The 278,810-nt window shown below is 38.3% G+C and overlaps 17 protein-coding genes and 1 long non-coding RNA gene across 29 annotated transcripts; 12 read left to right on the top strand and 6 right to left on the bottom strand.

Moving 5' to 3' along the window:
- Positions 1-11,942: 11,942 nt before the first annotated feature.
- LOC132151455 (zinc finger and SCAN domain-containing protein 12) lies at positions 11,943-16,430 on the top strand. The gene is made up of 4 exons (XM_059559553.1): positions 11,943-12,333; positions 12,441-12,568; positions 13,795-13,873; positions 13,987-16,430. Exons 1-4 carry the CDS (start codon positions 12,063-12,065, stop codon positions 14,856-14,858), a joined length of 1,350 nt encoding a protein of 449 aa, XP_059415536.1. The 5' UTR covers positions 11,943-12,062; the 3' UTR covers positions 14,859-16,430.
- A 4,923-nt stretch (positions 16,431-21,353) lies between these two features.
- On the bottom strand, positions 21,354-33,802 carry zgc:113210 (uncharacterized protein LOC541387 homolog). The gene is made up of 9 exons (XM_059559544.1): positions 33,344-33,802; positions 33,033-33,163; positions 32,832-32,943; positions 32,096-32,290; positions 26,475-27,487; positions 26,311-26,380; positions 26,061-26,235; positions 22,111-22,273; positions 21,354-21,942 (listed from the first exon to the last, which is right to left on the bottom strand). Exons 1-8 carry the CDS (start codon positions 33,603-33,605, stop codon positions 22,111-22,113), a joined length of 2,121 nt encoding a protein of 706 aa, XP_059415527.1. The 5' UTR covers positions 33,606-33,802; the 3' UTR covers positions 21,354-21,942.
- Positions 33,803-38,827: 5,025 nt separating this feature from the next.
- On the bottom strand, positions 38,828-41,166 carry LOC132141314 (zinc finger protein 567). The gene is made up of 4 exons (XM_059550765.1): positions 40,777-41,166; positions 39,764-39,851; positions 39,533-39,635; positions 38,828-39,438 (listed from the first exon to the last, which is right to left on the bottom strand). Exons 1-4 carry the CDS (start codon positions 40,992-40,994, stop codon positions 38,828-38,830), a joined length of 1,020 nt encoding a protein of 339 aa, XP_059406748.1. The 5' UTR covers positions 40,995-41,166.
- A 793-nt stretch (positions 41,167-41,959) lies between these two features.
- pgls (6-phosphogluconolactonase) lies at positions 41,960-44,214 on the top strand. Its single transcript, XM_059534357.1, has 6 exons — positions 41,960-42,037; positions 42,412-42,681; positions 43,166-43,273; positions 43,350-43,451; positions 43,629-43,769; positions 43,901-44,214. Exons 2-6 carry the CDS (start codon positions 42,415-42,417, stop codon positions 44,045-44,047), a joined length of 765 nt encoding a protein of 254 aa, XP_059390340.1. The 5' UTR covers positions 41,960-42,037; positions 42,412-42,414; the 3' UTR covers positions 44,048-44,214.
- Positions 44,215-44,866: 652 nt separating this feature from the next.
- Positions 44,867-53,044, top strand: colgalt1a (collagen beta(1-O)galactosyltransferase 1a). Its single transcript, XM_059559537.1, has 12 exons — positions 44,867-45,434; positions 48,424-48,534; positions 48,619-48,736; positions 49,581-49,715; positions 49,797-50,001; positions 50,245-50,364; positions 50,439-50,515; positions 50,597-50,703; positions 50,792-50,924; positions 51,715-51,842; positions 51,944-52,150; positions 52,672-53,044. Exons 1-12 carry the CDS (start codon positions 45,223-45,225, stop codon positions 52,937-52,939), a joined length of 1,821 nt encoding a protein of 606 aa, XP_059415520.1. The 5' UTR covers positions 44,867-45,222; the 3' UTR covers positions 52,940-53,044.
- A 2,548-nt stretch (positions 53,045-55,592) lies between these two features.
- Positions 55,593-74,987, top strand: gmip (GEM interacting protein). Its single transcript, XM_059559532.1, has 21 exons — positions 55,593-55,859; positions 58,746-58,839; positions 59,217-59,310; positions 59,450-59,513; positions 63,057-63,182; positions 64,035-64,099; positions 65,427-65,534; positions 65,629-65,709; positions 65,788-65,952; positions 66,148-66,285; positions 66,426-66,616; positions 67,716-67,819; positions 67,907-67,969; positions 68,047-68,136; positions 68,221-68,381; positions 69,717-69,893; positions 70,529-70,666; positions 70,950-71,152; positions 72,184-72,511; positions 73,720-73,822; positions 74,112-74,987. Exons 1-21 carry the CDS (start codon positions 55,811-55,813, stop codon positions 74,690-74,692), a joined length of 3,123 nt encoding a protein of 1,040 aa, XP_059415515.1. The 5' UTR covers positions 55,593-55,810; the 3' UTR covers positions 74,693-74,987.
- Positions 74,988-76,379: 1,392 nt separating this feature from the next.
- On the top strand, positions 76,380-94,555 carry lmx1al (LIM homeobox transcription factor 1, alpha-like). Of its 2 annotated transcripts, none has more exons than XM_059559525.1 (9): positions 76,380-76,562; positions 79,103-79,185; positions 79,329-79,512; positions 92,437-92,669; positions 92,780-92,943; positions 93,016-93,093; positions 93,494-93,611; positions 93,681-93,836; positions 93,919-94,555. In XM_059559525.1, the coding sequence occupies exons 1-9, from the start codon at positions 76,519-76,521 to the stop codon at positions 94,074-94,076; spliced, it is 1,218 nt and encodes a 405-aa protein (XP_059415508.1). In that variant the 5' UTR covers positions 76,380-76,518; the 3' UTR covers positions 94,077-94,555. The 2 variants fall into 2 exon arrangements, with proteins under 2 accessions (XP_059415508.1, XP_059415500.1); XM_059559517.1 differs by having other exon boundaries at positions 79,326-79,512.
- A 3,634-nt stretch (positions 94,556-98,189) lies between these two features.
- On the bottom strand, positions 98,190-99,175 carry LOC132123522 (coiled-coil-helix-coiled-coil-helix domain-containing protein 5). Its single transcript, XM_059534229.1, has 4 exons — positions 99,134-99,175; positions 98,664-98,804; positions 98,417-98,568; positions 98,190-98,324 (listed from the first exon to the last, which is right to left on the bottom strand). Coding segments are annotated over exons 1-4 (321 nt in total). The 5' UTR covers positions 99,136-99,175; the 3' UTR covers positions 98,190-98,298.
- Positions 99,176-99,954: 779 nt separating this feature from the next.
- On the top strand, positions 99,955-117,368 carry atp13a1 (ATPase 13A1). Its single transcript, XM_059559507.1, has 25 exons — positions 99,955-100,461; positions 100,656-100,745; positions 101,457-101,720; positions 103,466-103,621; positions 104,015-104,084; positions 105,400-105,506; positions 105,580-105,709; positions 105,815-105,870; positions 106,044-106,170; positions 106,285-106,422; positions 106,505-106,625; positions 106,929-107,086; positions 107,994-108,169; positions 110,839-110,949; positions 111,022-111,147; positions 112,643-112,751; positions 112,830-113,023; positions 113,130-113,226; positions 113,363-113,544; positions 114,116-114,230; positions 114,317-114,513; positions 114,594-114,736; positions 114,911-115,022; positions 115,715-115,858; positions 116,827-117,368. Exons 1-25 carry the CDS (start codon positions 100,156-100,158, stop codon positions 116,935-116,937), a joined length of 3,540 nt encoding a protein of 1,179 aa, XP_059415490.1. The 5' UTR covers positions 99,955-100,155; the 3' UTR covers positions 116,938-117,368.
- LOC132123480 (uncharacterized) lies at positions 109,542-110,270 on the bottom strand. Its single transcript, XR_009426524.1, has 2 exons — positions 110,219-110,270; positions 109,542-109,797 (listed from the first exon to the last, which is right to left on the bottom strand). It is a non-coding gene; the product is annotated as an uncharacterized LOC132123480 (long non-coding RNA).
- Positions 117,369-118,877: 1,509 nt separating the features above from the next.
- LOC132151377 (kinetochore-associated protein DSN1 homolog) lies at positions 118,878-125,269 on the top strand. 2 transcript variants are annotated; one of them, XM_059559493.1, is made up of 11 exons: positions 118,878-118,993; positions 119,201-119,228; positions 120,014-120,266; positions 120,351-120,424; positions 120,529-120,601; positions 121,675-121,756; positions 121,839-121,889; positions 121,990-122,061; positions 122,147-122,294; positions 124,155-124,242; positions 124,580-125,269. In XM_059559493.1, exons 1-11 carry the CDS (start codon positions 118,962-118,964, stop codon positions 124,660-124,662), a joined length of 984 nt encoding a protein of 327 aa, XP_059415476.1. In that variant the 5' UTR covers positions 118,878-118,961; the 3' UTR covers positions 124,663-125,269. The 2 variants fall into 2 exon arrangements, with proteins under 2 accessions (XP_059415476.1, XP_059415484.1); XM_059559501.1 differs by lacking the exon at positions 118,878-118,993 and adding an exon at positions 119,018-119,130.
- Positions 125,270-130,375: 5,106 nt separating this feature from the next.
- On the top strand, positions 130,376-169,792 carry pbx4 (pre-B-cell leukemia transcription factor 4). Of its 3 annotated transcripts, XM_059559467.1 has the most exons (9): positions 130,380-131,540; positions 134,921-135,022; positions 138,992-139,065; positions 155,641-155,885; positions 156,351-156,541; positions 156,652-156,787; positions 160,051-160,207; positions 166,332-166,418; positions 167,098-169,792. In XM_059559467.1, exons 1-8 carry the CDS (start codon positions 131,356-131,358, stop codon positions 166,373-166,375), a joined length of 1,134 nt encoding a protein of 377 aa, XP_059415450.1. In that variant the 5' UTR covers positions 130,380-131,355; the 3' UTR covers positions 166,376-166,418; positions 167,098-169,792. The 3 variants fall into 3 exon arrangements, with proteins under 3 accessions (XP_059415460.1, XP_059415450.1, XP_059415468.1); XM_059559477.1 differs by lacking the exon at positions 166,332-166,418 and having other exon boundaries at positions 130,376-131,540; XM_059559485.1 differs by lacking the exon at positions 134,921-135,022 and having other exon boundaries at positions 130,385-131,540.
- Positions 169,793-171,526: 1,734 nt separating this feature from the next.
- On the bottom strand, positions 171,527-174,903 carry lpar2a (lysophosphatidic acid receptor 2a). Its single transcript, XM_059559454.1, has 3 exons — positions 174,652-174,903; positions 173,285-174,197; positions 171,527-171,957 (listed from the first exon to the last, which is right to left on the bottom strand). Exons 2-3 carry the CDS (start codon positions 174,024-174,026, stop codon positions 171,623-171,625), a joined length of 1,077 nt encoding a protein of 358 aa, XP_059415437.1. The 5' UTR covers positions 174,027-174,197; positions 174,652-174,903; the 3' UTR covers positions 171,527-171,622.
- A 2,963-nt stretch (positions 174,904-177,866) lies between these two features.
- On the bottom strand, positions 177,867-194,723 carry LOC132151336 (epoxide hydrolase 4). 2 transcript variants are annotated; one of them, XM_059559437.1, is made up of 7 exons: positions 180,767-181,210; positions 180,011-180,096; positions 179,614-179,771; positions 179,276-179,404; positions 179,049-179,152; positions 178,691-178,839; positions 177,867-178,609 (listed from the first exon to the last, which is right to left on the bottom strand). In XM_059559437.1, exons 1-7 carry the CDS (start codon positions 181,010-181,012, stop codon positions 178,372-178,374), a joined length of 1,110 nt encoding a protein of 369 aa, XP_059415420.1. In that variant the 5' UTR covers positions 181,013-181,210; the 3' UTR covers positions 177,867-178,371. The 2 variants fall into 2 exon arrangements, with proteins under 2 accessions (XP_059415420.1, XP_059415427.1); XM_059559444.1 differs by lacking the exons at positions 180,011-180,096; positions 180,767-181,210 and adding an exon at positions 194,576-194,723.
- brd4 (bromodomain containing 4) lies at positions 194,604-248,887 on the top strand. Of its 6 annotated transcripts, none has more exons than XM_059559427.1 (19): positions 194,604-194,737; positions 232,049-232,418; positions 235,159-235,296; positions 235,388-235,523; positions 235,858-236,222; positions 236,305-236,673; positions 236,764-236,892; positions 238,967-239,188; positions 239,357-239,577; positions 239,744-240,123; positions 240,408-240,518; positions 240,630-241,022; positions 244,462-245,181; positions 246,078-246,175; positions 246,286-246,439; positions 246,798-246,934; positions 247,045-247,250; positions 247,333-247,591; positions 248,028-248,887. In XM_059559427.1, the coding sequence occupies exons 2-19, from the start codon at positions 232,179-232,181 to the stop codon at positions 248,094-248,096; spliced, it is 4,347 nt and encodes a 1,448-aa protein (XP_059415410.1). In that variant the 5' UTR covers positions 194,604-194,737; positions 232,049-232,178; the 3' UTR covers positions 248,097-248,887. The 6 variants fall into 6 exon arrangements, with proteins under 6 accessions (XP_059415410.1, XP_059415404.1, XP_059415385.1 ...); XM_059559421.1 differs by lacking the exon at positions 194,604-194,737 and adding an exon at positions 206,006-206,658 and having other exon boundaries at positions 246,798-246,928; XM_059559402.1 differs by lacking the exon at positions 194,604-194,737 and adding an exon at positions 206,006-206,658.
- Positions 248,888-251,864: 2,977 nt separating this feature from the next.
- LOC132123406 (protein PET100 homolog, mitochondrial) lies at positions 251,865-253,241 on the top strand. The gene is made up of 4 exons (XM_059534035.1): positions 251,865-251,927; positions 252,146-252,232; positions 252,327-252,359; positions 252,543-253,241. Exons 1-4 carry the CDS (start codon positions 251,901-251,903, stop codon positions 252,630-252,632), a joined length of 237 nt encoding a protein of 78 aa, XP_059390018.1. The 5' UTR covers positions 251,865-251,900; the 3' UTR covers positions 252,633-253,241.
- Positions 253,242-256,748: 3,507 nt separating this feature from the next.
- Positions 256,749-269,044, top strand: stxbp2 (syntaxin binding protein 2). Its single transcript, XM_059559393.1, has 19 exons — positions 256,749-256,855; positions 257,781-257,830; positions 257,909-257,990; positions 258,287-258,363; positions 258,495-258,570; positions 258,693-258,796; positions 259,408-259,562; positions 259,651-259,735; positions 261,420-261,550; positions 261,703-261,810; positions 261,879-261,936; positions 263,830-263,895; positions 263,982-264,062; positions 265,903-266,044; positions 266,126-266,232; positions 266,442-266,540; positions 266,622-266,713; positions 268,465-268,625; positions 268,739-269,044. The coding sequence occupies exons 1-19, from the start codon at positions 256,819-256,821 to the stop codon at positions 268,810-268,812; spliced, it is 1,785 nt and encodes a 594-aa protein (XP_059415376.1). The 5' UTR covers positions 256,749-256,818; the 3' UTR covers positions 268,813-269,044.
- A 2,418-nt stretch (positions 269,045-271,462) lies between these two features.
- Positions 271,463-278,299, top strand: LOC132123258 (uncharacterized). 2 transcript variants are annotated; one of them, XM_059533914.1, is made up of 11 exons: positions 271,464-271,796; positions 271,898-272,024; positions 272,744-272,919; positions 273,042-273,224; positions 273,315-273,429; positions 273,502-273,662; positions 274,163-274,321; positions 274,654-274,786; positions 274,887-275,197; positions 275,303-275,341; positions 277,802-278,299. In XM_059533914.1, the coding sequence occupies exons 1-11, from the start codon at positions 271,749-271,751 to the stop codon at positions 278,192-278,194; spliced, it is 1,845 nt and encodes a 614-aa protein (XP_059389897.1). In that variant the 5' UTR covers positions 271,464-271,748; the 3' UTR covers positions 278,195-278,299. The 2 variants fall into 2 exon arrangements, with proteins under 2 accessions (XP_059389829.1, XP_059389897.1); XM_059533846.1 differs by having other exon boundaries at positions 271,463-271,796; positions 273,315-273,662.
- Positions 278,300-278,810: the final 511 nt, after the last annotated feature.

Here is a 278,810-nt window from a genome sequence, read left to right as displayed (position 1 = left end):
CACACTATTCGATTTTTGCAAAAACATCATTGCAAAACAAAGAAACATGAACCAATTAAACAACAACAACAAAAAACATACTGAAGTTTTTATAACTTTAAATGTAGCACAAAGAAATTCTTGCATGTGTTGTGTGAGTGCGTGTGTAAGTGTACTGTGTTCTTGTCACATAAGTGTTCAATCACTATGTTTATGATCCACATATTTTGATATGAATTTTGCGATATACAATTAAAACACTGGATGGAAACATCAAGATGTGCATAAATTCTTACAAAGTTCACTAAAAAAACGTATGCCTTCAAATTGTGGCAGATCATTTTTTATCTGGTAGGAAAACATGCGCAAAACCTTGATATGCAATGCAACAACAACAAAAAAACTCATGTGACTAAGTCTCAACAGAGGGCGTGATGAAACTGGACTAATTGGGATCATCATGGGGTTGGTAACATTTTTCAACAACTGTTACATCTATCTGCAAAGTGTAGCATGTAGGGTTGAAGTTAGCATAAATACAAAGCATGCAATTAAACAAGAGAAACAACTTCAGGTCATGTAAGTTAAATAACTGTATCCAAAACTCAATGATTACTATTGCAAATAAATAAATAAATAATAATAATAATCTTTTTTGGTTATAAAATCTACAAATTTGCTCAAAGTCACATTCAGTTTCTCCTGTGAGCTCAAAAAGAGTGTCTGATATTAAATACGGTACCACAGCTGTTTTGCAGTTACATCTAACCCCGTGTTACAACAATCCCCGGTCTCACCACACACTTTTTGTTGCAGTGCCCGGGGAGCAGCGGGGGGTTCAGTGCTTTGCTCAAGGGCACATACAGTAAGTCGTGGTATTGAAGGTGGAAGACAGTGCTGTTCATTCACTCCCCCCACTGACAATCCCTGTTGGTACTGAAAATGAATAGCCCTGATAGAGAACAGAGTAGTCAAAGTCTCTTATCAGCACACAACCGGTACAAAGATAGTTAACTCAGCTGGGTTTAATAAGAGACATAATGAGCAGTGTAGGGAGGCTCCAGGAACAAAGGTTTGAAATCCATTGCTATTATACTGTCACCTAGTGGTCATATTGATGAGTCCCTAAAATTAGCCTATGATAAGCCTTTGTGATAACTAAAAATGTGTAGTTAATTCTAGCCAAACATATATTTTGCTTTCGATTTATGTTTTTTATTTTAACCATCAAACGTGTTAAGATTAAAGTGTTAAAAACAAAATACTGATGACGCTCTCCTGCCATATTTGCATTTTTATTCTTATTAGCCTCACTGGTCTTTTTTTTCCTGGATGATATTTCTTTATTTTTCGGACAGTAACCACTGTTCATTTCTTTTTTTCTTTTTTTAATTCACAAGAACATTTCTAAAATCTCGTAACCGAGATGTTCCCTTTCATAGGTCACTTCGATGCTGCGGTTATGTCACTGTATGGGAACCCTATACCATAACGCCTGACGTACCTGATAGTTGGAATCCAAGGAAAGCATCTGCTCAAGCGGAGAGAACCCGGGAGCCAGGAGCCATCCTCACATCCAGACTGTAAAACTTGACAAAAGTGCTCGGTGAGGAACGTCCTGCCGCAGCACAGACATCATATATAGAAGAACCACTGAGAGAGCTTGTGATGAAGCCACTGCTCTCGTGGAATGAGCTCTAACTCCTAAGGGCGAAGCGAGTCCGCGCACCTCATAGGCTAAAGATATAGTCTCCAACAGCCAATGGGACATGCGCTGCTTTGTGACAGCATGGCCTCTATTTTGTGTCCTAACAGACAAAGCTGGTCGGACTCATGCCATGGAGCTGTTCGATCAACATAAGTCTTCAGCGCTCTGGCAGGGCAAAGACTCAGATCTCCTGACCCCGCCTCTGCAGGGGGTAAAGCCTCCAAGACCACTTGTTGAAAGTGAAAAGGATTCGAAGCGACCTTAGGGACATAATTAGGCCTCGGTCGCAGCAATACTTTCACAGAGCCTGGTGCAAAATCCATGCACGAGGGCGAAACAGAAAAAGCCTGTAAATCCTCAACTCTCTTGAGGGAGGATAAAGCCACAAGAAGAACTGTCTTTAAAGTCAGGATTTTATCCGGTATAGTTTCAAAGGGCTCAAACAAATGCCCTGATAAACCTTGCAACACAATGGATAAATCCCATGAAGGAACTCGCACAGGGCGAAAAGGCCTCAGCCGTCGCGCACCCTGTATAAAACGAAAGCAGCGGATGACGGCCCACTGAAGCACCATGTATATATACGTGTTTAGCTGAAATGGCTGCCACCTAAACTTTCAGAGTGGCTGGCATTACTCCATCAGAGAAACGGTCTTGAAGGAACTCCAGTACTGAAGCCACTGGGCAGTAAACCGGATCCAATTACGAATTCCACACCAGGTCGTAAACAGTTTCCATTTGAAAGCATTTAAGCGTCTCGTAGAAGCTGCCCTAGAATTCATTATAGTCTCGGTGGTTTCAACAGAAAGACCGGGACATATTAACTCACTCCGCTCAGAGGCCACGCCCACAGCTTCCATAGATCTGGCCTTGGGTGCCAAATCATTCCCTGTGCTTGTGATAGTAAGTCCTGTCTGAGGGGAATCTCCCATGGAAAACCCGCTAACAGACTGACCAGGTCCGCAAACCACGGCTGTGTGGGCCACCAAGGAGCCACCAGCAGCAGCTGCTCCACTCTGTCCAGCCGTATCCTGGATAACACCGCTGGAATTAGACGAATCGGGGGGAAAGCATACAAGCTGGATAGCAAATCCACTCCGAAGTTCAAATCCCCAGCCGAACTCCAGCTAGAAGGAATTCGGTTGACATCTATTGTCTTATTGACATAACACACCTCCGTGTCACCAAAACCGTCCGATGCGGAAGACAACGGGGTGAAATGTTCCGTCTTGTCGTCCACCACTGAAAAGGGCGCATATGAAGTAAGCCCAGACGGATTACAGGGGATGCCGCTGCCATTAGACCTAAAAGTCTGAGGCACAAACTCACCGTTAGTGTGCGACCCACTTTGAAGTGACGCGAGAGACTGAGCGCGCGGGAGAGATAGTCTTGCTGTCATCGCACGAGAGTCCAAGTCTATTCCCAGAAGGTTATCCGCTGAGAGGGAATTAAAACACTCTTCTAGAAATTCGTGCATAAGCCCAGGCTGTATAGATGATTCAGCACAAGATCCCGATGGGAGTGTGCTTGAGTCTGCGATTGTGCTAACACCAGCCAATCGTCCAGGCAATTCAATACACGAACGCCCTGGAGCCGCAACTGGGCCAGAACTGCGTCCATGCATTTCGAAAATACTCGATGAGCCAAGGCTAAGCCGAAAGAAGAACACAGTACTGATACGCTTTGCCCTCTAAAGCGAATCTGAGGAACTTCCTGTGTCTCTTGATGATCTGAATATGAAAATATGCATCCTTCAGATCGATCGTGACAAACCAACTGTTTGGTTGAATCTGAGACAGAATAGACTTTACTGTTAACATCTTGATTTTGCTCATCTTGAGTGCAAGATTCAAACGGCGTAAATCGTCACTTTTATTTATTTTACCAAAATAGCGGCTGTAAAACCTGACTCCATCTGAGAGGGGTCTACTTTTATAGCCCCCATTCCCCACAGAGATGCTCCTGCCGCAGCACCACGATTTGGTTAACAACCATGGGAGATTTCCACGGCAAAAAGGCGGGCCTTTCTGAACTGAATGGTGTATCCGTGACGAATTGTGCGTAACACCCATAGTGAAAATGCCGGGCAAGCGCTACCCTGCGGCCCATAAATCGTAGTGCTTTCGAAGCCTCCGCCTGCAGTGTTCCCACATGCATAAACGTCCGAGCACGGAAAGCTCACAGCGTCCGTAAGCAAGGAAAGCGCATGTGTAAAAGTCACTACGTTTCGTTGTGTCTAATTCTGAAGCGTATCCAGCTGTGTGAGCCGTCATAAACAGGCCGTCTTAGTCACCCTCTTGTGCCGTCCCTCAAACTCTGAAGGCTGGATTGTGCAGAGTGTCTGAGGGGGCGCTCAAGTGATAGCTCAATCCAATGATGCTCGAGGTGCCTTTGCTGCGAGACAGTCTGTGTTAGAGCATGGGGACTGCAGTGAGAGGGTTGGATGTGCATTAGCGGTCCAACAGCGCTCTCTAATGGAGGGCACAGTCCCTGACGAACAGGAAGGGAAGCGCATGCGTCAAAGTCGCTGTGTTTCGTTGTGTATAATCCTGAAGCGTATACACGGCAGGATTTAATCCAACAAGATAAACATCGGGCCACGCCGCTAGCGAGAACGCGGCAGCTGTGTGAGCCGTCATAAACTGGCCGTCTTTGTCAGCCTCTTGTGCCGTCCCTCAAACTCTGAAGGCTGGATTGTGCAGAGTGTCTGAGGGGGCGCTCAAGTGATAGCTCAATCCAATGATGCTCGAGGTGCCTTTGCTGCGAGCAGTGTTGGGGCTAGTTACTCAAAAAAGTAATATATTACATATTACATATTACTCTCGAAAATAGTAATGCCTTACTTTACTTTATTACTCCCTGGAGAAAGTAACTAGTTATATTACTAGTTATATTACTAGTTACATTTTTTTCTTAATTACTCTATAATTGCCTGAGATGCATCAGATGGAGGGATAACATACAAAGGAGGAGTGTTCTTTAGGGTCTTTATTACAAACAACTGTACTTGTGCAAGCAAGTACAAACAAGTATTAACTTCCTCAATGTTTAACAAACACCGTCTGGTGCAAACAATCAATAAATTTGATTGTCAATTTATAACAAGTCCAAACATATATTAACTTCCTCAATGTATAACAAACACAGTCTGGTGCAAACAATCAATAAATTTGATTGTCAATTTATAACAAGTCCAAACATATATTAACTTCCTCAATGTTTAACAAACACTGTCTAGTGCAAACAATCAGTGTGACTGTCAATTTATAACAAGTACAAGTCACTCTGTCGCTTTGCAACGAGCTTGATGTGTCCGTGCTGTCGCTGCAGGTGCTTCTTCAAGTTGGAGGTAGTTACAAGCAGTGGCGGAAACAGAACGTCATTTATAGGTGGGCCTGGTGAATATACGGAGGGGCCTCTGGTTTTTTAATCTTATACACCTGATTCCTGGGCTCCGTATTATAGAGCTTTCACACTGCGCGCGGATGCGGCCCGGCGATCCGTTCCATGTGCGGTGCAGTGCAGAGATCGTTTCTGCACCGAGTCTATTTCTCATGTGCTGCACGCGCTGAATTAAAGTGACAGGCTGACAGTGCATGGTTCGTGGTCAAAATGAACACAGATTGACATGATAATATAATAATCTCACCATAAATGCGTTTAATTAAATAAAATGTAGTAATCTCACCATCAATGCATTTAATTTAATTATACTCTTTTACACAGTCATCTTCTTTTTTTACTTTAGGACCGGGGTAAAGCAAGGAAAAATCAAATTTACTTCAACAAGGTGACATAATGAACAACTCTCGTCTCATTCATGGTGAAGGTGAAAAATCAATTTCTTTGTGACATGCAATATTTATTGTATTAAAACTTAAATGCAAAAGAAAAGGAATGATAGTCGGCTGTTTTTGTCAATTTTAAGTTTTAATTTGAAATGTTTGCGATTTTAATATAAGTACTACATGGTTAAATATTTTACCACTTGTTTGAGCAACTTAATATATAAATCTATATAAGTAGCGCTGAATAATACGTTGTTTAAATTGTGTTAAAACGTCTATTAAAGAGTGTATATGTACAAAGAGAATCGCAATGCTGACATTTATTTTTTTACTTTTTTTTTTTTACTTTTTTTAATAAAAGTTTCTGATAACTGCCTGGTTTCGATCTGCTAAATAGTGAGGCGTGGCCAAAGCCAGTGAAAGTACTTAATTAGCTGTTTAGAAAGCACTTGTCAGAAGAAACAGTCGAGCTACAGAGAAGGACAGCAGCTTGTGTTTTGTCTTGTTTTCTCATCAGACTAGTGTGTGATCGTCATTGCTAGGAAAGTTTTTTGGTTTAAATTGTGTGTGTCTTACCCTGGTTAATACGTGCTGACAGTGGCGCTTGGTTTTGCGTTTGCCTATCGCGGGACTGCCTGGTTTCGATCTGCTAAATAGTGAGGCGTGGCCAGCTGACTTCAATCACAGGTAATCAGGCTAATACAAAAGCGCTAAGTTTCACCGCGGCAGCGGTCGCGGCAGCCCTCGTGTGAGCCCTCCTCGTGTGAAGACGGTCGACTCTACCTGCACGACTCCACCGAGCAAGGACACCGACAGGGCACTTGAGTATTGCTTTTCTCCTCTTTTGTTACTTTTTGTATACCTTGTTCTCAATTATCTTACACCTGTAGTCACTATGTGCTTTCAGATCTCTACTATCACTACTAACACTCGGAGAGCACGCTATGGACGTCGCAGGAAGGCCTGTCTGACAAACCTACGGCCTGTCCCTCTGACCTCTACTACTACGCTCTCTATTCCAGTTGGTCTCTGGAACTGCCAGTCTGCAGTTAACAAAGCAGACTTCATTTCTTCTCTTGCTACTCATTCCGGTCTCAACCTCATGGCACTGACAGAGACTTGGATCAAACCTGAAGATACTGCCACCCCTGCAGCCCTCTCCACTAATTTCACTTGTTCCCAGACTCCTCGTACCACTGGGAGGGGTGGAGGAACAGGTCTCCTTATATCAAAAGAATGGAAATTTGATCTTCAGCCATCACCTACAGGTACTGGTTCATTTGAATCACATGCCATTACTGTAACCCACCCTGTTAAAATCCAGTTTGTGGTCATTTATCGTCCCCCAGGTCAATTGGGAAACTTCTTGGAGGAGTTGGATGTGCTGCTATCAAACTTTCCTGAAGATGGTACTCCTCTGGTACTGCTTGGTGACTTCAATATCCACCTAGATAAACCCCAGGCTGCTGACTTCAAAACTCTGCTCGCCTCATTTGATCTCAAGCTAGTGTCTACTACAGCGACTCACAAATCAGGCAACCAACTGGACCTCATCTACACGCGCTGTTGCTCTGTGGACAACTCTTCAGTTGCTCCACTGCACACCTCAGACCACTTCCTCATTACTGCTAACCTAGCACTTACTCCTGAAGTGCCATACACTCCAACGCAGGTCACCTTTCGACGGAACCTACGCTCACTCTCTCCATCTCGCCTATCTTCTGTGGTTTCATCCTCACTTCCTGCACTCTCTCAGTTCTCTGCTCTGGACACGAACAGCGCTACGGACACTCTTTGCTCCACTTTAACATCTTGCTTGGACAACTTTTGCCCACTGTTGTCTAGACCAGCACGCACTGCCCCATCTGCCCCCTGGCTGTCTGAGGTTCTCCGTGAACATCGCTCTAAACTCAGGGCTGCAGAGAGGAAATGGCAGAAATCAAGAAACTCTACAGACCTCAGTGTGTATCAGTCTCTCCTCTCTTCCTTCTCTGCAAATGTCTTCACGGCTAAAACATCCTACTACCACAACAAAATTAACAGCTGTTGTGACGCTCGGACACTCTTCAAGACTTTCTCTTCTCTTCTTAATCCGCCGCCACCACCTCCTCCATCGACTCTTACAGCGGACGACTTTGCAGTTTTCTTCACAAATAAGACGAGATCCATCAGCGGCCAATTCTCCACACCGCAGACTGAGGACAACTTCACAATGACCGATGCACACTCTTTCTCCTCCTTCTCCCCACTCTCAGAGATGGACGTCTCCAAACTTCTCCTGTCCAATCATCCTACTACTTGTCCACTTGATCCGATCCCCACTCACCTCCTTCAAGCGATCTCTTCTTCAGTCATACCTTCGCTTACTCACGTTATCAACTCCTCTCTTCACTCTGGAACATTTCCCTCAGCATTCAAGCAGGCTCGGGTAAGCCCACTGCTCAAGAAACCATCACTAAATCCAGTGCTTCTTGAAAACTACAGACCGGTATCCCTTCTTCCATTCATTGCAAAGACACTTGAGCGAGCTGTGTTCAACCAGTTTTCTATATTCCTTGTACAGAACAACCTCCTGGACAGCAACCAATCTGGCTTCAAAAGTGGCCACTCAACTGAGACTGCTCTGCTCTCGGTTACTGAAGCCCTGCGACTAGCAAGAGCAGCTTCAAAATCCTCGGTACTCATCTTACTGGACCTTTCTGCTGCTTTTGACACTGTTAATCACCAGATTCTCCTGTCCACCCTCAGAAAGATGAGCATCTCTGGAACAGCACTCCTGTGGAATAAGTCCTACCTCTCTGACAGATCCTTCAGTGTGTCTTGGAGGGGTGATGTTTCAAAGTCACACCACCTTGCTACTGGGGTTCCTCAAGGCTCAGTACTTGGACCACTTCTCTTCTCAATCTACATGACATCATTAGGATCTGTCATTCAGAAGCATGGCTTTTCTTATCACTGCTACGCTGATGACACCCAACTCTACCTCTCATTCCAACCAGATGACCCGACGGTAGCTGCTCGCATTTCAGCCTGTCTGAGTGACATCTCTAGCTGGATGAATGACCATCACCTTCAGCTTAACCTTACGAAGACAGAACTCCTGGTGATTCCAGCTAACCCATTGCTTCATCACAACTTCTCTATACAGCTGGGCTCATCAACCATTACTCCTTCGAGGACAGCTAGAAACCTAGGAGTTGTGATGGATCATCAGTTAAGCTTCACAGACCACATTGCTACAACTACCCGGTCCTGCAGGTTTGCCTTATACAACATTAGGAAGATTAGACCCTTCCTGTCAGAGCAAGCAACCCAACTTCTTGTCCAAGCTCTTGTTCTCTCCAGACTGGACTATTGTAATGCTCTCCTGGCGGGCCTTCCTGCATGTACTGTCAAGCCTCTGCAATTGATCCAGAATGCAGCAGCGAGGGTTGTCTTCAATGAGCCAAAGAAAGCTCAAGTTACTCCGCTCCTCATCAGGTTACACTGGCTACCAGTAGCTGCTCGCATCAAATTCAAGGTACTGATGCTAGCCTACAAGACGACCACTGGCACGGCACCAACTTACCTAAACTCATTGGTTAAATCTTATGTGCCCTCCAGAAGTTTGCGCTCTGCAAGTGATCGACGCCTTGTGGTACCATCCCAAAGAAGTTCAAAATCACTCTCAAGGACCTTTTCCTGGACTGTCCCCAGCTGGTGGAATGACCTCCCAATCTCAATTCGTACAGCTGAGTCTTTACTCATTTTCAAGAAACAGCTAAAGACTCATCTTTTTCGCCTGCACTTAACCAACTAACACTAGCACTTTTCCTTTTCTTGTCTTTTAATTAAAAAAAAAAAAAAACCTACCTATGCGTTCTATACTAGACTAACTGAGACTTGTCATGGCACTTGTATACTGTTGTTGTTCTCTTGTTGACCTGACTGCTTCTGTTGTTCTCATTTGTAAGTCGCTTTGGATAAAAGCGTCTGCTAAATGAATGAAAATGTTAATGATAACTTCTGGATTTGAAATACAAATAGTGAGTATGTGTTTGTGGTAGCCTACAGTCGTGGATCAGTCACGCACTGCACACATGTGTGTTTCACAGTGTAACAGTGGCGTTATGCCACTTTTAAGTCAGTGCGCGCACAGAGAGCTTGTGGCCGGCCGTGCAGAAAAAAAAATCACAAGCGAACGAGCTGATTCTGTGTTTTAAAAAGAATCATGACAGAAGAAAACAGGTATGCTATGTGTTATATATTCACAAGGCAAACAACCAAATGCTATCAAACATGTTTTACTGGTGTTCAGGTCACACACAGATTACATACACAGATAATCTGATTGGGTTGGGCCACCAGTCAAAATCCGCGCCTGGTTACAAGCGGTGGAGAGCAGCTTTCTCCCCGGGCAGAGTGTGCACTTCACCGTCAAGTTCCTTCCGTTAAACATATTCAAAATAATTACTGAATCTCCATCCGTCGAAACTAGCTTTCTGTAACTAGCTTTCTGAAAAAGAGCTTGCCGTTGTTGACGGTTCCATTTTTCCCCATCCGTCTTTGAGGGTGCCGCTCTGCTGCTGGCTGCAGGGTGTCGACCAATCTGTGATGGTAGCCTAAATGATACCTCGTGCCAAACCCAGACCAATCACTGTTCCATTCACGCCCTCTTCCCCTTCCCTTCTGTTCTCTGTGTTGTGTGCCTTGAGTGTGATGAAGGTGCTACTGGCAAATGTAACGCAAGTAACTAGCTCGGGAAAACTGTAATAATATTACCATTTTCAGACGATTAATGCCTTACACTACCAGTTACTGAAAAAAGTAATATTATTACAGTAACCCAACACTGGCTGCGGCTGCAGTGAGAGGGTTGGATGTGCATTAGCAGTCCAACAGCACTCTCTAGTGGAGGGCACAGTCCCTGACGAACAGGAAGTAAGTAAAGTTTATTTCTAAAGCGCTTTTCACACATAAAATCACAAAGTGCTGTACACAAGAAAAGTAGAACAAAACAATAAAAATGTATATACATAAGTCAAATAAAAGTAACACTACTGAAAAAAACCATCAACCAAAAGCTTTCTTAAATAAACAAGTCTTCAAGGGAAGCGCATGCGTCAAAGTCGCTGTGTTTCGTTGTGTATAATCCTGAAGCGTATCCACGGCAGGATTTAATCCAATGAGATAAACATAAGAAGGCTGGATTGTGCAGAGTGTCTGAGGGGGGCGCTCAAGTGATAGCTCAATTCAATGATGCTCGAGGTGCCTTTGCTGCGAGACAGTTAATGTTAGAGCATGGGGATTGAGGACGAGAGGCTTTTGCCGTCCAACTCAGGTTTTTGTAATGTCGGAGAGATTAGCCAAGTTGGCGCTCGACCGTTAACATCCCTGTCATAGAACGGTTCACTGCTCGGGCAGTATGTTTGGTAGCACTTAGCACTTAGCACGCAGCTTTTTCTCAGCCTCCGGTACGCCTTCGACGAGACTTTTGGCCACAGCCGAGTTAGGCGCGATCCGTTCGTCCACAGCGGCAATGTCAGCAATGGTGGCGAAACCCGCGGTGTTCGTGACGTGCGCTGATTAAGGCTGCTTCGAGGACCTCGAAACCTCTTGGTGGAGGTCCGTGAAGAAGGGTAGTGGCTCACAGGGGGGATAGTTTATCCACCACGCGGGTAACCACATTCAACAGCTCACTGAGGAAGGGGAGGTGCGTTTTTCCTGTCTGCTCGGAGGGAGAGAACCGCATGTGCCGGCCAGAGCCTACTCTGAGTCCGAAGCCGCGGTGGACAAACATAGTTTGTAAAAGCAAATCTGCTGATTACCACACTCGAGTGGGAAAGAGCGAGCAAAGTGGAAAAAACTCCAGCGCATCACTGTATTCATAGTCCAAGCCGCACACATCGCCCCAAACCACCACCTCGTGCTGCGTCTCGGCGACCGCAGAAGCACAATGGTGGGGGTTAGACGCGAGGCTTCCTATAGAAAATACACTCCAGAGCGCAGAACTGTAGCCGCAGGCTATCACGGAGAGAACATGTAGAGAGGCTGCTAAACGAACCTCTCATGAGTGCCTCCCCGTGATAAACCCATTATATGGCTCTTACCTTTCGTTGACTCATCGCGTCCGCGAAGAGTAGTTGAACACTGCTTGAAGAAAAAAACGCTGAGAACACGAGATGGTTTCCTTAGGGCACAGATGATTCGCTTTCCTGAAGGAAATGAAATCTGAGCAAAGGTATACGATGCGTACGCATGCGTAGGGCGGTGCCAAGCGCTATTTGGCCAATAGGATTGGCGGGATGGTATAGGGCTTCAGACATTCGTCACACCGAGAGGTGTTCCCATACGGTGACGTTACCGCAGCATCGAAGTGACCTATGAAAGGGAACTAAAGCTAATGTCAGGGGGAAATCTATTACAAACCGGAAGCTAACGATATTCTGATAAAAGCCGAGGACTTCTTTCGTAACACTTTATTTCCGGTTTTTGCACAGTACCAAGTTGCAGAATTTGGAAACATATTTTTTTTTCGGTGACTGGCTTAAAAAAAAAACAGTGTTTCTTTTTTCGTGCATGCTCACAAAAAAATCGCGAGTCTTAAGATGTCAAAATCAATATCATTTCGGTTGCAAGTCAGCTCCATAATGGAGATAATGACCAAAACGGCTATAGAAGAAATATGCAAAATTGTTGACAGCGATTTTGCGTTTTTACGACAAGAACTGTCTCGGGTCATGGGTGAAAATACGTTTCTTAAAGACCAAATGCTCTGTCTCGGGAGCGAAAGGCATGAAGAAAGCACGCGCATCACAAAGGAAGAAGCGCGCGCTGGCTCAAAAATATATCGCTCTATTTGCGTTCAAACCGAAGATGGTAAACCTTTACTCAGTAGTTCTGTCTGAAGATGTTCGCCGCACATTTTTTCCATGTGCACTACTATGGGTGTAATGTAGCCTATATTCATATTTTACCGCCTACAGGAGCGCAGCCCTCCATCAAAGGGATATTTGGAAAGGAGTGGTGTTCCAGTTTGTGGGATCGGAGGAACGAGTCCAGAGAAGACGAGCTAGCGATCGATGTCGACCTGTACAGTGTGTCGCCTCATGAGGTCCCTTTAATTCCCTTTGAGTAGTTCACCCCAAAATAAAACTTGTGTTTTATAAGCTGTCCGTTTGCAAACTGAATCTATGAGTTTAAAAAAATTACCCAAAAGATTTGCATGCTCACAGTAAGAGGTGTAAAAATCAGACTGCATGCGTTATACACTGCATGTGTAAAGGAGTAAAAAATAGTTGTAAATGCAAGAATTGCAGTTGTGATTTAATGCCGACTTTAGGACCAATTTACAAAGTGTGCATTAAATAAGACTCTAGCAATAACCTATCAAAATTCATGTTTTTACTGCGACTATTTGTTACACTTTATTTTAATTGTTTCAGAGTAATTATACATTAAGAACTGAGTAATATTAATTAACTACATGTACTTATTTGGCTTAGTTACTTGCTTGTAATTATGCATCATTAATATAGTAACGTGTAACTAGGATACCTTAAAATAAAGTGTTACCCAGCTTTTTAAATGGTTCTATAAATTTTACATAAGGAATGACCATAAAAAAGGAGCTGTCCCACTGCACCATCTGCCCAATTTGAATTGTAGTTTTAAAGTCATTTTTTGGGTTGTGTTTAATTTGACAATGGGAGATAATACATAATGCATTGAATGTTGACACTTAAAAATTTAGTACTGTATTATTTTATTCTATATGGACCCATGAACTTAATGTGTGTGGCACATTTCATTAGCTTTGTCTAGATCAGCCGTTTCCAAACATGTCCTGGAGGCCCTCCACCACTGCACATTTTGGATGTCTCCTATATTGGAAACACCCAATTCATTCAGCATGTGACTCTCACAGTGCATTATGAGTATTCTCTAGCTTCAGATGTGTTCAGTGTAAATAAGAGTTTATGGGGCTCCAAAAATGTGGTTGAGAACCACAGCTCTACATCAGCGATTCCCAATCCTGCTCCTAAAGACCCCCCATCACTGCACGTTTTTTATGTTTTCTTGTCTAACACACATATTTGAGCATTTGGAGTCTTTAGTAATGAGCTGATTAATGAAATCAGATGTGATTGATTGGGCATCTGATTTGATTGATTTAGACTATCTAAAATGTGCAGTGTTGGGGGTTCCTCGGGACCAGGTCCAGGCAAATCACTGTTCTAGATAATTTTCAAGGTTGTTAAAGATGACTCTGGACTTGTAGAAGTTATTTCTACAAAGAAATAGAAAAATAAAATATCGCTTTCATTTTGCCTCATGTAGCACAAAGAACAAGAGCAATCCAACCTGGTCATAATCAAAGAAGAGTGTTTTGAGGTGGACACTTATCCCAGTTATACAGGTAATTGTTCACTTCTAGCAGATCTTTAATTAGTCTTTAATTAATACTTTAATTGTTTTGGATCATGCTTAAAAGAATGATTTGATTTTAACTATTTTAAATACTCCCGACAGGGAAAACACTGCTAGCTTCAAGAGGACAGCCAACATCTTCTGTATATGAGCCTCTGGCACACTTAAAAAGTTTTGATAGCCAATTTGAGTCTGGTGAATTTTCAGAGCTATCGGAAATACAAAACACATCCTCTGATTCATCAGACAAACACTTTAGAAAAGACTCTATTGATAATGCTGTCGACCAGTTAATAGCACCAATAGAGGATCCATTGGAATTTGATGGTCACTCTATACTCAACCAATTTTCAGTAGAGCACAATAGTGAGTTTTCCTCTGAGATTCAGGAGGATGAAGAAGCACAGGAAATACATGAGGATGCCGCAACCATGACAGAACATTGCCAAAAGAGAGTCAAGGTGCAGAAACCGCCAAACAACTTCATTTGCTACGACAGCAGGAAGGCGTTTCTTCGGCAAAACGCTGCCAAAAAGCGTCTCGGAAAACATGGATTTTCAAAGTTGAAACCAAGCGAAAAGTTCCGTTGTGAGGTCTGCGGGAGATGTTTCCATTCCAACACCAATCTCTCCATTCACTATTTGGTCCACACAGGGGAACGGCCCAATAAATGCAGTTTTTGTGGAAAAGGCTTCTCCCAGAAAGGAAATTTACAAGCTCATGAACGCATCCACAGAGGAGAAAGACCTTTTGGTTGTGCCACCTGCGGAAGGAGTTTCACCCAGAAAGTTAGCCTGCGTAATCACGAACGTATCCACAGAGGAGAACGACCCTTTACTTGTATAACCTGCGGAAAGGGTTTCACCCAGCAAGTCACCCTCAAACAGCACCTCGTTGTCCATGACAGAACGGCTAAACAACTCAGGAGGAAACCAAGGAAAAATCACCGTGATATAAATCATAGCTTTATGTAGCAAACGTTTTTTTGTTACTTCTAAATTTGAGATTGCAGTAGCTGTTTAAAGGGAAATACGAACAGTGGAAATGTGAGGTTGGAGCAACTTAAAAAGAATGTCTCTTTGTGTAATACTGTAGTAGATCGTAGCAAAAATATATAGTCTGGTATGGCTGTGTATTACTCAGTGATGTAGTTGTTGTCCCACTAACTAATTTGTTTCTTCTGTTAAACCAAAGGCACGGCCTTTAAGGTGGTCGTTTACATCTGGGGCCCGTTCTTCGTACCTTGCTTAATACATCTGAGATGATTTGAAAGATGCAAGATCTTCTAATGGTGATAACTGATCTCTGGCTTATTTGGTTTTTCAGATGAATCTGGGTTAAATTGTCTAAGATTACTGCGCGTTCTCGTGTTCCCAGAAAAGGGCAGATGTATCGATTCTCGAAACCACGATCAGCAATGCAGCGATTGGTTGGCGGCAATACAGTGTCAGATCTGCTTAAAAATATGCAATCTAATCTTGTTTACATGAAATAAACCTAATCCAGAGCAGGTTTAAGTTTAGGGATCTGTTGCTATGACAGAAACTCTGGGATGAGCTTCAAAGAACCAAGCAATCCAAGATCAAGAGATAACGTCAATAATCAAATCCAGCTAAATGGGTTAGCGACGTACGAAGAACAGACCCCGGGCTAAACTTTTAAGTATTTTGAAACAAGTCTCTTCTGCTGTCCAAGGCTGCATAAATTTGATGAAAACTACAGTAATATGTTGAAATATTATTATAATTAACAATATCTTTTTTTCTATGTCCATATATTAAATATTTTTATTTATTTCTGTAAAATCAAAGATGAATTTTCAGTCTTCAGTATCACATGATCCTTCTGAAATCATTCTAATATGCTACACTATGAACAATACTAAGAAAAAGTGTTTTTATAAAAATGTAACATTGACATTAACAGTAAAAACTTTTAAACTAAATGTTTCTTGAGCATTAAATCAAATTAGAATGATTTCTGAAGATTCATGTTACACTGAAGATTTGAGTATGATGCTGAAAATATAGCTTTGCATCACAAGAATAAAATAGAAAAGTTATTTTAAATTGTAACAATATTTCACAGTATAACTGTTTTTACTGTATTTTCTGTCAAATAAATGCAAACAAAAAAACAAAACAAAAAAAAACATTAACTTTATATTCCAAACTTTTGGATGGTTGTAGTCTTGAATATATCTGGATAGTACTTTTGATTATATATAGTGTAGAAACGAAACACCACCGGAGGTGAACACATCACTAATTAAAGGAATTTCCGTCAGTCTTAGTACACAATGTAACTACAGAAGAGTCAAGTTTTAAATAAGAAAAATATAAAAACTCTTTGGTCATTTTTGAGCGAGATGCTAACAGTCTAATCAGATTCAATCATCTATGCTAAGCTAAGCTAAAAGTGCTACAACCAGACCCAGAGATCAGCTCCGAATGGATTTGAAAACTCTAGGAGAGTTGGAAAATGAGTGTTTTCAAAAAAAAAATGTGGAGTGTTCAATAAAGGTTTTATGGTCTGTTTTTTAAAAACATGATCATATAGTATGTAAAGCAGGGCTCCTCAAATCTTGTCCTGGAGGGCCAATGCGCTGCAGAGTTTATCTCCAACCCTGATCAAACTTACCTACCTGTGATTTTCTAATGTTTCTGAAGACACTGATTAGTATGCTCAGGTGTGTTCGATGAGTGTTTACACTAAACTCTGCAGGAAAGTGGATCTCGTGGTCCAGTTTTAAGGATCCCTGGTGTAAAGTAACACTACTTGATCTTTACGGAAGCTGTAATTTCAGTAGTATGTAGTTTGTACAATGCTTCTAGAAGTTTGAGTTGTTCCAAGTTCAAAAGTCAGCTAGATTGCATGTGTAAACAAACAAAAAATACTATGTGTATTTTCAGCCAAGCTGAATAAAAAGTGCTTTGCATGATTTTACTCACTTTATGTCAAGTTTATTTAAGCATGTTTGTTTATCCCTCGGTTCAAATGAATATACACATCGAAATGGTCCTAAATGAAAGTGAACTCAATGCACACATGCCTCTGTATAACACTTTTCCAAATACTGTTGAGGGATTTACATTTCTGTGAACAAACATGGACATACTTGCCATTTTTAAGGGTTCATATTGCACAGTAATGTACACTCAGCTGTAACAGCAACTTTAATACAGATACTATTCAGTAATGGTTCACTTCAGTATGTATTAGTCTAAACGAAGCACTGGTGTGTATTGAAACCCTGCTTGTACGCATAGCTTTTACCACACTCTGAGCAGCTATATGGCTTTTCTCCGGTGTGGCTTCGGAGGTGTACGTTTAGAGAGCTCTTCTGAGCAAAGCTCTTTCCACACTCCATGCACGAGTATGGCCTCTCACCAGAATGAGTGCGCTGGTGTATTCGGAGGTACGTTTTTTGAGCAAATCTTTTACCACAAACTGTACAGACGAAAGGTTTTTCTCCGGAGTGCGTTCGCATGTGTGCTTTCAGGTAGGTCAGTTTGTTGAAGGTTCTTTGACAGAATACACACTCAAACCTTTTCTCTTCTGAAGTATTTGTGTGGTCGTGTGAACTATGAAAAGTTGGCTCTGTTGTGATGTCCCCTTGTGTAGAGATCGTTCCATCGAGAGCTTGTTCTTCAGCTGGTGTCTGGTGCACGTTCGATTGGACTTGGTCATCTGAAGGTACCGTGTATGTGATAAAATCTTCAGAGCTTTGGGAGACACATCTTTCATCACTGGTCATTGCAGGTCCTGCAATTCAACAAATGACACAAGAACATGTAAGGAATAATTGACGAAGGGCCGCTGAATTATTAGATTACTTCGCTTCACATCATTTTTTTATGCGAAATGATATGGAACTGTAATGCGGTCAAGAGAGCTGCCTGGAACTCTGTTCGCCGTGCATTTCCCAGAAAATAATTGCACACCTCAGAACATTTGTCAGCCAATCAGATTCAAGCATTCAACGGCCCCGTAGTATAAGTGAATATAATAAAGTAGTAAAAGCAACTGTTATAAAGTTCTCACTCCACAAACCTCTCGAACTGGAACTTTCATCTTCCTCAGGGTTATTTTTCCCAGAGCAGTCTTCAAATGTCTCCTCCTTGATCATGATCATATCTGGTTCTTCATCCAGCAAATCTACTGGCTGAAGGGCAGAAAGTAAAAGAGATAAGTAGTTAACTGTATTCTGACTTTGATTGATGTACATCAACATCAGGATGTGAGACCAACCTCTCCTATGATGACTGGAGAGTCCAGATGTGTGTCCTCCGGCTCATCAACATGTGATTCCTCGTGTCTCCAGAAGTTCATGCACCATTCCTTCCCAAAGACATTGTCAATTGCAGGGCGACGTCTGGCTTCTGTATTGGTTACGTCATAATGCAAGAATAATAATGCATTTTATTGACCTTGCATATTCATCACTTTTTGCATATACATCAACAATTCTGCCTGTAACTTTCTAGTAATCCTGCAGACTTTGAAACTTGAGCTTGTTCAGGAGTGTTTTATTCAGGGTTGGTGCTAAAAAAAAAAAAGTGGACCTTGAGGGCCATAGCTGAGATTGGATATTACAAAAGGCTTACAGTTGTTAGGTTTTTATGTTCAAGGTTATTATTCTCCTGTGAACCAGATTTTTTTTTTTTTAATTGTTCATGTCATTACATCATTAAGAGCTTAAGAAAAAAAAATTATATATATATATATATATATATATACATACATACGGTATATATATATATATATATATACGGTATATATATATATATATACTGTAGTCAACGTTTGAAGTTATTCTAAACTATGTTATAAAAGGTATAGCCTAACAAAATTCTTTGATATACCATTCTGCTTTATGTAATATGTGTATAATATCCATACACTGGTTTCCCGTTTATCTAGAATATAAACTGCATGTAATTTGCATATAAGTGAAGTGACATTCAGCCAAGTATGGTGACCCATACTCAGAATTTGTGCTCTGCATTTAACCCATCCGAAGTGCACACACACAGATCAGTGAACACACACACACACACTGTGAGCACACACCCAGAGCAGTGGGCAGCCATTTATGCTGCAGCGCCCGGGGAGCAGTTGGGGGTTCGATGCCTTGCTCAAGGGCACCTAAGTCGTGGTATTGAAGGTGGAGAGAGAACTGTACATGCACCCCCCCACCCACAATTCCTGCCGGCCCGGGACTCGAACTCACAACCTTTCGATTGGGAGTCCGACTCTCTAACCATTAGGCCACGACTTCCCATATTAGTGTGCTGTTGGGATAACATATTGAAAAAGTGTAATACTGTGAGTAATAATTGGTCGGATTTTTCAAAATAATATTTAATATTTCATAAGAACACTGATATATAATTTATTTTCCTATTCTGTTGTTTTGTTTCCCAAAATGTGAAATAAAAAATACTTTTAGTCCCGGTGTCCTCTACAGTGGATATGTATGATATGATGTCCTGTTTCATAAGAGGAAGTCATATTTTGATTTGAAACCCCATTACATTTTCCTGACAAACAATTTTAAAATAAATCAGATTTAAATAACAATTAACAAAATATTAGCATGTTTCCATGAATGTGCTTTTTTACAGGACATCCTGTAGGACATTAAAACTGGGACATGCGAGGTCTTATTAGAGATATTCACTAAAATATAATGTCCTCTACATAGACAAAAACTCCATAGCTGGTCCCAGCTCAGGATGTGAAGAAAAAACTAAAATGTAATAGTTGCGCCTTCTAAGAAGCAGAGGTGTTTTTGTGAACTGAGGGAATGAACAAAACATCTTCTTGATGAACGAACTGAATTAACTCGTTTGTAAACTTGTTGATTTGCTGACACAAGGACAGGTAGAAGAAGAGAAAAAAAGTTTGTTCAGTTTTTAATAAATATGTATATAATGTAATAGCCTAAATAAGACTGTATCGGTTATGAAGGACTCGGTGTGTTTTCCAGCGAATCGGTGAATGAGTGAATGATTCCTTGACTCGCTCATAGTCATCAACAGACAGTCACTGTCACCACCTAACGTTACTGATGTAGCCTAAAGAAAGTCTCTGGATTCATTTATTTTGGTTAATGAGTCAAAAAGATTCCGTTCATTAAGATGAACTACTATTTACTGCAGAAATAGTCCCCCTGGAGTAAGGTTAAAGCTTTATTCAAAGGCACAATGATGAGGACCGCCCACTGCGGGCTTTAAACCTACAGCATAAATCAAAACACAGATTCATTTATCGTGCATAATAGGTAAATCACCTGTAAATCCCGGATGACTGATCGGAGCTCGTGTCCCGTTCATCTTTCCAGCGCTTTTCCGTGCAGACTGAACTTCATTCTCCAGAAAATGACATTTCTTTTTCAGAGATTCATTTTCGTTTGTACAGCGTGAAATCTCTAACCGCAGCAACAAAGAATTCTCCTCGAAAAGTTTGCTTATTTCATCAACAGCTGTTTTCGCGAGCATTTCCATTATGGATGTTAGCTGCGTCTGAAAATCACCAGTATTCATGATGTCCGTTGTTTACGGGACCATTTATCAGTGCTGTGTGTTTTAAATAAACACCCGTCCTTCGATCTGTCAATGTAGAGAAGCTTTTATATTCTCAACATGCAATGGCACTGTATTCAGTATATTTCTTAGAATAGAATCATAGCATATCTAGCATTTTGGACAATAGGATCATGGGATGAATTACCGTATACCACCGTATAGAGAGCTCGCATGAATTAGACTTTCTGATTGGTCGTATCCAAAATGGTTCTGGCCTATAGTAGCCTACCTTGTCAACTGTTCCTAGGGAAGGTCTGTTCATTTGTGCGAGTGTTCCAAATGGAATTTTACACACACACAAAAAAAATTCCATGTCAAATAGTGATTGTTGTTGTATAACGCTTAAGTGCTTTCTATGGTGTTCTGTTGCTCTCTGGCCCAAGTCAAACAAGCCCACCTTATCTCTCTTTGATATCTGACAAGAGTCTGTATGGCTCTTTCACCCAATTTATTTATCATCGGTCAGGCAAGTTTTAGTAAATATCACACTTCTCCTCAACAAGCACTAGTGATCTATGTAAAATAGGTAAGCATAGCTGTTACCATGTTCAGGTACGAGGTACAGAAAAAGTTGAAATTCACACAACTAAGGGAAAACTCACCAGGTTTCATAACTGGCTGGATCCGTGTGCAAAACATCTTCAATAGGTTTGTTTTTCGGGTTGTATCTGTATATATAATTGTACTTGTTCATTTAAAAGAACAGTTAAGACTTCCATTTTTACCAGTAGGTAACTGCAATTACAGAACTGTTTTGATTGCCTACAGTAAACAATACAAAAAATCTGATTTAATCTACTTGTAGCTATTGTATAAAGTAGTACCACAACATCATAGCATCACTGTAATCATATTATTCCTTCATAAAAAAAAAACACATTAGTTGATACATTTTTTTTAATGTTGCATGAATGACTTGAAAGTAATAAAATATTTATAGTATAAACATTCCAGCAACATTCAAATATAACAGTACAAGTGATAAAGTAAAAAAAGAAGGTATCACAATGTGAAAAATTGCCACTTCATGGGATACTCCACCCCAAAATGAAAATGTAAAAACTTTGTTTGTCTTCGGAACACAATTTAAGATATTTTGGATGAAAACCGGGAGGCTTGTGACTGTCCCATAGACTGCCAGGTAATACTGTCAAGGTCCAGAAAAGTATGAAAGACATCGTCAGAATAGTTCATCTGCCATCTGATGATGTCTTCCATACTTTTCTGGACCGTTACAATGTAATTTACTTGGCAGTTAATGGGACAGTCACTAGCCTCCCGGTTTTCATCAAAAATATCTTAAAATTGTGTAATGAAGACAAACAAACCTTTTACGGGTTTGGAACAACATGGGGGTAAGTAATAAATGACAACATTTTCATTTTGGGGTTGAGTTTCACTTTAAGTAGTAACTCATCATAATAGCAGTAGAAGTAGTATTCAGAGCAGGTTCAGGATGAAGACAATTCTGAAACACAAGAAAAAAAATATTATTGTCAGCTCTTACAGAACACCTCTTATAACTCATTACATGTTTACATTTAAGTGTTTAAATCACATACTTTTAATAACAAAAGACAAGTTTGACAAATTTTATAAATATTTTTTTCAACTTCATAAAACCGCTCACACTTACTTAACTTGTTGTTTTCCACTCGAATTCTGAAAGCCTCTGCATGAACGTAGCAACACGGGTATTAAAGTTCTGGGGTTTCCTTTGGACAGCTGAACCCGTCCTTCGGCTTGTACCTGATTTTGAGGTACATTTAGTCCCCTCAGGATTAATCCTTACGAAGAACCTAAAGAACAGTAGATACATTTTTAAACAAAACAAATTATGCAAGGCCTACAACTATGTCAGTCACCAAAACACAGTTAAAAGGGGTTATAAGTAGGGCTGGTATGGTACACGGATGTCATGGTTTGGTATGTACCTCAGTTCGGGGGTCACTGTTCGATACGATTTCAGTACAACAACAAAAAAAATAAACAAAACATCCAGACAGTACTACAGACAGTAGTACAAATGAAAAAAATATTCCACCTAGATGTGAAAATACTAAATATTATTACATTGTTAAATATATATAATCCGCAGTACATACATACATACATACATACAAGGAATAAATTCTTGAAATATATTTAAATTTAGTTTACAGATAAACAAGGGGGAAAAAACATTGTGACACGAAACATAGACTATATATGCTGAGTTTCAGTTCATTTTTGTGATAGGGTTCATTGGTTCACAGGAAGGAAACTCAAATGGCAGAAAGCAACATCCTATTTGTTTTCTTTATTTTACAAAAGCACAATGTTTTGTTTTCATTGTGAGTGTACACAAATAAAAGCAGACCTTTATACAGTGATGCATTATTAATAAGACAATAAGAGTTTAAAGTTGATTCTGCTGGTATAAGGAAACGGTTAAAGTGATCGCACGGCACACACACACACAAACAAACCACACCAGTTCCAGCATTGCTAACTTCACAGCGCAGTTATTACTTTATCAAAATAAAATACAGTGAACCAAAGATCAGTGCACCCAACCCCCCTCTATGTCACAGTTGGACTGAAGTACAATGCCTATAATTTACATAATAAATAATAGTTTAGCATTCAGATTCGTTACATCGCAAATATGGAAATATTACTGAATATTTTGAATACATGTATCGTTCCACCCTTAGTTATAAGAGGGTTGCTATCTTATACAAGTTACAGGACACCCTTAACAGAGAGCCATAACCTTGTTTTCCTAATCCTAATAAAAAAGTAGAGAAGGCGATTTCAGAGAGGCTAGCAATAGTTGTCTAGCTTTGAAAGCATAAGATCCCACCCCCCCTTCATAATCACTCTCCAAAGCCATACCTCCACCAAAACACATGAATGCACACAGGCAGGCCAGAAGCTAACCAGCGATGTGAGAGATGGCGATGGTGGAGTGTTGGATGATTATATATGTATATGTATTTTATATATATATTAGGGCTGGTAATAAAACACGTTAATTAGATTAATTGTGGAGAAAAATAACCCGTTATCGGTCTGATGGTGATGATCCGCTTCAAGTCGAACAAGCCTAATGATTCAATGAACTATTCATAAAGAACCATTTTCTTTACTCCTAAATGAATCAGCCATTTGAATGAATCAAATGAATGAATAAAGGACTCAATGACTTAATCATTAAGACATTTATCACCACCTTTCATAGTCATAATAATACAATTAAGAAAATAAATTATTAAAGTTATAGTTCACCAAACCAAAAATGACAATTCTGTCATCATTTACTCACATGATCCAAAAGAGAAGCTATATGTAATAAATCTTATCAAAGAAAGTATTACTTTCTGAAACCTTCTTTTTGTAATCTCTGTTTGATGCTTTACACAATGACTTTAAATGATCTTTTGGGAGTAATTTCTCCAAATTTGATGTGCGATTAATTTGATTAATTAATCACGACATCATGTAATTAATTATATAAAAAAAATTAATCGCTTACCAGTCCTAATATATACAGTCATGGCCAAAGGTTTTGAGAATTACATAAATATTAGTTTTCAAAAAGTTTGCTGCTAAACTGCTTTTAGATTTTTGTTTCAGTTGTTTCTGTGATGTACTGAAATATAATTACAAGCACTTCATATGTTTCAAAGGCTTTTATCTACAATTACATGACATTTATGCAAGAGTCAGTATTTGCAGTGTTGGCCCTTCTTTTTCAGGACCTCTGCAATTCGACTGGGCATGTTCTCAATCAACTTCTGGGCCAAATCCTGACTGATAGCAACCCATTCTTTCATAATCACTTCTTGGAGTTTGTCAGAATTAGTGGGTTTTTGTTTGTCCACCCGCCTCTTGAGGATTGACCACAAGTTCTCAATGGGATTAAGATCTGGGGAGTTTCCAGGCCATGGATCAAAAATTTCAACATTCTGGTCCCCGAGCCACTTAGTTATCATTTTGCCTTATGGCACGGTGCTCCATCGTGCTGGAAAATGCATTGTTCTTCACCAAACTGTTGTTGGATTGTTGGAAGAAGTTGCTGTTGGAGGATGTTTTGGTACCATTCTTTATTCATGGCTGTGTTTTTGGGCAGAATTGTCAGCGAGCCCACTCCCTTGGATGAGAAGCAACCCCACACATGAATGGTGTCAGGATGCTTTACTGTTGGCATGACACAGAACTGATGGTCACCTTTTCTTCTCCGGACAAGCCTTTTTCCAGATGCCCCAGACAATCGGAAAGGGGCTTCATCGGAGAATATGACTTTGCCCCAGTCCTCAGCAGTCCATTCACTATACTTTCGGCAGAAGATCAATCTGTCCCTGATGTTTTTTTTTGGAGAGAAGTGGCTTCTTTGCTGCCCTTCTTGACACCAGGCCATCTTCCAAAAGTCTTCGCCTCACTGTGCGTGCAGATGCGCTCACACCTGCCTGCTGCCATTCGCAGCTGAATCATCTTTAGGAGACGATCTTGGCGCTTGCTGGACATTCTTGGACGCCCTGAAGCCTTCTTTACAAGAATTGAACCTCTTTCCTTGAAGTTCTTGATGATCCTATAAATTGTTGATTTAGGTGCAATCTTAGTAGCCACAATATCCTTGCCTGTGAAGCCATTTTTATGCAATGCAATGATGGCTGCACGCGTTTCTTTGCAGGTCACCATGGTTAACAATGAAAGAACAATGATTTCAAGCATCACCGTCCTTTTAACATGTCAAGTCTGCCATTCTAACCCAATCAGCCTGACATAATGATCTCCAGCCTTGTGCTCGTCAACATTTTCACCTGAGTTAACAAGACGATTACTGAAATGATCTCAGCAGGTCCTTTAATGACAGCAATGAAATGCAGTGGAAAGGTTTTTTTGGGATTAAGTTAATTTTCATGGCAAAAAAGGACTATGCAATTCATCTGATCACTCTTCATAACATTCTGGAGTATATGCAAATGTATGTGTATATATATATATATATATATATATATATATATATATATATATATATATATATATATATATATATATATATATATATATATATATATACGTATATATATATATACACACACACACACACACTCCTGCTGTCAGATTACTTAATGTCTCATTTATTGGTAAAAAAATTTAATAACCTTCAGTACAAAGCACATATTATTACAATAACTTATTTCTTGCTCGTTCTGCAATACTGTAATAGAATGCACTGATGGCGTATTAATGTCTACGAGAACGGTGCATGGAAATATGCAAATACATACATTGACAGGCAGGCTGGAGAGCCTATTGTAGTCCTCAGACCGAGGGATGTGATTAGATGAACATTTTATGGTCCTACGCCTTCCACGTATGATATAAATGCATTTAGACCACTTTACATAGAGATTGTTTTTAGGATGTGAAGGGACTTTCAACCAGCATAAACAAAAAATCTTTTTGAGCCAAATCCCCTAACCTGCATAAAAGAGATTCTGGTAAATGTATAATTTATCAACAAACCAATAAGCTCAACTGTTAGTTACAGTGTTTAATTAATCACCATAAAATTGCAGGTCGGATGTCAACACTCACCTTTGAATGAACTCCAGGGTGGTGCTGGCTGACTCCTCGTACTCTATGTTAAAAACGTAGAAGCACCCAAAGAAAACCGACAATGCCGCTGCAAAGTCCAGCTGGTCGTCTATAGAGTGTGTTACTCTGCCCTCAATACTGACAAACCACTTGGACGAAGTCAGCAATGTCTCACCTGAAATATGAAAAATGACTATAAATTAATGTCCAAGTAAAAAAAACTACCATTTGTAGTGTAGCATTGTCTTACCAAGCATGATGAGCCGGGGCGTAGCCGGTAAGCTCATTTCATTTTCGATGGACGTCTTGGTAGAGTTTTCCTTAAAAGCAGAACATAAAAACATTTGAACACTCAAGCTCTGTCAAAACCCATTCAAAACTTAAGTAGAACTTTAACATTTGATAGTTACTGACATCTGCTAAGATGAACACAGCGTTGTCCTTTTCCTTAAAGTATTTCATCATTAACAGGATGGCTGACATAGCAATCTTGTTATTATCTGTTGCATTGACATCGTCGATCTCACTTAGCATGCTCTGGATCTCTCCGTTCCACTTCAGTCTCTGTCTGCTGAAGTAGTTCAGTATTCTCTTGGATTTATCAAAAAGAGTTTCGTTAAAGCGGCTTCTGATGTCAATCCCAGTCAGGATTTTGAAGTGCCTGCAGAGACCTCTTTCGGTGAACAGGAATGGCCAATGCCCCTCAATCTCACTGATGGTAGGAGGTGGGCATGAATTGATCATGTGACGCTGGTAAACATACGTCTGCTGCATTAAGTCATCTACATTGGGCAACTCGGCAGCTTTTGGGCCTGCAGACTGAAAAATCTCTGCCACAACCTTCCTTTTCATTTCAAGAGATTCTGCCGTCTCTCCTTCTGGGATGGAAGATGGCTGCCAATTAATGCATCCGTAACTGTCCACCTTACATCTGACTTTTGTCCTCATGAAGTTATCCTGTTCTTCAGCTCTTTTCATTGATGGTCTTCTAGGTCGACGAATCCTGTGTTCCATAACATCTCTATTCACATGTTCTACCCTAGTTTTTAGTTGTCTTTGTAAGCAACTGAAGCCATTTCCTAGTTGTTCTCCTTCCTCAGAAATGTCTCCGAAAGTCAGGGGATATGTAGACACAATGTTTCGTGCCACTTCCCCACAAGCGGCTAAGTTTGGGTTTGGACAGTGGGCCTGCATGGCTGCCACCACAATCCTAACAAACTCCCTTCTCGGTCCTGGTCGAGCCCTCTCTCCAGTGGACGTGGCCTGGGCGAGAGCTGTTGGCATGCGGTTCCAGGGAACCTGGAAACTTCTGAGCCAGTTGGACTTGATGAATGAATGAATGAAGGGCTGTTCAGGAAGAGACTCGTTTGGTGATAACGGAGTAAGCGTCGTCTCATTAGGTGTTCCATCCACTTGACCGATGGATTCTTGGGGGATCATTAAAAGAGATAAAGAGAAACTGAAATATGTTGATGTGCCAACAAGGTACCTTCTTCAGGGGCCTCAACCATCATTTATCAGTAAATCTTTGCATTACTGCACTAAGACTCATTGCTTTAATGAAATACTAAACACGTTTATAGCACCACCTAAAGAAGTTGTTTTTATGTGCATGTGTGGTTTTGGTAGTTCCTACATTTTTCCATGAATTTAGAATACATTTTTGTAGTTATTGACGAATCCTGATTTTGTTCATGAAAATGTTTGTACATAAACGTCACACACAAATGTCTGCATACATAGAGCCATTGTTTTAATTGCTCTGAATTCTAAATAAATTTGTTTAGCCTAAATACATTTCTTGAACATCAGTCTGTAAATAGACCATCTCTACAAGCTTTGGAGAGAAAACAGATGTGGCCTTTGAAAACTTGTGAAAGAGAAAGATCTTGTAATTTCATGCAATGTCACAAAATGTTAGGCAGCATGGTATGTCTCAGTCAGTGTAAGTGAAACCATGTTTTGAAATGCAAATATTCAAGCACATCATTTCTAATTCAATCAGAGCTGTTTTTTCTGTCACAAAAGCAATTAGGGTTTTGAATGAATAATCAGTTAAGGTGATGAGTAAACTTAGAGCAATTTATTATTTCAGCAATAAATGCAGAAATGGAACAATTAGAAAACAGGAGACAAAATTTGCATATACCTGTAAAAAAAAATGTATATATATTTTTACTGATCCAACTCAAAACTTAATTTAAAACAAAGGATTCATCAAATTTGAGAACATAATAGATTTATTGTCACATCTGCTATGTATAACAAAAAAAAAACATATACAAGGGGCTGTGTTTACACTGTTAACTGTAAATTTACAAAATTAAAAAACAAGATTTAAATTTTAATACTTTCATATGATGAAAGTAGTAATAATATTCTCAAACAAATTCAAATGAAGGGTTGCAAAAAAAGTTAATTTGTAAACTTTCCAGGATTTTTTGGAATAATCCAGGGATTTTTGGAAACTTCACGAAACAATTTCACCCCTTTGCAACCCTTATGAACACTACTTTGTACTTCCACTCCAGTGAACATGACCCATTTTAGTTTTAGTCCAAAATTCTACACATTTAGGCCTCGTTTACACCTGACCTTAAGATGCATCTTTGTTTATACGATCACAAGTGGACAACTAATACAGATGCAAATGGGCTCTGAAACATTTTAAGCATTTTCCACTTTCCACCATTTCTAGAGGTAGCTGAAAATGCATTTAACCAAACTGGTTAAATAGCATAGGCTAATGTTGTCGAATACGTTTGAAAAGCCACGAAAGACAGGTCTCCTTTTACATTCATAAGCAAAAGGTGTGAACTTATTAAACAATATTGGATCAAAAGATCACATGCATCCGCCCACAGACTCTCCCCTGAAATCAAGAAAGTTGTCGGAAGTGGACAAAAGAGACAGATTAAAACAGCCTGCTTGTGATCTGATCGACCAAAACATCTTGATACCAGGTGTGAACAGGGTCTAACGGACCTCATTTGCAATACATTTTTTAGAGTCAAATATTTGTAAATGGTGGAAAAGGGGGGGTTTGAAAAGTGGGAATTAATTACAGGGGGCCCAGAGCTATTGGGGGACCCACAATATTCACGCACAAGGACCCCCCTGCATGTTGCAGGTACTGTAAAAAATAAAAAGTACTGTACAACGATCCCAAAAAACCTAGCAGCATTACTAGGTGGAAATTATAGTAATAGAGAATTTCTTAGCTATTACAATAGCCTACCATGTTTGAGGTACAGTGCAATATGAGGTTCCATTTGTGCCAAAATTATGTTGACATGCTGTCTGTCTATGCTATGTGTCGTCTCAACTTACTCCTGTCACCTTTCCTTGTCATTTGACTGTGTCGTCTTGCGTGTCAATGCTGCATGTGTCATGACTATGCGTCGTTTCCCTCTGTCGTTACTATGTGTCGTCTTCCATGTCGTTGCTATGCGTCGTTTCCCTCTGTCGTCTTCCATGTCATTGCTATGCGTCGTTTCCCTCTGTCGTTACTATGTGTAAGGTGTACATTTTAGGACATCCTCAGACCTCAGTCTAAATGAAAAGGCGTCATGCCTCAGACTAAAAGGCTTCAGTCATCGAACAAAATGGCATCGCGCCTCGGACTGAAAAGCCTCAGGTCTCAGGAAAAACAATGTCAGGTGTCAGGTCTCATACAATTAGGCATCAGACGAAACGGACTCAGGTGGAGTATCGCGTTGCCCCGCCCCATGTGACGTCACACGCACACCGTTCAGAGGAAGTGGTGTATAATGGTTGATTGATGGCAAAAGGAGGTAAGCAGTGTATGATATATTTTAACAGTTTTATTCAAATGTTAAACTAATTAAGTTACATAGGGAAGAGAACATGCATTTCGTGAGTCATGTATGCACATTTAAAAAGTTAGTTAGCCATATTATAACCAGCGAGCTTTTATTTTGGCAAAGTAGTAAAATTACCGTCTGAGGATGTCCTAAAATGTACACCGTACTCATAGTAACGACAGAGGGAAACGGTGCATAGCAACGACATGGAAGACGACACATAGTAACGACAGAGGGAAACGACGCATATCATAGACATGGAAGACGACACATAGTAACGACAGAGGGAAACGACGCATAGTCATGACACATGCAGCATTGACACGCAAGACGACACAGTCAAATGACAAGGAAAGGTGACAGGAGTAAGTTGAGACGACACATAGCATAGACAGACAGCATGTCGACATAATTTTGGCACAAATGGAACCTGATAGTGCAAAGGCTTTAAAAAAGTGGAAAAGTGAGTTTTCTGTTACGGAGAAGTTCATTAAGCCGATCCCTTATCATCTTCCAGTCATGGGGTGTAGAGTTGGGAAATTTCCAGCGAACTATTTCTTCTATTGCTTTCCGCAAGTTGTTAGGTAGTGCATTTTTTCCTCGGGAGCCATCAAAGTTAACAGCACCTGACCATTCCCTGTAAACTTCCTGTGGTACTGGTCTTTTAAACAGAAGCACAGCAAAGCGTTCTGGCCTTGGTCTCCCATCTTTCCCAGCTGATTCTAGATAAGAGTTTTTTACTCTTTCTTCAAGGAAACTGGATTTAAACACGTCAGGCTGAATCACCCCCTGATGACTAGAACGGTGAACACAAGGCTGGGAAACCTGAGGTTTTTGGAGATTCTGGCAGATTCAAATCAAACGGAGACGTCGCTGAAGTACACTGGGATGATGTACTGGATGGAGCAGACATTAAAAACATAGATGTTTGATCAGATGTTGAATTCACATTTTGTGGGCTGTGAGTTTGGTCTGTCTGTGATGCTGAACCCGCTGAAAGAGCGTGATCAGGATTCATTTTCTTGAATGATTGCTGGTACAAAGTACAGGCCGTAGAAGATGAAGAGGCTGTGGACACATCTCCTGAAACAGCATTCAGCTTATGTTGTTCTAAATACAAACGATCAAATTAATGGTCAGAAACGTCTTCCAAATTCACCTAAAATGGATTTTAAGAAAATTAAAAATTTTAGATTCAGTAGCTACATTTACATGCATACAAGGCTAGATCTACATTAATCTGGATATATTTGAAAACGGTGTTTTTTTTTTATAATGCTCTCTGTCCACACTAGCATTTTCAAGTTTTTTCCTAAAGTTTCTCATGCACACTGAAACGCTCAAGAAAAAAAACATTTAATTCGCTTTACTGGCCATTTGCTTTAAAGCTGCAAAAAAGCTTATTGAGACGATACAGACGGAACAGACATGACCTGACCAAGTGTCGAGGTGTCCTTGAGCAAGACACCTAACCCCAGCTGCTCCCGACGAGCTGGATGGCGCCTTGAATGGCAGACACCGCAGTCGGTGTGTGAATGAGTGTGTGAATGGGTGAATGTGAGGCAACTTGTAAAGCGCTTTGGATGGCCATGTGGTCTGTTGAAAGCGCTATATAAATGCAGTCCATTTACCATTTACCAAGTACACATCTTGACATTAGAATATACAACATGCACACATGATGTGGTTTTGGACCCAGTTGACTCCTTTATTTAGCACTGACCACTTATGATTGAACACCCATGGTGCATATTAATGCCAGGTGTAAATGGGGTGAAAATTGGCCATTTGAACATTTAAACAGTGCTCTAACGACATTGGACACCCCCATTATCACCTCAGAGACAATGACATACCATCCCCCAATTATGTGACAAAGACAATAGATATGCATCCACAAGAATTACCTGTAAATCCACTCTAAACCCATTAACTGAAGTTGAAGGAAGGTTGGTTGACCAAATGCGCCTGTAAGAGTTGGTTTCAAAAACAAAAAGACTGTCCGGACACTATTGTTGTTTGAAGCCACCCTGGAGAAAAATGTTTTCAAAGGCCACACCTGTAGGTCAAACTCTCTCAATTCAGTGTCCACGTGGGCCAATTGTGCAAAAGTGGTAATGAATGGAGACAACCCAATTCTTTAAAGTGGGTATCAAAGTGAAGTGCATGACAAGACAACACCATTTAGTGTGCAACACGTTTGTTTCTTACCTCTTTGTTTTAATGTTTTTACAAGTTTCCGACACTGTATTGGCTCCAGAAAGTCCTGAAGATCAGACACCTCCACTAGGGAGAGGTCCTCTGTCTTCTCCACACCCACCACTAATGAAAGATGACTGACCACATTCTGAAGTTTGTTTAAGTCCAACTCTGGGAGAATTTTTTTGATTTCCTCTTGGACTGCGCCTGTAGGGGGTTGGAAGGATCCCATGATGAGGGTAAATTTCAACAATAAGGACTAAGCTTAAACCAAATTTAATTTAAAATAAACATGTTTACAAATAATTACGGTTACATTTAAACGATAATTTTGGATTACATTTTTTCCAGTTGCATCTGTTATTTCCCATGTGTTATAGACATCACCTGCCACTTGCAGATTTAGTAAATTTTTGATGATTTATTACTGACAATTTATCATCGTTGATGGTTTATTACATGTTGATATGATTTTTAGCTACTGTAAAGAATGTTGCACTATTGATTAACATATTTAAATCCATTCTGCACATTTCCAAAAAAAAAAAAAAAAAAGTGTTATCTTTTCACAACTTTTGCAGTCTACAACAGTAGGGTTTCATGATAGTACAGTAATTTACTAATCATTAGCCATTTACATGCTAATTAATCACGTAAAATGCACATAACATATACAGTGTATGTGTATTTGATCACACTTCTGATGAGGTGATGACCAATTGATAAACAAAGTTCTCTCTCTGCATACCTTTCACACTTTGATTATCTTGGTCTTCCTCATTTATTTCTGAAGAGCAGTCGTCAAATGCCTCCTCCTTGATCATGATCATGTCCGGTTCTTCTTCCAGCAAGTTTACTGGCTAAAAAGATTGAAAATAAAAACAGAAATGGTCATTCTGACATTGTTTTTGTACTCAGTGTACATAAAACAGCTTTATGTGGAACCAACCTCTCCTATGATGAAGGAAGAGTCCAGATGTGTGTCCTCCGGCTCACTGACATGTGACTCCTCGTGTCTCCAGAGGTTCATGCACCATTCCTTCCCAAAGACATTGTCAATTGCGGGACGATGTCCAGTGTCTGTTGAACATGTGGACATTAGGTGCGTAATTTATTATAGAGTCAGAGGCACAACGTGTCTGCTTGGATCTCCAACTTTAAAATATCAGTCCTTTACCTTTTTGTTTTTGCATTTAACATCAGTTTATCTACACTTGTCAATTTGTGCATGTGAAGACTTGAATATGAACGTTAACGCACCTGTAAGTCCCGGATGACTGAATCGAGTGTCTGTCCCGTTCATCATCCCAGCGCTTTTCCGAGCAGACTGAAGTTTATTCTCCAGAAAATGACATTTCTTTTTCAGAGATTCGTTTTCGCTTGTAAACCGTGTGATCTCTAACCGCAGGAAAGACGCGTTCTCCTCGAAAAGTTTGCTTATTTCCACAACAGCCGTTTTCGCTAACGTTTCCATTATGGATGTTAGCTGCGTCTGAAAACCGGCGGTATTCGTGATGTCCATCTTTAACGGGACACTTTAAAGATGTAAATACTCGCCCTCTGACCCGGCAGCTCTATTAATCTCCTAATATAGATGTTTATTTCTACCTCAAACAAACAATGGCGTGGCGATGCCTTTGGTGTTTATGTAGATGGAAACAAAGCATGGCGTTTGGTAGAAAAGAATCATGGGATGTATTACCGTAAACCACCGCGTAGAGGTTTCTTGTCGATAGTTCACCCGGAATGTCGTTATCTCAGTTTACTTGACCAATGTTTGACTGCTCCTAAACAAAACCCTTTTAAACCGGCATGAAATGGATGAGATTGTGACGGTTGATGTTTGTTCACTGGATTGTAGCACCACACTGATGGGCCTCTATCAAACAACCAATGATTGGATCCACTGCTGTCGGATCCACTGCTGTCTATTCTACTTTATATTGACCAACTGCAAGCTCATACTGTATGATAAAGAATTGGGTAACATTTTACCTTAGGTGTCCTTATTACACATATTATACGCACTTACTATTATAATAACAGCATGCAAATAACCCTAAGCCAAACCCTAAACATATATAAGTACATGTAGTTAAATAAAATAAAAGTATAATTGCACTGTAACAAGGGCACATTTGTTAACAAGAACTGTAATATATTGGACAAGAGTTGAAGTGCGCTGTTTAGTTATCCAGTCTCAAATATGCTTTACAAGAGCACTATCTTATATGTGAAGTCTAAACCACACGGTCCAACTGGATGAAAATATGGTGAGTTCTTTAACATGTATGAGAATAGAATAAAATTGAAAGTTTTGATGTGAATTTTATTGTGAAAGTCTTCAAATGAAGGATATTTCTAGTTTGATATGATGATTAGTATAAATATGCTTAAACATTTAATGATCTGTTCAAGTCAAAAAGGTAGTACTTATTTTACACATTGATATAAAAAAAACTAGTAGATAAAACAATGGTGCAATGTAAAAGATTTCAAGGAGGGCAGAGGGTAAAAGTAAAGTAACGCCTGTAATCAATGGAAATTACTATAAGATGGTGTTAGTGTACATTTTTTTAATAGTCATATTTTTAACAAATTTAAAAAGACTACCATTATATTTTAACACATTTAAACAAACTACCAGCATTTTTGTCTACTTTGACCCCCCCCCCCCCAATTTTATCTTTTACATTTATTTTATAACAACAGATATTAAGGATATTTTATAATAATAATAATTCCTTACATTTATATAGCGCTTTTCTAAGCACTCAAAGCACTTTACATGAAAGGGGGGTGTCTCCTCGTCCACCACCAGTGACCTAAAAAAAAGTTTTACACTAAAACTAAGGAGACAATAACCAGAAGCCATTTATTTCTGTTTTAACATCGGTGTGTTCGAAGTGCAATTTTGAAGGCGTAGCTTTTACCACAGTGTGAGCAGCTATATGGCTTTTCTCCAGTGTGCCTTCGGAGGTGTACATTAAGAGAAGATTTCTGAGAAAAGCTCTTTCCACACTCCTTGCACGAGTACGGCCTCTCTCCAGAATGAGTGCGCTGGTGAGTTGTCAGATATGTTTTCTGAGCAAACCGTTTACCACATACTGTACAGATGTAAGGTTTTTCTCCGGAGTGTTTTCGCATGTGTCTTGTCAAATGGCTTAAATACTCAAATGTTTTGCCACAGAACACACACTTGAATTTCTTATACAGTGTAACTGTCTCATTGAAATTCAGGTTATTAGGAATAAATCCCACATCAGGGCTCAGATCTGGCTCTGTTGTGATGTCTGCATGTGTAAGTCCATCAAGAGCTTGTTCTTCAGCTGGTGTCTGGTGCACGTTCGATTGGACTTGGTCATCTGAAGGTACCGTGTATGTGATAAAATCTTCAGAGCTCTGGGCAACACATCTCTCATCACTGGTCATTGCAGATCCTGTAATTTAAGTAATGAAACATGAACATCTGAATATAATAAAAAAAGGGATAGCACATCCAAAAACAAAACATTGCTGTTGATTTTTTCTTCGGTAGGACAGAAAAACTCTTTTTTAAGGTGAAACAATGGTCCTTGGTGATTCATAAAATGCACATCAATGGCTACCGTCACTTTGAGAGTCAAAAAAAGGCATATGAGGAAACGCAAAATGAATACCTGGGGCTCCTGGCAATATATTAAGGACTTATGAAGCAAAACGATAAATCGGTGCAAGAAAATGTACATTATTCACAATATCATAGCCTCAGGCTATACAGGGAAGTCTGATTCTTTTCTGCAAACTGGTCATTTTTGGACAGTTTGTTTTCATGAACTGGTTCAAATAATTGATTCACCAGCTCGTTTATGTTTATGTATGTTCTTAAAGCGACCAATAATGATATTAAACATGGATGTTTTACATGTCTACAAAAGAATATTAAAGTGAATGACCTAGTCTTAACTCACCTTTTTATATAAACAATAAGAAACCATTGAAACTTACCTTTTAACCCCTTCATTCAAGTGTTCAGTTCACGTTGGCGCTTATCACTGGCACACTGTAGTCTTCAGTTTGAGACCGATAGTAATTCATTTGCACTCTATGAATCACCAAGGACCATGGTTTAAGCCTAAAATCTTTACTGCTATACTGAAGAAAAGGCTCATCTACATCTTGGATGGCCTTAGGGTGAGTAATTGACAGCAAATTTGAATTTTTGGGTGAACTATCCCTTTAATACTAGCTGTTAAAGTTCTCTCTCCACAAACCTCTCAAACTGCTACTTTCGTCTTCCTCTGTTTTATTTTTCCCAGTGCAACTGTCATCCTTCAGCGTCTCCTCATTAATCATAATCACATCAGTTTCTTCATCCAGCAAATTTATTGGCTAAAATTATTGACAATACAGAAGGAGTTAGTAAGATGAATTCTGACATTGTATTTTAAAATTGTAAGCAGTATGTGAGACCAACCTCTTCTGTGTTGACGGAAGAATCTAGGTGTGTGTCGTCCTTCTGACCAACATGTGACTCCTCGTGTCTCCAGAGGTTCATGCACCATTCCTTACCAAAGACATTGTCAATTGTGGGCTGGCGCTCGGTGTCTGTTGAACATGTGGACATTAGTTAGGCTACACCACTCCTATAATAACACATCCTAAACAGAGCTTTATAATGTCTGCAATTTTGACATAAAACTCCATCTGAAAAGATTTCAGCTGTGCTTTTTCTTCCTCTGGCCAAAAGAAACTGACTATAATCTTATATACAATGCAACTCTAAATGGTAGCTACAGTATTTTAACCCCGTCTTTTTTTAATAAATGCACTGCAATAGTCGTATCATACCATTTTGGCATGGCTTGTAATAAAATCAAACAATTTTCACATTGTATTGTAAAACATTAATGCCCTGTCCTAAAATGGGATTCTGCTTCATGAGATTTCATTAGAATAACTGAATCAACCCAAAAAACTGGACACTTCCATAGCTGCAAATGGTCATCAACTGGAGGATGGTGGACCATCTGAGAACCATCTCGGACAACTGTATGCCTGAAGTTCATAAAATCATGACACAACTGGCACAAGATAGGTACAGTGTTTGGGGGTGGTAAATCGTAACGTTAACTGTTTTAAAGATGGTTTGAGTTTATGTTCTTGGTCCATTCCTACTAAAAATATTTGTATTGTGTCAGGATGATTAAAAAAAAAAAATCACCAGACAAACGTAAAAATGTTATCAAATGAAGAAAGCACGATTGAAACCGAAGAATGCAACGTTATTTTCTATTTATATTCCCAGAAGGAGGAATATGGACCCCAAAGTGAAAGTTATCTTCGAAAGTTTGTGCATTACAATTCATCAAACAATGTTCACTAATCTGTAGTTACTCACGGAACAGATACCGTTTCCTAAACATTACCTCACTTAACGCAAAGACTACAGTATCCGTTAGCAAAGTCCCCGTGTTGCCAAGTCCGCGGTTTTCCCGCGGGATTAGTCTACATTAACTGTTGCCGTGGGTTGCTTTTCATGTCCGTGGGTTGAAGCGATCGCAATGACGTGATATTAACCCATTGAATGCAATTTTTAACAGGGTATCCCCGGCAAAAAACGTGAATTTTATCGGGGGACCAGCTAAACGCGATTGGGCATTTTCAGTAACCACTGGGCGGGTTTTGTTGTGAAAACCTGGCAACCCTGACAGTCCCTCAAGTTATTCAAGGGCACCAACATTATCCTTTGTGGGGGTTATGAACACACAGCCTCCAGTTGACCAGTTCTGGTCTTTAATCAGCCTAGGCACATCCTCGTGTGACAATCATTATCATAATTTAGGCAAATTCACAGTAGCAACACGCGCGTTATATATATATATATATATATATATATATATATATATATATATATATATATATATATATATATATATATATATATATATATATATATATATATATATATATATATATATAAATATAAATCACCTGTAAGTCCCGGATGACTGATCGGAGCTCGTGTCCCGTTCATCTTTCCAGCGCTTTTTCGTGCAGACTTAACTTCATTCTCCAGAAAATGACATTTCTGTTTCAGAGATTCATTTTCGTTTGTACAGCGTGAAATCTGTAAACGCAGCAACAAAGAATTCTCCTCGAAAAGTTTGCTTATTTCCACAACAGCGGTTCTCGCCATAATTTCCATTATGGATGTTAGCTGCGTCTGAAAATCAGCAGTATTCATGATGTCCGTCGCTCGCGGGAAGCTTTACAATGTCTGGAGAAAATGTAGGCTCCACTGTACTCCTATTATAGCTGGGGGTTTTTTGGCAGTCACTGCCCTGTATTCAGTACAATCTTTCTGTTGAAACCATAAATAGCGTTTGGCTGAAAGGAATCATGGGACGAATTACCGTAAAACACTGTATAGAAAATACGAAAAAAAAAATTTAATAACATAAAAGCATAAATTTAAATAACATCAGGGGGAAAAATGTTTTATTTCTAGGAGTAGGAAAAGAAAAACAGTATATTTTATTAATGTGATCGAATGTGCCTTTTTGAATGATGGAAGAATTATCTTATCTTAATGTGTTTAATGCAATAAATAAATTTAATAGTTTTAACTGTTTCAGACTTGGTTTTAATGCTGATCTGATGCCACATGAATCAAAGTGTTTTAAAACGATCTCCGTGTTCATAAGAGTGCAAATCAACACAGTTTGAAACTAATATCAGCACACTGACTCGAGTTCATTGTCATTAACTAATGCTGTTGCAAGTCTGACACGACAAGTGTTTGTTAAGATTAAATTTGGTCGTGAACCCTTTCCCACATTTTGCACAAGTGTAGGGTTTTTCTCCAGTGTGACTCCGCAGATGCATGTCTAGCGTGCATTTCTGAATAAAGCCTTTTCCGCAGAGCGAACACCGATATGGCTTCTCTCCGGTATGGGTGCGCTGATGGGTGTACAGGTGTCCTTTCTGAATGTAGCTCTTTCCGCAGAGCGTGCACCTGTATGGCTTCTCACCTGTGTGACTCCGCTGATGTATGGTAAGTTGACTGAAACACCTGAACCTCTTCGAACAATAGGAGCACACAAAACGCTTGTCTCCTGAAATAGTGCTGGCACTGTGTGTTCTTGTGGTGGAGTCTGATGCACTCGGACGGAAAGACATGTTTGGTTCAGGATTCGCCACAGTCTGCTTCCCTGTGATTGTTCCGGACGAGGGGTTTCTGGTCACTTCTGGTGTTTCTGCTTTAGATGGGACTCTTGTGGTCACGTTTTCCCTACTTCCTCGAACAACACGAGGAACGTTTTTGAGAGCATCCTTGATGGGTGACAGGCTCACAGCTTCAGCACACTGGGTTCCTGTGGTTAAGTGAGAGTAATGTAAGTGGATGTTATAAATGATTAAAAAACACTGGCAATTAAAATGGTCCACCATTATACAACAGTTAGCTACCTGCTTCACTGTTTTCTTGACCAATGCAAACATCTACTTCCTGTTGCTCCTGCTTTATCATACTGACCGGCTGGTCTACCTCGCACTTCTGCTGTGGACTGTCCTTAGACATTGTGACATCACATTATATTTTATATTTGTATGAAATATATAGAAACATTCAACCGATCTTGTGCTTTCAAATAGTTAAAGGCAGTTAATATGTATATTCACATGAAGAAGAGAACTTACTTGGCCTTGATGAAGTACTGTTGGGACGTCTTTTCTTAGGCCTCTACACCTGTTCAAATGACAGTGAATCTCTTCTTGGCCACATTCACTAATAAAATAAAAATAACAGGCTTATGCACTAGTGGTAAAAAAAGTTTGGAATAAATCATATGTTTTAACATTTTAAGTCTCTTATGCTCAAGGCTGCATTTATTTGAGCAAAAAAAAACTAAACAGCAAAATTGTAAAAAATACTTAATTTAAAGTAACTGTTTTCTATTTTCAAATACAGTTATGCGTATGAAGATAAAGCTGAATTTTGAGCATCATTACTCCAGTCTTCAGTGTCACATGGTTCTTCAAGAAATCATTCTAATATGTTGATTTGCTGCTCACCAAACATTTACTATTATAAAGTTTTAAAAGAACAGCGTTTATTTATTTTTTTATCACTTTTATGCATCTTTTCTGAATTAAAGTATTCATTTCTTAAAAAGAAAAAAAAGTTCTTAACCCATACCTTTGAATCGAAGTTTATCGCAGTTTCCACAAAAATATGAAGCGGCACAACTGTTTACAACATTGCTAATAATAAGAAAGATCAAATAAGCATATTCGTATGCTTTCATGTGACATTGAAAACTGGAGTAATGATGTTGAAAATTCTGCTTTACCATCACAAAATGGCATTTTAAATTATATTAAAACAGAAAACAGTCATAAATTGTAGCTATCATTTCACTTTTTTTAATACTTTTACTGTATTTTTGATTAAACAAAAGCACCCTTGATGAGCTTAAGAGACTTCTTTCAAAACCATGAAACAATCTTAACTATTCAGAGTATAAATTAAATTAGTATGCTTCATGGCTTCCTTGACTACTTTATCTAGCATCGTTGCATATTATATAAGTTATATGACTGCATAGCAGAGGCTACATAGAGTTGTGTGTATATAAACATTTGGTTGCATATATTTGTCTTATAAAGTATATGCAACTCCATGCTAAATAAATTGCAAAAGGTGTAAGTACCTCGTGTCAGATGTGTAGCTGTCTGAGGGTGTTTGTCCCTCCATCAGCCTCAGTCTCTTCCTCAGTGCACTGATCTCACAGCGGCTGCGGGTCACCTCCGACAACAACACTTCACACTCCACATCCACGAGCTTGCCTATCTCTGACACAGCTGTCTGCACCAGTGTCTCCATGATGGACGCTAACTGAGTCTGAAAAGAGCACAGAGTGGACAGCATCTCCCAGTATTTCCACAAACTATCGAAAGGAACTTATAGACATATACTGAGTCGACTGCTATTCATATACTTTAGCTAGTCGTATGTTTTAACGTGATAATGCCAAATAAACTACTTCCACAGTTTTTATCTTACACCAACTGTTTCACCCTCCCACTATATTTCTCCCACGTTTAGTTTAGTGTAAATGATTTATCTACATGTGGCGCATTAGCTCCATCTACTGAAACGGAGCCGTTTGAGTGCCAGAGGGAAAATAAAATATACTTTTCGATTATTTACTGCTGAAATAACGTTCATTTGCATCCATAGAGAAAAATAAAAAAATTAAATTGTCACGGATAAACTGTAATTCTGTTCCCAAAATATTGTGATAAATAATGCTAAGTGAACATAGACCACTAAACCAGTCATAATGGTCCATTCTTCGAAATTGAATAAATAATGAATAAATAAGCTTTCCATTGATGTATGGTTTGTTAGATTGGACCATATTTGGCCGAGATATAAACTAATTGAAAATCTAGAATCTGAGGGTGCAAAAAACTAAATGTTGAGAAAATCACCTTTTAAGTTGTCCAAATGTGTTTCTTAGCAATGCATATTACTAGTCAAAAATTACGTTTTGACATATTTAAGGTAGGAAATTTACAAAATATCTTCATGGAACATGATCTTTACTTAATATCCTAATGGTTTTTCACACACACACACACACACACACACACACACACACGCACACACACACACACACACACACACACACACACACACACACACACACACACACACACACACACACACATATATATATATATATATATATATATATATATATATATATATATATATATATATATATATATATATATATATATATATATATATATATATATATACTCAAGCAAAGAGAATAGAAAGACCAAGTCAGAACTACATTACCCAGAATACAACAGTAGGCATCTTTCGCTGCGATTGGATGTTGGTCAGATCGCGTGAGGAGCACGTAAAAGGAAATCTCACTATTAAGAGAACGTGGATTGGTGAGTGTAATGTAATTTTTTTATTTTCTACAGCTTCCATAAGCCAGCACGAAAGTATAAAAGCACGATAAAATCATAATTTTCACGTGTTATTATTATCCTATTTGTCGGTTGGCTCTTAAAATACTGCTCGCAAGTCGGTGCCCTAATTTCCTTCCTTCCTTCATTCATTCAACTTTATCAAACCTGCACTGCCCAATCAAATTAAACAGTGCACGTTGTTCACAACACCTGTATTTCAGACGCCAGTTAAATTATTGCTTCTTTTTTCTGTTCATGCCAAGATGGACGCATGTATTGAGTTGTGCAGAGTCAGTTGACTTGTGCATTGCTTCATAACTGACTGGCATAATCATTGCCTCTCTTTATTTTAGAGAATGATGTCTGGACGTAGGGTTGTGGTTTTCCCCTCAGTGGCCGAGCTTGGATGCACTCTGGCCCAGGTGGTGTCCTCTCGAGCAGAGAAAGCTGTCAGCACAGGTGCAAGCTTCTCTCTGGGCCTTTCAGGAGGGAGTTTGGTGTCCATCCTGAGTAAGGAGCTGCCTGCTGTCCCAAACCTGGACTGCAGCAAATGGGTCGTTGGGTTCTGCGATGAGAGGCTCGTTCCATTCACTGATCCCGAGAGCACTTATGGCTTATATATGGTAACTCAGTACATATTAAGAAGGAGTGGCAGTCTTTTACTTGTGCTACAAAACCTGTCGAGCCAATCAAGTCAATTGATAGTTTTCAGTCACATGACACATGAGACCATGAGGTAAAACATCTGTAGAACTGCAGCACAGGCCTGTCAAATATTAAGATCACCCCTCAGAATAATGGAACCAAAGATATCGGAACAAACTGCAAGATTTGGGCACTTGCAATCCATAACAAAACAAATAGTTTACCCAAAAATTCAACTTTACTCACCCTCAGACCATCCAAGATGTAGGTAAGTTTGTTTCTTTGTGGTAACAGATTTGGAGAGATTTAGCATTACATCACTTGCTCACCAATAATGGATCTTCTGCAGTGAATGGGTGCCGTCAGAATTAGAGTGCAAACAGCTAATAAAAACATCATAATGATCTGGGATGATCATGTCATTTAAAACTATGATTACTGATTGATTTTTATATCCAACAGAATCAGTTGTTTGGGAAAATCAACATTCCAGAAGAAAGGATTTTGGCTATAGATCCTTGTTTACCTGTGCAAGAATGTGCTGAGGACTATGCTGGTAAACTGAGCAAGGTGCGATTTCGTTTTCTAGACAGATTACATTAAACTCATTTGATTATTTATTTTTAATTCATATTTGTCATTGTAGGCTTTCAACACGGAGCAAATTCCGGTTTTTGACATGTTGTTGCTGGGAATGGGACCAGATGGACACACCTGCTCTCTCTTTCCAGATCATCCTTTATTACAGGTTTCAGATACATTCTTAATAAAGCAGCAATATGACGTCTACTTTTAGTGTAACATATATCCCACTTATTCTCCCATTGACCCTTTATCTGTTTTGAAATGGAATTCTATGTAAGTATTTTATTGGCTTGCTGTATTTTTTAAGGGTCTCTCTGTTATGGGAAATGTGATTTTGTAGGAAAGCCAGAGGACAGTGGCGCCCATCTCTGACTCCCCCAAACCACCGCCTCAGCGTGTCACAATGACATTACCCACAGTTAACGCTGCTCGATGTGTAGTGTTCGTGTCAACTGGGGGCAGCAAAGCTCCTATACTCAAGGTGAGTACTTTCTATTGTGTCTCAGACCAGACTTTGTGTATCTATAATTGTAAATGTTACATTTTTTCTTTATTACTTATTTATCCTCCTTCTGCTTCAGTTTTGATTCTGTATTTTCTGTTGTTTTGTAGCAAGTATTGGAGGGTGGAGAAGGCCCTGCGCTTCCAGCAGCTCTGGTCGCTCCTCGACTGGGAGAGCTCTTCTGGCTGGTGGACGAGCCAGCAGCTGCCTCCCTCACGTCTCCGGTGGAGAGGCCAGGACCCGGAGCAAAGCTCTGAATTTAGGAGACAGAACTTGTAAAATCACTGTTTGCAAAGATTTTTTACAATTATCCTTACATTATAATTACTGCAATTATCATTACTACTGTAAAACTACGATGGGATCTATGAAGTTTTCAGATTCCAACTAAATATATATATAAACAATAAAGTAGTAAAACAAATGTACACCTTTTACTAACACTACAATACATAGCTTTATTATACCATTGAATCAGGAAACATTTTGTTAGATGCAATCTGAATCTGTTATTTAAAAAAAAATTTACCAAATAATTTATTTACTTTTTGGGAGGTTAATATCCATTATGCAATTTTTCTATTTTGGTTGTATTTTATTTGCCATGGGATAAATAAAAAAAAGCAATTTTGACTTTTTATCTCACAGTTAAACGTATTTCTTGCAATTGCAAGTTTATATCTAACGTTTTTTCAGAATTATGAGATATAAACATTTATGATTTGGACTTAACATTTATATTTAGGTTTAACATTAAGATTTAAAATGAAGATTTAGATAAAACATTTAGATTTACCTTTAATACTTTATTGTAATATAGTCATATAGTAAAAAATAAAATATTAAATTATGAAAAATATTTAAGTAATAAAAATATTGCATAAAGCTTATTTTTTGTAAATCTTGCACAAATGTATTTGTTTTGTAGTTAAATCTGACCATTTTTTCTTACACATTTCATTTTACAAACGGCACCCCATATGTTGGAGTACATTTTATAAGAACATACTATTCTGAGAGAGATATATATATATATATATATATATATAATATGAATGAATGACTGTAACGCAGGGCTCTTCAGCTTTGCTCCTGGAGAGCTGGTGGACCAAGTTAATCAAAGTCTTCAGGACTATTTAAAAATGGGGAACAGTTGTGCTGGAAAAGGGTTGGAAGTAAACTAGCAGATCACTGGCTCTCCAGGACCGGAGTAGACCAGGCCTGGTGTAACGTGTCCCTCCCCTTTAAACACAGCGTGACCTCCCTTTAACTCGCTCGTCTTCCAGACTGCAGTGTTGTCAATGCAGGGGGATTTTGGTCGGCGGAATTATTTGAACTAGAGTTACCCGTGGTAACTTTCTACCTCTGGGTGTAACGGTGTAGTTCGCTGTAAGCTCTCGTATGCTTATTTGTAAAGAGTGTGTGCAGTACAATGCTCTGGTTCGTGTCGGTGCTGTGGTTCTGTCTGCTGAACACTGGACCAGCTCGAGGATACTTCCACGAAGAGCGCTGGAGCCCGGAGTCTCCTATATTAGCTCCCCGAGTAATGCTCGCGCTCATCTGCCGTAACGCACAGCACTCACTGCCACATTTCCTCGGTACTATAGATCGCCTCGATTACCCTAAAGACCGGATTGCGCTGTGGTAAGTGTGTGTGTGTGTGTGTGTGTGTGTGTGTGTGTGTGTGTGTGTGAGAGAGAGAGAGACGCGGCGTGCAGCTGCTCTGAGTCAAGACATCTTACTGATGTCATAATGCTTGGAATCTCATATAACACGTCATAATGCATGTAGTATGCGCATGGTAATAGAACGATTTTTCATTAATTCTAAATTCTCTCCAGTAGTGACTAACGTTAGAACTTATTCATGACATACTGAGTGACTACTAGTCAATTTCCCCATAGTAGTAGACTTAACATCCGAGTAGAGTGTTTTTTTTTTCCAGTTGTTGCTTGTAACTATTCCAGTTTAACTATTCATTATTATGTACTATGACTTATTACTATGTTACCCATAACTATCCTAGTATTTAATAGTATCTACTTAAGCTGTACTAATACTAGTACTTCATTATTAGATAGGCCTACCCCTGTCTTTTTTACCAGTCCCCCCAGAGCACAAAACCAGTCATAAGTAGCATGGATGTATTTGTAGCAATAGGCAACAATACATTGTATGTGTCAAAATGATCTGTTTTTCTTTTATGCAAAAAAATCATTAGGATATTTAGTAATTATCACGTTCAGTGGAGATATTTTGTAAACTTCCTACCGTAAATATCAAAATGTAATTTGATTAGTAATATGCACTGCTAAGAACTTCATTTGCACAACTTTAAAGGTGATTTTCTCTCTCTCTCTCTCTCTCTCTCTCTATATATATATATATATATATATATATAGATATAGATATATATATATATATTTGCACCCTCAGATTCCAGATTTTCAAATAGTTATATCTCGACCAAATATTGTCCTATCCTAACAAAAAACAAAAAGAAACTTATTTTTTTCAGCTTCCAGATGATGTATAAATCTCAATTTCTAAAAAAATGTGGCCCTTATGACTGGTCTTGTGGTCCAGGGTCACATTTGTTACTTGTGGCATTGCTTTCAATTGCTTTTTGGACTAGGTTTTCATTCTTGGTGTCTGTGAACATCTGTCTGCCAGCAACTCAAAAAAAAAAAAAACTTAGATGGGAGGGGCTTCTCCATACTCACGTGTCCTGCTCTTCTCTGTCAGCTTTACTTGAATTTTTCCTTTAAAGTTGTCATTGTCCTAACCAGTGAATGAAGAGCTCTGTTGTAAAGGTGTCAGTTACCAAGAACGCTCTGAAGCTCGCCCTAGTCATGCCCCATCCCAGATTAAATTGTCATATAACGACGAGGGAATAAACATAATACAGTCGGTTTAGCTGCTTATGGTGCTGGAGTGAACACTGCAAATCAGAAATGCAGTGAAATGTTATTGATCACTGTATTAAAACACAAATTATTACTCCTTTTTCTGGAATACTTGGTTCTGATTGGTTAGACTCCATTTAGACTCTTTCTTTAATAGTTAAATGTTTCAGAACAATGACCACTCACCCAATATTTCTTGTCCATGAATAAATTTATCTGGTGAGTAACCGTGTCGGTATAATAATGTACAGTCAGATGGACAATGATTAGCTGATTATCATTTACTTGTACAGGTGTATTTGTTTTCTGTATGTGTAAATGTGTATTTTATGTGGTATCATATGGGTCTCACAGACAACATGTGGATTCAGTTTTTTTGTTAATAAAAAGCTGTCAGGTGATGGAGCTGTGGTCTAGAGGTTAGTGCACATGCTCCAACACGTTGATGTTGACATCACAGGTCTGAATTTGGCTCGTGTCATTGGGTGAACCCATTTCACCTCTCTTCCCTTTACTTATTTTTATTCTTACTGTATATATTGTATATATAAAAAAAAGCAAAAAATAAAATTCTGTCATCATTTACTCCCCACTGTCCTGTATGACTTGCTTGTGTGGAACACAAAAGAAGATTTTGAAGAATGTAGGTAACCAAACAGCATGGCCGGAACATACAATGGAAGTCAATGGGAACCAAAACGGTTTGGTTACCGACATTTATTTCAAAATACCTTCCTTTGTGTTCAGTGGAAAAAAGAAATGCATACAAAATGAGGACTGATACTACAACAGAATTCTTATTTTTGGTTGGATTATACCATTTCACATTTTCTCATTAAGTTACAACAACAAAAAATAACAGTTTAAGGTTAGATTGAGCAGAAATAACCTCTTTAAGATAACAACTGCACAGTTTCACTTCTGCACAATGGCTGAAGCGGAAATTAATGTGCATAAACCTAGTTTAGTCATAGTCATGACCTAACATAGTCATTACTAATGCACTCATATAACTAGCCTCAAGATTATACTAAACAGTATTAGAAATAAATTATTGTTAATGTATTATCAATCTATAATCTGAAGTAAAATCTTAAAATAATAAAATATTAAAACCAATCAATTAAATAAAAATTGTACAAATATTTATTTTCCCTCTTAATAACTGAAGAACATGCATTTCATGAAACTTCTAAAGTCACAAAATGATTGTGATTGATTCATTTATTATCAATATTTCTAGTTTCTGTGGTTTCAGAACAAGCAGCTTTGGCAGTTGCTGCTTGAAATACTGGATAAAGCTTGTATTGTGTTTGTATTGTATCATTCTGAGACAGAGCCAGTGAAAAGTAGGCATGTGGTGTTTAACCTATGTCTTCAGCAGAATGGGACGATGTATCTCTGTTTACTTTATCCTTGCCACGATCTCGCTGTGATAACCTGATAGCTTGGCAGTTTCACTTCTCATGTTCTTGTTACCCTTTTAGTCAAGTTCTGCTGTAGAGTTTAATTTAGAGCTTTTGTGTTTCTTCACTTGTTTCCATGTTGCTGGTCTAAATATACATTATGCACTTGAAATGTCTTAAATATAGTGTGATTATTCTCTGTGCGAGTGCAGGCAATCATAAGCCCGTGGTTAGCTCATGTAATCTTTAGTTTTCAGCAGATATTGTATTCTGTAGAAAGTGAAGTGTACATAATGAGCACCGTTTGTATGTTTCTGACAGGGTGGCGACCGACCACAATATTGACAACACTACTTACCTACTGCGAGACTGGCTCATCAATGTACAGAAACTCTACCATTATGTGGAGTGGAGGCCAAAGGAGGAACCAAGGTTTGCCGTGTTTCTTCACTTGTGGTTTCATGGAACTGGTTCATTTTTGCATTTCCTTGTACTCCATTTCTCTTTCTTGTTCAGCAAATATCATGATGAGGAAGGACCAAAGGACTGGACGAATGAGCGCTACGCCTATGTCATGAAACTGCGGCAGGCAGCACTTGAGTCTGCACGAGAGATGTGGGCAGACTATCTCATGGTGAGTTTACAACAAACTGTCCCCTTTCTTCCTTAGGACCACGAATCTCTAAATTGGTAAATAGAGACTTGCATCCATTGAATGGTGTTATTATTGATTAATCATCTGATTATCATGAAATATCGCTGAAAATGTATTCGCCCTCAAGCCATCCAAGACACAGAGGAGTTTGTTTCTTCATAGAAACAGATTTGGTAGAAATGTAAAGTTACATCACTAATGGATCCTCTGCAGTGAATGGGTGCCGTCAGAATGAGAGTCCAAAAAGGTGATAAAAACATCACAATAATCCACAAGTAATCCAATACATAAATTAACATCTTCAAGTGAAAAGTGGTGACCATTACTTTTTGCATGCTTTATACATAAAATAGTTTTCTCCGATAAATTAGTCTTGTCTGAATCAGGAGAGAAATATGCACAAATGAAGAACTGTTTACAAAACAGTCCTAAACAAATGGATCGGTGGATTTTGAAGTGAGAACCCAACAAGGGATAACTCTGGTATTTTGGCCAGAAGTGACAGTTTAAATAATGTATGTCAGTGGCTACATGTGAACACCCATTAAGAAAGTACAGTTCTAGAAACTTCTTAAATTACAAAATAATCAGGATTAATTAAAGCAAGACTCCCGGTTTCTGTTAGAAATTGAATACAAGCAGAATTGTGATGGGGAACCCTTGAATACTGTGTTGGACACGGTCAATAAACTTTGAACACCATTGATAACATTGATTTTACATCCTGATCGGCCTTTTGGTGATTATCTTCAGCAAGCTTTGTTTTTGTAGGCATCTTGTTGATGCATGCATTAAAATCTATTGTTATTTTATGTCTTTCCAGATGATTGATTGTGATAATCTCCTGATCAACCGAGACGTCTTATGGAAACTGATAAAGGAGAACAAGACGGTTGTGGCACCAATGATGGAGTCTCGTGCTGCCTACTCAAACTTCTGGTGTGGAATGACATCCCAGGTACAATTCCTCCGAATATGTGTATGTAATCTCCACTTTCTCTAGAAATATGGAAAAAAAACATATCATAAACTTCTCCAGGGCTACTATAAACGAACCCCTGCCTACATCCCCATGCGCAAGCAAGTGCGCAGAGGTTGCTTTGCCGTTCCCATGGTGCACTCGACTTTCCTGGTTGACCTGCGGAAAGAAGCTTCCAGACTGCTTGCTTTTCACCCACCACATCCAGAGTACACCTGGGCCTTTGACGACATTATAGTCTTTGCTTTTTCAGCCCGCATGGCAGGTGGGTGCCACAACAGATTCCCACAATTTATGCCTGTTAACCTAAAATAATTTATGTTGTTCCAAACCTGAATGACTGACTTTCTTCTGTGGAGCACAAAAGAAGATATTTTGAAGAATATTTACTCTGAAGTCCAAACTTTTGGACCACAATGACTTTTTTGTATGTACCATTCCTTTAAGATGATGGTATTGGGCATATTATTTCACACTCTTATTTGTGTTCTCTGTGGTTTTTTTGCAGAGGTACAGATGTTTATTTGTAACAAGGAGACTTATGGGCATCTGCCAGTGCCTCTTCGTGCCCACAGCAGCATGCAGGATGAAGCTGACAGCTTTATTCATACTTTACTAGAGGTCAATGGTACGTTTCAGCTTCACAAAGAAGAAAAACAAATACTTCTGTTTTATCAAATGTAACCGCCTCTTAAATTCCAGTGCGAAATCCTCCAGTTGAGCCTTCCAGATACGTGCCCAAACCTGTCAAAAGACCTGATAAAATGGACTTTGATGAGGTAAACATGTGGGTTGGTTTTGCGAATTGGAATGGTTCTTTTGTAACATTGTTTTCAGTGAGCTTTTCTGTGTTTTAAAAGGTGTTTATGATCAACCTGAAGCGGCGGGCCGACCGTCGTGAGCGCATGCTGAGGGCGTTGAGAGAGCAGGAAATCGACTGCAAGATTATAGCAGCCGTTGATGGCAAGTAAGTTCACTTCGGTTACCTTCAAACAAATGCAGCATTCATTTCAAGCAAGATAAGATTTGCTCACAGTCTTTCTTTTATATGCCAGAGCTATGAACGTCAGTGAGATCCATGCTATGGGAATCCACATGCTTCCCGGCTACAGTGACCCCTACCACGGCAGACCTCTGACGAGAGGAGAGCTGGGCTGCTTCCTGTCCCACTATAACATCTGGAAAGAGGTCTGGCTTGTATCTCAGTTTGTAGTTCTGTTCCCAAATCTAGTAAGATGCCTTAGTCTCTGCTGCCTATAAATACTACCATTGAAATTTTTGGGGTCAGTAAGATTTCTTAATGTTTAAAGTCACCAAGACGGCAGTTATTTGAGCAAAAATACTAATATTGTGAAATATTATTGCTAATTCAAATATCTGTTTTCTGATTTATTCCAGTAATGGCAAAGCTGAATTTTCTGTCTTCAGTGTCACATGATCCTTCAGAAATCATTCTAATATGCTGATTTGCTGCTCAAGAAACATTTCTCATTATTATCGATGATGAAAATGTCTTATTTAAAACATTTAATTAATATATATTTTTAAATATTTTATAGCTTAGCATTTTTGTGGATATCGTGACACTTTTTTTCAGAATTCTTTGAAGTTCAAAGAACAGCGTTTATTGGAAACAGAAATCCTTTGTCAGAAGTGACAGTAAAGGCATTTATAATGTTACATATTTAATGCATCCTTGCTGAATACAAGTATTAATTTCTTTCAGAAAAAAAAAAAAAAATCTTACTGACCCTAGGATTTTGAATGATAGTATAGGCAGCTACCTTCTAATACAGAATCATAAGTGAAATAGCACAAGGTAGCAAACATGGCTACCTATGTTTCGGAAGCCTTAAATATCTGCCTTAAAATAGTGTCTAATTAGGCAGCTCACTAGGTTTCGGAAGAGAGTGTGAATATAGACTGAGGGTTTTTGTGAGCATCTATAGCTCTGATGTTTATATGCTGTAATACACAGATTGTAGACAGAGGCCTGAAGACCTCGCTGGTGCTTGAAGATGATTTGCGGTTTGAGATTTTCTTCAAGCGCCGCTTACAGAATCTGATGCATGAGGTGGAGAGTGAGGGACTGGATTGGGACCTCATGTGAGCGGCTCTTTTCGTGTACAATCATTGGCTGCACTCAATTTCATGGGTTATGTATTGATGGGAGCTTCGTTCATGTTGCTTGGTGTGTATTTTTGCAGTTATATTGGGAGGAAGAGGATGCAAGTGGACCGACCTGAGAAGGCGGTACCAAACATTCGCAACCTGGTGGAGGCAGACTATTCCTATTGGACCTTGGGCTACATGATGTCATTACAAGGGGCCAAAAAGCTCCTCAAAGCAGAACCACTCAGTAAAATGTTGCCTGTGGACGAGTTCCTTCCTGTTATGTTTAATAAGCATCCAGTGTAAGTACTACAGATGGAGGAAATCCTCTACACATCCCAAATATGCAAGTAACATTACTTCTAGATCAATATTCCACAATAGATTTTATATATATAAACACACAGTATATGCTTATACACACAAACAAAAGTTGTGGAAATTGAGACTTTTTTCATAGAATTGCAGGATATAACCTTGCAATTGGGAGAAAATAAAGTCAGAATTGTGAGATATAAACTCACAATTTTATTGTTTACATCTCACAGCTCTGAGAAAAAAGTCAGAATTGTGATATGTAAATTCACAGTTACTTTTTTTTATATTCAGTGGCAGAAACGGCTATTATATTGATATGTAATGTTTTTTAACATTTAATTGCATATTAATTACAACTAAACGTGTTCTAGTTTAAACCTGTATAAAATGCAATTAGTTGGCTAAGTTTTCAGAAAATGTATTTATTATTGGTGTTATATTGCTTTGCCTTTGTCTAATTTCACTCTGTCTTCATCTTTACATCTAATACCATCATCCTCTTCAGATCGGACTACATGGATCAGTTTGAGACGAGGGACCTGAAAGCATTTTCAGTGGAGCCCTTGCTTGTTTTTCCTACACACTACACGGGTGAACCTGGGTATATCAGTGACACAGAAACCTCCACAGTGTGGGACAATGAGAAGATGCGCACAGACTGGGACAGGAAGCGCTCGGGTAAAACCCAGGAACAGGCTGAGATCAGCACAGAGGCCCAAAACTCAGATGTGCTCCAGTCTCCTCTGGACAGAACAGCTCGAGACGAACTATGAGAGACGTTGATTTGGACACACCACTAGACTTGCTTCTGGGGGCAAAGTCTAGTTCCACCTAATAAGCACAATATATCTGACCAGAAAAGGCCTTTTTAGATATATATATATATATATATATATATATATATATATATATATATATATATATATAATTTTTTTTTTTTGTGTGTGTGTTTAAACATCGGTCCCTTTATTTCTAGATTTGTAACAGCGCTTTCTGATGACAACTGCATCTGTTCTTCATTGTATCCTGCAAATTAAAAACACAAAGAGCCGGATTCCTGAAGATCTTCTTAAGAAAGAATTTAGCAGATTTACTCAGAAAATAGTAATTTTAGAACAGTTTAATTGATTAATCTGAAAGAAAAAGAACATTACATGTAACTAATACTTTTTTCTTGCAGCGTTCACATTCACATGAACAAGGTCATTCTCATCACCAATAAAAGAGACTTGAAACATGTTGTTATTTAAAGGCATGAAGCATGTTTTGAAGGACGTTGTTATTTTTAGGCTTAGTGATACCATTATTCTCTTCGGTGGTGCTTCAGAGTTCAGACTGTTACTTCCCTTCATCAAAACCCACGACCATAAACGCCTCTCTGTGTGGTTTCTCTGTCATATCATCAGGACAGCAATTAGAGGTCTACACACAATCCACATGGCAACATTCCCTTTTTTTTTTTTTTTTGGTTCTCACTTTGTTTTTTGACACAGGACAGCCGAGCAGCTTTAAATATGCTTGATATTAATTTTTGTCATTGCGCTGTTTAGTCACAATGTTGTGCTGTCACCATGTAAGTAACTGTGAGTGTACGTCACCAACTGTGCCTTAAATATAAAGAATGGATAAAACGTTTTTCACTGAAATAAATATGTCTCTTTATTTCCAGCAGCTTCATTAGAGGCTGCATGTCATTTCTGTAGAGATACCGAGTGACGTGCCATTTATTGTTGACCATTTTGTCAGTCATATCAACATCTATATCTGTCTTTCAGGTTTAATTAGATCACAGCTGCTTAGCCACAAGACAAACATCATGATGCTGGTACAGGCCTGCAAACAATTTTCCTGCATGCTGAAGATAGATGATGATGATAATGATAATGTGACTACTGCTTTGAGTGTTGACCTCACTTCACCGGTGGGGTGAAACACAAGAGGTGCTGCCATGATGTTGCATGGCTTTGAGACACTGAGAAGTTGATTTGTTAATTCGGTTTTTCAATGCATGCTATATATATTGTATTGAGATGTAAAAATGATCGTCAAACATACCTTGAAAACTTAATTTGCAACACAAAATCAAGGCCTGTACATAAACAAGTCCAGTAAACAAAAAGAGAGTTAGTTATGCTATAGAACGGTAAGATTGTTTATGTTGCATTTATTTGGTTAAAAATACAGTGAAAACCGTAATATTGTGAAATATTGCACTTTGAAATAACTGTTTTCGAAGTTTGATTGTTTCAAATGTATTCCTGTGATGGTAAAGCTGCTTTTTTTAGCATCAATGTTATTGACCTCAAGCTTTTGAACTGTAGTGCATGAGTAATTGGGTTTTATGTGTGTGTTTCAGAGACCTGTATTTGTTTTGGACTCCAGCTCAGGGCCCGTTCTGTAGCTGTGGGGTTGTGATTTCAGAGAATATCATTACCTGGATGCTGGATGCTTGAAGGCCGATCAGTGAAGCAAGGTGTGTGTTTGTGGCACTGGGCACTGTTTCCTTTTTACTATGAAAATAGTTGTACCTTTCTGATACCTCGTGACAACTTCTGTCAACTATTGTCAGACTTTTTGATTTAGGCAGTCGCTGTATTAGTGTATCCTGTGTAATCGTTTTATATGGCTGCCACTTTTTTACAGTCTGTGTCCCTAAAGCAGTCCTGAGGTGTCGAGTTAGTATCTTCTGGCCACACCGGCATGTGGCATGTTTTTAATGGGTTTTTTGTTTTGTTGTTGTTTTTCACATCGGACTGAGTTGTTTCACTTTGGTCCAATGTGTCGTTTCTCCTTGTTGCAAAGTTCACCTGTTGGGAGAACTTCGGCGAGACTTGACTTTAAGCTTACCACCAGATAAACTGAAAAAGTCATCAGGGTTGTTGGTTCGGTGTGCAGTTCACAAAGAGCAAACTTGAAGCCGGGTATACACTTGAAATATTTCTTGAACATATGTGAAAAAACCCGAAACTATCTTCCTAAACTATAATGTCCGCAGGTATATATGTAAAGAAAACAGAGATGATTTTGTTCAAAAATCAATGAGTCGGCCATCACTTTCCTGCTCTTCCTGTGTCTCACCCACCACCGGCCAGCAGGGGGCAATGCTGTGAGGATACATTTCATTGGGTGAATGATAAAGCAAGATTTCAGGCTGATTTATTGCTAATTCAAGGGTTTTTACTGCATAAAAGTTCCTATCTCGTATTCATTTGATGCAAATGCAGAATAAAATGTTGGTTCGAGATTAGATGAATGAAGGTTGCCGCATAGATAAAGAAGAGCCTTTGATAAGGCCACAAACAAAGAATCAAACAAAACTTTGCAACAAACACTACCACAGATGAACAGAAATATCTCAGGCCTTAGCAGAAGCTGGGGGTGTTAGGTGTGTCTGAGAGTGATAGTGAGACTAACTTCCTCCTCATACGTACATTGGCCAACCTTCGCTTTAGAGGAAGAGAAGTGGCGCTGCGAGAGAAGAGAGAGCAGAGTTATCAAAACCCACACAGTCTTCATGTCCTGTGTCAGTGTTCGATGAAAGGTGATGGTTCTGACCGAATCATCTTCAGATGGGGTGGATGGACTAACTGCTGGATGACAACACGAACACGGTCTGTTGTGAGCTGCTGGTTCATCAGGAGAGGATGGAGGAGGCGGCAGAGACTGCACAGTTGAGGCAACCAAAGCTTCAGGGTGAGTTACATCAGATTTGGAGGAGAGCTTGTTTTTGTTGTAGCCAATTTAGCCACAGCTTTAAGATGCATACTGTATGTGTATATCTGGCTTTTGTTCTCTTTCTTTGCATATGCGTGTTTGTGTTGCATGCAATGATCAGTGCATGATCAGAGCACTTCCTGTCTTGTCCATTTTGCCTTTGTTCAAAGGTTACATGGTAAGGAAGTTTTCAAGTGTGGGACATTTTGACAAATTGACAAAATTACCACATCTTGGGGTGACTTATGACTACTTTTTACTACTTTTAAAAAGTTTATAATTTGGCGCTGTGTATTGGAATGATTATTTTAGAATTTTTTTCAAAATAATTTAGTTTGTTTTATAATTTTTAATTCTAATAATTATTTTTGTATTATTATTTTTAAATGACAAGTTCTCATAAAACATATAACTGGATTAAGTCCAGGATGTGGAAATAAACCTCAATAAACCCTCAGTGGGAGGAAGTCACATGCACTGGTTGAAAATCATTTGTGATCGATGCAGTGCTTCTTGTTTCAACCGCTTTAAGTGTCACATGTCATTTAACATTATCCCTTTGAAACAATTATCAGAATGAAAATTAAAACATTCGGCGTAACAACTAACAGCACAGCGTGTCAACTAGCACCATAACCGCAGTGCCATCCATGACACGACTTTCACATCCGGTGGGTGATTTTTGTCAAATAAAATGGAGATGAAGAGAAAAATCTTACTCCATACATCGAATTAATCTCTTCACCAAAAACAGGTCCTTATTGTCCCTGTAGCAGAGCATGTCACCAAACCTAGACAGGATGCGGTTGACCTAAATGGAGCATGTCAGAGAAAAGAGAAAGAAAGATTGACTGTGACACTTTCTTTGTTAGTGCAGCATTAGTGTGGCACATTGCATGTTCAGAACCACATTCACAGCATTGCAGATGTGCATTCAAAGATTCAGAGAGATCATGCGAAGTAAAAACTCAAATGGGTGAACTTTAGATAAGTAATTTACTAGCTTTATAATATGCATAAGCAAAAAGCTATTAATAGTATTGTGCAAATTAGTCTTACTCACTTTTGCTGATATATATTTTACTGCATTTGTCAAATGTTTGTGTGAACTTTAGCAGTGCCACTTCCTTTCCTGATGTCAAATGCACATTTCATCAAGTGATTAATTGTTTTTACTCTACTTTTAAGTTCCAGTTCCTGCAAGTGTTCACTCAAAAGTTAATGTACTTTAACCTCAATCGACAACCTTTTTCACAAAGAAGTGTTGTCATACTTGAACTTGTTTTACATTACACTGTCTGTGTTACATTTTCTCATAATATTGAAACTATAACAAAGAAACTGATATGGATTCTCTTGGCAGTTACTGTAGTAAAAAGGCAGCTAAGAAAACGTTTAAAGACCACTTTCGGTTGAGGAATGAGTAGATATTACACAATATATGTTTGATTAAATGACTTTATCTTTAAACACCAAGATAAAAGTAAATTGACTAATAAATTGTCTATTTATAATTAATAAATTTTATATTGTGTATAGTTAAAACGGGGTAAGAAAGAAAAAAACTTTTTGTTTTTAGGATTAATGGCATACAATTTCAGTTTGTAACAGTATTAATATGAATATTTTTTTATTAATGTTAGTTATTGTATGTATTTTCCTTGTATCATGGGGGTGGGATGAGTTCATAATGTCAATAACCCAAAAAATCATATTAAATAAATGTAATTCTAATGTTATAATACACAACACTGTTGGAGTTGTGCCAAGCAGAAATTACCTGTACTTACATCTATGATATGAACATAAAATTTTATTTTAAAGTGTCCTTGTTATGCATGTTACATGTACTTACTTATAATAGCAATAAATTACGCATAATTGCATGCAGCTAAACTTAAACTGTTATTTTCCATTATTGACACACTGTTTTCCTAATTAATGTTGTTCACTTGCTTTGACACAATCTTTTTTGTTTAAAGCTCTATATATAAATACAGGTGTCTTGACTTGACTTGACTTAAACCAAACCCTCATCCTAACCCTAAACCTATAGTAGCTACATGTAGTTAATTAATATTACTCAAGATTCAAGATTTTTATTTGACACATACATGGTTATATGGAGAGCATATGACCAGCAGTGAAATGTAAGTCAGGTCTGCTCCATGGACAATTATTAAAGAACAAACACAAGAAAATTATACAAAATAATAAGATATGGAAAAAGTAAGAAAAAAATTAGCAGGACAGTATAATGTAGACTTAATAAATATTAAGATGAGCAGGAATGTACAAGAGGAGAATGTGCAAACAGGTTGTACAGGTATTTACATAGCAGCAATAAAGGTAAAAAAGTAAATAAATAAAAATAAAAATGATAGAAATTTCTGTGTGCAAGTGTCAATGTCAGTATATTCAGTATTTTACTGATAATTAAGTGGAGACATGAAGATGTTAAGATGCCTGATGGCCTGGGGGAAGAAACTCCTCCTGAGTCTCTTAGTTTTTGCCATCAGGCTACGGAAGTGCTTACCAGATGGCAGCAAAGTGAAAAGATGGTTACTGGGGTGGTTGGAGTCCTTGATAATTTGAACAGCTCTGCTTTTGCTGCGTTTGAGGTAGATGTCCTGCAGAGAGGGGAGAGCAGACCATGAGATGCGCTCAGCTAAGCGCACAACTCTCTGCAGGGTTTTGCAGTCTTGACTTGAGCTGGTCCCAGTACTTATATGTATAATTAACTCAGTACTTTTATGTATAATTACACTGTAACAAGGACACCTTAAAATAAAATGTAACCCACTTTCTTATAATCAGATTTTCATTTTAAAATATCACATGACCGGTCTTATTCTTCTGTTTCAGATGATGGTACTCCAGTCCGACACTCAGAAACCAAGCGTTACAGTGAGATATTACGTGATTTTGATGCTAACTTGGATATGTCATTAACATGCTCGTACGTAGACATTTACATTTTGGCATGAAATATCAGTCTTAAAAATAAAGGTTCCAAAAAAAGTTTTTTTGCAGAGATGCCATAGAACAATAATTTTGGGTTCCTCAAAGAACCGTGTTTTCAAGAGTTCTTAAAATAACTGTTTATTTCTTACTTTAAAGTACATTTTAATAACCAAAATAATCGGTTTCTACTATAAAGAACCTTTTGTGTAATGGAACGATTCCATGGATGGTAAAGGCTCTTCATGGAACCTTGGAGGATGATAAAGAACCTTTATTTTCAAGATCATGAAAATAGTTTGAATAAATGATAGATTGGCTCTGTGTGAACACTTCATTTTTAATATCTTTGTGTCATTTGATTTGATTTCTCAGGACTGTGGATGAGCTGCTACAGGAAGCAGACTCACTGTCTTTAACAGACACTTCAGCAGACACCACACTGAACGCTGATCTGGATGATATTACAGTGAGACATGATTGATGAGTTATTGTTCCCACTCTTTTTCTTGGATACTCACACTCCTATTTCATGATACTTTTGTGTTCAACAGTCTCTTTCAAGCAATGTGGTTTACAGGGGATATTAAAAGCTGTGTGTTTTTCAGTGTGAAGATGTGGAGTCGCTGAAGAGCTGCCGTGAGGAGGAGGAAAAAGACGGAGCTGTAACCGGTAATTCTTTTTAAGATCATTATGTACGGGCGTTTGCTTGCCGGACATTTGGAGGAGGACTAACAGGGTGAAAGATTAATGAGATTTGCAACGAACAAGTTTGTTTGTACTCTCAAAAATATTAGAATGAATATCATGCATCCAGCCGAGTTCATGGTGGTTGATTGATTGATTCCACGTGGTCTTCTGTCCGTCATTTGGACATAGACAGAAATGACTGATATCTGAGAGAAGCAAAGCAAAGAGAGTGACTGATCAAGCCCGCAGGCATCATGTCACGCCACCAAACCTCTCTTCTTCAACCTGCACTGTTTACGTGTAATTAGCCACATGGACTAATTGCCCCACGCTAAAAAGATTAGCACCGGACGGGGGTTAGAGAGCAGATTAAAGTAGCAGACAGCTGCTCTCTGTTTTTCCCGCTGATCCGTCTTTGAAAACTGTAGAAAGATAGGATAGCATAGGATAGCATGTTATCTTAAGAACTGTAATCTTTATATAAAATTAGAGTAGTACATATGAACTATAAATTATGAAGAAGAGAGTTTTAACCAAAGATAAAATGAGATTATTTTGATTAGGTGATAGCTGTGCTGTATTGATTAGCTATATATTGACGTCATCTTCCTTGGCTGCTAGCTTGGATAGATCCGCTTGTCCTGTGAGCATATACTGTAGCTGTTTGCTAGCTGAGATTAGGGATTACGTTAACACTCAAAGTTTAAATAAAGCATCCGCACAGTGACCTTCGAGATGATGATACCTTCACAAAGCACCTCACCTTCATTACTCACACTTGAGACAGATCGCAGTATCAACCGTATATTCTTAGCCTAGTTTAAACCCCCCACTGTGAGACCTGATCAGCCTAATGGACTGACAGAGACTTTTCATGACTTCTCTGGATAAAACTGTGACTTTTTTGTCTTGTATCCTGTTAAACATTATATTAAATTATATATATATTAACTTTTTTAATTGTTGATTAACAAATGGCTGGATTTACCAGCATGTGGTTTAATCTCACAAAGAAGTTGACATAAATCCCAGTATCAAAAGAATGAATAAGTAGAAGAAATTGTTTTTCGTTACAAATCAAATAATGTATCATAATTATTTAATCTTTTCATCAGGTCACAGTTTTTTTTTACATTAAGGCAGTGACAATGGGTTTGTTTTGCATCATGTTTAGCATTCATGTTGCGGTAACATTTTATTTGGGGGGGGTGGTCAGGGTTATTAGTATTAGATTAATTATGCGTCACGGTAATAAGAATGAGATTTTTTTGCATCAGTGTAAAAAGAGAAGATTAAATATCACAGAAATGAAAATGCTATTTTTTCCCCCCACATTACTGTAAAGAGAAAGAGATTTTTCTTGTCATGGTAATGACAACGAGTTTTGAGCATTATGGTAATGAGAATTGAATAAAATCGCATCATGGTAATAAAAATTAGATTTTTTTCATCACAGTTATAAGAATTATTATTATTTATTTTTTTTGCATCACAGTAATGACAATGAGATTCCTCACGTCACAGTAATGAGGAGGAGTTCTTTTAACATTAAGGCAGTCACAATTAGTTTGTTTCACATCACAATGAGAATGAGATTTTTCATGTTGTGGTAATGTTTTTTTTGGACCGGTTTTTAGTATTAGATTAATTGTGCCTCACGGTAATGAGAATGAGATTTTTTATTTTTATTTTGCATCAGTGTAAAAAGAAAATGTTACATATCACAGTAATGAAAATGAGTTTTTCTTTCCCGCATCAATGTAATGAGAAAGAGATTTTTCATGTCATGGTAATGACAATGAGTTTTTCCAAATTATGGGAATGGGAATTTAATAAAATTGCATCATGGTAATGAAAATTCGATTTTTCACATCACAATTATAAGAATGAGATTTTTTCGCGTTATGGTAATGAGAATACGATTTTTTTCACATCACAGTAATAAAAAAAACAAATTTATGTTGTATAATCAGAAATATATATATTTTTTGCATCAGAGTTAATTAGATGAATTATGTATCACAGTAATGAGAATGAGATTGCTCATGTCACAGTAATGAGGAGGAGGTTTTGTTTTACATTAAGGCAGTGACAATTTGTTTATTTCACATCACAATAAGAATGAGATTTTTCATGTTGCGGTAATGTTTTTTTGGATCAGGGCTTTTAGTATTAAAAAAAAGTAATTATGCATCACTAATGAGAATAATATTTTTTTTTTGCATCAGTAATTAGAATTTGATTTTTCACATAGTTTAACAAGGATGAGTTTTTTTGCCTCAGTGTATAATAATTAGATGAATTATGGATCATGGGAGAATTAGATATTTTTGCATCATGGTAATTTGAATGAGAGTTTTTTCATCTCGGTAATAAGAATGAGATATTTTTGCATTGTGGTAATTTGAATGAGATATTTTTGCATCACGGTAATGAGAATGAGATTTTTTAACAGTAGGTTAATGACAATGAGCATTTTTTTACATCACAGTAATAAAGTTTTTTTCACTTTATGGTATTGAGAGGGAGATTTTTTTTACATCAGTAATGACAAGATTATTTTCACATGAATGATAATTAGATTTTTTAATGCATCACAATAATGCAAATCGGATGTTATTGTTTTGCAATATCAAAATAAGAATGTTTTACAAATCTTTAAATTGTTTAATTGTTTATGCAATATACATATAACTATCAGAAAAGCAAAAAGAGAGAAAGATTGTTTAGGAAAGCATTACGTAATAATACCGATATCCTTATATCAGGAGGTCAACCCCACCCTAATCTACAGGCCATCACTCTACAGTCTGCTACTGTCCTGGATTAGTTCCCCTCCCCTCCTTGCCAAATGTACACAGACATACAAATGCATTAACCTGAGACAGGAAATATGGCAGGATAGAAGTTTGATAGAGACACTCCAACACAAATTGGAGGGATGATGGAGAAAATACATGTTTTTAGTTCTGATGTTTTGATCAGATTTTTAGCATTTAATGGACAGGGAGGAGACAGCAGACAGAGGGAGGGTGGACTGTCTCAGTCTCCGTGAAATCCTCACAAACTCACTGCTGAGCCCTAAAGCCTCATGTGGACACTACCAGGAGAGCTCAGGAGTTCCCTATACACAAATCTTGCATGGATATTGCATTACCAGTCTGGAATATTGTGGTGGAGAGTTGCAGGGATTCGATTTTTCCCTTGGATTATCACATATGTCATGATTAAGTACTTGTTTACGACATCTTTAACAGACATTTGGAGAATAATGGCTTACAGCGTCGTTTTTAACAATTAAGTTGCTTTTTTTGGCCAACAATTTTGGGCATGTACTGCAACTCAGAGGTTTCCAAAGCTTTGCCTTTACTTCCTTTGAAGATACAGGAGATTTATCCTGTATAGTAACAGCTGACAGGATCGTTAAAACTGGTTGAGGACAAGCTTCTTCCAGTCCCGAGTTGGGTTTAGCATACAGAGTAAGGCATGCACACAGTCCATTGATGCTGATGTATTCCCCCTCAGCCCAGGATGCCGACCTGACCCTGTGTCGCTGCGAGGGTGGCGTGGAGCACGCCCTGCAGTACGCCAAAATGTGGTGCCGTTATGCCAAAGACCTGCTGACCTGGATGGACAAAAGAATCAGCCTGGGTGAGTGTTTTAAATTGAGTCATTGTCAAATAGCCCCATGAACACATCCACTAATTGTCAGATAGAAAACTAAAACTAAACTTGTATTTTCTATGTGCATTGTGCAAATATTATGTTTAAGTTAGATTTGTTTGCCAGTAATCATAGATGCCGAAAGACTTGTTCCTGGAAAAAGAATAAGAGTCTAAATTTGGATCTCTGAGAGAATAAGAGTTGTACTAAACAACACCTTTAATAGGATGAAGTAACCTTTAACACGTCATCCCTCACAGCGCCATCTAGTGGAAGATTACTGATAGGTAACTAAAAGTGTCTAATGCTTTACACCAGTACAGAGAAAAAAAATTTAGGGCCACAACAGGAGAATGAAGCGGTTTTATGTGTCCACATACAAGCCAGTTATAACATGTAGCTGAAATATTGTATATGTTTGCTATAACCTACTGTACAGTGTGATGTATAAGCAGAGCAAAAAAGAGATGCTACTCAAGTTTAAAATATGAAACAGAGCCAAGGCTACGTTTGAATAATAATGAATGACCAGAACAGGAAAAGCACAAAGTACATTGCCACTATAAAACATCAGTCGGTGTGGTATTCCTGGAATCAGTGATGATGAATATCCTATTTTCCATTGAGCTGTAATGCTAATGGCTTATTGTCTGATACAGTTGTGTCACCTAATATCTGCTCACAGTTGTATTGATGTTTTGAAACACTCTGTTCTGTGTACATCAATACAGATGCAAACTATTTCTACTGGTCAATCATGTATTTTCCATTCACCTCTTTCTTCTGGCATTATGATTTGGTGCGTTATGTGATTGTGACAATCATGTTGTTTGTTTACAGAGCAAGAGTTTGCAAAGAGTATTATGAGAGCAGCTGATGCAGCCAAGTCATGTGTTGCTCAACAGGTAAAAATGTGTTAAAATGTGTGAAGAGTTTCTTTAGCTATTTAGCAATCTTTTAAAACACATTTCATACTCTAACTAGTTTATTACTTTTTCTACCAACAATACTATGCAGTATATTTACATGCATGCAGGAGATTTTTTTTAAAATTATTTAAGGCATGAACATTTGCACAACGTTGCATAGCATCTATTGTCACGGACGGGGATTCAAGAAACACGGAGAGATCCAAATGCAGGTATGCGGTTTATTTAGGGGCAATCCAAAAAGCATAAACAGTCCAGGCAGGGTCAAAACCAGAATATCCAAACAACATGAAAACAGACAATAACACACGGCAAGGGCAAGACTACGGAAAGCATGAAACATACACAAGGACTCCGTGACACAGACTCAGACAGACCGGGTATAAATACACAAAAGGATGATGGGGAAACAGGAGACAGGTGGGGAACAATCAATTACCTAAACAAGGAGGAAGGTGACCAAATAAGGAGACAGGAAGTGATAAGGTGACAGACACCGTGAGAAAGGAGGACATCTAGTGGAAACCCAGGGACACAACCCAGACACTGTGACATCTATAGCATGTGACAGAAATTATAGTGGTAAAAAATAACATTTAACTACTGCTGGGAATAAAATAGCTGACTCCTTTGTATTGCTAAGGCTGATTTTATAGTTAGTATTTTATGTGCAGTAAATACACTTAAATTATACTACGTTTTTTTTGGAAAGGCACTTCTCAGTTTTGAGATTTTAGGCTTTTTTTCTTTGACTTCTTTCAGACTAGTGCCTAAAGCATCCAAAATACACATTTCATTACGTATTTCATTTATTCCAAGCACTTCACTGACACCGTTGTCTCTTTGGGTAAACATTATTATGAAGAAATTGTCATGGAAAAGACACTACAACTACAGTAGCAGTCATCATTAAAAATATATACAACATCATTTTAGTATTAATAAACATTGAAAAGGTTTAGAATTTTATTTCATGCTTCATTTAGATCACCATAGCTTTAAACGTGCAATAACTCACGTTTATTTTTGTATTATTGATTTTTAAACTTGTAAAAAATGTAAAAGCAAAAATAAATGATACAGGATTGCTAATAAATAAATGATGATAAATAATAGAAAGCAAGAAAGAAATCAAAGTTAAGAGACCTTAATGTGACTGTCATGTAACTAAAAGAGAATGCAATTTAATAAACCCTTGTACCCCTGAACAAACACCGTAATGTAACTGTTCTGTTGTCCTGTTGCGTAAAGAACGAATCGTTTGCTGTCGGCCTTAATGCATGTGTTTGGACACACTCCACAGGACATGATGCCTCTGCAGAACATCTACACACAGGCGCTGGAACATGATATCAAAAGCAGCACATCAGCCAAACAAACAGCTGAACTCATTCAACAGCGCTGCTACCAGGTGCTTCGTCCGTCCTAACATTAATCTTTATATCAAATGCAAGAAATCTGAAACATAACATCTAACTTGAAGGATTCTGCTATCTCTCCCACAGGCTCTCTCGGCCAAGAGGAACGAAATCGACAAGTGGCGACGGGAATTCAAAGAGCAGTGGTCTAAAGAGCAGAAGAGGATGGTCAGTGGTTGATAATGTATGTGTATTTGACGTGGTCCGCTTTGCCAGTAATGTGACTGATAACGTGATGTGCATTAGAACGATGCAGTGTCTGCGCTGAAGAGAGCGAGACAGCAATACATGCAGCGCTGTGAGGATCTGGAGAAGGCCAAAGCCATGACGGCCAAAGCTGAAGAGGAGACGACGGCGGGCTACAAAACCCTGGACAAGAGGAGGAAGTCCAGAGATGACGCCCAAACGAAGGTCATCTTGAAGATATGGCTCGTTCTTATCATTTCACACCAACACAAAACTACAAAAACATTAGGCTTTCTTGATAACATTGCTGTCTCGTTATCATGCAACCTTAACATTTCATTTAGACTATTTAGGAGTATTTCTTCAGGTAACCGAACATGTAAATGTGATATTTTATCACTATGCTTTGTAACTGTGCAGGTTACAGAGACTGAGATGCTGTACAGGCAGTGTGTGTGTGAAGCGAACAACCATCAGAAAGAGCTAGAGAAGGTGAAGCGCACCATCATTGTCCACATTCGCAAGCTCATCTGTCAAGGAGACACTGTGCTAAAAGAGGTTGGTTCACCTTAAAATTAAAAGTGATCATCTACTATAGGGAGATTTTTTTTTTTTTTGGTTTTCACTGTTAAGTGAAATTCACCCAGAATACATGATCAACCATAGAAACAGCTGTCTTTGTCTCATTCTTCTGTCAGGCAACGGTGAACATGTTTTATTACCAGCGGCAGCAGACAGAGGCCGTTCCTCTGGGCTACCAGAACTTAGAGCTGACCTGCAGGCCCTGTGATCCAGGTGTACCCTACCTGCAGTACATCCTGGGAAAGCACCTGCCTGAACAACCTCGCCAGAACTTCACATTTCAGGAATTCATGCCCCAAAACAAGAGGTAAGGACTGGAGGACACACAAGTCTGACTTGCAAGTTGCAGGTCATTAAGATGTTTCCTTTTTTAAAAGAAATGAATGTTTTCATTAAGAAAGGAAGCATTCGATTATTCAAAAGTGACAGTAAAGACAAGATTGAATTTGATTCAAACAATAAACGATGTTCATTTGAACTTTCTATTCATCAAAGAATCCTGAAAGAAATGTGTAAGGTTCCCCCTTCTAATGAACAGGTTTGACTACTTTAGTCATTTCCATTAGTACAAATCTTAATGTTTAAGCATATAATGATATTCTAGGGAATTGTGTGCTTCTAATTTCAATAGCAACAGTTTGTATAGGACCCTTTTCTATTCTAACATGACATTGCCTCTGTGTATAAGACAAGGTTCAAAAAGAAAAGATTGATTGAGTCATTGTGGAAGAACTTGACTGGTCTGCAGAAAGCAGATAAACACCTCTGCTGTGACTTTAAATGCAGACCTTGAGCCGAAAACCCATCACCAAACACCAATGACTTGTACATATGGGTACAGTCAGATAATTATTATGTTTCCGTGTTTGTTGCCTTAGTTTTAGAAGTGCCTTTTTCTGTTCCAAAGAAAGGGAGTTGAATACTTTCGTCCATATAGTGTATGTACAAGTCATTGGTGTTTGGTAATGGGTTTTCAGCTCAAGGTCTGCATTTAAAGTCACAGCTTTAAGATTTGTAGTCAAACCAGTTAATTAGAAGGGGGGGGGGGTCCTAATACTTTTGGCAATATAGTGTATTATATAACATAACTGAAGGCAAGCTTTCAAGAAACCAGGAAAAATTCCTGGGTTAAAACCAAGGTACTTCAATTATGTCATTGTAGATGTCCAAAAAGCCAAAACATACATTTGTTTAGTGTTTGTGTTTTGTCTTTCTTTCTTTCTTTCTTTTCTTTGTTTTTCATTGTAACAGACATCAGCTTCACTTTCATAACTGCATGAATCTTGGTTGCTAAAGCCCAGTGAAGCTTATTGTGAACAGAACTGAATTGCCTGTAATCTCAGTAGACTAAAGCTTACTTTAAATGCAACCACATCATTCGAGTTGGATTTTTGTATATTTCACAGATCCCCACCAGCAGGTCGACGTAAACAAAGCAACGCTCCAAGTTACCAAGACTCATATGTGCTACCAGAGGAACTGAAACACAGCAGCAGTTTAGTAGATGGACGTACGTCTCCTCTCACACATCCTCTTATATGTAACTCATCCAGATGAAGTGCACTTGAACATTTTCGTGTGATTTATTGATGTACAGGACGCCCCGGTCACAGCGACAGAGACAGCACCGGAGGAAGTCTTGAATCACTGTCCAGTCCAGGTAGGGAAGATCTATTGTAACTTATGAAGACACTGTCCCATCTGTGAATAGGTTAGTCATATGTCTCCTCTCTGAAGCTTATGGGAACCGGAAGCTGCCCAAGGCCTCCTCCACGGGAACCATGTCTTCAGATGATCTTGATGAGAAAGACGCTCTGCAAGAAGCAGGTATGGGATGCTTTTCATCATTTACACTTTCTGCATTTTTATGGCTGACGATGCCGTTGTTGACTCTTCTTCATGTGCGTGCAGAAAGCGAAGAGGGTTTGTCTGACAGCAACGGAATGACATGCAAACCACGAAATGCATCACGAGCCGCGCTGACCCACAGACTGAAAAAAATGAAGAGCAAGATGGTCAAGTGTAAGCAATGTGACAATTACATCCTGGTCAACGGGATCGAATGCGAAGAGGTGAGTTTTTTGGTTAAACGTCTAAGCAGCGAACTGAAGACAATACAAAGACATTAGACGTAATTATGAAATTATAAATAAATCAAACTGCAGTGGGTCATAAAAAAGCACTCTAAATTTCAACTAATTGCATTTAATACATTGGAATATACAGTAACATTATAAAATATAATACATTTTGATTAAATAGTAAAAAACATACAGTTACGTTTCTGAAACCATTAGATTGAGTTTGCTCTTAAATATATTATAAAGTACACTAAAATCTACTTTATTTCTAATGAAACTACAGTACAATATAGATTTGAATGTACAATATAGATGGATTATAAGTCATTGTTATAAAATACAATATATTTGCAGATAGTTCAAAAGCTATGCCATACGTTATTTAAAATACATTTATTCATACTTAGTATACTTAAATGTATTAAAATGTTTAATGACATATCACTTAAGACTTACTGATAAAAAAGTGTAATTAAACTTTATTTATTGTATTTCTTTATTGCACAATTCACAGTTCTTAATGTTATGGCTAAAATGTGCTTTAATGTCACTATTAATAAGGATTGTATGATCTCTGTATAATATCAGTCAAGATATTTAAAGTGTGCCTGAAGTATACTTGCAGTAGTTCCAGGTTAGCACAATCAAATATACTTTATTATGTCTGTAGTTGGACGTTAGCACTACTTTCCCACAGTGTGCACAAAGGGCATTAATTACAAAATGAGTTGTTCCAATTAACCAGTTCAGTATAACAAGAATACAATTGCAGGGTATTTTTATTAAGCACCTAAATATGTAAATGTATTTGTAGTATACTTAGCACAAAATAAATGTATTTCGAATACATTTTAGTATATTTATTTTCACTAGGGTATTCTTGAATATAAATATGCAAAAATATGTGTTGGGGTTGTTTTTAAGTGTACTTAGCAGTGATTTATGGGGGTGGGAGGTCACTTGGGAGGATTATGGGTAGTGTAGTCAAAAATCAGGATAAATTACATTTGAAACTAAAGATCTTGAAATCTTGACGTATCTACAGAATCACATCATTAAATAACAATCTCTGAACTAACGGCGGGTCCATTGACAGAGGTTTTTTTTTAATTGTCCTGTTTTTCTATTTAGAAAATGAATGTTATATATGCTTGGGGAACCCCAATAACGTGCTCTATTGTTTAGACATTTAACCTCAGTTTACTTCTGGTGATGTGCTATAAGTAGCTGGATATAACTAAGCGGCTAAATGACTAGTTCATAAAAGAAAAGAGCCAGTCGTTATTTCACTGTGCACTGGACTGACAGTTGCTCCTCTCTTGCCAGTGTGGCCTGGCAGTCCACAGGAAGTGCCTGGAGGTGTGCCAGATGGAGTGTGAGTACAGGAGAGGCTTCATCTTTGGGATGGAGTTCTCCCTGCTGCCCAGAGAGAGCCCAGAGTCGGTGCCTTTCGTTGTCCTGCGCTGCACAGAAGAGATTGAGAGCAGGGCTCTCGAAGTCCAGGTAGGAAGTGGAGCTCAGTACATGGATCTTGGGATGCTATGAAGAGATAACGGTGCTTGATAAAGTCACAAATAAATAAAAGTAGCGACTGATTATCAAAAAAGATTTAGGACGGAACTTGGTTCTGTGCATTGTTGATATATGGCTGTTACAGAGGCGAGTTTAATCCGGAATAAGTCAGTTATGACCTCCAAAAAAAAAAAAAAAGATCTATATCATGCAGTTTGAAAAGAGATTAATTGTAATTTCTGGCCGACAAACTAGTGATTTATAGTTTGTAGTGTGGCTTGTCGTGGACGGATGTGCTATTACATTTCTAAGTAATTATATTTACAGTTATTTACAGTAGACTATGAATTCCATAGAATTAAAGTCTGGTAATATGTGATCCTTAGTCATTTAGTTTATGATTTAACATTTCTCCTCTGTAACCATTTACAAAGTCACCTAGTGTGTGACTTTGTTAAAATCTGTCACGACTTTAAAAGTTGTGTAGTGTGCAGAGCAGTTGCCGGCCTCTCCGTATATTTAGTAACCCTAGCATCATGACGCGCGGGGAAACACCACTCGCGCTTTCTTCAGACAATTAAATAATCTAGTTGTCTTCAGTGTCTTGTTGTTTCCTCTGTATCTAGGGAGTTTACCGAATCAGTGGATCCAAACCTCGCATTCTGAAGTTATGTCAGGCTTTCGAAATCCAGAAAGACCAAGTTGACCTTGGTGACCTCTCGCCACATGACATCACCTCCGTACTGAAGCATTTCTTCAAAGAGGTAAACACACACACACACACACACGAAAACGAAAATCTAGACTCTAATAACTTTCTCATTACCTAAAAAAAACCAAGGCTGTAACCATGTCTTGAACATTTACATGATTCAATATGATTGAGACCAGTTACATGATGCATATATTGTAATACTGAGGGGGGGGGGGGGGGGGGGGGGGCAATTTGGCCATTTCTATTTAGTTGGGAGCTTGTACTCAATGTCTATTGGGGTTACGACCCTACTTAAAGTATATAACGCAACACCCCGTCTTCCTCTTTCACAGCTTCCAGAGCCCCTACTCACCTTTGACCTTTACAACGACTTCATCAATGTGGGTAGGGAGATTCAGAGGCTTAGTGAAAAGGACAATGCATCCGAGTCTGCTGGGATTGTGACGAGTATTGTGGTCAGACTCCGAGAGCTCATTGGACGACTGCCTCTGTGTAACTACAACACAGTGCAGCACATGATGACCCACTTGAACAGGTGTGTGGAATCACATTACAGTGTTTTCTAGGGCACATTTCTCAATATTTAGCTCACTTTTCAAATCTCTTCACACAATTCTCTTAACTAACTTGAAGTCAGTTTGACCCAGTAGTAGATTTGACATCCAAAATGCACGAAAATTTGCTAAATATGTGTGTGTCTCAAATCAGTTCATTCTTTTAAACGCTAGCGAAGATCGTCACCCGGCAAACTCTGTCACTCATAAAACAATGACCTAAAAAACACTACAATAACTATACAATTTTTTATTTAATTTTATTATTAGAATGCACGGTACTGTATGTTACATGGTTCATTATTTCAGAGTTTCCACTTTTATGTAGATGGTAATGAAGTTGAAATATTTACACTAGGGCTGCACGATTATTTGCATGCGAATGCATGCATGTCTCGTCAGTAAAGCTGGTTCTGTGATTAGTACTAAATATCCATCACCTGCTTTCAAATGGAGCGACACAGAGTCATAGTTCACTGACAAGCTACGCAATATCGTGTAGTATTCGTAGATGAATCAGATGCGGTTATGAATGCGATATTGCGTAGCTTGTTAGCGAACTACGACTTTGTTTGAGTGAGAAAAGAATTTGTGTAATTTGGAAGAAGTAGTCATTGAGTGCATTTTATACCAAAGCAATGGTAAATGAACAGTTTAGCCCATCTGGACTGCAGTTGTGCGTATTGTGTGAAAAGTAACCCAAGTATTGAGAAATGGGCCCTAGCAAGTGTGTACAAATAAATTGTAAAGCTGCCCCTTTTTAAAATAAACTTAGTTCCATAACACTCTAGACCCGGGAACACTTATTCACTATTAACTATGACTTTTACCTCAATAAATTCCTAATTTGCTACTTATTAATAGTTAGTAAGGTAGTTGTTAAGTTCAGGTATTTGGTAGGATTAGGGATGTAGAATAAGGTCGTGTAGAAGAAGACATTAATATGTGCTTAATTAGTACCAATAAATGGCTAATATAGTTCCCTACTAACACATCACTTTCTTCTCTTCAGGGTTGCAGAACATTACGAGGACAACAAGATGTCTCCAGGAAACCTGGGCATTGTGTTTGGCCCCACTCTCCTGCGGCCCCTGGTGTCAGGAGACGTGTCGATGATCGCTCTGCTGGAAACCAGCTATCAGGCTCTTCTCGTGGAGTTCATGATCTCACACTATGACCACATCTTCGGTCCCACAACAAGATCCAGCACACCTCCTCCACCGCCTCCCACCGCACCCCTCCCAGACACCCCTCCCAGAGCCTCATGTCCCATGTCTCCTGTCAACAGTTCCTCTCAGGACCCTGCGGCCGGGGGCAGGGAACGTCCACGCTCTCTGGAGGTAGGCAATAAGTACTTGACTTCACACAATCGCAGGCCGTGCTTTAAGCTAGCGGTTGTCATGTTGATGCTAAAAGCTCACCTCAGGTGGACGTGCTCGTGCCGGTTGATCTGCTTGAGTCTGTCTTGCACCGCTTGGGCCTTAATTGTCCCGCCGTGCCCGTGGAAAGACCTGGAGGGATTAAACGCTTATTCTGTGAAGATGACTTTTGCTTGTCTGTGTGCTTGTGCTTATGTCAGAGCATTACCCCTGCTGCACTCTGCTTTAGCTCTTCACCGAGTTGTTGACTAAAGGAAAGCCTGGAGGATGCTAATAGTTGTGCTATTAGACGAGTCTTCTCTCACTGAAACAGTTTAACCATCGAAGTATTTCTCATTAGCGAGAACCAAAACAGAAGTTCAGAAGTAGTTGTTAGCTGCCGATATGTTTCTAACAAATAGCATAGAACTGAACCAGCATGTTTGATCAACATTGACCTAAATATAAGTGATATAATAAATCTTTATACAAGAATTCTAAAACTGCAAAACTGACATGAGTTTACCATTCAAAAAAGAGAAATGAAGTCTCAACCCTTAACTGCATTTATTTGATCAAAGATACAGTAAAATCAATAATATTGTGAAATATTATTGCAGTTTAAAATGACCGTTTTCTAACTGAATATGATTTAAAATGTAATTCATTACTATGAAGACAAAGCTGAATTTTCAGCATCATGACTCCAGTCTTCAGTGTCACGTGATCTTTCAGAAATCATACTAATATGCTGACTTGCTGCTCAACAAACATTTATTATTATTATCAATGTTGTAAAAGTTGTGCTGCTTGATATTTTTGTTTTTGGAAAACATGATACATTTTTGAATTCTCTGATTCTTCAGTGAATAGAAAGCGCAAATGAAAAGCATCCATTTGAAAAATATATACATTTTTTGTAACATTATATGTGTCTTTACAGTCGCTTTTAATGAAATTCATCCTTTAAAAAAAATAAATAAACAAAAATATTGTACTCACCCCAAACTTTTAAATGATTATGTAACCAGTTTGAACAACAAATCTTAAATTCACTGAGACTTTATTTTCAAAATAACACTAAAATAATAAAATATTATAACATTACAGTCATTTAAAAATCTAAATGATCGTTCTGCCTTATTGGCTCTCAACTTAACGTATATTCAGATTTGTTATCATTTTAACAGAATCGCACAATCAAGAGAGAATCAAGTGAGGGTTATATTTCTGACAAGTCATCATCCAATGAAGCAATGGACCAGCTGAGCCCAGAAGCCATTGAGAGAGCAGGTAGGCGAGCTTTAAAAGACACTGATGTTTAATATCAGCTGGCTGCTTGCACAAACTATTTGCTGTGTTTTTGTAGCTTTGCCAATAAAATCCTTCCTGCTGTCATAAGCAAATCAGTTTCAGTCAACTTTGTGTCTACTATAAGATGCTTGATGCTTGTTTTCTGTCTAAATGTGTGACGTTTTTCAAAAGCACTTTGATTATAAACTGGGCCATATATATATATATATATATAAAATCTTTAATTATGCTAATAAATGTCTGTTTTTTTCAACGGTATCTCTTCTAGTCCTGGTTATGAGGGCGACAGCATCTCCTCAGGTGCATTTGGAGCAGGCTGCAGAAAGTCAATTACAAACTCAGTCGAGGGCTCACTTCAGCAGGCAGCCAGTGAAGTACCCCAGACAGGGTTCGGCAGGGGCGCAATTACGAAAAGCAGACTCTCAGTCACGGGACGAGGACAGTTCTGGGAGCAGGGAAGGACTTGTGTCGAGAAGCGCAGACAGCAGTCGCAGCTCCTCTCCTGAGCCCCAGACCCCAATAGAAACTCACTGCCGCTTACACGAGACCCCCGTCCTGCAGAATAAGACTGGATACACCCCTGAGAGTCAGACTGCACCTCATGCAGGGGTAAAACGGATTGTATCAGATGAGGGGGTTAAACCTGGAGCTTCTCCATTTAAAGAACATGTGGGACAAATGGGAAAACGAAATACTAACCAATCAAACAACATCCTGGGGGGGAGAGAGCGCCTGATCCGATCCTTGAGGAGGCGTCCCACGGAGGAGAAAACAGCCCAAATGTTTCTGTCCGGACTGAAGCTTAAACGCAGTGATTCAGGGAAGGCCGAGCAGCTCCATTTTGTTTGACAGCGACTTAACTTCTGTGGTTCCTTAAAATCACAGGAATACATCCCATTTTGGTCTGTAAAGTATTTTTAGTACAAGGGTCCATTTTTAGTTTTCCTGCTTTGATGCACATGACGTACGGTGCAGTTAAATCACAGCACAGATGGTAGTTCCCTTTCTGACTAGATATTTGGCACAGATTTACCTCTGTTTATTTGAGATGCATAGACTGCCTGTCTTGTATAGATGTGTGATGCTGAATCACGAGTCCTTCGGGGATGAATATGCAATATATGGAAACAAACAACAACAAAAACTGTCTATTTACTGTTTTCAGAATCTTTAAAACCACTTTATTTCTAGTGTGTTTACATCATTAACCAACAAAACGTATTTGTTTTCATTTTAGATTTTATTAACCCAGGTGGAAAAAAAAAGTGTTCTATTTCCACGCACTAAGTTTGTACTTAATATAAAAATGATTCTTTTGTAGTTCTTAAGATAAACTTAAGATCATCTAAGTGTAGCCTACTCAACTGTGTCTGTTTTGGGACGGCACGAATATGAACTAAAATGTACTTCTAACATTTAGTTACCACTTGTAGTACACTTGAGTGTAGCCTACTGTGGAAAATATTTTCAAGTGGTAACTAAATATAATTTTAGATACAGAGATAGTATGTTTAAAGCACATGTTAGTTCATATTCATGGTGTAATAATAATAATATATGTGTAATCCAGTTATCGCAAGCCCCAATGATTGGTCCCTCCTTAACACGTTGCCTCCGCAGCTGCCTGGACAATAATTTACATCCAAATAACTGGACACTGAGGAGTCATTGAAGAGAAAATCACACAGTGACCCGTTATTATTAGAGCACATCAGGGCCTAATGTCACATGCTAATTGTTAATCTTCCTCGTTTATTATTTCATGTAACTCTAGCTCAGGGTTTCTCAGCCCTCGAGGTCCACTTTCAGTTTAGCTTCAACCTTGATCAAATTCAAATGCTTGTAACTTTCTAGTGATCCTGCAGACCTCGATTAGCTTGTTCATTTCTGTTTAATTGGGGAGATAAACTAAAAGTGTCATCATGTTATGTGGCAGGATTTGTCCACTAGATGGCAGACGCGATGCGCATTGCATTTGACTACAGTTTCGATTTAGAACATTTTGGCTCTTAATTGGGCATATTAATTACTTCAAAAATTAGCTGAACGTCCATATCAGGCATAGTTTTGTCAGCAGACCTGTATAAAGTAAGTATTATTTCACTGTAGCTCTTGATACGGCTATATTAGCTACAAATTCGTACTTGTGTATATTTGTGTTTATCATATATTCGAAATATACGTTTATATAGGCTACTGCTTGAATATAGACATTTGATTTTGTAGGTTATTTAACCTAGCGCACATCATCCTGAAAGGTGTCTGATTTCAGCTGTGCAGAAATGACACGTTCCTCATTTACTTGATTCATTAAAAACCAATATATTAGCCCTCGTTCACAATATGTCTTTCATCTTCAGACTAATTATTTTTACCTAGAGTCTGAGATTATTATATAGGCTATAATTGCTATAGTAATTTCTCAATCTATTTGTTTAAAACAGCATATCAGACAGAATAAAACAGTTTCTTTTTCATCTTCTTGCACCCCTCCTTGATGTTTCCTTCCTTCACTGTGCGCGCGCAGCCCGAGTCTTCATCACATAAAGCGCGCGCCTGAGCATCACACACACAGTCTGGCAATGGTTTTGCGCCACTGCGTGCAGTTTGGACTATAACACTAAAGTTTGGCTTCTGGAGCACTCTTGCTCGTCCTCTTCTTCAAAGGTATTTTGATGTTACCAACAGAAATCTCAGGAGGAGTGTGTTTTAGCCCGAGGTAAGTGCACGGGACTAAGCATCACCTGCTGTCATCTATCACACTATTGATATTTGAACTTTTCTAATAGTGTGTTCACATAGAAACATGCACGATAATTTCTCATGACTTTTACATATGTATAGCCATATTGTCTACTGTAATTTAGGCTACATTTGACAGAAATGCGATGTTTTGCTGCGCTGGTGTTTATGAATTTATTTATAGGAATTAATTTATTTTAATCTAACATTGCCTATTTATGTCTGATACTTTAATACGTCTGCCGTGTCTGTATTTGGTAAAACATGAGTCTAAATTTCACGAATTCAGCATAAGACAGATGATAGGAAAAATTTACGGACGCGTGTCGGAAATTTAAGTAACATTTACAAAAAATAAATAAGAATAATATCAATCTTTTCAGGAAAGTGTGAAGGATAATATAAAGAAAATATAAAATATCAAACTTTAAAAATTAGTTAACTCCACGGTGGCCTTGAGTGTATTATGGCAGCAGATTCTGTAGTAAGTTTAGAAATGGTTTGGTTTCGAGTGAAAAAAAAAATGATCAAATTGACATCATAAAGGAAAGCGCTGCTATTTCACACATAGCTTAAAAAACTATTAATATTGTTCATATTTATGTTTGCATTTTATATCACGTCACAGAACACTGACATGTCTTGTCATGGAACATCTTCGAATGAAAAAGAACACTAAACTTTAATTGAAACAAACTGAACGCACTTCAAAATATCAAATCATGAAACAGTCAGTATCAAATTGGACCAGTTTATTGTCGTAGCCTATAGCTAATAGCCCACTACTTACTGAAATACTTGGAATGATAAGTAGATTTTTTTTCTTCACTTAAAATTGGCATAGATCAGCCGCAATCATCATAATTAGGTTATTCCCCTTATCCGACGACAAGTGGGTCATAAAGCCTATTGTAACCGAGTTATATTTAACAGACGGTATTTAAATACACCTATATTTTTGATAACACGTATAGCTTCGAAAAAATATATAAATGTAAAAATATTTAGGCTATAGCCTATAAGATGCATGCTTCCACATAAACGCGAATATCGCAGTGTGATTATTCCTCATTGAGACAGTGATGACCCGTTATTAGCTCTTGTATTTTTAATAAGCTAATCGACTCATGCAATTAACTGCATTATTAATGGGGAAAAAATATATATTGAAACTTGAAATTACCAAGGAAAAGGGATTTTTGAGAAGCAGATAACAATAACAGCCTAATAATTTAACCACCAACAAAGATTATAGCCGAGTAATTTTTTTTTTACCTGAATATTCTAAAAGCAAAGTAGACAATAAAATACAATTTAACATAACGATTTTCCTCTTTTTCTAAATAAACCAAACTGCCAAACAGTGTAATTCTCAAATGCATATTTATTGTGAAAGCTTACGTGTTTCTAAATTACAATAATCTCAAGCGTCATCCGTTATTATTTCTGAGGCAATATGCTTCCTGTTTTAAATCTGATGGCGTCTTTGTTTTTGTGTTGTGTCGTTTTGCAAAATAGCTAACGTTACCAAAAGCGTTATTTGTGACAATTCACCTGCACGAGCTCCTGACTTATTAGCACGATACACACATCCAGCCTGCTCGTGCATTCATTAAACACTTCCCCTTTCAAAGAGTCAGATCAAATAAAAGAAGTTATGTCTTTCTTGAAACCGATACTACGAGAGCGCGCGCGTCTAGAATAGACTACACTGTAAATAAATGTTACATCTAGGCCTATACGATAAAAGATAAAAGTTGGCAGCGTCGACGCACAACTTGACATTTTTCCAGACATTACTAGATTACATGCCTGTATCGTAGCCTGCCGTTTCTGACTTTACACGTCGTCAAATCATATAATATCAGTATATATACCATAATATTTGACCTCTTAAGATGTTTTTCTAATGAGAAAAACGGTGACTAAACAAAACTGGCTTCTCCAGCAATCGTGATAAAGACACTGACACAAAACACCTTAACTGTTACACATATGGCTAAAATACTGCAGTAAAGGTGAATTTAACTACATACAATGCTATTTAAAACACTTGATAACAAAATAAATATAAAAAGGCCTATTTAAATGAAACGTAAACAAATACAATGCTTCTTGAAAGGAATTTTCCCCATCAGCTACAAGACCATTTTTACTTATAAAAACATCATTTACAGAAGGTGGCATGTAATGTTATTTTTAATAATGTATATATTTTTTGCATTATCCCTTTTTTAAAAAATTGACATATTTTACTAAATTTTAAAATGGGCCCAAAACAGGACCTGATTTTGGCTTTTACTAATGAAACCAATGATACTGTTTCCTCACAGATTATTGTCAGTAACTTTACAGTAACAATACACTACAGTGTGCTTTTTACCCACATTACATGTAAATAAATTAATAAAATATGATAAAAATATTGAGCAATAACAAACAGCTTACAATAGTTCCCCATTATCACAGACCGACTGCTGTCTTTACATCTGAGTCTTTATGTTGTTTTTTTTTCAGTCAGCACTCCAAAGGAAAGAACGGAATGAAAACAGAAGAAAACCAATCATGTCTTCAGCAGGCCCCCTCCGCCACACCTTACGGTGAGACTCTCCTTCTTCGTTTATCGTTTCTTAATCTTTCCATATTAATATCAGTGCTGTAACACATGTGTCTGGAGGCCCTCATGGCTGGCACATTTGTGTGTGTCCTGTCAGCTGACACCTGTTCTGTTCTCCTCCAGCAGAGCACGTGGGAGGAGGTGAGGTATGTGCAGGGTGCGAGTCTCCCATCGCGGACCGCTTCCTCCTGCGTGTCAATGAACTGTCCTGGCATGAGACGTGTGTCAAGTGTGCAGTGTGTCGCAGCGCGCTGAGCGGGACCTGCTACTCTCGCGACTGCTTGCTTTACTGCAAGCATGATTACGAGAAGTAAGACAGTTCAATGTGCAACGTGTGTCTGTATACACCCCATCAAAGTCATAGCATAGTCAAAACATTCCCCTAATCTCTCTGCAAATGCCTCATGGGTGTGTTGATCTTCTGATCATGCTGATACTCTGTTCTGGAATATAAGGAACTTTGGTTACACTTTATTTGAAGGTGTCTTTGTTGCACACATTATGTGTACTTACTGTTATAATAACAATAAATTATGCATAATTCCATGCAGGTAATCCTAACCCTAACTATATAGTAACATGTAGTTAATTAATATTACTCCGAACTTAAATATATAATTAAACTGCAACAAGGACACATAAAGTGTAACCCTTTATTGTAAGGTATTGCAACTGCGGTGTAATTACACAAATAAATACTGAGTAATATGAATTATCTCGCTTAATATAGATTTAGGGTTAGATTTGCAATTGGTTGCTATAGCCTACTATATTATATTTTATTTTTAGTGTACATACATATAATGTGTAACAAGGACACTGTAAGATAAAGTGTTACTGGAATTGACCCTTCGCAGGGAGTGTGATTGACGGGCGATCTGACCAATCATAACGCACAATCTGTCAAAATATACCAGACTGTAGAGTAGATTAACGTCGGTGGACTTGAACTTGAACAACGTTGTATAGGCGTCTTTCCGTGGTTGAAACAAGATTCTTTCTGGTGTTTATTCATAACTAGTAAAGAGGAAGAGATGATTGGTTTACAACTGAATTTCTTAATAAATGGCAAAAATTGAAAGCTTTGTTTCATTCCAGAAGTAACTTGCTCTGTCTTGTCTGTCGGCCGGCGTGTTGTCAGGTTTCCCATTGCTCCGCGATGTATGTTTCACTGAGAACATGATGTGTGGTGTGAGAGTGGCATGGCTTTGTCGGAAATAGCAACAGTAACTAAGGGGGCTGGTCAATTTCTGTAAGAATATGTAGTTAAATATTGGTGAAGGTAGGTTTAGTTGATGTATGTGTAAGTTAAATATTGGTGAAGGTAGGTTTAGTTGATGTATGTTCCAAAAGGTTGGAATCTGATTCTTAAAGATATAGTTCAACCCCAAAATATAAAATTCTGTGATTTCTAGGTATGTTTACAAATTTTCGTAAATCGGAAATGAATCCAATCTGATTCCAGATTCTGAAAGTTCCGTTTATATGAACCCTAAATTTTGCATTTTGGTTTGTATATTTGATGACATGTGCATTAAATGTATTCCAAACTAAGGAATACAAAGAGTATATCACTGTCATTTTTGCCTTGAATGACATATATGCCACAAGGGCTTTTTTTTGGGGGGGTATTTAGTAAATATTCAGTCTCCTGCACTGATTAGTTCATGAGACTAAATAAACATCAATCTGATTATAAATTGACTATTGTTTACTCACCCTCATCTCATTCCAAACCCACAACTGGTTTAATTCTGTGGAAAACCAAATTTGAAGAGCCAAAAAATAAAGACAGTACATGCACACAAAGTCTTTGGAATAACATTGTGAGTAAATAATGACAGAATTGACATTTTTGGTTGAACTACCCGTTTAACTGCTGGTGCTCTGATGAATCATTCTGTATCAGTTTGGGTCAGAGGGAGATTCCGAGAAACCATAATTTCCCAGTGACATCAGCAGGAGTGCGGACAGTTGAAGGACGATTTTGTGGCCTGTTATCGAAGTTGTGAGAAGTGTCAGACACCGTTGAGCCGTGTGAACACTCCCTCTGTTGCTGACATCTGGAGGCCAACTGAAAGGAATAAGATGGACAGGAGAGAGAATAAAAGAGGATAGAAAAGTTTGCAGGAAGAATTCCCAGAGGGAATATAAAATAATTCTATATATGTTCCCTGAAAGATAGATCACCAGAGATCCAGGACTGTTTCAGGGTATGAAATTACCATACTAACTGCTTTTCTTCACACCGTTGAAGAAAAATGGGAGTATAGATTTGATAATTGTTTTGCATGGGTGCTTGCAGCGTAGCAAGGATGTCATAATAAGGGTAAAAGTGATCAACAATTACAAGTGAGATGGCTGTTCTGGGATCAGAGAGCAGAGAAACTGTTCTTGTGCAAGCTGTTGCTGTTATTCCCTTGAGCTTGGTCCATTTGTATTATTTGAACTCGTTTATCATTCAGCCTTTTTTACTACATCGTGGAGATTTAAGTTTTTCTCATTTTCTCATATAGGCATTTTTTTTGTGCTTGAATGAAAATGTCTAATTTTGGCCAACATTATTTGGGAATATTGAGGCTGCGGTGTGGTATGTGGTGTATCTTTGGAGGAGACTTGGCACACTGTTGTGTAAGTGACCTTGAGTGAATCCACAACAATATCTCCTTGTGTTCTCCGCTGTCTGTCCGTCAGCGCCCACCACTCTGCTCCATCTACAGCAAGTGTGCACTCCATTTTTGGGGAGCCAAGGAATCTTTGATGGTGCAAAAAAAAAAAGGAATTTCGTGGAAAAAATAAAATACTATCTAAGGTTCCAAAAGAGTTTTTTCACAGAACCTCGGTTCCTCAAAGAACCTTTCAGTAAACATTTTTAAAAAGAACCACTTTTTTCTTAATGTGAAGAACATTTGAATAATCTAAAGAACTTTTTTCACTAAAAAGAACCTTTTGTGGAATGGAAAGATTCTTTGTTTGTTAAAGGTTCTTCATATTTTTTTCGAATATTTATTTTCATATTATGACATGTTTCCAAGTAAAACAGTGTGTTCAGTGAGAGATGTATAGGGCAGTTTCTTTCATCGCATATTAAAGTGAAGATGAAATAGAAGTAGGGGCAGCTCTTTTCTTCCTTACTGTAATTTACGTCTGAGTCGAATGAATTATTGAAAAAGAACTTGGCTCTGTTTATCAAGTGTTGATTGGATGGAGGCAGGTGTGAAGGAGAGTTAAACAGACTAAATGATTGGAGAAGTCTGGCATACATCAACCAAAAAAAAGTCTGTAATTTAACTAGAAGATTGAGTAATGAAATTTAAAATTTTTTAAAATGTAATCATATGCATGATTTAATAATCTACTGTACAATAAGATCAATAACATGCCTTTAGAAAATAGCTACATTTTCATTTCACGCCAACTTCGGATCACAAAAAGAGGACGTTAAATACCAAAATTTAAGGAGTTGTAAAAAGGGATTGATTTCAGATTACATTTTAGTAAAATATTACTAAGACATTTTTCACTTAAAATACTGTACACAATAAGACAACGAACATGCAAACAACATCAGCTTTAAGATTCCTTACGTTCCTGATGTTCTCATCATCATCAGAATCTGACTTTCATTTACTACTCATTTTTCACTTATTCAAGCAACACCTATTCACTTACAGAAACCAAAGTCAAAGCAAAATCCCTTTTCATTAAACCCACGAACATCCCTGAAATGGTCAAATTCTCTCCATTACTGTCTTCCTGGCTGACTTCGACAAACACAGCATCAGATAACCACGCAGCCCAGCCTAGTGGAACCAGTCCCAGACCAATAAAGGCTCTCAGCCCCAGGGTACGGTGCCTGGATCCTTGGAAGAGAATTAGACTAGCGAGGGTCTCATAGGCCTATCAGAGCGGAGACAGGGGAGCGGATATTTAAGATGCCCCAAGTTTAATAGATCACTCTGCGGGGTGGGAAACTGGACGAAAACAGCCCCCAGTGTGTAAAGAGATGCTAGTAAGGACGAAAAATCACGTATGTGAGCTCTTTAATATCTCACTCGTTGCTCCTAGCAAATTGAGATTTTGGCTAAAGTCTCATGCTTCTCAGACTTTGCTCCTGAGAAAAAGACCCAGTTATATCATGTGTCTTTGAGAATTTTAGAAGAGGTCTCAAAAATGTCCTGAAATGTGCCTGGATTAGTCAAAATATAAAAAAAAAGTCTGTAATCAATAAGTCATAGACGATTAATCGCTTGAAAGCACTAGTTTTTATGAAAAACATCTGAGACAAAGTCGATACTTGATACTACCAGAATAGTTCAGATTGAATATGGATTTGAATCCAGAATATTTTGACTCGGTTAAGTACATTTGACAACATTTGTGGCTTAATGCTGATTATTAACACAAAAAATAGTTTCCAGTTTTCGCTCCATTTCTTAAAAATGCAGAAATTGGGGTTACAGTAAGGGCGAAATTAATATTCACAGTTTTAGATAGATTGTAAACAATATGCTTGCTATCATGATTTCAGTGTGAAAACATCCCTTGCTAACAATTTTACTACTTTAAAGTAAATGTAACTCCTAAAACCGTAAAACAATAACAAAAACCGCTTTACAGCTCAAATAATACTCACGGTTTAACAGAACTTTTTCATTATAACCTCCACATTTCTGCAAACATTTCACTTTTATTCTCCAGGTCCAAATGACCCATCAGATCCCAAAATCAAATAACAGTGCTAATAAATATACTAGTTGTATGCTACAGTGGTACAAAATCTTGACCATTATCTTAGTTGTCCAGACAGTGATTCATCTTTTCTGAAAAGCTTTGCATAAAGATGCAATAAATAAAGAGTGCTCATAAACAGCTTGAGAGGTTCGGATCCAGAGGCACTTTTAATTTGATATGTCATGACTTAACAAGCAGATTGTAAGCAGATTGTCTCAACATGGCCTTTATTTTCTACTTTTTTTTTTTTAAGTACATAAAGGACAAATAATTTTTATGGTAAGCAATGTCATCATGTCGACGTCACAATAGTCATTTAAATGCAGCCTCGGTCTCCTGTACTTGAAAGAGCGACTACAAAATAATACATTCTTCTATGTCAATCATTTTACAGTAACACCATTCTCCCAAAAACTTCAGTCGGAGTCATTATTATGAGCACTTCAGTTGATGGTTACCGCAGTCTTCACCTTTCTTTTGCTCGGTCTTTCTTCCTCCCCGTGCATCTCTCCTCTAGCTCGTCCATCACTGTCTGATTTCTAATAATATTTCTGCTCCAAACTTCATTACCTACTTGTTGAGATTTATAGCCGTGATGACACCAATCAGTTTATCTCTCCATTTATCCCACATTTTCGCTTAATCATCTCTCTGCTCGCTGTCTCTTTGCGTCTGTGGGAACGGGGAGGGGGTGGAGCGGTCTTGATTGGGAACGCTGCTAATTATGTTCTTAGACATGACTACAAGCTGTGTTGTGGTTAGAGAGTTGCTGTACTGTCAGACAGGAATATGGTGTAGGACGCTGCCGTAGCTTGGGTTGTCTCCGGCTGAAGCCATTCGTTTTATAACTTATACTGTACTTAAATTGTGGCATATGCAATCAGACGCAATGCAATAAAGCTTCAATCAGTTGAAGCCATCACTTTTATGTAAATCTGGGTTTTAGTTCAAACCGGGCATGATCGGCAGTACTTTTTGTTGGTCAGTTTGTTAAGTTTTCTTCTTGATGATCTCCTGTTTGTTGAAAAAATGAACAAAAAGGGATTCAAGTCAGATTTAGAAATAAACAACTACCAGGCAACTAGCTAGACCTTGGCAACCACCCACAACATCCTAGCATCACGGTGACAAGCCACTCACTCCGAAATATAAAACATCCCCTTCTAGTTTAATCTTAAAAATGAACGTTCTTTATTGGCATTGATGGTTCCTTGAAGGACCTTTACATCCATGGAATCTTTCCATTCTACAAAAGGTGGTTCAAAATGTTCTTCATACTTAGAAAATACGTTTTTTTTAAAGGAATAATTCCACCAAAAACAAATTTTGTCATCATTTACTCACTATCATGTCATTCCAAACCTGTATGAGATTCTTTCTTATGTTGAACATAAAAGAAGATATTTTGAAGAATGCTGGTAATCAAACAGTCGATGGTCCCCATTGACTTCCATTTCTTTCCCTACTATGACATGACAAAAAACTTTTCCATTTGGGAACAAAAAATGGTTGTTCTATGGCATCACTGTGAAAATCCTCATTGGGAACCTTTATTTTTGTAAGAATGTAGTTCTAGTTTTAAGCATATAACTGTATGTGTGTACTCCTTTTGGTGAATATTTTTACATGGTACTTTAAATAAGGACATAAACACATTGTGGTAATTCAAGCCAAGAAAAACAAGACATGTTTTCCAAAAGCAGTAATTCTGGCAAGAAAATATTACTAATATTAGTAAAATTTTCTTGCCTGAATTACTGCTTTTGGAAAACATGTCTTGTTTTTCTGAGCCTGAAGTTCCCGTTGAAGCCACAAAAATAAAGGTTCCAAAAGAGGGTTTTCGCAGCAGTGCCCTTTTGGGTTCCTCAAAGAACCTTTCAGTGAACAGTTCTTCAAATAACCACTTGTTTCTTAATGTGAAGAACATTTGAATGATCTAAAGTATCTTTTTATTCACTATAAAGAACCTTTTGTGGAATGGATGTTAAACGTTCTTCATGGAACCATGGATGCCAATAGAGAACCTTTATTTTTCAGAACATATACTGTACGTATCAGGCAATGACAGAGGGAGAGAAGAGCAGACAGTGAAGGAGAGCTCAGGGGATGTCAGAAGGCCATGGAGGTGACAAACAGAGGTGCACAGAGGAAGATGACAGAGGAAGAGGAGAGATGAGCTGGAGGTGTCTGCTCTTGTGATATTGCCACTGTTTTTGCATAATGTGTGATGAGTCTCCATCACCTCACCTCCCGCACAACAATTTCATTACAGACAGCTAATAAATGTTTCATGGCAGAACAAGCTGCTCGCCTTGGCTTTATTAAATCTGAGATAATAAAAGAAGAACGGCAAAAAATGAAAGCGGGAGGGGTGGAGATAGGAAGAATGCCATAGACATCCTCAAACAGGGCTGCCGTATCTTTTGTTTCTGGGGCAACGAATCCCCCATCCCCCCTCTGCGCGTCTTTTTTCTCTCTCGCCTTGCCACAGAGAGACAGGAAATGAGAATCTGGCTGACAGGATATTGCGTTCTGGTGGCCTGGGGATTAGCAGTTTTATCCAAACACACACATACACACACTCACAGACTCACTCTCGCCTCTCACAACTCAACACATCGATCCCGTCGGTCCCTGAGCGCTCGAGTATTACACTCACACACACACACACGAGGGATGCAGGAAACTGATGTGTGATTGTTGTAACGTATGGACAGTTTAGTCTGTCAATCGGGGAATGCATCATAATAAGTACGTCAGCACACCAATAGTGCATATTCTTCACCAAACATAGTGTGAAATTCTCTAAGATGGGATATTATGACACCCATCGTATTCTACAACAGATCAACTATCAGAATCAGGATTTTCTATAAACCTTTGCTCTGTTGACAAGTAGCTAATGAATTAAAAAAGAATTACAAAGGATTTTGTAGTATATTGAAGAATGAGACATCAGTGTGAAATGTGTCGAAGGCATAGTTCCCCCAAAATTTTAATGGTTTTCCCGTTGTTGTACAAACTTCTTCTGTGGAACAAAAAAAACGATTTTTTTCTTCATCGATATTATGGACCCCACTGATATTCATTATACAGAAAACAATAGTTTAATTTTTTTTTTCTTTATACCTTTTTTGTGTTTCAAAGAAGGAAAAAGTCACACGGGTTTGGAAAAACATGAGGGTGAGAGTAAATTATAAAAAAATCTAAAAGATTTTGGGTGGACTGTTACCTGATAGAACCATTTTGTTAGTGTAACTAAATGTTCTTTTTTATCTTCCTGTTTATAATTTGAATCACTTAGATGATTTAAGTACATTTTGGGTTACCTGACCAGAAATTTACAGCATTGGCAGGCCATTGCAAGGTAGAGTCATTCAGGAAAATATACTGAGACACAAAGTTGGTTGTATGCCGTTTCTTTCTCTGCATCCAGAACGTTTGGTCCATTACAGAATCAAATATTGTATAATATTACTAATTAATTGTATTTCAGTAACACTTTACAATAAGGTCTCATATTATTATAATAGAGTTAATGAATTTACTAACATTAACAATGGGCAATATATTTGTTACAGTATTTTTAAATCATAGCTTATATTAGTTAATAAAATACTCTTTGTTGTTATAGTTCAGGTCTAATAATATTAACAGAGATATGGTGAAATCAATAATAAAAAATTAGTGTTCATTGTTAGTTCAAATTAACTAATGTAGATAACGGTAATGTTCAACCAAAAAATGAAAATTACCCCTTGGTTTACTCACCCTCAAGCCATCTTAGGTGTATGACTTTCTTCTTTCAGACGAATACAGTCAGAGTTATATTAAAAAATGTCCTTGCTCTTCCAAGCTTTATAATGGCAGTGAATTGGGGTTGAGATTTTGAGGCCCAAAAAAGTGCATCCATACATAATAAGTGCTCCACATGGCTCCGGGGGGTGAAAAATGGCCTTTTGAAGCAAATCAATGCATTTTTTTAAGATGAAATATCCATATTTAAAACTTTATAAATCATAATCCCTAGCTTCTGCTAACTGTCCTACATGTGTGAGAGTGGCTTTCCAGTGGATGATGTAGGACGAAGGCGAACGTGGGGACAAATGTGGAAGTGCAGTAAAGAGAGCAAAATAAAACACCAGTCACAAATTAGACGTACCAAACGAGGATTTAAATTGAATTGAGCTGGACAATGACATCACTGAATTCAATGATGAACTGCATTTAACAGAAAATTGAGTGTTTACTGTTGTCATTTTGCAGTGACACACTATTTTCCTATTTAATACTGTGAAGCTGTACTGCACAATCTGTATTGTTAAAACCGCTAGAATAATAAAAGTGACGTGACTTCAGAAGGCCTTTATTCACCCCACGGAGCCGTGTGGAGCACTTTTTATGATGGGTGGATGCACTTTTTAGGGCTTCAAAATCTCGACTCCCATTCACTGCCATTATAAAGCTTGCAAGCTTATCCCTTGCCAGGAGATTTTTTAATATAGCTGTGATTGTATTCATCTGAAAGTCATTTACACCTATGATGGCTTGAGGGTGAGTAAGTCATGGGGTAATTTTCATTTTTAGGTCAACTATCCCTTTAACTAATGTTAACAAATGGAACCAAATCATTACCGTTATTTTTCACCCTTGATTTTTTACATGATCATCTAAAAATATTAAGTCTCATTAATACACAAGGCACCACAGGAAATGCCATTTTAATTTCATTGCCACCTTGATATACAGTACACTTTCTAATAACCCTGTTGAAGTGTTCTTCATATGACTAGTAATCCATTCAGCGGAGAGTGTTTTATAGTGTACAATGACACAATTAGTTTTATTAGCATAAACACAAAAGTTATGATGTGTCTCAGTGCAATCAAAACATAATTAGACAATTAAAGTATGCATGCTCAATATAGTCGAGTGTTATTTAAGTATTTTTTTGCATAGCACCGTTTGCATGCTAAGCATGTGCGCACTGAAGTGTGCATCTGTGACATGATTGGGGCAGTATAATATGTGTCAGTACTGAACGGTTTAGCTGCTCACCTGTGCTTTCTCTTTTGCGTGCGAGTGGTCTGATGTGTACATTTTTATCAGCTACCTGTTGGTTTTCTCATATTTCATCATTGTGAATATTGGTGTGTCGGGGAGGGCGGGAGGGAGGGTGGCGGGAGTGGGTTGTGGGGAATGCTGGGAGATTTTAATAACGCAGAAGCAGTGCAGTGAGATTTAATAAAAGAAGATGATGTGATTACTGAACCCTGGCTCTGAGCCATCTTCCCTCACAGCAATATCCGCTTTCTGTCTTTCTCTCTCACTCATACACACACACACACCGCACCAACCCTTGCAATTATGTGTACATGTATATGATTTACATACTGCCTCCATATATATACAAAGATGCACCAAAGTCTGCGAGACAAACCTCGCAACTATGACAGTAAGTGTTTGATTATGTAAAATGATGTGTTCATGCATAGATTGTGCCCCCACAGTATGATTTGGCTATAGATTCATGTAAAACCTTATTGAATTGACATCATGAACACAGTTTACACGTTCATAGTGCCTGATTGCCTTCCCGCAATCATAATTGCTTTCCCCCAAGATAGTTTCATCCTCAGTTAACTCCGGTTTTTAGGTCTGTGTATGTTTAAGTGCAAAACGTGGTGTTATTTCTGTAACTGTCACATTTAATGTATCTGTTTGCAGTGTTTTGTAATATTTTCATGACAATTAAAAATATTTGACCCCAAATATTGTACAGTGTACAGAAAAAAAATTATGAATATATATATTTTTTTTAACTTGTAAACAAAAAGGTAATTGGCATGTGTTTTAGAAAATACAATTTCACATTTAATTTAGTATTATTTTTCTGTTTCTTTGTAACTTTTTGTGAATAGTTTTGAGCGAGAATGGTTTCAAAGTCAGTTTCTTTTCCAGTGTAATAATTGTCATTCATTTTTTATCTTTTTTTATTCAGATACAACCATGATTTATAACTCGCCATCATTTTTTCTCACATGATTGTATTGAGAATACCACTTTTTGGCATTATTTTACTGAGAATTGGGAAGAAATTACTTGAAATATTATCTATTTAAATACTGTAAAAAAAATAATAATAATAATTTAGAAAAATTAATTAAGAAAAATATAATTTGCAATTATTTTGACAGGTTTCATGAGATTAACTCTTTGAGTCAGTTTCTGTGTGGGTTTTGCTCAGAGTTGGTCTTCTGTGGTCTGGGTGTAGTAGGTGGTGATTTGGTAATTTGGCATTTTTGGCAGATGGATTGAGACAGATTCGCCATAGCAGCTGTGTTTCGGACAGGATCATGACATCCGTGCAGATTAGAGGCTAGAACGTGTGGACCTGGCTGACTCTCCCTTCAGCAGATTTCTGATATGACACCTTCATCTCCGGCACTCGGTGCTCCTCAGCACACACACACACACACACCAGAACTCCCACCATCCGTCTCTGCAACTGTCATGAAGTCTGTGTTATCCATCAAATGTACATTTCTTCTGTTCCTCACCTCTAAAATGTTTTGTTAATCAAACGTTTGGTTGACAAAAAAAGCACTAAAGTAGGGTCCTGAGATTATAATATCATAAACTTGGGACAGTAAACAACATCTACCCAAAACACCCTAGCAACAAAACGTTTTGTTGTCCGGTTCAGGTGTGTGACAGTTACTTCACACTGGTTTATGTCACATTTTGGGTGATTGGTGACAGTTGCTTTGGCTTAATGAACTGTGCAGAAGGATTAGATTGTCATCGACACCATATGAGCGTCTAAAGGTTCGTCTGTGATATTGACTGCCTGTCAATATTTATGAGAGTACATGAGCATGGCTGTAAAAAGGTTCTGGTAAATGTGGGTGTGTGTGTGAGTATGGTGTGTTTATTCGAGTGTGTGGAAAAGAGAGAGGAGAGATTAACCCCATGCTATCCTCAATCCCTGGTTATGAGTTTACAGCGTCTGTCTGGGCATCGCACTGTTTAAACAACAATCTAATTAATCCTGTCTTTATTAGTTTCACGGAGCCGGGGAGGGAGGCTGGGAGCGCGAGAGGGAGGACAGGGAATTCTGGCAGAGAATATCAAGCGGTGAGAGGAAGAAAAAATGAGGGATTTGGTGGGGATTGAAGAGCGAGAGTGCCTTTAAAACCAGTTGTGATGCTGATGAGCTGTTTAGAAAGAAAGCACAGTTTAAAGAGAGCTAGAGGCATTTTTTAGGGTTAGTAGCAGGACAAATTACCTTCTTAATACATTTGCTCACTTGTGCCCTGTACATCCCTGTATTTGCTAATCATTTTGGAAATTCATTAAGTTTAAAAACATTTACCATAGCGCCTGGTGCCAGCAACACCAAGGTCATGGGTTCAATTCCCAGATGACACACTGATAAAATGTACAGCTTAAAGGCAGCTTAATACATTAATAATATCAGCCCTGTAAAACCTGACATGTGAAATAATCTTTAAAATATATATATTTTTAAATGTTTATAAACTGTTTTTAATGGACTATATTATGAAAAAATTTGCATGTATATTTTGTTCAGTATCATATTTGATACATCAGGCTTTTATGACTATATGTCAAGTGATATATTTTTTTTAAGTATAGCTGACTACTTGCATAAATGCATATAAATTGTTATTCTATATCTGCCAATAGTTTGTCGTAAAATATTATATTTGTATGCTTTTATTATCAAAGCTTGGTAGCTTTTAGTTTCAAAACAGAATGCAGAGCAATACAATGATGACTGAGAGATGAATAAATATACATTCCTCAAAAGCCTGATGCATTACGTCTGATACATTTTAAAGTAATTATTCTTTATATGGATTAAACCTAAATTGATTCATTCTAGTAAATGTTCTATTTGAAATATTACTGAACAATACAAAAGTTATTCTTACGTTTACTTTATAAAAATAACTAAAGATCTGAATGTGGGTGTTTTTAGAATTCAACGAAAAGGCGTTTTACTTGCTAAAAAATAGTTAAAATATATCCAGAATAAAAGTTTTGGTTTACATATGTGTGTGTGTGTGTGTACTGTGTATATTTATTATGTATATATAAATACACACACATACATCATATACTCTGAAAATATTTCAGAGTATATGATGTAATCATGTATCATGTAATTTATATTATATAAAAACATATTTGATATATAAACATGTTTTCCTTAAATATATACATGCATGTGTGTGTATTTATATATAAATAATAAATATACAGTACACACACACACACAATGTAAATCAAAACATTTTTTTGGAATGCGATTAATAGTTGGCAACACTAGTTAAATTATACATTTTTACTTCTTGCTTGTGTGACATCTAGTCTGTTGTCAAATATTGCCACCCAGTGTTACAGACAAAACATTGCATGAAGTGAACATTCAGAAACACATCAATAACATGCATGTGTGTGTGTGTGTGTGCAGGTTGTTTGTGCGGAAGTGCAGTGCCTGTCTGCAGGCGATCAGCCGCTCAGAGCTCATCATGCGTGTGCTGGGACAGGTGTACCACCTGAGCTGCTTCAGCTGCTGCGAGTGTGAGCGCCGGCTGCAGAGAGGTGATGAGTTTGTGCTAAAGGAAGGACAGCTGCTCTGCCGGGGAGACTATGAGAAGGAGAGAGAGATGCTGGCAGCCATCAGTCCGGCCCCTACCGATTCAGGTAACCTCAGAGACCTCGCTGAAGGTTATGTGAAACTACAGAAGAGATGTTAACATAGTCCAGAAATGACTCTCTTCACCTTTAAGCGAATGCTCAGTTTCCCTTTGCAGTAAAGAGCGAGGATGAGGATGGTGGTGGTGTCTCTGCTGGAGGGAAGGCTGGGGATGATGGGAAGGAGCACAAGAGATCCAAGAGACCACGAACCATCCTGACCACACAACAGCGGCGCGCCTTCAAGGCTTCCTTCGAGGTGTCTTCCAAACCCTGCCGAAAGGTCAGCAGTCACAGGCCGCTCAAGTGTGGAAACAGCACGTATGTACCGCTCATGCATATGCTGTTGTTGCAGGTCAGAGAAACTTTGGCAGCTGAGACTGGACTGACGGTGAGAGTCGTGCAGGTGTGGTTCCAAAACCAGAGAGCAAAGGTACGCTGGCATCATGTTGAGATCAATTCTGAAAACGTTCCTGTTGGAAAAATTAGATCTTGCTTCGTCATGATTCACCTAGATAGAAACGGCAAAACAGCAATCTTGTTCTATCAGGGGATGAGTTTTCATTGTTTGTGTTATTTCTGAGGCTTAGAACATGGCGATTTTAAGTAGAGTTAAAATGAACTGAAAGTCATACTACTTTTAGTTTAATTCTTGTCGATTAGATTCCATATCTATCTATCTATCTATCTATCTATCTATAAATATATTAGTATGGTCAAATGATTAATCAATTCCAAAATAAAAGTTTTACACACTTTCAGAGCTTGATTGATATCGGAATGTTGTTCCAGGACCAGTGAACTTCAATAAACTGTTGTTTTTGTGAGTTCAGATGAAGAAGATCGCTCGCAGACAACAGCAGCAGCAGCAGCAGCAAGAACAGGAACAGATGGGCGGGACCAGGAGGGGCCCGAGCAGAGGGGGCCGCCAGAGTAACGATGACAGCGAGGGTAAGACACGGACATAACTGTGTGAAATGGCTTGATGAAAGGTGTGAACCCAGCTTGGTCTCTCCACAGATGGCTCCAGCAGTCACGGACTGGACGGGCTGCTCTCTTATTCCTCTCTTCCACGCCAACAACTGCTGGCTTTGGATCCCAACATATACGGTAGTGAGCAGTTTCGACACGGGCTCACGCCGCCGCAGCTAGGCCCCGAGCAGATGCACTCCTACGGTAAGGATCTCCCACTGCATCAACTTCAGCATTGCTTATTTTTTCAGTTACTGTTTATATTTGAACGCTGACTTCATTTTAGACTCTGAGATGGTTTTCCATGACTTGGACAGCGATGGAAGCCTCAGTCATCTCGGGGACTGTCTCTTGTCGACTGCCGAGGCTGGAGTTCTGGCAGGACGCATAGGAAATCCCATTGATCGCCTCTATTCAATGCAAAACTCCTACTTTACCTCATGACCCTGGTTCCACCTACCTAAAGCGCTCCTCCACCACTGCAGGGGGCAACACGTAGATTGAGTCTCACTGGAGGCGTCTTTCATCGTCAAAACTAATTGCCTATCTTAGTCATGCCAATTAAGCTCTTAACCAACCAAACCAAGACAGGGTCACACCCTTAAAATTCAATTTGACATGGACAGAATGGGAATTCACTGGAAATACATGTTTTATAGCATACATATGCACTATCTTTTCGCTTTGTTTCATTCAAACATTTTTTGCGATGGTTATAGGCGCATAAGACATCAATGAGCGGCTGTACATGTAAGTGTTACCTACCCCTCTGCTCGCTGCACAACTGATAAACTGATCGAAATCAATTACCTCATTCACTACAGAGCACTGCAGTGACATATTTTTGCAAGCTAAAACCCTCAAACAAACTATTATTAAGTTTCCTTTTCCGGTTCCATTGTTCTGAAGTCAATTTTAAGCTTTTAAGTCAGTGGTCACCAATCTCGGTCCTGGAGGGCCGCTGTCCTGCAGACTTTAGCTCCAACCAGCTCCAACACACCCGTTTGAAAGTCAGTATGCCTAGTGAGATCTTGATTATCTGGTTCAGGTGTGTTTAATTGGTGTTGGAGCTATACTCTGAAGGACAGCGGCCCTCCAGGACTGAGATTGGTGACCCCTGTTATAAGTGACTTGAAAACTACCGCTGTTAACGAGTGGCTAAGTGCACATTTGGGTCAAAATAGTTGCTTTCATAGCCTCATTGAGTTTAAAATCACTAACTCAAACTTTTAGGGAAGATTTATACTTCAGCTGATTGTATTTAGGCTTCAAAATCCATAAACGTTGTGTTCATTGTGTGCATATTATCGTGATGAACTAAACATGTAGGAATCATAGAGTTTTGTTGGCCGCAGAGCTTATTTTAATGCGCTTAAAAAAATGGTACTGGGTTTTTGCTGAAGGAACCAAGGTTATGTAAACTGGATTGACCTGCAAAAATACGTCACTGCAGCTCTCTATCCACCTTATTTTTCAACGTGGATGTAAGCTGTTTTCTGTGAATGTGGGAGACTTCCGGTTCATTAGCCTCTGTAGGGAAATAACGAGAAGAATAACAAGTGTAGTAAATGGTAAAACTGTTTGCACTACAAACCAGTGTGTTCATTATTAAGATAATACATTAAAACAACATGGTTAGACACACCAGTTTGCAATATCAAGCAGCAAAACGAACTGTTTTTTACAGCTAAAAATAGCCGGAAGTTAATGACACTGGAAGCAAATGGCCACACCTGCTCAAATTAGAAAAATAAGGTGAACACAGACCACCACTGAATGAAACCAAGTGAGACAGTTTATAAATGGCTGTCCCCTCAAATAACACACGATCAAGGGTTAATGGGGTGATTTCAGACACAGTCCAAGTCAGTTTCATATGAATCGAACCTTACTGCCTTGCCATCGTAATGTCCGTCTCGAATCAGCTTTTATTTAAAGCTAACGTGAAAACCAAAAGAGTCTAGCATGCTGGTGTAAGTCAAATGTACATTAATATTTCTTGTAAAGGAATGATGTTTTTTAAAGGTGCACTCAGTTTTTGTGTGTTGAGCGGACCAATATAGCAGTTGTCCTGGACTTACACTGACACCTACTGCTGTGGATGCAGCATCACAAAAACAAAAGCAATGAAAACGAAAAGATTTTCCTAACTTATAAAATAACTTTGTGACATTTTTAAAATCTAGTTGCTTTGGCAACATTTATCATTTTCATTTAGTTAAGCTTGATGTACTAAAATTCCTAAAAAACTTATGAAAAGTATATAGAGGTTTAAAAAACTAATAAAAATGGCAAAACACATCTAAATGACTAAAACTTTAATTAAAATGAAAACAGAAAATATAAAAACGTAGAAAATGTAAAATAGCTTTTTATGGGGAATCTTTAAATGGGGGGGGGGGGGGGGGTACTGAGTGCACCTTTAACACAAATTTAACTTACATTTTTTCTTTTCACAAATTAAAAATGTCGACAGCTATTGCAGTATTTTCTCTGAAGAATTTTAATTTGGTAGGTTTTCAACTACTGTAAGTTTCTCAGACAGGGACTTTCCAGCCGCCTTAACTTTGCATTACACAATTAAAGAGACAAAAAGTAAATTAAGAAACCGCAAAATAATGAAACGTCAAAGCAGAAGTATATATCTCAAAGCAAATATGAGTGAGGGAGTCCTGACAGGACTCAAGAGAGAAAAGGAGGCACACATACCACAGTGCTCAGTCAACACGTTCAAAACACACACCCCTGCTCGATTAAAGATAGCTTTGACAAATGTGGAACATTATGATGCAACCAAACCACAAAAGAGATTTTCGTTTTCATTCTAATTTCAGGTTTTGGACACAGGGTAGATTTCCTCTGATTAAAAAAGTGAGACAGGGCCTTGATTGTTTCTGCAGCAGGCTCAGGTCAAATGTAGGATTGTGCTTCAATCTCCAAACTGAGATGAGGAAATCATCAGGGTTACTGCCGTTACAGGGTTAATAATACATATGACATCTATCTCTTTAGTACTGACAAGAAAAATAGCACAAAGTATTAAAAATACCCCTTAAATGTTCCAGGACGTGCACACTTGGCAACGCGTTGCTAATTGTGCTTTATTGTAAAATACTAGACGTGTTGGTCACATGACTGTTGTTGTAATTAGCTCTATTGTTGTATGTGTAGTTATTTACTTCACTTCTTTTACCTCATTATGTTCCTGTTGGCTGTTTTTAACGCATTGGAATATTTATGTTGCAGCATGAGACACTGTATATGTGAACTGTATTATTTATATTGAAGAATGTACAACAGATTTACACAAACACCAACTGTTTATGAAAACCTTACATAACCTGACGAACTGAAATGTAGTTTTTAATACACATATTTTCATGAAGCAATTTGTGATACTGGACGGTTTCATTTAAAGTGGGGTGATGTTCCTTTAAAGGACTGCGGTGCTGACAGCTGTTGAAATGGTACGTCTTTCTGTTTCTTTCAGTGTGGTCAATGTGTTTTTTTGTGTACGGTGTTCTTGGTTTTTCAATATAACTCATTTCAAACACTGACGCTTGGCTGAGTGATTTATGGTTCTCTGATAAGTATGCAATTCTGGTAAAAATGTTTAATAAATGGACCAAATGAAAGGTCAAGGGTTCAAAACAGTGTCCTCCCTCCTGTTAACCAGCGGGCAAAGCAGCCCTAATCTAATGCCTCCCTACAGGCTTTTGTTCCTGAACGCAGGGAACCGGTGGAAATGTGAGGGGGAGATATTACATGCCTGCATTCTTTGGTTTTAAAATATACAGTGACGCCAAGGTAAGGACAAAAACATCCAAACAGTAAAAGGAAACAAGAAAAAAACCTGTAATAAAATACATAAATCTGTGTACGGAACCTAGAATTCACATGTTAAATCAACAAGCATGCTGAATACATATTAACAAAAAATAAACATATTACAGTTAATTATGTTTCCATTACACTGAAGGAAATAGTTCATGTTTGTAAAACGATTTTTTAAAATTTATTTAATAGAATTAAGATGAATAAATTTTCTTGCAACAATCAAATGTGATAAAGAGAGAACAGCATGTTCATCTAAAGTTAATTCTATCACCTAATATTAATATTGATTTTAACTTGTTATTAGTATTCTATAAATATTTGTAAAAAAATATATTTGGAATGCTGCTTTAATTTAAGTTTTATCTCTCTTTATGAGTCCACCTCAGAGTAGATTTCATATTGGTTTATGAAGAAAAAATAAAAAAAACGTGTAGATTTATGGATTCATGAAAACAAACAATAAAGTAGCTAGAGTGCATGTGAATTAAATGCTTTTTGGTAAAATAGGACTCTAATCTTCAAAAGTATGGAATTTAGAAATGCGTATTTTATTGCAACTTCGTGTTTTAATATCATGGAAGCTTTTTAAAAATCTCATAAATAGTCTGAAACATTAACCATTAACAAAATAAAACATCACATTGAATATTTTGGAAGAAAGGTGTGCAAAAGACTGAGATTTGTTTCAGTTTTGTGTGTGTGTGTGTGTGTGTGTGTGTGTGTGTGTGTGTGTGTTGCAGTTCTTCAAAGATAATAAGCTTTTCCACAGTGTGGAGTATAAAACACCTGCGTTATTGTCCTCATTAGCCTCAACAGTCACAAAAATCATCTATGTGGGCTGTGGCGAAGCATTCACTGTTGGAAGAAGGTGTTATAAATATTTTAATTCACTGTACTTAGTCATACATCTAGGTATAATTATAGAAAAGAAGACTTTCACTCCTTACCGATTCCTGAAAGGTCGACGGTCTCAACACAGGTGAGGAAACGTGTGAGGTGAGGTTGACACGCTTCAGCAGAGCTCGGGTTCTCCCGCAGACAGCGCTCAAACACTGAAAACTCACCAGCACAGTCACCTCGGATCTTCCTGATCACTGGACTGCATTGAGAAGGAAGAAAAACAGCAGAAATATAGTGCATCCTATTTAACTGGGTAAATAAACATGCAAGGTTGTGTATTATATATGGACATACTGTGATGAAGTGCACTGTGCCACCCTCAGCTTCAGCTCTACACACTTCTCTTGCCATGATGCTGGATGGGAGACAACACATGCACCGTATTCATCCAGCTCCTTCTGGCAGTATTTGGTCGTTATGGCCAATGCTGCCTCCCTGTTATAACACAGTTTAACGGATTTCAATTTCATTAGCCTACATGCAAATTACAATGGATTCTCAACACCACAGGTTTAATACTAAATGAAGAAGGGCAGACCAATTTAAAATCCGTTCGTCAAATAGAGTTCTAGAGCCATTTTATTTTACACATTCTAGCTCCTACAATTCACTGATCGTTTTAGCTAATGGAGCTGAAACAGAGCTTGGCTTGCTATCAGACTCGACTGTTGCCGTCGTATTACAGAGTAAGCACAATAAGTGTAATACACACTAGATGTAAAATAAGTATTTAAAACACACCGCTGTCAGCCAGAACTACTTACATGTTGAACACCTTCGGTTTCGCTCGGTTATTCTGAAGGTTACTATCATAGACATGTATGTCTATGGTTACTATCACATCACGCACATGTGCGAACGAAGGGAACGTCCGCGCTCTCGCCGGAGGAATTTGATTGGTCAATGTTTACGCTTGCGCTGATCTAATTGGTCGAATCCCTGGTAGCGTGAACGAATGGGCGCGGCTTCGAAGCAACATTTTCTTTAATTTTTCATTGTCGTATTTTGTTTTAAAAGATAACAGTTAACCAGCGATACTTATGTGCTGCTTTGTTGATTGATTTATTTTCCATTTAAATGTATTTTAAATTAACAGCAATACGGGTTAAAAGATACAATACATGTACAACAACTTGAGGAAAGCAGTTTATGTGCCATCACAGGTATCTTTAACACTGGAGTCAAAAACCTTGTCACTCTTATTATTAAAGTATAACATAGTAATGTAGAACTGGGAGTGAGTTTGTTTCAATTGAAAACAGGGTAAAAATGGCACTATATGCATTGCTAAAAAACTCAATTTGGACAATTTCAAAAGCAATTTTCGCAATATTTAGATTTTTTTGCTCCCTCAGATTCCAGGTTTTCAAATAGTTGTATCTGTTATTCATCTTTCAGATGATGTATAAATCTCAGTTTAAAAAAACTGACTAATTTTGTGGTCCAGGGTCAAATATAAAAAAGAATAGTGCAATAATTAAGTCATTTTATTTTATCATCCCATGGCACTTGATTGGACTTTCTTTTATAATATAATTTCCATAAGAAATTTTCTGTCAATCCGAAAAATCTCCTAGCAAGAAAGGACGTTTACCGGATATTGCGTCACCGGCGTGCGTGCTTGCGTACGCGGAAGCTGTCGTTTGTGTCTGATAATTTTGATAGATCTGTAGAGTGGGCAAACAACGGGCCGGTGCGAAGCAGCGTTTTTTTTTTTTTTTACCATCAGCGCCTGCAAGGAGGAGGTGGAGAGTAGGAGGGTCGACGGAGGAAGGCGCGCTCTAGAATGGAAGAAGTTAAAGAAGAGGGAAACATGTCCGCGGACACGAGGACGCAGACGCGCGCGCCGAGCGATGATCTGGTGAGATCCGTGTCTCTCCACAGCCGCAGGCCTCGCGTCCTGCACGGCACAGTGTTCCCGTTCCTCCTCCTCTACCCGGGCTGCTTATACGCTTGGTTGGGAGTTTACGGTGCCGCGGAGTACGCTGAGGCCGGCCTGCTCGCCCTCGCCGCTCTCGGGATCGCGCACGTCCTGACAGCACTCTCTGGCTACTGGTCCGTGCACGCACACTGTTGGCTCACCTGCTCCAAGGTGATAAAAACATATGTGTGCAATGCAAACAATAAACATAAATGTTATTTTGAATAACCAGCACGTTTGAATGATGGCTTTTATTGGGCTTGGTTTGACTGCGCTTAGTAAGTCATACATCCAACCATATGTAAGGGACATTCATACATTTGCACAGTAAGCTGACTGTGATAATGAAATGATATGTTCAACAGGAGTCTGATCCAGCCAAAGCCACCTTTGCAAAAGTTATACCAACACCCAACAATGGTTCGGCTGAATTGGTGCCTCTTCTGAGGGATAAGGTGAGGTCTCATTTTTTCCTGGTGTTTTTTTTTTAATACTCAGCTGGTATTCTTAAGGGTTTAGGGGTTATGCTTGTGACCCTCAGCTGTCATAACAGACCAAAGACAATAAGCACATTGGGATTGGTTTTCCTTAGTTGTTTATAAGAGTGTTTGCTTAATATAGCTTTTGAATCTAGATGTATATTTTTACATTATCAAAGACTTTTCCATTTTGGTTGATTTGTAGATTTTACCCCTTCAAAAATGTATTTCCCTTTCATTTACTATGGCAGTCATTTTGTGAAAATAAAAAGTGTGACTATTTTAGCCTTTTGTTGGCCTGTGGTTTTTTGTGTGTGTTAATCTAGCGAGTACTACAAAACTACCCAAGTTTCATATTATTGAACTAAAAAAAACAAACAAATCAAAACATAAGATCATTAGAGAATAAAATAAAATAATGCAGCAACAGCTGTTTAAGTATTCAGATCTCGCTGTTTTTAATGTGATATGATGCTTTGTTTGATGTTATTATACAGGCGTCACAGTTAAAAAGTTTCAAAAACTGAAATTGTCAGGCCTGAAAATATAAAAAAAAAAGAAGATTTTCCGGAATAACTGGAAAAGCCATGATAATTCCTCGGTCAAAGGTGTGGAAACCCTAGTTTTAGGTTATAACAGATGAAAAATGTGTATGTAAAGTCTTTTTGTGTGTGTGTGTGTGTGCAGGATGAGGATGGAGCAGAAATCCTGTCCTTTGAGTTCCAGAAGATATGTTATGTGTATGACAGCAAGGAGAAGAAATGCTTTCTGCCAGTGGCGTTTCCCATCAACTTTCCCATGAGTCATTTCCAAAACTGGAAAGGCTATCAGGAGGAGGATCAGTTACGTGCTGCGGAGAAGCGCTATGGCATCAACCGTGCAGAGATGGTGGTGCCCGACTTCCTGGCGCTGTTCAAGGAGAGAGCCACAGCACCCTTCTTTGTCTTCCAGGTTCGTCTGCAGAGCGGGCAGTTTGGTTATAAATGCATGAGTGTACAGTCGTGGCCAAAAGTTTTGAGAATTACATAAATATTGGAAATGGGAAAAGTTGCTGCTTAAGTTTTTATAATCGCAATTTGCATATACTCCAGAATGTTATGAAGAGTGATCAGATGAATTGCATAGTCCTTCTTTGCCATGAAAATTAACTTAATCCCAAAAAAACCTTTCCACTGCATTTCATTGCTGTCATTAAAGGACCTGCTGAGATCATTTCAGTAATCGTCTTGTTAACTCAGGTGAGAATGTTGACGAGCACAAGGCTGGAGATCATTATGTCAGGCTGATTGGGTTAGAATGGCAGACTTGACATGTTAAAAGGAGGGTGATGCTTGAAATCATTGTTCTTCCATTGTTAACCATGGTGACCTGCAAAGAAACGCGTGCAGCCATCATTGCATTGCATAAAAATGGCTTCACAGGCAAGGATATTGTGGCTACTAAGATTGCACCTAAATCAACAATTTATAGGATCATCAAGAACTTCAAGGAAAGAGGTTCAATTCTTGTAAAGAAGGCTTCAGGGCGTCCAAGAAAGTCCAGCAAGCGCCAGGATCGTCTCCTAAAGAGGATTCAGCTGCGGGATCGGAGTGCCACCAGTGCAGAGCTTGCTCAGGAATGGCAGAAGGCAGGTGTGAGCACATCTGCACGCACAGTGAGGCCAAGACTTTTGGAAGATGGCCTGGTGTCAAGAAGGGCAGCAAAGAAGCCACTTCTCTCCAAAAAAAACATCAGGGACAGATTGATCTTCTGCAGAAAGTATAGTGAATGGACTGCTGAGGACTGGGGCAAAGTCATATTCTCCGATGAAGCCCCTTTCCGATTGTTTGGGGCATCTGGAAAAAGGCTTGTCCGGAGAAGAAAAGGTGACCATCAGTCCTGTGTCATGCCAACAGTAAAGCATCCTGACACCATTCATGTGTGGGGTTGCTTCTCATCCAAGGGAGTGGGCTCACTCACAAATTCTGCCCAAAAACACAGCCATGAATAAAGAATGGTACCAAAACACCCTCCAACAGCAACTTCTTCCAACAATCCAACAACAGTTTGGTGAAGAACAATGCATTTTCCAGCACGATGGAGCACCGTGCCATAAGGCAAAAGTGATAACTAAGTGGCTTGGGGACCAGAATGTTTAAATTTTGGGTCCATGGCCTGGAAACTCCCCAGATCTGAATCCCATTGAGAACTTGTGGTCAATCCTCAAGAGGCGGGTGGACAAACAAAAACCCATTAATTCTGACAAACTCCAAGAAGTGATTATGAAAGAATGGGTTGCTATCAGTCAGGATTTGGCCCAGAAGTTGATTGAGAGCATGCCCAGTCGAATTGCAGAGGTCCTGAAAAAGAAGGGCCAACACTGCAAATACTGACTCTTTGCATAAATGTCATGTAATTGTCGATAAAAGCCTTTGAAACGTATGAAGTGCTTGTAATTATATTTCAGTACATCACAGAAACAACTGAAACAAAGATCTAAAAGCAGTTTAGCAGCAAACTTTTTGAAAACTAATATTTATGTAATTCTCAAAACTTTTGGCCACGACTGTACTAGAAATGCATCACTGTCTAATGGCAGTGGTTCTCAAAAAGGCTTTTTACCAGTGAAACTGCATTGAATATACATCCTGGGTCCAGGATTGTGAAACACCAGCTGGTGAGTATTGTATGAACGGTATGTTTTTGTCCCCCTGCAGGTGTTTTGTGTGGGTCTGTGGTGTTTGGATGAGTACTGGTACTATAGCGTCTTTACGCTCTTCATGCTTGTGGCGTTTGAAGCATCGCTGGTGCAGCAGCAGATGAGGAACATGTCAGAAATCCGCAGAATGGGAAACAAACCGTACATGATCCAGGTAACTGCAGTATCTCTCATCTCCCAGCTGCAGGTCTGGTCCAGCTGTGATTACATGCTGGTCTACTAACTCTTATTGAAATGTTCTTTATAAAGCACCTAGAGCTGGTTCTGTCTTCTGATTGGTCAGTACAGTCGTTATCATCCACAATATAGTAACATATAAGCACAGCTACTATATATAGAAAACCTCTTATCGTTTGCTTGCCAGGGACTATATATCTTTCAAAAAGAATGGGGCTCAAAGAACATGCTTAAGGTTTTATAAAATAGCTAAAAACCATGACTGACTTCAAGATATGTCACACATTGTCTTTCTTTATAGATCAGTTAATAAACAGCGATTTAGAATAAGAGTAAGATGTATAATTTGGGCTCTTTTCATTTGTATCAGGTGTATCGGAACAGAAAATGGAGGCCTGTATCCAGTGATGAACTCGTTCCTGGAGACATTGTCTCAGTTGGTGAGTTTCATGGAGTCTGTCTGTAATGGTGTACAGTCGATTTGCACGATAAATCGTTAAAAGACCGCAATCTCGACTCAGACACTCATGCAATCCCATTTGTAAGGGACAACGATTCGCCGTGTCTATTAAACCTTTGAAAATGTTGTATTGGTACATTCAAATCTGCGAGAGAGAGCAGACAGTTCAAATGTTTAGGTAATAAGAAACCGCTTCAGAAATACTGAGATGAAAGTGTATAGTTCAGATATAAACATTGATGTCTATGCTAGCGATCACAATAGTGCAAATGCCCTTTTGAAAGTAACGGTCTGGCGCTTCAAATAATGTTTGTTGATTGCATTGAAGAGTGACTTGATGAAAAATGAATTTGTCATTGAATCATTCATTCAAGAGATTTGTTCAAAAATCGCTGATTCATCCAGTAATGAAACAAGTTAACAACTGAAGTGTTTATGAGTGTTTATGTCTAGTGTACAGAGGCCCAAAATATTTCTACTTCTGAGACACATTTATCTGCATATCTTCGCGTGTTTATTTAGCATACTCACATTTTAAGTTAATTCTTTAAAAATGCTTTTCTTTTAACTTTCTATTCATCAAAAATCTGATGTCTCTGTTTGTATAAAAAATATTAAGCAGCATATCAGAATGATTTCTGAAGGATCATGCGACACTGAAGACAGTTTTGCATCACAGGAATAAATTATATTTTTAAATACACATATGTCACACTAGAGACATAAAAAATGTGAAGCTTGGGAGTACAGAGCTACGTTTGGTCTCATTTTAAAGAAGACCCATGGCAGATTATTGTTGAATGAAAAAGAAAAACAAATAGTTAAATATTTTTAAATTTATGAAAATGATTTATGAACGATATTTTGTATAATATATACATTTATGAAACATGTTGAACTCTAAACCTGCTAGAAAATCAAAGCCATTAATCTAAACCAGTTGTGTTCCAAATTTGAGGTTGATATCTAAAAAAAAAAAGAGCTTTAAGTAAGATTTTGTTTGGGCGCAGTACCAAATGTTCCCCATTAGATGCCAGTATTAGATTATCAATATTTTCAACCGTTATTTTAAATTGCGTTATTTTACTGTATTTTTGATCAAATGAGCATAAGAGACTTCTTTCAAAATCCTACCAACCCCAAACCATTTAATTGAATTAAGATATAAAGTATTTGGCTTCTTTTTGTCACACGTTCGTAGTTAACATTATGATCTACACCTGTTGTTACTGCACTACTACTTCATCAAACATCCAGTAATAATGTAATAAATCCTGTTTCTCATGTCATCCCAGGACGTTCCCCTCAGGATAACCTGGTTCCCTGTGACGTGCTGCTGCTGAGAGGCCGCTGCATTGTGGATGAGGCCATGCTCACAGGAGAGTCTGTGCCTCAGATGAAGGTGCGTCTGGCTGCCCTCGTCACAGCTTCAAGAGAATCTGCTGTCTCTGATCAGCTGTGTTGTGTGTGTGTAGGAGCCTGTAGAGGACCTGGACCCTGACAGAATCCTGAACATGCAGACAGACTCCCGTCTTCACGTCATCTCCGGGGGCACCAAAGTGGTTCAGCACAGCCCTCCTCTCCGAGCCAGTGCAGGCCTGAAACGTTCGTAGTCACAGCTGAACCTTTAGCTCTAATGCCCAGACTTAATCAGGTCCATTTAAAAGTTGTATGTGTAATAATGCTTCCTCTTTTCCTGTCTTTTCGCAGCTGTTGACAATGGCTGTGTTGCGTATGTTTTGCGGACGGGGTTCTACACTTCTCAGGTGAGGTGCTTGCTCAAGTGACATGTTTTTGAAAGACGTTTGTTAGGACAGTTTGCGACTGGAGGTCCGTGAAGTATCGAAGGATGATGGATAGGGTTGGAAAAAACGAGTCACAACGTTCTCTTTGTTTTGTGTTTTAGAAATCACTGAAGCTTTGCTGGTTTTGTTTTTAGGGCAAATTATTAAGAACCATTCTGTTTGGCGTGAAGAGGGTAACGGCCAACAATTTGGAGACATTTATCTTCATCCTTTTCCTGTTGGTTTTTGCCATCGCAGCAGCTGTATATGTTTGGGTCGAGGGTGAGTCACGTTCATCTTGGAGTGGGTGGGAAAGTTTGACTAGAGCATTGGTCCTAGAGGAGCATTACATATAATGTATCAGCTGTCTCATGGCTCACTCTCCATGTCTTTCAGGGACGAAGGACCCGAGCAGAAACAAGTACAAGCTGTTTCTGGAGTGCACTCTGATCCTCACGTCAGTAGTGCCTCCTGAATTACCCATAGAGCTCTCACTGGCTGTTAACACATCTCTCCTAGCCCTGGCCAAACTCTGTGAGTGACCGCGCTGGACTCCTAATCATAATCCTCATCCTCTCCCTCCTCACACCCATCCTCTCATGTTCTTCCCTTACAGATGTGTTTTGCACAGAGCCTTTCAGAATCCCCTTCGCTGGGAAAGTGGAGATTTGCTGTTTCGATAAGACTGGCACCCTGACAAGCGACAGCCTGGTGGTTCGTGGCGTCGCAGGACTCAGGTAAAGCATGCACATCTTCAGGCCAAATCAAGAGCATTCAAAATGGTCTGGATCACATGTCTGCATCCTTATTACAACAACATTCATATTACCTTGGCATTAAACTACAGAAGAATAGTTAGCGCAGCTTGACATCTTTCTCTCTTTTGACAAACGTAATCAATCTCTTCTTCGAAACGCTATTGTGGGTTTTTTATTTTGCTGTTGGATCAAACGAGGCAACCGAAATTGTGTTTGATGTAGATTCTGTTTACCATGAATGAAGCATATCCATTGTCTCTTGTCTGTTCCTCTTTTCCCTAGAGATGGGAAACAAGTGACGCCAGTGTCAGATATTCCAGTGGACACTCATCGGGTGGTGGCGACGTGTCACTCGCTGGTCACACTAGATGATGGACAGCTCGTGGGCGATCCACTGGAGAAGGCCATGTTGACCGCGACAGACTGGACGCTCACTAAAGGTTTGATTCACTACATATGTTCGTCACATCTAGCGCTGCGTTATAATGATTGTTTCGCTCCAGATTTCTAATCACGATATTGATTTTACAAGTAATTAGAATTATTACACTTTCAAAGAACATCAGATCGTATGCTTGGGTTCATCTACATCATCTAGTTTCCTAACTTATTATATTTTATATTATATCATAAAAATAAACACACACTCTAATTTATGAAAACTGGTAAAGCAAGAAGCTTCTGTCACTTATGCTTTAGAAGTATTAACAATTCCAAATAAGGTTAATGTTTTTCTCATTTTTATTGTGGCACAGAGGTTGCAGAAGTGCGTCTATTTAGCAACCACAATCGCAAACAGTACAGTCGAGCGCATGTTTAGATCTATTCCAGATCGTCGCTGAGTCAAAAGTAGCTTTGGTTTCAGCAGAATATGCCAGTGGGGATTGCTAAGCCTCGACATTCATGTTCTGTCTCTCTCTGTCTTCAGTGTAGAAAGTGTCTTCTCATCATTGCCAGATTGGGGAGATTAAGTAAAGCACAGGACGAAAAAATTTATCAATAAAAAAAAAAAAGAAAAAGCTCAGATTTAAGCTCTTGACATCTGGCAAACCAATACATGAAAGCTTGTGGAGCCTTGTTATCAATATAAGATTATGCAAATGTTAAATTATTTTTTTTTTTTAAAGAGCATTTTCTGAATGAATAACCAGTAAGCACATATAAAAGACAATTTAGTAACTTATCTTGGATCCCTAGTTGCTCGATTTAATTTTGTATGTTTTCATCATGTTCAATGTAAAATATTGAAACCTTTATTTTTGACTAAAAATGTCAGAAAAGGTTTTAATGAGTATGAGTAACTGACAGAACACGTAGCAGATTTTTGATTTCTGTCGCTGTATGCAGATGAGAAGGTGTTTCCTCGCAGTATAAAGACTCCGGGGCTGAAGATCCATCAGAGGTTTCATTTCGCCAGTGCTCTGAAGAGGATGTCGGTGCTGGCGTCATATGAGCGCATGGGCTCCACTGAGCTCTGCTTTATCTCAACCGTTAAAGGTGCACCAGAGACCCTGAAGGACATGGTGAGCATCTCTGTTGATCTCGAGGTAGATGTCTGGTACACTGCTGATAGTTCGTTCTGTGTTTTACCATGGATCTGGGCAAACACTGAATGAAAACACTGCTAACATGCAAACTATGAAAAAAGTATTTTTTGGGAGCGCACCACTTTTTTAAGGTTGAATTGGAAAAATAAAAATGGTGGGAAAACTTTCTTTATTCTTTACTACCCAGCCGGCATTGAAACAACGTTAGGTACCATGGTTGAATCAACGTTGAATTACCTTTCGATTTTGCAAATTGGATCACCGTTGAAATCGCGACGCTGTTTCACCGTCTTACCTTCATTACGGGTGAATTATGGTCGTTCTGCAGACCTTGGATTAACGCTGAATGAGGTGTTGATGTGAGGTGTTGAGAACACAACGTTGTTTAACCATCGTACTTTGCACCGTGTATAAAGACACAATTGTATGTTCAATTAGATCCTTAGTTTGCATTTAGATCAACAAATGCAAGGCTAAAAATCAAATGACTGGCAGCAATGGCTTTACAATCAACTTCAATAAACTACCACATGCTCCAAATTGTAAAACAGCAGTTTTATTTTGGAAACATACTGTATAAAACAGATGAAAATAATCCAAAACTTTATTATGCAGAGTATGCATGGATGTATTGTTAAAAACATTTAGTAGAACAATAATATTTAAAGGTTTTTGTAAAATATTTTTGCATATAAATGCATATTTTTTGCAGCACTTGCAAGACAAACCCTTGTACCTTTATGACTGAAACCAGTGGATCTTTTATTTTGGTGGAAAACTACAATTTCTGTAAAAAACATGTTTTAGTAATGTGTCTCATTACAAGAGATGTGTACATTTGTGCAGTGAAAACGTGTTGCACAGTTCGAGAAGGGAACCTTCAGCCAGGGACACTGTAAGGGGAGGGAAGATTAGGACAATTCCAAGGGCCCAGCATTAGAGGGGGCACCCCAAGAGGGGTGGGGGTTGGGGTGATTTCTATCGGGAACCCCCCCGGACTATGTCTTCTTTACCGTGGGGCATGCAGAATGAGATTTCTACCGAAGGGGACTCTAAAATGTTAGCACCAACAGCCTCGTGCATATAGTGTGGTTGTGCTTCGTGTGATCCTTGCGCTAGAGTCCCAGCGCTAGGTCCTTTCTGACGCCGTCCCCTCCACTCTCTCCCACTTGTGCACTTTCTGTACCGTCCTGTATAAACATTTACATTTAATCATTTAACAGACGCTTTTATCCAAAGCAACTTACAAATGAGAACAATAGAAGCAGTCAGGTCAACAAGAGAACAACAACAGTATACAAGTGCCATGACAAGTCTCAGTTAGTCTAGTACAGAACACATAGCCAGGTTTTTTTTTTTTTTTTTTTTTTTAATATGAAAGACAAGAAAAGAAGGAAAAGTGCTAGTATTAGTTGGTTAAGTTCTGGTGAAAAAGATGAGTCTTTAGATGTTTCTTGAAGATGAGTAAAGACTCAGCTGTACAAATTGAGATTGGGAGGTCATTCCACCAGCTGGGCACAGTCCAGGAAAAGGTCCGTGAGAGTGATTTTGAACTTCTTTGGGATGGTACCACAAGGCGTCGTTCACTTGCAGAGCGCAAACTTCTGGAGGGCACATAAAATTTAACCAGTGAGTTTAGGTGTGTTCACAATGTTTCACAATAACTTTGATATTGTGAAATATATTTAACTGAAACCTGAATACAAAATAAATCACACAATATTTTCACTTTACAGTTCAGCAACAGTGAGGTTGGAAACAAAGTGGACAACACTATTCATTAAACACTTATTTAATGTATTCAGATTAAAATTTACAATATTAACAAATGATTCACAAGCAGTGTTTTCAGAGCCCCCAGTTACACTGTTTTAATCAGAACATTAGCAATACAGTGTAGTAAAATAAGTAAAATCAAATTCAGTACATTTTTATTAAACTAAGCACAATCAAAACCTATCACAAAAGATCAATGAATCTCTAGCAGAAGTGACAGTGCAATGTAGCAGATGAACAATTTCTTACCAATGTTTCAAGAACAAGCTGGATCCTTGATGACTCTACAAGGGGAAAGCAGGATTTCATTTTATACCATTTCTTTAAACCAGTGGTTCTCAAAGTACCACTTCAGAAAATATTTGTTATTAAATATTAAGTTCCACCATAATTTTCAACGGCTCTGGGTAGGACCAAGTCAAACCATTTCCGGTAACCATAAAGTGAACTATTTTTATAAATATGTTTCCACTTGAGTGTTTATAGGCCACTTTTCTACTGTTTTAAACCATTCAAGATTAAACAATAGTAATAAAGGAGTTATTATTAAATAAAAATATACCACCATTTTACTGTGAAAAAAATGTATTTAATAGATTAAAAATGTTACAGTACAACTGAAAAATCACTGTCATAATCATTTCTTATTATCACAATGAGCATTCAGTCATGTTTTTCAGTCTTAGCCATATCGCAGTATCATTTATGCCTAATTGCTTGTTTGGCTGTGCTTTTTGCTTTTGGTGAAGACCAAAAAATTGTTATATCATAACTGTTAATTGTTGCTGAGTTTGTGAGAATGATTTGGTGCATCGTAACTTCTGTATAGATTGGTGGTGGTGAATAATGTAGACACTGCTGTTTTTCAGTTCTCCGAGTGTCCGGTCAGCTATGACGAGGTGCACAGAGAAATGTCACGGGAGGGAGCCAGAGTTCTTGCACTGGGGTACAAAGAGATGGGCCACCTCGGCCATCAGCAGGTATTCAGCAGCGAGGCTTAACATCACATCTCCACATGCTCTGCTGTTGATCACAGTCTGTTGTGTGTGCAGGTCAGGGAGGTGAGCCGGGACATGCTGGAGTGTGACCTGCGCTTTGCAGGGTTCATGGTCGTGTCCTGTCCTCTCAAGACTGACAGCAAGGCAGTTATCAGAGAGATACAAGAGGCCTCACACCATGTGAGTGACTTAACTCCATATCTTAACATGTACTCAGTAAACCGTTAATGGTCCGGCTTCACAGACAGGGCTTAGACTAAGCCAGGATTAGGCCATAGTTCAATTAGGACATTTAGGTAGTTAAAGCAAAAAACATTACTGGTGTGCTTTTTGAGACTAAACAAAAGCACTGATATAGTTTAAGGTCAGTCAGTGCAAGTTTCTTTCAGTTGAAACCGCTCAGATTTACATTTTAGTCTAGGACTAGGCTCAAGCCTTGTCTGTGAAACCGGGTGAATATGTCTGTACTATCGCCATAGTATTGACAACTTTACACTGTTAGAAATCATTTTAAAAAGGTATGAACGGGTGGGTGTTTGGAGTTTGGAGTTTGGAGTTGTAATAAAATGCAAAAAAGATTTGGCAAGATTTCTACAAATTTGGGCAAAATTCAAGTTTTTAAAATGGTTTAATAAATTCTTAATTCTAAATTCTTAAAGTCTTAAGTCGCTGGGGTATATTTGAAGTAATAACCAAAAATACATTGTATGGGTCAAAATTATTGTTTTTTTTTCTTTTATGCCAAAAAGTAAAGATCATGCTCCATGAAAATATTTTGTATATTTCCTATTATAAATATTTGATTAGTAATATGCATTGCTAAGAACTTCATTTGGGTAACTTTAAAGGCGATTTTCTCAGTATTTTGATTTTTTTTGCACCTCAGATTCCAGATTTTCAAATAGTTGTATCTCGGCCAAATATTCTCCTAAAAAACCATTCATCAATGTAAAGATTTTTTATTCAGATTCCAGAAGGTGTATACATTTCAGAAAAACTGACCCTTTATGTGGTTTTGTGGTCCAGGCAAACACATATATTAAAATGAATTAATGGTTATGTCTACTAGTGAATTTTCAGTTTTTATGAGCTATTTATAAATATTTATTATGTAAACTAATTCTAAATAATGTATATTTGAATATACACATAACATTTTTTATATATAATATATATATTTACACAACCATTCAAATGTTTGGTACCAGTAATAATTGTGATTTTTTTTTTTTTTTCTTTTTTTTTTTTTTTAAAGAGATGAATTGAGCAATGCACATTACATTGAGCATAATGTTACAAAATATTTCTCAGTATTTCAAATAAATGCTTTTCTTTTGAACTTTACATTCAAAGTCTTATCAGGGTTTCCACAAAAAAGCAGTTTATCCACATGTTTCCTAAAGGATCATGTGATTAGTAAAAAGTTAAGTGATTTCATATCAATTTTCACATTTACTTTTTTTTTTCATACTCTGATTAAGTTAAGCCAAACTTGTCCGTCACATGATAATTCTTGATTTCAGTCTCAGTTTCATGTGTGTTATGTGTCTCTCACAGGGCTGTGTTTAAAACCTTGCCCGAACATTGATTACATGTTTTTTGTTGGTTACTTAAACTGTGTATTAAGGAGTGCTCTTCCATCATTTCTAACATTAGTCACGCTCTCTGTGCACAGGTTGTAATGATCACAGGTGACAACCCTCTAACAGCGTGTCATGTGGCCAGAGAGCTGCATTTCATTCAGAAGGAGCACACACTCATACTGCAGCAAAGCCCCAGTCAAGGTGTGAGACATCCCTGACAAAACTGCTCTGAAAGAGCCAGAGGAACATATTTTGAACCAGTGTCTCTCTGTTTTGCAGCTGAATGGCAGTGGGTGTCCATAGACGGCAGTGTGTGCCTCCCTCTCCCTACTTCCTCAGTCTCAGATTTGGTCCGGGGGTACGACCTCTGTGTGACAGGAGAGGGACTGACCAGGATGACCTATGAACCCAGTTTACTCAGCACCCTGCTTCCTCATGTGCAAGTCTTTGCTCGTGTCAGCCCTAAACAGAAGGTCAACTTTACACGTTGGAGAAACCTTTGCTGATAGCTGAATAACCGCGCTCCGTATTGACTGCTGTTCAACATGGTTAACGATGTTGATTTTCCTGTCTGTGCAGGAGTTTGTCATAACTAGTCTGAAGGGGTTGGGTTTCGTTACACTGATGTGTGGAGATGGCACAAATGATGTTGGTGCACTCAAACATGCCCACATAGGTGAGTCATTAAACATGCAGAATGTCAGATATGATACTTAACAAAAACCACATGCATGGCTGCTCTTTAAAGTTGGATTTGATATACAGTAGATGTACTCGTACTACACTCATAACATGTCCTTCGTGTTTACCAGGTGTGGCGTTGTTGGCTAACGCCCCAGAGCACATGCCTGAGAAAAAGAAGAGAAGCAAAGACAAAGAGTACTCTTCTGGAGAGCCCAGGGCCCCAGTCCCGAGTTCAGGGGTCAAACTCGGCTCCCGTGCAGCCAGACAGAGGATGATGGCCCAGAGAGAGGAGCAGCTCACTGCACAAAAGGCAAGCAGCTCAAGTCTACATTTTGAATGTCAGCATTTATCCACGTCACGACCCGCTCAAAACCGTAACAAATAAAAGGAGGACACGGTACGGTTGGCAAGGTTGCAACCAAAATATTTGGAAAAACATATAAAACAAGGAAGCAACGAATAATAACTACAATTTCTGTCTCACACAAGGTGTTATAGAGTCAGACACAACAAGTCTCAGCACTAATAACAAAATCCAAATAAACCAAAATCCCCAAAAGCAAATACAATACAATTTAGGAGCAAACAAGCAACAACCACACGACCAAGGCCAAAGCTTTTATAGAGGGAAGAACAAGCGGACATTGTTCTCTTGAACCAGTTCACCCAAAAATGAAAATTCAGTCATTTACACACCCTCATGTCGTTCCAAACCTGTACGAGTTTCTTTCTTGAACACAGAAAATATTGTGAAGAATGTTGGTAACCAAACAGTTGACGCTAGCCACTGACATCCAATATTGGGTGAACCTTGCCTATTAAGCTTGTACTGTTTACTCCAAATATGTAACCATATGTTGCATGAATGGCTTGTGTCATAGGAGAGGATCAGTCAGGTGCTGCGAGAGATAGAAGAGGATCAGATTCAGGTGGTTAAATTGGGCGACGCCTCCATTGCTGCTCCATTCACCTCTAAACTGTCCTCCATACAGTGCAGTAAGTGCCACATGTTTTGGATCAGCTTGAGTGCTCTCGTTTAGTCCTACGTGCGGTTGGCCTAACACCGTCCCGTCTGTTTTCAGTCTGTCACGTGATTAAACAGGGGCGCTGCACTCTGGTGACCACCCTGCAGATGTTTAAGATCCTGGCGCTGAACGCTCTGGTTCTGGCCTACAGTCAGTCTGTGCTTTACCTGGAGGGGGTCAAATTCAGCGACTTCCAGGCAACTCTTCAGGGCCTGCTGCTGGCCGGCTGCTTTCTCTTCATCTCAAGGTCAAAGGTGAGATTTCAAATGTTTTGTTCTGCTGCTTGTAGTTTATTATGGAGCAAGATTCACTATGTCTGTTTTTTCCCCCTCAGCCGTTGAAAACTCTGTCCAAAGAGCGGCCTTTACCGAACATCTTCAACCTGTACACTGTCCTCACAGTGCTGCTGCAGTTTGCAGTCCACTTCTGCAGTCTGGTGTACCTGTACAAGGGGGCACAGAGCAGAAGCCCACCCAGGTATGAATAGAAATAGGGTACTATTACCACATGAACGGGCTGGGTGCGATTTCCCAGTATCTTTACAAAAGAATTCTGCCTGACACAATGACATGATTTTCATAACATTTGCAATCTGGCTTCACGTTTAACCTCTCTCTCTCTTTCTCATTCTTTTTCCCCCATCTCCTGCAGGACAGAGCAGTTTGCGGACCTGTCCAAAGAGTTTGAGCCCAGTCTCATTAACAGCACTGTATATATCATGTCCATGGCCATGCAAATGGCCACATTTGCCATTAATTATAAGGTACTTTAACTGTTAGTTTGATATCAATCACATATAATGATGCTTTGTAATGACATTATGCTTTGTAGCACTTAAAGGGATAGTTGACCCAAAAATTAATATGACCCCATGATTTACTCACCCTCAAGCCATTCTAGGTGTAAATGACTTTCTTCTTTCAGACAAATACAATCAGAGTTGTATTATAAAAGAATGTCCTGGGTTTTCAAGCTTTATAATGGCAGTGAATGGGGGGGTCAAGATTTTGAAACCAAAAAAGTGCATCCACCCTTCATAAAAAGTGCTCCACATGGCTCTGGGGGGTTAATAAAGGCCTTTTGATGTGAAGCGATCCATCTGTATAAGAAAAATGTAAATGTTTAAGACTTTATTAACCGTAATCTCTAGCTTTCGCTCACCATGTGGAGCACTTTTTATGATGGATGGATGCACTTTGTTAGGCTTCAAAATCTCGACCCCCATTCACTTCCATTATAAATCTTGAAAGACCCAGGACATTCTTTTATATAACACTGACTGCATTCGTCTGATAGAAGAAAGTTATTTACACCTAGAATATCTTGAGGGTGAGTAAATCATGGGGTCATTTTTATTTTTGGGTCAACTATCCCTTTTAGTTAACAATAAGAGCACTGCAAGCACAGATGAGATTTGAGACCTGCAGCCTAGATTCAACACACTGTCTTGTTCAGGGCCATCCTTTCATGGAGTCTCTCACTGAGAATCGGCCTTTGCTGTGGAGTATCGGTATATCAGGGCTTGCCATAGTAGGGCTGCTGACGGGATCTTCACCTGAATTCAATGAGCAGTTCGCCTTAGTAGATATTCCAACTGAGGTATGGGTTCAATACTCCACACTATTCACATACAAGACTGTCAATGGAAACGTGCTTGCATTTTAAGCGTGCAGTAAAGGCTTGTTTTGTAATACCAAGAGCAATAGCTATTATTATATATAATACTACCACTCCCTATATGCAGAGTACACAGTTTGCATAATGCATAATGCAAAAAACGTATGACACCACCAACTTTTTTTGTCTGTTGACATTAATAACGTTTTAATGTCCGTAATAATTCAACCACAACCAATGCATCTAATATTCTCTCTGAGTTTTGCACGTTCCCTTACGAAAATTTGTAACTTCAAATAATAATTTACAAAAAAGTATGAAGAGAAATTTTTTGTTGTTATAAAAACAGACCTAACCCAACAACAGCCTTTAAAATGACTTACAATCACTGATCTGTAATAGAGAACATTACACATACACCAGTGCTTACGATGCATTATATAAAAACCATAATTAATAATTACATGGTTATCATAAAATAACACCGTTAAAATGCATGATAGAATACAAAATAAACAATTTATGTAAATTATTACAAACGCCTGCAAAGGGAGCCAAAGGCTGTGTAATATTTATACAGGACGAACAAATCCTTGTTTAATAGGCCTCTGACTAATCATTTAATTCAAATATCCACTTAATCTTTCATTTTTGGCAAGCTTTTTGAAATAGATGACACGGCCTCTATAATTTCTTCGACAAAAAACATGTGGACATCATAACCCTTACAAGATTAATTAATTATGGTTTTATCGAAAAACTGCCTAATTTTCTTTTGTGTGATTTCTGGGCACCCATTTGTCCAGCAGCGGCTCTGAGAATATAACCCTTTTAGTGTCCAAACAGACATTGTTTATTGTAAGCATGCGCAGCAGGTTTGTCGTCTGTTGCTGACCTCTCATGTGTAGCTATTTATGATTAATATGTTTTTCCATTCTTTGTCTTTGCAGTTTAAGTTAATAATAGCCCAGGTCCTAGTTTTGGATTTTGTCGCCGCCCTGTTGGTGGACAGAATTTTGCAGTTCCTGCTGGGCAGAGGAACCCTGAGGTTGCCTAAATGAACTGTTATTGCCAACAGTCACCAATGCAGCTGCTGCCCCTTGTGACCAGACTGTGAACGGACTTTACAGGAACACAGTACTTGACTGGTGGCGAACTCTGCGAGATGTGAAAGGATGGGCGTGAAACTCAATACTGTACACACCCCAGTGTTTCCTTTTCCTCCCGGTCTCTGTCTTTGCTCCGTCTTAATACTTTAACTTCATTTTCTTTCTACTGACATCTTTAACCACCCCCTCTGCTCTAAAGGCCAAGAAGACTACAGTATTGTGTTGAGGGTGAGAGTGTGTTGGTTGAGGCGTGCGGCTTTGACAGGGGCGTTCTGAACAAGTGTTTCTTTTTTTGGGGTTTTGTTTTGATTTGATTTGTTTTCAGCATTTTGTAAAAAGACAAATCTCAGAAAGACTTATAAATGACCAAAAAAAAAGAAAAAGCTGTCGTTGTGTTCTTTATTTCCATGACTTTTTTTTTTATTAAGACTTACATTTTAAAGAACTAGCTATTTTTTTACTGCTTTGGATTGACATAGCAATATATGATATTATGTAAGCTAATACTTTCAGGAAAGCAAGGTGAAAGTACATTATTTTACAATGGTCACTTAAAGCTTTAAATCACATGTAGGAATGCAAATAAGGACATGATATGATTGCACAACATGCTGTGATATGTTATAAAAGGTGCTGTGTGTAAGTTTTTGACTCTACTACAGCATAAACATACCATAATATGTTTGCAGATATTTAAGAAACATGCTAAGTTAACATACTTATTTATCTGAAAAACAATGCTACAGACAGTTATTCTCCTTTGAAAATGTGTGTTCTGGGCCTGAAAGTCGGTCTCTGTTTTGGTTTGTGAAACCCGCCCAATGCCAGATTACCCAACTGTATTTTGGCACCCCGGGTTGCCAGTTGGCAGAATACACAGGTATTTTATTTTATTCATCGTCAAGTGTGCTCGATACTGTTTGTGTCATCAAACTGGCAACCTGCATGTGAGTCAAGTCTCAAGGAAGGAGGGGCCGGGTGAAGAAAAACCCTCTCCAATATTTTGAATTTGGACTGCAATACCTAGTTCAAGCACTGGGTGACAATCCTACATACAGCACCTTTAAATACTGTATATCCATGGAATATTTCTTCATATCAGCATTTCAGAAGGCATAAAGTGAAAATAGAGCCTCAAAATTTTCTCTGGATTAGTAATTAAAAAAAAAAAAAGTTTAGGAAAAGGAGGGCTTTTACTTCCAGAAAATGTCGACTGTCAAGTTTAAAGATCACACTAAATATTGTTAAAACTCAGTTTTATATATATATAATTATTTATATTTATTTTCTTATATATATATATATATATATATATATATATATAAAAGAAAATAATAAATAAAAATAATTATGCCAAAATGGGATGCAAGAATGTAAATGACAAGATTGAAAATATACCTTTAATCTGTGTTTATCAACTTTTTTGACTATTTGATATTTCTGCCAGTATTTCTGCTATAATCATGTTTTTATAAACAGAAACTAAGTAAAAAAAAACAATACTTGAGGGGAAAATAAAAGAAATATGTGCTCTTTTTTTTGTAAGTTATCTTACGTTTTTAATAATAATATTAATATCAATTGTATTAATAATAATATAGTCATCTGAAAATTAAGTCGTCCTGTATCACCCCTCTACTCTAAAGGAAGGCATTAGCCTACTCAGGAGAAGAAAGCAAAACTTGTTCCAGGAAAAATTATAAATGAAGTAAAATATTTGTTGGACATTTTTCCTCAAAATATCTCTTGAACACTGAGCTTTATGCAGTGGACTCTGCAACTTGTGTATTATTTTATGCTAGGTTCATTTTTTTATTAGATAACAATTTATCAGACTTTTTGTAATAGTTTTCCTAAACCAAAGCACGAGAATTGTCATGTGAAATGTAATATGACTACAGTTCCCAAGAACCATCACGGCGACATGAAAGTGGGTGGGGCATGTTTGACTCTGCGCGCGCGGTGTTTGAAAGAAAATGGCGGAGCTTCAGAGTGGAGAGATTGAACCGTGAGTGTTTTATTATTTATAACATCGGGAATACGGTGTATGTACCAAATGTTATTTTTGCCTTTTTAATGGACAAATACTGAAAATTGTTGTTTAAAATATATCGAATTATCGTTATATTGGATGCTCCAAACAAGGTTGTGAAATGTGTTTGCCGTGTTGTAAAGTAACGTAACTTGAATCATGACCATTTAATGTCTCTCACAGGTGTGATGACAGCAGCATCAATACAAGGGTAAATCTGTTTCCACTGCTTTTCAAATGTACCTTTCAAACATTAGGGATTAATACCTTTATTTATCAAATTAAAATCGCATATTAAAATAATTTCTGAAGGATTATGTGGCAGTGAAAACTGAAGTAATGGCTGCAAAATTCAGCTTTGAATTCTGTAACTGAAATAAATTACATTTTTAATTGTAATAATATTTCACAATATTATTTTCTTTACCTGTCCCCCGGTTTCACAAACAAGGCATATCCCATACAAAATTTTAAGTTAAGTTGTTTCAACTGTATAAAATGTATAGAAGTGTGTGTGTGTGTATGTATATATATATATATATATATATATATATATATATATATATATATATATATATATATATATATATGTGCCTTTGTTTTGTCTACAGAGGGACACTAGTAATGTTTTTTTTAAGGCACGTTTATAAAAATTACCTAAATGTTCTGATTGAATTGAACATAATCCCGGCTTAATCTAAGCCCTGTCTGTGAAACAAGTGCTGTGTGTTTTACTGTGATCAATTTAATGCAGCATCGGTGAGCAGAAGGGACAAAAAACATTAAAATATAACTGACCCCAAACTTTTGAATGTGTCGTTTAAAAGATCATAATCATGCTCGGTGCCTGTTATTTCTTGAGACTGGCTTCTTCTTTAGTCATGCTTTTAAAATGTCATTACGCTTTATTACAGCTTCCAGTATCTTTAGTCATGTGACAAATGCATGGACAACCACTGTATATGCATCTAATGCTGTAAGGTGTGTCTCAACTAGGTCTCAGAAGTGTCTCAAGGAGTCAAGCGGCCTCGTGACAGCACCCCCCTCCAAGGTCCTCCTCAGAAGTCACCTGCTCTTTCAGGAGAGGAGGAGCAGCTGCAGGACTCCAAGATGAGCTCTGCTGAGGACAGTGTGAGGGACAGTGTGAGCGTCAGCGCTCCAGAACCAAGCTCTCGCTCACGGAGGAAGTCCTGGAGGAGATCGTCCCGAGGCAGACGCTCTCTGCCGGCCTTCTCCTGCTCCTCACAGCGTCAGTGTCACGGTCACCGGACGTCCTGCTGGAGCTGTTTATGACTGTGCTGACTTTTTCTTCTCTTTTCTTTGTGTCTTCTAGCTCTGTGTGAAACCATCAGCCTGTCTTTGCCTGATAACGAGAGGCTAGAGATGCTAATTAAAGCTGCCATGCAGGTCTGTAAACTGCACATTATTAAGGCAATTAATTTCAGCTTTGTCATTGTGACCATGAATCCTCTTTCTAGTCTTACCATTCATGTTTCCCTGATTGTACACAGAGGACAGTGAAGAGGGCCAAAAGTAGTCTGTACACTGTTCCTGGTGTTGATACAGAGACCCTCCAGACTCAAGGTAAGTTCGGGTGTCCCGGCAGAGCCAGGCCTTCAGGTTTTTACTTATCCTGCAGACATTTTCGATAACTTCAACACACAGGAATTACCGTTTCTTTTTTTTACCATTTTAGGGGATAATTTTTTTTATATATACACATTTATACTTTAAATAAAGAATATTTGCAACAAGCTGTAAGTTATACAGTTATAACACTACTATTTAAAAATGTTGGGATTATTGGCAAGTTTTTTTTTTTTTTTTTTAATGTTTTCTTTAAAAGGCCTCTTATGCTCACTGAGGATGCATTTATTTGATAAAAAAAAAATACAGTAAAATTTGTTATATTATGAAAAATAATTGAAAAACTGTTTTCTGTTTAAATATATTTTCAAACATAATTCATTCCTGTGATCAAAGCTGAATTTTCAGCATCATTCCTCCAGTCTTCAGTGTCCTACAGAAATCATTCTGATATGCTGAGCTGCTGCTCAAGAAACTTTTATTATTATTATTAATGTTGAAAACAGTTGAGCTGCAGAATATTTTTGTGGAAACGGATTTAGGTTTTTTGGATTCTTTGATGAACCGAAAGTTAAAAGGTATAGCATTTATTTTAAAACATAGAAACATCTTTACTTACATTATAAATGTCTTTACTTACACTTGAGATCAAATTAATGGGTCCATGCTGAATAAAAGCACCGATTTATTTTTTAAAATATAGTATTAATAATTATTATTATTTACCTTTTTTTGCCCCTATCCTTCAAACCAACCCCTTTTTCAGAAATAAGTTTTTAATAATTTAAATAAATTTTGAATGATCACTTTTTAGTATATATTTTGTGTAATCCAAAAAAAAAAACTTTTGAGTGGTAGTGTATTTAGTGTCATTTTCAACACATTCTTATACAGTATATTTCCAAACAAACTGTTTTGTCTTATCAACAAAACTTCATCTATAAGTGTTCTGCAGTCTTAGCGAAACAAAACAGTCTTGAATACGTCACAGAAAAGGCCCATACTTACTGATTGTTGTCCAGAATATAACTCTATGTTGTGATATTTACATGAATGCTGTTCACTTCCAGTTGAATCTTTGCACGGAGAGTGGGCCAGTCTGGCTGAACACATCAGAAGAGAGACTCAGAGTTCACTTTCAGCTGTTGAGAGGTCAGTCAGTGTTTCAGCATTAGTCCCTCGATCCTGAAGCACTTTAACACATCTATCTCTCTCCCTCTCTCTCTGTGTGCAGTGACCCTGTTGTTAACATGACCACTGCACACGTTCAGGAGGACATAGACAGGTAATTCTCTGCTCTCGTCCACCTCAGATAATACAGTGGACAGACATCTGTTTCATTTTCTGACTGCATCTGGCATGTGAATGGTCTTGTACTCGTGTAGGTTACAGGCTGAGAGTATGTCATGGGAGTCGCTTCTGAACCAACATCGGAGCAAAGCTGACGAACTAGACAAGTGAGCACAGCTACATTAACACACCAGCAGCACACATGGACACTGAAGGACGCTCGGATTCATCCTCTTCTCTGTCCCGTTGCAGATGTGTGGAGCGGGGTGAAGAGAACGGGCTGCCGCTGGACCCATCATGCTTTGAAAAGTCCTCACAGAGTCAGCTCATTCTGAACAAACCTGACTACAAGGCTGTGCTCGTGGGACAGCAAAAACTACTCCGAAACATGGAGCTCGTGGTGAGACCGTGATGCTTTATTCTTCAGCACTAAAAAAAACAGTATATATTCAGACCAGAGAGCCATAGACATCTGACAACATGTTCACTAGCCTTGTCACAAAGACATTTGTGGCAGTTTTTATATTTGCTATAAATGGTTTTTTATGTACAGTACAGACCAAAAGTTTTGAAACATTACTATTTTTAATGTTTTTGAAAGAAGTTTCTTCTGCTCATCAAGCCTGCATTTATTTGATCAAAAATACAGAAAAAAATGTAATATTGTGATATATTATTACAATTTAAAATAATTGTTTTTAAAAATTATCATTTATTTCTGTGATGCAAAGCTGAATTTTTAGGATCATTATCACATGATCCTTTAGAAATCATTCTAATATGATGATTCATTATCAAAGTTGGGAACAGTTCTGCTGCTTAATATTTTTTCAGAACATGTGATACTTTTTTAGGATACTTTGATGAATAAAAAGAGAGAGAGAAAAAAAAGAAGCTATGTTTTTTAAAATATCAATATTTTGTGATAACAATATACACTACTGGTCAGTAATTTTTTTCTTTTTAAATAAAAGCAATACTTTTATTCAGCAAGGATGTGCTAAATTGATAAAAAGTGATAGTAAAGAAAATAAATTATTAGAATATATATTATAATTTTTTTTTATTTTGAATAAATGCAGTTCTTTTTAACCTTTTATTCATCAAATATATTAGACAGCAGAACTGTTTCCAACACTCATAATAAATCAGAATATTAGAATGATTTCTAAATGATCATGTGATAGACTGGATGTTACATGTGACACTGAAGGCTGGAGTAATGATGCTGAAAATTCAGCTTTGCATCACAGGAATAAATTATTTTTTTAAGTATATTCAAATAGAAAAACTATTATTTTTAAGTTGTAATAATATTTCAAAATATTACTGTTTTTTTCTGTATTTTTGATCAAATAAATGCAGGCTTGATGAACAGAAGAAACTTCTTTCAAAAACATTAAAAATGGTAATGTTTCCAAACTTTTGGTCTGTACTGTATATATATTAAATGCTATGTATTCTTTACTATTTTTATTAAATTAAATTAAATTTATGCATTTAGCAGATGCTTTTATCCATAGCGACTTACATTGCATTCAGACTGGTAACTATATACCAGAGGGGACCAAACATTGTACTACAAAGAGCCAAAAATACAATTGAGGGCTGTGAGACAAAAGTACATTTTGCATTATAATGTAACTTGTTATATAAGGTTTTTTAAAACAGTAAATGTTAAATACAGCTTTATTTATTGATTTATTTATTTTGTACGTTATAATGTGCCCTGTTTCATTTTATTTGTTCTGAGCAAAAAAATGAAGACTATCATACATTTTTACCTTTATTTATGGGACACCCACTAAAATGTTATCCAGTGTAAAAATAAACCAAGAAGATTTTCATCATTTAAAATATAATACAATTTAGTATGTTCACTTCTATCTATCAGTATATATGTATATGTATGTATATGTGTGTGTGTATATGTATGTATGTATGTGTACATTGGAAATTGGAATGTCTCATCTTTGACCCAACTATATTAGATTTAATATAGAATTTAAATTAAACAATTTTTAAAAAATAGAATATGTAAAGCTAAGAAATGTAAGAAGTGCTAAAGCAAAAAAATAAAAAAAAAATGCTAAATGGCATGTTTAATTACTACTTTCTTGCCAAATCAAAGCTCATCACAGCCACTTAGGGCATCTCGTTTGCATGTGTGCTATATACAACAAATATCCCAAACAAAAATACTACTACTCTTTGGTGGCATATTTCAACGCTGTGTTCCTTTACTTGCCTTTCTTCACAGATGGACTCACAGTGTTGTGTAATGAGGGAGCTTCTGTCTTTCCGTGAGAAATCACAGCTGCTGCTAAAGGAGACCAGTGCCAAACTAGGTGAGATCCCCAAAGTTTGGGATTATTACGATAAAAAAAACTTAATTCATTTGTTTTCATCATTGGTGTATATGTATAATTATAATATTACACTATTACAGTTTTTACTGTATTTTGTATTAAAGAGTCTTCTTTCAAAAACATAAAAAAAAAATCTAATTAACAATCAAGACATCAACAACAAACGTGGTGTTTGAAAAATAGCACTAATTATGATGTAAAATCTTATGAAATACAGTTCAGTGGGAGCTGCCTTGATTGTGCCGGTTTCTTTTTTATTTAGTCCAGTTTCTCGCATTAAGCGCAGTGTTTCACTGTGTGTTTGTTTTCCTCACAGCTGCCAGGGCTGGATTTCAGAATCTCCCTTCATCTCCAGTCAAACAGCTGATAAAAGGATGCATATCTAGTGTTTCCTCTTAGTTTACAGAGCCGTAATGAATCCCATGGGATGCTGAGCTTCCACAGAAAAGTGCTATGGTCTGACATAGCCATTTCGGTTATGCATTATTACTTTCTACTCTATCATTTCTACTTTTTGCTGTATCAAAATACATGTCCTTTTCATATTACCCAATAATTTGGATAGCGAGTATCTAAATTCATACTAAACGTCTGTCTGTCTGTCCTGGATTTAGTAAGAGGAAAGGTTCAGAATGTGCACATAAAGCCCAAAGATGGACACTAGATGGCAGACTAGTTATTCAGAGCTCTACTTTAACCCGTGCAGTTCTCCATAGGGCTTGTTTTTCACATTTTTACAGATTTCAGATTCAAATTAAATTTCCTTGACAATTGCTTCAATTTTTTTGTTATGTAAAAAAAAAAAAAAGAAAAACCATTTTGATTCAGTTTTAAGCCCCTGAATGCTTTTAATCGGTCTTTTAATCTGTCCTGTATGTCTAATGGACTAAGAATGATATTCATTCATCCATCACTGGATATATTTCTCTCTTCTGCCTGAATGGTGAAATTGAATAAATGGTTTGTGCTGGTGTCTTGTTTCCAGCTCAAACATCGCAAGCTTGTATTTATATGCTTTAAGTCATAATTATTAGCTTAAAGAAAAGACACTAGCCTTTGGGCTTTAGTCATGAGCTCTTTGAGGGCCTTTTAGCCGTCTGTTATGTTTGTTCTTGTGCATCTCGTGACCCCTTCCCCCCCTCACTTCCAGCCCTTGTTCTCTATTCACCGTCACACAGGACTGCTGAGCAAGACACAGGATTCTCCACTTCACATCCTCTCTGTTTAGATCACATTTCCATGCCCACAAGACTAAACACCACCTGCTCTGAACTCCCATGACATAATAGTATCTGTGTTCGCTCTCAATACTTCGTCCACTGTGATCTAAGAAACTGAAGACAGACGTTTTAACAATCCCAAAAGAAAACCTTTAACCGTTTCAATCTCAAGAGCTGGAAAACAAGGTCAGAACGCGGGCTGATTCGACTTGGCTTGTATTTAGTTTTCTCTGTTAATGTAGGGATGGAGGTGGTGTAGCAGGAGAGTGGGGTTAAGCGTTCGAAGCACTGGGGGTGGCACCGCAAGAGGAATCGATTCTTATTTAGATGAAAATCAGGCTCAGCGCTTGTGGGCCGAGGGCGCATCTGCCTCAAACAGATTTCAGAAGAATACCTATTCACAGACAAGAGAGGAAAAACTAGTATCAAGGTGGCAAACACTTTTAAATTAAATGTAAATTGATGAAGATTAATGTATGCATGTGATGTTGTAGTTGCCCACGTAGATACACTCCCAAAAGTAAAGGTTCTTCATTGGCATTTATGGTTTCATGAAGAACCTTTAACAGCCTCAGAACCTTTTTCTTCAGACAAAATGTGCTTTATCATGGAAAAGGGTTGTTTAGAGTTGTTTAGAAAAAAAAAAACATTTGAAAATTTGCTCACAATTTACTTCCCTTCAGGTGCTCATTTGCTCATCAGTGCATCCTCTTCAGGGAATGAGTGCCGTCAGAATAAGAGTCAAAAAAAGTTGATAAAAACATCACAATAATCCACACATCCCTCTAATGTCCCAAGAAGTGAAAAGCTGTCTGTTTGCAATAAACATATCCATCAAGATGTTTTTAATTTCAAACCCTTTCTTTGGGGCTACAATACGAGTCCTCTATCCCTTTTGGTGTGAACTGTTCCTTTAAATCATGCTTCAAGTATAAGTAAGTGTAATAAGCAGAACAGAATCTTTATTATTAAAATACATGTACAGTCGTGGCCAAAGGTTTCGAGAATTACATAAATTTTAGTTTTCAAAAAGTTTGCTGCTACTTACTAAACTGCTTTTAGATCTTTGTTTCAGTTGTTTCTGTGATGTACTGAAATATAATTACAAGCACTTCATACGTTTCAAAGGCTTTTATTGACAATTACATGACATTTATGCAAAGAGTCAGTATTTGCAGTGTTGGCCCTTCTTTTTCAGGACCTCTGCAATTCGACTGGGCATGCTCTCAATCATCTTCTGGGCCAAATCCTGACTGATAGCAACCCATTCTTTCATAATCACTTCTTGGAGTTTGTCAGAATTAGTGGGTTTTTGTTTGTCCACCCGCCTCTTGAGGATTGACCACAAGTTCTCAATGGGATTAAGATCTGGGGAGTTTCCGGGCCATGGACCCAAAATTTCAACATTCTGGTCCCCGAGCCACTTAGTTATCACTTTTGCCTTATGGCACGGTGCTCCATCGTGCTGGAAAATGCATTGTTCTTCACCAAACTGTTGTTAGATTGTTGGAAGAAGTTGCTGTTGGAGGGTGTTTTGGTACCATTCTTTATTCATGGGTGTGTTTTTGGGCAGAATTGTGAGTGAGCCCACTCCCTTGGATGAGAAGCAACCCCACACATGAATGGTGTCAGGATGCTTTACTGTTGGCATGACACAGGACTGATGGTAGCGCTCACCTTTTCTTCTCCGGACAAGCCTTTTTCCAGATGCCCCAAACAATCGGAAAGGGGCTTCATCGGAGAATATGACTTTGCCCCAGTCCTCAGCAGTCCATTCACTATACTTTCTGCAGAAGATCAATCTGTCCCTGATGTTTTTTTTGGAGAGAAGTGGCTTCTTTGCTGCCCTTCTTGACACCAAGCCATCTTCCAAAAGTCTTGGCCTCACTGTGCGTGCAGATGCGCTCACACCTGCCTGCTGCCATTCCCGAGCAAGCTCTGCACTGGTGGCACTCCGATCCCGCAGCTGAATCCTCTTTAGGAGACTATCCTGGCGCTTGCTGGACTTTCTTGGACGCCCTGAAGCCTTCTTTACAAGAATTGATCCTTTTTCCTTGAAGTTCTTGATGATCCTATAAATTGTTGATTTAGGTGCAATCTTAGTAGCCACAATATCCTTGCCTGTGAAGCCATTTTTATGCAATGCAATGATGGCTGCACGCATTTCTTTGCAGGTCACCATGGTTAACAATGGAAGAACAATGATTTCAAGCATCACCCTCCTTTTAACATGTCAAGTCTGCCATTCTAACCCAATCAGCCTGACATAATGATCTCCAGCCTTGTGCTCATCAACATTCTCACCTGAGTTAACAAGACGATTACTGAAATGATCTCAGCAGGTCCTTTAATGACAGCAATGAAATGCAGTGGAAAGGTTTTTTTGGGTTTAAGTTAATTTTCATGGCAAATAAGGACTATGCAATTCATCTGATCACTCTTCATAACATTCTGGAGTATATGCAAATTGCTATTACAAAATCTTAAGCAGCAACTTTTCCAATTTCCAATATTTATGTAATTCTCAAAACTTTTGGCCATGACTGTATGCTTTATGCAGCAGACACACACACACATTATATATATATATATATATATATATATATAATTTTGTGGTTCATTTTTACCATGGTGCCACAGGACCGCTTTGTCCATCGTCTAGGGAATGAAAGGAGAAAGATGGAAAAAAAATATAGATTTACAATTGCTCAAAATCTGGCTGTGTGAAAGCAACGCTGTGATAACGAGTTCAGGTTACCGTTTGTTCTCTAATGTTCTCATTCTCACTTCAGATTGATTAGTGTTAGATTGTAGCCGAGAGATGTGCTTGGCGTCAGCATAAACCAGGACCACTTCTGTCCCATTCCTGTCTCTGCACACACATCATCAGACTCCCAGTGAAATGCTCCAGGCCGAGTCTCTCCCCTCCACGTATTCCAGCACCCATTCATCTGAGAAGCCTGTCTTTTCTCTCTGAGTGATGAACTACCTCAAAACGTCCACGTTTGCAAAAAAAACTGGGACCACTTATTTTTAATCTGAACTGTCCGTGCAATTGAAAATAGACATTGATATAAATATGTGGTTATACTTAGCCATTCATATGGGCATAACATGAAAATAATAATAATATGATAATTAAGGTCAATTTTACTTTGTAATTAAGCAAATACTTTGTAGCTTTTATGAACATATTATAAACCTTTTGCTAATAATGTTTTCTTATGCATGTATAAAGCTATTGATTGTTTTTCCATGCAGAATAAATATCTTGTACAGTAATTGACACTAGACTTTACTGTTAAAGGCATATTTTAAAGGGGTAGTTCACCCAAAAAAAAAAAATAATAATAAAATATATTTTTGTTTTCACCCATTCTCATGTTTTATCAAATGTGTATGACTTCTGTTCTTCTGCAGGAAACAAAGACAAGCTCATTATTTTCTTTTTCATCCCATGTCATTGGTAACCATAACTGTTTTTTTTTTTTTTGTAACATTCTTCAAAATATCTTCCTTTGTGTTTCACTTGAGTAATTTCTGGTTCTGAGGCCAAGCGGTACATTGAACCAAAACATAATGTGTATAAATGTAAAACGTAGTTAAGACCCCATATGTCTAATCTAAAATATTCTGTGGCACACGAAAGAAGATTGTTTGAAGAATGTTGATAAAAAGTTTAGGTTCCCATTGCCTTCCAGTGTATGGACCAAAAAGAGACATTTCTCAAAATATTTTATTTGTCATTTGCAAAAAAAAAGTCAGTCATAGCCTAAGCCTACAGGTTTTTATTAATGTGAGACGAGTATATAATGACATTAAGCCTTTTCTTTTAAGAGCAAAGCTCTTAAACAAGAAAATTACATTTTCAGTTTTTTTTCATATGCATGTAAATTACCAGCAGAATATTCAAATCATACTTCTCTGCTAAATATTATAATATACATTGTTAATACACCAGTAGCTCGCAGTTTACACAAAGACATGTTTTATAGCAGAATTTTTTTCCAGAACAGGAACATAGCAGCATTATCAGACATTGTGAATCTTGCTTCCACGACCATGCATGCTTGTAGGCTTGATCTGCCTCTTCTAGGCCTGTTTGATCTAAAAAGTATATTTTCTTACATTTTTTCAACAGAAATAGTTTTGGTCACGGATTCATCGTGCTTCGTAAATTACAACAGCATCCACTACAACGCTGATTGTAGAGTCTGGACAGCCCTCCATAAACTTACCATAATAGTTTTTCTATAGTAACAAGGCAGTTAATAGCAGGCGTGATGAAGGTTCATTCTTCATAACCCATGAGGAGAGTAATTTAATCTGTTCCTAATTGTAATGCCAGTTTATAAATACCACATTGTGTATCAGTTAGTCTGATCAAAGCATAGCAATGAGGCGCCATTCATTATTTTACCACTGGTTACTATGGTCTGGCTTGTTCCATTGCATAGATTCAGCTATGGTTACTATACAAAAATCCACTTCCACGAAGAACCTGCATACGATGCGTTTGAAAGAGACGCGCAAGGTGTGTGTTTGTTTAATTTTACTGTGTAACGTAAACTGCAATTTGCAACTTGTGTGTGTTTTTTTTACATAAGAACATTAACATAGAGAATCAGTGTTTGTATCTATTACATTCATAATGGCATCAAAACAGAAAAAGGAAAGAAGAAGAAAAAAATACTAGAGGGGATACCAAACTTATACGAAGTTTAAGAAAGGAAATCCAAAAAAATTCTATACATCCTTTTCGCTTTTTTGTTTCTTAGAGCTCTTATTGAGACGCTCAAGTTGTTTACAAACGTAGCGTACGTGGAGCGCGAGGCGTCAGAGCGCTCAGTGTCGCCCCTAGAGGCGCGCCACCGCGCCGCGATGGTGACGTATGTCTCGTCTGTAGCGGCTCAGAGGGGGAGAAAGAGCCGCCGAGGAGGGCAGAAACACAAGAGAGGGGCAAGTCTTTCTACGACAGCACCGCGTCTCAGGAACAAACCAACTGAGTCGAGTCGGCTGGCATGGAGCTGAGCGTCGCCGTTCTGAGCCGTTTCGCGCCGTCCGCCTAACGTTCAAACCGGGGCATCTCGCGCACAGTTTGCCGTCGGTCCCGGGTGTTTGTGGAGCCCGTGTGAATCCGTTGCTAGTAGCGCTCGAATGCTAGCTAGCTCCGCCGCTAATCAGCTAGCCCACACTGCGAGTCGATTGTATCGGAGATCGCGGAATCATTAAAGCCGTCGCGCTCCTCCGCCGCTCTCGGGACTCGTCTTGCCCGTTGAGTTTTTGCGTTTTCCTAAGCGAGGGGACGCTAAAAAGCGAAGGCTGGGGTTTTCATTTCGATTTATTTCCAGCAGAGAGTTTTCCCCTCTCTATTAGCTTGTTAGCCGCTCCGGTTGGTTTAGTCCAGCTTGTTAGTAGCGCCTGAGATTTCTACTGTAACGTTATTATCTGTCAGATCGGTCGCGTTATTTGTGGACATGAATGATTTTACCGCGGACCGTGATTAGAGAAGCGATACTTTGAGATGCCGCGCTTGGGATACTTTATGTTTCCAGGGACGCTTTTACTTTCTTGTTAGACTGCTTTATGCGAGTGCTGGTGTACAGGGGTTCGCTTTAGATAACACAGGAATCACAACTTTGTTTTTAATTTCCTCTCCATGCAAGCCGGTGATCCACCTCTGTCCATCCACCGCGCGTCGTTTTGATGTGGTTAAAGCCCACATTTGAGTCGCACTCTCATTGTTTTCTCGTCTGATCGCGGTTCGTTCGGCTGCACGCTTGTATTCACGCCGTCGGTGGTTCATGGTCTCGGAGACGGGGCGCTGAGACACGCTTTCATCGGTTTGCGGCGGGGACAGAAGCGAGGTATTATGGATGAACAGACAAGGATGCTGGCCGGCCTGGGCGCACTCGGCGGACTCTCTCAAGCCGACGTGGGTGACCCCGATTCGGTTCGGAAGCAGCAGTCCCTCGGCCAGCCGCAGCAGGACATCGGGGATATCCTCCAACAGATCATGGCCATCACCGACGAGAGCCTCGACGAAGCACAGGCGAGGTAAGATCTGCGAGAGCCAGTCAAGAGAAACATTGATGGATAGATAGTTTCTCTGAGGGGAATTGCGGTGCAACAGCAGCTCGATACTTTGTTTTTTATAGACACCATATAAATAATTGCGTGGTAGAATGCATTGCACCTATTGCTCAGATTACATTTACACAGTTTTACTAAAGGTGGAAAAATGCACTTAAGTGTTAGTTACATATATACAATATTTGTTCCGGTGTTCTTGTATCCTCCCATTTTTAAGTTGTTAGAAGTTAGCCAAAGACTTGCTTTGGATAAAGGCATCTGGTGAAGTAAAGTATAAATGGATGCACTAAATAATCGGTTTGTTACGCATTGTACTTGAAGGTTAATGAGTTTTTTTTAAATACTAGAGATCCATGTGATTGAAACTGTCTATGGATCTATCTATGGATTTATAAAGATTTTTTTTTATTGACGCACAAACGCCGATTTCCATTCACACCAAATACGCTCCAAAATGATGATAAGACTAGAATCACGCAAGTATATTTCTCACATCTGATTTTGCTTAAAGTGGCCAAAAAGGCTTTAGAGGTCAACCAATATGTTTGCTCTCAGGAGCCCATGTGCTCTTGTGCATGCCAGATTGAGGCCTCAGCAGATAAATGAATTGGATTAATGTGCTACCTCCTCATTAGCATAGATAATCAGCTCGCGCGCTTAATTAAGTCATCGCCGTCAAACAGTGTCAGACTTAACCTCGAGATGAAAGCAGCCGACAGGTTTGACGACTTTCCCGCGTTTTCCCGCAGATTCCGCGCGCGTACAGTCGGTGTATTTCTATTGACCGCGGTGTAATTGATCTCGTATGGATCGCTGGTGACCTGAGATCTGCTGAAAGGTCAACTCCAGCCACAGATCCCGCATCCCAGACTAAAACTGCCTTTTTAATGAGGGATCGTATGTGCGTGTATATGTGTCATTATCTCGTGATTTCCACCAAGCCATCTGACCACCTGGTTCTCTTAATTAATTCACTTCTCTTTTACCCTCCTCCTTCTCCCTGGTGTTCATCCTTTTCATTGTGTGTTGGGCGCAATCAATTCTCCTGTAATGTGTGCGCGTGTGCAGCTGTCCGCAAATTGAGTTTCTATTAATGAGATGGAGGAGGGTAGCTACACAGCGAACTTATGAACGCAACCGTATTGCCTTTGTCTCTACTGCGTTTATTGGATCAGTGTTGTGAGGTGACTTTTGGTTTCACTTGTGGAAAAGACCCTGAGATAAATGTTGTGTTGGTCTATCTGAAGAGGGGTTTGACACGGTTTGGATGAAGATTAAACATCTACAGAAGGAAATTTTCACCTAAAAAATGAAAAATTTATGCAATCAAGCTCCATAAATGAATAAGTATTATTGAAATGACAATTAACATGACCAGAGTTAGTCTTCTGGAGCTGTATGTTGACTTTACTTGAGAAACAGACTGACATTTCAAACTATTTAAAAAATCTGAATGTTTCTTGTGGAATAACATCCAAATTAAGTGTTTTTACTCGAGCCATAAATGATTTAATATCACCTACAGTAGGATATATTGAGTGAACTCGATGACCAAAAATGGTCCAGTTCACCTGAATTCCCTGCATACATATGTACAGGCTAACATAAGCATACACTTCTTTTTTAGTTTGTGAAATTTTTCTTCAATTTCTGAGTGAAAATCATTTCTATGCTTAATTTCTTTCAGTGTAGACTTAAGAAAGTCCAGAAATTGTTACAGGGAGAACTTTATGAAAGGGTATATTATGCAGACCTGATGATAATGCAAAAAGTTGGCTCAGAAGAACTTATAGTTTCTATTCGTATAATATGAAGCATCTCATTCAACCAAGTTTTGAAGCAAGGGGAGTCTGAAGTTTTCCAGAGTGTAAGTGTATGTTTTTTTTATTATTATTACATGAATCATACCCAGCAATAGAGATAACAAAATAGATTTTTAAGAGCTAGATTAGGTATAAATCACTCTTCAACGTAACCTATTACTACTTTTTCCCCACCGCTGTAGCTCGCAAATCTAATTTGAACTTCTGCATCTTCAAAGTGGCATGAAGATTTGTCACAGCATGTGTCATGTTAATGATGCAAAACACTGTTGGTTCTTGTGTGCCTCATAACTGATCATAACATGGCAAGTTTGAATATGCAGAAGTGAATTAGATTTGAGAGCTGCAGCAGAGGGAGCTTTGAGTTGTATGGGAAAAGGCAGTGTAAACACTCTTCAAAGCATCGCATTGACATGAGGTTGAGTGAATGAAAGAATTGGCTTTTTTTTTCTTTTCTTTTTTTTTTGGTGAACGACTCCTTTAAGGATAATGCCAGATATTGTTAGTGATGGACGTAAATGCGTTTTCTCTTAAGTCACTTCTTCTCTGTCACTGATATTCTGCAGTTATTCTTGAGTATAAGCCCTTGCCGCCTTCAGTTATGAAGCAAAAACCCCTTCGGTGTTTCCGCACAGACCTGAAATAGTTCAGATCCCTGAGAGAAATATGCAATTTTATTTTGGCAAGTGTGGGATGGTTTTAGGGCAGAGAAGGCAGCTTCATTTGCAGTGTGGGGAGCTATACTCTACTTCAGAGTGAATTTTTCCTAGTGCGGTCACTACAATCTTTTGTTTCTGTCTTTTATAAACCGATTTCCTTTATTTGCGACTAATGAAATATGCACAGTTGTGGTATCTCATTAAAAGGATCATAATGCCTCTTAAATTAATTAGTATAATGTGTCCCAAACCTGCATTATCTGCTGAGTGGAGGCACGTGCTTTGCTCAGAAAGGGAAGAGCGCGTTAAGACGTGGTCTTGTCTGGATTGCTTTTTCATTGCATGTTAAAACAAACAGAATGCACAAGACTTCTTATCTTGCTTTGGCCTCTTGTCATCACTGCAAGTATTGGTAGATAAAGTCAACTGAGTTGACAGACCAGATTACATCCATCAGAAAGAGCTGCAAGTTAAGCATTTATATCACTAAATCGCTTTTATGCACGTCCTTATACATGTTTTTAACAGATATTTTTAGACTAGCAGTGTATTCTGCTAAACATCATGTTTTGTTTTCATGTGACTTTAGGTTTACTTTGCATTTAGTAGGTACCGATTTGGTCTTTGATTTCGACATTTCAAACATTTTTGGCAAAATCAGACTTGTTCTGATTTCATCCTCATATGCCACGGTACTTGATTTCTGTTTTCTTCTTCTCTTGATCTGCATTATTTACTGTGGGGGTCTGTTGTCCCAGTGTAAGGGGAGGATGGGGTGGGATGTCTTTGGGATGGTGGGGCAGATGCCAGCGCTGTCTGAGCCTGCTGCCCTGAGCCTCTCACCCTGTTGCCCTGTGTCCAGATGCTGGCCAGAGGAGGCACCGGCGCAGTGGACCCCACAGAGGGAGGGGGAGCTGGGGGGGAGCACAGCAGGGTGTGCCCTGCCGCTCAACTTCCAGCACAGGTCAGTACAGGAGCGCATGAGCACCCCCTCCTCTTCTCTCCCCCATCATCCCCTCCATGCTGACGACAAAGAGAATAATGCACCCTCATACAGTTTAAGACGTGTTTTCAGTGTTTTATAAAAGATCTCAGTGCGGCCACACATTTAAAAGAACCAAACTCAGACCAGTTTGAACAGACCGAAATGTGAATCAAGTGAGAAAGAATCCAGTTCTCATTATATTCACATTGCCCTGGCCCTAAAAAGTCTGTTTTTTTACTTAATTGTGTTTTTATTATTACGTTAGCAAAAATATAATTACCAATTTATATCGAAATGATTATTTTCATTTATTATAATATGCTTGTCATTTATTAAAATAAGTACTATAAAATAAATATTTTTTATTGCAGTTTTCTTCAGTTATAAAAAAGCACCTTAGATTGAACACTTTAACCTTCATTTTCACAGAAAACTAAACTAAATCTTTGCCGTTTCTGTTTGTATTTGACAATAGTTTAAAATATGCCCCTTGTTATATCTATAAATGAGAACAAGTGACTTATTTGCTTCATTGCATGTCATCATTCTCTTTGTGTAATAGCCTGTAATGGCCAAAAATATTTAAAATAATATGCATGAGAAGGTAAAACACAATTTCACATTGTGCTTCATAAGCAACTTAAAGTAAACAACACTCAAACCACCTCATCAGATGGTATTCGTTTTAAAATTCAGTTGGACTGTTCACATAAAAGCCACATATAAGAATAATTTGCGCGCACTCATGAACTGATCAAAGAGTGAAACTCTCTTAAGATAGATATACAATTAACAATAATAAAAAAGCCTTCCCTTCTCATTACACCCCAGAAAATGTTTCAGTTGTTTCAGTTATGCCTTTTCATGATCATCCATCCATAGACATGAGTTTGGATTTCTGTTTATAATGTCAGTTGTCGGTACTTGATGTTTTAGTATTTCTTTTGCTCATATTGCATTAGTTTTCAAGCGAAAGGAAATAACATGCATTCAAGACTCAGCGATCCATTTTTTGCCAGCTCACGTATTTAAATATTTGTGCCTCTTGCCCTGAATGCAACATACCTGAAATATTTGGGTGTGAACATGTTAAAGCCAACAATGAATATCTGGGCAGCAAATAAAGCCTTAGCTAGAAGTAAATCTGAAGTTTGCTCGGCCTCTAACTCATGTTGGATGATAAACACGACAGCTGGAAAGTAGGCAATGTGATAAGACAAGCTAACTAATCAACAGTAACCTATTCAGCATTGCCCAAGCTAGTGCCGTTGCCCATTTCCAACAAAATTACCCAACGAGTTGCACTGTGTGTCATCAGCTTAAGGCCTCATCCACCAAAAACAATCTTTTTTGGGGATTTCCCACGTTATCTGTTTGCCTCGGAGCAAAAGGGAAACATTCTAACTTTGTTTAGCTGTAGCCAACTGCAATATTAGGCGGCGAGTTTTGTGGTGTTTAGTTCAGGACTTTTTTGTAAAAGATTATTCAGGCTAGTGCAGAGATTTGTAACACAGAATTTCCGCAAAATGCAACACATTTTTTGATGCTAAAAATCTTTTAAAAGTGGCTGTGTCACATGATCAGTTTCATGCTCAGATGGCATGTTAATCCCAGCTGCGAGTTGAACAGCTTTAACGAATACACCTCGATTATTGGCATTTGTTAAGGGTTAACAGTGCTCCTGGAAAGCATGCTTCATCTGCTCTCTAATACAGTAGCGCTGAAATCTGGCTGTGCGTAAATAAGCTTCCCATGCATCAGAGCTCACCGAGCCTGGAAATAAAGTTTGCTGATGGGAGACTGCCTTGAAATGATCGATGATTGGATTTAGCACATATGATTCTGGCTTTGAGAAGAATGTTTCCTCTGCGAGACAGAGGGTCCTTACTTGTTTTGATATTCCCCAGACCTGCTCAATAAATTAAGCACGTTCTGGGTGTAAAAAGGGCTGGATAATACCATTAAAGGGTGGAATGCTTTTCCCGAAAGACAAATTAGCACCATGTGTCAATTACTCATTTAGCTGGAGTGAGCTGAGACTGCTGCTGTATCTTCTCAATCTACAGACACTGAGCTTTTTAAAAGACTCGAGTCTTAGTGTGTCCATTACATCTTGATTGATTCTGGAGATGTTTGCACCTTTGATTGCAATCATATTCAGGAAACAATGATAGAGGTTGTTGGTATGTCTTCAATAACCATAAATCCTTTGGTTTGTTTGGCAGCCAAACGACGCATGCTTTAAATTGAGACTTTGAAGAATCTATCATGAATTATTCTCTAAAAATAGGGTGACCATATGTCCTCTTTTTCCTGGGCCTGTCCTGGCTGGGATTTCTAAAATGGCCAGGTTTTGTCTTCGTTTTCCTATTGACATGCTCTGTAGTCTGTATACATTATATGTAAGTATATTTGCGTTGCTTTGCTTTCGGCTGGTCTCTGTAGATCTCACCTCAGAAACCATGAATAGTCTATTATGTACAACACCTGCACGCTATTGGTTAAACTACGTTTCAGTCATTACTTTTAGAAAGTAGGAAAGCAAAGCCAAAATCTGGACATTTTAGACCAGGGGTGCCCAACCCTGCTCCTGGCAATCGATCGACTGTCCTGTAAAGTTTAGCTCCAATCCTAATCAAACACACCTGAAGCAACTAATTAAGGTCTTCAGGCTCACTTAAAAATTAATGGCAGGTGTGTTTGATTAGGGTTGGAGCCAAACTTTGCAGGACAGTCGATCGCCAGGAACAGGGTTGGGGACCCCTGTTTTAGACACTTTAGTAATCCTGGCCAGGACATGGAAAAGGAGGACATATGATTATTTTGAAATGAAGGTCTAGACTCGAGAGAGTAAGGATGGGCGATATATCGCATGCTATTGTCACTCGCATATCGTCAGTAATGCTGGTTCCCTGATAAGCGGTACATCGCCATCACCTGCTTTTAAATGGAGCGGCATTTAATAGACAGAGCCGTAGATCACTGACAAGCTACGCAATATCGTGTTCATTATCACCTTCGATAATGAACGTGAATTTGCGTAGATTGTCAGTGAGTATATAAATATGTATTATATCGCATTCATTATCGCCTTCGATAATGAACACGATATTGCGTAGCTTGTCAGTGATCTATGGCTCTGTCTATTAAATGCCGCTCCATTTGAAAGGTGATGGTGATTTACCGCTAATCAGGGAACCAGCTTTACTGACGAAATGCGCGTGACAATCGCATACGATATATCACCAATCCCTACTAGAGAGCAGAATTGATGACATATATAATACAATTTAAGCATGGTAAATGAGATGAGTCCTTATTTTTCACAAAAATGTAAAAACATTTTGGGTCTGATTCAAAAACCTCAGGCACTGAATGCAAGCAGTAAATGGATTTTGTGTAAAAGAGGCATTTGCGTATGTTTTCTGTTGATTGTGGCAGCAGTAATTAATCAAATGATGTAGATCAGCATTATAGCTGGTCATATATTCAGACATTGGCAGAAGAAAGCCCTACTTTCTACAATTTAAAGCGATGTGGTAAAGTATGCCAGATTGTGGTAGTATGCAGCATCCTTCAGAACTGGCTCACAAAATGGGGAATTGCACTTTGGAAATTGCATTCGGATCACATATTTGGTGGGAGCATTTGTGCTTTTTCTGATTTTAATAATTTATTTAATCTTTGGGGCACTAAAATAGCACGTATGCAAAGTAAGTAAATAAATGGCTCTATCAGTGGTTTTGAATTTCCCTCTACATGTGTATTTCTTATCGATGCGGCTAATGGTAGATTTGTAAACTGACAAAAGTGCACTTTGTTAATTGGGCACAGTGTTTGTGACAGATGCCAATAAACTTAAAATGGCCAAATAGCGTTCGATATGTTGACTGTTTGAGATGGAATATAATCAGAGTCTCTCTAACACGTTCCTTTTCTCTCTTACAGAAAACACGCACTGAACTGCCACAGGATGAAGCCGGCTCTGTTCAGCGTTTTATGCGAGATCAAAGAAAAAACTGGTAAGTCGTATGCTTACTCTGCCAATGCAGAACTTCTGTGCAGGTTTGCGTCTTCAAGCCGCACTCCCACATTGCGAGTAGATCTTTTTCATTACTCTGTATTGATTCTGCATTGACCAGATGCAGAGACAGATGTTTAATAATCATCAGGCTAAATTTATTGTGTTCCTTTTTTTAACATACCTCTAGGCTTTCCAGGTGTCTTATTGTATCGCCCACTGCAATCATTAAGTGTCATAGCAATGGATTCAGTGTTTGCATAGTGTGAAATCTCACTTGAATTCATGTCAAAGCTTTGAATGGGCAACAAGTGTATTTGCTTTGGTCTCAATGCTTTAGAGGTTACGTTTCTCATTGTGAACCCCATCCACGCAAACCATCCCGGTCCAAACCGGTAACGGCTCCCGCATCTTAACTCAGAGATCCACAGTGGTCAGTTCTCTGGCAGATCTGCAGCTTTCTCCCGTCAAACGAGAGGCTGACAAATGATTAAATATTTATGGAGGTGTTGGCGTTGTCTTTGTGCCATGGTTTCTCTCGTTTCTTTCCTGTCATATCCTGCAGCTTGAATCCATCTCAGCTTCTGTAACAAGCATGCTTATGTGGAATTACAGTGCAAAAATGATGTGCAGCAGTCTGTTTGTGGCAATCTGTCAATAACCCAGTCTTACTTTCCTATAATTGGATGCAAGTAAAGGGTAGGCTAGAGGAATGGGTATCGGGGGTTGTCCCTGTTGCCAAGGCAACCTGCTGTCTTATTTACCTAATGTCATTCACTTTGATTTTCACATTTAGCCTGCCAGTGGAGAAAGGGCCGGGGAGAAATGCAGCACTAAATGGAAGGTGTTGTCGGCAGTGCAGACAGGCGAAGTTAATGGTCAGAATTTTTCCATGCATCACTTCGGTTATCGCCAAACTTAATCTACAATCCGTGTTTTACCCTGAAGACTTCGGCGTAAATGAGCTGATTTACTAGATGACAGGAGCGAGGCCATTACTGTCTGGTCTGAGACGCGGTTTCGCTGTTAAGGCCTGTTTATGGGAAATTCATTGTGACAAAATGCATTTTTTGCACCAAAAATAAAATTCTTTGTATTTGCAATAAATAGTATTTGGGTTTTCTAAATCCCAATATATTTTATTATATACATTTTTAGATTATGTTTATATAAAATGTATAATACATAGTTAGATTTTATTTAATTTAACAAGTAATTTCTACAAATGTGATATTATTTTTATTATTATAATCTATCTTTATTTATATAGATATAGATATAGATATATGTGTGTGTAACCATGGACCACATAAACAGTCATAAGGGCGATTTTAATTTTCTTTTAAATTTATTTGGCTGAGATTTGAAAATCTGGAATCTGGTGAGGAGGCAAAAAATTCTAAATATTGAGAAAATCACCTTAAAAGTTGTCAAAATGAAGTTCTTAACAATATTATTAATAAAAAATATATGGAAATATGCATATTACTAATGAAAAATTACGTTTTGTTATATTTATGGTAGGAAACTTACAAAATATTTTCATGGAACATGGTTTTTACTTAATATCCTAATGATTTTTGGCATTAAAAAAAATCTATAATTTTTACCCGTACTATGTATTGTGGACTATTTTTATTTTTTATTGTTGGTGAGATTTAAACATTTAAAAAGTCAGACTAGCATTTGAATAAAAACAATGGCTTGTCACAGTACAACATTTCACAATCCTGTTCCCTGGAGTCTTTAGAGATGTATTGTCTTGCTTGAAAATCTGGTTGGACTTTGTCTGAACAGGCCTCTTCTCTTCTCTGAGTGGAGTTGTGGGGTGGATGATGTCAGTGTTGCCAAGTATCATTCCAGAAGCTCAAAATTATCGTATTTGAAGAAAATGATCATAAACAAATCAAATGTAAAGAACACATCCTCGACAGTAAACTGATGCCTCTTTCTATTTATGACACACTGACACAGAATTCAAATGATTTTTAACAATTGCTTTGTCATGTGCAATGCAGACAGACTTTATCTGTTGTGGTGCGACAGTGTTAACTCCACCTCTGAGTCGCCGTCATTGGAAATCTTCGTGTTGCCAGATGTTGAGGGGGTTCTTGTCATCATGGACTGCAACATAGTGCTTGTTGGCTTAAAAAGCATGGCACCCTCCTGTATTCTTAACACACTCTGAGGTACGCATGAGTGTCTGTAATGAGCCGATTTCATGTATGAGTATATTAGCCCTATGATTACAATCACCATCATTTCAAGTGTCTCAAAATTCTGAAATTATCTTACATTATTGGGATTTTTTAAATTATTTATCGTGCATCATACAGAGTTCAGAATTATCATACAAATATGATAATTATCGTACGTCTGGCAACACTGGGTGGTGTCCATCATTGTGATTAGCACGGCCCCCACCTCCTTCCCAGCTCCATATATATATATATATATATACCTGTACTGGCTCTCTCCAAGACTCCCTGCTGCTTTTATCTCCAGTCTCTGGAATGTGAATTAAAGAAGGCAGCTTCCTCTACTGCACATGATTGTAGTGCTGATCAGTAGTCTTTACATCTGTTTTCCACAGTCTCGGTGTGTCTGCCTCTGTCTCACTCTCTCTCTCTCCTGCACCGAACAGCAGGGATAAAAGCGAGCTGGAGCTCAGGCCTTTCCCTGCCGCTGTGGTCTTGTCCTCTCCTCCTCCTCCTCCCTCCTGATGCCTTGCTTCCATTCTTGAAAGAGAAGTCTTGCTCTGAACTCGGGGCTTTGATATGGTAATGGAGGTGAAGGGGAGGGTTAGGGGAAGAGTGGGGGAGGTGCATTGAATTCCTCGGAGTGCTGCTGCAGTTGGGAAGATTGTTTTTCATTGTTAAGGAAATGTTCTGCTCAAATGCAAGTCACACTAACCACCCCCCCTCGCATTTCCCCATCTGTTTAACATAAACGTCATGCACGTTATATGTAAGATTTGATAATTAATCTCCTTAGAAACAAATTAAGAGAGAGATGAGGTTTCCAAGCCAATTGTCTCTTCAGTCTTGACCCTCCCCCGTCGACTTAAAACTTTCGCAGCAAGTTGATTCTCACCCTTTTCAGCACCCGGACTTTTGTTCTCATAGCCGAGGTCACCTGCTTTTGTACTTTCTGTTTTTACAGGTTTTTGAATTGTAAATGAAGCTCAGCCAATATTATTATAGCTAGTTGATGAGAAACATGGACATAAACTTTTTTTTTTCCCGCCATCAATGTTTTGGGTTAAAATGCAGTTTGACTGCAGTGGAAATCTGCGATTTGAACTGTTAAGTCGCAAATTATAGTGGAACAGTTTAAAACGAGAAACGTTTGGTTTGATATATATATATATATATATATAATTTATTTATTTAACATTTTTTAATTTAGCTAGTGAACTCAGATCACATGTATAACGGTGAAGTTGTGTAATTTATGTGCTGTGGATTTTTAGAATTTTTTTATTTTTATTTTTTATATAAAACTGTTTTTTTTTTTTTTAAAGGAACAAATATGTCAGCTCTCAGTCATGAAAACTGCATGTTCAGTTCTTCTCGGAAAAGAAAAATGTATTTTATTACCGTAAAAGCAGGGTACCAACTGTACTTCCTTTTGTGCCCTACACCTGTGTTTATGGTACAGATGGAACAGAAATGTCCCATTCTGTTCAGAGAGCTTAAAGTCTTGAATCCTGAATTTGTGTTTCAGGAGGTATTCTGGTTACTTTGTTGGCTCTTCTATTGATGTTAACTCCCTTGCTGCTAATAGCTGAAAATAGCGAAGTCATGTGATATTTGAAGAGTACCTACCAGAAGAACCGGCCAGATCAACTTTACTCATAGTGCATTTCTGCAATTAAAATCCAAGAAACAAATAAATGATTTGGTAGGGCTGAGAACACCATGGCCTCAAATAAACTCAGTGCTGCATGAATTAAATATAAATTTTATTTTTTTATGTTTCCTTTGGTTAATGGTTCTTAAATTATGTTGAATAAGCCTTAAAAGGGTCATCGGATGCAAAATTAACTTTTGTTGTTGTTTGAACATAAATGTGTGTGTACACATCCATCCTATAATGATGAAAAATCCATGCAGTGTGTGTTTTTGTTTTTAAATTTTTTTTTATCCCCTTTCTCAAATCAGGCTGTTCTGAGGTTCCTGTCAGAATAATGTAGTTCTGCACAGGCCCCTCCCACAATAGTTGATCGACAAGGCCAACTTACCTTAGACCTGCCCTGAGTGAGCTGAGAGCTGTCCACCATTGTGTCGACTTCAGTGCAGGGGAAGACAAGAATGTCTCAGATTACGTGATTGAGGTGTTTTGTTGTTGATGTAATAATGAACATAGCATTTACATGTAATTTACTCCCAACATCTGAGCTGCTGAAGATGCAAAAGATTAAAGTTACTTAAAGTTTTTGAAAGGAATGCGTCAAATCATTCGTGATCCAGCTTCATCTACAGAAGTAGTGAGTATAAGGGTATAAGAGCCTTTACTAATATGTGCTAGTTAGCCAGATCCACGGCTGAAGTTTACAGTCTGCTCGTCACCCCACGGAAGAAAGGGGCGGGGTCAGCAGAGCTCATTAGCATTTAAAGAAACACGGACTAAAACTGTGTGCTGCAAACACAGCTGATTTTGACAGTTTAAAATGGGTGTTTTTTACACTACCATTGAGAAATTTTAACCAAAGTATGTTACAGACTTTTCATTCAGACCCTAAAAGACTATCAACTTGTGGAAAATGGGCATCCGATGACCCCTTTAAAAGAACAAAATGTCCAGTGTATGTCTATGTGTTTTCTTGCATTTCCAGTATATTTCCTGTTTCCACTAAATATTCATGTGTAGTCTCTAGTAGTACTAGTCATTTTTCATTATTAGCAAGAACACAAGAGTGGTCGTGAGAAAAAGTTAAAATCCAGCTGACCATTCATACAATATAAAGTTGGCTATGGCTATGGTTTGTTCAGAATGGCTCGATATCGCTAAATTCTCCTCCAAGTTTAAGAAGCAAATCATTTAAAGTGCTCAAACAGTTTACCACCAATAAATGGCTTTCCAAGTATTGTAAAATGTCAGCCATCGCCTGCACGTCGTGTAAAAATTCTAGAGAGTTTCCATGTAGATAAATGTTGTTCCACATCAAGCCTATGTGGTTCAGTAAAAAATAAATGATCTCAAATCCTTGTTTATAACCAACCTGTATGACCTGCCTGGCTCTGGTTTGACGTCAGGTTGGACAAAGACCTAATTAAGGCTTTTTAATTATCATTCATTTTTGAAAGACCTTAATTTGAACTCTCTTGTAAAATTTTATGAGTTGTTGGAAATCTCAGACTCGTTTTACGAGGCAGGGCCTGCAGGCCTGCGAGTGAAGGAGCCAGTGGAGTGTGAGACTTTTTACAACTTGAATAAACTGCAATAGAGATGAACCCAGCCTCAATAGGTACTCAAACAGACCAAACGTTTGTGCAGCGTGACTAATGCATTCAACCTGGCCTCAGAATAAACAGCAAAAATGCATTTTTAACATGCATACAGCAACCTAATGTGTAAAAGCAGCCTCCCGAATATCATCATTCGGTAGTGGACCTATTTCATTTGGCGTTTCTTGTGTGGTGCTCTGTCACTCAATGTGTTTTTTCTCTTCTCTGTTCCAGAAGTGAGAAAGATAGAGTGTGAAGGGGGGAGAGGGAAGAGAGAGAGAGACCGCGATAGAGAGAGATTGATGAGGCAGTAAGAGCAGCAGTAATTACTCTGTGTCCATTCCCCCCGCCGGATTGGCAGACGGCTAATATCACACAGACCCCTGGCCCTGACAGGCGCCCCCCTTCCCCCCCATCACAAGGTCCAGAATGGTGGCGGACTTCGTCCTAATGCTGTGTGGGCCGAGTGTCTTTCCTCTCATTACGTTGTTCCTTGAGGAATCAAGCTTTTTTCTCAGCACTGGACAAAGCAAAATTGCATGGTGCGTTCTTGAATGCAAGGAAACGTTTAAAAAAACACCCAGACCCTTTGAGTTGACAGGCCAAGTACTTCCTCTGTGCTAATCGCCTAATTTATTGGAAAATGCAATTTGAAGATGACGTGAATTCTCAATTGGCCCTATTTACTAAATGATGGTGCCTGGTCCTATTGTGCACAATTCATCAACATGTGATGCGCTCATTTCATCAAAATGAAATAAATTTATGCCTTGCATGTGCTTGCAGCAGCTTTTCTGCTGACGTAACCAAGGCTGTGATGACTAAGAAAAATGCCACTTTGTTTTTGTGAAAAGTGGGGACATCCCATAGGCGTAATGGTTTTTATACTGTAGAAACTGTATATTCTATAACCCTACACCTAACCCTAACCCTCACAGGAAACTTTGTGCATTTTTGATTTCTCAAAAAAACTCATTCTGTATGATTTATAAGAGTTTTGAAAAATGCGTACATGGGTTATGTCCTCATAAGTCACCCTCTCCTTGTAATACCTGTGTCATACCCATGTCATTATACAAAGTTGTGTCCTTATATGTCACAAAAACAAGAGCACACACACACACACATCTTTTGTGGCTTATTTTAATGCCCTTTTTGTTGAGTCCCCCAGTTGAGAACCGTTGCTATAGACTGAATATTTCCTCTAAATATTCATTTTCATCTGTAACCATTTTAAATCCCGTAACTTCATGCGTTTTGAATGTTGTATGTTATCTTCAGTTGGGATGCACTGAATGTTTGGCAACCAAAATTATTCAATAATAGATAGTGAAAAGACAGAATAAACTGTACCAAACTATGATGTGACGTGATCAAGTAGAGGCGCACACTAATGCAGCAAACATGTCGGCAGTGTGGAAGCATATAAAACTGTCTGAGAAAAAATAACAAGCACCAACAGCGAGAGATTGCTCAGCGCTGCATCGCATGTCTTTGGTGAGAAGAGGAAGGGGTGGTTGTTGCTGGTTTCTGTATGATGATTGAAACCATGAAATGGCCTAAAATAGTTAGTAAATAAACTGTAGAACGTTACGTTTTAAAATTTTGTGTAGTCTTTTAGGAGCAGAGTTTATTTGAGTAGAATGTGGTTTTCACTCTCTTGAACACCCTCATTTTGTGTCTACAGAATAGGATCAAGTACTCGAAAGTAGGGCTGCAACTAACGATTATTTTGGTAATCGATTAATCTGTCGGTTATTTTTACGGTTAATCGATTAATCTTTATGTACTTATATTTTAGTTTTACCCATTTTTTTAATTCAACATAGACTTTTTAGAGATTTTAACCATTTTGCATGGTCATATCCTCATCAAAAATATACCTGGAGTTTTGTTTTATTATGTGTTAGTAATTCTTTGTCAAACTCTTCTGCAATCAAAACACTGACCCATACTCTAGCAAATTTCACAAGGAGATTTCAAATTATGTTTTCACCATGGCAGTCCTTAGGGCTCCTAAAGTAGTTTAACATCCCGAACAAAGCTTATTAAGGAATCTTTCCGAAAATATTTTCACGAAGAATAAGAATAAAACAGAATAAATTTGCAGTACATTGCATTTTATTATTTTTTTTCCTGTAAACACACAACTTATACCTGGGAAACAGCTTTATAGCTTATGCTGTGAAATTGTAAACAATCCTTTGAATAAAGTGCCAATGGCATGAAACCTGAATGGAACTCACATTTTAAAGTAAAATCCATCAGAAGGTTGTCCAGAAAAAAAAAATTGACACACAAAAAACCTGCTGTGTGATAAAGAGCAGTGAATACTTAAAAAAAAAAATTCAAATACATTTACCTCTCTCATTCAGTCATAGTTAGGCTGCAAGACTGAATTATGAACTGGTAAACGACAAACTGATCACAGAACATGTTTGTAAATCTTTAAATGTTTGTAAATCTTTAAATGTTAACTGTCAAAAAGCAATGTTATTACCTTTACGACTAAACATTTGCAAACAACATTGTACTGGAGAATCTGCACAAATAAAAGTCTTAAACAGTTAAACAGTTCAGTAGTGCAGTTTACAGGTTACTCTTCATTTTTGAAGGCTCAAAGTAAAGTACTCCCACACTTTGGATGACTTTGTTCGATTAGTTTTATCTTCCGCTTTTTTCTTTTTCTTTCTCAAGCTTACTCCACTGCCGTCTGTCTCTCCACCTTCTCGCTGAATGCTGCAGACGCAGTTTGGGAAGCACGTGACATAAAACGAGGCCAGCTATTGGCTATTCGCTACTTCTCCTGCTGTACTGGCTGAATAAAACCTGCGGTGGCTCATAACACTTTGGTCACCGCAGATTTAAAATATGCACAAAATGAGCCGCTTACAGCAAATAAAAGTTGTTTAGCAACTAATCGATGACTAAATTGTCAACTATTTTAATAATCGATTTTAATCGATTAAATCGATTAGTTGTTTCAGCTCTACTCGAAAGAAGAAACTCTGTTTAGCTATGGTGAGTGTCAAAACTCATGGAGATGTCCCTCAGTCTGCTGGTCTGGAGAACAGTGTTTGAAAGAAACCCATGTCTCTTTAATTAAAGATATGTAAATGTGGCCTCAGCTGGATTACATTAGCTGGCATGGCTTTGTTGGGGCGTGAGAGAGTCAGAGCCCAACACCTAATCCAGACTAATTAAGGATTGATTACAATTGATGGGAGCCTTCCATCCCTGTGTGGAGGTCCTCACTGCAGTCTGTGACTAATCTAGAGCTCTGGCGAGGGGATTGGAGCAGGGGTGATCTGTCAGTTTGCTCCGAGCTCCTCTCACTTTAAGCTTCTCTTGAGGGAGGGAGTTTCGAGTTTCTACGCATGCCATTTGGATTGAGGCATTGGCCTTTTGTTAAGCTACAATAATCTGTTTGTCTCACGCAAAGGTGTTAATGCAAACTCTCTATAATGTAGGTTAGGATGGACACATGGCTAGTTAGTGGTGGTGGTTGCTATGGCTTAAATGTAGGGTTAGGGATTTTAATAAACCCTCTTACCCCAAGTATAAACCTTCAGTGAGTAACGCATCCTGAATCAGTTGCATTACAGACTTGAATCTGAGCTGGCAAGAGGTGTGATTTCTTTAAAAAGGGTGGATAAAAAAGTGATTTGGGATTTTAATATTTTAAAAGAATGTTTACATTCTCAGAGGCTGCAGTTATTTGATCAAAAATGAATTGTCAAAGAGACCATATTCAAGGTCCTGACTATCATTTAAGACTGGGACATGGGCTCATTAGCCTTGGGCCAGTAAGCACCGGCTTAAATACCTTTGCAAGTACTTAAACAACATGCTCAGGGGCCGGCTGCATTTTTGTTAGTTGCAATAGTCATATCGTCCTGTTGTCAGCCTGTGAGACCACGGATACACAATATTATTATGCTAATTCATTAGATTATTTATTTACTTTGATTCATGGCCGGAGAATGAACCAACTCCAGGGTACGGCTAAAAGCAGCCAAGTGTAATGTTTTAACTACACATTGTATATTTTTATTCAAGTAGCATATGGACGTTATTAAATATTTTTGTATGACTGAATCTGTATTTACCATGATAACAGTTTAATAGAAACATTTAAAGTTACTCATTTAAATTTTTACATTTCCTCAGTTATTCATACGGCAGCTACAGAAAACGAGCAAAGAACATTTACATCACTGGTTCAGTCTAGTATGAGTATATGTACTTTAAAAAACACTCCCGTTTTTGTTGTTTATGATGAGCGTATTTGTGAGTGAGCAGAATTTAGTCAGTGAGCACACGCACTGGACAACAAAACTGATGACTCATCTGAGCTCCTCTGATTGGCCACTGCATTCATAAGCTCAGCATAATTGTGTGTGATTGGTTATAACACGCAACACTGTAAAAACGCGGAAAAAGAAATATAGTACAAATAAGTCCCATTATATCAATTAGATAATAATACTAGGTTAATAATAATAATCCTTTTGCTATCGTCAAAGGCATCAGCCCAGTGATATCATTGACTATCGTCGATGCACAATACTGTCGTCTATTTGCACAACCCTAAGTTGCATAAAAGGTTTAGACCAGTCTTACAGGTTGGTCTTTTTCTCTCTCCTTTAAGACTGGTCATAAATTTTAAAACTTGTTTTCATAGAAATGTAGATTAGTCTAAGTTGAATCCCAAAAATAAAATTGATTACCCGTTGGCTAACTGCTAGTTGGTCATCGTAGATTTTAAGACATCATCATAATATAAAGGCTATGTTTAAGCAACTGGCCCCAGAACCCCTTAACATCTGCACAGCAACATCCTGGCAACCAACCACAAAATCCTGTAAATGGGATGACAACTTTTGCATGGGCATTTCATGGGCCAACATTGAGCAGTGTCAGCCTGGCTATCGTCATCACCTATTCCTGATCCTCCTCCTTTCCTTCCAACATTTCCTGTACTCTCTTTACTCTCCTATAAATAATAAAAAAGGCCAAAAATAACACACAAAATGTAGTTTTACGATTGCATGAAGAGCACAAGGCGATGCAGTAAAAGCTTCAGCTCTGCAGCTGTGGCTGTCTCGTCTTCTTACTTGAACATGCTGTGCTTGAACATTCACCTGTACACATGGCACAATGCAGTCTCTCTCTCTCTCTCTCTCTCTCTCTCTCTCTCTCTCTCTCTCTCTCTCTCTCTGAGCTGCAGTGGGCTAAGGTTAGTTTACACTCCCCCTCATTGCATCCTGCCTCGACTCTCCCTGGCCCTGTTTGCCTCTGTCATAATTCTCGTTCACTCATTATAAATGGGAGCCGCTCCTCTGATCTATTGCTTAATTGCCACCTAATTTGCATAACAGTGCAAATTAACGACCTCTCAAATGAGCGTTCATTTTTCACAAGGTCTTTAGGAGCTCCTTAAGAGGCGGTGCTAATTAGCACAGGAGGCAGCTGCGCTGATGAGCCGGGGAGCGGGCGAGAGGAGGGCGTGTCGGTAGGACGTATCGCCACGGCAACAGCCTTCTTCCTCCTCTTCCTCCCAGACTGAAGTCATCTGCGGAGACTTCTTTTGTCCTCGGCCCTCTGTTTCACCTGACCGCACCGAGCTGGTGGAGTGTGTTCTCACCTGCGTGGTCTTGTTTGACCGGTCTCTGCGTGTCGAGCGAAGTCTGTTGTGTGCCGCTCTGCTCGATGAAATGCTAGTTGAGTTAATTAAGAGCTGATAAATGACAAGTCGGAACAGACGGCATGTTTGCCTAAGGTAGGAGCGCTATTCACACCCTAATCGTATCCTCCTCTGTTGACGCTGACCAATGGCCGCTCCTCTCAGGGCGTGGACGGGCCCATGTGTGCGTGCCACGAAATAGGCCCCGCTGACGCCGTTTTACCTGAGCTGCTTACAACAGGAACGTACTGGTGGATTTTGCAGCTTTATACCACCCTGGCACTTGCTCAAGAAGCCCTTCTCTCCTAGTTCCTCATGAGACACGATTCGCGCCACATGCGCTGGCTGACGCATTCTCTGCAATGTTGTCAGCGTTTTCTTTGGTCATTCCCTGCCTAAGTTGCTTAAGTGATTTTGGCAACTGTTATTAACCCTTGTAGCTTTACCAGCAGCGTGAGCAGGACACTGATTCTGTGTCTGAAGTTAGGGCTTTTTTTGGGCTCTGTTTCTAGTTTTTATGAAGCCAACACAGCTGCAGGTCTTCTTAAGGACTTACCTTTAATGTGCACGAAAAGCTCTGCGTTTCCTTAGAATTCACAACAGGAACGACCAGTGCTCATTAAATATGCATATGTTGTGATTTCAGGAAGTATTTCTGTAAAACTTTCAGGAATATGTTTCAGTCAGGCTCAGGAATTTAAATGAACAGAGTGCCTAACAAAATGAAGATGTTAAGGTTTTTTGTTTTGTTTTTGTTTTTACTGATTTCAGTCAAATGATTTTATTTACCAATACCGCACAATCTCACAGAAGTCATCGTCTGTGCTCGCTGATGTTTGTGTCACCTCCTGGAGGATGATGGTGTCATGATGGTGATTGTCAGTCACACTGATATTACAAAAGTTAACAGGATGACAAGTGTTATTATTGAGGATGCAGAATTAGTTTTTTTTATTTTTATTTTTTTTTATGAAATAGCTGCTAAAGAAACAGTCATCATTATTAATGTTAAAAACGGGTGTGCTGCTTAATATTTTTGTGGATATATATATTCAAATAAATTGAAAGTTCAAAAGAACACAATTTGTTTGAAACCCAAATATTTTGTCTTTACCATCACTTTTGATCATTTTTGATGCGGCAGTCTTTGCCGAATAAAAGCGTCAATTTCTGTAACTGATTGATGTCAATTAAAACAATGTTCCCCGGAAACGCAGGAGAAAGAACCAAATGGAGGAACACCAAGAATATGTAGTATTCACACAGTATATGAAGGGTGTGTGAGATGGGGACATGAAAATGCACTGCGTAAAGTAGAAATGACCCTCGTATTTCACTTCGACTGTAATGGCACTGCAGTCGTTTTTGTTTTCGAGATAAATTCCTCTTATTTACATCCCACTTAACTCTCAGGTTAGCATGTTTGCTTGCGGCCATGTGGGCGTGCTTTTCAAGATCCCTCCCCCGTCGTCTTCGCCTTCCTCCTTTTGATTTATTGGCTGTTGCGGTCAGAGCGTTGTCATTTCCTAAGTGTCACCCCACACTCGTTTGCAGCCCACCGCGATCATCTTCAACTCTCTCGTTCACGCTCTCCCTGCCCCCTCTATTTTTCCATCTCTGCCTGCTCTCCTCCTCGCTGTTTTATCTCCTCCTGTGACTCCCTTTTGGTGCTTTCCCCCAACAATTCTCCTCTTTTTCTCTCCTTACCTTCTCTTCCCCCTTCTGCTCCCTCGCGCTCTCCCAGTGAAAGGCTGAGAATACCCAAGGGAGCTGATGCAATTAAAATGCTAATCCTGTCTGTCTACAGAGAGAGGTAGAGGGGGGGCTGACAGCATGAGGGATTGCGGCTCACATGGAGAACTCGACTGAAATGGAGAACAGAGGATGGGGGGAGGTGGCTGGGGGCACAGAGAGAGAAAAGGAGGTGGGTATGACGGCCCAAGCCAAAGGAGGAGGGAGGAAGGCGAGCGAACCAGAGAGAGATATAGAGAAAAAGACAGACGATGCTGAGCCTTCGAAGCCGTGATGGACTGTTTCTCCAGAAATGAACAGAAAATGGCAGCGTTAATGTACTGCTTCCAGCGGCGCACACAATACCTTCGTCTGCTCGAATCACGTCACCTGTGCAGTACCTGCGGTTCTGAATATTTCATGGCTCTTTCCACTCGGCCCTTTCGCAAATGAGGGAATTCCTCGCCGCGAGGAGGGGCGTGTGTTCGCGCCGATCGCTCATAAATTTAATGGAAGGATATTAGTGCAACTTGGACAGACGCGGCGCATTAAAACGTACATTATCTCATTAGCATGGCGGTGTGTTTGTATTAATGAAGTGTGCTAATTGAAAGATTTAACAGGCTGGCTTTATTAATCTTCTTAAAGACACACAGACATTGAGATGCGGTGGCTTTTTTCTGGCTCGAGATGTGTCGGGGATTCAGAATGTAGCTGTAAGCGTTTACCGCCAAGCTATTATAAAACGTATCCAGCCGTAGCACTTTAGTCATTATTAGGGGTTTCGAAATCAAGGCTCATAAATTGAAATATAAAGGGGTGTTAGAAATTTTAAGGGGTCCGTATCATCGTGTTGTGGGTTATTTATGTAATTAGCAGTAATAGCAGCTTAATTGAGATAATTAGGCTGAAGAAAAGGCTGTATGCTTGAGGGATTGGGCTGGAGGCAGAGCTCTTAATGGATATTGTGGGTGATACTCTTTGGGGAGGTGGTACATTTCACTCTATTTATTGTGGGGCTGTGGTCGTAAAAACAAGAAGCCTCCCCTCACCCTTCAGACTACACAGTCCAGGAAAACAGAGGTGCATTTTGGGTTTAGGCCAGACACATGCTCTACCACACGAGTGCAAGTTGCAAGCATACACACTTTTGTTACTGTGACACTGACAAACCTCAGTACTTCCGGAGGGGGGTGTCAGATTAAATATATAATTAAACCAGATGTGACATTGAGCTCGCTAGATGTGAACATGTCAACAGCCTAACTAGCTTTCTCAGCTATTGTTTTTAAACTGTTGCTCTGCCTGAAAGGAGCACTATAGCACCCCTTGTGGGAAGGCTGAGAATGCTTCATTTAAATAATAAACAAATGTAACTAATATAACAATCAAATGAAAGACTCTGGTAAACGTTTTTAAATAGAAATAAAACGTTTTGTAACATTTGTACGTTCATATACCGTTTTACTCCATTTCTGTCTTTTGTTTTGTAAGAAATTAAATATGTATTTAAATAATTCACCACCAGAATTAATAACAGGTTTTTAATAGGATAAAACACTTATTTTATAAAAAATATTATAAAACACTGCCCATTTGTTTTTTTTTTCTCGTTTGTTTTGTAATAAGAATAATTTAAATAATCCACCACCACAAATTTAACACTCGAATGAATGACTCAGGTGAAATTTTTTTTTTTCCGAAAAGTGTTCATATACTGTTTTGTAAGAAATTAAATATTTATTTAAATAATTTACCACCAGAATGGATAACAGATTTTTAATAGGACTTAATAATTATATAATTATTAAAATAATCCACCACCATAACGATCTTTTAAAAAGCAGACTATTTTCTTTTTAGTTTTTTAAAAACGCTAATATTAATAATTTAATTAATTATAATTTACCACTCAATTCATTCAAATGGTCTACCACTACCATTTGAATGACAGAGCTCGAAGTTGTACTTTTTAGTTTTATAATGATAACAATAAATAATATTGAAATAATTTTCCACCAGAATTAAAGTTATTTTTTTGTTATCATTATTATTATTATTATTATTTATTATTATAAAAATAATTATTGAAATGAATGAAGTTAAGAGTATTTAATGAAAAACTTAATATTTCTAAATAGATTTGTTTTTCTCTCTTTTTTTTATTATATTAATTTTAGTTAATCAATGGCATTTACTACCAGAATGAACAATGCAGAGTTTGAAGTTATTAATTAAACGGGCCAAAAATCAAAATCACACTGGTTTTCTCATTTCAGATGTCTTCTGTTTTAAAGCTTAGCCATCGACTGAATGCATGAAATCCTATGCTACAGTGTTATTCTCTACAGTCCCTGTGAAATAAAGAAATAGTTTGACCTCATAGCGCATATGAAACAACCGTATACTATGCTCACATGGTGTGGTGTTACTCGCAGAAATAATCGTACTGCCGAAATCACTTTGAATTAAACTTAATGTACTTGAGAAGAAGTGTTCTTCCTTTTTGTTTGACTTTGGGGAGTTCTGCTGGCTGAAAAAGAGGGAGGGATGGTGAATGGGGGTCATTAGTTCAGGCTGCTAGGTCTGCTGCATTCCTGAGCTCAGAGAGGGGGAGAAACGAAAGATGGAATGTGACTCAGAGAGAAAGAAAGAGGGAGGACCTGACTGGAGGGACCCTGAAGGGGCAAGAGAGAACAAGAAAAAAAGAGCCGCTTGCCAAGGGAAAGAAAAAGTTTTCAGAAAGAACGGGGTGGGGCGGGGGGAGATGGAAACAAACTCTGTGCTGTTATTGGGGGAGGTTATGAGCTGAAGTCATTAAATGTGTTATCAGTTAAAGGGAGGATGGGAAATCTAGCTTTGATTTCAGCGGGGATGGTACAGACAGAGCATCCACAGATGTAATGCTGATTGCTTCCAACAAATGGCCTTTGAAAGTTTCTCTTTCTTTCAGTTCACTAACAAAACAAACCCCATGCAGCGCTAGAGTCTCTATTCAGCTTCTCTGGAGAGCTTCTTTTAATCTGTTTAACCCGTATGACCTAAAAGATTCACCTAAAGTTTACATTAGATATTTTTTTGAGTAAGGTTTATAGTTTGGAAACATTTAACAATGTCTGAGCTTTTTTTTTTTTTTGACCCATTCTTTGAAAGTGAGTAGTGAACTTAAAGCTAAGACATTCTGCTTAATATGTATCTTCTGCAAAAAGGTTTTTCAGTTTTGGGATGACATGAGTGACATGATGGCAGTTTACATTTTTAGGCTCCTTTTTGTTCTTTTTATTACATTTTCTTAAAAAAAGCAACACCTTTTTATGTCATTTGATGTGCCATTGGCATTTCCGACACCCTCGGTGTCATGTATATTTGTGTTATCTATCTTCGACTTTGCCCTCAGTCAATGGCCGTCCCTGTATGTGCATATGTAGTGTAAACGAGGTGTGAGCGATGGCCCCAAAGCAGGAAGTTGACAGAGGTCTTGCTTTAATTCAGTGCTGGAGAGATGTGTACTCATGGCTTCATATTCTTGTAGTGACAGCACATGCGCTCCTAATATTGAGAGTGCACTGAAGTACCATGCTGCCCTCTGATGCCTCTGCCAGGAATTGCACACTTAATTTAATAGTGTGTGTGTGTGTGTGGTATTGTGTGAAGTGACTGGTTTCTGTAAGCTCTCCATCAGACTGACCCCTTGTTTTGTCTTCTGCAGTGCTGAGCATCAGAGGCGTACAGGAGGAGGACCCTCCAGATCCCCAGATCATGCGTCTGGATAACATGCTGCTGGCCGAGGGAGTGTCTGGGCCCGAGAAGGGCGGCGGATCGGCGGCGGCGGCCGCAGCAGCAGCAGCGGCTGGAGGATCACCAAACGACGGCAGCATCGAGCACTCCGACTACAGAGCCAAACTCACACAGATCCGCCAGATCTACCACTCCGAACTAGAGAAATACGAACAGGTGAGAAACAGACCTTTGTTGAGTCATTTCAGCCGATTCTTGTGTATGTCATTCCAAAACTAAAACATAATGACGATATGTTTTAGAAATGTCATGTTTTATTTCATATACGTCTTTACCATTCGGAAAGGACACATTAAATTGATCAAAAGTGAGAGTGAAGACATTCATAATGTAAAACAAAAGAAAAAAACAAAGCATGATTCCACAAAAAAAATATCATTATCTTTTTTTTTTTGCAGCAAATCAGTATATCAGAATGATTTCTGAAGGTTAACTGGATTAATGATGTCAGCTTGGCATCACAGGAATACATTTTAAAATAGATTCAGATAAACAGAAGTTATTTTTATTATAAAGTTTACTGTTATTACTTTTTAAACAAATAAATGCAGACTTGGGACCTTTTAGAAAAGAATGTATATTTGTATGTATGTAACGAACCTCAAATCTGTTTGAACACAGGCTTGCAGTGAGTTCACCAATCACGTGATGAACCTGCTGAGGGAACAGTCCCGCACACGGCCCATCTCACCCAAAGAGATCGAGCGCATGGTGGCCATCATCCACCGCAAGTTCAGCTCCATCCAGATGCAGCTCAAGCAGAGCACCTGTGAGGCCGTCATGATCCTGCGCTCTCGCTTCCTCGATGCCAGGTGTGTGTCTGCTAGTTCCAGCTGTCTTCTTCTGTTCTGCTGCACTTTTCCACTAATCATTGACCTGTTATCAATGAAACAATCATTGTTCCACTTACTTTTGTCCTCAGACGTAAGAGACGCAACTTCAACAAGCAAGCCACAGAGGTGCTGAACGAGTACTTTTACTCTCACCTCTCCAACCCTTACCCCAGCGAGGAAGCCAAGGAAGAGCTGGCCAAGAAATGTGGGATCACCGTCTCTCAGGTAAGGTCATGCATGCTCAACAGTTGTCCCATGTGTATTTGCAAAACCTGGAATCCAGCTTTACAATACTGGAGCAAGAGAAAAAATGTCCTGGAAAATAAGTCCTGCTCCATGTTTTATTTAATTTTATTATTTTATTTGTAAAACCATGTTTTCATGAATTAAAGCATCACTCTATAATACTGTCATAAGTTGCATCATGTCCATAATGCAGCTGTTGGCATCTTAATATTATGACACACAAAAAAAAACGTTTTTGCTTATGCATTATTTCAGTTCTCTTGAGTAGTTATTGATGGCAGTTATTAAAATCGCACATTTTCGCACATATTGCAGGGTTGAAAAAGATAAAGAAAAGTCTGTCACTATTTATTTGCCCTCATGTCGTTCCAAACCCGTGAGAGTTGTTTGGTTCACCTTTGAAACACAAATGGAGATATTAATAAAGAAACGCGAGTGATTTCTGTCGCTCTATTGAAAGTCTTCTGAAGAGATCTGATGAACAAATTTAATTTAGGCTTTTATTCATGAGCACTGCACATGCATAGAGCACATCAAATATGGTAAACAGAAGATAACCATCAGTTCAGTTGAGTTGTGAACTTGTGCTGTGATCATGTCGGACTTCCTGTAATTACAAGTTTACCACTTGTTAAAACCGTTCATGATTGTTGAACTCCTAATTACAAGTAAGAAACATTTTATGACTGTTCCATCGTCTCCCATGTAACTTGTAAAGTCAGAGCAGCCAAAATAGCAGCAGCTTCAAAACAGGGAGAGTCAGCAACTTCTACACATTTCTGTTTGAGCTATGTGGGGAATTAGTTTACTAACAATTGAAGAAACAATTAGTTATGCTAAATATGTGTGATCAGAAAATCTAGAGCTATCATGTACAGCTGTCATTAGTTCTATAGATGCCTACCGACTTAATGGAATGAGGTAACTATATGAACAAATTACAATTCTCACTCATTGATAAATCATTTATTTGATATCACACACAAATTATTTCACAAGAAGGAAGTTCCATTAAACATTTCCTAATGGCAGATGGGTACATGAAAATAAATTATAGCATTGTACCACACTACGCTTGAAAAGTTAGGTTTTTTTTCTTATGCTTTCAAAGGCTGAATTTATTTAAACAGTGATATGATATTGTGAAATATTCTAACAATTTAAAATAAGTGTTTTGTATTTGAATACATTTTCAAATGTAATTTATTCCTGTGATGCAAAGCTGTATCTTCAGCATCATTGCTCCAGTCTTCAGTGTCACATGATCCTTCAGAAATCATCTAATATGATGATTTATTATCAATGTGTGAAGTTTTGCTGCTTAATGTTTTTGTGAAAACTGTAAATACATGTTCCCAGGATTCTTTTGATGAAAAAAAAAAATAGCATTTGAAATGGGAATCTTTCGTAACGATGTTACAATCAATTTTCAGCTTACTTCCATTTCAAAACAATTAATTTCTTTCCTGAAGAAAAAGAAAACTAACCCCAAATTTTTGAACAGTAGTGTAAAATCTGCAGTTTAGAGTTGGAGTGACATCTGCAGATTAAGAATTAGTGTCAGAATCTTTTAAATACATATACATACGTGTGTGTGTGTGTGTATATGTATATGTATTAAAATATACAGTCGTGGCCAAAAGTTTTGAGAATTACATAAATATTGGAAATTGGAAAAGTTGCTGCTTAAGTTTTTGTGATAGCAATTTGCATATACTCCAGAATGTTATGAAGAGTGATCAGATGAATTGCATAGTCCTTCTTTGCCATGAAAATTAACTTAATCCTAAAAAAACCTTTCCACTGCATTTCATTGCTGTCATTAAAGGACCTGCTGAGATCATTTCAGTAATCGTCTTGTTAACTCAGGTGAGAATGTTGACGAGCACAAGGCTGGAGATCATTATGTCAGGCTGATTGGGTTAGAATGGCAGACTTGACATGTTAAAAGGAGGGTGATGCTTGAAATCATTGTTCTTCCATTGTTAACCATAGTGACCTGCAAAGAAACGCGTGCAGCCATCATTGCGTTGCATAAAAATGGCTTCACAGGCAAGGATATTGTGGCTACTAAGATTGCACCTAAATCAACAATTTATAGGATCATCAAGAACTTCAAGGAAAGAGGTTCAATTCTTGTAAAGAAGGCTTCAGGGCGTCCAAGAAAGTCCAGCAAGCGCCAGGATCGTCTCCTAAAGAGGATTCAGCTGTGGGATCGGAGTGCCACCAGTGCAGAGCTTGCTCGGGAATGGCAGCAGGCAGGTGTGAGCGCATCTGCACGCACAGTGAGGCCAAGACTTTTGGAAGATGGCCTGGTGTCAAGAAGGGCAGCAAAGAAGCCACTTCTCTCCAAAAAAAACATCAGGGACAGATTGATCTTCTGCAGAAAGTATAGTGAATGGACTGCTGAGGACTGGGGCAAAGTCATATTCTCCGATTAAGCCCCTTTCCGATTGTTTGGGGCATCTGGAAAAAGGCTTGTCCGGAGAAGAAAAGGTGAGCGCTACCATCAGTCCTGTGTCGTGCCAACAGTAAAGCATCCTGACACCATTCATGTGTGGGGTTGCTTCTCATCCAAGGGAGTGGGCTCACTCACAATTCTGCCCAAAAACACAGCCATGAATAAAGAATGGTACCAAAACACCCTCCAACAGCAACTTCTTCCAACAATCCAACAACAGTTTGGTGAAGAACAATGCATTTTCCAGCACGATGGAGCACCGTGCCATAAGGCAAAAATGATAACTAAGTGGCTCGGGGACCAGAATGTTGAAATTTTGGGTCCATGGCCTGGAAACTCCCCAGATCTTAATCCCATTGAGAACTTGTGGTCAATCCTCAAGAGGCGGGTGGACAAACAAAAACCCACTAATTCTGACAAACTCCAAGAAGTGATTATGAAAGAATGGGTTGCTATCAGTCACGATTTGGCCCAGAAGTTGATTGAGAGCATGCCCAGTCGAATTGCAGAGGTCCTGAAAAAGAAGGGCCAACACTGCAAATACTGACTCTTTGCATAGATGTCATGTAATTGTCGATAAAAGCCTTTGAAACATATGAAGTGCTTGTAATTATATTTCAGTACATCACAGAAACAACTGAAACAAAGATCTAAAAGCAGTTTAGCAGCAAACTTTTTGAAAACTAATATTTATGTAATTCTCAAAACTTTTGGCCACGACTGTACAGTATATATTTCACTGTGATGAAATTGTTGTCTGATTGGAGTTGTTTCATCTCAGGTCTCGAATTGGTTTGGCAACAAGAGAATTCGTTACAAGAAGAACATTGGTAAGTTCCAGGAGGAAGCAAACCTGTACGCCGTTAAAACAGCCGTGGACGCTGCCAATGTGTCGGCACAGGCCAGCCAGGCAAACTCTCCAGCAACACCCAGCTCAGGTACAGTGCACAGCAGCCCTCCCATCATCTCTAGCTGATAGTGAAACTACACTGCGCACACCGCTTGCCGCAAACACTTTCCTGTCGACATGCTTCTCATTTTCATTCCATCTCATTCTCAAGTCTGTTCTTGTCTGCCCATTATAAGATCTTTTTTCCTGTCATCGAGAAAGCTTGGGTTTTTTTTTGGTACTCTCATCAAGTACTTGCTGGGTGAGATTTAGTTGATGTTGATCTGAGTTGCACTGTAAAGCTGATCTGATTGTATCTAAGCAACAGCTGTTTTGTAAATATCTTCAGGATAAAGCCGCCATAGTTTCATTTTTCTGTGGACCTGGGCCGTATGACTGCATTCATCACGCATCTGCAGAAATGTGTTTATGAATGGCTCTTATTAGACATAACATGAAACAGAGCTTAGTGTATGGTTGCACAACATCACAACTTGTCATATTAATAGACATTGTATAGACAGGAAGTTAATGAGCGATCACAGGTTTCAGGCTCACAACGCATGCCAGACTCGTTCATTTGTTATGAATAATCTTTTTTTTTTGTTTCTTATCCATCATGTTACAAAGGGAAAAAATACAAATGAAAACGACCTCATCTCATTTGATAAAAAAAAAAAAAAAAACTTTAACAAATCAAAGATTAAGGTAAATTATGAACCATTAGTATTATCCATACAAAAACAATTGCTAAAAAAGGAAGTGTATTCATGTGACTTAACTGTGAACATGCAAATGTGTTAATTATATTATAAAAAAAAAATCTAAGAAGTTTGGCTGACAAAAAAAAACTTCCCTGTATTAAGTATCTAAAATATCTAAATGCAGTGTTGGGGAGTAACTAGTTACATGTAACGCCGTTACGTAATCTAATTACAAAATTAATGTAACTGTAATTAGTTACAGTTACTAAGAAAAAATTAGTAATTAAATTACAGTTACTTATGAAATTTTTAACGATTACAAAGGGGATTACATTTGAATATTTACACACATCCACATACAGATTTAACTGATTTCTTTCCCAAATTGCACTGACTATTCTGAGACATACCGCCCTAATAATTTCCGGGATGCGGAAACACAGTCATAGAATCCAGTCATAAAAACGGAATGCCTAACGCGGACGGAATGTGCCACATTTTGGATGACTAAATCAAAAGTAGGTCAGTACACTTGAATCAAAACATGACATGGACTAGTGTCTTTGAAAATTAAGCCCCAAAAATGCAACATATGACTCCTGCACGTTCTGTGTGTCTGTGGAAATCAGGCGCGGACTGGACACCGGGAGAACCGGGACGATTCCCAGTGGCCTGGCAGCCGATTTGGCCCGCTATTTTAATATCATTATTGTATAATTGCCTGCCGAATGTAATAAAGCGATCATTTGCGAATCCGCCATTTGATAATTAAATCTCGTGACTCGCGCGCTCTCCGCGCTTCCGTCAAACGGTTTGGATCAGACTCAGAGTAATCAATGCGAGAGAGAGAAAAGAGTGCACTGTGGAAGCGCACAGCTGGAGCCGAGAAGCTGAACTACTGTTCACGGTTTCAGGTCAGTTTCATCTGTAAAGATGCTTTTTTTGTCTTTGTTTTTTTTTTTGTTTTTTTTTAATCAAGCAGCAGCACGTTGCTCATCAGTCATCACTCAAAATACTATATAAAGGACATCATTATTATCTGTTGTAATGTTACAGTAGTAATTTAGCTGAAAAATAATCAGATTTTTTGTGGAAGCTACGACAGACAACAACACAACCCTTACGAAAATTAAAGTTTTGTTATTTTACTAATAATCCAGAGAACATGGTTACTATTGTTTAAATGTGGTAACCAAAAATTATTTTACAAATGTATTTATTTAAAAATAAATAGAAATCCATTTGCAGAACAAAAAACAAAACAAGGTTATTTTACTTTTATATAGGCTAATAAAAGCATGGTCAATTTTTGTAAGGGAAAAACATGACTCGTGTACAGTATTAGGATTTTTCTATAAATATATTGTAGTATTGTAGAGTATTGTATTGTACAGTATAGTTTTGTTCAATCTTGAGTGTTAAAGTCATGAGAGAGAGGGATAACAGGGCAAAATAAAGAGACTGAAGAGAAAAATGGAAGTGAAGGTGCAGTTCAGGAGAGAACTTTTAATTATTTTGAATGTCCCCAAATTAAAGATTTAAACCTTTATGTCAGGTCCATACAAAAAATAGTTTTGTCCATTAATTTGTTTGTATGAGTTTGAATTTTCCAGTCTGAATTTTTTCCCAGTCCGCCCCTCCTGTAAATTAATGGCAAAGACATGGTTTCATCTACTACATAGGCCTACTGAAGCTCGCAGTGTTTTCAACCTCTGCCATCTCAATATATGAGTACACGAACACATAAACATTATTTCTAGAACTGCTCTGTGTCACTTCATGTGCATTTTACTTATTTTGAGAAAACTATCATCACATCATATACAAAGAGACAGCAGTTTAAAAAAAACACCAATGTTTCAGGAGTTTATTACACAGAATACGTCACATGCTTATTAGATAACTGTATTTGAGTTGATGTATATGATTTTATTTATTATTATTTAATTTTCACAAATTTAGAAAAGTAATCAAAAAGTACTCAAAAGTAATTAGTTACATTACTTTAATAAAGTAATTGAAAAAGTTACACTACTATTACATTTTAAACAGGGTAACTTGTAATCTGTAACCTATTACATTTCCAAAGTAACCTTCCCAACACTGTCTAAATGTAGATGTGACCAAATTGTTGTAAAATTTAACATCTGTCTGTTGAATTGCCTATATGATATATAAACTCACCAAAGATTGTTTTGATCATACCTCCCACTCTCACCCCTGACCAAGTGAACTGGTTTTGCATGGCCGTTTTCCTCTAAGGCTATGCCAATAACTAATAACTTTCCATTAAAGACTAACATAGCCTCTTTTTTATTATTATTATCTCTGTCAAAATTATTGATGCTGTGTTTGTTCGTTTAACATTTTCATGTTACTTTCATATGCCCACGTGACACATCCACACACACTTAGTTAGAGTAGGTGAACCTCTATTTGCTCAGGAAGCAGAATGGAGAAGGTAGGTGTTTTAACTTCGTATTGTCATTTTTAACAATACTCGGTCACCACGTATATTTTTAAAGGCCACCTCCACATATCCTGTTTCACATCCTGTGGTCAGCGCACCAACAATGCATCGCATCATCTAGAGGAAGTAGCATGTCAAGTTGTATACCTTCGTGTAAGGCGAAAGTCCACATCAGCACTTACGTGATCACTGCTTCCCGTTCTTCACCTGTTTTGTTCTGTCGCCTCCAGTCAGAGGAAGTAGTCAAACATTATCATGACCGTCTTGGATTTCGTAAAGTGGTTAGTCCTGATTGTCACGCTCAGCATAGACGGCAGACAGACTTTCACCTCACACACTGTAGGTTTCTCCAAAAGCCTACCCGGGCAGGGCTGCATGCCTGATGGGCTGAATGTATTGCTGCAGGGTCGTCTGGGTCGTACACCCTCTCTCACGCAGGTGACGCCTACCTCGGGCTGCGTTCACTCAACGGGGATGGCGTCAGCGTCACTCCCGCTGTGCAGCAACAGCAGCAGCAGGTAGGCACTGAGGACTTCCCCTCAATGCCCTTCCTCTTCCATACCAGCTCACAGTGTAGTGTTCTCTTCTGTCAACATATGTATTTGCATACCTCTGACTTGCACAGACTTGGAATGTCATCAGCACATTCCCGCGAGTGTAAAAGGCGCTATTATTGTAACATTATGTGCCTTGTTCTGTAAGTGTTTCTCACCGATGAATGAGACATGAGTAATCTGACAGCATTTCATTCAGTCCTCCACCATCGGCGTCTCCCATTGTGTCGCTAGTTAGAGTCTGGTCTACCTGTGTGCATTTTTTTTTTTTAGGTGGAGCAGAGGTGGGTAGAGTACCCAAAAACTGTACTAAAGTAAAAGTAAGAGTACTTATAGAAATATTTACTCAAGTAAAACTAAAAGTAATAGTCTGAATATTACTTGTGTAAGAGTAAGAAAGTATCGGATAAAATAACTACTCAAGTAGTTAGTTACTAGTTACTTTGGATCATTTACTGTATTTCTATAGTTTATTTTTATTTACATATATAGATAAAATGTATGTAAGTGTGTGTGTGTGTGTGTGTGTGTGTGTGTGTGTGTGTGTGTGTGTGTGTACTGTGTATATATATATATTTGAAAACTCCTCACATGATGGCTGAGTTACCGAACATCTGATCATAATGAACCAAATGCACATTGACGGATCTTCTTCTGTCTGTTCTGCAAAATGTAAACAAATTTATATTTTTGCAAGCATAAATATTGTGGAAATATCAATATTAATTGTGTTTAGGCAAAGGCATTCCTCCTGGAACAGAGCTAACGCGGGTTTGGAGGGTATTTATTTCATACTCTGTGACAGCTTATTAAATGTAAAAAATTATACAGTCTATTTAATGTATAAGTTACAATACACGTACAACAAACTAATGTCATAGTGGTATTGTGTACTGTAAACGAAAGTAGCCCTATCTATACCGGTTGGACTGTAGACAGCACACGCAGTGTTTATCTAATAAAGATATTCATCACTAGCAAACAATAGCCTTTGCAGATTTGCTTTCAATTGACTGTAGATCCAGAGCCACGTCTTCAACGCTCTTGATGTTCTTAAACTTTCTGTTACAACTCTGAGTGAACCGCTTCAGACGCTCCGCGCGTGCAGCAGGGAACTGTACGAATCATTCAAACTGATTCACGAATCAATTAACTGGTTTGACAACTGGTTTGATCAAGCCTTTGAACAGAATTGACTCAAAAGAATGAATCATTGGTGAATGGGCATCGCTCATTGTCCAGAGAAAAGTAGACTGTGCGTTTGGAATAAACTGAAGCATTTATAACTTGTATTGCATTTAGATAAACTAAGGAGAGAAGCATCACCCAAGAGTAACGAAGTAAAATACAGATTTTTCCTAAAAAATTTACTTGAGTAAAAGTACCCATCTTTAAATATACTCCAAAAGTATTAGTAACTCGCTACTACCCACCTGTGAGGAGGAGCATGGCTTTGGAGAGTGATTATGCAGGCAGGGTGAGATCTTATGCTTTCAAAGCTAGCTTGCCATCGCTAGTCTTTCCGAAATCACCTACCCTACTTTTAAGAGAGCTTAACTTAAGACAGAATCTTTTATTGTGGTGAGGTGAGTGAAAGCATCAGTACACATCTGAGTTACCTGCCAAAACACATCCTTATTGTTGAGCCCTTATATATTGTTCTGACTTTTACACTGTCAGCCATTTGTGGTGTTTTTGTACTTTTTTTTCCCCCCAGCATCTAGAAATAATCAAACCTTGTGAGTGTGCGATTGACTTTGAGAACTTTCAAATGTGTTTCTAGATTAAATGCATATCTGATGTGTTGAAATGTTCTCATTCTTAGTCTGATTTTAAAATCAAATGAAACAGGAAATTTGTTGCTTTATCATTGTGAGCCACTAAGGAGTGCAGAGTGGATCACTTTACATGAGTGACACACTGAAATAGTGCAGTGCAAATCGATTTGGTCTGAAAGTGATAAAAATACTGTCATCATTTACTCGGCCTCGTGTTGTTTCAAACTCAAAAGAAAGATGAAGATATCTTTCGTAGTCTCTCGTCATTTTTGTCCATCCATTGAAAGTCTACACAACAAAACTTTGACTCTCAAAATCCTCCAAGTCTTCTGAAGAGACACAATCGCTTTATATGACGAACCGATTAAAATGAGGGATTTATTCAAAACATGTCACTAATGACAGAATTTTCATTTTCTTTCATGAACTATAAACAGATAGGACATCATCATCTTAGAGAATGATGTGTTTAGACAGTGCATTGACTCTGAACTGATACATAAATATAACTCAGTTCTCCTATGTTGTGGTTTGTCATGTCAGTTTTGTTTATGAGCATAGATATGGATGATGATAACATTAATGTATTAGCAGTGTTGTTAATACTGTCACTGGTATGACTTAGACACAGTGATTGTGATACTGAAGTGAAGTATGTGTGCTCCAGGTGGATATCCTGCACCGTGCTACACACCTGACGGCAGGCTATGAAGATCTGTCAGGAAGCCCACTTTACACCCCACACCGTCTAGATGTGAGTGCAGCACTGACACACACAAACACACACTGCTTCTAAAAGAAAAAGCATTTGCTGTTTTCAGTTGAAGAGCATTAATCTGTTGAGATCATCTGTGTTGGTTTTAGTGTCGGTGTAGACCAAAAGATCATTTGAAGATCTAATGTCTCCTTTCTGTAATCTGTGGCTTGTGTGTTTCCTGTTTCAACATATTGGACATTCCGGTGTAAATACTTTCCAGATGTTTATTAGTCAACTGCAGCTAAATATTGTATGTTTGGACACACTATTTGAATAAACACTTAGTGTTATTATTATTATTAAAAAAATTGTTTTAAAAATATTTTATTTTAAATATAAAATATTTGAAGACGTAAATCTAGATATTATGTATATTTTTATAAAATAATTATAGATTAATTCAGAATCATTCATTGATATGCTGATTTGCAGCTCAAGAAACATTTCTTATTATCAGTGTTGAAAACAGTTGAGCTGCTTCATATTTTTGTTGAAACCGTGATACTTCAAGTATTAATTTATAAAAAAAATAATTCTTACTGACCCCAATCCTTGGAATGGAAGTGTGTAATTTTCATATAAATATACAACATTCCATAGATTCTTTCTTTTTCAGTCTTCAGTTTCATTGCTTATGTTGCTTTACCTCATACTGCTATTGTGACTCTCTCCACAGGCTAACAACAGCTGGCAAGACAACACCAACCCTCCCTCCATCACCTCTCCACCAGGACCACCTGGCAGCATCCACTCGGACACCTCCAGCTAATGTAGACACACACACACACACAGCATCCAGTCTCGCCCGCTCTCTCCTGCTGCTCACAGCTTTCGTCCATCACTAGCAGATGTCAAAGGTCTTCCATTGTCCTCATTCCACTTTCTTTAAGGTGTGCCAGGGTTCACACTCTGAACCAGACTATCTGAAACACACATACTCACACATGCTCCCCGAGCAGAAGACGCAGAACGTCACATTTGCTGAGGACGGATCTGAATAAACATGTCGTCCTCAAAGGGTGCACGGTCTACGCCCAACTCCACATTACCTTTCCTGTTTCGACCTGTCATGATGGGGATTACTCAACAGCTCCCTCCTCGCTTGTACCAAAGTGCTGTCAACCGTTGTTGCACCTTCCGCTCGTCGGACAACAACCTCAGACAACTGCACCATGAAAACACCCGCTTTTTAATACGGTGTCTAATCACTGCTTCCGGCTCTCTCACAAAATGATCTGTCCTGCATTGTTCAACGCTTTAAGCACAAATCCTGTCTATTACACTTTGAGCTGCTGATTGGATGGAGAGGAATCCATCAGCGTAAAGGTACGCCACACATTTGAACACTTTAACTAGCTGATCGCAGGAGAGTTCGTTGTGAAATGGGGGAAACTTGGAGTAAAGACGACGTGCCGTCGGCTACTAAGCATTTCCTCAGTCCACTCTCTCGACAGTTGACGTTGTTTTTAATCATTTAGCTACAGTATTTTTCCTGCAGCTTTTTCCCCCCAGATGCACCAGCCGCCAAATAAAAGACTCGGCAAGAACTCAACCTTGTGTTCGGAAAGGGGTTGGACGGATAGCTGGAGTATTCGTTTGGATTGGGACATGGGTGGGTATTTAGAATTATTTTTAAAGGGAAAGAAAAAGTATTCCACTGTCTTCCATGCATGTAGGGTGTCGAGATGTTTTAGTGATTCCATTTAGCCAAACTTTTTCTTTTTTTTCCTTTTTTCGACAAACAAAATAAATAAATAAAAAATTGTTATGAAAGGAGAGGGTGTGAAGAACAGACCAAATAAACAAATGAACTGCCCAATCCAGTGCTTCATGCTGGTGTTTGGTTTCTCTAGGATTTCTGTGGTATTTCATCGCATGTTTTCATAACAGGCATTTGTAAAACATGCCAATCATGAGGCCATCGCAGTAAACCAATAACTCCGACTACGAAAAGCGTTCCAGATACCATGAAGTTCTTTTGGCTGGCTCATGTTAATGTATTGTGTGTACAGGTGTCTGTTTTTAAGGGTTGGGTTGTCTCGTCACTCACTCGTGCTTTTGAACTGATTGTATTGTACGTGCAATTGAAAGCACCTGTTCCTTGGTAAAGCATGCTGTCGTCTTTTTTTCTTCTTTCTTTTATTGTTGTTGCCTACAATTTCACTAAACAAAGGAACTGTTGTTTTGTAATCAGTTAACATAGCCAAGCAACAAGGGCTTTTATCCTTTCAAATTGAACCAAAAATAAGCACTGGATGTGTTGTGATTTGAAACAGATGGACTAAAGCGAGTAGAGGAACATCAACTGAATTTATATTTACATTTCCCAGACAAGCTGTTTGTATTCCCGGAACTTGTTTTTATGTTTTGCTCTTCTTTTCTTCCCCCCAAGTTTACCTTTAGTCGCGGAAGCACCAGGATGTTTTGAGATATGAATGGAAATTCTATATATTACACAAAGGAATTAATAACACTGAAATGTAAATCGGGGTTTTGTTTATATGTACACATGGAAAAACAAACTCTGAGGAGCTTTTCAAGCTATTATTGTGTCCTCTGTAGATTACTGTTACATTTCATATGGATATCTCCCAACTAATGCTATCACTACACCAAATGTCCTTGTTTTCTTTTCTATCAGCCATCTATGGATGTCACTGTACAGATTGTGGAATGTTTCAGTGTATTTTCTCTTTTTGTATGCTTTTACTTTAGTTTTTTTATTGCTGGGGTTTTTGGATTCGCTCACGAGCAAGAGTAATATTTGTTAGTCTTTATAATACTCATTTTAGCATTTCAGTTACATTTTCTTTGGATCGGGAGTCTCGAGTGTTATTTTTTTGTGTGTGTGGTTTTGTCAAAGCTGGTAGGGTTTGTGTGAGGTGCTGTGAAAATCCACTCCGTTGATCATCACACTATTAAATTGATGGAATAAAACGCCTCATTGGACTAAATGCGTAAGCTATGAACACTACATCTCATTGGGAGATTTGGAGCGCCTAAATGTCTTTTTCCCGAAAGTGCATCCATAGAATGTGTTTGGAAACTCGGGATTATGATCTGAGGTGGATTCCACTGCACCTTATCAAATGACATCAGCTTTTTTTCCTCGATTTTTATCATTATTTTACTAGAATTGTAGTACACGCTTCCTTCTGTATTTACCATTCTCTCCCTCCTCTCTACCTCTCCTCTCTCCATTTCACTTGTATATAAACCCCACCATTTTCAGACTTGGTAGTCTGTATAAACTCCTTTTATACCTCAACTTTAGAACTGTTCTAGTGAGAGAGAAAAAAGAAATATGAGAAAATTGTAGTGTTCCTTATTAGAAAAACAAAAACTAATAAAATAATCTAGTGTGCTTTTGAGCCTGTTGTATTTTTTTATTTATTTTTTCTTGTTGCTGTTCATTAAGGGGCTATTTGCATGTTACGATACGTAAAATGATCTGGTTATGAATGAGTCTGCCATTTTTCAGCGCACCAGCCGATTGTCTCGCCCTGCCTGAATATTTATGCAGCATAAGGATCACAATAAATCAGACCTTTTCTCCTCATCTCAAATTGATTATGTGCTTTGAAACAACTCGGTTTGGTGAAATGAAACAGCCCACAGTCTGCACAGAGTAAAATCAGAAACACCGCAAAACAAAACATCAGGAATCAGGGCCATTGTTGGTTTCAGGTGGGGCTTTCTATATCAAAACATTTCTGAAGAGAAGTTAATAATTCATGATCATTAGAACCGAAGATCACTATCAGTTACCTCCACAATGTCAGGGTTTTCCTTTGTGGTTGCTAAGGTTGTTGTAAGTATGTGGCTTGGTTTTTGAAACACTCTTATTCTGGTTTCGGTGTATGGGAAAGCACCTCTTTCTGTTTCAGGATTTCAGTGGAAATGTTTTAATATTATAAGGGGTTCTGCAAGTCAATATGTTCGCAAACGTAAAAGTCTAATTGCAAAAGTCTTATTTCTTGAATATCTGTGCTCCCAACCATTAGAATATGGAAATAAAATATAACTTCTAAATAAAAAGTGATGTTCTTTCTCAATATTTCTGTAGTTTTCCCGTGCAAGTATCTAAAGAAATACTAGAAAAACAAAATGACAAGAAGCGAGTTAATAATCACAACAGTAACAAGTATCGACCAATGAGCTCAGACAAATCAACTTAATTCATACGCTGTCATACCCCATTGACAAGATGCTTGTTCATGTTTGAAGCATAAATTTAGTTCCGTTCAAATTTTTCAATAATTTACATTTGCATCACAAATTTATCATGATTTAAGTAAGTCTATATAATTATATTGAAAAACAAATATACTAAGGAAGACTTTCAGTTTTTGTAATGCATGTGAAAATGACTTTTTCTGCTCTGAAACCCTGTATTATGCTTTTTAATTGCTTTTAGTGTATAAAAAAGCTGCAGTTACAGAGTACATTCATCATAAGTTCTTCTCTTCCACAGAAAACACTTGCCTAAAACGCTTCATTTGTAGTTAAACTGTAATATCTGTGGCTATGTCACAAGTGATTTCATATGTCCAGGATATGTTTTCTCACCACAAGAATGGACTTTTAACACCCATGGCATGGTATATGATATTGTTTACAGCTGCTCATGAAGCCTCAGGAGCTGAAACATGATTATAGTAAGGGGAATTACATTTCTGACACTTTGATCGGTTGACCAATCAGAGCAGACTTGGCGCTTCAGAAAGCAGAGGGAGAAAAGAGGTGCTGCAGCAATATACAGCACGAGAAAAATGGATTTTGAACTCCAAATCATGCAAATGTATTCAAGTAGACCTCAAAAGCAAACTATTTAGGAATTTTTGAACAAGGATAATATGGGCACTTTAAAATGAATATCCATTAGAATAATAACAGCAAAAAAGTGCACAAAAGTTGTCGGTTCTGTTTCTGATCTCCTTCCATACCAAACAAAAAGGGCCGTTTTATGAATATTAATGCCTGTGCTTTGGGAAAAGAAAAACTTCCTGTGAGCAGCCCAACTGCCAGTGCCTCATAACTAACCGACACAAAGGCCTCCTAATGCATCTATTGTCAAAGAGAGACAAAAACATACCAAAACAAGCTATCAGAAATGAAGTATTATTTACTCTTTGTACAAGCGGTGATCATTTCACTAAGCAAATACAAAGTCATTTATATACACTGAGAAATACTTTTTTCTATAAAGGCAATAGGCTTTGTGGTGAACTGGGCTGTAAACTGGTGGAGATAGAGTCGTTTATCTCTGAGGGTGCCCCTGCTTTCACAGGCTCGAAGCGGATGCCAGAAGTCCCCTCATGCTGCTGCATTCTTCTCCAAGGGAAGCAGAGAATGCGTTTGTAGGTGGCCCTCATGTCCTCGTCCCGGAACGAGTAGATGATGGGGTTCACCAGAGAGTTACACTCGGCCAGAACCAGGCAGTACTTTTCATATTTAAGAACCTGACATTCACTGCAGCTGAGACCGTCCAGCAACAGAATCACCAGACCTGGCGTCCAACAGATCACAAAGGCACCTGTAGAGGAAAAAGAAAAAGACAGAGAGAGATGAGTGCAGGTCCATGCACTTTGGTTTTTCAAACCACCACAGCATGTAAAGAGTGGAACTACATTGTGATAACGAAATTATACAAGACGTGAGGTGAGATTTACACAACACGCATACAAAACTGGCCAAAATATCAGTAGCATTTTCACCTGTTGCTATTTAATATTCAAAAAAATAAAAAAAAATTATTAATTTGATCAAAAGTGACAGTAAAGACTTGCAAAATATTTCTATTTCAAATATATTATTCTTCTGAGCTTTCTCTTCATCAAAGAATCCTGAAAAAAAAATTGATCTTGGCTCCCACCAGATTTTTCTGTTTTCGACATTGATAATAAGAAATATTTCTTGAGCAGCAAATCAGCATATTAGAATGATTTCTGAAGATCATGTGACACTGAATACTGGAGTAATTCAGCTTTGCATTAGAGGAATAGATTACATTTTAAAATATACTATAATAAAGAATAGTTACTTTAAATTGTAATATTTTACAATATTACAGTTTTTACTGTATTTTTGATCAAATAAATGCAGTCTTGGTGACTTTAAAACATTGAGAATTTGACCAACCCCAAGTGGTAGTATATGTAGAAATTAATAACCACGATTAACACATTCTGTAAAAGTCGACTGTTAGTTTAAGATACCTAATGCATTAAGTAAAATTAACTAATTAATTACTGTAAAGTTTTACCCAAGTAATTCAATATTTTCCTTACGTTTAAATACATGATTGCACACCTCTTTAAGAAATAGATTTAAAAAATATTTTATATATACAAATAATAATTTTGATTACAGTGAAGATAATATAATCGCCACATGATGTTTTACAACCTCGACTGAACTTTTCCTCATCATAAAAAGATCAAATTATCCGATAATATTATGATTGAGTTTGTGTTGTTTCTTTCAATGCAGGTCAACTGTGTCACGTGGGCTCTCATTTCAAAGCTACTCGACGTAATACATTGATACAATAGCACTATGTTGGGCTCAGTCGATGCATCTCGAATGTTCTGAATCCTAGAATCTTAGAGCAACTAAAATAACGGATTCCAGCTCTAGTTACAAAGAAAGCAGGTGCGAGACAAGCAAATTCGAACCAAACCGGTTCTTTAAACTTGTTTTGGGGCTGACAGACTTGTTTTTTTTGTTTATTTTTTGTACTTGACACAATTGGAGACCATTTTTCATTTTCAAGCAGGTTTCTGAAACAGAAAATCGAACTTTCACTCAGTCAACACACACACGGCAAGTAATCTCACAAGTGTCTGAAGTCTACATCTTACCCAGAATCATGGACATGGTCTTCATGAGGCTGATGACGGTCTGATTGTTGGAGGGCTGGTCTGTGTGCGGGGACATTGCTTGGCTCCGCCGGCGAACGTAGATGAAGATGTGAGTGTAAACGGCCACCATGATGAAGAAGGCCATGAGGTTGAGGATGGCCCAGGACACTAGGAAGCTTCGGGAATACAGCGGCGCAACCGTGCAGCAAGTGGACAGGTCACAAATACAGTTCCAGCCCATGGTGGGCACCAAACCCATGAAGACGGCCACCAACCAGATGGTGACTATCAGCATCACCACGCGCCTCATGGTCATGGTGCTGTGGAGCTGCATGGTGAAGATGGTCTGATGGCGCTCCAATGCCACCGCCAGCAGGTTGACCACAGACGCGGTCAGGCTCATGTTGATCAAAGCCCCGCGAACAAACCACTTTTCCATGGTCAAACTGATGGTCCACGGCCCCGTGTGAAACACCAGGTAGAGATATGATATTCCAGCAAAGAGGTCAGCGGCCGCCATGTTCCCAAGCAAATAATAAATGGGGAAGTGGAACTTTCGGTTTATGATTATGGCCACTATGACCAACATATTGGCCAGAATAATAAAGACACAAATCGGGACCCCGAGGCCTACCACAATAAAGTCACGAGTGTGCCAGTCCTTGCTGATGGGCTTACCAGTCTTTTCGTAGAAGAAAGCCACTGATCTATTAGAAACCTCACAGGTAGAATTAAATAACATTATTAGAGAAGTAGCTGATGTTAATCAGTTGCAGCAGTTAGTTGTTGCCAGTTTTTCCCCACGCTGTAATCCTGATGATGAGATCAGCTGCCATTTGAAATAAAGCTTTTACAGATCACAAAACGTGCCTGTGTTGCTGCTTACAGGCGTGTCTTTTATGGTTTTCCAACCCTAAAACACAGGAAGACGTGAGGACAACAACATTATCTGTCCTTATAAGTCCAGAAAGTGAATAGGTTAATCTTTAACAAGAAAGCTGAGGATGTGATACTTACTAGTCTTCATTAGACACGCGCTAGATTTGATTTCGACGCAAATTAAGAGTTGAACGTAAACGAAGTAATTATGTTTAGCCCCCCATTAAAATCCTTACTGCATAGTTTATAACTTAATCACACGTGGTTTCGGAGTAAACGTGAGGAACAGAACAAGAAATGAAATTTGTTACTGTTACTTCTTATGTTCAGTGAGAACTGGACGCAACAAATTCTATTCAGAAATACACACTGACTTTATTCGACCATGTAAGAGGTAACGTAACTTACACTGTACAGTTTGGCTCGGCTGTCAGCACAAAAACAACACTACTTTGTTCTAAAACGACACTAGAAAAAAAAACACTTACCGTTGCCAGAGCTTCAGAGCAAACAAAGAAAACACACATAACAGCTGCTCCGACAGAGCTGGCCAACGCGGGTCGATGTTTTGGCACTCGGGCGCTCGCCGGAAACGCTCATCTGCCAGAGTTCGTGGAGAAATCTTCAAGAGATCCGAGATCCGCCGAGATCCCCTTGTGCGCCTCCCTGAAACCTGATTCGATGAAATCACGGCCTGGGGGTCCAATGAACGCGAGACTGTTGTTCAAACCGATCGGCGACTGTCAGAAAGTAAATATTTCGATTGATTTCCCAGAATCTGCTACAGAGTGTACTATGTATGGCAAGCCGTTTTCCTATTGATTCCTCAATCCATGTGACAACCGCTAGATTTCATGTCAGTTTCAATAGACTGTACTTAATTATTCGAAACTATAGGTATGTTAGTACCTATCAGGTTTTTATTATTAAATGAGTATACAATTATACTTATTTATTAGACACTTAAATGATACTATTAACTTTTAAAGTGAATTATGTGGACATTCTGTCAGTAAAGACAGATAAAAAGTGTTACTAGTAACAACTAGGAGGAAAGATGGTGGTAGATTTCCATCCAACTTATGTGAAAAATTGGAATATTGCAAAAAACATTTGTGAATAAAGCACCGTTTCCATCCAGTTAGTTGAAGAGAACACAATCATCACTTCCTGATAACTTGGCACTAAATATCATGAAGCAACATTATATTTGCTGCAGTAGGAGAAGGCACCGTATATAATAATATTTGTATACAATAAATTACGAGCTTCATTGCGCACAGATGAAATAGGTTATGTTGTATTCGGAGAGATTTTGCTCTCGCATCGATGCCCATTAAGAAATTTATTTGGTAAAAGTGTTTCCATTGTAGTTTATGCGCATGTTTCCTTACCAGATAAGACATTTATCCTACTTAGTTGAGCACATAAATTTTTTTATGGGCATCTTGGCATTTCCATCCAGCATTTTTTATGCGATATCCCAAAATGTGCATAAAGATAGATAGAAGCATAGCTAGTGCCTCCTAATGAAGCGTTGGAAGTAAAACATTTATTAAATACCAATATGGAACACATTCAATAATGAAAATGTTACTTGTTACTATATGGATAATGACTGATTTAATAGATAGGCTTATTGTCATCACTATTGGAAAAAAGTATTGTAGTTACGAAATAAATAGCTCGCATTCTGAGGTAACATAATTAGGCAAAGAAATTCATTTTAAAATGTTATGGTGACTACAAATTGTTAAAGGGTTAAAATTTTTCATTTAGATTTATTTGTACGTGGAACACAAAAAAATAAATTTAGCAGATTGTCCTGCTCTGTCACATATAGAGCTGAAACAACGAATCGATTTAATCGATAAAAATCGATTATTAAAATATTTGTCAACTAATTTAGTCATCGATTCGTTGCTAAATAACTTTTATTTGCCGTAAGCGGCTCATTTCGTGCATATTTCAAATCTGCGGTGACCAAAGTGTGGCAGTAATGAGCCACCGGAGGTTTTACTCAGCCAGTATAGCAGGAGAAGTAGCGAATAGCCAATAGCTGGCCTCGTTTTATGTCACGTGCTTCCCGAACAGCGTCTCTGCAGCATTTAGCGGGATGTGGGAGACTGGGAGTACTTTACTTTGAGCCTTCAAAAAAGAAGAGTAACCTGTAAACTCTGCACTACTGAACTGTTTAAGGGGACGTTCACATATCGCGTCTTTTGCGCGCTCAAGTTCATTATTTCCAACACCGCACCGCATCGAGTTAAAAACATCTCAACTTTTCAGAATGCTGCAAGCGCACCGCGGGTCATGTGACAAGAACTAACCAATCAGCTTCATCCTTTCCCGTAACAACGTTAAAAGCTCAGTCAAGATGAAAGGAACAGCTGATCATAGCTGTATATGGATTTCCATTTTGAAATAAATTTAGTAGCAGAGCTACTGCAAGCGATTTTTTGAGCTGCAAATCCATTTATCCTTTGCTGAAATTTCCGCGTCTTCAAGGAGAGAGCACGTCATGGTTGCTTAGCAAAGGCAGACCCCTCAGGGGCGCTTCTGCACGAGCGCTTTGGAAAGGAGAAAGCGGCGCGCCTAGCGTTTTCCACGCGTTTTTAGGCACGATATGTGAACGGCCCCTAAGACTTTTATTTGTGCAGATTCTCCAGTACAATGTTGTTTGCAAATGTTTAGTCGTAAAAGCTGATAACATTGCTTTTTAACAGTTAACATTTAAAGCTTTACAAACATGTTCTGTGATCAGTTTGTCGTTTACCAGTTCAAAATTCAGTCGTGCAGCCTAATTATGACTGAATGAGAGGGGTAAATGTTTAAAGATATTTGAAATGCACTTTTTTTCTAAGTATTCACTGCTCTTTTTCACACAGCAGGTTTTTTGTGTGTGTCCAATTTTTTTTTTCTGGACAACCTTCTGATGGATTTTACTTTAAATTGTGAGTTCCATTCAGGTTTCATGCCATTAGCACTTTATTCGAAGGATTGTTTACAATTTCACAGCAAAAGCTATAAAGCTGTTTCCCAGTAAATAATAAAATACAATGCACTGCAATTTTATTCTGTTTTATCCTTATTCTTCGTGAAAATATGTTCTGAAAGATTCCTTAATAAGCTTCGTTCGGGATGTTAAACTACTTTAGGAGCTCTAAGGACTGCCATGGTGAAAACATTATTTTAAATCTCCTTGTGAAATTTGCTAGAGTATGGGTCAGTGTTCTGATTGCAGAAGAGTTCGACAAAGGATTACTAACACAATAAAACAACTCCAGGTATATTTTTGATTAGGATATGACAGTGCAAAATGGTTAAAATCTCTTAAAAATCTATGCTGAAGGATAAAGACCATTTATTAATAATTTACTTGGGGAAAAAATGGGAAAAACTAAAATATAAGTACATAAACCGATTAATCGATTAATCATAAAAATAATCGACAGATTAATCGATTATCAAAATAATCGTTAGTTGAAGCCCTAGTCACATACAAACAAATTGGATGGCCATTCAGACTGTCTGGCACCAAAATACTCATATAACCATCAAAGTATCATAAAAGTACCATAAAGTATTGCAAAAGTATAGCAGAAGTGATCCCTATGACTCATGCACTATATTCAGTCAACCAAAACCACATTGTATGTGATAAACAGACTACTCACGTTAATGCAATGACCAACAAACAGGGTCTCGTGAGAATGTTTACTGCTTTTTGTAACAAAAGTTACTATATTTAACTGTGACGTATAACAATCATATGTTCAGTACGTATCCCCCTCAACAATCAGGGATTTTTTTAGGGAGAATTTGTTCATTGTAGTCAATAATGTTGGGATAACTCAACATGTGCACCCAATAATCACAGGAACACTGAGCCAAGAATGGAATAAACACATCAGACATTTTTATGTGGTCTTACAGTATTTAGTCACACTAAATTTAAACAGAGTGTAATACATAACAGGCTAAATTTTTTGGTAATGATGTTGGATGTTTAGTTAAACAACTCACAGGAAAGAATTTAGTCAAAATGTCTTGAACTGAAGATCTCATAAAAACCATTCATATCTGCTTTGTCTTTACTTCATTTAAGACAAACCCGACAAAATGCAAGCAGTTATTTTGTAAGTGAAAACCAGAAACCTTGCTAGAGCTAATAACTCAAAATAATTCTTTCTTTGCGTCAAAGGCAATCAGTGATTGTGTTTTATGATGTTTTTATCCAGAACAAAGTCCCATATGAGCTTGTTGACTCTCTCGGGTTGATCTTGTTGTACCCAGTGGCTGCATTCGGGAATAGTGTGAATGACAACTGGACCCCTAACATAAGGTCGCGTTCCACCGGACATGCCCTCAACCAGAATAGTGTCCTCCTCACCCCAAATTAACATGCAGGGCACACCGACATCCTGATGCTTGTACAGAGTGTTACTGTAGAAAGAGAAGTGAATAATAATCACGAGGAAGTGTACCACCAATGACACATGAATGAAAGTGTAATTAATGTAAAACCTGAGAAGAGAACGAAAGTAGTTCAGAGGGCCTGTGAGTCCTCCGGGCTGGGACAGCCGGTATAGGTACCCATCCAGCTGGGTCTCAGTCAGTCGTCTGGATTTGTTCCTGATGCCCAAATTCTTGCCACAAAATAGACTTCGAACCAACTATATGCACATGACAAATACAAGTTGCAGAGAATCAACTGTCATCACTTCTGAAATGTCACCATTAAACTAATTCAAAGGACAGGAAGTTACCTAGAGTTATTTTTTAGTGTTTTCTGTTACAGTAATAGCAATGAAATTACCATAAACCGTTAAACACAGTCTCAAACATTGGGAGGCTTTAAAAGGGTTGAAAGTTTTTACGCTACCTTAAAATCCTCAAGAGACAAAACAATTTCGGGCAGCATTGGTAACTGGAAGAAACATGCATGTCCTGAGCGCAACAGCTGAGAGGGTCTTCTCAGAACGGCGTCTGGGTTTTACAGAAATGAGAATCAATAGTCTGCCCCCACGTACGTTTCGGTTCAGAATCAGAGTTGTGTTGAAAACAGAAATTTAATTATGCCCTTTCTGGAAACTGTCAGTATACACTCACCCAACCACGAGGCAGGGTGAGGGGCGTTCATCACAATGAGACGTTGCACCATGTCTGGCCTTTCCAGTGCAAAATGCCATGCAAGCATCCCACCCCAGTCATGTCCCACCAATATACAACTTGTGTGACCTGTAATTAAACACATCATACCAGTGGTTAATTGACTAAGGCAAAACTGGTTCACATTCAGCTGTGAACCAGTAATTGCTAAAGCACAATTAATAAAATATAGATTAGTCATAGCCTATAACCTAAAATATGACCCCAGATCTGCCCAACCTTAATGTATGGTCAGGGGCTGCTACTATTCATTTGTGATATAGTCAGTCAGTAAGTACCCAGTTCATCGATGGTGTCTCTGATGTCATATAAGAGTTTGTCCAGTGAGTATTCCTCCAGCGGGACAGGTGCGTCAGAATCTCCACAGCCACGCAGATCTAGCGCCACCGTGTGGTAATGACTACTGAATTCCTGTAATTGGTAACGCCAGGAGTACCTGCAGGCCATATGTGCATTTAGTAATATAAAATGATAATATATTCTATATGAATATAAAACACACCCACATTGCAAAAACAATTTGATATAATAAAATAATAATTAGTAACGTTATATCTGAAATGTCTGTGTGCTTTCACTTAAAAGAAAACAATATGCAGAAACACTTTACAGAACTTACTGCATCGGGTCTACAATATAAAATAAGCAGAAATAACAAATGAAGAAGGAAATAACCAGTTTTCTGGGAAACCATGAAGAAACAGCATTAGAGGCCTTCTGTGGTCTCCTTTGGTTACATAATGAAACCTCAACCCTGAACTCTAAAGGGTAAAAAAAGGAAAAGAACAAGAAACAAAGTAAAAGATGTCACAAAACAATGTCAAATTATTGGAGGTAGACTACTGACTGACTAAGCAAATAACAAAGTATATATAACTTTAGCAAGTAAATAAATAGGAAACTGTGAATACATCGACACGCTTTTAAATTACTATTCCAACAATCTTATGAAATCTTATAGCAGTCTTCTCAAATTTCAGAAAGATTGGAAATATATACATTTAATTGAACACTAACTAATGAACGTGCTAAGAGTGATTTCAGTAAAGACAAAGGAACGCGGAATAGACTGAGGAACGCCGTGTTCTGTGCTGGTTTTACACGTCATGGTTCTGTCTAAACACAGGTGGCGCAAGAGCACAAGATATGGACGATTATGATTTAGCCCTTCATTCACCTTTCTCACTGAAGAACGAACACAGATCACGCAGGGAGAATTTTTATTTAACAAATAGTAAGTAAGTAACAGATTGAATTAAAGTGGCATTTTTTAGGTCGAAAGACTGAAATAGTATTTTTCTTGCTCCAGTAATGGTTTTATTTACATCTTCAACAGTATATATTACCTTCTACATATAACTTTGGTATATGTTTTTTTTTAAAGGCATCAGATCAATAATTGATCATATTCTTCGTTATAAATGCTCTCACCCTGCCCTTCAGAAACGCGTGGTCACCAAGTGCAGGGTCTTTTAGGCAGTCTCGGGGTCTCTTTCGAGCGTTCCATTGAAAGGTTCCATATGGATCCCTAAATCCAGTCCAGACAGTTCGAATCAGAACCAAACAAGCGGTGATTCCAGCTGTGCCGTACACGACAATGTAATATACGAATGAGAGAATCCATAAGCTTAGTCGTGTTGTTGGTAATAAAAGCAGGTGCATTAAAGAATTGCTCATGACTGTACTTCTGATGATCAGAGAGATATAAGCTAGAGACACGGGCTCTGTGTAACCAATGTCCCTTGCCTTCAGAGAAGTTCACCTTTCAAAATAAACCCCATGTGACTGTGTGGAAACAACTGTCACTGAGCTATTTTTGTACCACAAATAAATGGTCTGGGAGACTGGCTTAATTACATGCATTTTCCCCTTAATCTTCGGCTATCTTAACTTGAATGCATAAGCCTATATGTATTTCTATATGTCTATATATTTTTATTCCTAATTTTTTTTATTGTTTTAATTAATTTATTTTAGTTACAAAAAATAAAATCTAAATTATATAAATTGTTTCTAAATACTGTGACTGGTTGACCAGATTGCATAAATCATAAATATGTAGCCTACTTCTCAGCAAAATTTGACTTTAAAGTGACAACCATGAACGTAAACCTGCAGTCTTATGAAAAGGTAATGGCTTGAGTCATTTCAGTGGCAGCCCAAATTACAATTTAAGAAATAGAAATAAATCTTTATATTTACAGTTAAAGCTTTCTACACTCCTTTACTTGTTTTAATGTCTTTAAGTGGTATCAAGACTTGCATATAGAGATAGATAGATAATTTAAAGTTAATTCACAAATAGTATACTTTATTTAATAGACGGAAGAGAGATCAGAGAGATCGGTTTAAATGATCTCTCTCACACGTGTGACTGACAGCAGCGCTCGCGGTCCTCACGTCCTGTGCGTCCTCCTTGCGCATGACGTCACCGACGTCTGTTTGTTCTGGATTGTGGGAGAGAAAGAGCCCGCGCGCCCTCACAACAAAATAAAGAAGGTAAACAAACGAGCAGCCTTTACACTCACGCAAAGCGTTTATTTCGTATTAAACGTGCCGACGTGCCGCGTCGTTTCGCGCAACAGTCAAGCGCGCTAATCAGCGCTGAAATGATTGTCTCGGTGAAAGCGGCCTGTGCGTCGCGGAGTGCTAACGCTAGCAGCTAGGAAAGACGAACTCATACATGATAACGGGTCTGTTTGGGTATGATTCCGTTCTCGGCCTGGTTGCATTTGTGTTTTAGCGCCGTGTTTCCCCGTGTGCGTCAAAGAAAGCGGGTAATGAAGAGCTCTGAGCTTGTTTATTAGCATTAGGCTGTTTGCCGTCCAGCGCTAGCACAGGCTCGCGTCCCTGCTCTGCGCAGCTCGACGCTTCTCTGTGCGGGAACGCTGGAGGATTTGACGTAGAATGGAACGAGAATAAGCGTACGCTTCACGCGTTGTCAGATTAATTAAGTCGAGTTCATGTGAACAGTGCTCGACATTGACAGATGTGTATTAGTCGCAGGCCGTGGTTGTTTCACGCTTTGGGGTGAGACTAGTGTGTGTTTTGATTGCGCACACACACATACAGTGTGATACGTAACGTTCACGAAGCCGGACAAATCCGTGTCATACACCGTTAGCATTGATAGCGGGTGATGTTAGGAGCGCATTCTCCCGCTTTTAATGACTATTACAGTGTCTCAACCGCTTTATATTTACTTAACAGATGTTTTGAACGTATATGAACTCATTTAATGGGACTGTAATGGTGTGGCCCTCGGTGTTTTAGCGACTTTGAGCAGAAGGACTCATCCGAGCTGCCCACAGTCGCCATTTTGTGCTGCTCCGCCGTGTAACGGAGACACGCACAGCCTTTAGATTTTATTGAAAGAAATGTGCCAGAGTCAGTAACGTTAGTCGTGTTTGAGTTTTATCTGTCCGTTTTTTGTAACCGTACTGTTCTTTACATTTAAAGTGTATTTTGTTGAAAACTGCGTCAGTTTAGAGCTCTTTTCATCAGCGCTTTCGGTTTGAGCTCCGAGTGAAATCTGCGATTTGTGGCAGAAATATCAGACTTGTGTATCTACCTATGGACAGGTTCAGGTGTTCAGTGTATTGACTAGATTCAGGAAACGCTGTCAGTTATTCACCTGAACTTGCATGCGAAGCAGGTCTTTGTATGTTTAATGTTAGTTATCTGACAGCACAGCTCTGTGATTGACCGCTGTTGAATCACTGACAGGTTTCCCAGCCTTGAGTGATTCGTTGTTTTGTTCAGCCGGGATTTAAGTCGCTTACCAATTTTGCTTGCTTATTAAATATATATTTTTGTTGTCCTTCGAGTTGAATTAGTGTCAGGTACAATCGCATTTAGCTTGTGACTGTGAAATTGTATTACGGCAGGCAAATTGGGTTTGTTTTTAGAGAGCTGAGAGCTTTTCCTGTGTGCTTTGTCAAAGCGTTTCTAGAGGGTTGTTATTAGAGAATTGAAATGTTAGTTACTTTTAAAACTCTACCCAGGTGAGTATACAGTATTTGTTTTCCATCATGCTCTCTGTGTAGGCAGTTTTAAGCAGTTCTGACAGGATTTTGCTATTTTTCTTGAATCAGTTTTGATTGCAAAAAAACATCCCACACTTTTAAGCAGTAATTTCTGTAATTTTGTGGAGAATGTACTTAAAAATTGATGCAATATTTACCATATTATGTGTGACGTACTAGTGTTGGGCGATATGGTCATTTTTCAAATCGTCATATCGTCAGCCCGTTAGATCGACAATACACAATATTATCGAGCATGGGTGGAGCAAGAGAGAGACTCTTTGTTCTAAAGTAAAAAAAATAAAAAGTAAAAAAATTACTTTCAAACATACTGACTGATTTAACTAACGTTAAATATAAAAATACTGTATTTAAAACAGCTAGTTCATACATAGTCGGATGCAACTGTCATATCGCACGTCCGCTTCTGCGCTGGGAAGTTATCAGTCTAAATGTTCTGCAAAATCAGTCAACGGTGAAAATCAATAGCAGATTTCATTTAAAGTCCAACAGTTAAACACTAAGGCCATCCTTAAAAATATTTTGGTTTGCAGTAACAGTAATTCTTTTAAAAAAGAGGGTCGGTAGGTCGGTCTATATTTTTTTTTTTCAAGTTTCAATGTAAAAAAAAAAGTACATTTTTGTGATTGTGATGATGTCGGTATGAATTTAAACAAATTAGCATATCGTGACGTCACTGACTGGGTCTTCAACCCGTGCCTTCAGGCGCATCATTGCAAACCTCATTTTGATGCAGGCTAGACCACAAACAAATTTAAATCTTTGTCAAAAACATGTTTATTGCATGAATTTCAGGTGAGAAAAAAATGAGGTACTGTTTTACTTGCATCCACCGCTACATATCAATGCAACCTACAAATGAGAGAATGTTTACTTTGCTTTCTTGGGTTGTCACTTTTGTGAAAAAAATCCTGTTTAATTTGAGTGACGAGTGTTCATTGAATCGATTGTAAAATCGATTTTGCATGTCTAAAGTTTTATACGGCAAATAACACCAAATATAGGTAAATCCACGGACAACAGGCAGGAGGAATGTAAAGATTCAATATATTGGTAAAGACCAATATTTCTGATGATTTATTGGCGTGAAGTTACGTGCACAATGACAAACAGGAGTGCAACATTTTCGAAAAACAATAAGCAGAGTGGACTGCCATAATGCAAAACATTTATACTGCAGGCTTCAACATGGCTGTGTTTACGATTAAATTTCAACAACAACAAAACAAAAAAAATCGCATAGGCGATTTTCTTAGGCTATCAAAAAAAATCTTTTTTTCGAATATTCGTCGAATTTAAAATAAAAATCCACATTCGAATGCGCATTCGAATTTTAGGTGTGCATTAAGGAAGCTGCCTTATTGAGCCCCAGTACGTGTTCCATGCCATCTCGCCGCGCGCACAGCTGTGTCTACACAACTTTCAAAGGCAGACGAGCTCGACACGCAGGATCTGCTTTCTCATCTTTCACCTCGTGTACGCGCACGAGATGCGATGACGATGTATGTGCCATTGCATTATAAGGTTATGTTAGCCTATCCAGTTGAAGCCACTTAAAAAAAAAAAAATCAATGTGGAGAAGATCTTGTTTACATCAAAACTGAAACCGAGCCGTTCACACAGAACGCATATTTCGCGCATTTTCTAGAGGGACACCGTTGGACTCGCGTCTCGCACAAGAGAGCCCCATGTTTAGAAAGACATGTAAAATGAATGTATTAATTTAATTTTCTAAAAATATCTCGAGACTTTATGTTGGGTTTTTATTCCCCATCCCACTGCATCTCATGTTTTTAAATGAAAAAATGTATCCTGTGTGACTGGTTTTCCGCCCTTTTTATTTATTTAACAATGCATGCATACATGATGCTGTTTTGTTTATAGTTCTTTAAGCAACCTAATTATTAATAATTGGTTCATAAACATTATTTTAAATATTATGTTTTTTCACAATCATGTATTCTAATGCTTTGAATAAACATGCAGTAATATTTTGCTCGATGCGCTATCTTGAGCCTCAGAAGAGAAGCAAAAAGCTTTTCTTCACCCTAACTGAAATTATGCATTTAAAATTCGAATGCAATTCGAATTTTTATCATATTTAAGTAAAAAATTTTGAATTTAGTTTTTTAAGCTATTTTGACAGCCCTAGGCGATTCAAGCCCGAAACTGTATGAGACTGAATACCGGCTGAATTCACATTTCTGTTGTAAAAAGAGAAACATTGTGCAGAAGTATTATTTGCTGTTATGCGTGTTTGTCCGAAGCTGCAGTTGCTGTGTGACGCCTGTTCAAAAAAAAAAACCTGGACGCGCTCCGAGAGAAGGTCGTTAAAATAATTTTCTTATTTTCGTTTTTGAAACTTGTGTTGGTTGATTCGTGCTTGATTCGTGCAATAGATTTTTTTTTGAACATCAAGTGACAGTCGACACGGTCACGGTTTTAGACTAGAGAGGAGAAGGGATGGGAAAAGATCTGGGCACAGTTTTTCCAGAACTTTGTGCCAAGTTTAAGCGGTGTCGAGCTGTTCTAATGATTTTTTTTTTAGATGTATTATGGTGCCCGAACCCGTATGACTTTGAACAGTGACCGCGAACATTTAGTTTACTGCAGCCGCAGCCATTATTACCAAGCGCGAACCGTTGACTCTGACAGTGAATGAGAGAAAGAGACGAAGCGAACGCACAGGCCACAGTGTGACATCCGTGTAAACACAGATGACGTCAAGGGTTTTTTTTTAATTAAAGAAGATAGCCTTCATTTGTATGTAGGCCAAGGCAATTTATATATTTACAATACTTAAATATAATTAATAGTATTTTATTGCGTTTGTATTAGTTGTTTAAAGAGTAAAAAAATAATTGGTCGGTCTTAACGCAAATTTACAATCGGCAAGTCGGTGCTAAATTGACAGGGTCGGTCGGGTTAAGGCAAACAAGAATATTTTTAAGGATGGCCTAATATTGAGCATAAACGAACATTTAAATATAAAGTATTTAAAACAGGTAAGTTGATATATTTGTAGTAAAGTTGAATTGAACTGATGCATTAGTCATACAGCGCTCCGGACCGCGCGCCTCATGACGAGCTCGACGCACCGCAACAGAAACAAGAATGAGATGCATTCTAACATAACTGTGGCATTAAACTCAGTTAGTGAGGGCTCGTTTAATATATTGCACATACAGTATATAGGCCGTTTAGATTACTTGTTAAAGTGCAATGAAATACCTTATATCTGCAGACGATGTACGTCTGTTTGTGAATGGAGATTTTGTAACGGCCAAAACTATGTATTTTGCATGCATCATATTATAGTGCGGTGTGCATGAAAATAATAACAAGGCGGCAGATTGAACTTATTATCCATAGTGGTTCTCACGTTGTCCTTCTACGTCATCACCACATAGTGTGTTTTATAAGTTAAGTGATCAGTCTTTAAGAAAAGGACTACGTGAGAACCATGCTCTATGGATGATAAATTCGCTCTGCTGCCTTGTTAATATTTTGTCTTTACTTTATTTGTGACACCAAGAAAGAGTTAATCTCATGTATGAGAAGAGCGCGTTGCCGTATACCAGCCATTAAATGTGTGGGACACCAACTCGTCGTTTTCTATCTCTTTCATTTCATGGATTTAACGAATTATCCGAGTCAAAGCGTTACAACTTCGACTACATGCTCTAATCCTCCTGCGCGTGCGAGGTGTGTGTGTGAAATGCGGGCAGTGAAATTAAGTGAAATAGCTGGGCAGTTTAAAAGCCGAATTATAATAAGCAGCCTAATAAAAATAAAAATAATAGTTATTATTATTATAATCTAATACATTAATAGGAAAATGAGCCTAATATCGTCTTGATTATCGACAGAATTCTGCTTATGTCGATATCTCTGACGATCGTCGATACAATCGTCTATCGGCACAACCCTATGACGTACATTAGGTGTAGGGATGCACGATCATGATTTTTCATGGCCGATTCCGATACCGATTTTTTTTTTTAAAGCATACTGGCTGATTCTGATACCGATTTCCGTTTTTTTTTTGTTTTTATTTTTATCTTTAAGCAACAAACAAGAAAGAAAAAAAGTGTGCATTAACAAGATGTTTATTTGGTATTTAATAGGCCAAACTGGCTTTTGACTATTGAAAACAATAACCATAACCATCTGAAATTAACAGCAGTAACTGCACAGTAAGTAGACTACATTCAATACGAACACAGATGGTAAAAACATCAGCATTTAGCTTTTTTTTTAAATGGGTTGAAACTACATAGAACTGGCCTCAAATGAAAAGATTAACTGTGACCATGTGAAATTAAAGGCAACAACTCAACATAAACAACACAATCAGCACACATTCAATAAGATGTTTCTTAATAGGGGTGCACCGAAATTTCGGCCGCCGAAAATTTTCGGCCGAAATGGCATTATCGGTTTCGGGCCGAAATAAAAAAAACAGCCGAAAACGTAAACCGAAAATGAATGTCACCCGCCCCTCCCATCCGTGCGCAAGCGCTTAGGTTTCACTCACGGTCGAGCTGTTATCACGCTTCTGCCTATCAAAGATTAAGCATGTCAAAGGGCTGTCACAATCAAAAAAAGCTTGTCACAAAAGCTGCACAATCGATCAAACCAACCAACACAAGTTTCGAAAACGAAAACAGGGAATCGATTTTAACGGCCTTCTCTCGGAGCGCGTCCAGCTCGCCACTATACGCTCGCAGCGAACGCGCGTCACACAGCAACTGCAGGTTCTGACACACACACACACACACCGAGCCTATTAGTGCATAATATCAATGTAGCCTTCAGTAATGTTTTTCATTGATGTTATGGCAGTCCACATTGCTGACTTGTGCGCGTCTCAAGCGCCCTCTTTAAGTTCGCCCTAATGCCTGTTTAGTTGTCGGTGGATTTGCCTATATTTGGCGTTGAAAAACGGATCAACGCCAAATATAGGCAATTTACTAACGGTTCAATGAACACTTTGCCTATGTCTCAAAAATCGAACAGGATTTTTTTTTCACAAAGGTGACAGCCCTATACGAGAGGAGACCAAAGTTGCAATATGTAACATTTGTTCTGCAAAAATCTCCAAAATTGTTGATTTTTTTGCACAATTTTTAAAAAACTATTTTATTTGATGGAACATAAAACTTAAAGAATAATTATTATTTATATTTATTGTAAAAAATATTTTGTTTTGTTATGTAACTGTTAATAAAAGTTTGATTATTATATTGTGATTTTTCAATTCAGATCCATTAAATCCAAGCAATATATATATATATATATACGTTTTTAAAAGAAGCCATTTTCGGCTTCAGTTTCTGTTTTCGGCCAAGTGCATCCTAAATTTTCGGTTTCGGCGCAGAATTTTCATTTCGGTGCATCACTATTTCTTAATCAGCATTCAGTATTTGTTTTTGTTTTTAATTTGGTTTTAAATTTAAAAAAAGGTCTTTACCAGTGAGACTAAATAAAAGTATGCTATATAAATACATTATTCCAAAATGTTAAAATCAAATAATGTTGGTGCGAATAAAACAAAGATGCAAAGTGTTTTATTCATCCAATTAAAAAAAAAAAATAGGGTAATGATTCCCATCTATATTTTTTACTTGAGCCAAAGAAAAATAAATAACTTATTGTCTCAAGTAAACAAATATGTATGTGAATCATTACCCTAAAAAAATTTTATTGGATGAATCAGTTTTTTTCAGTGTGCTACAGCAGGTGATTTTTAAATCAAATTAAGTCTATGTAATTTTAAGGTAAAATACAAATAATCATCCTAATGCAGAACTGACGTTTATGTCTGGCTTTTCAAACGTGTATGCAAGTTCTAATTTACAAAAAAAAAAAAAAAAAGTTCAGTTTTGTCACAGTTTAGTCCATTTCGTTTCTCTTCCAACACTTGAGAAGTTCAGCTGAACATCTCTTCACGGTCCACCCGTGTGCAGGACTCGGACTGGGACAGTATACGCTCGCGCAGCTTTAGTGCACGCAGGAAAGGGACTCTTATTTGTGCGCCAGTACACCAGCTGCTTATCGCTTCCTGCTATCTGTGCTTCAGACATGAAACTCTGCATTTCCAGTGCTGAACGGCTGCCCGTGTCCTGCGCACAGATTTCGAAATATTTCCACATAAATGACATAGCGAACAATTACCATGTACACGTGGGCGCACTTCAGGAAAAATCTGCAGAAAAAAACCCCAAAAACCGGCCGATTGCCGATCGCGTATTTTAAGCAAAAACCGGCTGGTTCCGATTTATGGCCGGTCAACCGGTGCATCCCTAATTAGGTGTATATTATAGTAAAAATGCTGAAAGCTTTATTTTTTTTTTTAAATTCTTTAAAATTCTTAAACTTTTACAAATAATTTTATTAGTGATTTTTGTTCTTTTGCTTTTATTAAAAATGAAAACATGTAACCAATTTATTAACAATAGGATAAAATAGGGCTGGGAGATATGCAAAAAAAATATTCTCACATTTTCTTCATATTGTACTACATAATTTATCATGATATTCATGTACCATTAATGGAAGGGAAATATTTGTTTGTTAGCATTTGAGATATGTAAACATAACTCCAAGAATTTACCTTTTAATTTATGGCCCCATGGAATGTTTTATTTTTACCTAAATTCTTAATTTTATTTACTTATTTATTCATTTGATTCTGTTTTATGATTAATACTAATTTGCCATCAAACATGTCTAATCAAATTAATACAGATTTTAACAATTTAGTGTATCTTGAAATTTTATCAAATGTAAATATAGGCCTAACAGTTTACAATAACACAATGCATTTTACGATGATTGCAGCCCTAGGAAAAAGATACACGTTAAATGGTGCTTTTTTTTGTGTGTGTGTGTATTCAGATCTAGAATACTTAAGTAATCAAATGTAAAATATAACACTTTGTAGTCCTCCTCACTGTGTGAATTAAAATGACTGATTCTTCTTAATCTGCTATCGATATCATCATAAAATCATGATGTGAGCTTATGCGATTTCTAAATTGCTTTACAGCACGATTTTCTGCGGCCCCGCAGCCAGGTTCACACACTTCGTCTGTGGTGCAGATTTTTTCCGCATCCATGTTAACGTATCAGAGCGTTCACATTGCACGTGGTGAAACGTGAAAAATGTTGACAGAAAATGTTAGAAATAGAAAGGTGCTAGAAGAATTAATATCTAGCACATGAGCATAGAGAGATGTGAGTGCACAGGACACAGTTTGAGTGAGCGGAGAAATTCGTGCTTGCGCATTTTTGCGCAATCATTGAAAATTAAATCACAATAATTATTGTTTTTGTTTTATCACCCTGCCCTATTTCATATGAAGTTGTACTTATATTTTTTTGTAAAGTTATCCAAATGATTCATTAGCTGATCAAAAAATTAACATTAATTATTAATTGTAATAAAAATAATAGTTAGATTAGTCGACAGAAACAATAATCGTTAGTTGCAGCTCTAAAATGTATAGTTTTATGTTTTGCAATTGTTTAATGCTAATCTAATTCACAGTGGATAATGGGATTGTAGTTCTTTACCTCACTGAAGCCGATAAAGTATAAAATTTTGTACCTTTGTCTTTTTGTCCGATTTTCAACTAGTTTTTTTTTTTCCAAATAAATCCCTGAGAAAAACTATTTTAAACAAACACTTCAGGACCAGAAATGCTGAAAAGTGGGCAGGCACTCATGCACTCTATGAACTATCTTGTTTTACTTTGGTGTTACTAACACACAGGTACTGTAACCTCTGTACCTTTCATACTCTGTGTACACAAGTCCTCATGCAGAATAAAGTGCACAGAGATAGCAGGGCGGAGGTCAGGCCAGATGCTGGAAGTTCCACACAAACAGCGTTGGATATGTGTGCTAATGTACGTATGACTCGAGGTCAATGTCTTCAGACCGCTTGTTTGTCGTTTGGTCGTAACTTCGCAGGGATCTTTCAGAGTGTAATTGAGCTGTTGCTGGGTGGAATGCCTCTCTGTGTGCGTTTCTGGTTTTCCCCTCCTCAGTTTTTGTTGCCATATTAACTCCATCATTGGCCTCGTTTAGGATGTGACCTCTGAATGGGGGAGCAAGAGGGAATGGATGACAGACCATATCTGTTCTTCATTCCAGTACGGGGCTTCAGACTAATTAACATTTGTGTGCAGTGGAAATTTTTTATATAGAAAATTAATGTTATTCCACTCGCATTAAATGTTCCATTATTCTAATAGTATTAGGCCTATATGTAACTGACTGATAACTGAAGTGATCATAAAAGGAACACTGTGTTTGTTGCAAATTCAAGAAAAGTTTGTTTTTCAAAGCACTTTGTGATGCATCTTACTTCAACTCTGACAAAAACAATTGGCCAGAATTATTGCACATCTGGCAGTCTTTATATTGTTTTATTGACAGATTGTACAGGTTTGAGTAGCAACAGGCTTCTTTACACAGCCTGCGCATGTGCAATTGGTGCTTTTGACCGTACATTTATGCGGCACGCCGTCACAAAAATGGGAAGCACGCAGATGTCCATGCAGGGTCTCTGTGCACACTCTCTGCTGACGATTTTTACGTCATGCATACCATAGCGGACTCACGCATGCAGAAAGTATAACACAGACTTAACAGTATATTTGTTCACAGCAGTTTAATATTCCTGAGGCTTTCTGTGTTATGAATTGCCGCGTTTCCACTGCATGAACTTTACCCAGGAACTAGGGACTTTGGCCCAGTACTCGGTGCGTTTCCACCGCAGGAACCAGGAACTAAATAAAGTTCCGGGTAAAAAAAAATGCCCCTCAGAAAGTCCCTGTTTGCGAGGTAGTACTTTTTCAAAGTTCCGGAACTTTCGGGGGCGGGACTTGGGTGCTAAACATCCTGATTGGTTGAGTTCACACAGCATTGGTTGGTTTCAACCACCATCTATTCAGATCATTTTCAAAATATTACTGTTATTGTGTCATGAAATGTAATTTTTAAAGTATTTCAGGTGAGAATGTAGTGGTTTAAAACTCAAATCTGTGGTTTATTTATAAAGAAAGCGCCTATTTAAAAATGTGTTTCGCCGATCTCAGAGACGGTCAGCTCCAAGCGATCAGCGGGAGCTCAGTGATCATCTATCCGCCGAGAAGCAGTCTCACCTCGGCTAGACCTTCTGATGTCTGCCGCTGGCTCTGTCTCTTTAGTGGTTAAACATAAAATATAATTCGTTTTGGTTCAATCTAACAGGAAATTTTTTGGGTCTGTATTCAATTTATCTACATGTTAAAATGAAAATAAAAAGGCAAGGTAATGTCTGTATATATATATACATATATCCCTGAACTAAGGCTACGTTCACACTGCAGGCTGAAATGACCCAATTCAGAATTTTTTTGCCCCTATGCGACCTGTATCTGATCTTTTCATGACAGTCTGAACGACACAGATCCGATCTTTTCAAATGCGACCCAGGCCACTTGGGTATGTGGTCCTGAATCCGATATGTATCCGATCTTTTGAAATGCGACCTCCGTCTGAACGGCCAGGCCACATGTATCCGACCATGACAAACGTCATAATTCTGCGTTGAAGTAGGCGGGAACGAGAAGATGAACTGATGAATTCTGTATTAGTGAAGCCACTCACATCAGTATCCCACCACTCCTGGCTGCGACTCCGCACCCACACGTTTCTCTGTACCGACGTTGCTAATACTGCTCCACAAAACGCCATGGCCAAAAACCTTGCTCTCCTCCTCCTTTTTAATTTTCTTCTTAAAACGAGAAGATTGTAATTGTGCTGGCTCCGTTGGGAAAATAACTTTAATACTGCAAAAAAGAGCTCCGCTGTTGACTACACTGTTGTTGACATCCATGTTTAACGCTAGCTACTTCCGCAAACAACGAGTGACGTTGTTGAGCGTTGAGTACTCTTCTGCGCATGCGGGTCACTTCTGGGTCATTTCACGTTCACACAGGAGATCACAAAAGGTCGCATTTAATTGGAAATGTGAACGGCCTTGCAAAAAAAATCAAATTTTTTCAAAAAATCGCAATTGAGCAATAAGCCTTGCAGTGTGAACGTAGCCTAAGTACATTTCTGCAGCTGTTATTATGTTTAAATGAAAACGAAAGGAGGCAGTGGTATTTGATATCCTATTTCGTTTTATTATAAATATACAGTGAGGAAAATTGCAGTAGACAAAGAGAGCTGACGGAAGTTTTGAAGTACGCTGCTGTTTGCAGATTTACCGGATTTTCGTCGTCGCACAAAAGCACAATGTCGAATGCACAAAGTCTGAACTACAGTGGATGCACATCCAAAATCAGCGCACTTTGTATTGAGAAACACACGCAGAGCAGACCTATGTCACCAGACTATTTGCCTAATCTTCACAGTACTTTAGACCGCGGTGGAAACGCAGAAAGCAACAGGTCTGGGAGGAAAAAAGTTCCTGGTACAAATGTTCCGGGTCATTTTGGTGGAAATGTGGCAAATGTTAATCAAACAACAAAAAGAGAAGAAAAAAAAAATCCCTTTTTTTTTTTACACCGATTTATTAGATTTAATTTATACAGTGAAGAAGACTATGTAGTTTTATTTTACATTTGACTATTCAGTTTCTGTACCTGAATACTATTAGACTTGCCTGAAAAATATAAAGCACTGTTTATTTCATTTGTATCTTTGTTCTATTATATTTATCTATGCTTGTTGTTCATTTATTTTCTATGCATATTTACTCGCCTACAAAATCACCTCAAATCATTGATTATTTTCTTTCAAATAGAGCGATTCATGTCATCTGTTGATTTTTTTTTTCTTTCATATCGCAATATATTATATATTGCAGAAAAACTAAATATCGCAATGTGAGTTTTGTCTAACATCGGGCAGCCATATTAAAAATAAAATGCAAATTACAAACAAGGACAGGGAAGATATGAATGAAGCAAACTTCTGCTATTTTTTCAGGTATTGTAGGTCTGTTTAACAGCAGCATTCATCATAGTCTGAAGCCTTGTATTTATACTGTCTTAGCAAAAGATGCCCTCTGTAATCTAAAATCTTGCAGCACTGCAGTGAAATCAAGACATCAAGCTACTGTCAGTTAAATCATGTATCAGTACTGTGTGAGTGTGTTTTTAAAATGAGTGGAGGTTTCAAACAAGTCACTCACATCTGTCTCTTTCTCTGTCTGTCTCCAGTAGCGTGATCGGCGTAGTCCGTGTTTGAGCTGGTGACTTCTCTCTGGACGGTGTGAAATCAGCTCTTCTGCTGAGTGATCTTGGAGAAGATGTGTGCGCTCAGATAAGAGACTCTTCAGACGAGAGACAAAAATGTGAGTCAATAACCTGACAGCACCTTCCATTCAGACCTGTCATAATTCCTGAGGGTAATAAAAGCGTAATGTCTAAATTATGGCTGCCAAATAGGCTAACAACTTTATGAAAAGTGGTTTGTGTCTGTCAGATCACTTCCCTGTAGTCAGAACATTTTCACTGCAAAAATAATTTTTCTTTGAGTGGCAGTACTTCAAAATGTGTTGATTGTGTTTTTTCCAGGGTTACCACAAGAAAAACTAATATGCTAATAAAGGCTAATTTTTTTATTAATTATTAGCGCGCACACACACACACACACACATATATTTAAACAATGGCATTAAGATGCATTTGATTTACTTTACAAGTCAATGTAATTTTTTTTTGTTTATAAAAAAACCTGTTTTTATTTGTTGTTGTTGTTTGTTGTTTATTCTGCATTTATTCGACTGTCATCACATCAAACCTAAAGATCTTCACAATGTTTTCAGTTTTGTTTCCTAAGTTTTCGATGCCACAACAAAAATGAATATGCTAATGAGACCTCTTTTTTTATTAATAAGTTCAATATATTAAAACATTGGCAGTAATGTAAAGTGAAAAAATGCATAAGTAATGAGAAATAAAGCAAATTATTCATGTAAATACTTTGATATTTTTTATTAGAAAGTTAGATATTAAAACAATTGCTGTAATGTAAAATGCACAAGCAATAATGAAAAAATAAAACTGTATTTATTAAAATAATAATTACTTAAATGTATTTTTGTTTTTGTGTTTATTATAATTACTGGTTGTTGTGCATGCATTTATGTGGCTGTCATCACATCAAGCCTAAAGATCTCATTTGTTTGTGACTGTCACTTAAATGATTGTTTACATATTTGTGACTAAAGCATGTGGCAAAGGCAGACAATGATTATGGCTTTTCTACAGCTGATAGTCTGGATTTCACTGCTAGCTGGTCTTAGTGTTGCACGGTGCACCGATACTTCAATAGTATCAGTGAACAAGAAATATGAGTCTAGTAGCAACGTATCTTCCGTGATGTCCCCGATGCGCGGGTCGGGGTGGGTAAAGAAATGTTACTTTATTTGCGGGCTGGGGCGGGCCAAATAATTTCATAAAAGCGGGACCCGTGGGTTGGAAAAAAACCGACCCGCACACAGTGGCGGCTGGTGAAAATTATGTTAGGTGGGGCTGTCATATTCGGTTATTTTAAATAGCTTGGCCTTGGTAACCATGGGACACCAGGTCTTATAGCATTGTGGCTCCCAGGTTGTGGAATGCTTTTGCTCAAGACGTCTGTCAAGCATTCACCCTTTTCTCCTTCAAAACCTTTTTTTTTTGTCTGAATATTACTCTTTAGCTCAGAATCTTTAAATTTTACCTTATTATTAATGTTTGTTACTTGCTTGAATCTTTAACCTAACTTTTGTAACTGAACTCTGTATATTTATATCTGCCCTTGGTATGTCTATCTTTGATGTTGAGGTTTATTTAGTTCAATTCCTTAACCTAGGCCTATATTGTAAAGCGACTTTGTTGGAAAGGCTATATAAATAAAAAAATCCTATTATAATTAATAACCACCCAGGATACCAGTGCTCTGTGAAAAGTAATTATTTAATGCCAATATTAAAAGGTTGAGGCAATTTTGCACAAAAACAAACATATTGCACAAACTTTCTATTTGCATTTGAAATTTAACTCAAACAAAATACTTAGTCATTAATTAGCTGATTAAATACAACTATTACCTGCAACAATTTTGAGTGATTTCAAACAAATGTTCCACAAAATGTACAGTAAATAAACATAATAAACTCGATACTTTAGTAGTGGCTCGCGCCCATTGCTCGCGCCTCGCGGCCGCGCGCAGTTTGGGGCGCTAGGCGAAGCGCCCATAGCTGACTAGATTTTAGCTCGCTGATTGGCTACAGTTTATGTCAAACATTTATATCTAAAATCAGCAATTGGCTAAACTGCTCCAAAGACCCGCCTTTCTGGGGCGCTTTCTCCAGCGCCCCAGAGCTGATCACGTGTACAGATCTAGACGGGACGTGTAGAAAAACAAACATTTTGAATTTCTATAATATTTTTCAAATATACTAGCTGCATTTACTATCTCAAACTCACAAATATTGATAATTTTATATATGATTTATTTAAGTATTTACATGTATTTGACTGCAGTCTATGGTATATGCTCATGTGGGGGCGGCGCCCTAGCACCCTCTATTGGCCAGCCGCCCCTGCCCGCACATCACTAGGCAGCATATACGAGCACAAGTGATACTGTGGCTGCCGGTCCACAACTGGCAGAAAAAGATGACGCTCACTAAAGCTCACTGGCTGAGTTTTCTCCTCTGAAAGAAAAGGTTGCACAACTGACAGTATAAGTTACAATATCTGAGATATTGCTGCTAAATTTTATTAAAATAAGACTTCAGAAACATTGTTTAATATAATCGCTGTTCATATTTTTATTCAAAGTTCAGAATCAAGATAAATTTATTACTCTTATGTTTCTTATGATAACTGAGATAATGCTGCTAAATTTATTCTTTCTTTACCTTGAATGTCATTGCTCTATTTTATTTTTTATATTTTGATATTTCATATTTTGTTCAAATGTTTAATATATCTGCTCTTCATATGTTCATTTATTAGTGTGTTATATGATTAGAATATTGTCCTGGTTTTAAAATAAAGCACAGCAATGATATTTGAGTGTATTTTCCCTTTTCAGGAAAAGTATCGAAAAATTATCGAAATCGCAATTCTTGACTAGGTATCGGTATCGAAACAATAATTTTGGTATCGTGACAACACTAGCTGGTCTACACAAAAAAATACAGTCTGAAAGTGGGAATAATGCATGTAATGGGACACTAGCTTGACCCTGATGACAAAACTTGTGAATTTACCTTGAACCAGTAATACTGTAGAAAACTGGTATGGGAGGTTGTTTTATTTAGTTTAACTCTTGTCTTTATTAAAAGTCCAGGTAATTCTTACATTCGCACTGTACTTCTATAGAACAATAGATTTTTGTAAAGAAGAGCAAACTATATCTATATACTATATATATGAGGGAACTTTCCCCAACCTTCAGGGGTTTCTGGCCTTGTGATGCTCCTGTATCCTTCTGAAGAATCCCAGCTTTAGAAACGAGTAGCAGAAGTTTTTATTATTTTTACACTGTCTTTGATCTTTTCAGTCTGATTATCTTAATGATTGTGATTTGCATTTCAGTGTGGATTTTATATTTTTTTGATGATAAGTTCTTTCACTGCATGAATCATTCTATTAAAATGCATTTCAAATGATCACAATTGAAGATATGGGGCAAAAAAATTATATATTTACAATATCATGTAGTTAATATTACACAGAGTGCAGTTTTTCCTCAAGTCGTCATGATTAAAAATGTGATTTTGATTTTATACAACAGTTCAATAAACAAGAAGTTAATATTAATAGATTACGTTTGACACCAATACACTAATTCGCTTTGAGCAACATGATGGCATTTCGTTCCTGAATGAATCATCAGTTTAAATGATTTGGTTCAATCGCATTGACTAATCGCTGATTAACAGTGACTTGCTGTCACCTACTAGTTTTAATTAAATATTTAACGGGGTCACATGACGTTGCTAAAAATAACATTATTTTGTGTATTGGTTTTATAATGAAATGTTTATTCGGTGTAAGGTTAAAAAACACATTTTCCACAATGTACATTATTGTTGCTCCTCGATGTCCCGCCTTACTGAAACGATTTTTACAAAGATCATCACTCTGAAAAGTGAGGTGTCCACTTCAGATGCAGCTTCTGTGTTTCCTCTGCATTTTAAAGATGGATTTTGTTGATACTGTTTTTATTAGCTTGGCCCAAATGCAGGAATTTCACTCAAAAGATGGTGCACACTTTTAGAAAAAATGGCTTATAGTAAAAATCCCCACAAACCTTGTGGGAAAAGATTTTCTATCAATGCTGTGAACTGACCACACAGAATTATTTTTTTCAATATCACACACCCCTAATTCTTTATTAAATGTATATAATAATTTATTGATGGTAATTGTTTAAATTAATACCATATGAGCGGGTTAGGGCAATGTCTATAGTACCATATTTGAGTCAAAAGTATTAATTATATTAATTTAATTTGTGCAGGTTTTTAAAAATGTCTTAAATATGAGCTTAAAAATCCTGCAGAAACCCTGTCCAGAGGACATGTCTACTGCTGTGAGCGTGTTCATACCGCTGCGGCTGTATGACAGAAGACCGAGAGGGGTCAGGGTGTCTGTTGGTGCTCTTGTGTGCCAGCGTATGGCTACCGTGTCATCGTAGGGCACATGGCCCCAAACGACAGATGAGAGGGGTCTGTCCCATGTGCCATGGGAGGCTTACGTTTGGAGCAGATGGAGAGAGAGTAGAGCTTTTTTTGTGTGTGTGGGTCCTCTTCTTTTCACTCAATGGTTTACATGAAAGCCTTTCATTGTTCAGTTTTTTTGTCTGTCCTGTACTTCCCTCTTGTCTTTATGGGCTCACTCTCACCTGCTCTATCCTTTGTACTGCTCCCCGATGCAGGCAAACACACACACGCACAGAACAGATTACTTGTCCCTGTTCTCTCCAGCCAGGTCCCTGTTGGCTCGGGCTTCTCAAATGTTCAGATGATTAATGGTCTCAGAATCTGAAGGCGCTCACCGCCGCTGCCTCATCCATTCCTCCCATCCCCCTGCTTCTCCTCTTTCTCCCCCAAACCCATCTATGTTTGAATGCAGGATCTCACACACACACACACAGCGCCACCAAATTCCAGTGAGGGTCGTCCCAGCCTCTCAGAGTTGTGCTTTGTCACTCGGGCAGCTGCTGTATTGTCTCTGGCGGTGTTGGGGAAGGCATGTGCTCTCCGGGTGGAGCGATTGCCGCGGTTTGGCCCGTTCTGGCGCACTGCTGCGGAGCACTTCCCCCAGCCATATATACACGGACTGATGAGACACAGATCTCATATACACACACTTAAAGGAGCAACGGAGTCCAGTGCTGGGGCAGTAAAAGTGAGTGCAGACAGTCAGGCCTGGATAGAGGTTTACCTGGAATGTGAGCTGTTGAGGTCAAAGGTTAGAGTTCCTGTCCCCTCTGGCGAACAGGAAGCACTGTGTGTACAAGTCTTGGTTTACTTATAAGGGCCAAATGTCCTCATGTAAAATATCTTGAAAACTTGACTTTTTAAAATATTTTTCATACAAATGAGCACAACTATTTTCAGCATTGATACCGAATGTTTCTTGAGCAGCAAATCAGCATGTTTAAAATGATTTCTGAAGGATCACGTGACACTGAATACTGGTGTAATTATGCTGAAAATTCAGCTTTGCATCACAGGAATAAATTACATATTCAGGTATATTCAAATAATCAGTTATTGTAAATTGTAAATGTTTCACAATATTACTGTAGTTTTGATCAAGTAAATGCAGTCTTGGTGAGCATAAAAGACTTCATCATACCAAAACAAATCATACCAAGTTCAAAACTTTGCATCATAGTGAATAGTAGTGTTATCCAGGTGAAAAGTGTGAGTTCAGAGCTCTTTAATATGCCAGTTCTCTCCTCAGTGCATGTGATTTCAGATGCTATTCATGTCTGTGGTACAAACAGGGATTCGAATTTGAACCCCTTAACCGTAAGTATGAGTAATGATGTTTGCTTTAGCAAGCACTGGTAATTAGCGCTTAAAGACTTAAGGTGGTTGGAACTGTGGCACAGTGGTTTAATTCATGTAGTATAATGTTGAGCTTAGCTCATGTTGCGATTTGAACCTAGCTTATTACCTTCCCTTTCTGTACTGAACCTATGAATAAAAGCAAACAAATGGCATAGAGGGTAACCGTGTTTTTGTTTCTGTGTCTGAGGAGTGAAGGTTTGGGTTTATAAAGAGGTGGATGAGCTCACACGGGATTTTCCACGTCACATCTGTTAATCTGCTGCTGTGACCTCATCTCTATAGAGATGTGTCACTCTCACATGGCCCAGCACGACGCCCACTTTTATTTTCACTGGCACTCATTACCTGATAATTGCTCGTTAGCTTCTAATGTAAATCCGTCTCCCTTTTGGGTTGGAATGATTGTTTACAAGTGCCCTTTAATGAGACCGAATCAAATCTACATGGACCTTAGCGGAGAAACCGTATTTAATTTGATGCCAGCGAGGCTTTGAGGGATGAACGTGCAGCCTGTTATTGAGGTCTTTAGGCCACAGCAAATTTTTGTTTTGTATTCTGAAGAATAATTTGCATGCATAAATGTTCTAAAGTCCATGTGAGGAATTTCCAAGTTGAAATATGAAATGAAATTAGAAGATAACATTTTTTGCTTTTATCTCCATATTTTTCATATTTCATTAGGCCTATATGATTGTAAATTACCGAAAATGTAAGAAAGCTTAGAGCAAGTTTATTATATTGGGGCATATATATAAATAGACATGTATTTTTCTTTTATTAAAAAAAGCATTGAGTTTTAGGTTTTAGCATTGATTTTACTTTAAATATATATTTTTTAATCTTGGGCATAAGTTCTGAAATAGTGGTTCCTCTGTTGGACAAAAATGGCCATCTTTTTTCAATCCATGCCCTTTTGCCACTTACAGCAGCTAACAAATCATTGCACTTCTGTTCCTCTATCTCTCTCTTCCAACATTTGTCCCTCCTCTGTGTGCTGGCTGTCGGTGTTTGTAACTGGGTGGTCCTAAACTGAAAGTAAAAGAGAGTGAGGTAAAAGTGGCAGAGAAGGCGGGAGGATGTGAGGAAATTAGCCTGAGTCATGATGATGATGATGATGATGAGGTGTGTGTGGACAGATGGTGGGCTAGTGCCATCGGGGGAGGAGACAGTCGATGTAGACGGCAGGTCTTTTAGGGGAATGAGAGGTCGTCCCACTCTGTCACACAAACATTGATGTGTAATTCTGTGCTTAAAGGGATAGTTCACCCATAAATTAAAATTGGCATCATTTACTGAACAGTCCATCTTCGCTTTACTCACTATTATCGACCACCGGTACTGTCTGTGTTCAGAACTGTTCTGCACGCACGGACCAGTGCTTTCTGCGTCATCTATTTTATTTGCGGGGTCATTCTGTGTGCAGCATGTGCATAACAGTCCTCGGAGCAGACTAATCGGTGGTAAATATACGTCCCTCAGACAGAACAGGCAGGCTGTCGATGAGTGACAGAGCAGAATAAGGGGCCGTTCACCTATTGCGCCTAAAACGCGTGGAAAACGCTAGGCGCGCCGCTTTCTCCTTTTTTCCAAAGCGCTCGGGCAGTTTTGCTCCTGAGGCATCTGCCATGACCTGTTCTCTCCATGAAGACGCAGAAATTTCAGGAAAGGATAAATGGATTCGCAGCACTATAAATTGCTTGCAGTTGCTCTGCTACTAAATTTATTTTAAAATAGCAATCCATATACAGCTATGATCAGCTGTTCCATCTAGAGGTCTTCACGGGTCCAAAAATTCGTACCCGAACCCGAAAGAGACCCGTAATGTACTACACCGAACCGACCCGGACCTGTCTAATATTTCATAAGCTGGACCCAGACCCGTGTAGATCCGAGAAATGCCTACCCGGACCCGACCCAGACCCGTATATTATTTGAAATCTGGACCCGAACCCGCCGGGAAGACACAGACCCGACTGTCACATATTCCACCTTAAATTGCTATTACAAGTCAATAAACATGTTGCGAAAAATACTGCTTTTTGTCTTACCTAATTTAAAGAGCCGTAGTCTCTCTTCCTTGTACCTGACTGTCTGTGATGCATTAACGTTACAATCCTCCGACAAAAAAGTTATCCATGTTATTCCTCTCGTTATTCCAAGTCCAAGCTGAATCCACTCATTATTTCAGCTTCAAAAGTCCGCTTGATGTCACAGTGATGGATGACAAATGCTACTGTGCACATGTACATTCTGACTCGAGTTAACTCGCATAATAACTTCGACTGTTTGCCCTTTTGAACTACAATAACGATCGCTCATGCAATGCCATGGCCGCTGACGTTATTTATTTGCTATCATTTCTGTGCTCTCTGCTCTGCATCGAGTCTGAATCTGACCACTAAAACTTTAAGATTAAATGGTTCATTTATAATATTATAAAAATGGGAGAAAATGTAAAACGCGGTTTGGCGGTCGAAGTGTCCCTCACTGATTGCCATAGAAACATGAAATGCGCTCGAGACTGCACATGCGTGCTAGCTGTATCAACCTAAAATATGCTTTAACGCAATTTGAGCTTCATAGAAAACATTCATGTGACAGTTCACCTCAGATTGTGTTGCTGATTTGAAATATATTAAATATGAGTGTGTCAAGTCTGCAAGCATTAATACCGTGCGTGCACTTGTATCAACTCTGAGTCTGCGAGCTCTGCTTTTAAAAGCAGAGAGAGAGAGAGAGAGCGAGCGATCACTTTTTTGGCTCACTCTTTTCTTTTCCTAATTTTATAAGTTGCAAGTTACAAAAAACACAAGCAGTCTTTGATCACGGCCGGGTGTTCTCCGAGTCTGATGACTACGATCGCACGGGTATTACACACAATGTTAAACAGACCCGGGACCCGAGGTAATAGATTCGGACCCGACCCGGACCCGGCTGATGATTTAAAATATAGACCCGAACCCGTACGGGTCCCGGGTCGACGGGTCTCTGGTGCACTGTGAAGACCTCTAGTTCCATCATCTTGGTTGAGCTTTCAGCGTTGTAACGGGAAAGGATGAAGCTGATTGGTTAATTCTTGTCACATGACCTGCGGTGCGCTTGTGGCATTCTGAAAAGTTGATGTTTTTAACTCGATGTGGTGCGGACGCGCCTGGAATAAAACGACCACGTCGCGCATGAGACTACGTCGCAGGATATTCTTCTCGGGGATGTAAATTTTTTAAAAAGCCATTGGTTTTGTTCATATTTTTAAAATAATTGTAATATAATATATAATGTATAAAATAAAGTTTTCTTTCTTTTGCGACACTTTTCCTACTGTTGACAAGATGTTAAACAAATTTTGTATTTTGACAAGACCAATAAAAATAACAAATAGGCTAAAATTTTCGTACAACCTACTTATCGTACAACTTTTTTTTTCTCTGTAACACTTTTTCCTTTTGTGTTGACAGCAAAATGTAAAACTAATTTGATTCTGGACAAGGTGACTATAATAACAATTACAAAATTGTTGCTGCTTCACCGCAGTAAGAAAAAAAATCCCATACGGTCATAGCCCTATGCAAAATAATTTGTTAAATTCTAAACATTTAGTGAAACAACATTATTTAATGGGGAGAAAAAAACTGTCTCCTCTGACCGATACCTGATCTGGCAGAAAATGCCAGTTTCTGAGCCGATACCGATACGGAGTATCAGTTTGATGCATCCCTAATTAGAGCGCGAGCTGGAGGTGGGTAATGTTTGTCTACTGTCAGCTCACTTTCTGATTGGGAATAATTTAGTTCCACGTGACAATCTACAGAGTGTGCGTGTTCATCCCCACACAACAGGATTTTCTGATCATAAATATTCAACATGTTGACCTTCTTCCGAGCAGATTCGATCACTCTCAACACACCACAGGAAAATCTGATAAGATCATCTGTAGAACCATCAAGATAATCGTAAAAATGAGTGCCATCTAATATTTGAGATCAATCGCATCCAAAATAAGTTTGTTTACATTGTGTGTGTGTACTGGTGTATATTTATATCTGTGTATATATAACTACACACACACACATGTATACAATTTAATAATTATTTACATATAAAAACTATACATTATGTATGTATATTTGTTGAATAAATTTGTATATATACATATAAATATACACAGTACACTATTTATTTTGGATGTGGTTAATCGTGGTTAACCGATTTGACAGCATAGTAAAAATTTAATTGCTAATTGTTAGTCCATAGTGCACTAATGTTATTCGATTTTGTTTTTTAAATGTATAAAAAATGTTTAATGTATTAAATCCTGTAAATGTGAATATTTACATGACAAGATTAATAAATGATGTAGAAGTGTTGTTAATTTGTGATTCTTAATTGTAGTTTACTAATGTTAACAAACGAAACCTTATTTTAAATTGTTGCTGACAAAAGCTTTGTGTGATAAACCGGTTGTAAAAAAGTTGTAGCTCTCTGAAAGTGTTTTCAAATATAATTTTCACACTTCCAAGATTAGACTTCAGTGACCTCAACAGCGAGTGCAAATGAGAGCTGTGGAGGGGGGAAAAGATTTTAAGTGAGCAATGACTTCTGTATGGCTACTGGCGACTTGTATTATAATACATGAGTCATGTGGACTACTTTTACGGTGCTTTTCCATGTTCCACGGAAGAAGTCATCATTTAGATCTGAGGAAGGACGGATGTTTGGAAAAGCATGAGGGTGAGTGATGACACAGTTTGCATTTTGGGTGAACTAACCCTGTAATAAGCCATGCTGGCTGAAACCACCCTGCTTCAGACTCAACACGAAGAGACCTGATGTAAAACAAATGCTCATAATTTCCACACCAAACTTTAGCCTGTGTGTATCAAAGTTTGTGAGTTGTGCGACGTTACCTTGGTGAACACATGGAAAAAATTCTCCCACAGATAACGCTACTGAAATCAACACCCTCTCACACTAAGCAAAGGGTGTCCAAGGAGTTTTGCGTCAGTCTCTCATGTGTTTTATGCAGGTGTATCCCTGTTTTGTCCTCTAATTCACCCGTGTGTCCACTCACTCATTCACTGTTTCCATCTACTCCTCTTCCTTTGTAAACCTTCCCGTCCAAAGAGAGTCTCAAGCATCAATGTGGTTTGGCACGGAGGGCAGCCCCACTATGGCTTGTTTTTTTTTTTTTTTTTTGTGCCAGTGCGGTCTAGACGTGTGAATGTGTGCAGCATGTGGAGAGACAGCAGATAAGGAGGCCCTCTGTGTAGTGGGGGAGGCACACAGGAGATTGCTCTGAAAAGAATGAGTGGGGGAAGGTGAAACGGAGGGAGGAAGGGGGTGGGGAGCTGAAGGTGTGTGTGTGTGTGTGTGTGTGTGTGTGTGTGTGTGTGTGTGTTGAGAAGAGCCATGCAGGAAGAGAGCGAGAGGGAGAGAGAGCAGGAGGGTGGAGAGTGCTCAAGCTGTTGATGGGGAAAGAGAAGGGAGGGGTTAGAGAACGAGCAAGCGCCGGAGAGGCGAGGGAGGGGTGTGTGGGTAGAGCCTCTTCTCAATGAGGAAGCGCCAGAGCCATTTTCACTGTTGAGTAAGAGCACGCTGCTCTCTACGAACGAGCGAGAGAAAGAAAGTGGGCCTTTTGGGTTTTTCCGGAGCAGTCTTCGCTCATTCTTCCTCTCTCCTACTTTCTGGCACCCCGCTGGAAGAGGTTTGCGCGAACGAGGCCTCGGGTGGACACACAATGGGGCGAAGTGCCTGTGGCAACTGGGCCGTTGTGCTTTCGACGGGGGGAAGGGGTAGAGAGCCGACCGGCGCACAGAGCTAACAGATCCAGCCGGTCTCAAGCCTCTGCGCCTCTCTCTGTCGCGAGCAAGACTCCAATAAGAGACTTCTCAGGAACCACGAAACCTTCCTCTCAGGACTATGGTGGACTAACTATGGATTAACATGTATTTGGCTCAGTGGATTTTAGGAAACGTACGTCAGAACTGGAGATTCGAGAGCGAGAAGTCGCTGTGTTTTGGGAAAGAGTGACGAACTTTTCTTGCCTTTTTAGTTCCCTTTCTGTTTTGCTTTTGCGCCGAGAGGAACTCATAAATGGATTACAAAATGCATTCCAAGTCCAATGATTTGCTGGATTTTCAGACACTGGATGCCCTTTTGGAAAAAATTGCCCATTGCTCCGTCCCTGTTAAAAGGTAAAACTGATAAGCTTTTCTGTCAAGTTGCTTTTCTCGAACATTACACAGCGAATCACCAGTGTCGTTTGCTTGTGTTGTGTCTCTTTTTGTTGCTTGCTAGCTTGTAGTTTGATCTCGATTGAACTTAGTAGATAATCAGGTTTAGTGTGCGAGTCTGTTGTTTTGATTTACTAGAATGAATTTACATTTTCACTTCGTCAGGTCAGAAATATTTTTCCTTCTCTGAGAGCCTTCCCCAGATTTGCCCCAAATACTATTTTTTAAAGGGTGGCATTGTTGGTAAGAAAGCTAAAAGCCCCGAATAGGCAGCCTCCCGTTGGGAGAGAGGGGGTGTGTGAGCAAGCAGAGGGAGGGGGTGGGTTTTCCAAGGAAAAGGGAGGTGGTGTATTTGTTGTGGCAGAAGGAGAGGGTTCAGCCGGCTATGATTTAGCAGCTTCAGTAAATGGTAATGTCAGACTTGCTGCAAATACGCAAATGTAAATGATGTGACCTTACTTTCAGACTTTACTGAACACTGAAAGATATCTGGAAAATAGGGTCTCTTTTTCTCTTAGGAAGTTTGTCCTTGTTTGTTTGCTCTCTTCTGTGCTGTTCTTAGAATAGACTTCCTTCTGTCCTTTGCTTGTTCAACCAGACAAAGTCTTTCAGGTGTACCTAGAAATGCAGTTCAACCCAACGACTCGCTTTATAGTCTTTAAATGAACCATCTAGCATTAGTTTACTGTACTAATGTTGCATTTCAGTGATTGACAAAGACTATACGCTAGGGTTGGGTATGGTTTGAATTTGATCAATTCCGACTGATTTCGGTTAGATTCTCCGTTTCGATTCCAATGGAATTAAAAAAAAGATATCAAGCACATTTATTCTGGGTCTCTTTTTGCAAAACATTTAGATGCAGCTGAATTCCATGAACCAAAATCAGCAGGCTACATAAAAACAGGACTTTTTTTTAAAGAGCTGTTTGTGTGCAAAATAGAGCTGCATGATATTTGGGGGGGTGGGGTTAGAGAGATTGTGGTTCTCTCACGATTCAGAAGATAAAACGGACAACTAAACAAAATCACATGTAGTTTATTCTGAAATATTCAACCTCTATGCATAACTAACAGTCTTGAGGCTTGTGAATGTGTGTCACATGCAAGCTGGACATTCCCACCCTGGAGCTGGAGTCGTGCGAGGCATGCGGAACAGTTGCAGTCGGAAAAAAGTTCTCCAGTCACATTGCGCACATGCTTACCGTGTGCCAGTGCGCTCCTGGCTCCATTCTCAAATAGACGTTTGTTAGACCCCGTTCTGAGTCATTTTAGGTCACTGATCAAAGCGCTAGAACAAACAACACGCCATGGCAAATGTTCAAATCACCTCTGTTTTGTTTGACGGAGGTTCCTGTGGAGTCCCGCTAAGTACAGATTAGTCCCCTCCACTTCAGGAGCCGTTTGTAAGACACAAAGACAACTGTGAAGTTAGATGGTTTTACTCCTTTCTGCTGGCAGCTGAAGGGACCGTGAAGCCTGAGATGTAGAGAAAAACAGCTCCCAGGAGGAGCGCTGGCGAGACTGGACTGTGAAAGAGGAGAGGAGAGATGGATGAGGGAGGTGGGACTCTTGGCCTGAGCAACCGACTCTGTACAGTTTCATTTTATTATTTATGCATATGCTTTCAAGCAAATAAACCTGCTGTCCCGGTCCTGTACTTAGACCTCGACTGGGAGCCTTGAGCTTTCTGTCCTGAGAAACTCCCAGTAAGCATAAATGATTGTTTACTTTCGTTAGGGATGCAGACATTTTGTTTGCTGTCGGTTTTTACACCCTCCCTTTCGTGTGTCACAGTTAGGTTTGGCCTGCCTGTAGAACCAGATTTCCTGGTGTGTGTGTGTGCGCGTGTGCTCATGTTCGTAGTAACCAGAGCCGCTTCCTCCCTCGCACACATTCCATTGTGGTACATAGTGATCTGTGTCCAGTTCAGAGGCCAGCTTTTATTCCACTGGGCATTTGGGGCAGGAAGTTTAGTGCCCTGGGTCAGGAAGGTTCATAAAGTTCACATTCTTATTAGTACAGCAGCCAACCTGTTTTCTGTGCTATTTAAAGTCTTTAAAACACCGTAACGCCTGTTGCACTTGTTCAATTATTAAAGTTGGGCTGAAACATGAGCTTTATTTAGTCATTTTTCTCAAGAATAGTAAATAACTTTGAGCAGAGCCTAGAGCATTGAGGAGTTTTACAACCCAGTGTGCCCTCACTAATTGACCGTTTTAACGTCACTGCTAAGTTGTCCAAAGGTAAAGCCCTGGAAGGTTATATTGGTGCATTTATTGCTTCTATTAGTTGGTGTGGGTTTTAACCGGGCCTGTACTGGAAATATTTTCTTTAAGTATAATTAAAACAAAACCAGACTTCGAATTCGCCTCATTCGCGCATCTAGTTACAGGAGATTCTGAGTTATGAAAAGGACAATTGCAAGCTGACAGGGATACCCCCACCTTGCGCAGCTGTACCTGAGTGTCCCTGGGACATCAGTGCGGTCGGAGCGCGTCTTCTCAACAGCTGGACATATAGTGAATAAAAAACGCTCTGCTCTGGACCCCGAAAATGTTGATCGACTTGTTTTCCTGTCCAATAAATTTGTAATGGCCATAGCCTTTCATTATGCCTGCCTAGTGCCGCCTAGCCTAAGTGTCGGTTACGTTCAATAAAAAAAAATACACATGGCCTGTTCTCAAGTCCATTTAAAGTTAAATTTTTTTGAACAGTTGTTTGAAATTGATTGAATCATTATTTAAAATAATCTTGGAGATTTTTGAATTGCTTAAATCATAAATGCAGCCGGGTTGAAGCCTGCAGTGATGTTTTTCTTTTGTTATGGCAGCCGTCCTCTCTGCATATATATTTTTTCGAGAATATTGCACTCCTGTTGCTGTTTGTTATTCTGCACGAAACTTCATGCCAATAAATAAGAAATATTGCTGACTTGTGCGTTTCCAGCGCTCTTTACATTCGTCCGTTATTTGACGTTGAAAAAGGAAACGTCTTTTTTTTAGACATGGAAAATCGATTTTACAATCGATTCAATGAACACTTATGTTTTAAAAAATCGAAAATGATTTTTTCACAAAAGTGACAGCCCTAATTCTGAAGTTGCAAAAAATGTAGGAACACCTAAAACCACCCATACACAGTCACTCTGGGTGGCCTTATAAATGTGTTAAGATAGCTTTGAAAATGTAATTTCTTCATAGGGTAAGAAAAGGTGCATTGTAGCTTAAGCTGTTAGGTTACACTTATATACAGCTGGCTAAAGATTACAGGGGATGGTTGATATATCGCAAATGTAATTATTGCGATATGCATATCGCGATGGCGTGCGATATCTGAATCCTTTTAATAAAAGGCTGCGTAAATCAGAATGTTGCAAAAGGTCAGTGTCTTAGTTCGACACGTATAGCAGAGGAATGCTTGATGTTAAAAAGTTAAGTCCAGTAAGTTGCAGAAAACGACTCTGCTGTCTCGTCTTGTTGTCTGACTCACACCTGAAGTGCGCGCACAAGCTGCATCTTGCACAGTGTCTCTTCAGTTCTGCCACACACGTGCAAAGTGCACACACACAAACACAGAGAGATGGTTTCAGTTAGTGCGCGAACACAGACTTGATTCGTCTTTGAACAGACACATACACACAGAATTGTCAATAGTACCTGTCTTGATGATCATTCTCGTAAACGCAGTCAGTTACGTTTTAAATGAATGTAAACAGCTGAGAAAGAATTTGTGACTACTTTTTATGGACTGATAAAACACTGCTGGTTTTTTGCAGAATTTGTAGTGATTCTTTTTCAAGAAAGAGTGAAACAACTGGTTATATACATTTCATTTTTAAAAAATTTGAAAATATAATTTAAATAGATTTTTCATATATATATATCGCTTTTAAAAATTTACATTTACATTTTTTATACAAGGTATCATATATTGCATTTTTCTTCAATATCACACAGGCCTAGTTTGTAAGCGTTTTATGCAGATTGCTAACCTCAGGCACTCTGTGGGTTATTTGTAACGCTCAAAATTCATTAACATTAGAATGAGGTTAAGAGTAAATTCATGTGCACACGCACGTGTTGTGAATAAGATGGACATTTTTTCGTGATATCTCCTGATATGATAAGTATGAATAATCCACACAATTATTAGTAATTGAGACCCAGTGCCTTTTGATCTCAGGTCAGAGATTGTTCATGCTATACTGATAGTGTGCAAGAGAAATTCATTATTTTCAATGTAATTTATTCACGTTAATGTGACATTGCAAAGGGGCATTTGTGTAATAACTTAAAGCTGCCAAAATGTTTGGAAGGAGGAAAATGAATGTTTAGCATTCCCAATGCAATTTTGATATGGAAACCGGACCGTAGACTTGAAACATTTTATACATTTTTGGTTCAATTAGTTGTGCAGCCCTAATGAGATTTGTTTAGCTGGTAAGTGATATGAAAGGCATTTGTTGTTTTCAGACAGGTTTAATCCCACGGCTGTACTGTCATTATTATAACATTCAGCCTCCTTGTCTCTTGTGTGACAGTCAACCATATAATGGAAAATCAAGCTTTTAGCCAAATAACAAACCTCTATTAAATAGTCTATTTCACTGTATTAAGGTCTCATAATGGATTTAGGTGCATTGCATTGTTTATCCACCACACATCATATGTACACAAGCAAGATTTTCTGCCAGTCATTCATACATTTTAGGTTTTCTTGGGTTTCATAGATGTGCTTGTGATGTTTAATCCGGTATTAAACAGGATAAAAAATGTAAATTGTTCAACCGGTGTATAATTACTTATTAATTACAAGCTCCGTCTTATACCACGTAGATAGAAATTCTTTTGATTTAGGGGTATAATAATCTTAAAACACACAATTACAGTCCACAATCTGAGTCACGGTCTTCCCAATTTTGAGATGTATTATTGAGAATATCCAGACTGGAACAAGCTTGTGAATCTTATTTATTTGCACAATTTAAAACACAGAACTGTGGATTGTGGAAGTGTAGAGTTCAATAATATTTGAGAATTCCCTCGAAGCTATTTGTACCAATAAAAAAAAAAAACAACAAAGCACGTTGTCTTAAGGTATGTGGTTTACACCGTGCAGTGCACCATGTGACTGTGTGCAAACAGTGAACTCGTGCACACAGTGTTCTGATTGACTGTGATTTGTCACTGTCATGTTGCACTGCATTTCAGTGTTCAAGAATCCAGTTGTGTCCGGCCTGGTTAGGACACTTTGTAATGATTATAATTAAGGCTGCAGCAATTACTTGTACTGATGTTGGGTCAAAAGTTTCTGTTCATGCCACAGTTCAGCACTGTAGCCAATTAACAGATGTCTTGACCTGCTCTGTGTAAACTAGTTTAACTATGGGAAATGATTAACACTTTCCCCCATGTAGTTTAGTTCTTTAGTTTCACAATGTAATCTGTTAATTGAATTTTAAAAGTATATTGAAAAGATCTATGAGATTTCTTTATAAAGGTTTTTGAAAAGTCCAGTGAATGTTTTCTTCTGTAAAAGATCATTTCGGAGGTCTGCTTTTATTACATATGTACTACAACTACAAATGTATCTTACTGTTTGTGCTGTTTGTTGTTCACAGGCCTTTAAAAGCTTTTCTCAGTGTCTTGGAAACAGTCAGGATGGGTGTCAGCCAGGATCTAGTTATGTCAAATCATTAAGTGTGATTCATTGTCATCTTTTTGATAAATCTTTGCTTGATAAAGTTTTAGCTAGTACTTTTATTTTTTTATCTTGTGTAATATTAGCGGATAGTCTAATCTGTGTGGTTTGGTACTGTGTGAAGTTATTATTTTTGTTTTCTTTGTACATAAAAGGTATTCTTGTAGCTTTGTAAAATTATGGTTGAACCACCCATGTCACATGGATTATTAACTCTCGCTATTTTTCGGAGCCTTGATTGTGTAAGTATACTTGCGGTCTATGGGAAGGTCAGAGAGCTCTAGGAATGCATCAAAAATATCTTAATTTGTGTTCAGCTGATGAACGAAGGTCTTACAGGTTTGGCAAAATAATTAATGACAGAATTTTAATTTTTTGGTGAACTAGCCCTTGAGGTAACTCGTAGCCTATAAGCACTAGAGTAGAGAAATTATGTAATCACAAGATCCCATTTGCTTGTATGGAGGAGTAACGCATGTAATAAATTAGACTGAAACTAGAACTGCTGTGGGGATTTTTACACCAGAGGAAGTTTTCCTTTGTTTATTAAAAGGGGGAAAGTTCAGAGCCTGACTTGCATTGGTCTAACTCAAGGAGTTAATTCACGTTTCTTCAACGTAATGCACATGCAGAGTTGTCAATTGATAATAATAGTCTAATAGTCTGACTCTTATTCCAAACCTCTGCAGAGCGACTTAAAGTAAAACGTGCCTCGAACAGCTGGATAACAACGGTTGAGTTGTTAATGAAGCGGTTTGTTTGTTATGGAAAAAAACCCTATTGTGTTTGAATGAATTATTTGGCTGTTGATCTTTATAAGCGTATTGAATGAACATTACTGCACCACACAGATTTTGTGGTTATTGGCCATCTGTGTGCATGTGTGCGTGCTGCACCAGCTGGAGTAAACTCATGGTGGGGTCATGTAGTGCTCCCAGCTCCAGTCTGTCACTTAAGTGCGAGCTCTTCCTGGATTTTTTGTGTGTTTTCTGCATAGCCTTTGTGTGTGATCAGTCCACTTTCGCTGCAGTCACAACAGCTCATTTGTGTGTTGCTGGTACAAGACAGTTGGCGTGTGTTTTGTCTCTCATTTGTGTGTGATGTCCTGATGTGTTTGTTCAGTTTGGGAGCTCATCCGTATCAAACCCTTAAGCATGGTATATAGTTAGTAGGGCTGTCGCGAGAACCACAATATCGCAATACCGTGCTGTTAATGAGCAAACCACAAACGAAAACAAGAACTGCAGCAACCGTTTTTTTTTTTTTTTTTTTTTTGCATTTTTTTAACATGTTGGGGTTTTTTTTTGCATAGGGTTATGCCCTTCTCGTTTAAATTTTTTTTGTGCATGTGTACTGAATATTAAATAAGTTAGTAATGATAACATAATGTGTATCATGCTGATTTGTACAGAGGCTCCGTAGATTTGCACTTCACAAGCCTAAACAGACAGTGAATGAGAGAGTGATCAACTGATCATGTGTGATTAGTTGCAAGTCATATATATTCGTGAAAATGGGTAGTCCAAGGAAAGCCAAATATCTGTCTTAGCATCGACACATTGTTGGTCAGCTGAACCTTCTAACATGGCGCTTAGTTAAAATTATTTAAACAGCGTGTTTTATTACATCTCTCTTTTAATGAACCAGCGTTTTTGAACGTAGTTGAATGAACGGTTTAAAGACTGACTGACAGCTCGTCTAGAATGCACAGGTGGAAATATCAATAGAAAGTCTCTTGACTAGTCAGATTCGAGGATCAGAATGAACTGTTATATGTATAGGCTAACAATAGCCTAGCAATATTATTGTCAGGTTTATGTTCTGTTGTGTGAATAGTTATTTTGTTAGTTATATAGTTATTTCTCATTTACATCTCTTCTGGTTTCACCGCTATTTGGTTTCGGTTTCATTGGTTTCTGGATATGATTTCGCTATATCGTTTTACACACACACACACACACACACACACACACATGGCGATATTACTACAATGCGCTATTGAGCCACTCAAAATTACCGCAAGGGAATTTCCTTTACTTTGACAGCCCTGATAGTTAGGTGAATTCAAGAGACCTCTTGGGCTTTAGAGGAAACTTCTGGGTAATTTCTAGTTAAGCTCTATCAACAGTATTTGTGATGCATCAGTCGTATATAATTGCAGCACAGATTACAGGAAACCCAGTGTTTGACATAGTATTATCTATAGTCTCTCTACTGTAAACAAACAAGTGCCAACAGCGTATGCTGTTTGATTAAGTAGACTGCTGTTGAACACTGCGGGTGCTGAATTGGGCTCTTTCACGTTATATTGTAAAATCTCAAATTTTCTATTTCAATATATTTTCAAATATAGTTACATTTTTTGCATCATTACTCCAGTATTCAGTGTTACATGATCCTTCAGAAATCATTCTAATATGCTGATTTGTTGCTTGATGTTTTTGTGTAAACAACAGGGCTGCACGATTAATTTAAAATGGAATCGAAATCGCGATTCGACAGAAGCAGCAATTGACGTATCTTTCAGTGAAGCATGGTTCTGTGATCAGTAGTCAACACATTTAGCACACTTTTCTTGTTGACTCTCATGCCTTTTGCATTTAAATCTTTATTACAAGCAATCCCACGGGTCTTAAAGAACTTTGTTTTTCTGCCTCCATAAAAGTGCATATATTATGTTATCCTTGTTTATCTAAAAGTGCACTTCTTGTTTTAAACTTAGCCAAAAAGCCACGTGTTGACTGAAACACAGTATGCTTTAATAATTGTATCCATTTATTGGGAAATTACTGCATTTCTGTGTCAATCCATTGTCATTTTTACAATGAACAATGCACTGTCACTTTAATTGAGCACATGCAGCACAGTAAAAATAGACTGGGTACATAAACGTTCGCTGCACCGCTCCTGGAATGCACTGACGGACCGCAACCGCGTGCTGTGTGAACGCTCCAATCCGTTAACAGGAGCGTGAAGAAAATACGCAATGCATACACACTGCAGATGGAATATTTGTGAAACAGGCGTTACTGCTGATTACAGAACTGGCTTTACTAACAAAATGCGCATGTCATTCGCATTCGATTAATTGCGCAGCCCCAGTAAACAGTGATGCATTTTCTTCAGAATTCTCTGGTGAGCTGAAAGTTCAAGAACAGTGTTTTAAAATGATTGTATAAGAGTAGTGTAATTAGGTCAGCTTTGTGTGACGTATATTCATCTATATGAGTTTTAACTTGATTTTTAGGTAGGCCCTAAATGTTACCCTGGAACGGTGTATGAGTGAGCATTTACTGGTAACAGACAGTTTGGCGTTCTTTCCTGGCTAGTCACGCTGGCAGATCGTCAGTTCCCTCTTTCTCTGCGTCTGAGCTCTAGGGTTGATAAAGTGGTCCTGTGACCACTGTTTCTCTCGTCACTACGTGAGTCATCAGGAATGCTGTTAGTCAGACATAAACAACTGCTTTGTGTTTACAGATACTTTTAGACTCGGAAAACAAGTGGAATGTGTAGTGTCAGTGAACCTTCGGGGTAATTCTCTTCAGTCCCAGCACACCCTGTTTTGGTTGCATTTCCTCCATAGTTGGGGATATTTTTAGCTCTGCTTTTGTGTGTGTGCTCGTGGCTTTAGGTTGAAGATTTTTCCTGTGCTCTTTGTGTACAACATGGGGGACATGATGTCCCCCATTACAGAGCTGATCGGAAGAGTGAAGTTAACTCTGAGCTGAACTCCCACATCCTGAGCTCTCTAGAGACGGCATGAAGAAATGAGAATGCTGGTCAGACCCTCACAGCAGCTAAAAAATATATATTCAGTTTGTTGTACACTCCGTTTTTTTTTTCATAACTGGAAACTTGTCACCTTCTGGTGAAAATTGCTGTTCTGTGGTTGAAACATGCCATTTGCCATTGAAACATTTTGGGGTTTTTGTTATACAAGTTATATGTAGCATTGCATAATAACTTATTAGGCTGAAATACGGGGTTTCTCTCGTTCTCTCTCTCGGTTTCTATATGTATGTATGTGTGTGTGTGTGTGTGTGTGTATGTATTAGTGTTGTCAAAAGACCCGGTACTTCGGTACCAAGTCGGTACTAAAAAATTTAAATGTGACGATACCAGGTTTCTTTAAGTACCGGTAGTACCGAGGTCCTGTTGAAACCTGGTTCAGCGCTATGATTTCCGCGAAGCAGAAAACGAGGACAGAATCTCAAAATCCAGTCATGAAAATGAAACTTACATTTTAATATGGACAGTCGTGGAATTTGTCAAATTTAGCATAAATTAATCAAATCAAATCTCCATATGGACCAGTATCTGTAAATGTTAAGCCGCAAAAGTTGTTTGAAATATGAATCCGTGTTCTGCGCGTCTCTGTATGAATTAATGAATGGCAGACGTGCGGGTTTGTTTACTACATAGACTGAAGCGCATGACGCTTGCATTAATTTCAGCATCTGAGCTTCAGAGTTCTCTCTCCATCAAGCGATCTGAACTTTTCAGTTCATCTCAATGGACACACAGCGCACTTGTATTTGATGCTCTGTAAACTCTTTGTGAAGCGCATGACTCACCGTCACTTTACTGATAGCGCTGTTTCTCACACATGCAAAGAGAGAGAGAGCGAGAGTCTTACCACGCTGAATCGACACGCTATATGTAAACTAATCACAATAAATAAATCACAATATTTCTTCCATGTTTTAATTTTAATAGCAAATCCCCTTTATTTACCAAAAATAAAATGTTTAAATTTCATAAATTAAAAGACAAATTAAATTTGGGTGAAACTTGTTTACTGCTTTTCAAAATTATATAACTTGTAGAAAAACTTTAAACACAATTGTAAATAAGTATAAAGAATGGCATTGGTTTTATTTTTAGTGCTAAAAAGTTATTTTTTTTTAATTAGCATATTTTTGTGTTTTGCTTTGGTACCAAAATTGGTACCGAGAACCGTGGATTTTCACTGGTATCGGTACCGAATACTGAAATTTTGGTAACGTGACAACACTAGTATGTGTGTGTGTGTGTGTGTGTGATGCGATCTAGGAAAACCCAACACATGGTGAAATTGAACATTTTTTAATTTTTGAAGCTGCCTGATAGCTATGATTTTCCGGAATGGAATTTTGAGAAAAACAGGTTTAAAGTGACTGGTTTCATTTTCACTTCTACTTAATGATTGCTGTCTGTCAGGAGCACTTATGCTGCATCACAGGACTTTTTTTCTGTTGTTTATAGGGCTTAAAGTTCTCCGGCACCGTGCCAGATTTCCGGCGTGCAGCGTTTAATCCTACATTAAAAAAAAAAAAATCTTGTTGATTGATATCACTTGAGTCCATGCGTTCGCCTACCAATGGTATGACATTAACTAGGGCTGGGCGATATATCGAATATTAGCGATACTATCGGAATAATTTTGACGACGATGTACAATTTGAATATATTGGGAATATCGAATATTTCAAATTCAAGCATACTTTCCCAAAAGAACGCGCCGAATGTCCAAAAAAGGAACCTGTAACTGCTGACTGCTCTACGCCCCTCTACTACGAGAGCTGTAATGATAGCGGTTGCCAGATGACAAGAGTTTAAATCTCCGAATCAGAGCTCCACTGTTACAAGGATACATTTTCTTCACGGTGTTTGCTTATTTTAAACAATCTGGCAACCATGCGCACGTGCTCACTCCTCATTGCGGAAGAGCCGCTGACGATAATCTGAAAACACTAACAAACTGGAATTGAGCGATCTAATTAAAGCGTCGTTCAGCCGGTCTGTGTTCTGTCGTGAGATAGATGCATACACACTGCATAGAATATAGACAGAGAGAATGCAAAAGTCTTTGGTATTCATTTATATATTTATATATAAGAAATAGCTATGTGCTTCAGCAACTAGCTCCCCATCTAAGAGGGTTTTTAGTGTCAGTAGGAACATAGTTTCATGCCACAGAGCTTCTCTTAAAACCACAGACAGTTGACAGACTTGTGTTCTTAGCTTAAAAACTTGTTAAAAAATTAAAATAAAATACTTATCCCAGTTGCATAGTTTAAATTGTGAATTGCATGCACTAAAAAGTTGACAGAATGCACTTTCTGTAACTGTTACTTAATTTGCACTGCTTCAGTTACATATAGGCCTACATGTATTCATTAATAAAAAGCAGTAAGTGATCTCTTGGTCTAGATTTTTTAACTGCTTAAATTAGCTGTTTAATCTAAATGTTTTTTTTTTTTAATGGGCAAAAGAAAATCATGTTTTATTTTTTATTATTTAAATGCAAACATATCGAGATATATATCGAATATCGTAAAATTTTTTACAATATCGAGATATCATTTTTTTTTGTATATCGCCCAGCCCTAACATTAACTAACATTAGTAGCCAGTCATAATGTTTTGATTTTATAAACACGAGATGCGCATATTCAATTGCAGAGTTGCAGCCCTGATGAATGGAGAAGCGCGACAAAAAGCTGTGAGACGAAATGGTCAAATATATCCATCTAGCACGTATTTACATGGAAAAGCTCATTATAAAGCAGCGGAGCTTTGTGAACGGCTCGGAGTAATCAGGTCATCTCAATAAGAATGATATGATTGCCAAAACATATTTACCGGGATTTCTGAAAAGGTCCTGTTCACACATGATCTATTAATGGTAACTTAACCAGTAATTACCAGCAAAAGACTGTATGTGTGAAAGGGGCTAAACTCTTCCGCTGTGAATTTTAATTGCTTAACGTAATCTGGAAAAACAGTGTGCATTATATCACTATATTCGTAACGTAAATCATTTATAAAACTTTGCAAGATACAAGCTATATCAACCTATGTCTAAATATGCCATTGTATTGTACATCGCAATTTCAAAATAAATGTTTCTGCACGTGGCCAAATATTAAAATTTAATGGATTTAAACATTGTTTAATCAAGCTGTAAAGTGAAACGTAACCAGACCATTGGCGCCCTCTGCAGGTATTTGTTTTAATACATAAAGTACTTAAGTTATGTCCATGTTATATATATATTAGTGTTGTCACGGTACCAACATTTCAGTATTCGGTACCGATACCAGTGAAAATCCACGGTTCTCGGTATCAATATCGGTACCAAAGCAAAACACAATATGCTAATAAAAAAACAAACAAACAAAAAAAAACTTTTTATCACTAAAAATAAAACCAATGCCATTCTTTATACTTATTTAAAATTGTGATTAAAGTTTTTTTTACAAGTAATACAATTATACAAAAAACAGTAAACAAGTTTCACCCAAATTTTATTTGTCTTTTAATTAATGAAATTTGAACACATTCTATTTTTTGGTAAATAAAGGATTTGCTATTAAAATTAAAACATGGAAGAAATATTGTGTGATTTATTTCTTTAAAGTGTAACTAAACCCCTGCTCAGAGCCTGACTCCACCCACCGACAATATTTGAAAAGTGGGCAGATCACAGCGGAGATAGAGGGGACGAACCTAGGGCGGGGCTGAGCGAGTGCGGCGTGAACCTGAGACCCGCAGTGACGGATTGATTGACAGCTGCTGTCAGAGACGCTAAAATGGAGAGTGACTGTAGTGACGCAAGTAGCTTTGCAACAGAGCGATCATTTGAAGTAGAGGACTTTTCTCCCCCACTTTCACCTGAAGTAGAGGGTGTCGAGGTGTCTGTTTATATCAATTCGAGCCGCTGGCTCAAACTGCGCTCTTAACTCCTGCACCCCGTCGCTTTTCAGCGCGAGCTGTGTGGAGAATCCCATTTCCACCTCCATTGCGTTGGAGAAGCAATCCCGTGTAAAATGCAGTTTGCACACTCGAGCTCTAGGCGGAAACTCACGGTCTTCCAGGCCAAGTGCATGCAACCACTGGCGCTTAATTTTAAAGTCTGCTGGAAAACTATGCAGTCCAGCAGTGCTGTCGCAACCAGCAAAACTACACACACCATCCTGACCACTGTACTAAATACAGATAAATCTACGCCAACTTGAAGATCTAAATAACTATATAATTGCTATGCTAAATAGATGCTATAATAGTCTATCCTGGTCGTTACCAATACTCGCAATTCCAGCTCCTGAGTCCTGACTCACTACAGTGATTTTGATGGTTTTATACTGCCAAGGGCGTGGTAGCTCATACCAAGGGGCGTGGTGAGCTGGAAACTGCTTGCGTCACCTGCCACCGCTTACGTCACTTGCCACCGCAACATCCAATAGGAAAAATCAACTGCAGTAGCCATCGTTCAACCTGAAGAGGGCAGCACTCACACATTTTTACACCATATATTATAGAATTAAAACACTTTATACTCAAATGTCAAAAAAGTTACTCGAATCAATGAACAGCACTAATAAAGCCCCATTCTTATAGATCATTAACTAAAAAAAGTTGGTTTAGGGTTTAGTTACTCTTTAAAAAGTTTGATTAATTTTTTCAACAGTAGTAGCAGTATCACATACATTCTACTAAATAATAGTAATATTTCTAGCACAATACCTTCTTGAAAAAATGAACTTATTTTGACGGGTTGCCGTGAATACCTTTAAACTGACACTGGTTTTACTCAAATGAAATGGTAAAATGCTTGTGAAGTGACTCAGAACAGTTCTGGTGATGATGTTTATGTATTTATGTCCTCATTGAGATGGCAGATGCTGAAATTACTGCAAATGTCACGCGCTTCAGTCTATGCAACCCTCTACGGACACCTCTGCAATTGAATCGCCATTGGCCATTAAATATTTTAGTTTACTCGCTAGACTGATATATAATTAGAACTTTAGTAATTAGAAGTAAACTTGATAACCATGTTTAAATTCATATTAGTCAATTTAACTGAACATTTTAACTGGAATGGTGGTGGTGCTTTTTTTGAAATTCAGTGATTCTGTAAAAAAAAAAAAGGAGGTGAGAAAAACTAACAAGAATACTGATAAGATAATATTGATACCAATTCTAATAAGAACTATAAAAACACAGAGATTACTAGGGATTAATTAGCTGCTGGATTCATGAATATTAATCAGGTTTTGTGCATTCGCCCGAACTGATTTGCTGAAATCAAAACGAACGATAATAGGTGAGCGCCAGCCAATGAGATTGCCATTTGCGCATTAACTCCACACACTAACGTTATCGGAAAACCCAGCTATTCTTAAAAGCTGAAGATTTCCATAGATATGCCACTATTTTGACAGGAAAATACAACCAAGAATAGTTTAAATGTAGTGCGTCAAATCTCTCTCTCGATCTCTGCGTGTGTGTGAGAGAAAGCGACAGCGATCTGTGCGCCTTCACACTAGAGGTACATTAAACACAGGTGCGCTGTGCATCCATTGAGTTGAACTGAATCACACAGATCGCCCGACTGAGAGTGAAACTTTAAAGCGCTCAGTCAGAGTGTTCGGTGAGTGAACATATATCTGAGCTAAACTTATACTTAGCCTCCAACTCACACAATGGCGAGTAAAATCTGAGAATTTATTAGCCATTGGCTAATATTAGAAATCATTTAGTCGCCAAAAGGAAGATTTAGTAGCATATGCGAGTGGTGTACTTGCAATTTAGAGGGTTGCTATGTAGTAAACAAACCCGCACGTCTCTGCCATTCATTCATTCACACAGAGACGCGCAGAACATGCAGGATTCAGATTTCAACCAACTTTTGCGGCTTAACATTTAAAAATACTGGTCCATATGGAGATTTGATTTGATTAATTTATGCTAACTTTGACAAATTCTTTGACTGTCCATATTAAAATGTAAGTTTCATTTTCATGACTGGATTTTGTGATTCCGTCCGCGTCTTCGTGGAAAAAAGCACTGTATGTGTCAAGAACCGGGTTTGAACGGGATCTCGGTACCACCGGTACTTAAAGAAACCTGGTACCGCCACATTTTCATTTTTTTAGTACCGACTTGGTACCGAAGTACCGGGTCTTTTGACAACACTTAATATATATATATAGGCATATTACATTATATATTTTAACATTGTTGTTCAATACAATCTTCTAATTTCTTGGTTTTGATGTTTTATTTGAGCCAATTATTATTGCCTCATTGTTAGTTTATATATAAATAGTCATACTAAAGCCTGGTTTTCACTTAGATCTGTTTGTGTTACTAAAAAATAAAAAAATAGGATTACTCAGTTGTCAAAATAATCAGTAGATTAATTGATTCCCAAAAGAATCATTAGTTACAGCCCTAGATTAGTTAAAATACTTCTAAAAACAATTGCATTGTTTTACTTTTTGTAATAAAAAGACAAACATTTGATTGAAAACTTCTTAAAAGCAGTATTAAAATATTGTCACATTCTAGTGAACCAAGTATCTGTACTTTGTCTCATCTCATTAGCTAAGTGTATTGTCTCACTCCCTAGTGTCGATAAGCGATGATATAGCTCATAATTTTCCAAGTGTATGACACAGCTTTAATTTTTCAAGTCATATATTCATGAAAAAGAAAATCATGAAAAATAAAAAAAGCAATAACTTTGCCATAGTATCCTTTCAAATGTTAAAGTTGTCACAGTCATTGCATGCTTTGCATGTGCTGCCCCACCCCTGGAAAAAAGTTCAGGCTCAGGATTTTTTTTTTTGCTTTTTCCCCTGTGTTTATCATGATGGGCATAGTCTCTGAACTTTTGATCACCCCTTGTATGTTTGAATGGCATGAATAGTGTACCTTGTGGTTACAAAAGTGAGCGCAGTGCATCTGTGCATATAACAGACTGTAATCGGACTCATTAGTAACTTCATCTTCTGATTCTTCATCTCTGGATGTGAAACAGTCCATTATAACATAGTTTAGGGCACTGACTACTGGGAAATGTGCATTGATACACCTTTATTATATATGTTATAGGGCTGTAGCTATCGAATATTTTAGTAATCGAGTATTCTACCAAAAAATTCCATCGGTTAATTGAGTAATAGGATAAAATGTGTTTTTGCTTAATTAAAGTGCAATATTAATTATGCAAGAGAAAATAAGACTCCTGGGTCTTTAAAAATGAACAACTAAGCTTCCTTTTTTAGAAAAAAATATTTTTTATTTTTTAAATGCATAGAATGCAATGCATACATCAAAAATAAACATTTAATGATTACCCATTGTTTCTCTGTCTGTACTTTGTACTGTGAACAAGACATTCAGTTGGGGTTTTAAATAAAGCACTTTCATTTAAACATTAAACACATAAAACATTAATTTATCTTTTAATTATTGAAAATTAACTTTTTGGTAAACAAAGGGGATTTACTATTAAAAATAAAACATGGAAATGTTGTGATTTAAACCTTTAAAAAACATTTTTGATTTTTTTTTTTTAGTAGTAGTACATTCTGCTGAACAATAGCAGAGACAATTTATAAAAGGACTTTGACAATAGTCTTTAACTGGACTTTTATTTTGACGGGTTGACGTACCTTTACAGTTCTGTGTATGTGATGTGACGCTAGTTTTACTCGAATCAAACGGCCAGATGCTCATGAAGTGACTCTCAGAGCAGTTCTGGAGATGTTGTTTATGTCTCATGTCCTCATTTAGAGAGATGACAGAAGCTGAAATCACCGGAGCGTCACGCGCGCCTCAGTGTGTGTTAATAGAGACACGCAGAACATGCAGGATTCATATTTAAATAGACTGTTCCGGCTTAATATTTAGAGATATTAGTCCATATCTTGATTTGATGTAAGTGCAATGACCTATTATTGATTAATTCATTCAAAATTTGGCAAATTCCGTGCCATTCCGCGTTAAACTGTAAAATCCGTTTTTATGACTGGATTCCGCGATTCCCTCCGCATTTACTGCATCGCGGAAATCATAGGGTGCTAGTTCTGGCATGCCAGCTCTATCTTGCAATGGACACACGCCAAAACGTTCTCTACGTTTGCCCACGCCCTCAAATCATAACACTGCTGACTCCTTGCAGTATGCGACTTCGGACGCAGCGCTTTTGTCTCTTTCCGCTTTCTGGGTGACGTAAACGTGTTGTCACATTTTTAAAAAATCATTGCGAAAGAATGCTAACGCTATTTTTCTGCACTAAACAAGTGAATTTTGCCAAGATATTTTCAGAGATGATAGACAAGATATTATAGAATAATAAGTGAATGAAACCCTAATTTTGTGTATTTAAGGTTTTTTGTTGTTTTTTGCAGTTTAGGATGTTACTGTAGACATTGGTGTTGTTTTAAAAGAATGCTGCTACCTCTATACATTTCTATTCTAACTTTGGAATTTTCTAAACTACTACAGCTGCTGATTCCAGCAGGAAAAAAAAAAAAGTTCCCCATTTTCCCCCAGCCACACACTGTGGATTTATTTTCTAGTCTTTGTTGAATACTTGTTATTGTAGTAGTACAAGTAGATCTCAAGTATGACAAAAAGATAAGGACATTTGTTTATATAATTTATTACATTTCTTTCTTTAAAAATACAGTTTTTGTATCGTTTTGTGAATTTTCATTTTAATTCATTACCAAACAACAGTTCAGTGGTTCCTTTTTTCAGTGCAAGTTCTTCATTTTCCTGTTGTACAGACATTTAAATTTTAGTGTGTGTGTTTGTGTGTAATAAATGGCTCATGCTATTTCTTTTGGTAAACTGCTGCATTTTATTGTGGACATTCATTTGGCAGAAGGTTTTTTTTATTTATTTTTTTATTTATTAGCTTGTGTTTCCCCCTTGGAATTGAACCCCTGATCTTGTTTCACTAATAGTTGAGCTGAAGTAATGCTCTGCTGTACCACTGAGAAATTAATCACATTTTACTTGTACCCACATTATTAGTCAAAGGGCATGTGTCATGAAACAAGCATGACAAATGTGTATAAATAGTTTTTAAAACCATTCTTGTTTAAACTGTTGAATGGAGTTTTATGAACAACTACGACTTTGTTCTGCACAGGTTTCATGATTGAAACCCAAAGATAGGCCTAATATCATGATTGAATGTTGTAACAAGAAGCTAAAATATAAGTGAAATGAAGTGTCAGTGAGAGGCTTTGCTGTGGGCCTGTTGCTGGACACTTGGCAGCTGTTGTGCTGTAAAATCATCATTATAACACTGGTGTTGTTACTACAGCCAAAGCTTGTGTATATTAAATGACTTAACACAAGTTCAGTTCCTTTTTTATTGTTTGACCAGCAGCTGTAAATACCCCTAATTTGACTGCTGGAAAAGCACACTAGAGGATGCTTTGACAGAAACTGGATTCATTTTGCTTCACACTGCTGAAGCAAATTCAGATTATTTTTGCTAGGTTAATTTTGTTTGTTTTTTCCCCCCCTCTCAGTCATTCTGAATAATTCAGGAATAGCAGTGGACTCATCCTGGCTGAATGCATTCTGGTGTGTCAGGTTTTATGAAGACTTGACAGGAGACAGGGGGGCTGTGCCAATAAGTCACTACAGCACTTGTGTGATTGAGATACATGCTGCCGGGTAGTAGAAGCCTGTCTGCACACTTCATCAGATGTCATAACACGTTCCTCTGATGCCGTTTCTCATTTCTTTAAGCACAGAGACTCTGCTCTGAAAGTTCCCATTCTGATTATTTACAACTGTCTAAACTTGAAGCGTTTTTCAGTTGACTCATCCAAGTAATACTTTCAGTAGAAGTGCTGCTTGTTTACAGGTTTCTCTTGTAGAAAGATTAAATGCTAGGCTCTAGACAGCAGTATGAGGCGACATGAGGTTTCATTAGCAGGAAGTGTAGGTGTGGGGATTGCCAGATTACCCAGACAGTGGTAGTAGTGGTGGGGGTGTGATTACTAGAGAGTCTAAGACATTTGGTCCTCCTTTGGTATCAATTACCAGGCTGACCTTTAACATGCTTCAATCGAAAAACAACTGGCTGAGGAACAAAAATTGATTTTGGAGGTGCAGGATGGTGTGAAGCAGTGTATGTGTTTGGTTTGCTGAGCTCCACACCAGCTGTACTCTCCTACACTTCTCTGTGATGGGGCTTCAATTGGTGGGTGAGGTCACCTGGTCACGTCGTGTTGATGAGCTGACACTGCTGTGCGCTCTCTCTCTTCTCTTTTTCCTCTCTCTCTCTGTTTTTCATTTACTCAAGCACAATTATCTGATCACCTTACCAAAGCAAATTACGAGTCACTATAAGCCAACCCATACTAAGCCATGGGGCTTGTTTTCAGTAAGAATGCTTTTCTTTATTGGAAATCACCTGATGCAAATTTGAAAGCTGTGTAAAGCAAAAGGTTGTTTTGTGTTTGTCAGTTTCAGTAGTCGATACCAGTGCCAGAAAACTCTGTGTTATCACTATAGATATTCAAATATTGTCAATAACATGTCAGTTTTTCATGGAATTCTGGTAGCTGCTAACTAATAGAATTATTAGTCTTTAAAATTTTATTTTAAAAAGAATTAAAAAACAAATGACAAGTCATAGAACAAATAAGCACAGTGATTTTTATGTGTCAGCAGAATCAGTAATAATTTACATTAAGACAAACCAACATAAATCAAGACCAATCATGCCTACTTCTACTTTCCAATGTGCGCTCCTTACGCTACAAGTGCGATGAGCTGTACAGTATAGCTGTGAATAATAACTCAGCAGTTATTGCTGTATCCGAGACCTGGCTAAATGCTGATATCCCAGACTCAACTGTAACTGGATATACAATACATCGGCGGGATCGTGAGGGCTGTGGGGGAGGAGTCGCCGCTTTGTATGTTGATGAAAACATCACTCAGATTCGACTGACTCACGTAGAAGACAAACATGAAGCATTGTGGGTCTGGTTACGTCCCAGTCGTCTTCCTCGAGGGTTAAGTTGTATTATTGCTGCTGTGCTCTATTTTCCTCCGCAATCTTCAACAACAGCACAACCTGAGCCACTAATCACTCAGTACCTCGATCGTTGCCTTAGGAATATTGAATGCAACTACCAACAGGCCGCAATTGTCATACTCGGTGATACAAATAAGTACAAGTCTGAAACCATCTGCAGCAGACATGGTCTGAAACAAATAGGGGCTGGAGCAACAAGAAAGACCAATCAATTAGACTCCATCTTTACTAACATTTCCTCCATGTTTGAGTCACCAGAGCATTTGCCTGCTTTTGGCTCCTCTGACCATGAGACTATCCTACTAAACGCTGGAAACTGGCCCATCAAGCCTGTCAAGCACATTTTTGTAGAAAACGTACTTCTGAAACAAATGGGCAACTGGGCCTTCTCATGACTACCTCTGATTTTTCTCACATTCATGAGGCTACGGACCCTGAGGCTAAGGTTAGTGCCTTCACTTCCACGATCAAGTCTATCTTAGATAAAACAATTCCATTTAAGAAAGTTTCTATCACAAATAATGATAAACCTTGGATGACCATACAAATCAAAGATCTGCTAAAAGAAAGACAGCGTGCCTTTTGTTCTGGCAATAAAACATCCTACAGTAAACTAAAAACAATTATTGCCAAAAAAATTAAGAACGCAAAGAAACAATATTATAAACATGAGGTAGAGAAACTGCAAAACACCAAGCCTAAGCAATGGTTTAAGTCTGTGAAGGCTTTAACAGGGATGGAAGGAGATAAGAGTGATGTGGTGTCTCAGGATCATAACATCATGCAATATGAGTGTGACAACTTGGCAAAGCATTTTGCTTCTGTGTGGGATTATGCAAGTCATATTTCTCCGTCTGAGGAAGAGGTTGCCTGCAAGTTATCCAGTTGTAGTATACCTCTTTTGAGTATTGGACAAGTTAAGGTCAGACTCCGCAAAGTGAAGGCAGCAAAGGCTGCTGGTCCTGACGCCATTCCTCCTTGGATATTAAAGACCTTTCACGAGGAACTGGCACCGGTGCTATGTGATATTTTTAACACGTGCATGCAAAATACAATTTTCCCAAAACAATGGAAGGAAGCTGTGGTCAAGGCTGTTCCCAAAAAAACAAAGCCCAGTTTTCCAGTAGACTATCGGCAGATTTCATTACTCAGCTGTGTTGGAAAAGTGTATGAAGGAATCCTCAGAGACACAATTCTGGAGGATACAGTTGCTAAAATTCAACCATCACAACACTGCTTCATGGCGAACAGATCAACTGACACTGCTATGATTCAAATTTTGCAATCCTGGCATGACGCACTTAACACCAATCCTAAATTTGACATCCATGCTGTTTTTGTTGATTTTACTCCAGCTTTTGACACAATTGATCATTGTCAACTGCTCTATGCTTTAGCTGACATGAATGTCAGACAACCGCTCTGGCTCAGTGTAAGGAGCTATCTGAGTAACAGAGAGCAAAAGGTGAAGGGCTCCTGTGTGTCTAACACCTATCCAATTGCAGCTGGTGTCCCTCAGGGGGGTCTTCTATCCCCTCTGCTTTTTGTCATCGCCATAAACAGCTTGGATTCCTTTCTGCCTCCCTCAGTAATTCCGGTCAAATGCTGATGATTTAACAATACTGAATTTTTAATGGGATCCCTACCAGGATTAACTCAGAAGGACTTGGACTCAGTGGCGGATTGGGGACAGGAATTTTCATTGGTAATGAACAAAGGTAAGACAGTGGACATGATCATTAGCGCCAGGAAAGATGAAAACATTCCCTGCCCTCCCTCTCCCGTCATATCAGGATATGCAATTGGCAGAGTTTCCATCTTTAAACTGCTTGGAGTCCAAATTTCTTCTGATCTGTCATGGGATGCCCACGTTAAGTACATGATTTCGAAGGTGCGTCCTAGAATACACTATCTCTGTGTTCATCACCACTGCATTGTTTCCTGTCTGTGTCTCCAAAACCTACTTACCTACTACGGCAGCATAGGGAGTTTGTTGTGCCCAGGAGTAAATCAAAAAGACATGAACTTTCTTTTATTCCACGTGCTCTTAAACTGTTTTATAAATAATTTACAGTTTTTGTTTTTTTGTATGAAGCCTGATGTATTCCATGGCGTTTTTTTTGTTTTTTTGCATCTGTTTTACTCTACCTGGTTGGTTGGTCTATTATTATTATTATTATTATTATTATTATTATGGTTTATAATTATTATTTCAATTCGCTATATAAGGTTGTTTTGAGTATGTGTTCTGTTTGATACATTTCAGTGTTTTGTTCTTTAATATCCTGCCTTGTCAAACTCTAAATAAAACTAAACTAAACTAAATCAAGTATTCAGGTTTCAGTGTTAAAGTCAGCATAAAATTAAAGCTCATCCTATCTAGTTTCTAAATGCGTGTTATTGATTGATTTTATCTGTGCATTTTTTGACCTTGTAATTTTGAAGTAATAACTCAGTCTTCCAGTGAAAAGACTTTCTGATGAAATATACCGGACCTCTCCAATCATTTAGTTGGCTTAAACTCTGCCCCTTTCTTACAATTGACTGCAAGTTCTCATTCACATCCGTTTAACAACCAATGCACACAACCATGCAAGTTCCTACCTTTTTTTTCCTTAGTCCATTTTACTTGGATGCACATCAAAATATGGAAGAAATTCTTGTTACTTTTGGTTTAAGACACTTTATTGTTGGTTATGTAAAAAAAAATACTATTATACGAAAGTGTTTAAGCAATTTACATTTTTGAAGTAGGTAAAGATGTCATATGGCAAAGATATATCAAATGGCACATCGAATTAAACATTACTTATAATCAGTGTGAATACCATGTCCCTATATCTTTGATAAATTTTGGACACAGGAGGACCACCATTCAAGTGGGGCTTAAATATGCCATGGAGGGATATATAAAAGGTTTTAAAATAAATAGTGTGGAAACTTTGTTTGGGTTTAAGAAATAGAATAAAATCAGTTCCATTGCATATGCTCTCAGGATACCTGTAATCACTGTTACAAGTACCAGAGGAACATCGTTTTTCCATTTTTGAAGCTTAAACCCCATAAATACAATGCAAGTTTTGCATCTTCCAATGTTTCTCTATGGCGCTGAAACCTACAGATGTCCAAGTTCTGCTCCCCATGAAACTGATACTTGACTGCCATTGGCTCATCTGTGTTCCAGGGGAGGGGCTTACTGATTCGCAGCCCTGATGAATGGAGAAGTGCGGCAAAAAGCTGCGTGGCACAGTGGCCAAAGATGCCCATCTAGCCCATATATACAAAGAAAACTAATTATAAAGCAGCCGAGCTTTGAAAACAGCTCGGAGTGATCATGCCATCTTCATAAGAATATGATTACCACGATCAAATTCACCAGGATTGTTCACACATGATCTATTAATGCTAACTTAACAGTAATTTACCAGTACTGTATGTGTGAAAGGGGCTTCCTCTGTATACGCTGTGAATTTGAATTGCTTAACGTCATCTGGTAAAACAGTGAGCATTATCTCACTAGATTTGTAATGTGAATCATTTATAAACCTTTGCCAACACTCGAGGACATCAACATACATCTAAATATGCCATGTATTGTACATTGCGATTTCAAAATAAATGTTTCTGCATGTGGCCATACATTAAAATGTAATGGATTTAAACATAATTTAATCACGCTGTAAAGTAAAACGTCACCAGGCCATTGGTGCCCTCTGAAGGTATTTGTTTTAATACATAATGTAGGCTACTTAAGTTGATTGTGCATACGTATTATGTATATTACGTTCAATACAATCCTGTAATTTCTTGGTTTTAATATTTTATTTAAGCCAATTATTATTATTGCATCATCGTTAGTTTATATATAAATATACTAAAGCCTGGTTTTCACTTAGATCTGTTTGTGTTACTAAAAAATATCAGATTACTCCGTTGTCAAAATAATCAGTAGATTACTCGATTACCAAAATAATCATTAGTTACAGCCCTAATATTAGTTAAAATACTTCTAAATACAACTGCACTGTTTTACTTTTTGTAATTAAAAATACGTAATTTGAAAATTTCGTAAAAATAATCAAAAAATGTTGTCACATTCTAATGAACTAAGTATTTGTCTCATCTGCTGAACTAAGTGTATTGTCACACCCCTAGTGTCGATAAGCGATGATATAGCTCATAATTTTCCAAGTGTATGACACAGCTTTAATTTTTCAAGTCATATAATCATGAAAAAGGAAATCAGTTTGAATAAAGAAAGCAATAACTTTGCCATAGTATCCTTTCAAATGTTAAAGTTGCCGCAGTCATTGCATGCTTTGCATGTGCTGCCCTGCCCCCGGAAAAAAGTTCAGTCTCAGGTTTGTTAGACTTGTTCAAGCTCCTATTGGTTACATTAATATTCTATAAAAGCAAACTCCGTGAAATAAGCGGAATCTTTCTCTTACTCTTGTGAATTACATTAATTTTTAATAATATACATACAGCAATGCTTGTTCAGCAGCTGTCTAGACTGCACCTTCTTGGACGTGTCACAGAGTAATAACAGCAGTCCAAAACCCAGTATGAATCTCATGGAAAATGTCATTGATTCAGACCGCATCAGGGGATAGTTAGAGAATCCACGGGCAATTACTTAAGCAAACATGAATCATTTGAATAATGCCGTTTTGGGGGGCTGAGAGGATGTTTGCTGGTAGTTAAGTATAATTGAGATGATAGTGATGATTACAGTGATGGATCTGATGCAGATGGCATTGATGTAAATTCAAGAGCTAATGATTATGATTTGCTTCCTTCACAGAGAGTCCAGCGAGGAGTGCAATGGAATTAGCGGTGCTCTCCCTGTGGAGCCCGCGCCCGGCTCGAGACTGAACGAGTGGTGTCCTGCCCCACCCCCTCCCGTCCCTCTGCCCGCGATCCACCCCACCATTATGGGGGACGGCCTGGACGTAGTGCAGATGTCGGGGAGCAGCAGCAGTCAGGGGCAGCCATCGTCCCAGGGCTCTACCGTCTTCAATCCCAATGCCCCAGAAACCAATAACCCTTCCCGGCCCAAGCGCCAGACCAACCAGCTGCAGTACCTGCTGAAGGTGGTGCTGAAGTCTCTTTGGAAGCACCAGTTCGCTTGGCCTTTCCATTCTCCTGTTGACGCCGTTAAACTGAATCTGCCTGTGAGTGAACAAACCATCCTTTTACTCTCCGGTCTTGACAATGTAGCTGCACTGATTTTTACTGCAATTTCTTGCCACTGAAATGGTGCTTGTTATGCTAGAGCAGATGTTTGATGGTCTGCTATTTAGTCTCTGCTATTTAGTGTTATTACATAAACTGCTTGCAAACAAACCTCATCAGTAAGTTGGCTTACCTCAAGTAGTTACTGTGGGGTTTTGCAAAGCCTGACATACAAAATAATGATCAGAAGAATTTCTTTTTAACGGAATGGTTTATTAGTTTCAACTTAGTCAACATAAAACATAAAAATAAAGTTGCATGTTTTATTTTATTTATTTATTTATTTATTTATTTTAATAATAGGCTGTGTGTGATCATATCAGAAAAAAACACACCCAAACTGAGCAAAAATGTGCAATTTAGTGCAGTTGCTGATATTTATAGTATAGCAGAAAAATTTATAGCATAAAATGCATACAAATATCAGTTGTCACTCTATATCTATCAAAAATTTGTGTTGATAAGATGATTTTAAATGAATATTCCTCAAAAATATTCCTCAAAAGCCTGATCATATTTTATCATATTTGATGTAGTGTTGGGCGATATGGTCATTTTTCAAATCTTCATATCGTCAGCCCGTGAGATCGACGATACACAATATTATCGAGCATGGGTGGAGCAAGAGAGAGACTCTTTGTTCTTGTCATAGAATAACTATTTGGTGTTTTAAACCGCGCAGGTGCGCGAGAGAGAGCCTATGGAGTCACCAATAATCAAAAAAAAATTACTTTCAAACATACTGACTGATTTAACTAACGTTAAATATAAAAATACTGTATTTAAAACAGCTAGTTCATAGAATATTTTTAAGGATGGCCTAATATTGAGCATAAACGAACATTTAAATATAAAGTATTTAAAACAGGTAAGTTGATATATTTGTAGTAAAGTTGAATTGAACTGATGCATCAGTCATACAGCGCTCCGGACCGCGCGCCTCATGACGAGTCTGACGCACCGTCACAGAAACAAGAATGAGATGCATTCTAACATAACTGTGGCATTAAACTCAGTTAGTGAGGGCTCGTTTAATATATTGCACATACAGTATATAGGCCGTTTAGATTACTTGTTCAAGTGCAATGAAATACCTTATATCTGCAGACGATGTAGGTGTGTTTGTGGATGGAGACTTTGTAACGGCCAAAACTATGTATTTTGCATGCATCACATTATAGTGCGGTGTGCATGAAAATAATAACAAGGCGGCAGATTGAACTTATTATCCATAGTGGTTCTCACATAGTCCTTCTACGTCATCACCACATAGTGTGTTTTATAAGTTAAGTGATCAGTCTTTAAGAAAAGGACTACGTGAGAACCATGCTCTATGGATGATAAATTCGCTCTGCCGCCTTGTTAATTATTTTGTCTTTTCTTTTTTTTGTGACATCAAGAAAGAGTTAATCTCATGTATGAGAAGAGCGCGTTACCGTTTACCAGCCATTAAATGCGTGGGACACCAACTCGTCGTTTTCTATCTCTTTCATTTCATGGATTTAACGAATTATCCGAGTCAAAGTGTTACAACTTCACCGACTACATGCTCTAATCCTCCTGCGCGTGCGAGGTGTGTGTGTGAAATGCGGGCAGTGAAATAGCTGGGCAGTTTAAAAGCCGAATTATAATAAGCAGCCTAATAAAAATAAAAATAGTTATTATTATTTAATATAGGAAAATGAGCCTAATATCGTCTTGATTATCGACAGAGAATTCTGCTTATGTCGATATCTCTGACGATCGTCGATACACGATACTATCGTCTATCGGCACAACCCTAATTTGATGCTTACTTTCTAACATGATTTTCTTAATGATGTTTGGATAATCAAGTAAACATAAAATTGCTTCAGTCCAGCAATTGTTCTTTTTTTTTTTTACTTGCAATATAAGTTATTTCTTAGGTTCACTTAATTTTCATAATTTCACATCAAGACCACAGCATCACAGCCTGAAGTTGGACACATTATTTAGGAGCTGTAGTTCACTGACAAGCTAGGTGATACCGCGTTCGAAATCAATCTGGGGTTATGAGAACGAATTTGCTTAATTGTCAGTGAACTACGGCTCTGTGTAGTTAGTACCCCTCATTCTAAAAGCAGGTGATGGTGATTTACTGCTAATCACGGGACCGGCTTTACTGACGAGATGCGCATGACAATGGAATGCGATTAATTACACAGGCCTAGAAATAAGTTGACACAATGTTTACATGGCGTTTTAAATCAGGGCAGGTAAGGGCATTTTCATACACATTTGGCCAATCAGTGTCTACTTACATCACGGGTAGTACCAGTTGTGCTACTTAGAGCCTGCTCCGGAGTAGGAGCTAATTTGGTTCTCGAAAAAGGCAGTCCAGTACTGAAATCACACCCAGTTCTGGCAATGCAAAAATGCCAAAAAGTGGGTAGCTCCACAGTTTATTCTGGTACTATGAAAAGGTGCCCGCAGTGCGAAAGGCCCTATTGCAAGCTTTTATTTACAGTAGCAAGTTGGCAGAGGAGGCATGTTTTTGTGTGAACGGCCCCTTAAAGGTGTAATAGTTACTTTGACTTCAAGTATATTCTCCATTGAAAGTCTCAAAGCTGCTTTTTGCTATTGCAACACAAAGTCATTATGACGATAAACGTTATGTATTGTGATGATATGCTGACTTTTGCAACCTCCTCTCCCTAGGACTATTACAAGATAATCAAAAACCCTATGGACATGGGAACAATCAAGAAACGCCTAGAGAACAGTTACTACATCAATGCCCAAGAATGTATTCAGGACTTCAACACCATGTTTACTAACTGCTATATTTACAATAAGGTACTGGATCACATTTCTGCACCCATTATTCACCGTGGAACGAAGTGGTGTGTTTGGGCATGTGGTTAATGGTATGTGTCGCCCCCTGCAGTCTGGGGATGACATAGTCTTAATGGCAGAAGCACTGGAGAAGGTGTTCCTCCACAAGATTTCAGAGATGCCCCAGCAGGAGGTCGAGTTGACGACCACAGCCGGAAAGGGTCGTGGCCGGGGCAGGAGGGATCCAGGTATAAGTCTCATACTTTTCTCGTACCTGAGTGCCACTTGCACTGCATAACTTTTAGGCATCCTACACAACTGCAGTGGCCAGTTCATAGGCTCTCCACTGTCTGACCTCTCTGGATGTAATGCGTGGACTTTTGCCTAATCGAGCTCCTCCTCTGTAGACCTAATGGGTGGATTTATATTTAGCGATAGGATATGGGTAAGGTTAAGGTGTGGTTGGAGTGTCTAGTTTCACCCATTATGTCCAGCGAGGGGGATGTTATCACAGAAATGCTTGTTTTAGACATCTCAAATTATAATTTTTTAATTCCTTTGTATTCTCTATTTTTGTATTAGACATTAACCTGAAAATTGCACCTGGCCTGGAGTCTTCACCCACAATTCCTCAAACACGTGGCCTTTCTAGTCTTGCTCCTGGGCCACAAATGAGAGGACCACCACAAGGTCCACCTACTTTACCTCCCCAGCCTATCATGCAAGCCTTGCCCCCTCGAGTACCCCCTTCGCTCCCTTTGCTCCCTACACACCCTCCCCTTGCGCCTCAATTAGGGCCACATTTTTCTATGGGCCCCACTGACTGCAACCCACAGGTCCCCATCATGACGGTTGTGCCTCCTCCAACCCAAACCACCCTGCCGCCCGTGCTCATGCAGCAGAGCACCCCTCCTATTCTACAAAGCCCCATCCCAATACCTCACAAAGTAAGTTGGCCTGTAACATTCAAACATGGTGTCATTCTTAGTTTTTAGTCTCGTGTCTTTGTCCTCACTCGCTTTTTATCAGCAGCAGAGAAAAAGTCAGAAAAGGAAAGCAGACACCACAACACCTACGGCAAACGACCCCCTGAACGAGTCCTCACCTGCTGAGTCGAAGTCAGGAAAGACTCTGCCACGCCGGGATACTACACGACCAAGCAAAGTATCCAAAAAGGAGGCACCGGACTCCCAGCACCATTGGACACCCCTCATTGGGACCCCCAGCCCCAAGCAACAAGAACAGCTACGCTACTGCTCCGGCATTGTAAAGGACATGTTTGCTAAGAAGCATGCTGCATACGCTTGGCCCTTCTACAAGCCAGTGGATGTGGATGCTCTAGGGCTGCACGATTACCATGACATCATCAAGCATCCCATGGACCTCAGCACTATTAAGGTGAAAATATAGCTGCTGGTTCTCAATCAAAGGATGAGCCACTCTTCCTTTCCATGCTTATTTGTCTTTGTCTTCTCTTTGGTTGTACAGGACAAGTTGGAAAACAGACAGTACAGAGATGCTCAGGAGTTTGCAGCAGATGTGCGGTTAATGTTCTCCAACTGCTATAAGTACAACCCTCCAGACCATGAAGTGGTGGCTATGGCACGCAAACTGCAGGTACGTGCTTACCTGCAAAACACTGTGTACATTAGGGCTTGCATGGCAAGTTTGTTTGTTTTGTTTTCTGTTAGTCTGGCGTCTAGCCGATAGTCATTACCGTATTTTTCGGTAAAAATTTTTCGAGTATAAGTCGCACCAGTCCAAAAATACATCATGATGAGGAAAAAAACATATAAGTCGCACTGGACTGTAAGTCGCATTTATATAGAACCAAGAACCAAGAGGAAACATTGCCGTCTACAGCCGCGAGAGGGCGCTCTATGTTTTCAGTGTAGACTACAGGAGCACTGAGCAGCATAGAGTGCCCTCTCGCGGCTGGAGATGGTAATATTTTCTATTGGTTCATTTCTCTTGGTTCATTTCTCTCGGTTCATGTCAAATTAATTTTGATAAATAAGTCGCACCTGACTATAAGTTGCAGGACCAGCCAAACTATGAAAAAAAGTGCGACTTATAGTCCGGAAAATACGGTATTTACTTTATGTTGGTGACTTGCAGTAGACCATGCTGCATTACTGGTCTTTGTTGAATCTGGTAGATCTTAGTGATGCACTGACAGCAGAGTCAGAAATTAACTGCTCCATTATGGGGCAATACTTGATCCGTTTACACCCATTAAAGATTTTTGCTCTTGATATTGTAATAATTATTTAGTAGGGGTGTGACGAGACACAAGACTGGGTTCACGAAAACTAGATGAGACGAGATTTTTATACTTTTTTTTTTTTTTTTATAAAAGAAATCCTCAGTGATTAAATTTATAGGGCAAAATTGTTTTTATTCAACTGAAAAACACATAATGCTAAAAATTGAAGTGCATTTTGAAATCAACTTGTACTTTTAAAATTAAACATCTATTGTAATTTTATGCAGTAATTTAAAATAAACAACATGTAAACACTGCAGAAAGGTTTGCCACAAACTCAACTGACCGGCAAGTAATTGCACAAAAGTTATAAATGGTATAAATAAAAATAATAAACAACACAAGTATCCCTTTAAAGTGGAAGTAAAGCAGTCAGGCGAGTTTTTATTTAGTAAAATGATTTCCACTTTAATAAAAAAAATTTTATATATATATATAAAATAAACACAATAAATGTATCCATTTAAAAGAATAAAGCAGTGGTTCCCAAACTGGGGGGTGCAGCAAGGCTGAGGGACAGTTAGGGCCCTATGAAATCCTACGATTAACTTTAATCGTCACAGTCGAAAATAGACTTAATTTGTGAAGAGGCTTTTTTTTTTTTTTTTTGCCCTTTAACTTGATTTGTTGTGGCATTTTTGGCCCCAAGCCCCTGTTAATTTCCAACCCTAATAGACAGAAAAGTGTGAAAGTGGTTAGGAAATTTAAACGTTCATGTTTCCCATGCCAAATCCATGAAAGAAAAAAAAAAAAAAAAAAAAACAATACTTTTCCACTTTATTACATTTTCTATAGGGGCTTTTGCACCGGAGGAAACTTTTCATAGTTTCTAGATCTATTGGCGGAAGTTCCCGCTTTTTGGAGTGTTTGCACTGCAGGAAGTAGGAACGTTTTTAGTTCAAGGAACTCTGCTTAGGGGAACTAAATGAGCTCCTACTTCAGAGTAGGGTCTGAAACAGATCTGTAGGAACTACCAGTGGCGTACAGGTACACTGGTTGGCACTAGTTGCCAAACATACGAAATACCGGCTACTGTGTAAAAATATTTACTCATATTAACCATATTAACCACAAACATGGAAAACAGCGATAATGGAATTTACCTGTTCTCTGCACATTGTTCTTTTCTCAGACTCAGCATCGATATGCAACACTGCAAGTTGTCATAGGGGATTTAGTCAGATTTCGGTGCTCTTTCAATTGTGTAAATTGTGCATTTTACATTCCATCTCCGTTGTCACGAAACCCATGACACACAACAAAAAGCATCTCTGAACACGGCGTCCTTCATTCACTGGTTGATGAAGTTTTTAAATGCCCTGAATGAAGAGGTTGAATGTAACATGAAGTGTACATTGCTGAATTCTGAAATGAAGATTGGAATCATCTTAAACTAGATCGACAAAAGGTTTTCTCTTTTTGTAGGATGTGTTTGAGATGCGTTTTGCTAAAATGCCCGATGAGCCAGAGGAAATGCTGGCACCCGCTCCTGCGCCAGTGCTCCACCCGGCTCCTGTCAAGACACAGCCTCCCATGGGCACGGCCTCGTCCTCTGACAGCTCCAGTGATTCCTCATCTGAATCTGACTCCTCCACGGACGACTCTGAAGAGGAGAGAGCCCAGAGGCTAGCAGAGCTCCAGGAGCAAGTGAGCAGATATACGCTCAGTTTTTGCCAGCACGTCCCTAAGGAAGGGGTCTTTCCAAGGACAGGCTGGCTCAAAGATCTGTCACCACAGATACTGGAAGTTTATACTTTACTGTCCCCTGAGAAGAGTTTAATCTCCCTGTTTTGTTTCTTCTCTTTTGTTGCTCAGCTGAAAGCGGTTCATGAGCAGCTGGCTGCCTTGTCCCAGCCTCAGGCCACCAAACCAAAGAAAAAAGAGAAGGAAAAGAAGGAGAAGAAGAAAGACAAGCACAAAAAGAAAGCGGGAGTCATGCCTGCACTTGAAGAGATCCTAGATCCACCTCCTACCCTCAAGGCTCCAGGAAAGCCTAAGAACAAGGATCCTCTTCCTAAGAAGCCCAAGAAGCTGAGGTGAGCTATATATGGTTATGCAACCACATTTTAAGCAAGAAAGTATCCAAAATTACATGGTTTAATCACTTTTATCAATGTGAAGAGTCTGAGAATTTTGCAGTTTAGACTTTCAGTGAATGGTGTCATTAAAAATGAGAAGTTCTTGTTGTCTTATGACCTGTAGCAAGAAGGAGGGAGGTAAGGGCAATCGCTCCATGGCTCCACCCGGTGCTGCTCCACCGACCCTGCAGCCTGTGGTGAGCCTGGATCCTGAGGAGGATCTGGGACTGACTGGAGCAGCTGGAATGGCAGGCATCCCTTCTGGAGAGAAATGTAAACCTATGTCCTATGAAGAAAAGAGACAGCTGAGCCTGGACATTAACAAGCTGCCTGGAGACAAGCTGGGCCGTGTGGTCCACATCATCCAATCCCGTGAGCCGTCGCTTAAGAACTCCAACCCGGACGAGATTGAGATCGACTTTGAGACGTTAAAGCCTTCTACACTGCGGGAACTGGAGAGATACGTGTCGTCCTGCCTTCGCAAGAAGAAGAAGCCTGTCAGTGGTGAGTGTCTATACAAACCTCCTCTAACATGACCCGTTAACACAGTCTGATCCAAGGTTAGACCGTACATACACTTGTTAAGACACAATTTTGTAGGTAAACCTAGAAAAGGGGTGTTAAATCCTGTTGCTGTAGGGCCACATTCTTGAAGAGTTTAGCTCCAAAACCCCCTTTCTACACTTGTATTTAATGCTGTCTGTTACATTGCATCACCCAAAATCAACATAAAAACCCAGTGTATACAAAGTCTTATTGGTCTTTGTTCTTTGCTTCTCGTCCTTCAGTTCCAGAGAAGTCCATGGAGGCAGTGAGTGCTGCAAAGACCAAAGGCACATCGTCCGAGTCGGGCAGCAGCAGCGAGTCCAGCTCCTCAGAAAGTGAAGACTCTGAGACAGGTGAGCCCTGTAGATCTATAACACACGACCAGCTGCATTTCTAATGCTTTTGAAATGTTAAACGATTCGAGATACTGCAATGCATGAAGAATCTCCTCTCCATGAACTAAGGGATGGCTTCTAAGCTGAAGAAGAGGGGTAGAGGAGAAGGAAAGAAGGCTCATCACCAGGCGGTGGCTCCAGGCATGCCTCAGCCACAAGTTCCCCATCAACCCCAGACCCCTGCACTGCAGCCCAGTGCTCAGCTGAAGCCACAGCAGCAGCAGCATCCCTCTCCCGCCGCTTACATACCTCCTCCCGTCACAGCTCTGGAGCCCTCGCAGCTCCTGGAAAACCCATTCGACCCTCTGGCCCACTTCGTCCAGCCCCTCATGCACCTTCCCCACCATGCCAATGACTCGCCCTCTCCTGCGCCGCCTCACCTCAACGCTCACCCTCCAGGAGGCCCAGTGTCACCTGAGACGCACCCTTTCCTGAACCAGCACCCCATCCTCACATCCCCAGGTGAGTGGAATCTTCCTGTTTATTACATCACAAGTACTTTAATACCGTGTACTTTCCAGATGTACCGGGTCAAAAATTTGCATTCTTCAGAGAAACAAAAACATCACATTTTGTTACACAGAGCAATACTATAAAATACTGGTGAATGAAACAGAACGTTTATAAACATTTTACACACTGTAAAAATGTTGATTCCCCTCGCTTCACAACAAACGTTTTACATTTGATAGTATACAGTAGTGCTGCAACGACGTGCGTGAAACGCGTCACACTGTTTACATCTCGCGTAATGGCATACTGGGAATGGATAAAGTTGCATTCTATCACAAAAACAGAGACCACAGTTATCAAAAGTAGGGGAATACTTCAAACAGAGGCCAAATAAAATGGCCATTTGTTCCCTTTGGAAAACCGATATGGTGTACCACGGCAGCACAACTGCGATGCACGAGCACCTCAGAGGAAAACATCCTGGCGCTCTCCGGTGTTACGGTTTAACTGGTTACTGTGTGAGCTGGTGACCAACTTCCTGGTTCAGGTCTCTGCTGCAGATGTGATGGAACGACCGCAGCAGATTCTGCGATTCTAAAAGTACAAACTGATGTGATATTATTAAGTGTTTATACGTGTTAATACGCTTGCGGCATTCTGAAAAGTTGAGATGTTTTAACCTCGATGCGGTGCGAACGCGCCTGTTTTTGCGTGTGCGTTGCGACCGCGTCGCTTTCATTATGAGCGCGCATACCGCGCACTAGTGTTGTCACGGTACCAAAATTTCAGTATTCGGTACCGATACCAGTGAAAATCCACGGTTCTCGGTACCAATTTCGGTACCAAAGCAAAACACAAAAATATGCTAATTAAAAAAAAAAAAACATTTTATCACTAAAAATAAAACCAATGCCATTCTTTATACTTATTTACAATTGTGTAAATATAGTAATATTATTCAATATAGTAATATAATATAATTATGAAAAACAGTAAACAAGTTTCTCCCAAATTTAATTTGTCTTTTAATTTATGAAATTTAAACATTTTATTTTTTGGTAAATAAAGGGGATTTGCTTTTAAAATTAAAACATGGAAGAAATATTGTGTGATAAATTTTTAATTAACAGTAGTAGCAGTGTCACATACATTTTTACTAAATAATAGTAATATTTCTAGCACAATGCCCTTATGTAAAACTGAACTTTTAATGAATGCATATTTGTCATTTTAACTGAACTTAAGACTGTTGGTGATGCTTAAGATATTTTTGGTCATTGAGGGTTTCTATATAAAAAATAATAATAATATTGTAATAGATCATATTAATTATTATTAAAAGATAATACTTCTACTAATTCTACTACCATACTAACAGTATACAATGCACTATGGATTGATGAGCTGCTGGTTCATGAATATTAATCACGTTGTCTGCGTTCGGTCGAACTGATTTGCTGAAATCAAAACAGGGACAGTATAATAGATGAGCGGCAGCCAATGAAATGAACTCCATTATTTTGACAGGAGAAGACAAAGAATATAGTTTACATGTAGCATGTCGATTCAGCGTGGTAAGACTCTCGCTCTCTCTCTTTGCATGTGTGAGAAACAGCGCTGTCAGCAAAGCAACGGCGAGTCGTGCGCCTCCACACAGAGTTTACAGTTTGGCAAATACCATAGACAGTAAAAGAGGCAAATACAGGTGTACTGTGCGTCCATTGAGATGAATTGAAAAGTACAGATCGCTTGATGGAGAGAGAACTCTGAAAGCTCAGTTAGTGTTCAGCGAGTGAAAATATATCTGCGCCAATCTTATAATAGCCTCGAACACACACAATGGCGAGTAAAATCTAATTGATTAGCCAATGGCTAACAATAGACATAATTTAGTCACCCAGAGTAAAATTTATTCACATATGCGAGTGATTTACTCGCAATGTAGAAGCTGTTTTGAGGGGTTGCCGTGATTACCTTTAAATTGACACTGGTTTTACTCAAATGCAATGGTAAAATGCTTATGAAGTGACGCAGAACAGTTCTGGTGATTATGTTTGTATTAATGTCCTCATTAAGATGGCAGATGCTGAAATTACTGCAAGCGTCACGCGCTTCAGTCTATATGTAGTAAACAAACCCACACATCTCTGCCATTCATTCATTCACACAGAGACGTGCAGAACATGCAGGATTCATATTTCAAACAACTTTTGCGGCTTAACATTTACAGATACTGGTCCATGTGGAGATTTGATTTGATTAATTTATGCTAACTTTGACAAATTCCGTGACTGTCCATATTAAAATGTAAGTTTCATTTTCATGACTGAATTTTGAGATTCCGTCCGCGTTTTCTGCTTTGCGGAAATCATAGCGCTGTATGCGTCAAGAACCGGGTTTGGACGGGTCCTCGGTACCACCGGTACTTACAGAAACCTGGTACCGTGACATTTTAATTTTTTTAGTACCGACTTGGTACCGAAGTACTGGGTTTTTTGACAACACTACCGCGCGCCTACATTGGAAATAACGAACTTGAGCGCGCAAAAGACGTGATATGTGAACGGCCCCTTAAAAGACAGCGCGCCGCGAGACAACAGTCACAGACCACCGAGCTACCCCAAATCAGCTCCAGATCTCTGGAAACCATGCTAAACCATAGCAGAACCCTGACTACGTTTTATGGTTTGTGATGCTAAAGAACATTTCATGACTTCTCAGACAACTGTAAATTTGTGGCTACTGTGGTTTAATTATAAACGCTATTGTAAACTCATTTACCATAGTAAAATTTTCTTTGCCTCTTTAATTTTGTATACTGTAAAAATGAATAAAGGTTGAAATATTATATTAGAAGTTGTACTTATATTTTTTTGTAAAGTTATCCAAAGGATTCATTAGCTAATCAAAAAAGCATTAGATTAATTTTTTATTGTAATAAAAATAATCGTTATAGTAGACTAATCGAAAAAATAATCGTTAGATTAGTGGAAAGAAAAAACAATCATTAGTTGCAGCTCTAGTATACAGAACCCAGAAAGAAAAATACAAACATAAACGCCACTATAATTTCTTTGTTTTATTTTAAACAGCATTTATTATAAATGCCAAGCCTAAGTAAATTTGTTAAAAGTGAAACTGAAACGTGTGGGAAACATGCTATGCAAATAAACTTGGGCTCACGTACCTCATATTTGGCACAAGTCCAGATGTTGTCTGTGGTTTATGCATGTTTTCTTTTTCATCATGTAAGTTGCTTTTGAACATGCATTGCACCTCTCATTGATTCAAAATGTGTGTTGTAGATATGCTCTGATTTGCTCTATTCTTCACTTTGCTCTAGCACTTTTGTTTATCAGAAGTATTTAAAGAATTGAATTGATCTATATTGACCCTAAACTTAATCAAGTTTTTGTGGTCTTCCTCTCTCTTTGTCGTTGGTCCCCAGCAGCTCTGCACAACGCATTGCCCCAGCAGCCTTCAAGGCCCAGTAATAGGGCAGCCCCGCTACCTCCTAAACCTCCGCAGCAAAGCACGCCCCAGCAGCAGCAGCAGCCGCCCCAGCAGACCCTGCCACAGCAGCTCCAGTCCCAGCAACCCCCACAGCCCCAGCACCACCTCCCTCCTCACCTGCTGCATCCTTCCCAACAAATGCGCCAGCGGCCCCTCTCCCCACCCACGCTCACTCCCCAGGGCCTGTTCTCCTCCCAGCCCCCACAGATGCTGCTAGAGGACGACGAGGAGCCCGTTCCCTCCATGCCCCTGCCCATGTACCTGCAGCACCTGCATCCAAACCGCCTGCTGCAGCAGCAGCAGCAGCAGCCACCGACATCACTAATGCAGTCTCTGCAGAGCAGGCCGCAGCAGCCGGGCCAGCAGTCTCTGCTGCAGTCAGTGCAGGTTCAGTCTCAGATGAGCCAGCAGAGCTCCCTGCCCCCACCGCAGCTTCCTGTTCAGACTCAAGCCCAGCCCTCCTCGCAGCATCAGGCCAGACACATGCAGCACTCGCAGCAGCTGAGCTTCTCTCAAGGCCCGGTGCAGACCACGCAAACGCAGCCTAGTCAACACAAAGTGTCCATGCCCTCCACGAAAGCACAGCAGATTATCCAGCAACATCCACCGCAGCATCACTCTCCACGTCAACACAAGTCTGACTCTTATAACTCAGGTAACACAACGGTCTCGGAAAGAAACGGTTCATTTAAGGGCTCAAGTTGCTGAAACTGTCATTGCTATTTGTATGGCTAACAACAAGCTATGTTTTTGTTCGTTTACTACTTTTTGTACTAAAATCAATGTTGACACTGCAAAACTTTAGTTTGTGAAGTTTTTTGCCTTTTAAGTTGTATTTGCCATAAAAATGCCTTATTTAATAAATGATATTTAGTCCAGTGGACCAGTAAAATTGATAAAAACAGGGGACCAAAAATAATTCAGACACTTTGACCAGACCGCGTGTTTTTTTTTGTTAATTTCTAATGCGGACTTTTTACACCACAGACTGAACAAAATTAAGCATTGCTTGGTAATTGTTAAACCTAAATTGTTTTTATCTAATGGTGTACTTAAATTTAACAGCTGACAGCTATTCAACCTAATTCATTACACCTTTCTATCGAAGTTATCTGACACTATCAAGATTAATTTGTTCTGACACAGTTTAACTCCAAGATCATGTCATAATTTATTACCATTTTCTAAACTATAGCGAATAAACTGTGATAATGTGAGAAATGTTGAAGGTGTCTGAATACATTTTTGGTTTGACTGTAGATGCCTGAGTTTGCTGGCATTATTTTTTTAAATTCCCGCCACTAGAAAGTTAAAAGCAGTCAGCTGTTTTCTGTCAGTAACTTGTAGTGTTGCTACTATTGCAAATGTATCTTGTGTGTAGCTCGACTACTTCACATTGAGTAGCTTGTAGCTGCAGTTTCAGGGCTTCCCCGAATCTTCAGAGCAGACATCCCACAGCTGATGAGTAGCTGATGTTTTTTTTTTGTATGTGTTTGTGTATTGGACAGCACTGTAAATGCTTGCATATTAACTGTGTCTTTATTTTGACAGCACACATGCGAGATAACCCCTCCCCCCTCATGATGCATTCCCCTCAAATGTCTCAGTATACTTTAGTCCACCCGTCCCCTCCTCAGGTCCCCAAAAAGGTCAGTGCCATTTCCTTGCTTTAACATGGATTATTGTCCACATGGATTTCTGTGACGTGATGAATAGCGTTTGGTTTTTTAGACGTGGTTTGTTGATCTGTTTGCTTTAGGAACCACAAGGTCCTTCAGCTTTGGGTGGCATTAAAGAAGAGAAGCTGCCTCCTTCACCTGTGATGCGTGGTGAGCCCTTCAGTCCAGCCTTGAGACAAGACCCTCACAAACACCCTGAGAGCAAACCCACAATGCCAGGCCACAGCCAACAGAGTGAGTCAAACTCAGTTGTACACATATTCACATGGCTCACACAGATTGCTTTTATACAATAAACAAGTTCAATATCCAGCAATATCTACTGTTCAGACCATATTTTGCCAGAGTTGAGTTTTTGATGACAAGCATTGCACAAACAAAGTTTGTCTGAGACAGACAGAAAAAAAAGCAAAATCACAACTTTTCCTTCCACTAAACATCTCCCACATACTCTGGCAGAATGCCACCCACAGACAAGCAAATTGAAACAGTGAGACGTCTCAGTACAGTTATACTAAATATAGACAATCTCAGTTCCGCTCTGCCAGTCAAATTAGTGGAGCAGAACTGAAAGTTTATCATCTTGTTTTAGAAGCAGATATGAAACCACTTGAAAGTTCCCGTCCTGTCATCCGCTCCTCTGAGCAGAGCGGTCCGCCGCCTTCCATGCAGGACAAAGAGAAATTCAAACAGGAGCCCAAGACTCCTGTAGCGCCTAAAAAGGTACAGGTGGGTGGAAGGGACGACTTTATTTGTTACACTTTTCAATGAATACAATGGTTCTGGAATGGTTATTCTACAAGACTATGCCTCATAACGTGTCCTCATTTGGTGCCCAGGATGTGAAACTGAAGAACATGGGTTCCTGGGCGAGCCTGGCACAGAAGTCCACCTCCACTCCCTCGTCTGCTCTGAAGTCCTCAAGTGACAGCTTCGAACAGTTTCGACGTGCGGCCCGAGAGAAGGAAGAGCGAGAGAAAGCCCTGAAGGCCCAGGCCGAGCAAGCTGAGAAAGACCGTCTGCGGAGAGAACAAGAGAAACTTCGGTAAGAGAGCCGTTCAGAAACTCTCATTTTTAATTAAAAGGACTGTTTTAGCAGTTTCAAGAGGTTTTCTTTCTGTTTGAAGGGGACGGGATGAGGAGGACTCCATTGAGACGTCCCGAAGGCCTCAGGAGGAGCCCCGCAGGCGGCAGGAGCAACAGCAGGTCCAGCCGCCGCCGCAGCAGCACCAAACTCAGCCCCAAGCCCAAACCCCGGCCCAGCCGGCCTCGGCCCCGCAGCCTTCCCAGGGCCCGCCACAGTCCCCCGCTGCTTCCCAGAGTGCACTTGACCAGCAGAGGGAGCTCGCGCGTCGCCGGGAACAGGAGAGGAGGAGGAGAGAGGCGGTGAGTTACAGCTAGTCACCTCACTTGTACACACACTAGCTTTTATTACAATTTTAAAGAACGCTTTTCTATTTTAAGATGTAATAAAAGGTGAAGCTGAATTTTTTGCAACATTACTGCAGGATTCAGTGTCACATGATCCTTCAGAAATCTGTCTGATGATTTGCTCAAGAAACATTTCTTATTAATATGGAAAACCATTGTGATGCTTAATATTTTCATGGTTCTAAGGTTGCTTAGAATAGACAGTAAAAATCTGTTGTAAGATTATAAATGTTTTCACTATCACTTTTGATTAATTCAATGCATACTTGCATAATAAACCCCAAAGTTTTGGTGGGTATACAAAAGGCGTTTACACTAGTTCGTTCAGTCACTCCTCTGTGAAAATGTGGCTATTTGTGAATATTAATTTTAATGTTCTTCTCCTCTACAGATGGCAGCTACTATTGACATGAATTTCCAAAGCGATTTGATGGCTATCTTTGAGGAGAACTTGTTCTGAAGGGCGAGAGGAAGTGAGAAACTGCGAAACTGCTCATGGATTCTCCTCCGCACGGACAGAATGAACTCAAAAAAGCAGTAAGGGAAAAAGACCCCATCCGACCACAAGAAACACTGAGGAGGCTGAACTAGCGATGCATGAGCTGAGGCCCCGAGAGGGAGACTGTAGCTCTCCTTTTGCCTCAGCAGAAAGAGGGACCCTCACACTGGGATGACAGGGCCTCTCCGGCATTCCTCCTGGATTTGCCATTGTGACCATGGCGGGAAAGAGAGGACTCGTGTGACTCTTAATTAAAAGAATATGGGAGCAATGGACAATGTGATGGCCGGAGGAATATCTGAACGACAACAATGAAATGTACTGATTCTCTGTACTGCGGCATCCGTCGATCGCCAGATGTCTGTGAGGGATTAGAAAGCGTCTTGTTTCCTGTTTGATTTGGTTTCCCTCGCATCGTTTAGTTTGGCTCTATCCTTTCCCCACCTTTTTTCGCGAGGCAAATGGCAGGATGGGATTGGGGGCACTTAAGATGATCTTCCTCGGCAGAGGAAGTCCCGCTCGCCTTACACCTCTGACTTGTAACCACATCACAATATTCACCAGGGGCTGTGACAAGTGACTAAACATATGGTGTGTTTCACACTGTTATCATGTGCAGATTTTTCATTATGTAGGATCTACTGTAAAAAGGTATTTTCTTAATTACTGTTTTGGTTGATTGGTTGGTTGTATTTTTGTTTATTTCTTTCTTTTTGTTGTTGTTGTTGATGTTTTTCTTTTTTAAGATATTTTTAACTCTCTTACCGACACCTTACCCTCTGATGTCTATGCCAAACACCCGTATCCTTCTTGCGCTGATAGCCGAGACCCGAAACGCTTCACTCTTAACATGTCTTTCTAAATATATAAATATATTTTCTTGTTCTCCCCACTCGTCATTAAAAGTTTAGCTAGCCTTGTAGAAGATAAAAACCCTAATATATGCATTATTCTGACAAGTGTTAATTGAGGACAGAATCGGGAAGATGTTTTCATTACTCATGGTTTTTCACGTGAAACCCAGAGCGTCGACGGTTTCTGAGCATCCTTTAGTTTGAACATAATTTAAAGAATACGATAACTATTTTAAGTGTATTATACATACATATAGAAGGAAAACACGCAACTCCGCGCAACTGGTACACGCGTTCGAGAGCGTCATGCGAACACGACGGAGCTCTCAGCTGGTTTCTGCATGACTCCTCTTTTCTTTTCACAGATCATTTTATTACACCTGCACAGAGAGAACCCTGTATGCTGTGCTAGATATAATGACAAAAATGTCGAAAAAGCTACAAAAAAAGAAAAAAAAAATCTAACTGTTCTGATTTATCATTGTTCTTGTTCAATTATAGTGGATGTGTTCTAATTCTGTTATTTGACTCGGCGAGGGGGGCGGGGGGTTGTTGGGGGGGGGTGCACAATTCGAGACCTTGGCAGGTCCTCTGAGTTTTCTCTTATAGTGTTTTCTCCAGTGCCTGTATTGTATTGCGATTCTAGTTTGGCATATATTATGTTCTGGAGGGTGTGCGGGGGGAGGGGGGATCACGGTTGGATGGGGGAGGGGAAAATTGGGGGTTTAGGGGTGAGAGCTTGTGTTTAAGAGATAAAAACGGAAAAAGTAAACATTTTATATTTTACCCATTTACAATATTCAGGTTTAAATCTAGTTTTAGCTGGACTTCTTAATTATACACAGAACAACTAGTTTTTCATTTTTTCCGAAACTGCTAAGAGGACATGTCCGATCATCGTCATCATCCGTGTGTGTGTGTGTGTGTGTGTCAGGATGTCTGGATGTGTACGTCACGTCAGTACGGTTGTCAGTGTGTGGCTGGGGAGGGTGTTCTTACCTGGAGGTTTCAATCGCAACAACACCTCATTTAAACAATACTTTGCGAACTTTTTTTTTTTTTTTGGTTCTTGTTCTTCCTCATGAAGTCCACTTATATAAATATCTATATTTTCTTTTTCTTTTGTTAATTTGGTCTGTACAAGTTCAAAGAAGAGAAACACTTCATTCCTTCAAGGCTTTTCATGTATTTTCTTTTTCATGGTAACAGTTGGACATTATGTGCCATAGATTCAGATTCTCCGGAGAATGTGCTGACCTGCAGCTCAGCAGAGAGTTTGCTTTATTCAGGTATTTTGTTATTTTCTTTTCTTTTTATTTTGTTGGATTTGTTCAACATTTTCCTCGATTACTGTTTGGTATATGCGTGGGCTATCGAGGTCAATGGTTCAGTCTGTTATGATCATGAAATAAACTCATCTCTTTTATAGAAAATTAAAAGGAAACAAAAAAAATGAGCCTGTCGTCTCTTTGATAATTCATCAGCTTGCACAGTCCAGTATATGGTGCCCATTGTGTTGCTGCATATCAGTCTTCACTCCTCAGATCGGTTGAGGTTCAAATGGTGCAAAGAAACTGATGACTTCATAAGCAACTTGTGTAGGTAAAAGGGCTGTTGTTGTACTGTCTGACGCCTCAGAAAACTCCAGGGAAAATGATGAAATGTCAAGTACATGTGTGACCCTGGAGCACAAAACCAGTCATGTGTTGCACTGTTGGCGAGCTTGATTTCACCAAGTACAACGTGATCCTGGAACAACATTACGATCAACCAATCAGAACTGAGATATAACTTTCAGGAAATATCTGTTTAAGGCTTACAATCAGGGTTAGGTGCTTCTACACTCTTGTTAATCAGCTATAATTTCATGGGTGGGGTAGGGATTGGGTCAAGTCTATGTTTTTAGACATTAATGTTGATCCAGGAACATGTCTTGCTTGGCTAAATCAGGGCGACCTTGCACCGTTATACTTGTGGAAATAGCCAACAATACATTTTATGGGTCAAATTATCTTTTTTTTTATCTTTTTTTTTTTTATGCCAAAAATCATTAGGATATTAAGTAAAGATCATGTTCCATGAAGAGATTTTGTAAATTTTCTACTGCAAATATATCAAAACTTTATTTTTTATTAGTAATATGCATTGCTAAAGAACTTCATTTGGTCAACTTCAAAAGTGATTTAAGATTGCAATATAGCAAATTTAATGTTTTTATTTTTTCATTTTGGTTTGGGGGTGAAATGTGTCCAGGACATTTCTTCACACTTTCTGTGAGATTCACCCAAAAATTAAAATCTTTTCTCACCTGTACCTTTTTCAAAAAGAAAATATGGTAGAATATTCTGGACTCGCAGCCTCAGCAATATTCACTTCCAATGCATCCTTTTCTATAACAGTGAAGTAAACGATGACCGAAAACTGAGTATTTCTGCCTAGTATCACATTGTGTTCTTCTTAAAGGGAAAACTGAACGTGATGGTGAGGAAATGACGATTTAATTTGTATGTGAATCCCTTTAATTGATTTTGAGTTTCACGGGGTCAAGCAAAAACATACAGATGTTAGGATCAACAGACGTACAGTGCATCTGATGTAAAGTTACTGCATGCTTGCATCATGCTGTACCTGCATCCGGTCAAAGATTGCACGCGCTTTCATAAGCCAGCAGCTGGCTTGCGTAAGAGGAAAGAGTCTGCCGGAAGATGAAAGATGTTACAAGATAGAAGTCTGAAATACACGTCTCGAGATTTATAGTAAATGCACATGCATGTTTTTAAAACACACACGCGCGCTCGTACAAAGTAGTATTTTCAATGTAGGATAAAATACGGCTGTGACTGCGCGACTTTTATTTTGACATCTTACAAAACAGGAAGTGCCTGAATGCGTGACTGTCAAGCTGTAGGACATGGGGGTTAAAATAGAGGTTTTTAGGGTGAGTTTGATGACATTTACACTCGTAAGCAAGTGGGTCTGTCTAAATAAACTATATATGAATCAATTAAACCATCTTTGGGAAACTAAAAAGACGTACAGACGCTGAGACGGTCCCACTTTGCCAAACTCTAAATGCTTCGTTCACTGCTGCGCTTATGTGAATAACCTATCAAATGCGAACATCTACAGATTTGTCGTGTTTATTGTTTTAAACAGATGATGGTGTATCTGTCGTTTCCAGTGGCGATGTTTTGGATATCAAACCAAGCGGAATATTTTGAGGAATACATCGTGAAGCGAAAGGTTCATTATTGACCAAGTCAATAATAGTATTATTTTATATATTAATGAATGCAGTTGCTGATGTATGATCATTTTATATCATAATTTTTTTCAGAGGGAAATCTTCCCACCTGATGAGAAAATGCATGTAAGTATTTTGTGCACTTTGTAATCAAACAGCTTTTACTTGGGTTATGTTAGGTTAAACGGATATATAGCTGGATCATTTACTATTGAGCAGCAGCATCCCACAGGAGTGATCAATATATAAATATGTATAGCTTATAGAAGTGTGATTCAATGACATGCTCTGTTTGTCATGCTGAAACAGAGGCAGGAGCTGGAGGATTTCAAGGAGCGCATGAGAAAGCGAAGGGAGCAAAGGATGCTGAAACAGATGGGCATGCAGTCTGAGGAATGACTCCAAAACAGCAGCACTTCTTATGCATCATAATGCGACCTTGGGATCAAGCCTTCATGTGTTACATGGAAACACTGTAATGCTTCTCCCAAAGTCTCAAACCATATAGTGGGAAACATAAGAATATTGTTTATGGGCATAATTTAAGAAATGGGTGGGGAAAAGGTATATTTTTGTAAATATATGTTTCATTGCCTTTGAATGTTCGCAATCGAATGGTTTGATTTTATTGTGTGTAATCTGAATTTCTTAATAGTTGTGAAAACACTGCTTTATGTTGTTGCTGTTTTTTTTTTGAAAATAAATTAATTGTATTATATGATCATAACATAATATGGATACAAAGAAGTAATCCAATTGTTTATTCCATACTAGAAATGTTTGCCCCATTAATTTTTTATTGTAATGAATTAGTACTTGGTGATGTCCTTATTGATTGATTTGAATAATTTATGCACCACTGTTGATAACAGTTAATGTAAAGTTTGTGTGGCAGTAATTAGTGGACAGTAAAGCGCTAATGCAGGCAGTAAGACGAGGATATTACTTGTCACCACACCTGTCCCAAGACACTATTGACGTCTCTACTAATACACCGTGACTACTGAATTATTCCTAGCGTTCATTTAGATGAAACAATATATTCATATATGGCTACTAAGGACAATGTAAGATGCACATGCACAATTAATTTTAATGATAAAGTTTATCCTTTTGAATGCTGTTAATCTTTCATAGAGTTTGTCTGTATTTCCTTTCCATAGTAAGTGACAAGGGAGGTGAAATCTTCACTGTGGCTTATTTTCATATAAATATGTGACCCTGGAGCACAAAACCAGTCAAAAGTAGCATGAGTATAATAGTAGCAATAGCCTGCAATGCATTGTATGGGTCAAAATTACAGATTTTTCTTTTATGCCAAAAATCATTGGGATTTCAAGTAAAGATCATGTTACATTAAATTTTGTAAATTTCCTTTCGTAAATGTACCAAAATAAAATTTTTGATAAGTAATATACATTGCTAAGAACTTAATTTGGACAACTTTAAAGGCGATTTCCTCAATAATTAATTTTTTTTGCACCCTCAGATTCCAGATTTTCAAATAGTTGTATCTCAGCCAAATATTGTTATATCCTAACAAATCATACATCAATGGAAAGCTTATTTATTCAGATTTTTAACAGTTGCCCCTTATGACTGGTTTTGTGGTCCACGGTCACATTTATGCTTATACTGAAATAATAGGTATTATCAGGCTTTGTTCATTCCCAGTTTGCAGGTTTTGGAAACACTGTGCAGCACTGCCTCCTGCAGGCATACACAGGTGCAGCTCAATAAATGAGAATGTTATGGAAAAGTTCGTTTCAGTAATTCAACTCAAAATGTGAAACTTGTGTATGAAATAAATTCAGTGCACACAGACGTAGAAGTAGTTTAAGTCTTTGGTTCTTTTAATTTTGATGATTTTGGATCACATTTAACAAAAACCCTCCAATTCATGTTGTCTCAGTCTCTAAAAGGACTCGGGATTTTATTTCAAGACCACAACAGTAATACTTCCTGCTGTGTAAGTGTAATCAATAACTTATTTCTAATTTGATTTATTTTGCTACTGCTGTGCCGTTTATAATTAAATGGGAAATTGTTAAAAAAAAAAATTCTTCAAAATGAATGCAAATGCACAAAAAAATTAAATATGATTGCAATATATATATATATATATATTTGTATGAGACCTAGTTTTAATTTTATTTTAAAAAAGCAACAAAATTATTATTTTATTTTTTCTGCAACAAAAATAGTTCCTAACAAAGTCCTGCAATCAATAACAACTGTTGTGTTTCCGTGTAACACACAGTGGTGATTCATTAAGATAAATAAGCTGCTTTGAATGAATCAGTTGATCTTGGTCTTGTCTTGGTCTCGAACACATCTATCTAAATCAGTGATACTGGCCTTCATTTATATGCTATTAAACAATTATACTGTCTTTATGTGTTTTAAACATCAATTTCAAGATTCAATGTGAAAACATATATTGCAATATTACACATTTTAATGTTTTGCAATTTATCCCTATTAATTACAGAAATAAATGTGTGATTAGTTATTTTTCAGTTATTGACAGGACTAGTTTAAAGAAAACTGACAAAGTGTAACTTTCATTCACTCACTCATTCAATCAATCATTCAACAGGAAAGGTTTTAACTTTATTAACACTCTTAATTTTTAATTTATATATATATATATGTATATATTAGCATAGATGTATTACCACGTGATTTGTGTTTTTAATTATATACTGCATTGTGGTGCACTTTGAGATGAATTTGAGATTCAGATGAAAATCGTTTTGACTCAAAGGTGTGTCGGTCAAGTTGTGAAATCCGCAACCTTGCAGTACTTTAACAATGTTTTATTTCTATTCTTCAAACTTATAACAAGTAAAAAATTGTATAGTTTAATAACAAATGGCTAAAGCAAACCATACAGTAATTTGCATATTTTCATTTCAAAGATAAAAGTAGATTGTTCTTGCTGATTAAAGACAGCAACTGATTCTGGGTTAAAATTGTATTAACAGATGTGGTGAAGTCATTACATAAATTACATTTACAACACACCTGTTTAAATATGAAAGACATGGTCATATTTAAAAAACTACACAAGTGTCTACTTTGTACAGGTGTTTAGGCCTACTGATCAACACAAGCAAGCACGTGTCATAGGATTTCTGTGGTCAGTAATATCTCTTATGAATATAATCCCCAATCACTTGACTGGCTCTATCTCTATCTCTCTCTCTCCTCTCCACCTGTAGCTGGTGTGTGGTTGTCCTGGGGCTGCCGTCTCGTCATCCAGGTGGATGCTGCACGCTGCTGGAGGTTTAGGTAAGACCCCCCACCCCCACATGATTGTAAAGCGCTTTGGGTTTATAACAATACACAAAAGAGCGCTATATAAAGTGCATCATACATTCATCTAAAACTTGTTATAAATTCCCATATGAACAACAAATGTCAAATAGAGATTTATACTCCACAAACAAACTCAATGAAGTCAGTCTAAATGTCAGGAGAAAAAACATGCTTCCAAATCAATGGGACCAGACTGTTTAAACCCACTGCAGAATAAGGCATTCAAGAATGACCCACATGTTTTTAATATGAGTAGAATATCCACCAACATGATCTTTTTTCAAAAGCCTTTATCTGTGAAACAGGTTTCATTAGTTGCGCTTGGTCTGATTACCTTTGATTATCTTGATGCCACAAGTGTGGATTTCAGGAACAATTTGTAGTGAAACTTTAAAACTGGCCAAATAATGTAACATTTGCATCATATAGTATACGTGTTATCAGTTTTTTTTTTTTTTTTTGCATTTGATTTGTTTAACTATTACAGTGATAAAGTACACATTCCTTCAGTCATCATACAGTACACACAACTACCATTCACTGCATCGAGAGAGAGAGAGAGAGAGAGAGAGAGAGAGAGAGAGAGAGAGAGAGAGGTTCATTACTCATGTCTTCATGTATGCAATAGTGGCCTCATATATATAACATGAGAAAATTAAAGTCTTCCCCATTAGAAGTGCTTCTGCAAACTAGGAAGAAAATAACAGGCAAAAGTGCAAGTAGCAAACTCTACTGATTGTTAACAGATACATTAATTACAAACAAACAGCTTCTCCACATCAACTGGTTGTAGACTGTCATGTACTTCCATGTGACAGCTTTTTTAAGGAGAAAAAAAAGTTAAAAACTTGTTCTTTTAAAAAAAAAAAGAGTCTTATTATTGTTTGTTATTTTTCACCTTACAGTCGCATAATACAGTGAGCAAGTTATATACAGGCTAAACAAAATAGCCTACTTTTAATAGCAAAATATAAAAAATATTTAACAGCTGTTGACCCATTTGTAACGATAGACTACCTCTGGCAAATCAGTGGCTGCAATCGTTGAATAGACATATAACACAGGAAACAATTTATAACATTTTGTGCACAAGCGAACAATTATATACTAAGCTTTGTTCGAAGCTGAAACGTAACGTGAAAAGTTAAAAACATTTTAACGCGAAACAGGAAACTCGTGAATATTTTGCTCCGCCCAGTGAAACCAAACTCACCAAACACCGTCAATTTCACAACAGCGGACCTGTCGACGAGGAAGTGCCAAGATGGCTCCGAGTGGACTAAAAGCGATCGTAAACGAGAGTAAGTTTGATTTAATCCCGCAATACGGCCCTTAAAACGCATGCTGTCCATGTAGCAAATGTTTCAGAGCTTACATAATGATATAAGTTATGTATATGCCTGTTCTGATGTAGAATCATAGCAACAGGTGTACAGTGAGTGCTTGATAACTTACGTCTCAATAGACCAAACTTCCGTGTGAAGCTGTGCACAAACTTTAACTTCTGCTTATTAGACCTTCAGCAAGGTTTAACGACTTTACTAAACACTTTTACTGTCTCAGAAACGTCTTGTGTTAATGGAAGAGACAATAGACTTGTTCTTGCAGCGCATTGTTTAATTTATGTTGTGTCATTTGCGGTCTTGTGATCATTCTCACGCCGGACACAATAAAAACACAGGAAATTACTGTTTTTTTTTTTGTACCTATTTAGACCATGCACAACACCCTTCACAATATTAATATTGGTACATTATTACATTTTGAATTATTATTACATTTCTCCAGGCCTATGTTTTGTTCCCTTCTATCATAAGCGTCTATATGCCAAGATTTCTACTCCTTTTTTTTAAATTATTTTTAATTTGACCATATGCAACCCTGGACCACAAAAACAGTCATAAGGGATATTTTTTCTAAGAATTTTTGTAGGCTCATGCACGATACGTTTGTGAAATCTATCTATCCATCCATCCATCCATCCTAAATAAACCTTATTTAACCAGGGATGTAATTTTGAGAACCAAATCTCAATATCAGTCTCTTCTTTATTTCTTATTTCTGGTAGTCCTCGTTCTAAAGCAAATAGCCCAGAAAGATATTTAACTTGCTCTAAAAGACTAATGCTGATCACCATAAGGCTCAACATCATTGTAAATGCCATAAATGCTTTCACCGCTGATGTTGATGTTCTCTAACTACATTGTTGATCTCATTTGACTGTAGAAATCCTGAGCGGTGTCATCAAGAGTGTGAAGAAGGATGGGGAATGGAAGGTGATCTTGGTACAGCAGCGTGAAGTTTTACTCTCTTCGTTCGGACTCCTCATAATCTGGTGTATTGTGTGTATGTAGGTGCTCATCGTGGATCACATCAGTATGCGGATTCTGTCCTCTTGCTGTAAAATGTCTGATATCATGGCAGAGGGCATTACAAGTGAGTATATTTCTTTTTTTTCCTTAACAGGTTCAGGATGTGTTAGTGTGATTCTCACAAGGTTTCGCTGTGAAACACTTTTCAATATAAAGATGCCAGAGTGTCAGAAATGGAAGTGTGAAAGGTGTTTTTTGTTTTAGAAACTAGGCTGTCAGCAGTTGCAAAGTTTCCATTGTGCCAGATAGATTTTTGTTGCAAAATTTGTCAGTGTTGCCCTTCAATGGTTGGCTCATTAACCATTAAGAAAAATCTTGAATTAAGAAAACCAGATGTGAGCTGTCCTGTTTCCTTCACAGTTGTGGAGGACATAAACAAGCGGAGGGAGCCGATCCCTAGTCTGGAGGCCATTTATCTCATCTCTCCTGGGCCAAAAGTGAGCGCTCTTGACTACCCACATCTCACAGTTGAAGTGTTAATATAATGTCTAGTGTTCTCTAAATATATTTTCGTTAACACCCACTGTCTTATGTAATGATTTCAATGAACTCATTTCTGTTTTTCCAGTCAATTGAATCTCTAATTGGGGATTTCAAAGACTCAGTCTTCACATACAAGGCAGCACACATCTTCTTTACGGACAGTAAGACAATAAGTTTTCCATTTGCTTTGATGTTTTTATTTTGAAGACAGTGCATCATGGTTGCCCGATGTGCATGATCTGGATTTGTGTAGTTATTGTATCTCTGTTCATCCTGCATTCAGCTTGTCCTGATGGGCTTTTTGCTGAGCTTGGGAGGTCGAGGGTTTCCAAGGCCATCAAAACCCTGAAAGAAGTCAATGTGGCTTTCATACCATATGAGTCGCAGGTGCGTGGTAGCATTGCAGGCACGTACAGTAACTACCATTCAAAGGTTTGGGGGCGGCAAGATTTGTAAATGTTTTTGAAAGTCTTTTATGCTCACCAAGGCTGCATTTGATCAAAAATACAGTAAAACAGTAAAATGTTATTATTATCATATAAAATAACAATTTCCCATTGTAATATATTTTTTGAAAGCTAACTTATTCCTTTGATATAAATTTCAGAATTCCTTCAGAAATTCATTCTGATATGCAGATTTGATTTTCAAGAAATATTTCTTATCAATTTTGGAAACATGCATGTGCTGGTTTTTTGTTTTTGTTTAGTTTTTTGGTGGAAATCATGATATATTTTCTTAGGATTTCTTAAATATAAATCCTTTGCGCATATATATATATATATATATATATATATATATATAATTAATATGTAGATGTCTTTACTGTTACTTGTTATCAATTTAATTGCATCCTTGCTGAATAAGTTTTTATTTCTTTCAAAAAAATTCTTACTGACCCCAAATGTTTGAAGGTGATGTGAGTTTTGCATGAGGTTTTACACTGTCTTAAAACATACGGATCTAGTTGTTTTCGACACCCTTTGTTTTTGTTGCAGGTGTTTACTCTGGACAACCCCAGCTCCTTCCACACTTTTTACAGCCCAACTCAGACTAATCTAGATGACAGGGCCAGGATGATGGAGGCCATGGCCGAGCAGATCGCCACAATCTGTGACACACTGAAGGAGTACCCAGCCATCCGCTACCGCCAGTACTGATGCCCCTTCACTTGACTCTACTTGTAGTTTCTTGGGGTAATGTGATTTGTTCGAAGTGTAAACCTGATATGTTTCTCTGAGGGGCCCAAAGGAGAATTTCACCCTGGCGGAGATGGTGATGGACCGTCTGAATGCACATAAAGCAGACAATCCCAGTATGGGAGAGGTGAGATGTCGGGATATTTATGATGCATTAATGGTTTTAATATTTGTTTTATAAACATCCTCTATCTTGTCACACATATACTTCAAACTTTCTTCAGTTTAAATGGACACTTCTTAACTGCGGTGTTATTTCTTACTCTGGTTTCCAGACTATTTTCTCTTCTCTCTGTGTTTTTTCCTCTTCTCCTCTGTCAGCTGGTAATGTCCTAAGCTTGAGGTGGGTGTCAATGCAAATCTAGTTTTCTTTTTTTGTTTTTTCGTGCTCTGCTGGATCTATGTTCTTCTTACTTCTTTTTTTTTAACTTCTAACCTCTCATCTATTTTCCCTCGGATGCTTTCTTTCATTTGCTGACATTTCAGAATATTTGTCCATTCTTCAGCTGCAGCACCAGAGCTTGTTCCAATCAGCTTTAGTAAAATAAATAGCAATAGAAAAATAAAGTAGATAAATGGTAAACAAAAATAGCCTCTTAAAACCCCCAGTGAACAAGCCTAAGCTGACAGAAGTGAAAAAGAAGTCCCCAGGATGTCGAAGTAGATGAGGAAGGAACCAAGAGAGGAAGCAAGACTCATCTGGGGAAAACCTCACTGACATCAGACATTGCGTTAACCAATAAATGTCCAGTTTATTTAAGTATAAAAGATGTCACTGGACAGTTGGACTTTTTTACGAATTAAAAACGTTATATAGTTATTGTCAAACCTGTTAGGTCATAAAAAGCTGGTGACGTCTGTCATTAAAATACAAGAAACAACAACACACAATGGGTATTTCTTCTCATTGGTGACATTTCTTAAAGACACTGACTAATGAATTAAGTGACTATTGACTATTTGGTGATCTATGCTGTTTATAAACAAAAAAAACAAGAATAACAAAACACAAAAGCGTATATTTTAATAAAATACAACATATGTGAGTTAATTTTGGACCCGGAGTATTAATTACCATTCAAAGGTTTGGGGTCACTAAGATTTATTTTTGTTTTCTTTAAAATAAATGGATACTTTTATTCAGCAGTAATGCATTAAAGTGATCAGAAGTGACAGTAAAGACATTTATAATGTTACAAAAGATTTTGTCAAGTAAGTGCTGTTCTTTTAAACTTTCAGTACTTCAGAGGATTCTAGAAAGTTTCTACAAAACAAACACACACACACACACACACACACATATAACATATATCCATTTCAATGGATAATAATACAATTTTTTTATTTTATTTTTTTTTACCACAAATCTGCATATTTGAATAAAGGATCATGTGACACTGAAGACTGGAGTAATGATGCTGAATACTCAGCTTTACATTACAGGAATAAACTACATTTTATAACGTATTGTAATAGAAACCAGTTATTTTAAAGTGTAATACTATTGCACAATATTACAGTTTTTCCTGTGATTTCAACACATAAATGTAGCCTTAATGACCATGAGTGACCTCTTATAAAAATGTAAAAAAAAATCTTACCAACCCCAAACTGTTTTTTTTATTTTTATTATTATACATTAAAAAGAGAAAGATCTAAAAATATTTGTGACAGACAAGCTTATTAAGCAGACGTCTAATTACGTCTGACATTGAAACTCGTCTAACACACTGATGCATTTCCCTGGTTTGTTTGTTTTTAAAAAATCCTCACTTTAAGGAACTATAATTGCATTTGATCTTCCTGGGCAGGGCACGGATAAAGCTCGCTCCCAGCTGCTTATAGTGGACCGTGGATATGATCCCATCTCTCCAATCCTGCATGAGCTGACCTTTCAGGCTATGGCCTACGATCTGCTAGACATCGAACAAGACATTTACAGGTGTGTGCAGGTCTGCTTTTCCAGAGAGCTCTTTATTTCCTATCATAATAAATCAGGAGGGTCCATTTTACTCTGGTTGTGAGCAGTTAATCTGAGCAGTGGTGTATGAAATCATTACTGGAAGTCTATGAGTTGTTGCTTATTGTTGGCAGGTATCAGACGACAGGGATCGGAGAGGCTCGAGAGAAGGAAGTGTTGCTGGACGAGGACGATGAGCTGTGGGTGCAGCTGCGGCACTTGCACATAGCAGACGTCACCAAGTAAGAGCAGCTCTACCTTCACGTGTCTCTGCTGGCCTTCTGTGCTGAGCTCTTCTGCTCTGTTTCAGGAAGGTGACGGAGCTGCTACGCACCTTCTGTGAGAGTAAGAGGATGAACACAGACAAGGTACACAAGCATTCTCTGACCACTACTAGTCGGGTCCTGTGGCTCAGTGGTAGAGCATTGTGTTAGCAGCGCAAGTTTGTGGGTTCAATCTCCAGGAAACACACATACTGCCAAACAAAATGTATAGCCTGAATGCACTGAATGCAAGTCGCTTTGGAGAAAATCGTCTGCTAAATGCGTGAATATTTACATTTATTCATTTAGCTGAATAAATGTAAAATTTAATATTTATTCATTTAGCTGTCGCTTTTATCCAAAGCGCCTTACAATTGCTACATATGTCAGAGGTCGCACGCCTCTGGAGCAACTAGGGGTTAAGTGTCTTGCTCAGGGACACATTGGTGTCTCACAGTGGATTCGAACCCGGGTCTCTCACACCAAAGGCATGCGTACACATGCATCTGTGTCATACAGAAGTTCAGATTTGTTTGTGCTGACAATTACAAACGGTGCTTCTTAAGATGCTTCATGGTTTAAAGGAATTCAACAAGGCAACACTTCACATAATGAGGTTCATTGGTTGACAAAACATATGTTATTGGACTGTCCAGCTTTTAATGCATGTAGAAAACTCTTTCATGAAGTGAACTCTCTTAAAGAGTTATTTAGTATAATTTTGGCAGAAAACGTTTTTGAATTGTTATAATATGTTTATTAAAAAAATCTTGTGTAGTATAACTTTTGTTATTGTTATACTTGAATTTTAAATTGTTTTTGCCATGAAAATAGCCTAAGATGCTGACATGGCATTAAATAAATATATACTGTATACTACCACTACGTATTGGTTAGCATTAGTTAATGCATTATAACATTTCTAGAGCATTTAGTAGTATAGGTTTAAGTTACTTTATACGTATACTGTGGTTCATTAGCTCTTGATTGCTCATTATAGTGCTGTCAAACGATTAATCACATGCAAAATAAACGTTTTTGTTTGCATAATAAATGTTTGTGTACTGTTTGTTTATTTTATATATGTAAATACACACACATGCATGTATTTTGAAAATATTTACATGTATTTACATGCGTATATTTATATTCATATAATTTATATTATATATATATATATATATATATATATATATATATATATATATATAATACATAAACATTTTTATATATATTGAAGTGTATACATGCATGTGTATGTTTGTATGTATATAAGAAATATATACAGTACACATACATATATTATGTAAACAAAAACTTTTATTGATAATTTGACAGCACTACATATAACGTTAATTTAGACATCATGAAATTTAAAAGAGTGTGAATAGTAATAAGTGTGAATTGAATATAGTATTTTTTTTATAGTTGTATGTTAATACAGTCTCTTGGCAATTTGTTAGTATTTTACAATTTGGCATATCCACATAAAATTCTATGATTTAATTAATGAAGGATATGTTTTATGGCTGGGGTTTTTTTTATTTGTCATTGTACAATTTAAGATGAAATCACCACCACCTAAAATAATGACATTTTCCTGTGAGATTGGGTTGGTTTATTGCAATTTAATGAAAAAGGATTGTAGTTTAAATGACTATAAAATGCAATTAGCTGTACTTTACTCAACTTCAGCTGAATGCAAGTACATCGGTAATAATAATTAATAATAATAATTAATACAGAATGATTTAAAACGTACTTTAATGTACATTTTAAAATCTGACGTTATATACAAATTGTGTACTTAAGTGACATTTTATTTTATTAATACAATATCCGTAAATTTTAAAGTACACTATGAATGCCTTGACTTCCATTGCACAGAAAGAAAGGGAAGTAAGCGGGGACCATCAACTGTTTGATTACCAGCTTTTTCAACATATATTTACTATTAAACTCTGTTTTGTTCCTAATTCATACTCCTTCATCCCTCAGGCCGACATTAAAGATCTGTCTAAGATGCTGAAGAAGATGCCACAGTACCAGAAAGAACTGAGCCTGGTACGTCTTCTCACATAACACGTCTTCCTTTTCCCCTTAAAGTCTTCATCTCAAGGTCTTCAACTTTTTGTCTGTGTTCTGGACAGTACTCCACCCATCTGAACCTCGCTGATGCCTGCATGAAGAAGTTCAAGAACTTAGTAGACAAGCTTTGTGAGGTGGAACAGGTCAGTGCTTCCTGGTTTGGATTCAGACCCAGATCTGATCACTTCTGAAGAATTATTTCATTTTATGAATTTCATAAATGTTAGTGATAGGATCAACATCTTTAAAACACAATTTATACTGTTTTATGGGTCCAGTTCAGAGGGTCCGTAACGATCTTTCCTTTTGTCTAAGCTGCTTATTGTAAATGTATGCAACAGCTTGCGTGCTGAACTTTGACCTGTCGAAGTAAAATAATGCACAGGAAGCTGCTGCATAATCTTTGTAAGTACCAACAACATGGCTAGACATTGTACAGCCATCTCCATGTTTTATCTATAGCAGATGGAGGGTTTTATGTTTAACTAAGTGCATTGCTCTGTGTGGATGTATTATAACCAGCTGGTAACGACTGGACATGACTGCAGCTGATGCAGTTCTTTACGTGCCATATTTATAGCACTTTGTGTCTTGTTGATGGATAATCTCAACTACTTCCTATTTTGATAGACTTTCGCATGCGTATGACTTAAATTTGAATTCTTTTATGTAATTGTTATGTAAATATCTACCTCAACATCTGCCTCTGACTAATGGCAGGTTCCAGGTTTTTTAACAAAATAAATAAATTACTTTAAAAAGTTTAATACCTTACAATCTGAACATTTCACACCATTAATGGTTTTGCTTTGGATATGTCTTACAGGGCATTAAGATATTACATGTATAATTTTGCTTCCTCGTTTCCTTTGAATAATTCTGTTATTTTGTATGATTTTTTTTTTGAAGTAGTTTAAAAACTATTTTGTTGTAACAAACAAATGGGGCGAAAGAAATGTTGGAATAGAGATTTAGTTTCAGGATTGTTTTGTTTCTCATTGGTTGGTGTTAATCCCTGACTCACTTTGGATGCTTTTTGTGGTATTTATAGAAATAATGTAACAAGTTGTAACTTTACCATTCAAACATTTTTGTGGTAGTAAGATTTTTTTAAAGAAACCATTATTATTTGTTTGTACTTTTTTTCAGCAAGGATGTATTAAATTGGACAAATGTGACCGTAACGATGACAGAAGTTTAAAAAAATAAAAAAATGCGGTTTGAAATTTTTATTCATTAAATACGATGGTTTCCACAAAAATATTAAGCAGGAACTGTTTTAAATGTTAATAATAAGAATACATTTTAAACTTTTACTGATGCTGGCAATCGATTAATCGCATCCAAAATAAGTTTTTGTTTACATAATATGAGTGTGTACTGTAAATTTATTATGTATATATAAATACAAACACATGCATGTATATATTAAGAAAAATTTTATATTTGTATATTAAATATATTTATATATAATAAATCTATACGTGTAAATATTTTCTAAATATATGCTGTGTGTGTGTATTATATATATATATATATATATATATATATATATATATATATATATATATATATATATATATATATATATATATATATATATATATATATATATATATATACAGTACACACACATTATGTAGACAATTCTTTTTCTTTTGGATGATTAATCGCGATTAATCGTTTGACAGCACAAATTTTTACATTTTTTTTTTTTTTCAATTAAATGTAACAAGACATTTCTTTTAAAAACTTTCAAAATCGTACCAACCACACACGTTTTGCTAATATGAACACCACAATGTTGGACTTTGTCAGACCAATTTTACAGGATTTTTCATATCTGTATGATATGACTGGAGCCTCCATTGCTTCAGAGTCTGAACACTGAACTCATTGTTTGAGGGATGATTCACGACCTTAAAAAACTGTGTACAATGAAGCATTATGAATTAAAATAGTCAATAAACCTTTCCTCTGTAGGACCTGGCCATGGGAACAGATTCTGAGGGGGAACAGATCAAAGACGCTATGAAGAGTATCGTCCCTGTTCTGCTCAACACCGAGATCAAACCCTACGACAAAATCCGCATCATACTGCTGTACATTTTCCATAAGAAGAAGGGTATGAACACTTGCATTTATGAATGACTTCATTTAAGACTGCTTAATGAAATAAATGGAAGTGATTCTTCATTACACACAGGCATTGGTGAAGAGAACCTCACAAAACTCATCCAGCACGCAAACGTGCAGCAGGACAAGAACATCATCACCAACCTGCAGCACCTGGGCTGCCCCATCATTACTGGGGTAAGATGAGGCGCTCAGACGTCTGAGGATGGGCCCTAGTGCAGTCTGCAGATGTCTTTCTTTATTTCCTTATGTCTTTCCTTTCCTTATTCATGAACATAGGAGTTATACTGATTTTCTTAATAGGAAATAACTGTCCAGGCACCTGTGTAGGCCTAAAGATCAATACGTTATCAAATTACTGACATATTCTCTGTCTTGTCTTTCAGGGCGCTAATGCTGGTAAGACTCTGTCTGACAGGAAGGAGCGCACAGAATCCACGTATCAGCTCTCCCGGTGGACACCCGCCCTTAAAGATGTGATGGAGGTCAGGAAACACGGGCAGTAATAGCTTTATAATCATGTTAAGAATGTAATTATTCTCATTTAAATTCCTTTGGCTCTGCAGAATATCATTGATGACAAGTGTGACAGGAAGCAGTGGCCGTTTCTGTCTGATCCCGCCCCCATCTCCACCACAACCACAGACACCACAGTCGGGTACCAGCACTGCTCACAGCCGCACAGACTCTAGAGACATTACTGATCGACCCCATTATTTACACATTATTATGCAGCTGTTGTACTGTCAGTTTCTTGACTTCTAGAGTAAACAGTCACCTGAGCTGACAATACTGAATAAATATTGAAAAACAATATCTAGGTTGAAGAAGATTTTTGTGGACATGCAAATACACTGATATTCCAATGAAAAGCAAACATTATTAATGTTCTATTTTAGAATTGTTTTGCATTACTAATTGAACACTCTAAACAATGTGGCTAATTTCATTACTTTTTACAATTCTATTAGTATTATGTACAGAAAGGGATTAGGGCCAAGCAATAATAAAAAAATAAAAAAAACACCTCGAGATTAAAGTCATTAAATGTTCAATTATCACATTTTGAGGAAAAAAAGTCAGAAAATTTTGAGAATAACTCATTAAATTACGTGAAAAAAGACGTTAAATTGCAAGAAAAAAGTCTAAATAAAATGTTGAGAATAAACTCATTAAAGGTTTATGAGAAATATGAGTAATAATCACTTTAATCTAGCTTGCGCTCACAGTTTTAAAACGGAAGCAGTTCCGGGAGCATGACGTATGAGGTCAGTGTTGCGCATGCGCCGGTCAGTCGTGAAAACCAATGTTTGTTAACAGGAGCAAAGGAAGTAAAAGTTTCCTTACTTTAGCATAGGAAAACCAGTCTCCTCTTGGCTTATATCAAAATCCTCCAACGTTCTTCTTCACAAATCCTCGTTTTGTACTTCTAATTGGTGACCATTGTTTTGCTCTGATCTCTCCCCTGTGTGTCACTTCTGAGCAGTGCATGCGCAGCGCTGACCTCGTACATCATTCCCCCAGAACTGCTTCATTTACAAATGTGAGCACAAGCTAGATTCAAGTGATTATTATGTTCGGAATATTACAAAAACACATCGATTTGCAACAGGAGGCCCTTGTTCACCCCCCAGGGCCATGTGAGACACTTTTCTTTTTTAATGGATGAGTTTTTATTAAACTTCTTTGGGACCGATGCAGTGCAACATCTGCTGAGTGCCATCAAACTGCTTGAAAGATTAAATAATTTTTTTAAAATAACTGCAATTCCAATTGAAATTCGTCTTAAAGAGTAAGACTAGGGCGAGTAATTTATGGCTTAATTTTTATTTTTGGATAAACTAACCCTTTAAATTATGAGAAAAAGTGTAAATAACATGGAGAGAATAAACTCGTTAAATTACAAGAAAAAATCTCATTACATTTCGAGCAAAAAGTCAAGTATTAACACACTTGTGTCATGTTCATATCATCTCATTGGATGGTGTTATCCAGTGTCTGCAGTGGGGTGGGTTGGAGAGTACACGGAGGAGTATCTGTAGTCTGTCTTTTGTTAAACTTCTCATCACGTATCAAATCAGAAAATTGAAAATCAATTGCTTAACGAGTGTTTAATAATAATGTATTAATTAGGTTTAGTGTTACTACAGTAAATCCATTGTAAATATTAATTTGTGGATTGAAAAGTATTCTACCTGCATTGTTGCCACACAGTGTTTGTCCTGTTTTCCATTTATTATTGCTTGGCCCTAATTCTCTTCTGTAATTAAGAATTGGACACACACCGAGGACAAATTACGAATGAACCATGAACAGAATCTTTTTTGCTCTAAACTGTTGAGGTTTCAAAGCTACAAATGACGAGATGCTTTGCACGTGGTCTGACGTTACTGTTGAATCCTATTACAGCAGCGCACGGTTCGGACACTGGCACAAAAACAAGGCTCCCACAGAGTACCGCAGCGGCCCGCGCCTCATCATCTTTGTGATTGGTGGCATGACGCATTCAGAGATGCGCTCTGCTTATGAAGTGTCCCGGGCCACCGAGGGCAAATGGGAGGTTCTGATTGGTGAGAAGAATTGACTTCTGTTATCAGTACAGCATATTACGTAGTTTAAAGCACAGTATTTATTTAGTGTTTTCTGAGTTGTTTATAATGTCAAACATCATTTTCTTCTGCAGGATCGTCTCACATGCTGACTCCAACCAACTTTCTGAACGATCTGAAGAATTTGGACCAGTCTGCGCCTGTTTAGCAGTACATCGCTGAAGAGATTGCTTGATCCCATCCCTCCGAACTCATGTGAAACCTGATACTCTGACCAGTAAAAAGACACATTTTAGATCTTGCTTACTGATTATTTGTTGTCTTTTAAAGTAGTAATTTTAATTACACAAGCTAAACTGGTAGCATATGTTTGTATATATATATTAAAACTATGGAAGACTGATGTTTAATTTAAATTATATATATGAATATATATATATATATATATATATATATATATATAGATGTCTTCAAATCAAAAAAAGATGCGAGGCAAGATTTAATCAACTGCACAATTATAAGCTTTTTATATATATATATATATGACCATGTATGAATGAAATTATTTGAGAAGTTGTTGCCAAAAGCTTATAATTGTGCAGTTGATTAAATCTTGCCTCGCATCTTTTTTTGATTTGAAGACATCTGTAACAAATTATCACACTGGATTTCTGCTTTAATCATACTGCTATTATTTTTAATCTACAGTCAGGGTTTTGTTATATTTTCTGCCTCTGTGTTGGTGAAGGCATCAGATGTTTCATCTCAGTATAAATTATTATTATTATTTTTGTTATTCATGCTCTGAACTTGTGCACTTTCTTCTTTTACTGTTACGTTATATCATAGATAGGTGGATGTGGTTCACTGGGTATTTTTGCTTGTCGTCTATGTTAATGATAATAAATACATTTTGCTTATGCATATACTTGACTATAACAAGTTTCTTCTTGCTTTCTGTTTATGATAGATTAATATAGGTAGACCAGTTTTTTTTTAAGAAATCAATACTTTTATTCAGCAAGGATGCATTTATAATGTTCTATTTCAAATGCTGTCAAAAAAATCTATACGTTTTGAACTTTCTGATCCTGAAAGGTATCGCAGTTTCTACAAAAATATTAATTAGCACAATTGTTTTCAACATGGATTTAAAAATATTTCTTAAGCAGCAAATCAGCATAGAATAATTTCTGAATGATCATGTGACACTGAAGACTGATAAAAATTCAGCTTTGCATCACAGGAATAAATTACATGTTAAAATATATTGTAATAGAAAACACATTTTAAATTGTAATAACATTTCACAATGTGACTGTTTTATTGTATTTTTGATCAAATAAATGCAGTCCTGGCTTAAAGGCGCAATGTGTAATATTTAACAATATATTTACAGAGAAGCAATATAATATACATAATTATGCTTTCATAGGTGTATAAAGACATTTATTAATGAACCGTTATGTTTCTATTACTTAAGATTGAGCTATTGTGTGAGTTGGGGGTTGCAATTCACACATAGGGGTAGTTCACCTAAAAATGCAAATGTGATGTTTATCTGCTTACCCCCAAGGCATCCAATATGTAGGTGACTTTGTTTCTTCAGTACAACACAAACTGAGAACACAGATCATTGCAGTCTGTCAGTCTTAAAATGTAAGTGGATGGGAATCAAGGCTAAAACATACAATAAAAGAAAAAAACATACGCAAACAAAACTAAATTAAACCCTGCGGATCCTGATGACACACTGATGTGTAAAGACACAAAACGATTGGCCTGTGCAAGAAACTGAACAGTACATCGTTTTTTTATCTCTGAGTCTGATGCACTGCAATGCCTGAACTGTCTGAGCGCCTCCTCAAAACACAGCCTGCAAGTGAGGCTTCTTCTTCTTGCTTTACAACAGATTGCAGACTCATAAGTGCATTACTGCCACCATTCTCTCAAATTGTACAGCGATCCGCCATAGAGGAAGAAGAAAAAGAAGACGCCTCACTTGCAGGCTGTGTTTTGAGGAGGCGCTCAGAGACAGTTCAGGCACTGCAGTGCATCAGAAATAAAACTATGTAAGTACTGCTCTTCCGATCGTTTTGTGTCTTTACACATCAATGTGTCATCACGAGCCGCAGGATTTAATTTGGTTTTGTTTGCGTATGTTTTTTTGTTTTGTTTATTGTATGTTTTAGCCGTGATTCCTATCCACTTCCATCATAAGACTGACAGACTGCAACAGCTTGAGTTCAAAATCTTTGTTTGTTTTCTACTGTTCGACTTACATCTTGGATGCCCTGGGGGTTGGCAGATAAACATCAAATTTTCATTTTTGGGTGAACTATCCCTTTAAGACATCTTTATGGTCTAGATATGTGTACATCTATATGGGTTCCCATTCTGGCATTTTTTTTGTATTAATTTTATGTAGTCAGTTTTGTATATTTAACATTTTGTAATGTTTCCTGTTTGAAACTGTACCTAGACGAGATGTATAAGAGGGTTGAATATTAATGCAAACAGCTCATACTGTTTAGTATAGTACGTGTATACTTATATACTAGTATAGTATGTTTTCTGATGCTTTCATACTTTCACCCAAAAATATGAATAACAATTCATATTTTTGTAAAAAAAAAAAGAAAAAAAATTAAGCACTTAATTTCACAGTCTTTTAAAAGTTCCAGGTCTTTTGCAACTGCACTCCCTGTACCTCAGCTCTTGATTGAAATGTCACTCTCCCTGTACATCACGATCATAATATTTAAGCCCATTGTCTTCTGATTTTCAGAAATCCATTAATCGGTTCCATAGAGTTATTAACCCAAACACAGACTGATGCTGCTGAGAGATATTGATGTCACTGTCCCGTGATAAAAGATCCTGGCGCTATGATGGAGAGGATTAACTGGTTTTATCTGGGATTAAAGACGACCCCCGTCTATGTTTCCTAATGGCTGTGGTGGGTTATATTCAAAGCTTAAGACCTTCTAAAAGCTCTCTCCATCCGTCGCTTCAGTCGAGAGAGAAGCTCGCTCACAAGTTTGTGCACAAGTACGTTACTCGACCGCTGCATGACAGAAATGTTCATTCTCGTTTTGAAGAAGTATGCACTGATATTTGCATTTTAATAAGAAGAAAATCCAGATGAAGATTGTAGAATTGGACATGACGTATGTGGCGGACAAAATGGAGGTATTTGATACTTTTATCTTTAAATTTCAGATTTAATTTCAAATGTAGGTTTTCGCGCCTACTGTCTGTTAAAAGTGAATCGGATGTTGTTGTCTCGACAGCGAGTGTCAGTCGAGCAGGACGAGAGGTTTTCTCTGGTTAGTGAAGCTCAGCGTGGAAGAATAGATGAAGAACAGCGCGGTTTCTCGGATCCAACAACAGACCAACAAACTCACAGCTACAGCTCAGGTCAGATCAGATACTGGGATTAAAACACCAATTCAATTACTTCCACCCTGATCTTTTGAACGACGCTCTTTATTAGCGCTATTTATTTATTAAGGCAAGACTAAGTGAAAAAAAATGGTAAAGTTCCCCATACTTACACATCTGATCAAAGACCATTTTTGTGTATGACATGTTTTCTAAAGTATTATATTTCAATATGAAAATTAGGTATTTTCTAATTAAACATGCACTTATCAACATACATTTGCAGAACAGAAATCTGAACATTGGATAAAGCCAGGTTCAATTTTTTGTTTCAATTTTTTCATATATTAGAGTAAAAATGTTTTTACACAGGGGACTTTGGATTTATCACTTAATAAATCAGGAGAAAAAACATGTTTTAGGGAAAAAAATATAACATAAATAAGAGACATGAATGATATAAACGTTTAGAATATATATATATATATATATATATATATATATAATAAAATGTTGTATTTAAGTGCTGCTGAAGTGGAGATTTCTGGCTCAGTGCAGGAGAAAACTAATTTCTAAATACATGTTGTAATTGAAATCTACAGATGCAAATGAGTAAAGTGTAATGTAACAAGTGTGTATTTTGGATGTTTTCTTTCCACTAGTTGTGATAGCGAAATAGTCCAAAATCTCAAAATGTACCAGTTGCATTGACATCTTCCCTTAAAAAAGTATTTTCTCCGCATGTTCTGCACCAGATCCAGATGCTTTTTTCCAGTTCCTGGTCAAGAGTCAAAGTCAGCGATTAGACGACCAGCGGGTGGCACTGAGCTCATTGCCAGGGATGGAGGCGTTCACCATCAAAGATCCGAAAGATGGAAGTGTACTGAAGACAAACTTTGATCAGATTTGCAGCCTGGTCAGCAAAGCTAATGTGAGTTTTCCAAACAATATATAATGCATGCTGCAAGATTAGTTTAAGGTTATACTTTTTTTTTAAATCAGTGTATATCTATAAGAAAGGTTTGAGAGTGAACTTGTTTACCTGTCATGTAGAGTTTCAAGAAACACGACCCTCCAAAAATGAGCCTGACCCCCGGGGCCCAGGACTCTATGAGAAGATCAAGCTACAATCCTCCAACTGCTGCTGATACAGACACCTACAACACTCTCACAACCAGATCAGCCTCATACAACCCTATATCAGACAAGGACAGAATGGACTATGAAAGTTTTCAAGTGAGTATGAATGTTATATTTACACTAGCCTCAGATACTTAAGCCATATTTTTCTCAAAAAGCCTGTTATTCTTGTTCTGAATCCATCAGCGTGATCAGGATCAGCTGTTGTGTCTAGTTAGTCAAGCACAAAGTAGACGTATGGATGAACAACGCTGTTCAATTAACCCTTTATCACCTGGACGTATGGAGAACAGCCAGTCAGGTAAGTGTGTCATGTGTAATGACTTATCAAAGAACAAACCAGTCAGTGCAGTTTCTGTTCCTCTACACCCAGATCAAGATGTCGAGAAGTTTTTTAAACTCATTGCTAGCACTCAAAGCCGGCGGTTCGATGACCAGCGGGCGACGCTAAACCAGCTGCCAGAGATCACATCGCCTCGTGGGATGACTGCTGCGGATTCAGATCACCTCTTCAGCATGGTCTCCAGAATTCAGGTGAGTAAAATGCTGAGATGTTGCCTTCATCATTTATAAAGGCATTATATGTTCCCTTTCACATGTTTGGACTCAGTAAATCTATATTTTTATTTATTGTTTTATTCAGCAAGTATGTATTATATTGATCAAAAGTTAAAGTAAAGACATGTATAATGTAATAGAAGATTTCTATTTCAAATAAATGCTGTTATTTTGAATTATTCACCAAAGAATCATAAAAAATGTAACCTGGTTTCTACAAATAATTTGCAGCATGTTTTATAAAAAAATGATGAATGATACATTTGTGAGACAAATGCACAGCTTTAACAAGGGCAAGAGCCCAAATATAGGCCAGCAAAAAAGGGGCTTATTTTAAGATGTTAATCAACATTTACTAGCGCTCTCCTGTTTCTATAATTGGTACATGCCCAGAAACAGAAGCCTGGATAGACTATCATTAATTTAAAAGCACTCTGTGATAACGATGCACTCTTGTATTATTGTCTCTTTGGCAGGGCTCTCGGATAGATGATCAGCGATGCTATGCTCCCAATATCCAGCTGGGGTCTCCTGCCCCCCCTAAGAAGTCTCAATCTCAACCCATATCCCTGTCTGGATCAGGCTCACCCTCTAAATCAGCCCAGAGATCGGAAACATTCAGCCCTGCCTCCGAGGTGAGCAGCCACAATTCAGACTGCATTCAACTGTAGCACAGTTCATTCTGAATAATGTTAGTTGCCTGTTGGGATGAAAATTTGCCTTTTTGCTTAATCCGGTAGAATGCATGAAATGGAAACATTTGTGTTAAAATTTTACATAGTCCCTTTAAAAAACAAAAATAATAATAATAGAAATAAAATAAAATAAAACATGTTAAGTCTGCGTCATGCTGTCTGTTAACATAGAAAGTTTTAATATGGTCACCAAACTATTTTCCTGTGAAGGTAGAATGCTGCTGAGCCCCAAATATAAATGAAATGTACATTGTTTTCTTTCTCTGTATTAGGTACAAAATTGCATTGATCAGGACCAGCTTTTTTCCCTGGTGCATCATGCACAGCAACGGCGAATGGATGACCAGCGGTGCTCATTTGAACCCTTTAAAAAGCCGTCCTCCTTGCCAAACACTAGTCAAACAGGTGACCAAGTCTGCTTATTATGAATGACCTGCTCGTTATAAAAAAATGCATTGCTGCAATCCTAATGTATATCCACACTGTACTGGCTTGTTGCATGCAGTGGAAGATCCTGAGCAGTTTTTCAGACTGGTGGCCAACTGTCAGAGCAGACGACTGGATGACCAGCGCGTGACACTTAGCTCATTGCCAGGCATCCAGAACTGCAGCCCTGGAACCAAGAGAGAGAACAATAAAACATTAGCCCCTAAAATTACCCTGACCCCTGCATCACCTGCTGCGCCAAAAAAAGTTTGTTCCAGACCTTCCTCTCCCACTTTGAGCATCAGTGAACCAGAAACACCTGTCGGGCCTCCCCCAAGATCGGCCTCATATCCCCCCGAGAGATTACTGCATGATGATCTGTCTGTGCAGGTGAGGGATTTGGTGTGGCGTGTAATGCATCTATCTTTGCTTTTAATCTCTAACAATTCCAATTAAGTTGTTGATATTAATTGGAAGCACACTTTTGTTTTACAGATGTCATTTCAGATTTCCATGTGCTTCCCTCCACATCAGGTAGGTACTGAAGGTGACCACAAAAACTGTTTACAGAATCAAAATCATTATAATTGCCATACTTCCAAACTTCTCAAAAGTCATATGATGGCCTTTTGCAAAAAAAAAAAAAAAACAGACCAGAATACGTCACAATGTTTCAGCTGTTTTTGTGGGTATAATGAAATTCAATGGGACCCAAAGCTTTTAAATGCCAAAAAGCACTGAAAATTTGTTAAAATGAACTATCCTAATGAGTTTACTCACTCACTCACTCACTCACTCAGTGATCTGGTTTAACAATGTTTTTAATGAACAGCTCTGTGGATGGGAAGACTCATTTAATGATGTAAATCATGGTCTGATTCTCACACAAAGCTATTGTATGGCTTCAAAAGGCTTGAATATAGTGCAAGAGGTGCATAGACAATCGTATACGTTTTTTGTTATATTCGTAGCGTAACAATGTGGTCACTATGAACTTCTATAGGACACTGTGAATTTTTCTATTTGTATAGAAAAGACTTGCATTTTTATATAAAAACAATAGGCTTTTGCAGGCCACTGCTATTGCTGGAGTCTTCATGGTGTGTGTATTTACCATTTTCAACAGTATTTGCCAAAAGTGCTATTCATTCTTAAAAGTGCCCCTATCATGGATTTTTGAAAATGACCTTTCATGCAGTGTGTAACACAGCTGTAAGTGAATGAAAACATCCGGCAATGTTTTAAATCTGAAAGTGCACCAAGTATAAAGTTATTGTCTCTCTAAAGAAAGAGTCGACTCTGAATCATTGAAATGAGTCGTTTATGTCAACATAAAACATTAGCATATTCCTCTCCCACTTGTTGGTCTTTTCGTGTTGGTCTGAAATGAATGCAAATTCATTCTTTGCCACTAGATGCCGCTTTTGGAGCAGCAAAAAAAACCTGTACACAAAGCAGCACTGCGTTCACAAAGGCCCAATCCCAATTCTACCCCTTAGCCCTTCCCCTTTCCCCTACCCCTCCGTTTGAGCGTTCACGTGAAGGGGTAGGGGTGTCTCGATTCTCTTTTGGTTGGAGGGGTAGGGGTAAGGGAAAGGGCCAGATAGCCCTTCAAACAAAGATTTTTCGGGACCACACTTCAAACTAAGGGGTATGAATTATCTCGGCAACATGGCTGCTACAGCGAACAAAAAGACACATAAATGTAAGCTTTTTTGGCATAAATAAAGATTTTAACGAAAAGTAATCATTTGTTTTATGTTAAATTCAATTGTGAGTTCATATTAGCGGTCATGTTACTCAAAGAAATGTTTGCCAAAAATCGCTAATATTTGCTAACGTCAGCGATTACAGACTGCATGATAGTGCCACAGCATATGTCTGATCAGGGCGATACCGTAGACTAATCCCCCCAGTAATTAGAAATCTCTAAACCATTTTCTCAAATTTTGCCTAATCGAGAGAGAAAAAGAGAGAGAGAGAGAGAGAGAGAGAGAGAGAAATTGAGGTTGCATGTAATCACATCTGTTCGTTTATCTTTTTAGAGTGAGTTTACTTAAAAACAGCGATTGTATCCTCTCGTCGCTGGAAAATATAATGTAGCGATTCAGTATTTAAACTGTATTAAATAAAAGTCGTGGGGCAGCGTTGACAAGTTTATTTTCTCCTGGATGTGTGAGCTGCGCGATTTCTGATGTGTTTGTGTGTCAGTAAGCAGCTCATTAATACAGAACGATAATTAAAGGCTCTAATGCACACCAGCACACCAGTATATGTGTGTATTGTAAGAGCTAGACGACGAATGATGACATGTGACGTCATGGTAGTGGTGTCCCAATCCTTAGGGGAATATCTTCTCCCCTACCCCTTGAGACTCTGTTTTAAGGGACAAGGGGAAGAGGTAGGGGAAGGGGAAGGGGAAGGGGAAGGGGTATAAAATAGAATTGGGATTGGGCCAAACACTGCTTTTTCAGGCGTTTATATGCATGATGCAATTAAAATTAGACCAATCAGACCAATCACTGCAGATTAACGTCACGTTAAGTAGGGGTTTGGAAAAATTTATCATTAAACGAATCGTTTGGGAGTCGTTGAGCAAATAAGGTAAAATAAACACATATTATAAGACAATGAAAGTGTTTTTTGACCATGCATGTCAACCTGTTGTTGGAGACTCCCAAAACCAAAATATGAACCTTTCATTACATTACTACAACTTAAGTACACTTAAGTAAATTTTTTTAAACAGCTTTAAGCAGGTCGATAGAAGCTGGTCAGCTCAAAGCAAACTTAGGGCACCAAAACAGTGTTTTCCTATTCCAGATTTATGCATGAACATTTATGCCTACACTGTACAATAAATCAGAAGTTGAGTTTTTTTAGTTTACTCAGCTTATGGAAAAATTCTCATGCTTTAGCCAAAAATACAAATTATTCAAGTGCATCAACAGTACAAAGTCTAAAGTGTAATGTTTATTTTTGGGTCTCTTTCAGACGCATGGACCAGATAACCAGCCATGTCCATACCCTGAAATCTTCCTCACAGTCGGACAACAGGGAGAGGCTATAGTAATTCCTCTCAGCCCTACGCCTGGCAGACCGCTTTCTCTCAATGTGAACCCACCCGGACAGCATTGCTCCAGGTCTGCGTCTCCTCACAGGTCTCCTGCCAGGCAGGGACACTCGAGACCCTCTTCTCCTCACCCAGGAAACACGGCTAGTCTAATGGGCCCCTATGAGGACTACATCTCTCTGAACCAAAGAGTCTACACCACTCAGAATAATGTACGGGACAGAGCAGAGCTGAACAAGGAGGCTAAGAAAGGAAAAGGGAAGAGTGGTGGAAAGAAAGAGAAAAAAGAGGGAAGTAAAGAGAAGAGAAGATAGGACACTACATGTGTTTATTTATTCTTGTTTCACATCACCTGGATGAATGTCAGTATTACAAATAAGCTAAACTTGTTGGTTTTTAGAAAAAGGTTGTTTGCATCTAAAGATTTCTAATTTTTAATTAGCAAGTTAAAATAAGCTATGCTCACACTGGAAATGAACATACCGTTTAGAAATGTATTCTGTATGGTTTTATTTCATGGCTCAGGGTTTTTGTAAACTGACTGAAATGTATTTTATTTGTGTGTCTGTATTAAGTGAAGGTGTAAATGTTTTTTTTTATCTGCTGTGATGGATGATCAAATAGGTTTGTGCTGTTTCTGTTGTGTTTGATAATCTCTTGTGAATTTAATAAATACATCTGTATTTGTGTGAAGCTTTATGTCTGTTTCTAAAATTAGTATTACCTGTGCTGTTTATGTTTTGTGTAAAAAAAATCATCATCTAATTAGGCTACTGATAATGATCTCGTGCAAATGTACATGACATTAAAAATTAAATATTGAACACATTTTCAAAAGTACTAACAACTTCATTAAGATTTTCAGCAGCTGCATCTCATTAACTTAATTAAATCACAAATGCCTACTTGTAGATTTACATATTTAACATG

This window comes from Carassius carassius, chromosome 1 (genome assembly GCF_963082965.1).
Source record: "Carassius carassius chromosome 1, fCarCar2.1, whole genome shotgun sequence".
NCBI lineage: Eukaryota > Metazoa > Chordata > Actinopteri > Cypriniformes > Cyprinidae > Carassius > Carassius carassius.
Note: the sequence above shows the minus strand (reverse complement) of the source record. Positions and strands in the feature narration are given on the sequence as shown.

Coding starts and splice junctions, on each gene's coding strand:
- LOC132151455 (XM_059559553.1), top strand. CDS start 12,063: ATGTCAAAATCAATATCATTTCGGTTGCAAGTCAGCTCCATAATGGAG. Junction 12,569..13,794: donor ACAGTGTGTCGCCTCATGAG/GTCCCTTTAATT, acceptor TGCCTCATGTAG/CACAAAGAACAAGAGCAATC. Junction 13,874..13,986: donor CACTTATCCCAGTTATACAG/GTAATTGTTCAC, acceptor TACTCCCGACAG/GGAAAACACTGCTAGCTTCA.
- zgc:113210 (XM_059559544.1), bottom strand. CDS start 33,605: ATGGACATCACGAATACCGCCGGTTTTCAGACGCAGCTAACATCCATA. Junction 32,291..32,831: donor AGATAATCAAAGTGTGAAAG/GTATGCAGAGAG, acceptor AACCCCCTACAG/GCGCAGTCCAAGAGGAAATC. Junction 27,488..32,095: donor AAAAACATTAAAACAAAGAG/GTAAGAAACAAA, acceptor TGATCCCCCAAG/AATCCATCGGTCAAGTGGAT.
- LOC132141314 (XM_059550765.1), bottom strand. CDS start 40,994: ATGCTGTCCACTCTGTGCTCTTTTCAGACTCAGTTAGCGTCCATCATG. Junction 39,636..39,763: donor CAGTACTTCATCAAGGCCAA/GTAAGTTCTCTT, acceptor ACAATGTCTAAG/GACAGTCCACAGCAGAAGTG. Junction 39,439..39,532: donor TCAAGAAAACAGTGAAGCAG/GTAGCTAACTGT, acceptor ACTTAACCACAG/GAACCCAGTGTGCTGAAGCT.
- pgls (XM_059534357.1), top strand. CDS start 42,415: ATGATGTCTGGACGTAGGGTTGTGGTTTTCCCCTCAGTGGCCGAGCTT. Junction 42,682..43,165: donor GCACTTATGGCTTATATATG/GTAACTCAGTAC, acceptor TATATCCAACAG/AATCAGTTGTTTGGGAAAAT. Junction 43,274..43,349: donor ATGCTGGTAAACTGAGCAAG/GTGCGATTTCGT, acceptor TTGTCATTGTAG/GCTTTCAACACGGAGCAAAT.
- colgalt1a (XM_059559537.1), top strand. CDS start 45,223: ATGCTCTGGTTCGTGTCGGTGCTGTGGTTCTGTCTGCTGAACACTGGA. Junction 50,925..51,714: donor ACTATAACATCTGGAAAGAG/GTCTGGCTTGTA, acceptor TGTAATACACAG/ATTGTAGACAGAGGCCTGAA. Junction 52,151..52,671: donor ATGTTTAATAAGCATCCAGT/GTAAGTACTACA, acceptor CATCCTCTTCAG/ATCGGACTACATGGATCAGT.
- gmip (XM_059559532.1), top strand. CDS start 55,811: ATGGAGGAGGCGGCAGAGACTGCACAGTTGAGGCAACCAAAGCTTCAG. Junction 65,953..66,147: donor GAGATGACGCCCAAACGAAG/GTCATCTTGAAG, acceptor GTAACTGTGCAG/GTTACAGAGACTGAGATGCT. Junction 67,970..68,046: donor TGAATCACTGTCCAGTCCAG/GTAGGGAAGATC, acceptor TCCTCTCTGAAG/CTTATGGGAACCGGAAGCTG.
- lmx1al (XM_059559517.1), top strand. CDS start 76,519: ATGTTACCAACAGAAATCTCAGGAGGAGTGTGTTTTAGCCCGAG. Junction 79,186..79,325: donor CCCCTCCGCCACACCTTACG/GTGAGACTCTCC, acceptor GTTCTCCTCCAG/CAGAGCACGTGGGAGGAGGT. Junction 92,670..92,779: donor TCCGGCCCCTACCGATTCAG/GTAACCTCAGAG, acceptor TTCCCTTTGCAG/TAAAGAGCGAGGATGAGGAT.
- LOC132123522 (XM_059534229.1), bottom strand. Junction 98,569..98,663: donor GCACAGTGCACTTCATCACA/GTATGTCCATAT, acceptor TTCTCAATGCAG/TCCAGTGATCAGGAAGATCC. Junction 98,325..98,416: donor CGTCGACCTTTCAGGAATCG/GTAAGGAGTGAA, acceptor TTCTTCCAACAG/TGAATGCTTCGCCACAGCCC.
- atp13a1 (XM_059559507.1), top strand. CDS start 100,156: ATGGAAGAAGTTAAAGAAGAGGGAAACATGTCCGCGGACACGAGGACG. Junction 100,462..100,655: donor GTTGGCTCACCTGCTCCAAG/GTGATAAAAACA, acceptor TATGTTCAACAG/GAGTCTGATCCAGCCAAAGC. Junction 108,170..110,838: donor CAGAGACCCTGAAGGACATG/GTGAGCATCTCT, acceptor GCTGTTTTTCAG/TTCTCCGAGTGTCCGGTCAG.
- LOC132151377 (XM_059559493.1), top strand. CDS start 118,962: ATGGCGGAGCTTCAGAGTGGAGAGATTGAACC. Junction 118,994..119,200: donor CAGAGTGGAGAGATTGAACC/GTGAGTGTTTTA, acceptor TGTCTCTCACAG/GTGTGATGACAGCAGCATCA. Junction 122,295..124,154: donor TCCGAAACATGGAGCTCGTG/GTGAGACCGTGA, acceptor CTTTCTTCACAG/ATGGACTCACAGTGTTGTGT.
- pbx4 (XM_059559467.1), top strand. CDS start 131,356: ATGGATGAACAGACAAGGATGCTGGCCGGCCTGGGCGCACTCGGCGGA. Junction 131,541..134,920: donor CTCGACGAAGCACAGGCGAG/GTAAGATCTGCG, acceptor CCCTGTGTCCAG/ATGCTGGCCAGAGGAGGCAC. Junction 139,066..155,640: donor CGAGATCAAAGAAAAAACTG/GTAAGTCGTATG, acceptor TGTCTTCTGCAG/TGCTGAGCATCAGAGGCGTA.
- lpar2a (XM_059559454.1), bottom strand. CDS start 174,026: ATGTTATTTAATTCTACCTGTGAGGTTTCTAATAGATCAGTGGCTTTC. Junction 171,958..173,284: donor GACCATGTCCATGATTCTGG/GTAAGATGTAGA, acceptor TTTCCTCTACAG/GTGCCTTTGTGATCTGTTGG.
- LOC132151336 (XM_059559437.1), bottom strand. CDS start 181,012: ATGAGCAATTCTTTAATGCACCTGCTTTTATTACCAACAACACGACTA. Junction 179,772..180,010: donor CATGGTTTCCCAGAAAACTG/GTTATTTCCTTC, acceptor TATGGCCTGCAG/GTACTCCTGGCGTTACCAAT. Junction 179,405..179,613: donor AGACACCATCGATGAACTGG/GTACTTACTGAC, acceptor GTTTAATTACAG/GTCACACAAGTTGTATATTG.
- brd4 (XM_059559402.1), top strand. CDS start 206,558: ATGGATTACAAAATGCATTCCAAGTCCAATGATTTGCTGGATTTTCAG. Junction 232,419..235,158: donor CCGTTAAACTGAATCTGCCT/GTGAGTGAACAA, acceptor TCCTCTCCCTAG/GACTATTACAAGATAATCAA. Junction 236,674..236,763: donor TGGACCTCAGCACTATTAAG/GTGAAAATATAG, acceptor TTGGTTGTACAG/GACAAGTTGGAAAACAGACA.
- LOC132123406 (XM_059534035.1), top strand. CDS start 251,901: ATGGGGGTTAAAATAGAGGTTTTTAGG. Junction 251,928..252,145: donor TTAAAATAGAGGTTTTTAGG/GTGAGTTTGATG, acceptor TGTTTTAAACAG/ATGATGGTGTATCTGTCGTT. Junction 252,360..252,542: donor CACCTGATGAGAAAATGCAT/GTAAGTATTTTG, acceptor ATGCTGAAACAG/AGGCAGGAGCTGGAGGATTT.
- stxbp2 (XM_059559393.1), top strand. CDS start 256,819: ATGGCTCCGAGTGGACTAAAAGCGATCGTAAACGAGA. Junction 258,364..258,494: donor TCATCTCTCCTGGGCCAAAA/GTGAGCGCTCTT, acceptor CTGTTTTTCCAG/TCAATTGAATCTCTAATTGG. Junction 259,563..259,650: donor CCAGCCATCCGCTACCGCCA/GTACTGATGCCC, acceptor TGTTTCTCTGAG/GGGCCCAAAGGAGAATTTCA.
- LOC132123258 (XM_059533846.1), top strand. CDS start 271,749: ATGAAGATTGTAGAATTGGACATGACGTATGTGGCGGACAAAATGGAG. Junction 272,920..273,041: donor GCCTGGTCAGCAAAGCTAAT/GTGAGTTTTCCA, acceptor CCTGTCATGTAG/AGTTTCAAGAAACACGACCC. Junction 273,225..273,314: donor TGGACTATGAAAGTTTTCAA/GTGAGTATGAAT, acceptor TGAATCCATCAG/CGTGATCAGGATCAGCTGTT.